Source organism: Nesoenas mayeri (genome assembly GCF_963082525.1).
Source record: "Nesoenas mayeri genome assembly, chromosome: 17".
In the NCBI taxonomy this organism is placed as follows: Eukaryota; Metazoa; Chordata; class Aves; order Columbiformes; family Columbidae; genus Nesoenas; species Nesoenas mayeri.
In genome coordinates this window covers 541,783-826,837 of record NC_137565.1, presented here as the reverse complement: position 1 = coordinate 826,837, position 285,055 = coordinate 541,783, and the positions used below count along the sequence as shown (strand labels likewise).

Sequence of the window (285,055 nt, the reverse complement as noted above, 5' to 3'; positions counted from 1 at the left end):
GAGGACCAGCACATCCAAGAGGTACCAAACTTAGAAACACTCACCCCGCAAGCCCTCCTGTGTGTTTCTTAGCCTATCCCAGGCCATGTGGACTCCGCAGTTAAAGGGTTCAGGGTTTCTGCTGCACAACGCAGACGTGCCCATGCTGCCCTGGCAGGAAACAGCAGCCAGGACTTCTCCACTCCAGTCACAGGAATGCGTTTGTGTTGAGACTGTCTGGATAAACCAGATGCTTCAGCACCCTGAGCTACGCTGCAGGGCTGCAATTCTGTTTCTAAACTGCACTTAGCGGAGTTCTGACTTGCAGGTTTCACTTTTTAATAGTAAACAGATTTCGTAGGTGCCAGAGAGCATTTCAAAGCATTTCAGTGGAGTCCTTTTACCTTCACAGCCTGGAGGCACATACATTGAAACAACAGCTGAAATCCAATTACTGAGGAATATTCTCAAGTGCATTACCATAGGTAATTTGTTAGTCTGTTGGAACATGCAAAGTGATTTTTCTCCACTTCTTGATGCTGTACCTCGGGCTCCTTGGTTGAAGATTTCTTTCCAAATTGCATAGTAACTACTACTGAAAAGGAATCCACATGACTGCCTCCTTCTCCAGGGCAGAAACCTGCCAGCACCTCCCAGGACCCAGCCCTTACCCATGATTTGACAAAACGTCCATCATCCAGCCACGCTGTGATTCCTGCTACCACCCGAGCTTCTTGCTGCCCAAACAGTTTGATGCATAAAGACATAAGAAGCCTAAAACTATTTTTCCTTCAGGATCCTGTTTATTGATTCAGCAAAGTGCTGACACAGATGTACAGTTCTAGAGACAAGCCTTAATGCAATCCCTTCATCTGCTGTCACTCAAAATCACACCAGCCGGCTGCTGCCATAAGGGGAGGAGTGGCCACTCTGCTCATTTAGGGACTGCCAAACAACCCAACCATGAGCTTTTTCCTCATTAAGGAGGGACCCCCAGACTGACAACACACCCACCACGGTACACTCAACCCTGCCAGGAATCCCCCACGCACTGGGTACACGCAGAGCCTGCCGTGACGCCCTGCCCTCCTCTCTGCGGCTGGAGAAGAGGAACTGCAGCATGAACCCACCCAGGTGCCACCAGGGTGATGGCCCCGCTCGGGTTGGCCTCACAGCCCGCTGGCGGGTACCCGGGGTTACCTTCCACCCAACTCAGTAACATGGGGCGCGTCAGAGCACGGGCTGGCCGCTAAGGGACATCAGCCACTCCATCCACAACTCAGAATCATCACCAGTGCTGAGATATCATTGGAAATGGGTCTGTTTTCAGAAAGAGGAGACAAAAATTAAATAGACAAAGTTTGGGTCAGAATGACAAGGAGCATAATCAGAAAAGAGCATAGACAAACTGCCTGTGAGTACCGCAGATAATTCAGGGCAAATTAAAGCATCTGAAATCCTACTGAGAGCCACTGATTTAGAATTATGAAGTTAACTTACAGCAATCATTTTCTATATGAAAGCAATTATGGATGGGTTAAAAGCTTCTGTTGTTATGGATTGTGTATGGCTGCCACAGAAGGTTCAGTCTCCCAGGATGAAATTTTAGCCTTGTGAAAATCTCCTACATCCTGTATGCCAAATCTTGTTCACCCATCAGAAAGTCATTGAACATCATCTATTTTATTAACCAATGCAAATGCAGACAGTCAGGGAGAGGTAGATAGGGAGCATACTGCTCACCAATAAAACACATACACACAAATCACCATGGTTCACTTCCCAAAATAATCACACAGGCTCAAACACACAGCTGTGATGAATGGCAAATTTCCAAGTCTTAATGCATCGGAAAGCAGAACCGTTGTTTGAAGCGGTCATCTCTTGAAGGGAAGGGAAAAGTCAAGGGAAAGCTGTGAGAAACCTGCAAGCGCAGGGCCATCCCGCTGAACAGCCCGCGGTGCCGGCAGGAAGGCACCAGCCCTGGTGACACTGGCCTCTTCCATCTGCTGTCTCAACGCTGCCAGGGCAAAGCCTCACACGCACATCGACAGCGGCTCACAGCGGGGTTGCCTCTGCTAAACAAGGCACCGAGCAACAGCCTGGCTGGTCCCCATGAGCAGGAGGAGCTGTTGGGGTGGTGGCACAGCCCTCCTGGGAGCAGTGCCCCACATCTCCATCACCCCCAGACGAGGAGCCAGCGCAGCCGCCTGCTCTGCCTGCGCCCAGCGCAGCCCGGTCCTGCAGCAGGTCCACACACAAACAGCTTGCAAATGGAGCTGACGAAACCACTTACCAAAACAATTCATTATATTGAGCCTCTTCCTTCTCTTTATTCTTAATTGGGTTTTATTTCTTGTTTGGTGTTTTCTGTGCAGTTAACGAGTTGACAGACCTTTTGTTTCTGGAATGAAAATGAGATTTTGACTGCAACGTGCATGGCAATGAGGGGAGAATGCGAGGGTACCTGATCACACGTCTTTCAGGGATGAGTACCCCAGAGGGGAAAACGGGAACCCTGCCCAAGATTTGGTGGAAACCAAACTTTCACACACGGGTGATCTGTCAGTAGGTGCAATAGTGTGGATATTTGGATTTCTCCTGCTGCAAAGGCTGTGAGAGCAAGAGGGGTGTGAAGTGACAAGCAGTCTGCCCCTGTGCTGGCACCTCAGCAGGCAGGGAGCAGATTTGGGACACCATGAGCACCATTAGGTTCACGGAGCAGGGAGGTACCTGTGAGCCTCCTGACCCCTGCAGAGAAGGGGACTCAGCACAAGGCTCTGATGGCCGGCACGGAACCATAATTGATGTAGCTGTTATAATAAATGAAATTTCATAGCTAAACTCAGAGGGTTACAGTAACAGCACTGAGAAGGCAATGAGAAGGCAAGGCTTGCTGCAAAATGCATGAGGAGGAAACCCACAGTATTGACAGTCAGAGCTAAATGATGTTACAGAATGGTTGAAGACAAAGATCCTCATTGGATTCCAAGCAAGCCAAGTTGTAATGAGAAGACAGAGCAGTTCATTCTCATGGGACCCCAGATCCTGCTCTTCTTGCTCACCCCAAGGGTTAGTGCAGAGATCTTTTGGCAGGAGGGCTGTACAACTGCACACAGGGATCCCTCTAAGGTATTTCCGTGCCCTCCTCCTGGCTTCATTAGTGCAAGAGAATCTCTGAGCACTCGGCTCGCCGCCAGCGGGTCTCCCGGGTAACTGGGGCTGAGGGTCCCCGCGGTGTCCCTGGGCTGTGCAGGACGGCTGTGCAGAGCTCAGCCCCAATAGTGCGGCAGCGTCTCCCACGGCCTGGGACGGCATTGGGTGCTGCAGCCCCGGCTGCGCTCCTTGCTCAGAGGTAAAGGTGGTAAATACGTGAAACGAAGCCTTACATTCCTGGAAGTCCTCTGTTAGAGTGGGTTTGGATTCAGGATCTTTCTGTTCCCAACTCAGAAGCTCCGTTCAAAGAGGTGTCTTTTGGGGGAAAAAATCCCAAAGCTGACCATAAAAAACTGATAAATGATTGCCAGGAAGCAACAGGAGAACGAATTCAATCCTTTCCCTTTCTGCTTATCTTTTCTATGAAAGTTTTCCATGGCATAGTCAACACAAGAAATTGAACCTACTTAGCACTATTGATCCAGCTTACTTCAGTAACAAACCACATTAAGTTAAAATCAATACCAGCCACTCTTAAACTGATTTAGGAGTGTCCACACAAAGGGGCTTGCACCAATTTAGACAGATCTGTTTTGTAACCAATTTAGTTAAAAGATGCGATCTAGGGGCTGAGCTGTGCTCTGAGCGGCTCAGAGGCATTAATTCCAGGGTTCAAAGGCATTAGTTCCTAAGTCTCATCGATGGCTCCCAAGAGACAGGACATGGCAGGTTAAACGTCACTGACCAATGTCCATCTTTCTTGCCAAAACACACGGGTGTTCCTGGCTCCAAAAGCCAAAGAGCTTGGGAGAAACCCAAATGCCTCAGGGTTAATCTATTCCTGCAGCTCAAACTTTACATTAAAAACGAAACAAAACAAAAACAAGCAAACCAACTTCAAAAAAATCCCTGAAGATGCCAGAGACAAACAGATCAGAACACTACGTTTTATTTCTCACTCAGAATATTTACTCCATGAGATACATGCTTTACAAATAGCTTTGCCCACTGTAAATCCACCAGCACTTTGCTTCACAGTTCATTTTGCAGCAACATCCAAGTGATCCAGGTTAGGAAACGTAACCCAAGGAGGAGTTTGTCGCTGTGTATCACAGCGGCTCGGCTGTGTTTTGACACCTGCTGGTTTAATATCCAAGGGACTTCAAGAAACGTTTCATAAAAAATAAGTCCCAATTTTATCCTCTTGCAATGAAGATGAACAAAAGAACTGCCAAAAAAAAATAAAGGCGTGCACAGAACCCAGATATGTTCCCTTCGGGGCTCTTTTATACCTCAGAGAAAAATGCCAAATGGTACAGGGGCAGTACGGTTTGTCTGGTTTAAATCAGACCTTAAGTTGTGTCTGGGCTCATGGTGGTAGCAGAGCCGGGACGGTCTCCGTTGCACCCACACAACACTCCCAGGTAACCCCCAGAGCCGCTCACTCCTAGTCTCTAATCCCCGTTAATTTCTTTCTCCTCCTGCTCCTTCCCTGGAGCCTCAGGCGTCGTTTCCCATTCTTACTCATTACCTTGGGAGATCAGGATCAGCCGACCCACTGAAAACCCTCTGAAGGGCAGGAAATGCCACACTTTGTTGCTGCTCATCCACCTACAAAGTATGCATGTTCAGGCACCTTCTCACCTAAGCTGCTTTTCAACCTGCCATTCAGAAGGGGTTTGGGGTAGACGTTGCAGGCTGTAATTCTGGTTTGTGATGTTCTAAATACCTGGAAAAGGTTTTGAAATAATTTTCCCTGCTGTTACCAGGTAATAATTTCAGAGAAAGATTCAAGAGTTCCACTTATGTTGCTGAATTAAACACTGGAATTTTTTGGAACCAGAACTAAACCTTTTTCCTTCTTAAAAAAAAAATATATATATATATATATATATATTTATTTTACTTTAAAGCCTCAGGCATTTAAATTTAGCTTCTGTTGTTCCTTAAATATACAAGGAATGGGTCTTTTCCCAGAGTAAATAAATAAGGTAAAGAAAACATCCCCTTCCACACTTTGCTGCTGGGTACAGAGCATCCCCAAAGAGGGACGGATCCTGCTGAGACATCCTGCCCAGGGCCCAAGGGCAACCGGCACCGGGGTCCCAGAGCCGTGCAGGTTTGGTACGTGCGTCCCAAGCTCCAGCTCAAAGGATCCCTGGATCCCTGTCCCCACAGCCCCTGCTCCCCATGGTGTCTCACAGGAACCGCTCCAACCACCACAGAGCGATGGAGCCCGCTCCTCGCCCAGGAAGCAAACGCATTTGGGCAGAGCAACCATCGCCTTTCCCCAGCGCCGCACTGAAGCCCTTATTCAGCTGACAAAACGCTCACGATCGCACTCCAGAGAAGAGCTGACATCTGTCATCAGGTTTAATACTCCAGCTGAAAGACTGAGCCAAGACTTTGTGAGCTCTGCATGTGACGACAAATTTCAGATTAAGGACACTGACCACATGGCTGCGATTACCGTCGGGGGTCTATTGGCAGGGAAAGCCAGTATGCAGCTTGCATGGCCATTTAAGGCCTTGTCTGATGCAAATAAGGAAAAAGAATCCCATCTGGTAGGTGCTCTGATGCAGGGAAATACAGATTAAGAGGCTTCCTCTGGTGAGCAACTACTTTCCAAATCACCAAGTGCAAAGAAAAAAACCCCACACCCTCATCAACCCAAATCCCACGTGCGCAGAAGCTTCTGCCACTCTGAAGAGCATCCGCACTGCCAAATGCTAACGCCAACAGCACTGGCGGCGGTGTGAGGGTGACATTCAGTCCGGTCTTCTCCATTTGAGCACAAAAGTACCAGCCAAGCTCACTTTGCAACAGGAAGACTTAAAACCCATTCAAAAAATACGCTGCATGCAGGGCCAGCCAGCCATCCTCAAGACTGAATTGTGTCTTCTCTTTTCCTTACCTTCAAAGCAATAAATGCCAGACAGGATTTATTGTTTTTTAACAAGTGCCACAGAACATCCGTTTCATTAATTTACGTGAAAGAGGGGGGAAGAAGATGCCAGTCACTACCTAATGTAACGCGTGAGGCAAGGCCCCTGCCACCCGCAGCTCCCGCTCGGGGCGCGTCCGGGGAGCCTGGCGCACCCTGCACACGCCTCTGCTGCTTCCCCAGAGCAGCTGGAACGGGAGAAACCTGCAGTGCTGCAGAATGGCCCCGCCAGGCCCCGCGTCGGAACCCCGCCAGCCTTCGTTGTATCTACAGCGAGCCCTTAGTTCAGTCTGATTCTCAGAAAATGTCCATAGCCAAGCTGGTTTTGCATTATGCCAGCAAAATAAACTACAATAAACTATATACAAAAAAAAAAAAAAAAGAGACTGGGGTTTGTGGTTTCAGAAGCAGCACTGAAGTGCCTATTGACCACATCCTTGTGATCCTTTCTGCTCTCTGCTTCTGATAGAAATTAAATACATTTCAACCTTCCTGCAGTGTCCTTACAGCAAAGGCTTTCCCAGGGGCTCAGGCTCGCTCAGGGGCTGCTCTGAAGGTCTAATATCACAAACACTCGCCAAGCATCTCTTACACAGCCTGTGAAACAGCACTTGCCTCTCAGTCAAAGACTGAGAGAAGAGACGCTGTCAGGTTGAGGTGGAAGCAGGGAGGAATACCCAATTTACCCTTTTCTGCTGTGATTTTGCTGTGATTCAGGATGACGGTGCAGAAGAGGCCACAGCAGCAGCAGAGGTGGTGTCTGTGGCCATGAGGCCCTTGCCCACCACCAGCACTCTGCCCCGCGCTCACTCCTCAACCTGCTGGGCATCCTCAAAGCCCATGAATGCTCCATCTGCCTTTAAACTGCTGTCACACGAGGATCCAGCAGCCTGGGTCCCACTGTCCGTGTCTGTTCCGTGCAGCGGAGCCCTCTCGGGCACCGTGCTCTTTGCCAGCCCCGAGCTCCGGTTCCACACCAGCACCACCACAGGCAGCTCGGGCCAGCCCGCCCGCCTCAAGGCTGAATTGTGTCTTCTCTTTTCCTTACCTTCGAAGCAATAAATGCAAGACAGGATTTATTGGTTTTTAACAAGTGCCACAGAACATCCATTTCATTAATTTACATGGAAGAGGGGGGAAGAAGATGCCAGTTCAATAAATCCTCCCAGACTATCGCTTTGAAACAAACAACTCTGTGGATCCGGGCTGTGGATGTCACAGCAGAGGCTTTTATCCAAATGAGCTACACGCTCAACAGAATGACTAAAATGCTTCAAGAAAATAAAGAAGAAAAACATTAAAAAAGGTGGAGACAAACAAGCTGCTCTCTACCAAAGGCAGCGTATCGCTGACACGCTGTCCCAGCTCCCGGTGGTGCACTAAAACATGAAAATAAAACCCCTCTAAACCACAGCTGCATCCTTAGCCTGCGCTGCTGTGTTATTTTAGCTTGGAGGGGAAAATGACATTTGCCAATGCCTTTTTTTTCCTCTCTCCCAGGGAGGAAAGTGTGTGTTTTCCTTCCACCGGTGTTTGCGGTGCGCGTGGTGCCGCGCTGCTCCCGCGGGACCAGGGAGAGCGGGGACGGTGTTTGGAGAGGGGTGGGTCGGGGAGGGGTCCTCCCCATCTGATTTACCGCCGAGGCTGCAGCAAATACAAGGGAGTCTTCCCGCCCCGCGCACAGCAGGGCTGCAGATGTGAACAGCGAGCGCAACATCCCGCCCGAGCCCACAGCATTTCTATGACAATAGAAAGTAAATAGCTCCATATTTGTTTATTTAGTTAACTTCTGAGGGATTCATTTTGTGCTACTGAAGAGGAAATGGAGATGAGATGAGGGTGACTGGGCAGCCCCCAGACACCGATCCGCACCGCAGAGCTCGGCGCTCTCCTGACTGCGTCACCGCACGGAAACCTGCAGGGACGTGGCGCTGGCCCTTCGCAGAGCCGCCGACCCGCTGGGCACCAACGCTCCTGCAAAGCCTCATGAAGCACCTATTGGCATTTTAAACGTATCCCGTCCTCCACCGGCCTCTTGGAAACCAGTTGTGTTTCCTCCGGCCGAATAGACCTCATTTTGCACTATTTCCAGAAAACCCGTTTAGAGCCGTCATGGGGGATTTTGCGCTCCCACCCGCGCCCCTGCCCCGGGCTGCGCAGCCTGCGGGCGCAGGCACTGTCCTCAGACACCTCCGAAGGTAAATACTGAAGGCAGAGCTTGCAAGCGTTTGTTTAAACAGTTGGCAAATACATGACTCTTATCAGAAAGCGTTTGGTTTGATCTGTTTTGCCATCAGATAAGAGAAAAAGCAGAGGTTTTTGCTAAAAAGGGAACTTATTTTTTTTCCACAACAGTTACTTTTTAATTTTCTAGTTATAAAAAGAGAGAGGAATTCTCCTTTTTGTTTTTGAAGATAAATTCTCTGATGGTTTCCAGACTTGTTTAAAACAAAAAACTTCCCACAAATACCAACGTTTCTGCTGCCTCTGATTCCTACCGTGCTCATTGCAGCAGCGTCCAAGAACCTCACAAATCTCAATTAACCTCAGGCATCCTGGGAGGTAAAAGCGTATTAACAATCCTGTCTCAGCTATGGATGGACGGCAGCAGAGAGAGAACGAGCCCGGGAACGGCACCACCACGGTGAAATGGCGCCGGGACCTGGTGGCAAAGCCAGTTCAACTGGAATACAGAGGCTAATCACACCATAGCATCCGCACTAAAACACTTCTGCTCAACAAGAAGCAGCACCTAAACCACCAGATCAGTTTTTCCAGAAGTATTACAAAATCTGAACCCAAAATTGTTTCATTTCAACCCTAACATCAATCTTACTGATTAACCTCCCCCCCAGCTTTTCCTGTGCTCTGATATGGATCCTGTCTCCACTCCCCCATAACTTTGACTGGGTTGATCTCCATGGGACCTGAAGATAACAAACTGCTGTTATTCTAATTTCACAAGCAAGGACTGAAGCACAGACAAATTAACTTGCTTATCTGCCATCAGGCACAGCTCCAGCACAGCAAGGAGAGCGACACCCCAAGTCAGAGGCTCAGCTTAACAACCACTCAGCTGTTCTACAACTCCTCTGGGATATCAGCTGGGATTTGACCTTGTAGCTACTCGAGCAAAGATAGGGAGCTCTAATACAACCTTCAAAGACAGTATTACATAGCTGCTTCCTATATCATGCAAAGATAATAGTAACATGTTTTTAAATTATGCATTATAAAAGAAGGCAATGCAAGATTAAGGCTACTTATATTTTCCCAGCAGCAATTTTCAGCCTTTTTACAGCAGCTTTGTCAGAGAGTTTAAGGCTCACAGAAATACAGTTACTCCGCTTTATTCCCCCTCTGACCCTCTCAAAAGGCAATTTCCCAGGCTGTAAAGCCACCTAAAATGTAGTGCGCGTTACCTTCTCTCTTGCTGGGAGCCCATGAAACACAACTCAGGCGATCTCTGAAGTCTTGTCCACAAGCAGGAGAGCCCATCTGCGCCAGCTTCAGCCAACACCCTCCACTCCTCGGGGACTCACGCCTGGATAAGACATCCCCACATAGCAGCACAGAAAAGCCACCCATTTACAGACCAGGCTGGTGACGACTTCTGCCACCTTAAAGAGGAGATTACCAGCTTCTCTTCCACCTACCACAGCCTCCCATCCTTCTCCTCGTTTGTTACAAATGAGATACAACCCAGCCAATTAGCTAATAATTAAACCTAACATGCAGGGCTCGGAAGCTGTTGGAGCCCCAGGCCCCAGGCTAAGACTGAACCTCCTTGCAGGGCCGCTCATGGGCTCCAGCACAGTTTGTGTCTCCTGGCTCTGCTGCCCGGCCCGGGCGATGCCTGGTGCAGGGGCTGCGATTCCCAGCCCTTGCTGCTCTCCCTTTAATGTCCCTGCTCAACAGATCAACACCAACACAAGGAGCCAGAGCTCTTGGTCCTCTGCCAAAGCCTCTTCCTCTCTGCAAATTGTCCGGAAGGAGGTTTGTGACACCAGACTCTGCGCTGCATGTTTTTGTTGGGTTTTTTGCAGTCCTGCCCTGGCTCCTGGGGTTCTCCTCCCTTCCCCAGCCCAGCCTCTGCAGCTCCGCGATCCGTACTCCATCACATCTGCTGCCTCTCAGGCGCTCCCCTCTCGCAGGGTGTGCGGTTTCCCTCACCTGCTCATTTGACACGCTCTAAACCTTCTGTTTGCTAAGCTTAGAGATTGTTCTGCCAGCCAGGAAACCATGTGAGATTGGTGGCGAGACCCAAGCTGAAAACAAAACTCAAGACAAAAGCATTCAAAGAGACTGCAGAAGTGCTCAGGTTGACAGCAGGCGACAAAGAGGCTTTTACAGGCAGGGCAGGGACACATGCTCTGCCTTCCCTCAGCTGTCACTGCAAAGTAAATTTGCTGATCTCAGGTGCCAATGAGAAAAAGAAAAAGATGTATATGAAAAGTGAGTGATCCAACAAGAAAATCATACCAAAACTGGCCTGGGGTGGGCTGGCAAAGCCAGAGCTGCCCCCCAGCAGCAGCCATGGTGAGAAGCTGAGCCCCTGCTCCTCGTCCTCCCCCTGCCTCAAGGATGCTCGTTTTCATTTGCCCCTCCGGAGCAGCACACGGACCCGCCGTGACTGGGGCTAATGGCCCGTGGAAGAGCACGAGCACTTCCCCGCTCGTCCTCCTCCCGCGCGGGGCGGAACGCGGCGGGGCCGGCGGGCTGGGGAGCTCAGCGCAGCGCACGCTGCTGCGGCAGCGCGGGTGATTCGCCTGGACACCGGTCAGCAAGATGTGACTCGTTCGAGTTACAAGTAGACATGTTTTAATAAGAAATGTGCCTCTGAGTCACGGCGCTCCAGGGACCAGTGATGTGCTGTCTTATCCACCAGCCTTGCTCAGGGACTTTCTTAAGGTCAGGATCTGGGCTTAAAATTGCCCAGCTGTGAACAGAATAAACACTTGGTCATGTTTGCTCGCTCAAGCTAAAGGTGAGTCACTCATAACAACTTTCAGAGGAAAATTACATGAGTAATACTTTGAGAAAAAAGGTATGAAAAACACAGGGAGGGAGATTTGCGATGTATTCAGTAATTACAAGCCCTCACAAAATCATGATGCTCTCAGAGAACTGTTCTGAACCCTCACCATCATCTGATTGCGCTGCTCTGGAGCGTGCTAACCCTAAAATGTTCTGCAAAGACATTTGTGTCACTCAGCACTATCTGTGTTTAGAGAGCATCTTGGAGAACACATTAAACACTTGAGCTGCTGCAGCAAGTGTCAGCGCCGTCCCAAGAGCCTCCCAAGTAAATGATGTCGTTAACCACATCACGGGAATACTCCTATTAATCTCCCTGCTCTGTGAAACCTGCTTTGCTACGCCAGAGCCGCAGGTGTCAGAGTCGGTGTGTTGGCACATTTCGAGCAGCTCCCAGCGGCCGGTTCCAGGACATGCTGCTGGTCCCGTGGAGCTGCGAATGGAGGAGCAGGCGGGGGGTCCTGGCCAGGGCTCCCCCCAACCAGCACCTCCCCAGCCCCACCAGGCCCCTGTGGCCACCGTGTGTCCAGCCCAGCAGAGCAAATCCCATCCAGCACATCAGCCTTGCAAGGAAAAGACCCCCCAAAAGCTGGTTTTCTGCAGAGAAAGCACGAAAGGTGTTGCACAGAGGACCCATGACACCTCCAGGCGGGTGTCTGTGTCTCCAGGGCGAGGTGCGTCTACATGGGAGTGCTCAGGAAAGACGGGGGACCGATGGCACACAGTGACTGATAGCACACGGTGGCCAACGGCACACAGCATTAGCTTGGACGGTGCCCTGGTGAAACACAAATGTCCGCAGCGCCCGCCGAGAGAGTGTCATTATTAATGTATAAAAAATGCATCCTTGTTTCATACGTCAGCCCATGTTTTGTGCCTTTTCTGCACAGCTCTGGAGGGATGTGCTGTAGTTCCAGCTGGCACTCTGGGAACCCTGACAAGGGCAGCAAGCTCTGGGTTTCCCTGGCCGCTGTCCCCAGGTTAACGTGTTTGCAAGACAAACTGTTGTCAGAAACGTTGGGGGCAGTCCCTAGGGACAGCACTTCGAAGTGCAGGCTTTCACTCCTGGGTGGATGAACAGAGAACAGGCTATAGATAGCCGCGGTCTCCTGGCGGCGTGGGACGGTCTGCGCGAGGCACAGCGAGGGGCTCCGCTCCGAGCCAGCAGCTCTTCCTTGCTGCCCTCGTTACTCTGCACCGGGAGTCCTGGGCAGCAGCACTCCTGACACGGCTGTAATGTAATTTTGCATGTGTTAATTTCATTTCTTGGCTTTGCTCAATATCAGTTATTATTCTGCTGAAATCCTAACCAGGAACAGGTGAAGCTGATTCAGAGAAAACAGCCAAGCCCATGCCTTTCATTTCCCTTCTCCTCCCAGCCGCCGTGACCTCTGCCCACTATTAGAACCAAAATTGAAATAAGCCTTTTCTCTCTGTGGCTCTGAAATACTCATCTCTGAGTCAAATTCATGGAACAAGGGAACTGATTCAGACAGCCACAAGCTATTGTTTCAGTTCCACCTTAAACCAGTTCCAGCTCGGTCAGCTCTTTTCTTTCCTCCTTTTAAAGCCCAGCTGGGAGCAGCGCAGTGAGAGCCCGGCTGACACTGGGATGGAGGTTCGGGGCTGCCCCGGCTCCTCCCAAAGCCCCACAGCCCAGAGAGCCCCGTGGCACGTGGCAGCACATGCGTCCCACACCGTCCTACCCGGGCAGGGGCTGCATGTCACACAGAGGACAGATCCTGTCCATCCACCCCTTGCTAGGAAACCAGCACTGTGCTGTGGCAAATCTTGGGTGTGTGGTTCCTGCACCACAAGCTCATCCTTTGGAGCAGCGGGAAATCACCTAACGGCTTTACCAGCTCCCAAAAAAGCCAGCAGCTGGTACTTCATCCCTTGGGGAAGTGAAGAAGTGCCACTCGAGGGACTGCTCCGTACAGTCTCACTCCACGGTAGCGCACCTACTATCAGGCACCACAGCGACAAACTCTGCTGGGACATCGGTGTAACATGTGCAGCTCCAGGACAGAGGCTAATTGCATTGGCGTAAGCTTTTTCCCAATCTCACCGTGTTTCTGTACCACGGGTTTGTAGGTACAGCCACCTTGGTGTAGCTACACCCGTGCTCAGTGCTCAGAGCAGGTGAGCCAAGCCCTTCGGAAAAAGGCTGTTATGGGTTCTCCGAGTCACCACGTGCTTCTCCAGTTGTACTTAAACCTGATATTGATCCACACTCTTTTTGAAAGCAGAAAATAAGCAGATGAAGAAGGAGCTGGGAAGGCAGTTTAAAGACTTTTTCATCAAAGGTGATTTCAAAATATTCTCCATCTCAGCATTCTTTACCGTAAATACACCACCCAGGCTTCCAGGGGCCTTTGGGGTTAGAAGATCAGTGTTGTAAGGAAGCATCTCCTCTGCCAAGGTCTGATATTTGAGGAGCTCCAACTTGCAAAATAACTCAGGCACCTGTTGTTTGTTTTGGCAATTCTGGCATCGCCGTGTTCCCATGGACTCCACACGCAGCGGCTCTGGGAGAGCCCTCGCTCTCAGTACTGAAGAGATAGTGGTGTTTAAATAAAGAAATCCTCAAGGTTTCTGAGTCGTTTAGCAAAGACTGCAGGGAGAAATCACTGTGCAACTGTCAGATAGCTGAGATTCAGGCCCAAAGGCCAAGAAAGTTGTCGGTTCTTGTCTCCCCTGGAAGGAAAGACTCTAGCCCTGATCACAGCAGCTGGGAACAGAAGCACTTCTTGACAAGGAAAGGTGGGATTTGCTTTTGAAGCACCTTTTCTACCAGGTGCCATGGGACCTACCCATCCCACAGGGATTTTTTGGCCATCTGCACACACCACATGATTCATCTCCAGGCCAGAATGAGCTCAAGTCAGAATGTGGGCCAGGTCTGGACACTCGAGGGTGAACTCGTAAGCTGTCCAGCTCTGGTGACGTTGTTGGAGTGCCACCAGGTACAAGGGCTCGGGGACACAGAGCAGCCTGCAAAGCTGAGCTGCAAACCCAGCGCAGACAGAGCTCGGGCTGACTCCGGAGCACAGGTGTAAGATCTCTCCTCTTTGAAGCATCCCCTGCAGGTTACAGTTTGAAGCCAGTAGGAGAACGGTCTGCTGGCAAAACAGACAAAATCCAGACACAAACCAAGCTTAAAACCACTAAGAGCCTGTGCTGATACACACACGGGCAGGCTTGAAGATGTATTGGTGCTGAACCCCAGATTAGGGGTGGGCATGGGGACCCTCAGCACCACACTAGGGAGGATGGGACAATGTCTGCAAAGCGGCTTTTCATCCTCTACCAGAAAAAAAGCAAAGCCACGGATGTTAACTGCAGAGTCGTGTGTGAAACAGCAGCCGGTTACCTTAATACCCGCTCCTTGCCTGAAACACATTTGGTTCGTACAGTGTTTATGCAGAACATTTTTTCAGACACCCAAGACAGTTGTGATTACTCACCTGAATGTTCAGCATTTATCCGTATCTATCTCACAGTAGTTAACATCCGCAAGCCAGCCAGGCTTAGCAAATCTTTGCCCTTTTCTACGTTATTGATCTGACATTTCCTCTGGAGTATTTCAACTGAGAATTAAATTAACGTCGTATCTATGGACATTACCTAGTTAAAACAGAGCAGCTGCATAGGCTGGCACACCCTTTGTTTAGTCAATCACAATCTTCCTTTTATTAATTCATGAAACCTTGCTGTTATTTCTTAAAAGTGGAAGATGCCATTAGTAATGCTAATGAAAACTACCAGACTCATTACGCCCAGTGCTCTCCAGACAACCCTGAAAGAGCGCTCTCCGTCCTACAGAGACCTCCCTCCGCACTTCCCAGGCAATAATAACGTGGCGTTTGCTTTCCGTCAGACATTTTCTGGGAAGAAGGTATGCCCAGCCATTAACTGTGTCGTGCCCAGTCGTGCCAGCCCAGTGCTGAAACTGGGGCGTCTCTGGGGTCCCTGGAACGGCCCCATGTCAGTGCCAGCACCAAGGAGAAGACAGTACGGGCGTGAAAGGCATCGTCTCAGCTCTCTTGCTTGCTTCCCACATTCCCTTTTCAAGCTCAAAATATCCGGTTGTTTCCACAGTTAAATATTCATTTTCCCTTTTGCTTTTATGTCACAGAAACATCATCGAAGGATCAGCAGGAAAAACAAACAACTTGGAAAAGACTGTTTGGCCTGAGGAAGGTGTCCCCAGCATGGGCTCAGCCACCTTCCCGGATTTACAGGGCTTTCGTTGGTATTTAATAAAGATTGCTGTGCTGACAATAAAGAGAAACATCTGCTGCCTTCTGAGTGTCTGGCCTGCTTTAACAGCCTTTCTTTTTCCTTCTGAAGAGAACAGTTTGGATTGATTAAGACTCCAGCAAGTATTTATACTGTGATACATCCCCAGCTTGTTGAAATCTTACCTGAAATCTTCTAAAAAAAAAATAGCAAAACAAAATACTACATTAAATGAAAGTCTGGAGGACACATGAAGGCCCAGAGACTTCAAAGAAGCTCTTTCAAGGCTGAAGACGGGATCTAAAGACCTTTCTGTTGCTCCAGGCACAAAGGCAGCCCTCAGCCGGGCTCTGGGCAATGTGCTCAGGCAGGGGCTCCGCTCGCACAGAGCCGCTGCACCCGGGGACCCCGTTTGTACGCACACGGGCCTCGCCAAGACTGAACCGGGTGAGACATCCAGGCTTTGACCCGGGCTCATCTGCTCAGCCGAAGAGCAAAGCACCCAAGAGATACGCGCTCTGGACGGCTTAGAGATGCCACGGGAGACACTGAGGATGCCCTGATCCTTGAAGAACTGCGTCTTCAGAGTTCAACAAGGTAAGTTTTCAGAGTGATGAATAATAGTAAACATAGAATAAAGAGAACAAATCTAAGCTGATGCTTTTTATCACATATAAACCTCTGAACAGAAATCAGTGCAGACTCTCTGGCTCCGAGCATAAAATACCTGCAGGTAAATAAAAATCCTTATGCCACATGTGTTGCCCTGGGTTATAGCTCCATGGAATACCCAGAAACAGACTTTTGCTTTAAGATTTTACTTCTTTTAACTCTTTTACTTCTCACTTGCAAAACCAACACCTGCAACAGAAGATGGTAAGTGATACTGTTGGTAAATGCGCTCTGCTGGGTAAAGTCATGTAGTATTCAGGCAGATGATGGCTCTACGAGTGTTTCAGTGCTGTGGATGAACCCCAGCAGAGATCAGGCTTGGGGCAGGTTTGATGCTGGTGCACGCTCCAGTTTGCTGCTCTGCACCCCATCAGGATCAGCCCTGAATCGAGGGATCTAGCACACGCAGCGTGCGCAGCCTCCGCGCTGCAGCGAGAGCCAGTGCAGTGCCGAAACACCACCCGGACAGCCCTGCTCAGCGAGAGAGTCTTCTCCATTTCAGAGATAGGGAAATGATGCGCTACACTTCCTCGCACAGCTTAGCTGATGTGGTTTAGGAGTAATCCGCCTTGCTTCTGCTATAAAATAAAAATAAATCTTGCTTCTACTCACCCAAAGCTTCCAGTTGTGTCAAAGCAGGTGGTACATTTCGCAAATACGCACTGGGGATTAGGTTGGGACCACTAAACTGCTTTCGTTTCTAAGATAAGAGGCAGTTAAAGCTCGGCTCTCCAGTGGTACAAGGCAGACACGTCCCCCTGCCCAGCTCCAGCCGTCCCTGCTGTGACACCCCCAGCAGGGCCCCCGCCCGTCACCCGCCACCCGCACCCAAACCTGCGCGCTCTGCTTCCCCGTCACTGCCCCTGGGTGAGCACAGACACGCAATCGACTCCCGTCCTACGGGTTAATTGCTGAAATCATGTTACAGACTGGAGGAGGACACAAAAGGTACAAAGCAAATCCCTGGCAATGTCACACCACCCAACCACAAAACACTTCTTTCTGCAAAGAAGAAATCGCACCAGGTCAGTTTGTTCAGCCAAGAGAGGTGTTGGAGCAAATAATTCAAGAGTAGTATGATAAAACGCCACAATAGCAATAACTGCCTTTACTGAACGAGACGTGCTCAGTGTGCTGCACACGCCCCACTTGCTGTCGTTTCCTTGCTCTGAACAGATTTGCTGAAGATTTGAGCCCTAATCTGTGAACGTAACGTTATCTACAGCGTTTGTACTTGTATGCTGATCTTCTGCGGTCAGACAGAGGCTCTGGCTCCCGGGGGGACTCCCGAGCACCATTCGATTGCGTCTGTTCCAAACAACTGCACGTGAGTTTTTACGTAGAGAAAAGGTTTATGTTTTCTTGGTTTTAAAAATAATAATAAAAAAACTTGACTGATTTTTGGTGCCTGACGCTGACGCTCACCCTGGATTTCAGAACTACGAAGTATCAAAGGCATCCAGAAACTTTGCCAAAGGGCCTTGTCCGGATGCCCAAAACAACGTGCGCAGTCTGACCGTCGGTGCACAAGCTGCTGCGGGGTGTCCACCCGCAGCCCCCCGTGACAGCCGCGCTGCGCGGCCCGCAGCACGCGAGCAGGCTCCGTAACGAGGCCGTAATTAACACACAATTACAGAGATGGTCAAACTACACCAAGCACAGAGCAGATCCCCAGTTGAAGTAAATCAGTGAGTGTCCACAGAGCTCATTCGTACAGCAGCCCAAGATGTCTCTGAGTCACTTTGCACCTAGAATGCAACAAGCCAAGCACAGGCCCTAAACTGTTAGCAATTAATGTTGGGTTTTTTAATATGCTCAAAATGAAACGGTCCGTGCCAGAAGCATTGTCCTGAAAAGGAAGAGCACCTGCCACTCCTATGGCCAGTCTCCCTTTTTCTTTATCTTGGGCTTCTGACTCCTTAATCTGTTGTGGAATGTCATTTAATTAAGCATTTTCAGGGTTCACTCTGGGCCGTGGGATTACGCCGTAAGCAGGCAATGCTGGCCTGAAGTTGCGATAATTAAGGCACAAAGGACAGCTTGGCACATTGTCTAATCAGGGAGCCAACATAAATATGCCAGAGCCGGTACTAAATATTTCCATGGTAGAAGCATTCAGACATACTATCCCTAGATATTACTAGATATTACTAGATGGGGGTTTCCCCATATTATGTAAGGAACAGAGACTTTTTTTAAAAGGAGTGCATTTTTTAGTTAAAATAAATTTTTAAAACAATTTAAAAACACTAGAAGCATTCTTGGCAGTACAGCACCTGCCCAGGTTCACAGCCTTCCCGCACGGGATCAGTGAGCCCCAGGGCTGGCCAGCGCACGGCACCGCTGTCTGCTGTGCCCCCGCTCCAAAGCGGATCCCAACCCCTGGATCCGCGAGCAGCTCTGCCAGCTCCAGCCCTGTCCCGCAGGACTCGGTGCGGCCGCGCCGGCCAGAGGAGCCGCCGGCTCAGCCGTGCCCGCCCGTCCCCACGAGCTTCGCGCCACCTCAGCTGGGCCACGTGGCTGGAGCGGCGCCGGGCACCTGCCCGCCGGCTCCTCAACACAGGCGCTTCTCCCAACACCGGGCAGAGCAGGAACAGGGAGCCGGGTCCTTGTTGAACACGCTGGGCAGCCTGGGGGAAGTAAAAGCAGAAACGGCCTCCCCAGGGTACGTACCACATACACGCTCAAACACAGCAGATGGTACCACCAGCTCAGCTATCTGCTTCAAAGTCTGTACCATCCTTATACTATGAATGCTCACAAAAGTTTATTTGAAAATTAACAAGTGTGACACTGCAGTTTTGGTTTCAAGGGCTTCTATTGTGTTCCCAGTATTGCCAGACATGAAAAGTTCATGCAGTAAAACAACAGAGTTCAGAGTGTTACAAAGGAAAAGGGGGAACGATGCGTTCAATTAAACCAGCGTGAATATGAAAGGAAGACAAAAAGGCTGGTTAAAAAAAAAAAAAAGGAGACAAATAGGAAAGAGCTGTGTATTCTAGGCATAATTGCAGGTAATAGTCTGCCCTGGTTACTAAACCGCAGATTTTAGGGGACAGGAAGACACTCCTGCATCTCCAGCTGTACAGCACCCAGCGCAAACGGGGCTCTGGTCTCTGTGATCAGATGCATCCGCACATCCCACAGCTGCAGCTCAAATGAAGGCTTAGAGGAGCCGGGCCATTCTCCTCCTTTTATGTGCACCTGAGCAAAACGCAAACCAGACTTGAAATAAGCAATATTCTTCCTTTTTGTTTTCTGCCGAGCAGGCCACGGAGCCAACAGCTCCAGGCTGCAAAAGCAGCGTTACTTCCCCCAGCGCCTCCTCATTAGAAACGTCTCCCGAAACACGCTCCGTGTCATATCCATTTAGTGTCAGGTGACAGGCATTTTCTTCTGTAACGTTCTCTTTAACAGTGGTATTATTACTTTTACTTGAGTGCTTTGATTTAAGCCACAGGAGATGTCACAAATTAGTGTTTACAAAACTTAACACGAGGGGGCTGTCAGGACTTGCGAAGACGAGGATTCCAGCGGCGGAGACCCCCGTGCGGAGGGAGCGCAGTGTCGGGGCTCCGGCCCCCAGCGCCCCCGCAGCAGAGCGGACTGGCCGGTGCTGGGCGGGAGCTCGGCGGCCCAGCGCACCGAGCCCTCCCTTTCTTTGGCTTTTGCTGTTGTTTGTTTCTTTGCTGTTTTGTTTGTTTGGGTTGATTGTTTTCCATGCAGTGCAAAAAGGAATTAAAAGAACAGAGTTAAGAGTCCAGCTCAGCTTGGTAACGGCTCCAACAGCAACATGCATCCTGACCCTGCCCATCACATCCACAAACACAAACCGTAAGCATCTCTCAGTGAACCTTACTGATGAAACAGCACTAGAGTGACATGTTGCAAGGGAACAGACTCCAATAGCGCTTGGATAAACAAATCACCTGCTGATTCAAGGAGAAGATACAAATTATCCTGTGATCCGAGGACTCACTGGTATTACCTGTTAGTTGGAGATCATTTTCGAGCAGCTAGCTGTCCAAGTGCAAGAAATCTGTTTTACATTTGGGAAAGGCTGAAAAATATACTTCATTGCTATGTTTGAAACACAGTCAGGAGAAATGCAGATTTCATAGAAGGGCAGCAGAGATGAGTGTGCAGAGGAATGTCGATTGCCCCTTAGAAACACGGTCCCCTAAGAGGCCCTTCAGCACAGCAAGGTACTCCCATGTTCAGCATTAACGAACTAAACCCACACTAGCATTAATTCCCCAGCAATGAGAAGTTCCACACAAGTGCAGAGGTCTTTGTGCAACGAACACGCCAGCCCAGAGCCACCAACGCAGCAGAAGGTCCCATCAGAAACCTCCGCTCCAGCCTTCACGGTGATTCATTGCGCCACTCCGTGCAAATCACAGGCTACCAAATTGCATTATCAGTACAGCTCTTTTTAATCAATCCAAGGTACCAGTGTTTCAATATCTCCTGCACTACAAAGCAAATGCTGTTTAGACCCTTTTTTAAAAAAAAAAAGAAATCATTATAACATTCTCATAATTGCTTGTCTCCCAGAGGAACATAACGTAGACACAGCTGCTGTTTGAAAGGATATTTTGTACATGTAGCTCAGTCACATCTGAAACACAGCAGAGATTCTCTCTAATTCGGGAACCTATTTATCGCTGGCTGCGCTGTGTCACAGCGCCGTGGCCTTAGTTACACTCGCAGCAGAGGTATTTATACACTGATTTGCCTAAGGACGTCTTCCTCTGCTGGGGCCCCGTGCCGCAGAACGCTGTAATAGACGCTCAACATCACGCTCAAGATATTTACTGAGGAGGGCCGAGCATCTCTGTGCTGGCTTCGGGAAGCTGGTTTCCTCTGGATGTTCCTCCCCTCTGTCTCCCGGCCAGTCCCACAGAACACCTCGTACTGCCCCACTGGCCCCACAGAACACCTCGTACTGCCCCACCAGCCCCACAGAACACCTCGTACTGCCCCACCGGCCCCACAGAACACCTCGTACTGCCCCACAGAACACCTCGTACTGCCCCACTGGCCCCACAGAACACCTCGTACTGCCCCACTGGCCCCACAGAACACCTCGTACTGCCCCACTGGCCCCACAGCATCTGCTCTAGCAAGTACATTCAGAGGCTCTGCAAGATTCCAATTCACATTTCACTCAGTGATTAGAGACCCCAGGAGCCAAGACTAACTACCACTTTGCAAGTAATTTGTTGCCCTTAGTCTGATGCGACCTGAGCTACAGATCTCCAGGTCCATAGTACACACTGCTCAAGCTGTGACCAAACTCTTCCACCCTTTCCTGCATTCAGGAGCAGAGCTAAACACAGTGCCCAGGCACCTCATTTGGGAACTCACCACCAAGATCATCCATCTTCCATGTAATACTGGCCATAGGGCTTCCAAAAATTATTGCTGGTGCAAATCCAGAGACAACTCTTAGGAAAATTTACCTCCTGACATTCCTATTGCTAGTACTGGAGAATCCACCAGTGCTTGTGTTGTTCCAACTGTTAATTATCTTGACTTTTAGAAGTGTGCAACCTTTTTTCCCTGACAGAAAGCTCTGCCAACAAATTGGTCAAGCTAATCAGTGCCCTGACTTGCTGTCTAACATCTAAGAACAGGAGAAAGAAGTGAGACAGAATACACAGGTAATACAGGTTCTAGAAAGCTACAGAGAAAAATACCCTGAAAACCAAGTTAAATTACCAGGAAGATAAAGCATATTAGAAAACAGGAGGGTATGAATCAATAATTTACATTTCAGATCAGTTACTCAGACACCTCCAAGAGCTTTCAAAAGCCCACCTCCCTCAGCCCTCTCCAAAGCGAGATGCTGACCATGACCACCAGCAACTGCCTTAGAACCAAAGGGATTCTTAGAAACACTTCAAATTTAGCTCTACAGGAATAGGGCAAGTGAATAGAGAAAGAGAAAACACTGGGGCAGAAGGGGGATCTCATTTGACTACAACTGTTGCCACCAACACAGCACAGACATTTCCCACCACTTGTAATTTAAATAAACTCCTAACACAGTTCTACTGCTAAACATGGTACTTAATAACACAAAGGCTCCCTGATGCCGCTAACACAGCTGGACTGCCAGCGCTGAAATGTCAGCTTTCTTCCCTACTTTGCACAAGCTCTACTGTTAATTTTGACATCTGGTTTTTAGTGAGATGTATTTCTTGCAGAGCAAATGCACACTGACAAATCCGGGGCCCTCTGTGTATTTTGGTAAATTGCAATCCATTATGAATATATATCTTCCTATAATGAAATGTTAGCTTAGCAGTTGTAATGCAAGCTGTCCAAGTATCTGGTGGGAACATTTAATAACAATAATATTTTGCTGAGGATAACACAGCTACCTCATTTAGGTATTCCTAATACACTCTCCTGGATGAGTTTTTTCCCCCCTGATATATTAGCAGTTTAATAGTACACAGGTGAAAGCAAGCAGGCAATACTGAGATTAAAAACTGCGCTGGCAGCTTCGGCCCTTTCTGCAGAGGCAGCAAACAGGGACATGTGGGCAGCGGATCCCACTGGGATCGCACTGACAGCAAACGTCACGGATCAGGACAGGCCCAGGAGCACACAGCTCAATCACTGCACACCGAGCACCTCCGAGCGCGGTTGGGGGGCCCGGCCACGTCTCGCGATGACGGGGGCTGCGATGGGCGCACCCAGCGCGTCCTTCCCACGGGAAGGCAGCGATGCCGGTGGAAAGCATTCCCTGCACCTGCTGCCCAGCTCCGCAAAGAAACCGTCCTTGCTCTTTTAAATTATAAACTGCAGTTTCTTTTTTTCCTCCCTGTTGAGCACAGAATTCTGAGCACAGAATTGTCCGGTCCTGACGCAAAGGATCACAAAGGCTGGCGAGCAGGGCTGGTGTGGGCAGAGCGGGGCTTCCCCGGAGCTGATCTGCAGCAGCCATGCAGTTCTACATGACAGGCTGAATGCACATAAAAATCACAGGTTCTCCTTTCTCCTACACTGCTCACCACATTTTGCTCTAGCACATAGAATTTGGAGTGCTATTTAACACGTATCAAGACTCCAGATATAGAAATCTAGAAGGAATTAGGACCTGGGCTTTTTTACCTCAAATTGGTACCTCATCCAGCTACTGGAACAGTCCTGATTGTAGTTAAAAAGCAGTTTGCACCATAATTACTGTCAAATTTAGTATGATATTATTTGATTGTATTGTATTTTAAAGGGCTGCTTTGTAGGAGAGATGCAAAGCTCACAGAGGAAAGACTTAACTGACATTAGGGATCTAGATCAGGCCCCTAGCAAGTGGAAGAGAATTAATATTAATTCTTAACTTTCCTATCTGAGCACGACGTGCCCCGGGCTGGCGGCTTGTCTCCGCAGCAGCACTGCCTCCTGTTTCGGCATGGCGATATTTGTCAAGTGTAATGCTCATTAGTCTGCTGTGTGGTCAGGCTGGCAGTGTATAAACACTCGGAAAGATCAGGTAGGGACTAAAGGTCTGCTCTTTGTGGTCAATTACAGCCATCAACATTAATGATGCCACCATGGAGAGCTGTGCAGGAAGAGACAAGTGTTTTTCCAAGGTTATTCTCAACAAGGTACGTTGGCTGCGAGGAGCCGGCAATGGCAAGGGCAGCGTGCGCCTGAGCCTGCACCCAGCCCGCGCGGTCCGTCATTTCTGGATAGGCTAGGGGCTTTTTTTAGCACCTGAATAAAGTACAAGCTTTCTAACCTGAAGTGCATTCTCTTGCGTTCTGCAGGACTCACACTGTTGATGATACTTAAACCTGATGTTTAATCAAAGAGCCAAAAACCAGCACAGAGCCTGATCAAAGTTTCCCATTTCTGCCTTCATTTTTGACTCTACATTCCCCCCAAATCCTAGAATTTCCCAAGGCTGAGACTGACTCTATTTGCTTCCAGAGAGTTCTTGCCACAGTTCCTAAATGAACTGGAAAAAAGAACAAGGTTTATTTTCCCCCTTGAAAAATTACATGTCTTTTTTCTCTTTTTAATTATTATTAAAGTGGGGCTGGGGCTGTAGCTTTGCAGATCTCAAAAAGAGAAGGGAAAAAGTTCACTTTGATTCTTACAGAAGTAGAAGGACTTGGCAATATTTAAAAACATTCCCTAAAAGGGAAAAAAAAAAACCACTATCACAAAGCTAATGATAATGATAATGATCCTCAACTGGCAACATCCCATCTACCAGCACAGGAGAAGGACCATTGCAGGGCAGAGCTTCAGCAAGAGCATCATCAATGAAAGCAGAAATAGCAGGAGCTTTTGGAATCCTTATATAGATCCCCGAGCCTGCTGGAGCACTATAAATAAAATGAGCATGAGACAGCAATAGCGTGTCCTGATGCCCAGGTGAAGTTTGGCATGTACATAACTCTATCAATGAAGCCTATCCGTAGAGAACTTGCTAATATTGGGGTCCCAGCCGTGTTTCATTCATTTAGTTACATTTGTCGGCCTAATCAGAGCCCTACCCATAAGGTTATCTGTGCACTCCTCCGCGGAGCAGACTGCACAGCAAACACCAGCACTCAATATTTGATGCATTCTGCGAAAAAGAGAAGCACGTTTCCTGGAGTGAGGTGCAGCTCAGTCAACAACTCAGCCTCTCAGCACCCGTGAAACCCCGCAATCCAGCCAGGCTGCTTTGCAGAACTGATGTTTGCTTCGTGGGCTAAAGCCTTTTCTTCTTCTCTTTTCCTTTCCAGCATGTGCTCCTGTACTTACCGGGGCACTTACAGCATTATTTAGGTTGCTGCCTGCGATATTTCCAAGCTACTAGAAGACAGTTTCTTAGACATTTTCATAATGTTTTGAAATGCTGATGAGGATTTAGCATTAAAATTAATGGCAGCCAGCCGTGGTCTTTCAGATGTGAAAGACTGTGCAGTATTTTCTGGGAAAAAAGGGGGGGCAGGGGGAGAAGAATGGAGATATAAATAGCCAGTCTTGCTTTTCTCCAGGCAGGATCCTTTTAATCATGTAAAATAGATTTTAAAGATTAAAGACTCTGGGCTCTGTTCTGCCTTTACTCATGTCTCGTATCACCAATTTTTTGTATGCAATTTGAATGAAAAAGGACACACATGGTGTTTTCATTTGCATTACCCCAAACTGGAATTTCCCCTTGAAGAACACAGCCCCCACCCCACCTCCTCCTGCGGTGAGGGGAGAGCTACCACACCTGGGCAAAACAACAGGAGCAGGAGAACAAACTGTTCTAAATCATCACTCTGCTGCTTGGACCTGGAACCTTGTTTTTCTGAGACTCAATTTAGAGCTGTGTCTTGTAAGCCGAAAAGGAGACAGAAGAATTACTGGTCCAGCAGCCATATCTGTATATGTATGAGCAGCAGTCCCGGATTTCATCCAGACGTCATCATGCTGCACATGGGAAAACCTGCACTGATTGAAACAGGAGCACTGGCACTGGGAGAACTGGCTGCGCCGGGGGGCGAGGGAGCTCTGTCCTGCTCAGAACACTCAGCAACGCCGGGGGCTCTGCAGGGAGCGCCCAGGGCAGAGGGCGCAGAGGAAAGGCCCAGCTCCACGGGGACAAGATCAATCTGAGCTCTCGTAGAGCATGGGCTGCCAAAGGCCAGGGGAGATGCTGGGAGGACAAAGTAGAGCAAAGAACTGAAAATCCAGGGCAGAATGCACTGCCCAGGCCCATCAACAGTCTGACAGAACTGGAACCAAGAAGCTTCCTCCTTCTGCCGCTTGCACAATAAATCCCGTTTTGCCACATCGCTCCCTCGCACTACGGCACACAACACCACAGGGGTTGCATCTCGGCACAGGTCAGTCTTCATTCTTACATTCACTTTGTTAACGCAAGCTGCAATCAGTTCCTCTTATACATTGACTCAAGTGTCCTTTCCTCCCCCTCACCCTCCTCAGACTCAGCTGCAGTCCAGACTGGGTCCCAGTCGTGAGTCCCACTGGCGCTGGAAGCCCCTCATCTCCTCCGTGACTCCGAGGCCAACAAAAATCAATGCTGGAATGTATTGATTATGTGTACTTAGTTGTACTTCTCAAATGAAGTACAGGACATCTGGATAATTCTCTTTGATTACATTTATAAATACCCAGAGCATCCTAACTTCGTTCCATATGCTAAAACATCGATGGCCTCATCAGCAAAGAGCATGGAGCTTTCCTTAAGGGACCAGCAGAAGTCGTCAGCTGTGAACAAGCATTCCTTCCACTAGACATTCTTCTGTATTCATAAGCCAAAGTATAGAAAGGAAACAAAGGACACTGTTCAGACAAACCAATAAATCTTTCTAATGACATCTAGAATTGACCTTGAAATCCTGGCCAAGCCTGAGACAGTTTCCTGGTGGGCTTCAACTCCATGGGTTTGCAGAGAAGGGTCCTGTATCCCACACAATTACTCTGCCATGCACGTGGCCCATGGAAAGAGAGACGGTTGTGCTGAGATCAGAAGAGCAGCACTTGAATGTAAGAAGCTGCCTCCATTCCAAGCAGTGCCTTCTTGCCGGGATGGTATGGTGAGTGAAAATAAACGCATGCAATTATTACAGGAAAATAAACCACGTCTGTAATCGCAATGAAAGACTTTGTCTTGACAGCCCTGGGAATGCAAGTTCACAAAACACACAGAGTGTGGGAAGTGTCAGCACAAACCTCCCACACGTGCCTCCACCAGTGTAACCGGGGGAGAAGGGCAGCGTGTTCCCAGTCTCCCTGCCTGTTTCTGCCTCCCTGCTGAAAGCGGCCATCAGTGTTTTCAATTAATTCCAGGTGCTTTTGTACCACAGGCACTGATCCACTTGGAGCTGAACCAAAACCGCTCCCCTCGCAGCACAGATAGCGCACATACCCCGCTCACTCCCAGCCCGCAGATCTGTTTCAAGGTCCTGACCCTCTTTTTTAAAGCCCTTAATAGGCGAGGGCCTAATGAACCTTGGAGACTGCTTCTTATTCCACAATCCAAAGTAACAGCTGCAATCGCTCTGGGTAAGCAGGGCTGAGCGAGCTCGGGGTGGAATCCTCCTTGCTTTCTGCGTCCAAGCCTCCTGCCACCAAAAAGTCTCAGCCCTGACTTTTCACAAGAGAAACATCCTCAGGACCCCATCTGCAGTCCTGCTGCAGCCTTCTTCACTATAAACATTAGCACAAGGTAAAGAAAAGCTGCATTTTAGAAAGACACACTTGTTCAGGTCTTTGCAGCAGACAGTGGTTTTGAGACCATGTCCCCAAGAGCAAAGGGAGACAGACGCTTTTCAAGTTACAGAAGAGTGGAGCTGGGAGAGAACTGGAGAGAGCAGGACCTCACCCTGCTGGGTGACAGCAAGGGGAGCGCAGGTACCGGAGCAGGTGCCGTGACGGGACCGTCCCCGCTCGTGTGCGGAGCGGCGCAGCCAGAGCCCTCCCAGCACGGCCCCCGGCCAGCCAGGCCCCGGCAGCAGCGTGTGAGGACAGCTTCGCTTCTTAGGAACAACGCAACACGCAGCTGGAAGAAGAAATTTCCCATTACTGATATGTTAATGCTCCCTGCTCGCTTATCAGCCTCTTCTTGCTCTTCCACATGCAGCCTGTGCTTTTTCTGCTACACAGCTATGAACAGAAATGCAGAATCAGCCTGCATCTCAGCGCTGGTTTGAAAGCTTGTCTGTACCTCCCCATCCTTCTTGCCACATGCTATTTCATACTTTTATATCAACTTTAAAAGAGATTAGAGGCTGATGAGCTGAAACAAATCCAGATCATTGCTACCACAGCACTAGCACTGCTCTCCCCAGAGCCTGCCTTCCTTCTGCATCCATCCCGGCTTCGCCTCTGGCCTCACCACCCGCCCTGTCCCTTCGGCATCAGTGTGAATCCAGCGCGCTGGGCCAGGGATGGGCGCTCTGGGCCGGCAGCTGCACCTTCCCGTAACCCACCCAGCACAGCCCACGTCTTGCCGAGCAACTCATCCCGCTGCTCCCAACCTTCAAACCTCAGCTGGTCACACCAGCTCCTTTTTAGACTGCACGTTCATCTGCTTTCAGATCCTGCTCTGTTTTGTAAGTGCAGGTTCCTTCAAAAGAATAGGCAGTAATTACTGCAGCCACACCTATACTGGAAATGCCTGTGCAATGATCTGTAGTTCATGCTCACAAAGAAAACAAAAGCTATAAAAGAATAAGCATCCATGCGCTTTGAACTTTGGTATCTGGTCCTCTGCTGCAGCAGGGACCTGATTCTTTGAAGCACTGAGCTGCCGGAGCCCCTGAGGGACTTGAGTTTCTTCTCACACATGCAAATATAAATCAGAAGTCGCTCTATTGAAGCCAAGTGAATAGTGCAGGTGTAGCCTCAGTGTGACAGGGAGGGCTCGTGGATGTCAACAGAGACTGCAACAGGTGCCCTTTCATTTTTCACATGGTGATTTTTTCATTTTCAGCCACTTGGTTTTGCACAGCTACAACAGCCCACATACAGCTGCGATGCGACAGGACACGATGGCTGATATTTAGGAGAAATCACACGCTTAGATCAATGCACACTGCAGGTATTCAGCTGGAACCAAATGTGTCGGAAGCAATGTAAACCCCGGGGGGCTTGTTCGCTAATCAATAAACACCAGGAACGCACGCCACTGAGTTATTGCTGCACTGCTAATTGTAACTATACAGGACTTTTTTCTTTTTTGCATTGCTAAGGAAACTGATGTCTTCAAGAACTACGGCTTTCACAAACAGACACATGTGAGAGAGACATTTCTGTTCATTTCTCTGTTTTCGACTTCAGGAAAACACACAGCCTTACTAGAAGCTCTCAGTGCTGACTCATGAAGGAGAAAGGGAAGCTCTGTGGTTCCCTGGTGGACAAGTGACATTTATGCAGTCACCTCGGGAAACTCCCAATGGGAGCACAGACAAGTTCTCCATTTGAGAAAGGTCAGGCCTTCTACTCTTGTTCTGAATAGAGGGTACTGACCTTACAAACCTCCCAGTCTCAGTCCCCTGCCTGGTAAGCAGCTGATGGAGCCGCCAGCAAGGGCAAACCCGTCCAGGAGGAGGTGCAGGGCCCCATCGCTCTGCAGGGTTTGCTTATTCCTTGTTTTTCTCTTGACAAATCACAGACAGATCAGCCCATCCACAAGCGGGTGCTCGGGACCAGCAGCGGGCGGGCACAGCTGCAGTGGGAACAGAGCTGCCTCCCTCCAGCGGGACTGTCTTGAATACGGATGGCAAAGACAATGGCACAGAAGATCCTGGTGAACAGGGCGTTCTGTGTAAGTGTGATGGAAAAGGGGGATTCGTAAAGACTAACTTTAGCCGAGGCAGTTCAGAGCAGGAACTGCCATTTAGCAGCTCTGTTCCAGCCTCTGGAAGAGCCTCTTCGATACAGACACTACAACAACTTGTGTTGTTCAGCCAAAGTGAGCTTTGTGAGACAATCTTGTTCCACTGACTGAAGACCCCTCCTCACTCATCCGTTATGTACGGAAACAGGCAGATGGAGAGACGGAAACTAAACCTCTGGTATGACCTTGAGCACAAGGTCAAGCAAGGATCTCATGGCAGAAGTCAAACCCAGATTCATGAGGTTCTAGCTCAGGACTCTGAGCTCATCCTTCTTCCTGACGTGACCCCTTAGTCTGAACCTGTAAGTGCTCGGTGCTACATACACTAACTCCTCAGCTTCACTGAGGATGCTCACCCTGGCACAGTAAAACTCGCCCCGTGCCAGGTAGCCAGATGTGAATAGGGATCATTCCCCTCGTCAGTACAACCATCAGAGGCTGATCCTCCCCACAGGCTTCAGCAGACTGACTGAATCATCCCGTGGGATTACACAGGACAGCCCACAGCGGCGATCCCAACGCTGCAGCGTGCTTGACAATCACTCCCTAACTGCTGCAGTCACGAAAACACAATAAACATGCCCTGCGATTCCATTTTTAGTCACTTTTCAATGCAGGGCTGCAGTTTGTCAGTCTTTCTTGTCCCAGCTGGAACAGATGAATTGCTGATGCTTTTTAGGACCATTGGCAGATGAGCACAATAGAAACATCACTCAGATATTGATGACTAATGCACACAGAACGTTTCCAAAAACTGTGTTGCCATCGCAGCTAAACAAAGTGTACTAAATTAACATTCACATGGAAAGAGAGGAGCTCATTTCCACGTATTCAGCATTTCAATGAATCTGTGGCACCACTGCAGCACTCGGCTGAAACCAAAAAGTGGCCACGGTTCTCCTGAAAGTTTCATAGACCTCCAAAAGCCAAACTCGGGTTTCAGGCTGGCAAAGCCTGGACTATCTCATGGGTCTGAGATTTCCTCATAGCAATTTCTAGCAGCCACTAGGAGAGCGTCTCTCGGGTCACAGACACACAGGCCTCTAGATACTGCCCTCTCTTTAAATGATTGTTGCCTTGCTGTAAGAGTGACATGTTACTTGTAAGGCAGTCCAGCACACTTCAGAGCTCACAGAAGTCTCTTACTGGTTCAAATGGATTAGATCAGCTTCTTCATGAGAAACCTCTTACATAGTTTTGCCATTAGAACTGGAAGTAATCTTCTTGAGTTTAGCATAAGCCAGGACTAACCTGCAGAGGTAGAAAATCCTTGCAATGGCTGAAAATGCCCCTGCCAAAAGATCTGAAAACACAGAATAACCTAATGTAGACTGAAAAACAAACAAAAAAACCCCACACACCTGTCTCACACTTGATAGATAAATCCCTATCCTCCTTCAAACAGGAAGATCACCTCCACGCTCCTGCTTATCACAGCTGCCGAAATCCAAACAGGGTGGGCGCACCTTAACAACCGGCCTGACGCTGTTGGAAGCTCCCTCCCTCCAGACTGAAATTAGTTGGGGGAGAGAGGAGAACAGGAAACGTTCTTGAAAAGAGGAGAATAATAGAATGTTTTTCTGCATCTCAGGGATTTGTTTCATTAGCTGAGGGAGCAGCGCCTTTAATGTAACCAACATGTAGCAACCACAGGGTAACCACAGTGAGTAAATCCGGCCTGCAGGAGGAAGCTCGAATGCAGCGGGTTTGCTTCAACTGCTGGGAAAGAACCAAAAAACCTTTCTAAGCACTGGGTGCAGCTGGGGTGGAGGGAGGAGAGCTGAGAACACACTAACACCGGCAGCTGAAAACATCTCAGCGTCTGCGGGTGGGGGAATCAAACAGGTCCCAGCATCCCGGTAATGCTTGTGCTCCAGATTTGTCCTTGTTGAAAAGCAGCAAAGCAATAGATCTGATAGTCCTCACTCCTCAGATAAAGGCTCCAGGTGGTCTTAAACAAGATAAAGATCTTTAAGAACAGCAGTTAATCATGAGATGTTCAGAGATGCGCACGTTCGTGTGCAAAACCGCGCAAGCCGGGGGAGCTGCGGGAGCTGCGGGGCTCGCGCCGCCCCTTGGTCGGGAGGTCAGTCTGTGTCCCCGCAGCTCGCGGCTGCGTCCCCAGGCTGCCCGGCGTTGACTCGTGTCCACAGTAAACCGCGATCGCTTGGCAGCTTGGGGAACAGAAGCCAGATGGAAAAATCAGTCTAAATAAAACTACCAAAAAAGTACCAGCACATTATGGGCCATTTCAAAACAAATTAGGGTATCTTTTAAATCTCTACACAACAATTTGTATTTCAAATCAAAAGCCCATATGTCATTGACTTTCCCCTGACTAATCTAAGTGACGGGGCTCTCTGAGGTGCAGTAATAGGATGTAAGTGAAGAAGTGGGTATTATTTTACTCATGCTGTGATAATCTGAATGCACCACTGCCCAGCATCATAAACAGTGAAGCGAGAAGTATGAGCAGCACTCTCAAACCGCCGCGTATTTGGAGACTGCAGGAGGGGGGGACCAGGTCTCCAGTGAGAGGGAATGGAAACACTTAAAACTACAGCAGGAACAACATAATATTGTTTAAAATCCAAAGGAAAACTGTGAAAGCTTGCTTTCCACCTCTCCAGGAAGGAAAAAAAGCAAGCAATGTGAGGAAATAGCATTGCAAATAGAGGGTGCAGCAGTATTTTAAAGATGATCTTGAAGTTTTGCACTGAGACTCTATAATTAAGGAAAGAAATCAAGGCTTACCAGCTACCGCCTGTCTGCAGCTGGGGGGGAGCCGATAACACGGGGTGTCTCCCATGGAAGAGCGCACGCCGCAGAGGGAAAAATTAAACCCGTTACAGACAACAACAGGCACCCGCGGGTCACACACTGCCCTGCTCTTCCCACACTGCAGCGTTTCCTTCTCCTCCTCCCGCAGAGCGAGCCCTGGGCCGGGACGGAGCGCGGCCGCCCCGCCGCTGTCCCACCGCCCTGCACGGGGACCGGGCTCCAACAACACAAACTGTGCCGTAAAGGCCTCAGATTTAAAGCGTATCAGGAGGGGAATCCAAGCCTTTAAACTGCCGCTCACACACAGCCTGGGGTGAACGATGTAACCAGCTGAGAGCAGGATTGTTTGAAAGAAGCCTCAGTTCTGCATTGTGCCTGAACTAACAAGGACAAATACATTATTTTTAAAAGCATGAGGATAGAGAAAGGGATCATTATATGTAATTATTTTAAGGACTGCTTTAAAACCCTTTTCACTATGAATGGTGCAAGTTAATGCCACACAAACTGTGGAACCCACAGAGGTTTCTGTTTCTGGAAAAGGGCTCTGACCCATTTGTTCGCAGGAGATGCGGTACCTGCGCACCCACCGCACCGGTGCGGACGCTGCCCGAACCCGCACGCAGCTCCCGCCACCACCTCCCTGGGTTCGCAAAACATCCTGCGAACCGGCGCACAGACAACGGCACAAAGCGGCAGAGCAGCCACTAACACGCCAGAGGGAAGATCGCTTTTCCTCTGCATCAAATCTGGAAAACAAAAAGGTGGCAACTGATAATCACAGGCAACAGTTTTCCCATTGTGAAGTTACACACCACGACAACTAGAAGCGCTTTCACAAGAACTGCACCAACAGCGTTTGCCCTGTGCAAAACTGCTGCTTGTCTCCAGAACACCCGTTCTCTCCTCTCGCTCCAATTCACAGCACAATGATCCGGTGTCACAGGCTCGCAATTATTTGCAGGTCATTCCCATTTAGCTTCTTTTGTCTGCCATTTTTCTTACACTTTCCACAGAGAAGGCAGATAACACTATACAGAATTTATATGCCAACAGGACCCAAGGAACAGTCAGGTATGGCTTCGGTGGGATTTATACCTGCGTTGAAAAAACAAACCCACACACCAAACAAAACAGAAACCACAAAACTTATAGAATGATCCAGGAGTTGCTCCCAAATTACTAAGGGTGAGTGGATCTGAGAAACATAATAGCTTTGTACATTGAGCCAGTCCTCCTTTGACTCCAGATGCAAAATTACCATTTTTCTGCTGAAAGGGTGATTTCATGCCATAACTTGCATGACTAAGGTTTTCAGAGAAGACTTTTGTTTAGATAAGGACAAGAGATGCCCTGAGGCTTGTATTGTAATGTTATATGGATGTATAGATAAAGAAATTTTTTGTTGAGCGGAGGGAGTGGTGTGATTTTTATCTGCATGATTACTTACTGACAGGCACTGGGAACAGCAACGTTCTTCCTGACCTTTGTTCCACCCCTGCCTGGTTGCAAACTCCCAGCCGGGCTCCGGGCAGCCCCCGGGCACCGCGGGCAGCCCCCGGGCACCGCGCTGTCCTCAAACAGAGCTGTCGGCCATTTGAAATCCAATCCACAGGTCTAGCAAAAACCAAACCAAAACACACAAACCACAAACAAACCAAACTGGGACTGACAACCGTCCCAAAGGAAAATGGTCAACAGAAGATCTTGTTTTGTGGTGGTATTTTAACAGCTCCTGGGATTTGCCCTCCACTTGCATTATGAAATAAGCTTGAGCTTGCATCGCTGTTGATACATGTTCACCCTCCAGCTGGAGGGCTCTGCGTTAGAAAGCAGCGTGCGCAGCTCCGGGTACCAGAGCAGCCGGACGGGCACCAGGAAGCATCCCACATGCTGATGCCCCCCGTTCACCGCTCCTCTGGTGGGTGTAGGCCCTTCATTAACACACAGCAAACAGCGGCTTGAGAGCAAGCAGCGCTGCAGGGACATGATTAACTCTCCCAAGGCACTTCAAGAACATTGCTGAGAACTTCACTGTGCGTCTCATCTGGAGCTATTCACTATTCTTCTTGTCTTCTACTTGGGACAGTAGATAACCTTAGTTCAGATTACTAGATAGCTCTAAAACTCTGCATCTCAGCCTAAAAAATAAATTCTCAGCAATTTCTGAACTCCAGAGCAAGCAGGAGATCGGGCGGTTTTGATTCAGTACTGTCTGAAACAGCTTCACTACAAGGATAGCTGATCACAATAACTGCGCCGCCTTCTCATCCACAGATTCAAAACCAATTCAGAAATGAGAAGTTGTTCCCATTTTACAGACAAGAAAGGACAAATGTTTCCCATCAAGTTCCATTGCTGCCATAATGTAAAGAACCTTCTTGTAGCAAAGGTTCAGTTTGAAGTGTTTCAAAGTGTTTCTTGGGTTTGGTTGTTGTTTTTGTTGTTGTTTTGTTTCCCTCCCCATAATTTTGCTTTTAAACTGTCCTCGATACAGCAGCACAGCGGCACCACGTTAAGGACATCGAACCCTCTGTTACTTCAAGCTTAAAGACACTTCACACTTCCAGCCTTATCCTTATTTAGCTACAGGAAAGGAAATTATCTGTCTCGCATTTTACTGCACGTTCCAAAACACCAGAGCCATCCAAACCAGCGCCGGTTGTGCGCAGCGCAGCCCGCTCCGAGCGGCCCCAGTGGGACGACGGCACCACCAGAGCAAACTCCCGGGTATGGGGTGAGCAAAACAAGTTCTCTCAGTTTTCCAAGTTCTCATCATATAAATATCTTTGCAATTAAACAGGTAAAAGATGAGTTATAACCTTGAGACTAATGCAGTAAATCAGTAAAAAAATTAACTCCTATCCACACAGAAGATGTTTCCTGAGCATATGAAAAGCATATGCAATTTTATCACGTATAGACTTTTAAATAAAATTCCACCTCATTTTGTGGATATGTATACACATAATAGAAGTGTTTAACCCCTATAACCACATCACAGTCACATATGTACACCAACGCGCTGTTCTGTAGCAGAAGAATGCGTTTCCTTTGCACTTGGCTGTATGGGAAATGTCAATCTGTCCTAAGTCTCACTTCAGTAGTGACTCTCACACTTGTGCTTTGGAGGGAGGAGCAAGGCTGAAGCTTCAAAAACTCTGAGAACCAAGTTAAACCTATTAAAGGTTCATTTATCCCCAATACTGCATGGAAAGCTTTGGGCTTTGTTTCTTCAAGGGAAACAAAGACGTCATAGCTATGTATTTATTAACACTGATATTAAAAAAAAATCAATTTTAAATACTCCTGTAACCTTCCTTAAAAGCTTGGAAGACACAACAAACTAATCTGAACCAGATACCACAAAATACATCCTGGGCACACACACTGGAACCAGATCTTCCTAAAGCCACCACCTCTCCCCACAGCTCAGCATCCCGACAAGCCGACAGGACAGCCGCATCCGTCCCTGTCTGCAGATCAACAACGCAACAGGTGAGGAAAACTGTTTGAATTTTTAGCCAAAATGCAAATAAGAAATTCCATATTTTTAGAGGTCTGGTTTTCATTGATTTGGACCTCAGTTGGCTTCCTACCTCTCAAATGTTTGCTTTTCATAATCCCATTGTTCCAATAAAGCTCCTTTAAAGTCCTCTAATCAATGCGTATTTGTAAAGCCATACAGGTCCTTTGTTGAAGCTTCTGTTCTAATCTGGGAACTTTAATTTTCGGAGAAGCCGATTCCTCAGTTGCGTGGAAGCTCCAAGGTGAAGGTTCGGTGAACTCCAGGTCAGCAAGTCACACGTTTATTTGACTGGTGTTTGCTCTTGACAAGTAAAGCGCTCACAAATCCCTTTGGCGAGTTTAAGGCTCTGTGTAGCCTGCAGAGACAAAACTAGAATATAAACTTCTACTCACTACAGAAAACAAGAGAGTTATTGTCACTGTAAAGGAGACATCTAAACCATACCCCCCTGCATTAATTCCATTACTGTGCACAGGCAGGCTGACAGTTATGCCACTAAGTAAACTGCAGTTATCTAGTCAAGTGATCATTTCATGTTCTTTATTTTACTTTTTCTAGAGAAAATGGATTTCTTGCTATTTATGTTTGGGGTATTTCATTGTGCTGTGATTATAAAATAGACCAAACGTATTTCCACTGACTCCCTGCAAAGTGTATTCTACAATCCTTCCTGTTTGTACAATACAAGATGCCTTCTCTAAAAGCCAAGGGCTGGCGATGAAGCAGGATGCACGCTCGCCTGTTTGCTCAGAAGCTCTGAAACAGTGAGGCTGGACTCCAGCCTTTAAACACACCGCTATGAGATATGGAAGGAAATATGCCCAATAATGATGTTTACTGTGTAAACGACTGAACTGCCTGCCGCCCATTGAACTCCATCAAGGCTTTGCAGATATTTGAAGTTTAACTTGTAAGGACAACTCCTACAGCAAGTTCTGGGTCACACCTGCCACGTGTGTCACAGCGGGTGCGTTCCCTGCCCCTCTGTGTGACACAGCACCCGGGGCGCAGAGCAGCCCTGCTGGGGTCGGCCGAGGCTCCACAGCGCAGCACCAGCACCCAGCCCCACACCTCCAGATCCTTTCTGCACACACCCAGCTCCCCAGTTCCTCCGCAACTGCTCTTCCAGTGCACAGAAATGACGGGAGACGACAAGAGAGGGAGAGGAACAGCAGAGGGGTTTGGGTCGATGAAAAAGCAAGACGGGCCCAGCCGCACCGCCCTGTGCGGGTCACGGGCACCCCGGGCACTGCGGCCCCACAGACACGGCACCTGCAGCTCCTGCTCGACAGCCCCAGGAGAAACACCCTTATTGCAGGAGCCAGCACGCAGCTCAGCAGGGACTGGTGGAGGGGTTTGTGCAAATTACTTCATCTTTAAGGAAAAGAAGTGATCCCTTACTTGAGAAAGTGCAAACTCCCCAGCTCCCAAGTACTGCTAATGTGATCAGTTTAACCACCCCCAGGCTGAAAGCCTTTCTAAGGACACACATCCAGGCACAGGGTTTAAAACATCGTCAACTTTCTGTGATTTTTTTCTTCCCTTCCCACATCTCAGTATGTAAAACTCGATTGCTGTGGAAATCAACGTGTGAAAAATCAATCAGGGACCTTTGCAAGCTATTAGAAATGTAACATAGCATTACAGGTTTACCTCCGGCAGCTAAGAAGAGGCTCTCTGTGCAGCTGTGTGGGAAACATTCCACACGACACAAGGATTTTGACAGACAGACAGAGTATTTTGAATCATCTAGCAACTATTTACCTAGAAAACCACAGTCACTTTCACAAATACATAGCTCTATAAATATTATTTTACCACTGATGTTTTGCTATCCTTTCTTGCTGAAACCATGTCATTTGTTTGGAGGGAGGGTTTGGACTTCATTGTAAATATCAATTGTTAAAAGACAAACAAAGGAAAATGTAGGGGGTTTGTTCCCACCCACTCTTAACCGCCTGTTCGCCTTGTCTGTGATACCATGCATTGCTTCTCTGATATGAAGAAATCCCCTTCTCGTGCTGCCTGCTTTCATTCACACGTGCAGTGGGGGGACAGAGGAGCCCTGGGTGCCCAGGGTACAGACAGGACATCCCTGTCCCGCCGCTTTGTCACCCAACACAGCACTGCAAGCTGAGTAGCCCCATTGCACCAGCGGATCAGAACCAGGCAACGTGTTTTCAGTGCAAGTTTGGATTCCTGCTTCCTCCTCCTGCACCTGAACACTCACCCAGCTGTGGTCCCTTGTAGGGCTCGATTCTCTGCTGGTTTAGAGAATTCTAGTGAAAACTTTAGCTAAAGCAAGCATCAGACGTTACAGGAGAACCAGCCTTAGCAAAATCACCAGCACCTTGTCCATCAGCTTCAAAAGACCTAAAGGATGTACCATGCTATCTCATTTAGTGACCATGATAGTGGGACTGTTCCAGGAGAGGTTCAATTGCAAGTGAGAACTATGGGGAGCTGTGAGAACATGATTCTCTCAGGCTCTGGTTTATTTTAAGGAGAAACCCTCCCATTTCTCTCGGCCACAGCTCCGCTCCTTCCAGGTTAGAGAGGAGCTCACATTGCTGATGGCACTGAGCTCACGTGTCAGTTATTTTGGAGTCTCTCCAGAGGGAAATATTTTGACAGTCATATTCTGTTCATTATTCTTCCAGGAGAGGAGATACGCATGTCGTTATCTAGAGGAGCACCGCCAGCCCACCGTGCTCCTCCCTGGCTGGCTGGCTTATCTTGATAAACGCCGGCCAAGATCAGGACTTGGTGCCATTAGATGTGTCTAAAACATGAAGCTGTCATTACTGTGTCAGCACCAAGGATGGTTTCCAACTGTGATAATGGTGGGGCCACACTTTGAACAAAGACAGATTTCAGTCTGAAATGGCCTACCACACCAGCTGGTTCCCATTACAGCACAGAGACCTTTTGCTCATGATTATGAGCTTCACCATTATTTTTTTTTTTTTTAATTGGAAACCAGAAATATCCTCCCCATCTACGACTCGTATCGGACCAGCAAACGGTCACGTCACAGCCGGGGCCGGCAGCGCTGCCGTCCGCAGCCGCTCAGAGACCCATGTGCTGCAGAGGCTGGAGAGCGCCTGGTCAGCACGGAGCTCCAGCGCCAGCCGTGCCGCACGGACCCGCACCCCGCTCCCCAGAACGCCACAGGCACGGGCACCACGTACGTGGCGTTCATGAAACAACACCGACATAAGAACACATCTCCTCCACCGCCTTTTTGACACCGGTCTCCAAAGCACAGGTCAGCTCCACGGCAAGTAACTCACACAGCAAGAGAAGAGCTCGCATTCGCTCTGCCCTGGCTCAGCCCAACATTTAAACAAAATACTTAAGTACTTCCTGTCCAGCAAAGCACTTAAGTATGTGGTTTAATTTAAAAAAGGTAAGCAAGTGTTTATGTGCTTTGGACTGTTGAACTGGCAACTATTATACCAACTGCTATATATGTATATAATTATATATAGACAACTGTTGTTAAAAATAAAGCCATAGCTGGTTTTAATCCCAGGTTTTAAGGATTCTCAGTGAGTTTGTAGAAATTACATAGCCCTGCAAACAAGCATAATTACATACATCATTCACACTGCTTTCCATTTCTCCTTGCAGAGATCTGTCCCTGCGAGGCAGCAGCAACCTGTGCTTTATTCCCCCCAACCAGCACCTGGAGCCGTCGTCTTTCTGCTCCCCTCAGACAGAGCAGAGGATTTCACATGAATATAGATTTATGACTTGCTGCTTGAAAATGTGCAATGTCAAGTGTCCCACTGAGTTTTATTGAGGTAGCTGTGGCAGCATCTACTACCCAGTGCTGCATGATCACTTCAGATGTTAATCCTGACTAATCCTGTTCTACAGGGTTTATTCCCCCCAGTCCTCTTTGTCTGACAATTTTGGCATCTAAACCACACACACTATGTTACTTACATTAAAAAAATCAAGATCAACAGGGCATCTCCTAAAGGCAGGACCTCTGCTGACCACAGGGCTCCTCCAAGACCCAACAGTGCCTCGTATTCTCACCCGAGTTCTGTCCAATCTTGTCCCTTAGATTGGGTTGCACTGAAAGCTCCCCACACTTTGCTCAGTTTACACTTCAGCTGGTGACATCTCTTATTTATGCTACATTGTAATGCAAATTGTTTGCAGCTATTCAGCATAACAATCCAAAGATTTCAGAAAAACCAGAAATCATGTGCTCTTTCATTTGAATTTTTTCCCCTATAGCAAAGCAACAAGAGTTAACTTACCGTCCCCAAAATAAAAAAGTTACAAAAGATAATGTAATTCATTTCCTAGTAAATACACACATCATCAGATTAACTCATTGAATCGTCCCACTGGCTCTACGGGGTTAATATCAGGTGCCTTTTGCTTGAATGGGAGCTGCCAGTGCTGGAGCAGGGAAGCGCTTTCTGGGTGCACAGCCACCACAGGCCACAAGCTCCTTGCAGTTCTCTAATTGCCAAGTTGACCATTTAAGTGTTCTGCTTCCACAAAGAAGGCAATTACACCTGTATTTCTCCTAGAAACGGGGAGAGAGATGAACCCACAACGAGCACAAGAGTTAAAGACAAGACAGTACAACAGTCTCATGAACAATTTCCAGTGGAGACAGCGCATTGCACGCTCCCAATAACCCAGTCCCTAGGAGAACAACAGGGTTCCTGAACACAGTTATGGGCACCACAACGTGATGATGAACCTCAGAGACTGCAAAGGCACCATTTGAAAAGCTGCATGAGGTATCTTAAAGCTGTCTGCAGGGCAAGCATAATTAATCAAACCAAAGAGAAGGACAAATAACCACAAAGAACCAGCTCCTATTTCGGAATACGGCAACTTACGTTCTGAAGTGGACAGCAGTAAGAAAGGAAATGGTCAGTTACTATCCCAACAATGCCCAACAGCCTCTCATTTCAGGTGAACTGTGCAAAGGTATCTTAAGGACCAAGCACATCCTGGGCAGGGGTTGAGAGCAGCTAACGTGCTCAAAAATCATTCCATTCCATGTGCTGTCACTACGCAACAACTCAAAGATATAGATACATCTTTTCATGCCTTGATTTCTCTTCTTTTGACAAAGCACTTTTCCTGAGAATTTTGGAAGGTTGCTACACTACTCGTGCTTTGTTCAAGTGTCCCCTGTGACAACCATATCGTGGAGTGTATTAAAGTTTAGAAATACAGCAGCAAGATAAGCAGCGGCAGGAAGATAGAGGAATTCAGAACTTTGAGACTCCGAAGAAAAGATATTTCTAATCTCTGCTGAAAATAAGACAAAGTGGATAAGGCAGACAGGCACAAGGAGGCTGTTACAAACAGGAACGGGGGCTGGCCAGGGGAAGGGGGGAGCCCTCACACCAGCAGGTGAGCCTGAGAGCGAAATGAGAGGTCACAGCAAGACCAGCACAGCGAGCGGGCAGAGCTCCAGGGACACGTTCTAGAAGACGGGTCAGGGCACGTCCATGTCTATGCCTTTCTTTGTTCTTATTTTTGGCTTTCCACATACCTTCAAAAGGAGAGATTATCAGATAAGAATTGATGGGACACCATTAACACAGAAGGTTTTCCCAGCTCTATTGTGTGCATGACATTCCTTCCCCTCTGGTCTCCAGAGATCTCGTACATCTGGGGATGTAATTTGCAAAGCACGCAGCAGCAGAGCTCCACAGCGACGCTGCCTTTGGTTAGGAACTCAACCAAGGTGCAATTTAAAGTGGGTGTTTAACAGCCTCGTGGTGTTTCTTCACCATGGGATTGTACAGCCCAGCCTGTAACACACACTTCTGTGCCTTCGACAGGTGCTGGGACACATGCCAACAGCCAGCGTGCCTCACCTCACGAAGCCTCCGCCTTTCCCGATGGTGTCTGTGCACTCTGGGGTGCAGGAGCTCTAGACCTTCTCTGTTGTAAGGCAGCAGATTCAGCCACCTCAGCTAAAGAACAATTGGTACCAGATGCTGATTTCCTGAGAGCTAATACTACAAGAAGATAATGCATTGGAAGCAAGCAATGCCCTGGGAATTGAGGAGATATGTAAATGGGAAGGCTGGTTTCCTCTGAGAGAGTCACAAGTGGCGTATCTCTAAAGGTCAGAAGAATCTGAAAAATCAACATGGGGAAAAAAATGTTAGTATGTAACAGTTGGAAAAAAATCAGCAACCATAGAGCTACGTAAGGTGAGAGAGGACCTGACATTGGTACATTGCTGAAGGCATATTATGACACTGGCAGAAGAGATTGGAGCTGAAATAGAAGAGAACTGTTGTTTCAGGATTTCAACTATGCTTTTACAGGGACCTACCAATTTTCCTCATCTCTGTATTTTCTTCCCATTCTTCTTCACACTGAATGATCTCCAATATTTCCATTCCCAGAGCATTTTCCAAGTTGTCCACCATATTCACTAAATCACAGGAGGTGGGAAAAGGCTGCTGAGATCGCTGCAGCAGAGGAACACACCAGAGGCTGGTCACAGCCCCACTGCTCATGCAACAGCTCCTCTCTCATCATTTAACACTCAGTGCTGTTTCGTAGCAGCGGGACACCCCCGGCCCGCGAGCGGCTGTGTGCGGTGCGGCTCCCTGCGGGCTGCCCCCGCTGCTCCGCCTGGCACAGCTCGGACAGACAGCACATCAGAACAGCTCAGCAGCAACCACACTTGGGTAATTCCGCACATATAGAGAAGAGCTTTAAGTACCTAAGGAACCCTCTTGGTGGAGATACTCAGCTGCTTACAGAGGTAGGCAGGAGCAGGAGTAAAAGGATTATCCTTCTGGATTTTGGTGTCTAAATTCCCCCTCAAGTTCCCCCTTAGGCACCTATTTCATTCTGTAAATCCAGCACTCAAAAAAAGCAGCACTGCCCCTTCTTTTCCTTATCCACAGAGCAATGGATGAGACACCTTACTGTCCAAACAAATCCAGACATCCTGAAGGCTCCTTCACTCCTCATAGTCTCACAGCTGACTTCAGCACAGTAGGGCAATGTCTACAGAAGCAAGCAATGGTGCAAGGAGCCAACCGCTACCGCAGAATTCAAAACATATATATATATATGTAAAAACCAAGCACTGATCTATTTCTGTCCCAGTGAATTAAATCCCATCATTGCTTCTGACCCTGGGATTACCTGTGGATTCCCACCAAACTGATCACCAGCACACAATTGAGGTTTAGAGGGCTAATCATCACTTCTCCCTTTTTCCTGTAATTTGTCTCCAAGAATCCCTTACAGGAACCTTTTCTAATATCTTCTCTCCTTAACTAGTTCTAAAGGAGTAGAAATATTAAGATCTCCATGCTAAGAACCTGAGGATTCCTGCAGAGCTTGTTTCAATGTAAATCTCCTTAGTAACAAAGCAAAGGGAGCCAGGGAAGAAGAGCGGAGTGTGCGCAGAATGCGCAGCTTGCCTCGCACAGAGCGCTCGCTGCCACGCGGCTCCAGACAGTCCAGCCCCTCCATCAGCGCCCTCGCTGCTCCCAGCTTCTGGCAACCATCCTCCATCAGGATTTGCCCCCCAAAGTTCTCAATGAGGCATCAGCTGCTCTTTAAAGAGCACATTGACTCCACTGTGCAGCCAGCCCTGAGATGATATAGCTCAGCAAAGGTGGTTTCCAAGGATAAACCATGCCAGGGATGACAACATTGCCTCACCAAAGAGGGGAGAACCTAATCAAAAATAAGGACAGAGGAAAACTGCTCCAGCTCTACAGCTATTATTAGTGTCTCAGAGCATTGTCGTTGCTTTGCCTGTGCTGTCAGATGTCACTTCACATCACCTCTGGGCAGCGCTCAGAAGAAAAAAGGTGGAGCTCATTTAATTCTGCAGCGCATGAGTGGGCTGGGCGGCAGGGCCGCGCGAGGGTGAAGTGACCTCTTAATGCCGGTGGGAGCACTGCTCAACGGGTTCAAGTGGGCTCTCCATGAATTTATGCAAACGCCTTTTTGCATAGACTGGCAATTTATAGTCATTTACACCTTCGCTCCAGCTGCTCTCACAAAGCATAAAACAAGTACTTGCCAACGGGTTCAGCGCTCAGTCCCACTGTCCCCTGCAGCAGCTCCCTACCGAACCAGCAATCCAAACGGGGGAAAAGACAACTGAGGCAAGTAAGTGACACCTAACAGACATTTGCACTTCGGGCACAAGCTGCGCAGCACTTGGAACCCCAGTCTGGGCCCATGAGCATCGCACGTGACACCGCAGCAAACCCAGCCAGCACCACACAGCCGAATCCCTGCACGTACCATCTCCAGCAATGTGCTCCCCGCATCCCTTTGCTTGCTGCAGGATCACCCTTTTCATCAGCACTTCTTCCCCCATTTTTCTTCCAGGGACAGTTTCTTCGAAAGCTGAGCAGCTCTGTCTCAGTGAAGAACCTGGCACCCAGCAGATGCCGACTGTATTTTTTTGTGCTTTGAGGAAGCATTATCAACATCCTTTGCACTCTTCTCACAAGAATCCCGATGGTTACACACTCTTTTTACTGCTCAGGATGACTGCATGGTTAAGTTCGTTTTGCTGACCATGTGGCAGTTCACATTGAACTATATGCATAAGCAAAGATGATCATTGCTGACGGAGCCCCACTCATCCCACTCATTTGCTTTGTCCGCAGATGGAGCCCCACTCGTCCGATAGCACTCTCAGCACACTCACGCACGTCTGCCTCTGCTCTGAGCCGAAAGCCGCATCCACCACCAGCAAAACATTAACTTGTTTTTCTTCTGATCTTAGTTGCCTGTCAACACTTTGTTCGCTGTAGAAGAACACAGTATTGTTTAGCAGGCAGCTAAATGCAAGTTAAAATGGCAGCTTCAGGAAAAAAAAGCAACAAAACCCCCAGGTGTCAGTGATTTATCAAAGTGGACTGAAATCACACCTTCACATCCCAGCTGTAGACAGGCTCTGTATTTTTGAGGTGAGTTTTCAGAAGCCAATTTAACTCCTCCTTTCAAAACACCCATTAGCTATTCAACACACTTGATGTGATGGGAGTAACGCGGTGCTGACAGCTGCAGGATCCCAGCCAGGCTCGCGATCACAGCACCTGTGGATCGCGCTCCCAAGTACCCACGCAGCTCTGAGACTCAAACTGACTGTCTGATACTCTTCTTTCTGTCCTGCTGCATTGGAAAGCCTGGCCTAAGGAAAACCTCCCATTATTTTGACCACAGTGTCCAAATCTCAGAACATAAAGAGGAAATAGGGATTTTTATTTCTTTTTTAAAGAGCCAAACCCAGCCGTGTGTGCACATGCGCTGTGACATGACTTTAGTCTGTCTCTTCCCTAATGGTGTCTTTGTGTACAGACACGCCGGGTTCGCTGGGAGAAGTTCATGTCCTGGCACCAACTCTCCATGGTCCTCCCGGGGAGGCAGCAGCTGTGACAGACCCCACCGCTCCCATTCCACCAAGGGCCCTGTCCTCTCCATCTGCTGGACTCCGCTCCATTGCAAGTTTATTACAGGCCCCATCCTTCTATTTTGAGAGTCAAAAGCTCCACTAAGCACCTTTTTCCTGCTAGAACAAGTCAGGAACAACCCCAGAACTACAGGAGCAGGAAAGAAACAAGTTCTCAGGCACAAGCCTTTGAGCTGGTAAGTACCACTGAGGAGCTCTTGGGTTAGAAAGCACAAACAATTTAGTGATCATCCCAAGCTGCAAGCATTGAAGCACATGAAGCCCAGCATTAAGACTAAATTCTTTGAGAGTCGGGCTCCTGTTTTTCCCAAGGGCTGAACCTGTCCTGCCTTTTTCAGCAGCAATGCTCTCGGTAATGCGTCTCCCCTGCCCCCCAGAAACAGTAGTAATGCCGCCTTTAATTTGTTTTCTCCCAGCTGCTGCCTTTAAGCTTTCCAAAGACACACAGAACTGCAAGCAAAGTCCCACTGACTACGAACCCTCTTCCTTTGGTTTAATCACAGCTAAGGGATCTTGAGCAATAAGCACCCAAAACACACCTCAATCCCAGCTGTGGGAAAGGAAAAAAGAACAAGAGGGTGAGGAAGTACAGGAATGTGCCAGGCAGAGCACACATGGCTAACGTCACAGAGGCAGCTCCCGCTTACAGAATGGCTGCACAGCCCCAGCTATTTCATTAGCATCGCTCTAAAGGGTCCTGGGGACTTTCGTCTTAAGGTGTAGGCAATTCAGAGAGCTGAGAGATCACTGTAATTTGGCCTATGAAAAATGAGTAGGTGTTCACAGTTCATTTCCCAATAGAGACAGTCACGCTCATCACAGAAGCCATGACGGCGCACGGAACCAGAGCCGCCCCGGCAGGCACACCCGTGCGCGTTGGGAAGCCTTGCAGCGCACCGGCTCTGAGCGCCGACTTGGTTCGCAAACCTGTCAGTAAGGCACATTTTTTTCCAGCACTACAATAAGGTGAAATAATATAATGATGTTATAAGCAAGTAAATACAAACCACCAAAACTAGACTCCTGGAACCACAAAAAAACCAAAAACTGTGAAGCGTTCCCAAAGAACCCCCTACTCCCAGATGAACTAGAATGAAAACACAATGGAAACGTCACAAACACAGAGGGAAAAATGCGAGGATACAGGGAGAGGATGCAAGCAGATAACATGTGGACTAAATGGAATAAAACAAGCTACTCCTGATCTGAAGGAGAACATCAGCTGTGATCAAGGGCCAGGGCTGGACAGGACCTGCCGCTCTCCCATTCCGGCTGTAAGCAAAGCTCAGGAACAACTGAGCCCCAGATCCTGGGACTGCAGCAGCCAGTTCGCAGCCTCTGTGGAGGCTCTGCCTTAAAGCCATGCAGAGCCTTGGAGAACCTCAGGGCCCCTCCAGAAGACCATTGAGCAGCTGACTTCTGCTCGGATATTGCCAAAATAAACTGAAGTCAACATAAGATAGGGCTGAGTCCAGTTTCACCATGATGAGTATTTACATAACACACAGGGCAACATGAGAAGAGCACATAAATAATGCACTGTTCGTTGCAGACTCCGAGGAGGAGCGTTCTCGGCGCAGCGCTGACCCCGCACACCAGCTCACCCTGCAGAAAGCCCCGATGGCCCAGAGCCGCGCCGCTCACGCTGCAGACGGAGCCTCCCAAAGCAGCGGGGCCGGCAGCCCCAGAGCCGCGCTCTGGATAGGAGCCGCAGGTGGGAAAGGAAAAACAAATGAAGGGGGGTTTCCAGATCGGGTTGATTTAACAGATACTATCTGTTTCCTTAACTTATTTCTGTCTAGTGGACTTGTCATTTCTAACACTCCTAGGAAACAAACTTGGGAGAAGCCGCTTGTTGGACTTTTCCTCCTGTTACTGAACCACTGCTTACCCATCCAGTCTTAATACAAGTTGTGGGGTTCCAAAACCAAACCATTACCCAGGAATGACTCTGTACTGTCACTTTCTGAGGCTGCGGCACAACAATATTACTCGAGAGCCACAAGGAGTTTGTGCCATCTGTGAGAATGAAATGAGAACGGTTTCTTTTCCTGTTGGAGGAAGGATATAACTTCATGCCCAGCCCATATGGGTAATGATGGAGGGCAACCGCACATCTTTTCTACCTCTTTTGGTGAACATTGTTAGGAAAATAATTCCAAGATTTCCTTTGAAGAGACATTTCTGCTCCTGCTTCACCTACTCTGGCCTTACTGGCCTCTCAAAAGACCCCCCAGCCCCCTACCACAGTGCTCCCCAAAGCACCTCCGTGCAAAGGCCACACGTGAGCCCAGTCTGCCACTTGCCAGGCCCCGGGAGCCACCTGCAGACCCAACGCACCCGATGGACACGGCCGAGGGGCAGAACCGCGTGGTCAGAACCTCCAGCGGAACCTCTGCCCCTTCACGGCCACAAAGCAAAGCAGCTGAGGATATTACAATCAGTAAGAGGCAAATCAGGCTTCAGATCTAAAGCACCCAACACAGCAAATATCCTCTTATCAGAGGCTCATTCTGCGCTAGCAGGAGAGGCGGCTCAGAGACTCCGCATTACTGTTTTCCTGATGCATCCATGTCTCACCAGTTCACAGCAAAGGAATGTCATTCTCAAGCATACTGTTAGGAAAGATTGCTTAAAATTAATTAGCTTAGTAACGATGGCCTGTCATTATGCTACTAAGTCACCAGCGTGAGCACATAAGTTACTGTGACAGCTCAGGGTATAAAATAAGTGCCTTTTATATCGAAATTTGCAAAGTGCCTAGCAGTCAAATGCCAATCTATTCACTCCTGGTAATATTGCATAGTTTCTTCTTAATAGACTGTTCCAAACTCCCACACAAATACATGACTTATTTTACTACAGAGAAGTCTTTCTACTTCATACACTGACCATGGCCAAATTTAGAAAGCTTTTTAAAGTGTATTTATTTATACAGCGTTGATTCATTCAACGTCAAGTTGCATGTGAGATTTAGAACATGACATTAGAAAAAGCTGTAGGTAATGGAAAGAAAAAGGTCTCTCTTGGGTGACCTATCTGGGGATGCACAATAAAACACAGGTAAGGACTGGATCCTGAGAGGTAAGAACATCAGCAGCTCCCACATCCAGCGCTTCACAAGGCTCCCCCAGTAGAGAAGGAAATAGTTATTGCCATAATTATTTCATAGTTCCAGTCAGCTGCATTCAGTTGTACTGTTCTGTTCCAATGGCAGGAAAATGGAATACAGTAAACCATAAATATCTGTCAGAATTCCTTTGAAAGGACAACAGTTAATTGCATAGCTTGATCTCCCGCCGTGCAGAGCTTGCATTTCAGGTTAGAAAGGTACAGATTGTTATTGATTTAATTCTCTTGAAACATGTGTGGTATAAAACTGTTCAAAAGACTTATAGGGGAGAAATATATGCTTCCAAAGGAAGTCCTATAGCACAAGATTGTGGCAGACTACCTTCTTGTAAAATGCTTTCTGCAGTTCAATACACCCCTTCCAAAGGCCCCCTCAGTCCCCTATAAATTGAGGCTCCTTGCTTCCTCCACAGAACTGAAATTAAATCAGTGAACCAGATGAAGAACAACAAAAGATTAGCAGTAGTATGATGTGCATGCAAGAAATAGACCTCCGCGTTAAGAATAATTCAGTCCTTATTACACATACAAACAGCAAGTGACGCATTCCAATCTCTCCTCTTTTCTTCACCTTCCAGCTCTACCTCTTTGCAGAACGATCCCAGGCAGTCAAGCTAATATTTTAACTACTATTTTCTCCTAAGTATCTTTGAGCCCACTTCTGATTCAGCTCTTGCAAAGTTGGTCTGACCACCCAAGGACATCAGGACACACAACTGCGCAGTAGTTTGAGCTTTGTTCATTCTGGGCACAGCAGCGAGGGTGACGCTCTGTTTAACGCTTGTCCAGCTCACCCCCTTTCCACGAAGGGTAACCTGACCCAGTATAAATTATGTATCATTGTGACTTTGCCAGTCTACACCTGTGTTCAGCCTGCGCTGGTACCACACAGCTAAAACCCCAGTGCACAGAAGCCCTTACTGGGAAGGTACAGGGATACCAGTGAACTCCCTGCTCCCAGATACTGTAATTACGATGACACATCTTCCTGACGGCTGCTTAAAGAGACAATATGTTAATGGAGGAAACACTGCAGAAATGCTTCAGCACCTGTTGATCCTAAGTAGCTGACCAGGTGCTAAGTTACATTTGCACATCCTGCCAGCTTTATTAGAAGAGCTCTGGAAGTTGCAGGTTGCCAGATATATATTCTCTGAGTTAGTTTTCACAAGCTTTCCTCCAGTTTCTAGGCTGAGAACAGAAAAACATATTTACAGGCTTAATTTTCACCAGGTTTACCAAGGTGGGTGGATGTTTCTTTAAGAGTTTTTTCCTTTAACCATTAGCTGATTGATGATATATACTAAGACTAAAACTAAATGTATTACTTTAACAAACGTAAGAGTAAAATGAGCACAACTTACAATACTTGAAAACAGAAGCAACTTGTATCCAAGGAAAGCTTCCCGTGGTTGTACCTAATAAGGCTGATTGAGAAGATTTTCCACTTTTATTCATCCGTAAGTACCACGTACCCCATGACACACCAAGCACTGAAGGAGGCGGCTGCCCATTACCAATGTTCTAAACGCAAGTAAATGAATAATCAAATAGATCACTGAGCCCAACAAGATTTAGGCGTACCTACTCAAGCAGAAGTTAATAGTAGCTACTGATCATTGTGCTGCAGGGCCTAAGAACAGACAGGGCAGCTTTCAGACTTCTCAGGGAGGGGGTGAGAGGCAGCACACACCCCACAAGGCTCACAGCCCCCGAAATCCGGCCCTGCACATGCAAACCCCCGGCTGGAGAGCACCGGACCGCACGGGGCCGCGGCGGGAGCCAGAGCCGGCCCACGCAGAACGGGTTCCGCAGCCAGGACCCGAGGGAGAGCAGACAGACAACAACACGGGCAGCGACCGCAGCACAAGGGCGGGGAGACCTCACCGAGATGAGGTAGGCAAGAAAGAATCCCTGGAAGAGAAAGAACCCAGAGATTTAAGATAACAGACAGTAACAGCAGACAGGGTGCAAAGGGGAACTCTTACAACAGATTTCTGCCACACGGGATCTCAGGAAGCATTTGTGCTGCACAGGTGAGGAACGCAGCCTACTGAAGAAGTTATGGCAGAGAAATACTGGGGGTTTGACCCTCTATCTCCACCTCCCCAGTTCAAAATAAGGTAAAGATAATAACATCCCGTCCTGAAACAACCTCAGGAGTTAAATAGAGTGTATACAATCAAGTAAAATTAAGCCATTCTTATTGACTTCGTCTCACCCATGATAGCAGGAAAAAAAAAAGATGGTTTCTCTGAAGAGCACCACAAGAAATAGCACTCACACTGCTATTGCCCCCAAAAACATAACCCACCAGGATTTAGCTGTTACAGATAGACTTAAACTGCTTCTCTTTCTTACTAGAATTCCCTCCCCTTTCCTTCGCCTGCTCAGAACAGAAAGAAGTGACTCCTTTCTTACCCCCGGCTGCACCAGAGCTGAGACTGTGAGCCGAGCCCAGCTAAACCCAGCCTGGGCTGCACTCCCCACAGACCCTTCTCACAGGATGCTCAATGTCCCTGGGCTGGCTCCCCCCTCTCCTTTATGCCTTCTCAGGCCAGAAAATCACCTGGTGTCAGCATGTGGAAGCCGTTAGTAAATGAGGGGAGGTCACATCCAGCCCTCTACCCATTGATTGTGTGTTTTCTCCCAAAGGCAAAAAAAAAGTGTATTTGAACCCTTAAAGCAGATAGGCTGAAGCTGATTTATTGAGGTGATTTAGATCTGTTAAAACAAATTTAATCTTGAATACAATTTTATATCAATTAACAGAGTCTCACTAGTGTAGCCATTAAGGAATCTCTTTCCAAAACCAAAGCCAAATATTCAAGATTTATGAGACTGACTTACCATATTGGAAGTAACTAATTATTCATAATGATTCTTTGTACTCTGACAGTGATTATGTATTTTCGGTGCAAATGGCCATGATGAAGCAAGTGATGAAGGCAGCCCGTGTTTGTGGAAGGGATACCAAGCGGTTAAGGCCTGATCATTTTAGCAGAATATTGGGGCGGCAGGGGGAGAACCAACAGAAGACAGCTAAGCCCAGCAACACAAAAAACCAGATTATTTAACACCTTGAAGTATGTTCTGGTGTGTGTCAGAATGTCAATGAAAGCCTGTGGTCTCTCTTCATTGCCTTAAGCAATTTTGCATTCACTGTATTTATTCCGACCTTTTGGTTGTCCTTCCACCCTGGACACTGCGGTCTTTACCAGAGCAAGGCCCCACGGGCTCAGCTTGCACTGTTTGCAACAGATCGTGGGGTACATTTGGGGTGAGAGGAACAACACAGGTTTGGGGGCCGATTCTCATTTGCACGGAAGGTTCTCCACCTTGCTCTGACAGCACAAGGCAGGGTGAGTGTAATAGCAGCCCTGCTTCCAGCTCCGCAGGATGAAGGAAAGTCTCTTGATTACGTGGCTGTGATTAAAGTCCCTCGGAATACGAAAATGATAGTTAGACAGGGACAGGGTAGATTTTCACGTCGCCTTGGGCTACAGAGAACACAAAGGCACGGCCTTTCTGCTCCTTTCATAGCTTCCAGTGCTGCCCCAGACAGAAGAACAATGAGGAACAAAGTCCGCGCTGCAGCGAGGGGCTGCGGTGCCCGCGAGGCCAGTGAGCGGGCAGGCTGCGGCGAGAGCCGTGCCACCCTCGCTGCCGCGGCTGCCGCGCTGCCGCTGCCCTCGCTCAGGCTACGGACAACGGTCTGGTTCTGATCCTCCAGAAGCAATGGCCTAGCAACTTGGCCATTAAAATCTGCAGCAGCATGCATGTGATTAAAATGTTAACGTCAATATTGTAATCAAGGTCTGACTCACAGGACAGCTGGTAAGTGACTTGATCTGTGTTGCTTAGCCCTGTCACCTGATGCAGACCAGGGCTACAAAAGGTTGTGCCCCAGCACAGGGCAGGGTTGTGCTCTCTGATTCATGTGCCTGGCTGCTGGAAGGGAAAACCAGATCAAACATGGGCGCAATATTGATAACTTCAGCTATATCTGTGCTCCAGCAAGATGAAAGCTTTTCTATAAGTCTCCTTGGTATCATGTAAGCTGTGGCTCTATTGGAAAGGTACACGAGTGTCTCCTGTTCCCCTGCAGTGCTGCTGACTGCGTGTCCTCATCCCTTCTCTCACTGGCCCATCTCTTGCTTCTTTTGCAATTTTTTGGTGCTAGTTTCTGTCTAGCTGAGTTTTATCCATTTAAGCCTGTGGTAAATTTTGCCTGGTGTTGTCAAAGCACCGAAAGAGCTATAGTCTGCAAAGCTTCTTTTCAGTAAATTCAGGATTAATGAAGAAGGCCTCTCTATTGTTGGAATGTCTAATACAATTATGAACTGAATGAGGGGACTAGGCAGCAGTGGAGGGCTCCCGGGTTCGTGGCAGGGAATTGTCTGGTTTAACATCCATCTGTTTTCATTCCCTCTGATCCATTATCATTCACCTGGAGTTATAACATGATGACTATCATTGTGTGGAAAGCCATTTGATGCTGGGGGGGGAAATCACTGTAGGTCTGCCTTCTATTGAAAATGGGAAATTGCCTTGGTGGAAGGAACAGCACGATTGATTGAGAGACACTGTTTCAAAGAGAGGCGTCCTTCCACGTGTGGGCTCTTGGATTTTGTTAATTCCTTCAGATGACCCTTCTGCTGGGTCTTTCAACAAAAATATACATATACCCAAAATTAGGGATAACTACCGGTAACCACGGTGCTGCTGGCTTTGTGGAGTTAATTGGAAAAACAACTGTGTTCACAAATTTCCCCAGAAGGCACCTTCGGTTTACGCTCATGGTGACATTAAACTCCTGTGCATAAACAGGTAAGCGGGATGAGAATCTTGATGACCCTGCTGACAGAAATAAAGAAAGGTACTTTATAGGCAATTTGCACTGTCCTTGTTGGTCAGCAAATTTGGAAGTGAATGAAAAAAAAGAGAACTAGAAATGCATATTAATGATGGAGGACCTAATGCACAATGGGACTGAAATGGGCACTAGAAAGAGAAACTATTATAGATTCCCCAGTTCATCTTTTTCAACTGCTTACCCTTATGATGCACTTGTAAGAAACACAGAAATTACCTGGTAAATTAAAGGACAGGATCGCAAATGTAAAAAGAGCTTATTGAACTCAGTGTAAATGCTCTTCCCTAGAAAGTGATCCTTAAAATATTGGTGAAGCAAATCTAGTTGTTAAGCTCAATCCATTGTTTACCTGGGTGTATCTAAACTCCAGATCTTGCATTAGCAACTATCCCCTGGATCTTGGTTAAAGCTTTAAAGTACCATACATCTAAAAAAATATACCACTGTCCCTTAAAGAAGCAGGACAGAAAATACCCCTTTGGAAATCCACAGTCCAGCAAAACCCATGTCCGAGTCCCCACTAGCCTGTAATTACCCAAGGAAGCAGCCAGACTTCGCTATCTTTCTTGTTTAATTGGCACGCAAAAGATGATAGGATTTTATTAGGACACAAATGACACCGATACAAGTGTGACTGAGGCGTGCAATGCATGGCTGACTATTTGCATTAAGAGGCTTTGTACTACACATGGGATTTTCTACCTTTGGTTTTAAATTGCTTAAATTTAAATGATGTTTCTTGCTACATTTTGAAAGGACGGTGTTTGTTTTAGTTCTTGTTTAAGTAAGGTAGGGCACAGCTATCATCAGACACCAGAAAACCTTCTAAAAGAGCCTGTTGGGGCCAGGGGGACGGAGGCTAATTTTGAACTGCTCTGTTACGACAATTAGATCAGGAACACAAGAAAGCCGAGGAAGGGCCGGCATTGCAGCCTCCCCGTCACAGGCTCCAACAGGGGTGTTGGACACCCCACTACCAGGCTGACGCTGCCGGGGACACCGTCCCGGGGAGGCCACCGGCCCCGGTGGTGGCTGAGCTGGAACACAAGCGGGAGCGGGTGGCAGGAGACTTTTTTGGCGGCCCTTACTCCCAGGGCCCCCGCTAACACTGGATCTCCTTCATGGATTTTTTCCCTGCTTATTTATGAAGCTCAGTGGAGTTTTTTAGGTTTTATTTCACAATATCATTTTAGGTCCTCTCACGCCCAGAAGCGGAGGCTACCCCCCGGGGAAGGCAAAATCAGCTGAAGGTGTAAGGAATGAAGCCAAGTCAGACAAAAGGAGCAAAGCCAGCCATGCACAAGGAAGGGAGCGCGCAGGGGTGATGGGAACATGCAACAATATCTGACTGCATGCAATAAAAGATGATAACAGCAGGATCAGGTCCTGCTACCATTGCGATATGTGGGACAACCGGTGCTCTTTGCGGGGGCCTGGATCCAGGCGCACCCTCGGCGCCGTCCCTGGGGCTGGGCACAGCACAGCTGCTCTGTCGGCCACCGAGCTGGTCCCGTTTCCAGGGAAGTTCCCAGGGACCAAGCCTTGGACGAGTTGATCCTGGAGTGAGGAGAGGGCCCGAATCAGCAGGGAAACAAGGGAAATGCAGCCCCCTCCTGCACTGCAGAGCCCAAGATGGCAAGATGGACGGATGGGGATGACGAGGAACGGGGTAATGAAAGGGAAGGGTCTCCTGCCTCCGCCCCAGGGCCCTGGCGTTGCCCCGCAGCCCCTGCGCGGCCCCGTGTCGCACCCACAGCTCTGGGTGCCCAGCTGCCCTGCCCCTGCGCCCTCACCACCAGCTTGTCCCCGAACTTGTCCCTTGATCCCCGAATTGTGCCCTGGCTCACCCCTCAGCTCCTCCCACGTCCCTCGGGTTGTCCCAGGCCCCCAGCTCACCCCCCGGCCTGTCCCTTGTCTTTCAGCTCATCATTCAGCCCCCAACTCATCCTTCAGCTCGTTCCCCGTCTCCGGCTCATCCCGCGACTCCCACCCCACCGCTGGTCCCTCGGTTCACCATTTAACCTCCGACCCACCCCGCAGCTTGACCTGCGCCTACTGCTCGTCCCCAGGCCGCCCCTTGTCCCCTCCGCTGGTCCCCGGCCCCCGGCCAGCGCCCCTCGCCGCCCCGCGGGTCTGCCGGCGGCGCCCCCTCCGTTTCCCGGGGCTCCACCAGCGCGCGGCGCGGAGCGGGGCAGGGCCGCTGCGGGAGCCGGGCCCGGGGAAACTTTTCCCGGCGGCGGGGCCCAGGCCCCCGCGCCGCTCCCGCTGGGCCGAGCCGGTGGGCGGCGCGCGGCGCGGGGCGGGAAGGAGGAGGAGGAGGAAGGGGGGGCCGGGGGCACGGCCGGGCCTGCGCCGGGGAATGACGCGCAGCTGGCAGCCCTGCTCATGCGCGGCCGGCCGGGCGGTGCTAGCGCCGCGTCCCAGCTCGGGGAGAATGGGGCGGCATCCGGGCAGCGCCGACTGAGCGGCTTCTGGGGGCCGGGGCTGCGCCGCGGGCGGCCGGGCTGGGGCGGGCGGGCGAGCGCCATCCGGCAGCGGGCGGCGGCGGGGGAGCCGCGCCGCGCCGGGGGGGGCTGCGAGCCGCCGGCGGCGCCCGGCGAGGAGGGGTCGGCGGCGGCGGGCGGCGACGGGCGGCGGCGGGGGCTGCCCAGGGATTGTCTCGCTCGCTCCGCGGCAAGAAAGTTGGGCGGCGAGCGCGGCGGCGGCGGCGGCCCCCCCGGCAGGAGCGCGGCGGCCGGAGCGGGGCCCCGGAGCGGCGCTGCCCCCGGGGAGGGGGCGCCGCGCCTGGATTATCCCGAGCTGGGTCGAGTCTCCTGGATCTGCCTCTCTCTTCCGCGCCGAGTGAAGCCGAGGTGTCCTCGTCCTGATCCAGATATATCCCCCCCCCTCTCTTTTTTTTTTCCTCCCCTCCTCTTCCCGTCTCTGCTTTTTTTGGGGGGTGGGGGGGCGGGGGGTGGAAATTTGTCAAGGTCATTCCGTGGATTTAATATTTTTTGTGTGTGTGTGCCGCTCGCCCCACCACCACCGCCACCCAGCCTTGCTCTGTGGATTATCATCGCCCTGGATCCGAGGCTCTGAACAGCAGGATTTTTTGTTGTTGTTGTTGTTGAATTTTTTTTATTATTATTATAATTTTTGAGGGCTCCGGGGTTTGGAGAGGGGAAGTGGTGAGTTGGAGGGGGCGACTTTTCTCTCTCCCCCCCCCCGCGTCCCCCCCGCCCCCACACCCCCCCGCGCCCGGCCTTCTCTTTTTTTTTTTTCTTTTTTTTTTTCCAATTTTTAATTATTTTGATCATTACTGTTTTAAAATATTTTTGATTTGCTGCTTCTTCGGCGATGGATGGGAAAATCCGGCAGAGCCGGAGGTCGAGGTCGCAGCGGGACCGCGTGCGGCGGCGGGAGGCGGCGGCCCGCGACCCGCGGAACCAGAGCCCGTCCTCGGGCTCCGACAAGGAGCCGAGCCCCGGCAAGGAGAACGGCGGCCAGAACTGCACTGCCCCGCGGGGCCCGCCGCCCGCCGCCCGCGCCGCACGGCCCCCGCGCCGCCGCCGCCGCGAGTCCAGCTCCCAGGAGGAGGACCTGATCGATGGCTTCGCCATAGCCAGCTTCAACACCCTGGAAGCGCTGGAGGTAAGAGCGGAGGGGCCGGGGGCTCGTCCCTCCTGCCGAGCGGGGGGTGGGGGAGAGGAAAGAGAAAAAGGAAGCGCGGCGCTTTCAGGCTGCTGAATTTTGCAAATAGCAATTAATGTGCATTAATCCTGGTGTCAGCCCGGAGGGATCTCGGGGCTGCGGTCAGGAGGGTGGCGAGCCAGCCCGGTGCTCGCAGCCCCGCTGGCAACTTGCTGCACACCCCCCGAGCCCCCCCGCTCCCTCCGGCTGGTGTTAACTATCACTTAGGGCAAGTCAAATGTTTGTTTGGGGTTTTAATTGGCTGGCGGAGGGCTGCAGAATATTCCTGGCGTGTTGGGATGGTCCGGGATTGTTGTGAATGGTGGAGTTTCCCCCTCCCGCCCCCACACCCTCTTTCCTCCCCCCTGCTCGGCTCGAGGAGTTTGTGTTTGCATTGCCAAAATGTTACTCTATCTGTCTCCGGAGATTGTTAGCAAATGGCTAGTGTTTGACATTTTGTGGAAAAGAGATGTTTAAATGGATAATAATCCCTTGGTTGTAATTCCCATTTTTGAAGTAATTGAGCAAATTCTTCATCTCTTGTTGACTGTACATATTTTTCTGGTGTTAATAGGCTGGCAAAAAATATTGCTTGTCTAACTTATTACAAACAATATTTGCTGAGCAAATACTGCCTGCCTTGTCTGAGCTAAGTTAAGCAGAGCAGGAAATTTAATATTTTTAGAGGAGCATCGACAAACTAAGACTTTGGCTTTTGATTTTTGTTGTGTTTGTGTGCGAGGGGAGGAAGTGAGTTGTTGAGAGAAAGCCCCTGCCGAGTCACTTGATGGGCATAACAACTTGTATTCCTGGTAAATGTGAGCAATGCTGGTGCCTTTGCCCACTGTCGTTGACACACCGTGGTAAAAACAGGCACAAAGTTTTGGGTGCTCCCCCTACTTCAGATTTCCTGTCACTCGTGTATCTGTTGATCTGCGTTACGGTGATGGAGGGTTCTGTGCAGGCTCATGAGTCATCTCAGGTTTGCCCTGGGATCTCTGACATCTTTGCTCAGGCTTTGAGATCCCATTTGGCCTGTGGGCTCCTCAGCCCGCCCTCCTGCCATGCAGGCCTCGGGTGGCATCGTGGCCATCGGGAGCGCTCTGCTCATGGAACCGGCTTCTCGAGGTCCCAGAGGTGGTCCCTGTGGTCCCTGTGCTCCCGCGGAGGTGTCGGCGGTGGCCTGGGCCGCCTGCGCTGCTGTCAGACGATGGCAGCCGCGCGTGGGAGCCCGGGCCCCTGCTCCAGCCGGACGGGGAGCGCGGCAGCCCCTGGGCAGCAGGTGCGGAGGCGCCGGGCTGGGGAGGTGACCCGTGTTAGCTGGAGATGGCTGTTCTTTGGCCTCTCGCTGTATCATTTGTGGGGTGTTGTCCTGACAGGAAAGCCAGCTACTCTGTCTACGCAGAACCGATAATGAGCGAGCGATCTGCTTTTGTGTGCCTCTCAAACAAGCTGCAGACCTGTATCATCTTGGTTTTTTTCTTGGCCGTGCTCTTAGTCAACTGTGCATCAGCAGATAGGTGCAATTAAACCCCCGAGTCTCTACTGAGCTGTCAGCAAAGAAAGTAAAATTCATCTTCCTGTAGAAATTTTCTACCATGATGAGCACATTATAAGGAAATAGAATTCAAATGATGGTGCAGTCCCTCCAGGGCTGGTGGGGAAAACTCCAGGCTTTTCAAATGGGGTGAGCTTTGTGATCAAATCAACCAAACCGTCACCTTGATAACAGGGTGCGTGAGGACAGAAGGTGACCTTAAACTTCTGCCACCCAAAGTACATTATTCTGTTGAGGCGCTTCTGGTTTTACTTAAAAACAAATAAAAAAAAATGTACAAGTCTTTACCAAACCGTCCCCTTCCGAACTCCTGCAAAACGCTTCAGCACCACCTGAAATTAATTGATTTCCCAGCATGCAGGAGGGCGCGTGCAGCTCAGCTCCGTGCCACCTGGGAATTGAATTCACCTGTTCCTTCAGGTGCTGAACCAGGAGATCTATTGTGCTCGAGGTTCTCAGAGGGCCCTGATAACCACGTGCATTCTGTAAGTCCCAGTGACCTTAAAAAGAAGAAAATAGTCTGCTTGGTGTGGGTTTTTCCATGGAGGTTGCTGTTGGCCATGTGTGGATTTGATGCAGCAGCAGAAGGGAGGACTATTGAGGCAAAACTACTGTAAGTCAACATTTGCCCGTGTGAATGGCTGAAACTGGGAGGTGGTTTTGCGTGGTGTGGAGCTGTGTTCTCTAGTGAAGCGAGTTGCAGCAGGTGGTTTTCTTCTGCTTTGGAGGGTATTTGCCTTTCAGCGTGTGTGTGTTTTCTAAGAGTACTTAAAATCTGCTGTGATGGTGTTTGGAAAATAAATAAGAATTGAAACGTTCCATGTTCATGAGGGAGTAGAAAGAATAAAAGTCAGTATGCAGCGCAGAAACAATACTGAACTAAGAAAGTCTGCTTTATTTAATTCTAATCCTAAAAGGAGCTTTTGTTGCGATGTGGCCGTTGGTTTTGATCCTTTCTTGTGTTCTGGGTTTGTTTGTGACTTGATGTTGCAGAGATCTGTGGTTACATTTAATAGGCTCGCTAAGCCTTGGGCTTCCCCTTGGAAATGAAGTTTCTCAGTGCTTAGGCAGAACTGAATGGCAGGAGCGTTTGGAGAGGTGAGGTGGTTTCTGTTGTTCTTTTAATCTCAAAATATTGTGAATTCCCCTTCCACACTGCAGAAAAATCTCACCACTGGTGTTCCTGTAAATAAGGAGTGCTTTGCAGAATATATCTCTATTTTCCCTTTATGTTGACCTGGGGCTATGAGCAATTTAAGGCTAATACTGAGGGATGGCTTTGTGAATTCCTCTTTAGCTCTTTGGTGTGATTGATTGATTTATTGATTTTTAGCATTCTGGATTTTGACTTTGCTTGTGACAATGTTTCCTTTGGCACTTCTCATCTGAAAATATCATGTCTTGTTTCTGTGATACTTGTGACTTGGCTTACAGGTCCCCTGTCCCACCATCTTTCACCTAAAGACAGAATTGATGATAGCAATTAAGGAAAAAAAAAAAAGCCCACAGACAAAGCATCAGCAACAACCCCTTTCTGTGCATTTGCCGAAACTTCGCCTTTCCCTTCCTTCCCCTGGACCTGCTTCTACAAATCCGGCTCCAACTCAGGTTGCGTGGGCTGGTGCGTGTGCGGCGGTGGTGTGGGTGCGGGGGCTTTTTGTGGTTTCGGTTGTTTGGGTTTGTTAATACCCGTCTCCTGAGCGTGACTGTGGAGTTACCAGCCTGGACACTCGGTTCGCCCCGATGCGGGTGCTGGGGCTGCCCGGGAGATGGTCCTGGGCCAGGGCAGAAAAGCTGTCGGGCTGAGAAACGGGGGATTTCTCGCCGCCTTCCGAAATGAATGGTATGTACGTGAGCATGTGTGTATATTCATTACGTTCAGATGAAGCTGCTAATTATTCTTGAAGGTGATTGGTGAATCAGAGCGAGAGAGTCTAAATGAGCGAGTCGGTGGTTGAGGGCTCTCTCTGATCATAGCTGTTCCTTTCAAGTACGAAAAACAGCGCTAAAAGGGAACTTCATCAGAATGTTAATGAATGCGATCTTTGAGAGCAATTGTTCTCCCAAAGTAGTTGTAAAGACAAGGGGTTGTGTTTTCTTTTTGGCTGTTGTTTATCATTTTTACAGATTCCAGCAAAGCTTTGGAACGCTGTATGGAAATTTTAACTTTCCCAGTGTGTGCGTATGGGTTTTTTAGGGATGTTTAACCTATTTATAGAATCTTGCGGGGAATCCGCTCACAAACACGCGTGATGTCGTGCGGAAGCGGGTCCCTCGGCTGAAGCGTGGCAGACGGGCCCTGGTGCGCGTCGTCGAGGTGGCGCTGCCCTCCCCAGCCAAACCGGGCCCGGCCGCGGCGGCCGCGTCCGGAGCGGGTTGATGCTTTGCCCCTCTGACTTTGGTCCGTGTGCGGGGCGCTGGGTGCTGGGTGACAGTCCCTCCTCCGCCGTTTGCCCCTGGGTGCAGCAGGGCTTGGGAAGCCCGATGGTGACAGCAGACTTCTGGACAGCATCCATAAGTTCCTCAGCTGTTATCTTGATAAGGCTGGTTTCACATGTGCGCTGTACACTGTGCTGTTACTGTTGCTCTGATCTCTCATTGATAAGAAAACCAGTGTATTTAACTGGAGCTTCCTGTTCCAAAGCTTTTGTGCTAGTTCCATTGACCTAGCTATGTAACTTCTCATTTATTTGTCCTATCTCTGTATATATACCTTGCAGCTTAGTTTTTTCCATAGTTAGCCTTGTGTTTTAAAACAAATTTCTCGATTTTGAAGTATTTTCCCCTTCTACCTAATTGACAAGTCATGATGTGTCAACTTAGTGTTTCTGATGGCCAGTTATTCCTTAAAGAAAATGCTTTTAACCTCAGGAAAGCTAATGATTTTCTGGATGGTGCTCTAAATGCCTTTTGGTTTTCCCAAAGGCTTGTTAGTCTCCATTGATTTCTTCTCCTAGCTGTTGATTTTTTTGCATCTAGTCTGAAGTGGGCACTTAAGGTATTTTTGTTGTTGTTAAGGACCAAGAGGTGGTTAATTAGGAGCTAAAACAGGAGTGAGCTCTGGAAAGTCCAGGTATCTGCTCAGCTGGACCAGGGCCCAAGGGGCGCTGGGTTCCCTGCAAACCATGGCCGCGTGCTGGGCAGCGATGAGGAGGGATCCAGCTCTTTGCTTGGAGCCGGAGTTCTTTACCTCATCACAAAAGCATTCTGGGATCAAGGAGTGGATTGTGCACAGGAGAGCGAGCGGGGTGCCCGTGTTGGGGTGATGGTCCCAGCCCGGAGTGCCCGTGTCGGGGTGATGGTCCCAGCCCGGGGTGCCCATGTCGGGGTGATGGTCCCAGCCCGGGGTGCCCGTGTCGGGGTGATGGTCCCAGCCCGGGGTGCCCGTGTCAGGGTGATGCTCATGGCCTGGGCCCCGCTTTGTGCTGAGCTGGCGGGAGAGGGGAAGGACTCCTTACCTGAGACTGCGCTGTGAAACCCCAGCCAGTTTCAGGGATCACTGTACTCCCTACTCGAGGTCCCGTTTTTAGCTCAAGCTGCACGCATCCCTGTCCGTTTGGGTTTTTTGAAAGACCTCTTAATATCTTGCCAGTTTTCAGTATAGTTTCCTGTAGCATAACTGCCCAGCCCTTCTTGAGCAGTCCGAAACCTGGGGTGAAGCATGGGGTGAGTTTGCCGCAGTGCCAAGTGGACCAACTACCACAGAGAAATTCAGAAGATGAATTATAATTAATTAAAATTTTTGAATATGTCATATTTAAGAAATATAAGGTACAATGCATAGATACAATTTGCTGATAAAAGGGATGTAATAAGATTACTGTTCCACTTCTTCCAAATATTAGATGATGTAGGATCCAAATTAATATTTGCTTGCAATAGTGCATTTGACCTGTTGTCTAGAAAGTACTGAAAACTTTGTGGTCCTTCCAGTGTGCTAACAAGATGCACTTGTAATTACTTATCTTGATTATTTCACAGAATGAGCCTGACTATGACAGTGTTACTTTTGGGGAAAATAGCAGTGGACAGGGGAGCCTGGTAGGATGAGACGTGTTTCTGTGTGTGTCTTTGGCAGGTTTCTGCTTGCTCTGCAGGAGGCTGCTGTGTCACACAACTGTGCCTCTTGAAGAGTTCCTGTAGGTACTGACATACTGTGTCTGGGCTGGAGACAGTCACGGTGGTACGAAGGGTTGGGTGGGTGTTTCTGTCCTGCTCTCTTCTTGGTGAGGGCTGTTTTATACTGCAGGCTGCTTCCCTGCCTTCCTTCGCCAGACCTGCCGGGCTTTGCACTCGTAGATCCTGAACCCGTGTGCGCCGTGGCTGGGAGAGCGCTGCCGAAGTGGGGTTGTTGTTCAGCTCTCTGGTGTCTGCGCTGGTGACCCAGGTCCTGGGGAACATCCTGTACCTTGTCTGCAGCGATGCAGCTGGTGCTGGAGCAAACAGTACCAGCAGAACTGAACCGCTGTGTCCTGCTTGTTGTGATATTATTATTATTTTTTTTTTAAATGAAGATTTGAAATACAGCATGGAGGATGTGCATCTTCATATCAGTTGTATGCGAACATCCAGCTGTAAGTGAGAACAATTTCCAATTCCCTGCGCTTTGATGCCTCCAGTTTATCAGGGTAAAGGTGTAAAAGAGTTTTATGTAGGTGAAGTGGCTCTTGCTGTTTAAATGTGTTCTGGCTGTGCTGTGCTCAGCACGTCGGGGCTGTGGCCGCTCCGGCCACGCTCCTTGTGTGGGGAGGAGAGCTGGAGCGCCGCTGCACTGGCCCCGTTCCATCTCCTTGAAAAACAGCCTCTTTTCCAAAGCTGGTGAACGATTTAGAATACTGCTCAGATGCTGAAAGGAGAATTGGTCTTGATGTTTAAAATGGAGGAGAGGGTTAAAGTGCTCCCGAGCCGCCCAGGCAGAGCCTGCATTTAGTTGTCCGTCCAGTTCCTCTGGTGCAAGCGGTTGTGAAAGCGGGGCAGGTAGGAGCCGCGCGGCCGGGCCGCAGATGTGCCCAGCCCTGAGCACGGCTGGGTAGGTGCTCCTCGGGTTCTGCGGCTTAATCACTTCGCACTGAGTGCCTGGGTGAGAGGTGCGGAAGACCCGGTGAGAGGGAGCACGGGCAGCTGTGTGCGCAGCGCTCGCACGAGCCAGGGTGAATGGAGAGTGCTCCCTTTGTAGCTCTGTCTTGCTTCAAGCCAAAAAGCGACTAAACTTGAACAAAAGTTGCATCTGCAAGGTCTGTGGTTGGCATGGATAAGGGGATTGAAGGGATCAAAATGATTTCCCTGTGCTACTGGCTGCAAAACATGGGCTTATGGCACCACTCCTGTCTCTCCCTTTGTGCTCAGAGCAAAGCTTTTTTAATCTCGTACTGGCTATGTATAGTTGTGCCACACAGACATGGCAATTTGGAGTCAAATGTTCTATTTTGGGGACTGCTGGGCACTGTTGGCAGGGCAAGGGCTGTGCGGGCTCCTGTCCTGTCCAAACCCGCCGCCTCTTGTCTGAGCAGGTTGTCATACACAGGCAGTTGGTAAAAAATAATCATAATAATAATAATAATAAAATATATCTATCTATCTATATATCACTTGTGCATGTAGTCTAAATGTGAAGTTTTTAACATCGTGCTGTTGTTATCTTTCTCTCCAACAGATGTTCTTTCTAGCATCACAGAAATGTGACTGTAATTGGTGGGGTGTTTGGTTGTGTGTTTTTGTGTTGTTTTTCCCAATTTTAAATATAGTCTGATTTACTCTGCTGTTGGTGTGTCCCTGATGTGGCCTGTACTTAGTGAGGAGATGCTTAGGTTAGGAGGAGTGCAGCCCAAGTTGGGAAACAAATGGTAATTTAGGGCTTCTGGCTGCTGTGCTGCTGGACTCGGAGGTCACTTTGGAGCCCTCCTGCTGGTTGGCGAGGCTGCAGTTTCTTTTCTGGTAGCTCTTATTTGTACAGGGGAGCTAAAACCCCAAGGAATTCTAGGGAAGGAAATGGCCCAAGCCTTACAATGACATCAAGTGCATCGGCTAATAAATGTATGATTGCTGTGGATTTTTGGTGGCTCATAAATGCCTCTTGCGCTGCTGTCGGAGACGATGTGCAGCTTCTTTATTCCACTTAGCCCGAGCACATACTTGCACTCAGAGGGAGCGAGGCTGCAGATAGCATGCAGCTAAGAGATGTTTATGGAATCAGTCAAACTTGATATAAAATAATTATGGTGTTTTGACAGCTTGTTAATAACTTGCAACCATTGGAAGAAATGGAATTATGGCGTTCTTGGTCCTTGATGGAACCTTGGCATTTCTTCCAGATTGTAAAATTAAAGAAAAAATGTGAAAGCCATTAAAAGAGTCGAACGTGGTGCCTGGGGAAAAATGATGGGCTGCTTAATTGAAAAAATGCTTCGTTCCGGTTGCAGTTGATTGCAGTTCAGTTCTGCCTGCGTCCCTCTGTCTGCGCTGGGGAAGGGACAGGGCGGCAGCCCCAAAATCTGCCCGGGACAGGGCTGGGGTGTCACTTGGCGTTTCATCTGATCCGTGAGTGAAGTGGAAGGAAATCCTGGCGAGCATTAGACATGAGAGAAAAGTCTTGTCACCTGTAATGACTAAAATCCCCTGAAGTGTTGCCAGCGTGTACTTTAGGAATCATATAATTATATGATTATTGAAACAGACATAAAAGACCTCATGGCAAAAACCTTAGAACAGAGGAGGGAGGGAATCTGTATGCAAATGAAGATATACAGAATTTGCTGTCTGTCTGTTTTTTTTCCTAGTTATTTTTCAGTCCAAAGCTCAGTAATTGCTTTTATGGGGATTACTTAATAAAACTGGGGCATGCAAAGGAGGGAGAAACTGTTTATGCCGTGTCACAGGACTGGCTTGTAAACCTGCGGAGTTGGAGTAAAAATGGATCTGCACAAATAAAACTGCCAAATGGGTTTTGTGCTAACAGAAAATAGCTATTTGTTGTTATGTTATCCTACAATAAAAGTGTTTTGTGGTCTGGTGGTTAGCAGAGGGGTCCGGAAGTTGAGATAACGGGGTTTTCTTTCTGATTCCGCCACAAGTTTCCTCTGCGAGCGCCGGGCAGGTCCTTCCGCGGCCATCGCTGGGGTACCCCATGGAGCCCGGCTTCTCCGCCTGGGGAACCTCCTGGGAAACTGGAGGGAACGTCTCTGTCTTTCAGCCCCGGTCTGTTGGAATGAGGGAGGAAATGGGAGAGCCGTGATGAAACAGCTGCTCCCGGAGCCACAGCACCGTTCCTGCTGGGCTGCGTTGTGGGGTGGGAATGGGGACGGTCACCGTTCCTGCTGGGCTGCGTTGTGGGGTGGGAATGGGGACCGTCACCGTTCCTGCTGGGCTGCGTTGTGGGGTGGGAATGGGGACCGTCACCGTTCCTGCTGGGCTGCGTTGTGGGGTGGGAATGGGGACGGTCACCGTTCCTGCTGGGCTGCGTTGTGGGGTGGGAATGGGGACGGTCACCGTTCCTGCTGGGCTGCGTTGTGGGGTGGGAATGGGGACGTTCACCGTTCCTGCTGGGCTGCGTTGTGGGGTGGGAATGGGGACCGTCACCGTTCCTGCTGGGCTGCGTTGTAGGGTGGGAATGGGGACCGTCACCGTTCCTGCTGGGCTGCGTTGTGGGGTGGGAATGGGGACCGTCACCGTTCCTGCTGGGCTGCGTTGTGGGGTGGGAATGGGGACCGTCACCGTTCCTGCTGGGCTGTGTTGTGGGGTGGGCATGGGGACGTTCCTGTCCATGGTGGGGTGCTCCCGGGGTGGGTGTGAGCACAGCGCCCTGCGGAGCTGCTCGTGGCCATGTGCTGGGTGTTACAATGGGGCACAAGCGTGTGTATCGGTGTCTTCTGGCCTTGTTTGTCACTTCAGTGACTTGCGGCCCAAGTAAAAGTGCTGCTGTGTGAAACGTCAGCGAGGTGTTTCTGCCGGGGCTGGCGTGGTGCGGGACGTGCCGAGCAGCGGCTCCCGCGTGTGCTGCGCTCCGGGAGCTCAGCGTCAGCTCTGCCTGAGCTCTAGTCCTGTGTCCCTTACAGTTTGAATACAGGCCTTGGCTGGGGACTCCCTGACTTCTCTTGGGCTTCATCAGTCCCTACCGACGCTCTGGATTTATAATCGTGCTTCTCATAGAAGCGCTTGTTCATGCGTTTACTAAGAAAGTCTCCTGGTGCAGAACAGGCCCATATCTCAAGACAGGTTTTGTTGCAAGATAGGCAAAATCCTTCCTTTTTTCTCAGACTAAAGCACTCGGTGCATTTAAAAAGAAAAAAGAACCTGCCATACTGCTGTTAGTGTTGAGTTACTGGATATTTTGCAAGATCTCTCCAGGAAAAAAGAATACCATTTATTCTGGTATTCTAGTTTGAAGCTAAATAGTATCAAGTTGTGATATGAGTTTGCTAATGTGATTTTTAGCTGAAATTGACAATGGTTTTCCAAACAGATGGATTCTATAACTCGTCTGCTATCAGCTCATCCATCAAACTCCACAGCTGTCTGTACGTTCATTACAATGTGCACATGGTAATGTTGTTGATTTCGGTAACCCCGTTCAGCCCCGCTGAGGCTCTGGGGCAGCCCGCACGGTGTGTTCTGCAGTGGGGGCTGTGGGTGGGGGTTTGTGTTTGCAGCCTGGCCCTGCAGGTACTCGATGGGTGCTCGGGGCCGAGCTGCTTTCTGAGCCCCTTTCTGTTGCTATGGAGATGGGCTGACTTCACTTTTTTAGAGAGACAACTTTGATACAGGCACAGAGGTTTCCGATGCTGTTTGTATGGGGAAGAACAGAAATGAGAGGTCTGGGCTGCACGTGGCCTGTAACTTGATTTCATACAGCTCACAACTTTTCTTTCGCGTCGTTGGGTGACACTGAGTCACAGAGGGTATGTGGCTTAGAAATTAAAGTTTTATCTGCATCTCGGCAAAAGTGCTTGCAGGGCTCGCTCCGAAAAGGTTCCCATGCTTGTTACAAAGCCATTTTACAAGTTTTAGGCTTTTTGCAAGAAAAGATGATCTTTTCAGCAGCTGTTGCATAGCAGGTTGTCTAGAGTCTAGTGTTATCATCAAACCGATTGCCTGAGCTAGAAAACAAGCTTGTGTTTTGGTAGGTGTAGAACATGCCATTTCCAAAACAGAGGCTATGAATGTAAACCAATGTGAACTCCCAGCTGATGGCCTCAGATAAGCAAGTATTTGTAGTTTGCTTTCTTGATGGGTTCCCAAGAATTATTTCTGAAGTTGGTCTTTTTCTTAAGAAACAAACTGCTTACACAAGCTGTTTCCAGACAGAGCATCTTTGGTTTGTTATCTTGAGCCGTGTTGTGGAGTCTGGGCGCGTATCTGCCGCTGTTCCTGCGCTGGGGAGCTCAGGGTGTCACCGCTGGGCTCACGCGGCTCCTGCTCTGCGGGCCCGCGTTGCTCCTGAGCCCCGAGCAGGCTGTGCTGCTGGGTTCCGGGGTGATTTCTGTTGACACCTGTTGTGTTGCTGGGGTGAGGAAGTGTGTGTGGGTGTCCGAGGAGGGGGTCCCAGCCTGCCTGGGGCACAGCAGTGCTGTCTTTGCTGGTTTCCTGGTCAAAATACAGCAGTGGATTTTCTTTTCCGCTGCCAAAACAAACGCTGCAGACAATCCAGGGCCAGGAATGTCATCATCATCGTGTTACTGAGTTTCTGCCTGAAGGTCAGCTAGCTGTGACTGTTACTAAATAGCTCTTTGCTAATATATTTGTGGTCAGCCTCAGCGTGTCTGGTTGCATGTCTCCGGTGGACTGCTTGGCATCGGGATACCCGGCCCAACCAGGACGTGTCCTATGATACTGCTCTGCAGCTTTGTTTGTGAGGTTGGTACAGCCTGTAAGGATATTAAACTGACTTGAAGAAAGGCTGTGAATTGCTGGTGTTTATGTACCTGTTAAGTACGATGTGCTGTGCATCTAAAATCAGATTATCTGGTGTATATAGCGGTTCTGCGGTGGGACGCGCTGCTGCCCTCGGTGTCTTTGCGCAGCCGTGGCGTGGGGGTGCGCTGGGAGGTGCTGACAGAACGCGATTCAGCATCAGGGCGGGTTGGTGGGCAGGTTCTGGCAGCGCGTTTCCTGCAGGTACTCAGAGCCTGCCTTTCTTTGGACTATTTCTTGGTTTGGTTTTTAATGTGATTCTGATTTTCTGCTCGTTATCAGTAGGTGAGTTTTCGCTGTTTGAGTGCTCTTGCCTGGGCAGAGGAGCGGGAATAGATTTTTGTCTTGAGCAATAGATGAATTAGTTTTGTTCTTTTACATCTCTCTCCTTTTGTGCCTATGTGTGTTAAAATTCCCATTCCCTGTTTATAAATGTTTAGTGGATGAAGTCACTGGTGTTTTTCCCAGTATTACCTTTGCGAGGTTCAGAACATAAGCAAAATGTAATTCTTCACTTGGTCTCTGCTGAATACTGTAGGAATAATGAGTCTGTGCCTGAAGCGCAAAGCCGGACTCAGAAAGCATGCCAATAAGAGCTGACCTGGGGGGAAACGCAAAGGGTAGCATATTAAAGCAGTATTACTGGAGCACCCTTGTAGATATGTGGGGTTGTGGAGGAGGTACCGGTGGGGTACTCCAACACTTCCCCTGAGTTACTTGTTGTGGTGTTGTCCTGCGTTCGGTGTGCCCGCAGAGGGAGGGGAAGAACCGTGTTTAATTAGCGCTCAGGTAATAACTTACTGAGCTTTATGGTTTTTGGATAATTTGCACAGGCAAACCCCTGCTGGCTGGGGTGGTATCTGTTTGCTCTGATACAGCATTGTTTGCACCTTCTTGGAATGCAGGAGGAACTGGACGGGAAGCCGATCTGGCACCGTGTAGTGCAGACAGGCCGTGCTCTGGTACCGGGATGCAGGAGGGACTGGACGGGAAGCCGATCTGGCACCGTGTGGCGCAGACAGGCCGTGCTCTGGTACCGGGATGCAGGAGGGACTGGACGGGAAGCCGATCTGGCACCGTGTGGCGCAGACAGGCCGTGCTCTGGTACCGGGATGCAGTAGGGACTGGATGGGAAGCCGATCTGGCACCGTATAGTGCAGACAGGCCGTGCTCTGGTACCGGGATGCGGGAGGGACTGGACGGGAAGCCGATCTGGCGCTGTGTGGCGCAGACAGGCCGTGCTCTGGTACAGGGGTTTATTTCATGCGTGGTGGCCCAGGAACGAAACAAACATGTAGGAAAGGGAATTATGTAAAATTGAAAGTGACAATTATGCAAACATTCCAGTTGAGGAAGAAGTAGATGCTGCTTTTTCCCATGTGCTCGGCTCCAGAGCTGACGAGCAGCCTGTTGGGTTTGCTCTGTGTGTATCTGCCATATCTCTCTCATCTCAGCTGCTTCTTGTTTCATTTTCTTTCTTTTTTTTTTTTTTTCCCCAGTTTGACCTTATTTTCCCTTTTGTTCCATGGAGTCATTCAGTCTTTGTACCGCGCGGTTTGTTTACCTTGCCAGGGAAAACGTGAGCGCCGTTCCACGCAGGACCTGCGCCGCCGTCCCCTCGCAGCGCTGCGCGTCCTCTGCTCTGCACCCGCGGCTGGGGACGCAACTGCTGGGTCCTCGTACCTCCAGTCAAATCTTGTGCTTCTTTTAAATGAGAGGGAGCTGGTGAGAGGAGAAACAAGCAGTGCAAATAGCTCTGTATCTAGACAGACGCCCCTTTGCAAAGCTAAATGACTTGGTCATCTCTCCTGCTTGGTATTTCCCACGCTTGCAGAAGCAGGGAGAGGGAGCTGGGGCTGTGACCACTTTAATCTGACATAAGTATGGTCCTTTCCTACCCTGGCTGCTGGTCCCGATTGCCTCCCTTGTGCCAGCGTTAGCATTTATGCTGCCAGGAAAACGAATTCCCTGGTTCCCTGGTGTGGCTCTGCTGCACGGCTGTGCAATGCCCTTCTGGCACAGGGAAGGGAGGACGCTGAGCAGATGCATTTTGATTAAAGAAACCTTGAAAACACAGCCTCAGCCTTTGTAGCAGGATCATAGCTACGTGTTCTTTCCATATTTTAGGTCATCTTTTAAGTTAGGGGTCCACTGAAATTAATGGTGTACAATGATGGTGGTGCTAGAATGACTCTGGTCTCTGTTAAGCGCATGAGGTTGGGATGATGTGGACAGATATGTGGTGCTGGGGAGTGGCTGAGCATAGAAGGGATTACTTGGAAGGATCAAACCTCGCTTGCAATTTAATTGCTCTGAAAACCCAGTTCCTACCTTGTTTTCACTGATTAGTTTCAACGTGACAGGGAGAAAGAAGAGACAAGCTTTTGTGTGCACTTGGTGGGGGGCTTGGAGTGCAGAGGTATCTAATGCTTTTGATGGCAGAAGGTTAAAAGTAGTTCAGTCTGTAAATGGCCTTTATAGCTCAGTTTACACAAGAATTCTTTCTTTTTGGCCTTCTGTCCTTTTCTTCTCCCGTCTTTCTGAGCTGTTTCTCTACGTGCCCTGTATGGAGGAGAAGCCCGTGTTGGATATTGAATGCAAAGAGAGGGGGAAGAAGCAGCTCTTCTCATCAGTGTCATTTTCCCCACTGTAATCCCACGGAGGGATTGAAGAAAGTGTCAGGAGGATAAGATCAGTGTTTGAGCCCAGCTAAACCCTGACTCTGCTGAAAATGGTTTTAATGGAGGCTGGCTGTGTGGGGAGGGTGAGAAAATTGCACATAAACTGTGCAACTTTCTAAATAAAAAGCATTTAATTGCATTAAAAGAGGGGGAGGGACACTCTTGTGTGCACGTCGGAGACTTCAGCGAGCGTAAGTAACCTCTGTGCCACCGTAGCCGTTGACCTTGTCAAATGGTGCCATTGAAGGTCGTGTGTGGGAAGGGGTTGCCATTAGCACATCTGGGCAGAGGGTTTAGGTCTGAGCGTGCACACCAGATCCCGTCGCCAGCCGTGCACGTGGATCATCGCAACAGGCCCAGAGAGAAGGTGGGAAAGCACTGCCCGAAGTGCATGGGAGGAAACCGCGGGAGCCGGCGCCGTCTGGGACAGCTGGGGCCGCCCTGGGCTCCCGCTCCAAGGACATGGACTCGCAGTTGAACTGAATAAACTCGCAGGCTTTTCAGTAATCTCACAACGAGGCAGTCTCAGATGCAGGGCTGTCTTTTTCCCTTGGTTTCCCCTCTAGTTTCACATGTACAGACTGTTTTACACCCTGCGCGCAGCTGTTGGTTTGGTATGAGCACGTACAGCTTTGTGCGGGTGGGAGGCTGATTTGCTTATGTGCTTTTTTAGGTCAAGCACTTGTATTTTGGGATTAAAGTATGAACAGAGGATGACATTTCATTATAAGTCTCAGAAGAAATTATATTCCAGTGGTACATTGGCTCCTATGTGGGGCTTAACACTTACTGTCTAGATTAATGAAGATATTAGGCCCTTTTCACAGATGGGGATGCCTGAAGCACAGGGAAAGTGAATAATTACTAGCAACTGATCCGTTTGCTCTGTGCCTAGAAAGGAGAATATTCAAGGCTTTAACTTCGCTGCTTTATTGAAGTGTTTATCGAAAGCTCGCTGGTATGGCATCCTTGCGGTCTGAAGGTGTGGGTTTAATACAGACCTGTTCTGCTTTGCCACCTGTGTTCTTCTAAAATTCTGCCTTAGTTGATTTAATAACATATGAAGAAGGCACCAAAAGAAAATTATCAAAACTTCCAGCAGGAAAATGGTTGGTATCTTGGTAGGTAAAAGCTGAAGCTAGCTTGTCTTTGTTGTTGTCAGTAAGGGAATTCATTGTCACTGATTTCCATTGCCTCCCGCACGAGGGGAGAAGTGACTGATGCTTGGCTCCTGCCTTAGGTGTGAGGACCTGGAGTGGAGCCGGTACTAAAAGCCTAAATGACTAAATGGTGATGGGTTTATATACTTGTGCTGAACTTTTTCTAGGCAGGAAAACATTAGAGTTCTGCAAAGCTGTGATTTTCAGAAAGTACTGTTTGGATAACATCAGGAAAATGATGCTGGAAGTCGCTTGTTGGAAGCACGATGTTCGGGGGACCTGTCCTGGGCTCACAGGTGGCGTTGGGGACACGGCCGAGCTGCAGCCAGCCCACGCGGGGCTTTTCAGCGCTGGTGGCTTCTGAGACTTCCGCGGAGGGCGCGCGGTTCCCCGCGGGGGTGTGCGCAGGTTAGGGTGTGTGTGAGACTGCTGGGTGTGCGGTGTGTTTCGTGGTCACCTTTAGGAGCCGTCCGTGGCGGCCAGCTGGGGCTGCAGGGCGCGGGCCATGGGCTGCACTCGTGGTGGAGCCCTGGATGGAGCGTGGGTTCTCCTGCCTCCCGCTTCGTTACGCTAATTACTGTACCGTATTGCATCTGAAATATTAGGTTGGACTTAGAGAATTAAGTGGCGCAATTATGAAGTGGAGGAAAAAAACCACTTATGTGGTGGCTGTGATAGATTAGTCATTTTGTACCTCCAAATAGCCAATTACTCCTCTGACTGGCTTTTATCTGACCGATTTGCATGTGCAGTCATGGTAACTGGTTTGCAGACTAGGCTCAGGATTTCACGTGGATCTGATGTCGTGTTCTGGTCTCGTACGCTTGGTGCTCCCTGCAAGCAAAACGCACAGACAAGAGTTTCTGTGTAACCAATTACCATTAGCCGCTTTGTTTTTTGTGCTCTCAAAGTCTTTTCGCACTCAAAGGGAACAAGATGGCTGACTTCTCTTGTAGGCTTTTTTCCTTTCTCTTTTTTTAGCTATCTGACAGAGCTGTAAAGCGGTCCCGGCTCCCTGGAAGCTGCAGCACAGATTTCAGTTGTACTGGTGTTCTCGGCTGCGTGGTTTGAGAACACGTTGTTGGCGGGCTGGGGGCTCGCTGGAGCTGCGGTGCCTTCGGGAGAGATGTGGAAGCAGCAGCAAAATTAAAACGAGCTGGAGGAAAGAAGGGAAAATAAGTGGGACCCAGCGTGGGGCGGGCGGGCTGGGATCCCACCTGGCCAGAGCGGCATGTGGGGTGAGCGGGCTGGGACCCCGCCTGGCTGGAGACGGCGTCAAAACTCGCGGGCTTGGCTGGTGCCGGGTTTGCAGGTCCGCTCTCTGATTTTGATCTCAGCTCCACTGGTGTGCTGAAAATTAACAAATGGTAATGGTAATAGACTTAATATTGTACACCTAGATAGCTGAGTGGAATCTTAATTTGAAGACTGTTAATTATTCAAGTAGATGAATTTTGGTAGTAGGTTAAACATAAGCTCTGTTTCTGCCGGGGATTTGCGTGATTTAGCATGCTGTGGACTTTGTGCAATCTCTGATATGAAGAGTCTTTGAAGTGGAGCAGCGGTCTAAAATATTTGCCAACAGCCAGTTAGCTTTTTAAAGGCTTTATTTACTTCAAATAAGCAAGTTTTGAAAACCAAACAAACAAAAACCGGTTTGCGTGCAAGAATAACAAGATACTTTTTCAAAAGCCGTTTCTTTGCGTACGAGCTCCAGCAACTCAGCTGTAGTTACCTTGGTCTCCAGTGCTGCTAAAGACAAATTAAGCTAATAAAACAGTATCTTGCAACATCATGGCAAATAAATTAGCTAATCTGTATGCAAGTTTCTTGCTAAGCCAAATTTAAAGTGCTTAAGCATTTCCTTTTTCAATGAGAGGTAGAGGTTTTCTAAACGTGACCTTTGCGAGGGTCTGTGAAATGCCGTGTCAAGCGTTCAGCAGTCTTCTGAATACAAACTGTAGGTTGAGAAGTACTTTAAGGAAATTACATATTTATTTCCATGTAAGTGACAGTGAAACCTTAGACTGATAAGGCTGTAAGTCAGCAGGCGGATCCAGGAGGCGGCTGTATCCACCTGTCTCCGCGGAGCATCACCCACCTTCGCTGGCAGCTGGAGGGGATCCTTGTTTTGCACCAAACGCTAATCGTGTGCCAGCTGTCATCAAGTGCACATGCACGCGTATGCATCAGCATGTGAGTTTTCTCCTTTTCGTGCACTTAAGGTAGTGGGACCCGTCTTAGATTTCTTGGAAACCGCTGTTTGTTCCCTTGCCGGGCTCCGATGGCCCCGTGCGCTGCGTTGAGCAGAGCAGCGCCTGCCACATCTCCTGCTTCTGTGTAATACCTGCTCTTCAAGTAATTACAGGTGTGCAAGCTTCTAGTTTTAAGTTCTCTGAGCTGTTTAAACTTATGAGGCTTTTCGTGTCCTGTGTGTAAGTTTTATTAAATCTGTGTGTGAAATTTAATTTTTGCAGCCATTTCTCTGCAGTAGCTGCTGAAGAGCCCCCTCCAAAGTGGTTACAGCACAGCTTGAAGGGGCTGGAAAATCAGAGTTGAAAACTGTGGCAAGTCACTTTTTTCCCTGTCTAGAGGAGTTATTTAATCTCTGTCCCTCTGTTTCTTCTGTAGAACAGGGATAACTTATCTCGCAGTACTTCTGCTGCTTAGTAGTTGTAAACCCCACATGCAGGATCTTTTGATAGGAAGTACATTAAGATTAAAGTACAGGGTGTTTTGTTCTGAAGAGTTTGAGGATGAAATTTATAGGCAACCGTAAGCTGTGTGTTTGTTTATGATAAAATTGGGAGATGGAGCATAAAGGAACAGACACTGGTACTGGCCATGTAACTTGCAGCTTTACATTACAAACAGGCTCATGGTCATGGTGATAAAGGCAGGAAATCCAGTGCATACTACTAGCTACAAATAACTACATGGGGTAGAGCTTTTCACTATGTAAAAATGAGCTTTTTCTCGTTCTCAAGTCAATCTCTTGGCTGTTTCTGCTAAAAGGGTCTTCTCTCCACTTCTTTAGTGACTGTGAATTTTGTTGCTCTAAGAGCGAAAAGTGTCTTTCGCTGCTGAACATCCTCGGGCTGTCGCTGCTCTCTCCTCCCCCAACTCCTCTCTATTCTCAGGATTTACTTTGTGAAACTCGCCCCCTCCCCCCGATTCTTTGGCCTGATCGGTGGGAAAGCGCAGCCGGCAGAGCCGGGCGAGCAGGGCTGCTCTGCGGCCGCAGTCCCTGCCTGTCCTGCTGGCGCAGGGCGCTCCTGGGTCCGTCCTCGCAGCACGCGGAGCCCGCGGGAGCCCCTGGCAGAGCCGTCCCGGCCGCTGTCTGCAGGAGCTCTGCATGCGCTGCAGACCATGCTCAACACACACACATCTTTTTGTTTTGTTTCTCCACCACCCCTGGCTTTTCTGGATGTTACATAAATATTGGGAGGGATGGAGTTTGTGCAGGTGCTGAAGAATTTTGGAGAGGGAGATCTGCTTGGTGGCCTTGGGGTGTGATTTTATAACCAATAGCTGGAGAGGTGTCTTCACTTCTCTCTAGTGGATCCACTGTCTTAGAACTTGTTGGTGGCAAGATTCAGAATTGATTTCTAATCTTCCATGAGGGGAAAGATGAAAAATTGTCAGTTTCTCCTTCAGGCCGCACTTGGATGTCTCAGGACGTGTCTGTGGGTCGTTCTTCACTCCAGCCCCTTCCGCAGACAGCGCTCATCGTCGTCTTGTGCCGTGGGTCATTCCCTCCTGTTTCTGAAGCAGAAAATATCCAAGGTTTTTCCCACCTGCTTGTGGGACTTGCTGATGATACTGGGCTGCTGGGTGCCGATGTCCTGGATAGCTTTGCAATGGGCCATCAAAATACAAACTAAGCAAATAAAAACGCCAAACCCGCCCAAATTGCATAAGGCAATAAAGGTTGAATAGAGGTTGTGAGCGGTTGGCTTGCCCAGAGTTCAAACTGCTGCACCATTTAACCCCTGATGTGGGTTAAATGTGCGTAAGAGAGATTGTGCTAATACAAGCCTTAGATCTTGGGAAACAACAGCAAATCCTAGTTAGGTAGCTGTGTGAAGGCTACTTGGGAAAGAGCAGAGAGCCATATACTGGGCTTGTAGCTGGAGCAGCCAGGTGAGTGATGCATGGAGGCACTGCTCTGATAACTGCTGCAGGACGGGTCTGAGTCCTTTTAAATTGACTGTATTGAAAAGATAAAAAATTCTACCCATAGCATGGTATTAACATGTTTTATCAAAGCGGCGGGAGCCGGGGCTGCGGCGCCGTCCCCGGGGCCTGGCTGAGCTCTGGGTCGGTGGGAATCCTGCCGGGCTGGAGGAGCAGCAGGGAAAGATGCTTCTTTGGGACTTGGTTCCTGGGATTTCGCCGATACCTTTCCAGTAAATCCCAGCGGGGAGCGGCCGAGTGCAGAGGAGCAGGCAGTGGGGCTGGTGCACAGGGCGGTGTGTGGGATGTATACGTGCTGGGCATTGTTACTGGTCATTTTATTCATCCTCTGCATGTTGTTGAATTCTCCATCTCTCTCTGCTTGCCACGTACATCCCAGATAGGGAGATTGCAGGGAGAGCTGCACAAAGCTGCCTTTCTTGTCATTTCTGCTTAAATCTCACGTGACAGTTGGACAGAAGCTGTTTTCACTGCCTGGAGTGAGGGGGAGGTGAAACGGGTGGCGGATTTTTAAAGAAAACTATATATACTTATTTTTCCGCGTGCAGGTGGCTGATGTTTGTGGTGGTGTGGGCAAGGAAGCACCTCGTTATGCAATCTGTATTGGATCTATAGTGGAGAGAGCTCGATTTCCTCCTGAGTACAGACTTCTCTCTCTTGTCAGACAAGTTTGGATGTGAGTTATAAGGTCCATTGATTCTGCTTTCCTCCCCGGCTGACGGAGGGAGCTGGCCGAGCTGGCCGCAGGGGATGCAGGGGTATTGTGCCCCTTTTTTTAATTCCTCTTTTTCCCTCCATTTAGTGGGGTGTGAGGTGCCGCATGCAGGAGTTTCCAAATCACATTAGTTGCTTGTGACAGTGCTCGGGCTCTCTCCAGAGCTGACCCACGGCCGGTCATGGCCCCTGCGGCACGGCCGGGCCGGGCTGGCGCTGCAGCCTGGGCCGCCCGCTCTCACGGGAACTGCAGAAAGCACGCTGCAGCTGTGGCCCAGCTGTGGCGGGGCTTCCCTGGCCCGGCAGCGCTGTCCCGGGGGTGCAGAGCGACCGAGCCCGGCCGGGTGTGCGGCGCAGATTAGCAAACCGCAGGAACTGGCAGGGCTGTGCTTCCTCCGTCTGCTGCTGCTCCTGTTGCCCTCCTCGCGGCAGGGCACGTGTGGGGCTGCCGGGGGGTCGGTGGCTTTGGGGGTGCGGTGGCTGTGCTGGGGCATGTATGGACCTGCCGTGGCCAAAACTGAAGGGCAGCGAGCTGAATTAAGGTAAATGCTGGAACAATAGAGAACTGGTCGTGCTCTGCCTCCACCTCTCCCCTCCTCACCCTGAGGCTGGTGCAGGAGGGCTGGCTCACGGCTGGTTCCTGTCGGGCATCGCTCCCGCTGTCAGGGAGCGGGAGGGAGGTGAGAGAGCCTGAATAAAACATTTAGGCTCTAGTCTAAAAGCAGAAGAGGCTAAAAGCTGAGATCCCATGTGCTCGAGCTCCGAGGAAGCTCCTGGCCAAACCTCCCCGGCACCCGGAGCATGCGAGGTCCAGCGGGCAAGGAAAGGGCCGGTCACCCCGTGGTCCCGCAGCCGCTGTCCCTTTGGCCAGGCTGTTGATGGCAAGTCTGTCTTCAGTGTGTTGCTTAGTGCTAGGATTAAATTTGCCAGCCCTCTGGTTGTGTCCTGATTTCTCGGTGTTGTGGCCACAAAGAAGATTGAGCAGGCGAGGTCGGGGTGTCTGGGCGCAGAGGGGCGAGCTGCGGACACATGGGCTGTGTGCCCCTCCTGCTGCCGCGGCTGTGAGCGAATTGAACCTCACGTTAGGGCTTGCGTCTGAAAATGGTGCGCTCCTCAGAACAGCAGCTGGGACTGGGATACCGTACTGTATGGGGAAAGAGAGGAGCAGTTGGCACGGGCGTTTCACGCTGGGTTGTCTTCAGTGTGATGGTCATAGAGCTGAATGGTCTCTAACTGTATATAATTAAAAAACCCCACAAACTTCCTTGTTGATTTAATTCTCCACATCCCTGGACTTTGGGCAAGCTCAGATCTAAACGTGAGGTTTTAGTCTGTCTCAATCGTCATTTCTCTTTTGTTCCTGGCATTCCTTGCTTGTTGCCACCCCTGCCCGGGATCCTCCCGCTGCGGAACTCGTTCCTCCGCTCTGCTCCCTGGCAGGCTGTGGAGGTGCTGGGCCGCTCTGCTCCCTGGCAGGCTGTGGAGGTGCTGGGCCGCTCTGCTCCCTGGCAGGCTGTGGAGGTGCTGGGCCGCTCTGCTCCCTGGCAGGCTGTGGAGGTGCTGGGCCGCTCTGCTCCCTGGCAGGCTGTGGAGGTGCTGGGCCGCTCTGCTCCCTGGCAGGCTGTGGAGGTGCTGGGCCGCTCTGCTCCCTGGCAGGCTGTGGAGGTGCTGGGCCGCTCTGCTCCCTGGCAGGCCGTGGAGGTGCTGGGCCGCTCTGCTCCCTGGCAGGATGTGCAGGTGCTAGGCCGGCCTGAGCTCCGTGGCCGGGCCTGGCTGAGCAGTGGGCCCGGCTTTATGCGAAGGCTGCAAGCGGGTGAGGTTACGCCAGGCTGGCACTGGTGTCCGCTGGGTTCCACAGGATGCGCAGTGTGCTGTGGGGTGGGAGAATGCGCGCCATTGTCTGACGGGATAATGTGCGCACAGTGTGCGAGGCAGCGGAGACGGGCACGGCTGGGCCGCGGTGTGCGCGCAGCCTGGGGCAGCCCGGGCTCCTCGTCCTGCCGGTGCGGTCGGACGCTGCAGCGAGTCCAGGTCTGGTCAGTGGAGTCAGCAAGTCCGGCTGTTTCTGCAGGATTTAATGGTATATTTAATGGGAAGGATGGATGATCAGTTTTAGTTTGGTTTAAATTGCTTTCATGCGTGTGTAGAAAAAAGAGCTTTCCGGAGGAGAAAGAACAAAGGTCGTCTTGCACGCACACCAAAAAAACCTTGGCAAAAATGCTTTGAAACTGCACCAGTTTTCTTTACCGCTATGGCTTTATTGGCCTGGAGGGGGAGCGGGAGCCGGAGGGAGGTGTATGGAGAGGTGACCTTGTGCAGTCCAAGGCAAAAATAATCTGTGGAAGAGCTTACAGTTACTTATTAAAAGTTGTCACTTTGTTATCCCTCTCTTCATATCTTTCTCCTCTTGCTTTCTGCATCAATCTTGTAGGTTTTGGTGGCTGGTTGGTTGTTTTTCCTGGCTGCAGGTGCATGGTACTCTCTAGTCTGTTCCCTCTCCGTCCTGTGTTCCCCAGTTGGTTTAAACGCCCTTTGGCAGAAGGAGCATTGGGCATTGGAGACACGGGCACGCGTGAGCGAACAGCAGAGCGGGGTGTGTGCCTCCTTGCCTGTTTTCAAAAGTGATGACCTGTCCCCTGAAGGACTGAGCTCTCAAACCTGAATCCGGCAATCCCCCCAAATTGGATGCGGCTTTCTCTGGGAACTATAAAACCAACAAATTTTCAAAACCTTTTGCTAACGGCTTACTGAGCGAAGATCAATAGAGATGCCGGGAGGAGCCAGGCCTGGAGAAAGAGCATATAATGCAAGCTGCCTGATTAATTTGCTCTAGAGAGTAACAGCCTTCAGAGACGAGAACAGGGTATAAAATCAGCATTTACAGACTTCCTGTTCGCTGAGTAGAAAATGTTAACTTCTTCAGGCTGCTACAGGGTTGCCGGCATTAGTGTTGTAATGGTGTAGTATATTTAGCATAAGAGGGGGCAGTCAGAACACAGGAGAACTAAGGAGTCATGGTTTACTGTCTTCGTTGGGCAACTGCGTCCCGGCTGGGCAGGTGCGGGGGGCGGCTGGTTCGGAGGTGAGGTGAGGTGAGCACAAAGGAGCCGTTGGAAGTGGGCGGATGCTGTTTGGATGCTCCTGGTTCAGAGGACCATGTCCTTCCCAAGCCGCTCTTGTATTCCTGCTGGTACTTTACTGTTGTCGGATTTTCTGTGTGGCTCAGGTTAGAGAGGTCAGTTTTCCAGAAGAGAAGAACTCCATAGAGTGTGTTTCCTTGCATGCTCTTCTCTTGCTCTGATGTCCGTGCTCAGACCATGGCTGGTGAAGAAAGGAAATCAGGAATTTTCCCAAATGGAGTTTGGCCAAGAGGCTGGTGTTCATGTCTGCCCTCCGCAGGACTGTACTTCCACCGGGAAGAAAAGTGTTATCCGAAAAGTCTTGTTTTCATGTTTTTTCTCAAGCTCCTCAACATGCATGGTTTATTTTTGGAGGAAACAATATCAGGCAGATTTGTGCTAATTGTTGGCAGCAGTGTGCTCGCCCCTCGGATGCTGACGGGGAGACAATGTTTGGTGATTGCAGCCGTGCAAAGCTAAAAATGACTTTAATTAAACAATCATGAAGTATACTCTGCAATGTAGGAGTTGAGCAGTGGGGGTTTTGGTTCAGAGTTTTATTTACGTGTTTTTTTCACTCAGCTGATTGCAGGTGTTGTGTGACAAATTGGTTCTTGTTTGTGTTCTGCCTTTAATTATTATTCCTGAATATATGAGAAAATCAAAAACTGTCATCTCTGAATTGACGACAAGTTCCTTTCCTCATTCCTCCTCCCCCTTGCTGGCATTGGAGCTACTCTGTACTTTAATTACATTTATTTGTGGTGTGTGTGTTAATTTGCTGTAGGAGGGGTTTTGGTGGTGTTTCTTTGGTTGCGTTTTGACAGGTTTTTATTCGATGTGCGAAGGCCCCGGCTCAGTTCGTGGTGCTGAGGCCCAGCTGAGTGCCTAACGTGGGTGTTCTTGCTGGGTGTGAGAGCAGAGCGGGTCGGGTGGCAGCTGTACCGCAGCCCAGCCTGTGGGTCCCTCACCTTCGTCACGTGGGTCTGGGGGTCCCAGGTACGTGGGCTCCGGCTGCAGGAGCTTCAGTGAGTCCTGACAATGCACTTCTGGTTTTGATCTTTTGTGGGAAAGAGAAAGCGAAACCCATCACTTGGACTCAGCGCTTCCTCGTGGCAGAAGCTTCAGGGATGAAGATGTGGTCGATGCCTCCTGCATGTCGCAAGCACCCAGCGAGGTGCACGGGGCGCTGCTGAAAGCCATCAGGAGTAGTTTCCTCTACAAAGCCCGGCCTGATGAGAAGCCAACTGCCCAAGATGAAGATGCTCTGTGGTGGAATATGAGGGGGAAACGTGCTGCAAACCAGCAAAGCCATGAGATCAGCCTCTCTCCAGGCTCCGCTTGCAATGGCCTCAGGCTCCAGCTCCTTTCCAGACAAAAATCAGCCTCTTGTAGCTTTTGCTACAAGTGCGGGGATGTCAGTGGTGATGTTAGAGGTGCCAGCCGCGCTGCAAGGAGCAAAGGTTTCTGGCCGCTGCCGGCCTGCCCGCGGCTCTGAGCGCCACCAGCCACTTGCTCTCTTTGTCCAGAACTGAACAGCACAGTGCCTTTCTCGCCCCAAAAGTGTGAACGTGTGTGGGGGGGCAGGCTCGGCAGCTGTGCGAGCGCCAGGTGGTACGTGTGAGACTGCGTTGTGCACAGCGGGAAGGAGAATAGATCTGGTGTGGCTGGAGGCCGAAGTGGAGGGTCATCGTGCTGTTACTGGCCAGCATGTCTGGCTGGTATTGCATCTGTAAATGGGTTATGGGGTCATCCTTTTGAAATCCATTTTTTGTGTATCTGAACTTTTTTCTTCCAACCAGACTGTTTTTGGTGCAGTTTTTTTTTTTGGGGGGGGGGGTTTAACACGTGACCTGATGAGCATCTTCACATTGTTTCCCTGGCTGGTGAGGGCTGTGCTGGCTCCCCATGCGGCAGTGCGGAACCCCCGCGCTCAGCGTCTGTCTTAGATGTTCTGAAGTCCCCAGGGTCTGACTTGGCCTTGGGGACGAGCAGCGTTTGCTCACGAGGACACACAAGCGGTTCCCGCACAGCCGGTGCAATTACCAACTGACTAGTTTCAAAGTGTATTCAGGCACCATGTGGTTTATTGTCAAGTTTCATTATAATTTTGCAGAATCTTAATAAGGAAGTTTGGAAAGGGGAAAAAACGCACACTCAGGAATGATAAATGTGCTCCAAAGCAATGTTATTAAATTTATTTTTAATTTAATTTTTCTTTAAATCTGTATATGCTTGTAGGAGTTGATGCTCCTGACTCCAGGGAGGTCCTCGTTAACAGCCCTGTGGTCCTGTTGATGGCAATTGTAGTAAATGAATTTTAATAAATACGGAATTGTGATTCTGTTGCGCTTCCTCTACCCTGTTGAAATACAACTGTGATTTTACCTGACACACACCTTTTTACTTCTGTTCCATAGAATAATGAGGCTTATGGGGCTGGTTTGTTTTGCTGTTTTCCTTGATAAATCAATTATATATCTTATGTGATGCCAGATTAAATAGTGCATTCCAGAGCAGAGTAAAGAGCACAGCACCTTGATTCTGATTCCAGTGTTGCATCTTGTCTGCCTTAAATTGCTGGCCATTTTAAAACCACTTAGAATGAACTGTCCAGGCTGTAAAGCTCCCCCTGCTCTGGCTGCTGCCTGCAGTACTCAGCCACGGAGAAGAGGACCTGGATATAAATAAATGGCATTGCACTGCATTCTCTGGTTTGAAAACATCCTTCTTCCCTTCATTTATAGCCTTTTAAGTGGAATTGCCTATTGAAATGTGCCGGTTGGTGTTGGATCAAGTGGCCGGGCTCCACCAGGCCTCCGAGCGACAGTGCCCAGGAAATGAGGTGTTTCAGAGGGCTGAACAAATGAGAGGGCAGACAGTGCTTCTTTTGGCATATTAAAATAGCACTGTTTTAAAGGGCCTTTGAACTTATTTTTCGGTGGCTGGGTCAGAAACGTGCTGTTTAGCTTGACAAAGCTACTCTTTCCCTTTCTGTTTGCTTGCATTGCTGGGCTGAGGGGAGGGGAGAAAGGAGATTTCACATAGACACACCTCCTTGGTTGGAGGAAACGTAGCATATCCCCATCGGCCAGCACAGGCAAGAAGGAAAACAGTGAGAGCAAACCCGAGCGAGCAGCCAGGAAAGCCGGCGCTGTTTGTTTTTGGCAGGAGCTGCTGAATGGAAGCTGCTTGTAGTTCATGCTGTCGGTGGCAGGACGCAGCCGGGGTCAGGTTGCAGCTCTGATTCGGAGACCAGTAAATGGTTTTCCTCTTTTTCTCGCCTTATTTGATCTCCTTCTCCTCCTTTTGCGTAGAGGACCTCCCTGTTCGCCCTGCGTGCCCTTGGAGGAACATGCTGGGGTGGTGAAACAATTTCCAGCGAACCTGGCAGCTCAGTATCTATTGCACATTGCAGAGGGGTCCAGGTGTGCCCATGGTGTTGATCCTGACACCGGGAGAGTTGCTGGTATTTCAAAGCATCGCAGCTTTGCAGGGGAGCCAGGCCGGGCCAGCACAGGGAACCGGGCCAGCACAGCTTTGGCAAAGGGGCAGGAGCTGCTGGAACGGCTGCCAGCAGCAGCCTTGTGGTGTTGGATGGCCACCGAGATCCAGAGTCTGGACGCAGATCCAGGCAGGTATGAAATCAGCATGTGTACAGTGTATTAAATAGATCGTGTCTTGTAATGCCAGAGTTTGATCACAGCGTGTGTAGAAATGAAGGCTTTTGATATAAATGAAATACCCTGTTGAAAGATAAATAGAGGAATTCCTTAGAAAACAATTGAGTCGTGTGCTGGAAGATAGAAAATGCATTTGCGTATGGATGGAGAACGAGAATGTTCCTGTCCGCATGCGTGTCCTCCACGGCTGGGGTTTTCATACCTGTGGCAGCTGGGCGGCCGTTGCTTTCCCTGGGGGAAAATTAAGTGGAGAAAGATAGAAGAGCTTTCAATGCAGACAGAGCTGGCGGGAGGGGTCTGGGGGGCTCCGGCTCCCTCCTCCCACCAGGGCTGCAGGGCTGGGGTACCTGTGCTGCACCGCTGTGGCTGTCTCTGCAGCTGGCCTGCATGTCCTGCATTCTGGCTGTGGTATTAAGCTCTTTTCCACCCAGGTTTGTCTGTCCATTTTTAAAGCAGCCAGTGCAGAAGGGGGTACCCCTGCTGCCTGGGGCAGCACAGCACCGGGAGGGCTCTCAGCACCTTTCGCTGTAGTTGTTACAAATCTTGGGCGGCCAGCAGCATGTGCAGGTACAAACCCTAACGTAAGTAGTGAGGCTGTTGCATCTCCTGCCGTGGGAGAACAGCTGTTCCCCAGTGCAGCCATCTGGCTTCATTCTGGGTGGCAAAGTTTCACTTTCCAAGGTGTTGATTTTGGGGTTCCATGTGGGTCCCCTACCCCAGTTTACTGGGGGGTGTGTGCGGTGGGAGCACATGGGGGTCTGTGGGCCCCCGGCAGGGCGAGGACCTGACCCCACAGTGTGTCAGGAGGACTTGACCTCCAGGACCAGGTCTCTCAAATCGCAGCAGGATGCAGCAATTCCAAGTTGCTTTTTGTTTGCTCCTCTCTGGGATCTTAAAAGGAGGTAAAAGTCAAGCTAATAAAAACCAACAGGAATCCAACCAGGCAGCCTCCCAAACCAGGCGGACACAAGAACCTTTCCACCCCAGCCAGCAACAAAAAGCCCAGAACAATTCTGTACCTAGGTTTTGTTCCTGTTTCCCTCTCACTGGTTGCTCTATTGCTCATTTTCTTTCAAGGAGAAAAAAAAAGCTTAATTTGTCTGCATTTGTAAATTACAGGAGACTTGTCTTTGAAACAGAATATGGAGTAGAAATTTAAATATAATTTTGCAAGGTAAATATTCTCCCTTTGTCCTCTGGTGCAACCACTTTAAATACTTGAATTCCCTGTTCCGCAGTTCCTGGATTGGAGCAGCAAAGGAAAATCCCCCCAGCTTCCACTGAAACGTGGGCAGAGCTCCATCATTTAGCCCTCAGTCTGGTGTTTTGTTAATACCTTTTGCTGCAGTGTTACAGTTCATTAACACCAAGTTGGGAAGTTTTAAATCCAGACAACAAATACTTGCTAATTGAGTTAATGGCTAGCTTGGTGCAGCTGTAATCTTCTGTTTTGCTTTAATGGCTTTAAAAAACTCGCACATCTTAAGAAGTTGCTTTTTGTGTGGCAGGACTATTGGAAAATTGGTCATCTCCTGGCAGGGAATGCCTGTGTTATTTTTCCTTCTCCTCCCTACAAATCAATGGTTACAACTGGGTTTTTCTCTATGGTTGCCTTTTTGGGACTGTGCAAGAGTTCAGATGTGAAGTAGAGCATTTACATTTCTGTATGACAGTGCAAATGAGAGGTGCGTTGGCTGCGGTGCCGGAGAGCCCTGCTGCGTTTGTCATGTTCCCATCCAGCAAGGATTAGCTGCAGCTCAGTCAACGTTTCTGGAAGGAACTGGAAATCCATCTAATTGCTAAGCCAAAAACTAATAAAAAGCACATATGTGCAGCTCTCACAAAGGAAAGCAGCAAAAAATTGGAAGGCTATTGTAATCTTATCTCAGTGGGGGAAAAATTAAAGATTTATTTGGCTCAAGTTATTCTCTTTGTCTGCGTCGCCGTGTCTGATGAGAATCCACGAGGAGCGTCCCTCACGCCCCCGCGGGCTGAGCTGCTGCCGCGGGGCGCTCCGGGCCCGCCTTCCCTTGTGCCTGCGGAAAGCTTTACGTTTTCTGTGCAGGGACTGACCTCTCCTAAATGCTGATGTACTGCCTGTTATCCCAGCACTACTGCAAGTCATGTGCGCTTTTCCTGAGATAGGAACACCAGCCTTTTGAGGGATACCCTTGAAACACTGGAGGCTCTTGCATTTTGGGATCAACCCGAATTGAACCAGGGTCACATAGATGTTGATAGTTACACTTGTTTAACACATACATTGCTGACTTTAAGAGCTTTGCTTGTAAACTAAAGGAAGGAGTAAATAAACATATTGGTACATTTCGTTCAGTTGCACATACCTGAGCCGGAGATGAGCTTCAACAGCCGCAGCTCACCGAGTCAGTTCATTCAAAAGCAGCGGCAGTGCCCCTGTGAGTGGCGGACTAACCGCTGTCTGTAAATATTGAAACTGTTGCTCTTTACTACTGGAAAAAACCCTTGAATTATTTCTTTTTCAAAGGAAACATGTCAGAGCTCCGGATGGAAACGGTTGGTGTCCGTTTCTGGAAAAAACAGCGTGCTGCTCAGGACCAGCGTTCGTTCCTTCGGAGGATCGGCCGCAGAGCTGCCCGGGGAGGGCTGTGTCAGACTTGTGCGAGGAAACCGCCGCTCCCCGGCGGGCGCGCGAACGTGCGTGCGCTTCAGAACTGGGTTCAGCCTTGAACAGACAAGCGTAGCTGTTGGGAAGGCAGATGTTCTGCTCTTAGTTGGGTTGTGCAGAGACTTCCCGCATGTTTACAGTGAAGGGAAGGGGAAGTCCCTTGGGAAGCTGGGGAAAGTACTTGGAAGCAGGCTGTGGCTCTCAGCCGGATCAAGGCTAATGCTCTATTCCTTTTTTTTCCTTTCTCCTGCCTCTCCTAATATTTCGTTGGCCAAAACCCCTGAAGACTGTAGGAAAAGTGTACAGCGGTACTTCTGCTTGACTTCTTATTCACAGAGTCCTGTTAATTTTCATTTGCAGCAGTTAAAACAGAGTTTAATCAACTCTTTCTTGGTGGCTTTTTGTTTTTGTGTGGGGTTTTCTTTGGGGGCGGTGCCCTGTGTTCCAGAGAAGCACTAATAACCGGGGACCTTCCCTAGTTTGCTTTCAACCAAGCTGTTTATGAAAGGCGCCGTGCTGCACGTGGATGACAGGGCGCGTTTGGGAAGGCAGCGCTGGCGCGGCTGAGGCAGAGGAGTGCGGCTGCTGCGGGAGCTGCAGGCGCAGGCCTCGTGGCGGTGGCCGCGGCCAGGCCCGGCGGTGCTGGCGCGGCCGGGCAGGCTGTCCCCGCGCAGCCGGTCCGTGTGCCGAGCGACCGCGGCACGGACTCACCGAAGGAGCTTGGCTGCAGCTTGGACTGGCTGTTGTGCTTTCCCTGCCCGCCTGTTCCACAGGGACTTCCCTGCGCAGCTTGAGGCGGCTCAGACTTTGAATTTGTTTTCTACCAGTTGCTTAATTTTTGCAGCAAAATATTTTGGTGGAGGCTTAGTGGGTGAGGATGGACGTGTGTGAGACCACTTCATCCAGGGGAAAGGCGGTGGAATGTGTGGCCAGCAGGATGGTTTCCCTCCCGCCTGCCGTGGAGCAGGTCGGGTTTGGCTGAGGAAACGATGGTCCGGCTTGTCTGGGAGGTCAGTGGGCTCCAAGCGCTTTCTGTTAAATCTCTGTTTCTAATATCTTCTGAAGCTCTTGGATTCAGTCCAACACTCATTTCCTAGTTTGTCAGGAAGTTGTTTTGCTGCTTTATTGAATGAATTGCAAAATAATCCCAAGGAGGGGAAAATGTCTTAAGGAGAATCTCAGCAATGCTTTAGCTGCTGGTGCCTGGTAAAACTGGGTAGATCAAAGGTATCTGTCCAGCTGTTTTTATCCTTATTGCTTTCAGCAATGATATTGAATTGATTCTCAGGCAAGTGGAAAGTGCCAGGTTGAAGTTAATCAATAGGTGCACGGCGGTGTGTCTGTCCGCACCACCGGGCCGGCGGAGGGGCCGCGTCGGGCCCGTCGGGCTCCGACTGCAGCAGGGAGGAACTGCCGTGAGGATTTTGTTCCTCAGAGGTGCGGTGGAAGGTTTGTGAGCTGGGCCGATGATCTTTTCTGAAGCCCGCTGGGCTGTTGGTTTGGTGTTGCGTTGTGGCTGGTTTGGTGTTGCCCTTCTGGGTGTGCTTGCTTCTGGACGCGAGTCTGGCCAAAGAGTGAAAAAGAGCCTATAAGGAATTCCATATTTTACATCAGTGTGGATGACTTTTAATTTACACTGTTATGGAAACAAGATCTCTTAGTGTTCTCCTTTCATGGGTCAGACTTGGTATTTACTTTATTATGTGTTCTCTGATAGCGTCCCACCCACTTGCTGCATAACTTGTTTTCCTGGAGGCTGGACCTGCCCCTCGTTGAGAATATTGCCAAGCAAAAGCTAAATAGCTGGCTCAGATTCACTGCTAGAAAATGTTTCTACTAAATCTGTGTAGGAGGATAGAAAGGGAGAGGCTGCATCCTGGCTGCAGAATAACGCAGAAATCATAAGATAAGTAACTTCTATTAAGCAGTAAACTCTTTCACTAAGTTGATACCAAGAAGTGTGGAAAAGTGACAAAATAATAATGCGCTTTCAGTGCTGACCTCCTGCTCTGCACTGGCCACGCTTCTGCCAGTCCTGCCAAAGCCCAAGCTTCAAATAATAGATGCTTTCTTAAAATAAAACTGTATTGAAAACCAGCAAGAGGCTTTAGTGATACTGAACCCCCACCCAGATATGAAATGCTCAAAGGGGGGTTTATCTGGGGGGGGGGAAGGGGGGGAGGGTTCCATTGTGGTAGAACTGTTAATGTGATTGGGGAAATGAGAGGAGGGATTGGGACTTGATACAACACCCAGGCTTGTGTTGTGCTGCGCAGGTGACAGCGGTGCTGCTGAAGCGCTGCCCGGGGCAGGGTCTGTCTCCTCCTGGGCTGTGTACGTGTCCAGAGCAGCCTGCGAGGCCGGTGCCAGCAGCGTCCCCAGGGAAGCGCTGGCTGAGGACGGCGCGGACGTCCTGCTCCGGGGCCCTTCCAGAGGGCTGAGTAGTCTCCAAAGAAATGTCCTTTGAGATGTCAGGATCTGATCCAAGTCACAAGCAGCTGTGTGAAAAACGGTGCCGTTCACCCAACGCCTGCAGCAGGGAGGCTTTTGTTTTTGATGTGTGAGTGTTGGACGCCTTGGCGACGCGGCAGAGCCGGGCCCTGTCACCCGTGCGTTCCGCAGGGACGTCTGGGAGGAGCAGAGCGTGACAGCCCCGGTTTGTGCGCGTCTGTGGTCATGGGGCGAGGTGGGCCAGCGCGAGCCCTGCCGTGTCTGCCCGGCCGTCCTGCTGGCTCTGACGCGCCTGTTTGTAAACCCGCACAGCAGTCCCGAAGCGTGTGTGATAGTGGTGCCTATTGTGTTCCTCTAGGTAAGAGTTCTCCCTGGGCTTATCTCTATCCCTTCTAAGCCTTAATTCCTTTCGGTCGGTGTCATTGAACCGCAGCATCTCGTTTTATCCCGTTATACAGAGACTTTAGGAAGATCTAGCACCCGAGCGCTGTAGGAGCACGGGGGCTGCACAGATGCTGCTCTGGGGGGATCTGCCTGAGCCTCTGATGCGGATTTCTGGCATTTCTCCGCAGTCAATGGGCTCCTCCTCCATGCGCTCCCGGGCTCTCTGAGCTGAGCCCCGGTGCTCGTACGCTGTGAACAGAGCTGCTATGCTGCCGAGGTGCTCAGCGCGGCGCTGGGAGCTGTCTGCTTTGTCTTCTGCTCTTCAAATAGTTCCTCAAACTTTAAGAAGTCAGAGTGCAGATTTCACAGTGAAGGAACCGTGTATGTCACACAGGGCCCGGGCTGTTTTGCAGGAATAGTTCATGTTTTAGCTTCTGCAAGATGTTGTAAAGCAGAGGAAAGAAGAGGCTTGTGCGTATGTTTATATGTATATTGGTCCGTACAGCTGTGCCTGGTGGGCTGTGGATGCCGCAGGTCTCTCCGCGGGCCCTGAGGATGCTGCTGCGTTCCCACGGCCGGTGCTGGGGAGGCGCAGGAGGGTTTTGTTAAGCTGTGGCCTGAGCTGATGTGCAAAGTGTCTCAGATAGGGGGTCTGTGGGCTGCGAGCAAAACAAACATTTTCTCACCTTTATTTTTTTTGACATTAAAATCAGGTGAGCTGGGCTTCACAGGGAGCTCTGGATTTTGGAGCTGACTTGGACTTTAATTGTACAGAGTTTTGTATTGCTCTTGCTGCAGAAGGAAGGAAACCACCATTAAAAGGGTTAATCATTTGAGAGGGTTAATGGCTCTAACTATCGGCTTGCTTGACCTGCTGGTCTGGGCGGTTGCCAGTCACGGTGCAAATGAACTTCCCACCTGCAAGAGTCATCACATCAATTCTCACAGAAAATAAATGGATCCTGCCTCATTCTGCCCAGAATACGCGCTATTAGCTGATGAGGAAGGAGTTCTGTTGTTTCAACATTGCACGTTTTCATCAGCCCAGATGTCACACGTTTTAATTCGGCCTCCAAGGAATGTTGGAGGAATTTTGAAACCTTTTGTTACTGATACAAAGCCCAGAAGAATGTCAGTGAGCAGCCCCCCCGGGGGTCCCCCCAGCAGGGGGCCGAGCCCCCGGGGGTCCCCCCAGCAGGGGGCCGAGCCCCCGGTGTCCCCCAGCAGGGGGCCGAGCCCCCGGTGTCCCCCAGCAGGGAGCGGTGCCCCCGGTGTCCCCCAGCCGCAGGTTGAACTGGGAGCAGGAGGAGGGAGATGTGGGCAGTGGATTCGAAGTGTGACTTCTGTCTCCTTTTCTATTTGGTGCCTTGGATATCCCGCTCATATGTACTTCATTAAATTAAGTATATTTATTCAGAATAAGTTAATCAGGGTTTTGTTTTGTTTTTTTCCTTGGACTCTGTAGTAGGAAATACGGACACATATCCTACTCTCCTTTTTCTTCTTACTGATGGGGAAAACAGTATGCTAACTAACTAAAGACAAAATACTCTTTTCTCAGACTGAGAAGCTAGATCAGTGCAGATAGAAATAATAATTAAAAACCGCCAAGCACACCGAACCGACCTCTGCCATTGGAATTCCAGCGGAAGAGCTGGCACAGTCCAGATTGCGGGTTGGCAGCAGGAGAGACTGTGAAGACCAGCGCGGTTCCAAGTGGGAGGTTTCCGCGTGCCCTGCGGAGCCGCTTGTACCAGCGCGTTCCTCCCACGCTGTCCCGCGCTGCCAGCGATCCAGCGCTTTGCTCTAGAAACCTTCACAGGAGCGCGGGTACCAGCGCGTTCCTCCCGCACTGCCGGCGATCCAGCACTTTGCTCTAGAAACCTTCACAGGAGCGCGGGTACCAGCGCGTTCCTCCCGCACTGCCGGCGATCCAGCGCTTTGCTCTAGAAACCTTCACAGGAGCGCGGGTACCAGCGCGTTCCTCCCGCACTGCCGGCAATCCAGCGCTTTGCTCTAGAAACCTTCACAGGAGCGCGGGTACCAGCGCGTTCCTCCCGCACTGCCGGCGATCCAGCGCTTTGCTCTAGAAACCTTCACAGGAGCGCGGGTACCAGCGCGTTCCTCCCGCACTGCCGGCGATCCAGCGCTTTGCTCTAGAAACCTTCACAGGAGCACAGGTGTGATGCCGCTGTGCAGCTGGTAGGTGGAGGTTATCACGACTTTCAACTGTTACCAGAACACTGAAAGAGAAAAGAACAACTAGTATGTCTTGAAGCAATGGCTAAAGCCCAAGGGGGTGCGACTAGAGGTGCACACAAATGTCATAGTCAAACACCTAATAGGATTTGGGGGGTGATTATTTTTCTCCAGACTGATTCTCGTGCTGTTTCTGGGTCTCCGTAGGGCTGTGCCTTTCTGCAGTGAAGTTGAAACCAATTAGGACCCAAGTTCTGACTGAGACTTTGAATTTTCAAGTTGAAGCTAAGTTACAGATAGCTTTCAAGGTCAAAATGTGGTTGCATGCTATGAAATGTAATTGATATTTTTCTTCCCTGAAGCATCGACATATTAGCAAACAGCTCAGCACTTGCGTAGAACTCCCCTGGACATCATTAGATTTAACCTGGGATGCTTTATCTCTGAAGGACTCATATTTGAGTTTAAATGCTTTCTTTTTCAAGAACTAAGTGATAAATTCTACTTAATGTTTCCAAAGTAAAGTATGTGCAATGAGAAATAGAGGAGGAAGAGGGATTTGAATGTGGGAGTGCACACGTACTACTGAGCAGAAATGTTTGAGAAGGAAGAAGACTGGGGAGCTGAAATCAAAGCTTTTAAGAGAAAAAGCAGGGAGTTTAAATGCAAAACTATCACCAAGATAGAAGCAATTTCATGTTAAAATATTTTAATGTAAAATAACAATATTGTCATTATTGTGCTTTATAGATGGACAAAATGCTTAGAGATCAGTCCCGAGAGCATTAACAAATATATCAAAACCAAGCACTGTTTGTGCTCGAAAGGGCACTCTTGGAGGGGTCCTTTACTGGTAAAGTGAGATGGAAAAGTGCTCGTCCTCTTCAGCGACTTGGGCTCTTCTCACGTTTTGCACTGAGCAGCTAAGCAAGACATTCCAAATTATTAATCACCTTCTACTTAAGTCCAAGTTTTTCATAGCTAATGAGATTTCTCTAGAGCGGCCAGTACCTGAACGGTGCATTTGAGTACAGCAACATACAATAGCAGAAAAGCGATGTGCAAGCCAAACATTATGTGATTCCTGTGCTGGACTCTGTCCTATTTATTCCTGGCAAGAGATCCCGTGGCATACGGGAGCGGTGATGCTTCCAGAACTGGGCGGCACGTGATGCGTTTTTCTCGCTGGGCACGAGGCGCCGTGCCACGAGCCGTCAGCTCCCCCTCCGTTTCATCAGCGCGTTTGTTTGCTCAAGGGACACGGCAGCGTTTGTAATTAGGCAGGTGAAATTGCTGGGAGGAGCATCCTGTGCCCCTTTCCAAATGCAGGGCAAGGTTTTGTGTGTGTTATCAGATATATAATGTGATTTGTATTTATCCTGTAAGTTAGAGTGAGCAAAACCCTGGCTTGCGAGAAGCCAGAGAGCAGAGGTTTTATTTTCATACATAGTCAAGTGAAAGGAACAATATCTCTTTTATGTTGATAGCCAGGATTAAATTATTCTTGGACTCGTTATTAAGTGAAGCATATGATTAAATATTGAAATGAAGACTATTATTTTTCATATCTGCATTTGAATGAGGAAGAGAAAAAGCCACGCGGATGAGTCAGTTCCTGTACCCGGAGCAGCGGGGGAGAAGGGAGCTGTTTCCATACGGACGCGAGCTCTGGGTTTGGAGCCCGGTGTGGAGATGTTCACACGTGATTCGGAGCACCGCGTGCTGTTACTGCACATCAGGGCTGTGCAGGTGGAACGATGCACGTTTTGTCGGTGTGAGATGAGGACCAGGAGTGCTTGGTGTGACTGGAACTGGCGCTTTTCTCACAGAAAGTGCCGAGAAGAGCCAGTTTCCCATTGCTGGTTTGCGCAGGTGCACACCTGGTACACAGGTGCTGGCTCAGAACACACACACAGGTGGGTAAATGCCGTAATGAGTTGTAGAGATCCCGGTGAGGTTAGTGCTGGGCTAGATCCTATTTAACAGGCTGTGTTTTACTCGGCTGCCCCAAGGGTCTGCAAAGCAAGGGCGATGGAGAAGGAGGAGAGCGGGCTGAGCCCGGGCTGCAGGAGCTGTGCTTCAGGCCCTGGGTTTGCAGGGCCAGTTTCAAAAGCCACGTGAGAGGCTTCCCAGGCCTTTGAGCCCATCCTTGTGTTTGGGGAGAGAATTAAGAATATCATAAGGAACAGAGATTGGGAGGGCAAGTGAAATGGCCAAGTGTGATTCTTGGTCTGTGTAGATTTACTGTTTATGAATCAGTCTGGTGGGGAACTTGGGAACCCGGGCTGACCAAAAAGTGAAGGGGTGTTTTGGCAGTTTCTGTGCTACCAAACCTTTTCAGAAAACGTGCTTGTTTCTGAGGTGGTTGCTGTACAGGAGGATGGAATGCAGCGAGGAGCACTTTGACGGCAGCTGTTCCGTTACCAGCACTTCTCATGGCGGGTCTGTCTCACCTGATGTAGTCTGGTGTCTGCCTTCACTCCTGTGATAAGCTGGTTAAAGCAGAAGGGCCTTTTCTTTTCCTTAGATGAAACTAGAGATTTTTAATTGATTTCCCTGGCATGCCTGTTGTTCTTGAGGAGTTGCCCTTGGGTAATTAGTGGCCTTCTTCACATGATTGAAAAATAAGAATTGGAAATGGCAGAGGGGGTCTGCAGATCAGAAGCTGTCGGGTTTGAGCTCCGCACCGCTAGGGCAGGCGGGACAGCCTGCGCGGGGAGCTGGGCGAGCAGGCAGCCGCGCTGCTGTGCCCCGTTACCAGCGCCGTCTGGGCAGGCTCATCCCTGGCCCAGCAGCTGGGCGTGCGGGGTGTGAGAAACCCGAGCTGGCTTTCAAAGGTCAGCGGAGTCGAGCTCTCTTGACTCCAGCCATAGTGAGGAGCATGGACATTTGCTTCTTATGAATAACATCCTCGCTGTTGCTATTTCTGCCGCTATCAGAGATGTGATTTGGCTGTGCTGCTGCAGCCCCGTGATGGCTCAGAGCTCTTCGTTGCCCATGGCTGTCCGCTCCCTGGCCGAGGTCTGCCCTGGCGTGGGGAGAAGGAGCTTCCCAAATCATCACAAGGATGGTTTCAGTCATGAATGAAGCTGTATTAATTCCAAGAAAAACACTAGAGTTAGTAGCACGGCAACACGTGTGTTTTATAGGGCTTCTTTTTGCAGCTATGGTGTATTGGAGTGTACTGCTGCTCTTCCATGGTTTATTGCTTGTTTGGTAAACTTTCTAGGACAGCTATTAAAAGTATTTAGTTTATTGCTGCATTGATGGTGCTATTAATAGTCTAACTGGGTAGGAACGAGTGGAGGTCGGTGCAGAAGTACAGACAGGCCTTGCCCAGGCTCCATTTTGTTCTTTTTATTGGTGGCAGATGTATTTTGTTGGCACGCCGTCCCACGCAGCTGAACTGCATCAAACTCCTCATGAACTGCATCAAACTCCTCACGCTCTTGGAACTACACTTTTAAACAAAAACTAGAAAGACTGTTCGGACCACAAAGCTGAATTTTACATTGAGTCTACTGGGTTGTTTGTGTAGTTACTTAAAAGTTTATCCCCTGCTTGCTGGGCGGTGTTTATCAAGTCTCAGGGAAGCTTGTAGTGTCAATAAACCTGACGAATGACTCGGTAGTTGGTTTGGAACTGTCAGTGGGCAAAGTACAGGCACAGCCGTTCCTGCGTCGTGTACGTTACCAAAACGTTCTATCAGCTGAGTGTAGAATTGCGGTTTTCTGGGTGTTTTCCTGTGACTGGGATCGCTGAGTGTTTGTAGCCATGCGAGGACCATCCACTGCTGTGTCCATTCACATCTTCAGATAAAGAAGCCCAGCATGGGCTGACGGCGTTGATTCCAAACTGGCGACTAACAGGTTTGTTTCTGCTGCATCTGATGCTCAAATGTCCGTAATGAAGCTACCATCGCCAGTGCTGAACACGCGTGGCCGCAGCCAGGGGCGGGCAGCGTGGTGCTGTTTGTGTCGGAGCTTCCCCTTCGGAGGTTTTCGTGAGTGCGAGTAGCAGCAGAATGTCTTTGCTTGCGTGCTAGCACCGATTCTAGGTGGAAAACTGTGTGAAAAGGAGACCTTTTATCCAACGCTGCAGCGGGGATTTCCTGAGCACGTGTGAGCCTGAGTTAGGAAACCATAAAGGGGAAGGTCTGGAAGATAAGATCCTTTTGTTCCTATTAATGCCTAGAGGAGGCTTCCCAAGATGCTGGCAGCAGAGAGCATCATGGATTTTGCTTTAAAGCTGTGTCACATTTAACTTCATTGCTGAACTGAAAATATCCCAGTGCTAAATCAAACTAAACTCAATTTTTTTTTCCCCTCCTGTTTCTGTATTGCTGGTTTGATCCCTAGATATAGAAGATCAGCAGAAATCCCCCACCATTTAAAAGGATTAGAGCCGACTGGTGAGATTTGGGCTGTAGAATTAACGGTTGGGAGCAGTTTTACAGTAATAATGCACAGGTCAAATGCGTGGATGAGTGGTTCTATATTGAGCAGAAGGCAAGATGCAATAGTCCTGCACGTTTCTGTAGTCTCGCCTGCTCAGATTGAGCTTTTATACTTGTGGGCTTTGCATTTCTGTTTTTGTGGAGCGTTCCTTTTCGTGCGACACCTGTATTTGAGTTAAAGCTGCTGCCTTGGCCCGGCTGGCTCACCTCTCGCCCTGAGCAGTCCCTTTCTTTCCAGGCGTAACTCCCCATCTGCGTTGCTGCTCGTTCCTCTGGTGTGGAACCTGTTCGGCTGGTGCTGTGATTAATGACCGCACCGAGCATGCTTGCCTAAACACCTTTTCTTCTTTTTCTTTTTTCCTGGCCCACATGCGTAACCGGGCAGGCTGAGGCTCTGGCACTTGGCGCTGCCACAGCGCTCATACTCACCAAACCTCCCTGTGCTCCTTGGGGCGGTAACACGGCGCTGGTCCCGGCGCGGACGGGGCTGCAGGAGGCTCGCGGCTGTGTGCTGGCAGCCCGGTGAAGGCTCTGCTCCCGGGGTGCATCCTCCGGCGTGTTCGCAGCACAGACGGCAGCCGTGGCTCGGACGTGGCTCAGGTGCCACGGGGCGACTCCGTCAGGGTGCAACGCGCTGTGCTGAGCGGAACGCGAGGGCCCGGCCGCGGTGCCGGTGCTTGGTCCTGCTGGGTCTCAGACCACCAGGCGACACATACCCTGATTGCGGGAAGCTTGATTTTATTACAGAGTAGTCAGCAGCGGATATGTGAGCATGATTTACTGGGCATCAGAATGTCTCTTTAAACATTGCACTGAATTAAAAAAGAAAAACTGCTATGCATGGTTTTATTGTTTCTTTATGAAATACAGCTGTTGAATTAGTATTTTCCCTTATTATATTCACCGTCCCCCAGCCATTCATCATTGCAGCTCTCTGGAGTCATGATTGCTCCCCAGTCTCCAGTATTAAAAAGCCATCAGAAGAGTCCAGTTGGAATTTGCCAAGCACGCATGGCATCTCGGCACCACAGTTCTCAGTAATTTTTGTGACATTAAGGGTTGGGATCCCACAGGCAGGCTTTTGGAAATGTTTAGTTTCCGTGAAGAAAAAAGCGGTGAGGGAATTTTTGCCTCCAAACAACTCTTTATTTTTCCTCCCTGTTTAAAGTGAGCAGAGCGAGCGCTTGCGCTGCGTGAGCGGCCGGGGCGGCTCCCCCGCAGCGGGCCCAGCGGGTGCTGCGGCCGGGGCCGGAGCTCCACACCGATGCTCGAATTAAAGCAGCATCTCTGCAGGTACATATTTAAAACTAAAATATTACAGCGAGTTAAAACAACTCTGGCAGCATGTGCAAATTACTTGGCAAAAGTGTTAATTTCCTTGTTAAACGTCGGAGCAGAAAGGGCCTTTGATCCCAGCAGCCTGTTGGGAGTCCTTCCTAATTGTTATCAAACTATCCTGTAGCTTTAAACAGATAAGACCTAATTAGCTGAAGTGGTGTTGCGTTTTTTAAAACAGAGAGTGCCCTCTCGGTGTTCGGCACCCGCGGTTCTGCTCCTTGGGCTGCGGGTACGTGTTTGGCGCTGTGCCCGCCGCGGCGGCAGCCGGGGGCCGGTGTCCCGGGGGCCGGTGTCCCGGCAGCGGCCGAGGGGGCTTGTGTGGCCCTTGTGGCCTGAACAAAACGTGCAAATAACCCTGTCAGACAGGAGGCAGAATTGAGACCCTTTTAATTACAGGAACCGGAAGGGCTGATGTAGAAGTCTCTCTCTTCTCTTTGTATCCTTTGCACTTGTGGAAAGGAAGAGGGGAAAATTGCGTTAATGCAGTAAGGTCTGGCTTCCTTGCCTCGATATAAAGAATCTTCTCCACGTCAAAAGATCACTTCAGTGATTAATCTGAAATCTCCTTTACTACTTTTAACCTCAGACTGTTTTTGAGGTGACCACAGAGGGAAAGAAAAGAGAGAGATGTTGGACATGCGCTGTTCTTGTCTCCTTCGCCTGCATGCTTCCAATGGGAAAACTGAAACATTAATTAAGGATTTGGTTCAACACCTGTTGGGTTACTCAAGAAAATACGACGACTTTGTTTAATCAATCAAACTTGTAACAATCAATGCAATTGTCTATACCCTTGGGAAAGAATTGTTCCCGTGAAACACTGTTTAATGCGGTGCAAACTGCAGCGGTTGCCCGTGGCGGTGGCCGAAGGAAGCAGTGGGTTATCTTCCTGCTCATAGTACACAGCTTTGGGAGTTTTCTTGCCCCATGTTTTTAAGCCCCAAACAAAGAAAGAAAATCAGTTTTTAGAATAGGTGGAAATAGGGTTCATAACCACCTGCACAACTGTCAGAGGTCACTTGACGTTTATTTACAATGAGTATCAGGGAAAGTAAAGAACAGGTTTAGTTTTGCAAGGTATTTTGTGAAGGTGGATGTTGATTCCTTGAAGTTCTGAAGCTTAGGTTCCTTATTGATGTTTTTGTATATAAAACAGGTATAAAAATACAAGCTTTGTTTTCACCACAGGCTACCATTGGTGCTTTATCTAGAAAAATACTGTTGCTCTAAATCCAGAGGAGCTCCTCTAGTGATGTGATTTGGATGCAAATAATGACGGTTTTAAGTGGTTTCCTGGGGAAACGCTTTACAGCAGCTCCCATCAACGGGGCTTCTGGTCCAGGCACCGTCAGGGCTGGAGGGCCGCGGGTTTCTCGGGCGCCGGTGCCCGGCCCTCGGGCGGAGGAGGCTGCGAGCGCAGGGTGCGCCGCAGCCACGCAAACCGCAGCGTGCTGGGTAAGCAAATGTCATCAGAGGGAGGGCACAGCTCAGCTCCTGACGCTGTCTCGCAGCAGTTCGCCTTCTGTCGCATCGTAATGATTAATCACAGCCCTGTACCATGTGTTACCAGGCAGCCTGTGTTTGCTTAGCAGTCAGTGACTACTATACATACTCTGCTGGCTTAATCCCTAGTGACTGTTTTCTAATGCTAACAGTGCTGAACAATGGGATATCATGACAGCTTGGGATTGATTCTTATTTTTTTTCCCTCCTTTGCAAAGAATTGGGAATTTCCCTGTTAGCCACCTTTTACTGTCAGTAGTTAAACACTGCGCTGGTTGCTACCAGTATCAAATAACTTTTAACTCCTCTCTAATTCAATATTTGGCCAAGTTGAAAACAGGTATTGTTGTAAGTTCCCTGTGTGCTTGTGAGCCGGTTGTAACTGAGCACTGGGAGCTCAGCCTGCTCGAGTTTGCTCCAGCTCGTCCCTCTGAAGGCACTGGAGAGGGAGCCCGAAGGACCCTCTGTCTTTAAATGTCTCCATTGACATCCTTGGATAACAGCTCTGCCGTCTTTTGTGCATTAAAATGAAGATGGAACTAGTTGTTTTCTGTTTAGGAAACAAAAAAAACCAGCTGTCACAATGAATATATACAGTTTGTTAACGTAGAGTCAGGGTTTGTCTTGGTCTCCACCATGTGAATTGGAAAGCTCTTCTCCATTGCATGTAGGACAAAGTGATTTTAAAAGGCACTGAAGTCCGCTAAAGACAATATTTTTCTTAATTCATACCTCTTTGCTGACATCATGTGAAGCATTACGGAAAAAGCTTGTTTAGGCCTGGATCGGTGTATGCTTTAGGTGTCAAGCTCTTTGGGAACACAGTGCTTATTGTTAAGGGAAACATCTGCTGATCCAGGTCTAAACGTGTTTCTCCTCTATTCCCGACACAGCGTTAATGGAGAGGTCCCGGTGCTGGCTCTGTGCAGGTTGGTGCCGCTGGCTCTGTGCAGGCTGGTGGTGCGGCTGGTGCCGCGGTTGGTGCCGCTGGCTCTGTGCAGGCTGGTGGTGTGGCTGGTGCCGCGGTTGGTGCCGCTGGCTCTGTGCAGGCTGGTGGTGTGGCTGGTGCCGCAGTTGGTGCCGCGGCAGCACAGGGAGCGGTGTCCCGGCTCTCCTGCGGGCATCTGAACACTCGGCCCTTCACCCAAAGGGGACCGGGAGTGCAGAGATGGCTTGGAAGGCTGTCCGGAGGAGCAGAGCGGTGTTCTCGGTGCGGCGCTCCAGTCTGAGCGTTGCAGGTCCGTTTCTTCCCCGTCTTGTGCGCTGGGGCGGCTGGATTTGTGGGAATGAGAGATGCCAGGAGGTGGAAGGAGAAAGGACTCCGTGGCCTCTCCTGTTTCTCCAATCTCATATAATCTCCTTAATTTTCTTTGGATAAACCAATTCTCCTTTCCTGGTGTTTCCCAACACTCTTTTCTCACTGCTGGAGGCTTTATGTCCACTGAATTGCTTTCTGGAATAACAAAATGTTATGTTTTGTGCTATGGGCTAAATTATGCTCCTGTAGAATTTAAACTGCTCTTATTTTCCCTGACTTTCCGGGTGTCTGAAGCAGGCTTTCCTGCTTTAATCCAGATCACTGGGATTTCCTTATATATCGGATGCAAATCTCTTTGCATCCATAATCCTTCTTTATAAACGGTGGTTGACTTTGCTGCTGGATTTTTATTTGACGCCCTGTCTCAATGGGTGCATATGTTCCGAGGCTGGAGTTTTTGCGAAGTGCATCCCAGGTGCACTATGGAGCAGACGGGTGCGCACGGGGGCGGTGCTGCGGGGCCGGGGCGGTGCTGCGGGGCCGGGGCGGTGCTGCGGGGCCGGGGCGGTGCTGCGGGGCCGGGGCGGTGCTGCGGGGCCGGGGCGGTGCTGCGGGGCCGGGGCGGTGCTGCGGGGCCGCGTCTGCCCGGCCTGAGCTCCTGCACTTTCTGAGATACGAGGATGAAAAGCTCGTCACTGCTCTTATTTGTTTGTTTGTTCACCAAACTTTGAGACCTATAAAGTGCTGTGGTCTGAGATCATAACCACTTGCTTCTCCGTTCACATGGAATTCTGTAACTGAATTATTCTGAAGACAGCTGGATTTAGAATAAGTGTATTAAGTAATTCACAAGACAGTGGAAAGCGTTACTTCCATGGTTGAAAGAAGGCAACCAAAGATTAAGATATCTTGGAGTCTGATTAATTTGTGACTGATTCTGTTTCTTGAAGTAGGAATAGCAATATGGACCAGATCTGTCAACAACTGTGCTTAACAGTTGTGGTTTGTGCTTTAATAATAGGAGAAGGAAGAAAAAGAAGTCAACATACTTTTATCTTAGCACCTAATTAAAAACAAGCAAAAAAAGGCATCCAGATTGTTATAGCAAAATGTGCTTTAATCACAGTGTGACCCTTTAATGATGGTTTTCCTGTCATAAGTGTAATTGCTGATGCTTTGATAGTTCACCGGTGTGATTTACAGAAGCTGCGGTATGAATATGGAAAGGATGTGTACCGAGTCGTGCAGTTTAAAAAGCATCAAAGCAAATCCATGACATTGATTTTTATTCTTCTGTTGTTCATCTGCAGATTCTTGCCTCTACAGGGAAGGCAGGTAGTGACTAACAGTTTGTGAATGCTTAGGAGAGTCGTTTGGGGTTAGTACAAGGTGAAAGCACTAAGCAGTCACCCAGGATCTATTAGGTGTTTAAGTGCAGCTCTTTACCTTTTAAGGCGGTTGCTATAATGTTTAAAAGCTGACTTTTGCTGTCACGTTGTTGCAGGACAATTTCCTTGTGTTGTGACAACAGCAGAAACCCTGGCGCTTTGTCAGTGGATTTATATTGCTCGAGTTCCTTAAACAGAGCCCGGGATTCCTGCCCCACTTTCCTCTGACACGTAATTCAGCCTCCTCCTCGCTCGCGGCGGCCCAGCCCTCCTTCCTCTGCAAACGCCTCGCAAGGCACTGCACCCATTGAAGGGGGTTTGGTGGTTATAGGCCTGGCAGGAATTTCCAGCTTTGCCTGGATGGTGGGAATTAATTATAAACGTAATGAAAAGCTGCTCCTTGATGCTGTTGTCCGAAAGCAGCCCCAAACGCGGAGGTTTGTAGCCGAGCAGCGTGCTGGGGCGAGCCGGCAGTTCGCGTCCCGTCCCCTTGCGAGGAGCCGAAGTGAGTGGTTTGTAACACCTTCTCCACAAATGGGACTCGTCCCTGTTCGAGGAGCAGCTCCCGGCGCCGGAGCCGCAGCGAGCGGGCTGTCAGCTCACGAGGCAGACAATCGAATCAAGGCACGAAAACATGCCACTCCAAAGCTGTTTAAATCATCCTAATGTGAATTATGAATTTATTACAGTGCATGTTACCTCAGGGGACAGAGAAGGAGGCGAGATCTGAAGGGGCTGTTTGTAAACACGTAAAACAATAAGTGCTTCCTGCGCTGCCGCCGCGACAGGGAGCTCGCCTGCTGAAATAAAGCCTAAATAGATGTGTGGGCAGGCGGTGGCTCACCTGGGGCCGGGGCTCTTGGTGGGCTCTTGGTGGGCCAGGTAACAAACTGCCTAAAAAAGAAAACCCAAACAAACCACAACCCAAACCACCACCTACAAGAAACAACAATGAAAAATCTGTTGTAGATTTGAAGCTCATTGATTTTTTTTTTATTTGACATCCCACTCCCACTTTGTTGCTCAACACTGGCCGTCTCTCCCTCATCACATGTTCCCTCCCAGCCTTTCCTCTCTTCTGTCCCCTCGGAACAGCCCTAGAGCTGCCCAGCTGCCCCTCTCTGGGTGTTCTGGGTGCCAGGGAGCGTTTGCAGCGGGGTGTTGCTGAGCAGGCGGTGGGACGGTGCCCAGGGAAGGGCTCGGAGGGGTGGCGCTGCCGCTGCGGTGCGCGCTGCGTGCCGGGCAGCGCCTGCTCCCCCAGTGCCCGCAGGCTGAGCGCTGCTGGGTTCTAAGTCCTGGCTCATTTTCTTCCAGCTGCTTGTAGCTGGTCTGAGTTTATGGTGTCGCTGGCAGCCCCGGCACTGCATGTGTGCAGCGGGAGCTGATGCGCGGTGGTTTTGGTGCTGGTTTGGGGAAGGTTTGGAGGCCTTGGCAAGCCGGAGCCCCTCGCTGTGCCATGGGCTGAGCCGCGGGCGTGTGAGGGCGGCTCACGCTGCGGGGCTGCGAGCGTCTGCCTGGCCTGAGCAGAGGGTCCTTCTGCTGTGTTTGGCTCTTCTGCTGAGGGCAGGACGTCATGTAGCCCACGAAGCAGTGGGCATATAAAGTGGTTTGAGCTTTACTAAGAGGTTTCCTGAAGAACAGTGATAGGGCTTTGCTGGCCCAGATCGCTTCCCTGTGAAAGGGGTTTTTGGTGCCAGGAGAGCCAATTATGACCGTGCGCTCTGATGTTCTCCTGCACACAGCTGGTTTAGCCCAAATCCCAGTTCCCTGAGCCCTGGGTGTCCCCGTGCGCTGTGTGTGGAGCAGAAGCGCTGTGCTGGGGGAAGGCAAAACGTCTCCCGTGCTTTGGACGAGCTGCCGCACACACAGGAGGCAGCGGAGGCTGGAAAACCACAAATTCAGCAGCCCTTCTGAAGGGCGAGAAGAGAAGCACACACCGCTCGGGGAGCATCGCAGGAAGTGCGTGGATGCTCCGCGTTTCCCTAAGCAACACTCTTGAGAGTATATAGTCTTGTGGGGTTTTCTCTTTGTATTTCAGCGGCAGTGTTGATCGGTGGCGTCCGACAGCGGCGGCCTCAGCCGTGGCTCCTCCGGTGCTCTGAGGTGAGCAGGTTGGCAGCTGCCCTCCCCGCATTCAGGTCTTCGCTGTCGATGGGCTGCCTGCCCAGCAGAAGAGGGGCACCCCGGTGCTGTGGAGTCCCGCTGGACACCGGCGATGGGACAATGTATTTTAGTCATTACTGATCAGCAGAACATAACAAAGGAAGCAGCATCTTGCAGGCGGGTGGCTCTGCACCCCGTGGCGTGTTTGGAGTGAGCTCTGGGGTGGTGGTTTCCGAGGTGCAGAGCGCGGGCTGCGCCGCCAGCACGCCGCCTGTCCTTAAAGGACTCCTCGGTGTGCTGCAGTGCGAGGCTGCAGCGATTTGGCTGCAAGCTATATTTAGCCTGTTTATTCTTTGTTGGTGTATAATGTGCAGTTCAGTGGAAACTTGGTCTCTCCAGAAAGGAGATTTGAACCGGAGTCAAGGCAGGGAAAACACCATCTGTCTAGAAAACGTTTTTCTTAAGTGATTTGAAGGGGAAGGCTGTATATGTAAGATATTTGTGTGCATTGCTTGGTTTGCTGCTTGTGGTTTTTTGTTTAAAGTGTGTTGTGTTGTTTTTTCCTTTGGTGTCTTCCATCCTTTAGATTAGTTATTAAATTATTTTAAAAATACGGAAAAATGCACTTTGTAATTCAGCTTTTTGGACCAACTCTTTAGTAAAAAAATGTAATTTTTTTTCTTCTTACATGAAACAGCTCCAGTGCTGGGGCAAAACCGTGCTTTTGAGGAGGAGATTGTTTGCGCTGGAAGCACCCTTAAACATTGAACAGGGATTAGCCCTATTGTGTTATGGAACAGAAAAGAGCAAGAAACGCTGTTTTGCGGTGCTTACAGTCTGGTTAAAGGTTTGCAAACCGCGTTGGTGATGGTCCTGGGCTCCGCGGTGGCTCCCATAGCTCGCGCGTGCGAGAAGCGTTGGCTCTGCCTTGCCAGGATGCGTCCATCGCTGCAGCATCGGCTCAGGAATCACCTCCGGCAGTGCCTGTGCGTGTGTTCCCGCAGTCTGGCCGGACTGGTCCCCAGCCCGGGGACCTGCTGTCTGCTTTGTCTGGCTGCCCCCGCGCTGACCTCAGGGCACAATGCGGGGCTTTGTCCTGCAAGGTCTGATCCGGAAAGAGCCAAGTTCATGGATTTTTAGGTGAGAAAAGTTAGGGGGAGGGTTTTTTCTCAGGGCTTTTGGCTGATGAACTGTTGCTATCAATTGGGGAAAATGGGTTGAAAAATTACACTGTGTGAATGAAATAGCGATAGAGAGAAGGTGGTGTCTATTTGTGCAGTAGCTCTAGAAATAAAACCACTGCCATTCAATCTTAAAAGTCAAATTTTAATTATTGTCAGATTCTTGAGCTTCATCTGACTAATTGGGGGGCCCAGTCCAGTGTTAACTGAAGGCGCATGTGGCGCGGGCCCTGCTGAGCGCGTGGGCCGGGCGGTCTCAGGTCCGTCTCCCCCCCCGCTCTGGACTGGCGCAGGCTGGGCGCTGGAGCTGACCGCCCTTCCAGCGGCAACACCGCTGGTGTCTGATGGTGGCTGGTGAGAAGAGGATAAATCCTAGTCTGTTTATTCTGTACTGTATTTTCCAAGCTCATAGCATGTGCCTACGTAATGATACAGGTATCTGACAGTCCTGCTGTGAAATGACTGTACAAATAAATCCTGGGCAGAATTCCACCTGTTCCTTATGAGTTTCAATAGGCAAAGCGTCTATGTGGATAACATTTTCTTAGTTTTAATAATGTTATATATGAGATATTGCTTTTTATGGCTACGCAGTATCTTTTAATTCTGTTTCTGAGGTGTCTGTTCATCTGTCTCTGTAATTATATTTTACTTCCCGGAATGATGCGATCCATCAACGTCGGGAAGGGCAGGGCAGTTAAGGGCTGCTCGGAGACCCATCACACAAATGCCATGCATCTCTGGCAGTTAAACTGTATCCTTATTAAGAGTGAAGGATTTCTTCTCCCTGCCCCTCCCCAACTTACATGATTTTAAAACAACCCCATAAAATGGAAATCTCAATCTCTTATCACGTTTTTATAAATTTAGAACTTAATTTAAACTAGCCCATGGTGAATATCTTCAAATGAATTGTTCTTTGGTTTGATACAGGGTGCAGATATCCATGAGTCTGGCTGTGATGGTGTCTGATGGACATACTTAACAGCTGCAAAAAAGGTTGCGAGTGATGTGGCTCTTCACGCAGCAGCACTTAGCTATTCCGTGCACAGTTTTGAAATGCTTTGAACAGGAGATTAGTATCTTGCTCATTTTGCAGATGAGCAAACAGAAGTACAGAGGGAGATGAATAGGCTCAAGCAGCAGGTCAACAGCAGAGCCAAAAGAATGAATCCCGGCTGTCTAAATCCGATCTGTTGGAGCCGAGGAAATGATGTTTCCCGTAGGATTATTTCATCTGCCAGTGCTGACAGGGCCAACGTTTTCAAGGTTTATTTTTTGCTGGTTTTTGAATTTGTTCTTTCTGTGATGTGTGGGTGTCGGTGAGTGAGATCCTTGGAGACATATGTCCAGCGCTTTCCGGAAAACATCAGACCCTCTGGTTCCGGCGCATGTTACCTTTGCAGTACCTATTGCATTGCTGACAGTGGGAAAGAGTGAAACCAACATTGTTCTTTGCACACTTGTTTGAGGAGAACGAGTTCCCTGAGCTGCCGCTGCAGACCCCCCTCAGCAGCCCGTCCCCGTCCCGTGCCCTCAGTGCCGTTCCGCTGCAGGTCCCCGGCCAAGGGGGCGCTGGGCGCGGAGCTCTGCCGGTCCGTAAGTCACGGCAGCAGCCGCTGTGTGTCCCGTCCCGTCCCGCCGGCTCTTTGCCGAGCGCGGGCAGGCGGTTCGGTTCTGCTGTCCCGCGCTCCTGGGGCTCTGAGGCGGTGTCGCGGTTTGTGGCACTGACTCCCCGTTAATCGTGAACCGACAGCTAATGTGGGGTTTGGTTTGGCTGTGGGAGTTGATCCAGGCTCTGCTTCTCACTCAAAGTTTTGCTGTTCCCCCTGCTATGTTGTTCTTTATCTGGGTTTAAAATACATATTGTTGCTGGCATTCGAATCCATATCTGTTCCCAACATATGCTATTGGCGCAATACCAACAGATGCTGTTAAGCGGTATCGAATCTTAAAGTGCAGCTATATTCCGAAGTGTGACTCTGTGAAAATGGCACCGTAGGGTTCTTCTTCTGTGCCTCGGTGATTTACACGTTAAGCCCTCTCTTAAAAAGTAAAAGATGTTGATTGTTGGTTTGTGAAAGTCATCTCGACAAAGCAAACGTGCGGTTGGGGCTGTTTTGGGGCTCTGTGGGCGCCGGGGGGCTCAGGCCTCTTGCAGCCTGCGAATGTTTCCATTTTGCTGTTTGATAACAAGTTGCTCACACTCCATTGAAACTCTCTTGAAAATCCAAAATCCACGTGGGGGAATAGAAATATCAGAAATGTCAACAAACGATTAGCATTGCCAAGAGTGGGGGGTTTATTTAAAAGAAAATAAAGTGAAAGAAGCTAAGTTAATATTCTTCTTTGCCTCTTTCCATCCTATTCTCCTCTTGTTTGTTTGAGATGAAATGATTGTAAGAAAACTTTCTGCACAAGTGACTCTTTGCTTATTGTTCCTTCTCCTATGGAGTGTGGTGCCATCTGGCACATGGACAAGTGGGGAAGATTGATGGCTAACAAAGAGCACCATTCATTTTCTCCTACCAGATTTGGACAGAAAGCCAAAGTTTTTAATCAAATCTATATGTTTCTAAGGAATATTGGCTCCTGAAAATTTGCCAACAGCTGAATTTCCCCCCTTCCCCACCCTATGAGAATGATATCCTGCCAGGCTGATTCATGGACAGGACAGTATGCATGTGTCGGGGTTTTTTCATGTTATCGAGAGAGCATTGAGGTGAAGGGCTGTTGGTCCTGGGGAGAGAGAAGAGTGGTTACGTGCTGTAGTGCAAATAACCTTAAAATGTAAGAGTATAGTTCCTTTAATGGCCTCACAATGAATCATGCAAGACAACTGTCTGAACAAAACACACAGTTGCTTTCAATGAAGCAACCAAAACTACAGTGGAAAGTTTGCCTGCAGTGGTTTTTCATATTTCAGAGAAATGGAATGATTTATGCGTTCCCTGTACCATCCCCTCTTCTCTCAATAATGATGTGGTCGTGGGATAACAGCGGGATGTCGGGTCTGCGGGTCGGTGGGGATGGGGGCAGCACTGGGGGCGGATGGGGTGCAAACACACGGCCCTGGGGTGGGGGTCAGGGCCTGGGACGGCGTTTGGCTGCGTGGGATCGGGCGATAATCGGCTGCTCGCCTGCAGGAAGGGGCTGGTTGAGGAAGAGATGATGTATGTTTTTAGAATTCAAGGAATATTGTCTGTGATGTGTCAGTATTACCGCAGGTGCCATGCGGATGCTGCCTTGCTTCGCTGCCGCGCCGCGCCGCCCTCCTTCGCGAGGCGCACGGAACGAGAGAGGCGTCTGCTTTATGCTAACATACAAAAAGAAAAAAAAGACTTGGCCATTTGAATATTAAATTCAGATGCCTTTAATAATACCTATAAATTAATAGGATTTCATGCATAGCATTCAAAAGCATTGTAAAGAGGATATGGGATATGTAAAGATAAAATGGATTTTGTAGCACTTTATAGCTGTGGAAAGAAAATTATTTTCGTTTTGATTTTTTTTAATATATTTTTTCCCTTTGAAGTCTAATAATGGAATTAATTAGCTCTCAGCACCTGGATTGGCGGCTTTGAAAGCGATCCTTTCATTGCAGTGGCACTGAATTTCCTGGCACGTTGCAGCCCAGGTCCGCAGCCCCGTCCGGCACACGCGTGTGCACGCGGAGCAGCGGCTGCCGCCCGGACAGCAGGACCCGGGTGCCTCTGATTGGAGTGCTGGGGAGCTCCTGCTGTTATAAACCGCAACGTCTCTGATAAGTGTCTCATATCCCGGTTTCCAGGTTGGGAAGTTGTGGCAGAGCTTTTCTCTGCTAGTTCTCACCTGTGACTTGAGTCAACAGGCGATGATGCTGCGGTGTGGAAATGCCGGTCCTGCCGTGTGGCTGATCAGGCCCTCGGTGCAGCAGGGCCGTGTCCCGGGAGTTTGCCCCGCCGGAGGACGCTGGTGTCACCTCGCTTGGGACTGGGCACGTTTCAGTCAGAGCTCGCTGTGGTTTATGGGGCTGTATTTTGTTGGATGTCAGCCCTCCTGCGCTGCCCGGGCCGAGTGCGGCTGCGGGCGTGTGGCCACAGCGCGCCCAGGGCTGGTCACAGCGCGTCGCAGGTGGCACCGGGACGGCCCGGTCCCTCGGCCGTGCCGTGGGGCTGAGCAGGTCCCCGCAGCGTCCGTGGGGTGAAGGGCCAGCTCTGCACGGCGCTCCCAGAAACAGAACCAGCCCGGACAAGGCAGTGACCATGCTGACGTGCAAACTTTCCAACTGTGACATTTATATAACAGTTCAGAGCTTCAGTTCCTCTTGAGGCAGGCAGATTTATATTCCTTCCAAGCCGTGCTGCATGCAGCTCCCCTCGTCTTTTCTTCCTGCTGCTATAAATCTGGCTGCTTTTGTTGATATAAATATTCTTTTAAAGAATGTTGCTAACTTTGTGGATGCCGAATCAAGTCTCATGGACTTTGCCTTGCTTTGCTTTGTTTTCCTTTATCAGTCTTTCACTTGCTGCCTTTTAAATATTCCCGTTTCATTTTTTACATTATAGGAAAATGTCAAAAGGAGGTTTGTTTACGATACAGGGGCATCTCTCATTTGTATTTGAAAAAGAAAGCTTGCACTTAGCTGCTTTTAGGATGGTCGGTAAAACAAAAGTGGCTCTGAAGAGAGCGGCGTGGCCAGGAAAGGGTTTGGAGTGGAAGTGTGCGTGTTCCCATCCCCCTTGGAGCGTGGTGCGGCCTCTGAGCGGGACACAAGGGACAAGCAGGGACAGAACTTGGAAGGTTTCGTTTTTGCTCTCCTGTGAACCTCACAAAGGCTTTAACAAACAAATCCAGTGATGCTGCTCAATGTCCGCGGTTCCCTCGGGGTCCTCCGAGCCATCGGCCCCCAGGAGGGCGCAGAGTCCCCTCTCCCCTCTGCAGCGTGAGGATTTGTGGTCCTGTTTGCTGGGTTCGTTGTTTTGTGGGTGGCAATCTGAAATACACAGCTGCTTAAAAAAAGCAAAAAAAGACTGTTATATTGCATCTTTACTTATAATAAGGTGAGGAGGACTGAATAGGGATTAAGCTGGTGTCTTTAAACTGGAGGAGTGCAAATCCTCAAGCAACCCAGTGGTCTGATCCTCAGAGAGGTAATTAGTAGGTAGCCCTATTAATTTTAATGGCAGCTCTGAGCTGTTAAAGCCTGGCTATTGCCTCTGTATCTTAAATATTATTAAATGCTACATACCTTAAGTACTTCATTGCTCTCATTTAAGAAAAACAGCTTGTTCACTGGGTGCCTCATTTAAAATTATTTGTAGTGCCCGTTGGAAAACGGGTGCGATCTTGTGGGAGGAAGGTCGCTGTTAGGACAGCGGTGCCCCGCGCTGCTCACGGCTTCAGGGAAACCCCTTCAGTCCGTACCGGGGCAGGGGCGCCCGGCGGCGAAGATGGATGTTGGTAATCCTCGCCTTGGACGTTTCTGCAGAAACCAAGCTGTAGCACAACACAGCGCTTGAGCGATGGGTGCTGGAAGTGCCACGCGGTGCCACGAGAAGTCATTTGACACTGGAGCAAGGCTAAGTGGTCCTGCCAAGTCTTAACAGCCTTTTATTGCCCTGGCTGGTAAGTCCAGCTCTTGGGCGGCAGAGGCTGCTTGGAAAGGATCCCACCGGCATTTCCAAAAGCTCTCACCTGCTTCTGTCTTCTGTCTCTTCTTGCTCTCTTGCTTCTCTCCATCAGGAGCCTTGGACCTAAACTGAGCTTCTGACATGTTTTTCATGTTGTTGTGGTTTAGTTTTTGTTTGGTTTGGTTTTTTTAAACCCCCTGGGAAGTACCGTTGTATTGAAGACCTGGTTCTATGTGGGGTGTGTTCAGCAGCTGAAGAGGTTCGTGTGCGGGGTAGGGATGACCCGGTGCAAGAGGGAGGGAGGGATCTGCACAGCACTGTGAGCTCCCGCTGGGTTTGGGAGCGTTTAACCCTTCCCTGGTAGTCTGTGATGTGCAAGGTGAGGTGAGGCAGAGACCCCAAGTCATTTCAGAGAGCCAAGAGTGAGTGGTGTCCTGTGCAGCTCTGGGTGTCTGTCCCCCTTTGCCTGCCAGCCTTAGGAACCAGGCTCCAGTGCAGTTTGCATGTGTTGTGCCAACTGATTTTGTATTAACATAAAACCGAGGGACGCGTTTGGGCGGCAGCCGATGCGGGACAGCTCCGCGGCTCGCGGGGGTGCCGGGGCTCCCGGAGGCCGCGCTGGGCGTGCGCTGGCTCCGCAGGTGTCTCAGTGAGCAGCTACCTTGCCGTTCGTCAAGCGCGGTGTGGACAGATGTTTGATGAAAGCGCTGAAATACTTACCTAGGATATTTTTCCCCCTGCAGCCAGGATTGCTTGTTGTGCCTATTAATTTTTTACAAGACTCGCACCTGCTCAGAGGGGGGCTGTTTCAGGCTTCTGCTGGACTTTGTGTGCCTGGTTTGAAAGAGCTGTGATGGACTGACGTGTGTGTGTATGCCTGAGCCGAGTGCACGGAGCAGATGAGTTAATCCCTCAGTGGCCGAAAGTCTATAAGGCTAAAATGTAGTTAACCACTTATCCCAAGTCAGCAGCTTTCTTGTTAAGGGAGAATTTATCTTCAGCCAAACTAGGACCTTTCTGTAACGCTTAATTCTTCTGCATAAGCTTCTAAACAGAGCCCCTTGTGTTTTCATTTTCTCTTGTTATAACACTTGCACTGTTCATCGTAGCTGGAGACTGAAATGCTGTAAAATCTTGGATAACATGGCAGACTAAAACAAGCAAAATAAAAATCACATGTATGCAAAACTTCCCCCCCTCCCCAAAGGAGCAGCCTTGTTGGGCGCTATGTTATACAGTGTGTTGCATTTCAGAAAAAAACCTCTGTAATTAATACTTAATAAGGATTAATACTTAGAAAGTAATTAAAAACCTCTCTGAAACACGTGTTTTCCTTTGCCGATGCTGATTTAACGGCCTGTAGTGTTGGGGGGTTGGTTTGGTTGGGTTTTTCCTAGTCTGTTCTGGCCTGTTTTTCTTTGAATGTTGCAGTTCTGAGCTTAAAGTCCTGCATTGTCTGTTAAATATCTGCTGGCTGGAATCCGGATTTTGTTTCCTTTAAAATTAGTTGTCTTATAAATACCCTTTTTCTCTTTACATGTGTGAATTGAAGCGGGACATTGTCACACAGACCCATCCGACTTCCCTTCTCCAGACAGAGGATGAGTTGTTCACTTTGTGTTTTTAGGTGTTTGAAGGTGATTCGGAACGGCCGGAGTTGTACCCACCAGCCTGAGAGCGTTTCGGGGCAATCCCGGGAGGTGATGGGGTGGGATGGCAATGGTGCTTTAGCAGAACGGCCTCCATCAGCGGCTGTACAGGATGCTGTACACCTCTGGGTGCGCTCATTTTGCTGCATCGAGGAAGGGGAAGAGATGGATAAAAAGATCTTGGGGAGCTGAAGTGTGGCCTCAGAGCTCTGTTTACCCAGGGTAGGTCTCCGCGTGCGCTGTGTGTGGCGGTGCCGCGGGACTGGCGGTGCCGCGGGCTCGGGTCGGCGCTCGCAGGACAGGCCCTCCGGCAGCGCGGCTGGGCTGTGATCTCACTCTGCCTTTCCTTTTGGTTACCTTCGTAGGTGATTATGTAGGACATCCAAACTGCCTTTCTAAATACAGCGAGATTTAGTACAGGGAGTGCTAAAGGAGTACAAGGGAATTAAAATGGAAAGCGTAAGCAAGGCAGGCGTTTATAAATGATTGAACTAAGCTGCACTCCCTGCAGGAGCTGCAGCTGTGACAGCTATGTTTCTTTCTCCAGGTAAATAACATTGCCCATCATTATTGGTTGTGCTAAAAGGCCATAATTCCATGTTAACATGCCTTATTGCAGCCTGATAAGTCGTAGCCTAATTGCCATTACCAGGCTGCCCATAAATATCAGTGACCTGCGGGACGGGGATGGTGCGGGGTGAAATGTGGTGCTGCTGCAGCAGTGTTGGTGCTGGCTGCATCATCCGAGATGAAGCGACTCCTGGCATGCGTTTGGTGACTCTTCGTTTTTATTTAATCAAGTATAAAGCTGTATTGTCACAAATTGTTTGTTCCAACAAGCCTTGGTGGCTTTCACGCGTGAGGAAATAGGAGCAGGTGAAGGTTTGAGCGTGCTGTGGTGTCGTACCACAGCTGCGGTTCCGCTGTTGTTTTCACTTCACTAAGTTACTGCTTTTTGTGGACAATAAAACCACAGGCTGTTGAAAGTATATGGTATAATAATGGACTCAAATCCACATGCCCAAGTGATCCCGTGTGCTTCTGACGTTTATTAAATTGATGAGTAGGTAAAAGATTAGATGTTTTTTTTCCCCTTGCGAGAAAGCAGAGAACCCCCAAGCTCTCCAGTTACCTCTTCCTGGAACACAAAATTGCCATTTTTAGAGCTTCGTGCCGAAGCAGCTGGGATGTACAAACTTTTGGAGGGTGCGGAAGTCAATGACGCTGTAGTCCCTTGTCTTAACTTTGAATTCATGGTGAATTTCAACCACTGTTTGTTTATTACAGAAACATTCAGGCTGCAGTTGAAGTCAAGGGATTAGCTTTGTTTTGTGACCCTTTGGGAAACGTCGCATGCCAAATCCGCTGAAACAATTCCCATTGAAAGGCTCAATGTGTTTTTTTCTCCCCATTCTACGTGGCAGAATGTGCAAGAGCAGCATTTTTAATATTTTAAAGTAACAGGAGTGGCAAAGAGAAGTTTGCTGTTGTGTGACCAACCACAGTCTTCCCAACTCTGCTGCCGGTTCCTGCTTTAATGGAAACAATTATGGTACAAAGAGCAGCACATAAATACCTGTTTCAAACAACCTCATCCCTGAGGTGGGCTGGGTAAGGGGCTGCTCTGGGATGGGTCTGAAAGCTGAATAATTTGGGGCTCTAATGGAGGAGAAGCCAACCAATAATTGCAAAAACTCTTTCTGGGAGCAGGGGAAACTTGAGGCCCGGGTGTGCGAGTCAATCAGTGTGGAACAAGCCAGGGCAGGAGCTGCAGCACAGCGGCGCGGGGGTGCGCAGGTGTACGTGCAGGTGTACATGCAGCTGTATGTGCGGGGGTGCGCGGGTGTATGTGCGGGGGTGCGCGGGTGTATGTGCGGGGGTGCGCAGGGAGTGGGGCAGCCCGCGCGTCCCCGCTGCCCAGCTCGGGCACTCTGGCTTTGGGGCTGACGTTTGCAGCAATGCGATAGAGACCTTTGCGGTATCTCCCCTGGGCAGCAGTGTGCACAGCGTCGTGCTTTTGCAACCGTGCTTTTGCAGAGATAAAAGTGAAATTTATTTCCGTTGTTTTGTTGTGTTTTCCTCTGATTCAGGTTCAAATCTTGCTGATTTGTTCATTGTTTTCTGTTGCTGTTCTGTGCTTGCAGAGCCTGCCTCCCCTGCCTCAGAGTTATTGGGGGAGCATGAGGGAAAAATGAAATGAAGCGATAAATTTTGCTTGTTGTCATCTTGTTGTCAGTTGAGTCTTAGTGGTGCCATTAGTCATTTTATGACACGTTACCTTACCTGGGCGCATTTTGCTTCTGTCTCAGTGTGTTTGGCTGAATTTTTAAACATGTTGTTTTGGGTCGCCACACATCCTGAAACTGGAGAGTGTGCTTTTCTAAGTGCAGTCACTTTCTGAGCCTTGGAAGCTTTCCTCTCCTCACCCCTCTCTGTCGGTCCGCGTTTGGGGGGCTCTGGGGGCTGGCAATGAGCTTGGTCTGTGGCACTGTTAGTTCAGCGTGAGCGTCACAGCGACTCTGCGCAGCTCTGGAATGGGATCAGAGCAGCCACAGGTCCCCAGAGAAAACCGGAGCAGTGAAGATGACCAAGGAATCTGTATTTCTGCAGAGCTCTGCACTGTAGGAGTGCATGTGACACTCCCAAAGCTCATTTTACTCGCATGAATGTTCAGAACAGTTGATTTTGTTGCATTTCTCCTGGTAGCATCCAATTCTGTTCCTAACCGAGGTGATCGCTGTCAAAGGTGCTCAGTGACCCCACTGGCCCAGGAGGCTTCACCCCAGCACAGTACGCGGGGTGCTTTCCGCACTCCTTCCTTGCCAGCTCCAAGCACACCGGACATTTTTCATCAACTTTATCTGGCTCCTTAAGAGAAACTGGAGTTTCCTTTCTGCGTGGAAGCTGTGGAGTCCTTCGTGTGTGCATGCAGCTTATGATTCCTACTAATAACAATTGGTTTATAAAATGTGGTTACTGGAATTGCCAAGTGTGTATTGGCAGCAAGGCTACACAATAGTCCAGGAGCTGAATGCACGCAGCGGGCTGTTAATGCACTCCTACAGGATCCTTGTTGGTGCGCTTTAACTGATTATCTTTGGGCTATACTTGCATTAAGTGCCTCTTGGGCTCAACTGCCAGAAGTGTGAAGATCCTGATAGCAAATAACTGGCTGACTTGGTAGCTGTATTGGTTAAACGAAAAGTGTTACAAATATTGGCAGTGAGAAAACTTCTAGCTGAAGACTACAATTAGAGATCACAAACTGGATCTGAAAGCTGACTCATGTTCAGGGAGTGTTAAATGTCTCTAATCATAAGTTTGATTGTAAGCATTTCATGTAGTGATCTTTCACCTGCAGCTGGATGCTGAGAGGGAACCGCGTGAAGCCCCGAGCTGATCCCAGCCGAAGGGCCGGCCGTGCAGAACCCGCGAGCAGGGGGAGCGCGTGGGTCAGACGAACGGCCTTTTGGGCACTTCGCTCTCCAGTGAAGTTCCAGGATGGGTTTTTTGGTGACTCCACATCCACCCCCTCCAGCTTCTCTAGATCCCACCTCTTGAAAGTAAAGCTGAATTAGCTTCGCCAGCTCCCCCGATGTGGATCATAGCGCTGTCTCCCTTGGCACGAACCCACAAACTGTGTCTTGATGAAGTGCAAGATCAGACCAGTCCGGAAACTCGAGCTGTCAGGTTCAATTTAAAGAAAGAGGATTTTTATTTAGTTTGGTTTCTTCTAATGTGAACAGCAGGAAGACAAGCCAATGGCATCTACCACATTATTGCTGTGTTGTGTTTAGGGTTATAAAGCTTACTGTAGTACTAACGCGGACTGGCATCTGTTTTGTTTCAGCTTTAGTGACTGATAATTACCAAAAAGCATCAGACTTTGGAGACCAAGTCGGAGGATGTGGGGGAAGGGTCAGCCGAGCAGCCCACTCGACATGGGACCGTTACCGCTACTGAAATGTCTCTGTGGGTGACTTGGATGTTGGGAACACACTCTGATGTTGGTTTGGAGGAAAATTCTTCTGAATGTAGACAGTAATTTCATAATTAGCCTTTAAAATTACATGGTAGTGAAAACTTCGGAAACATTAAAGATCGCAGACATGAAAGCATCTGGTTTATATTTTAGCTATTTCATCTCGCTGGAGGCAGAGCAGAGCGCGCTTGGAGCGGCGAGGGCTGGCGGAGGGAAGGGCGACGGAGAGCGGGTCCCGGGCTGCAGGAGCACGGGCCACGGGTGCTCTGAGCGGACGGGACCGTTTGTACAGTCAGGAGCGTGTGTGCGGGGAACTGGGAGATTTCATATTCACCGTCCTTAATATTCACCGACATAAAGTTTAGTCCCAGTAACATCATTTTCAAACATCTCTTGGTGGTACAAGTGGTACTTGTATGGAGTGCAGAACTTTCTTAATCTCTTAGCATGAGCATCTTGAGTGGAGGCTCTCAAATAGAACCCAGGGCCACCACGTCCTCGTTCTGGAATACCTAATGGAGGAGGCAGTTTGTGGCACTGAAGAGAAAAATACCAACTAGCACTTTTTCTTGGGTCTGTAATTGCACACATGCGGTGATGATTCACCAGAGAGACAAGTGTTGTAAGTCAGCGCTGTAAGCCGAACCTCTGTGCCGGCGATGGGCAAGTCCTGCGCGCAGCAGCGAAGTTCTCTAGGGTTTGGACGCGTTTTGTTGGCGGCCCCGCTCTGGGCCGCGCGGGCTCCCCGCTCTGGGCCGCGTTCCGCCGCGGGCCGTGTGCGTTCCCTGCCGCTCAAGGTTGTGCCGCTGTGCTGCAGAGCTGGTCAGCGTTGCGCAGGGTGCGCCGAGGTGCTGAGGCTCAATTGTGTTTAACACCTTGTTGAAAAAGCAGCAAGATCTGAAAATTATCCACTTTGTCATCCTGGTACTTTCCTGCCCCTCTTGACACCTTTCTACCCATTCTACTTACAGGAGTATTTTAAAGCTCTGAAATGTGAACACTTATAGTTTAAGTATCTCTTGAAGATGTAACAGCAAAATCACGTGTTTGCGCGTGCCGGCTGAGCAGGGCTGGGCTCGGACACCTCCAGACTGTTGTTGCTCTTGCACGCTCACTGTAAGACTCGATTCAGAGAGCACGTACAACCCGCAGTGCGCCGGGGGCTCGTTTCACTGCACTCCGCATCGCGCTGCCTCCCGAACCTGCTGCCTGCTGAGTTAACCCACTGAATTTATCTCACGTGGGGCATTTTCTGGTTACTGACACTGTTCAAACCTCTCAAATCCACAAACTCATCCAATGCTGCTTTCAGGGCAGAGTGTGTAACAGATGTACCTCATCTTTTGCAGGGTGGTCTAGAGTGTCATGGTGGTTTAGAAATAAAATGTATTAATAATTACTGTTCATAACACCACCGTTGTTATTAGTGTTATTCATTCACAGCTGCTCTGATCCTCCTTTCCTTGGTCTGGGCTGCAGCGCGAGGGGCAGCAGCAGCTCGTGTGGGGCGCTGGCGGGGGAGGTTCTTCCATAGGAGCAGACACAGCACGTGGGGTGATTCCTGCTGGGAAAAGGGCAGGGAAGGGAAATACCATAAAATGTCTCTGGGGCTAAGAGTGCCTCTTTGGTTAAACAAACGTGTAGTTTTTACAGAGAAGAGGGTGGAAGGGAGGGGGTGTGAGGTGAAGGGAGCCGGAGGGTGGCGCGTGAACTGAAGCGCAGCTGCGCTGCCGGGCTGGAATTGCTGCGCGTCCAGCGCGGTGGAGGTGTCAGACCCAACCGGAGCTGCTGAGCCGCTGTGGCAGTAGCTGCCGCGGCCCCGGAGCAGCCCTGGGCTGCGCACAGAGCTGGCCTGGCCAGTGCCGCCTGAGCTCTGGAATGGGCCTGAATAGAGACTGTGTTGGAGTTTCAAAGGGCAGATATGGGGAGAAAGCCTCTGCCTGAACTGCTGCCATGAGAGCGAGCTTCATGCCAGGCAAGCGCTGAAAAACACATAGTTCCAATACATATTCTCAGCATTTATCAGTGAACATGCCCTAAGCCAAGTTATGATGTTTCTCAGGTTTTTGTTCCCTGGGCCAAGGCACCCTCGGTGTTCATTAGCACTTGGCCAGCAGCGCCCCAGCCATCTTGTTAGCATTTGAAGTAATAGTACAGCTTGCATAGATTTCCTGAGCAAGCGCAGTGATTTTGTGTTTGGAGAGTTTGAGCCAACTGATCCTACTTCCAAAAGAAATGCGGTGTGTTCACCCACTTTACCTCTGAAACGAGAGAGAGGAAAGGGGTTCATACGGCTTGTGTTTTGTAGTCTCTCCCGTGGGGCTGCGTAACTGCCCTCCTGAAATTGCTTTTACTATAGAATAGTGGCTTTACCAGTTTGGAAAGACTGAAGGGGAAGAGAAATGTTCTTGAAGCAGCCTCTGGGGGTATCGGTGCATGAACAGCTGGTAAAAATTAAGTGTTACTTAATGCAATAAAAAAGCGAAATGCAAGGTGGCCAATAGCCAGGAGGTGGCTGATGCTGGGGGGACTGCAGACCGCACAGGGGTCTCTTCCGCTGCTCCACCTGGAGCTTTCCAAGCCCGTACACAGCACTGATTGTACCTCTGGCCGTTTCTGGGGCTTCCCCAGCCCCATTTGAACAGCTCTTCGCTGGACCGTCAGGCATCTGCTTCCCGAAGTCCCTACCAGCCTTGTGAAGTGACTTGTGACCATGGCAGATGATTCATAAGCCTGTTTATTTAGGTGGTCAGATCATGATGCCTTTTTGCATGCTGATCTTCATAGGAGGAATTTTCAGAACATTGGGTGCCTGATTGTAGAAAGGGCCAAAGAGGTTTTAAAACTGGGGAAAATAGCCCTCTGGCATTACAACGGCTTTTCTTCCTAAACGCTGCGTCCTCAGCTGTGGGTCCGTTCCGTTTCTGGCTTTCGGTTTCTGTGCATGAGCTTTCTTGGTGCTTTCTTTTGTGTCTTGGCCAAATTTATTTCAAATCATGATGAGTCTATCTCTATTTTACTGCAGTAAAATAAAAATCCTGTTGACAATGCCGGCAAAGTTAATTGTTAGGGAAGCAGAAGGTCTGGGTTTCTAAGGAACTTCAGAGTGTTCTAAAGAGCTTAATAAAATAGATTTGGTAAATTGACAGTATTCTCTATTAAAACAAATGTTACAAATCATGTGTTCGCTGCTGTCAAGCGTCAACAGTGGCTTGATTAATGCAAACTAATGTCTGGCTGATTGTTTGTAGCTGTCCATAAACTCCTGAATTTGAATGTGGGGTTATACATTAATGAGCCAGGGAGCGTTTTTCACTCTTGATGATGGTCCAGCTCCAGAATTTGACTGCTGTGCAGCACTTGGGAAAGTGGAGGCTGGTGGGTTTGATTGGGGTGTGCTGTCTTTGCAAGGCAGAGAACGCTCTGTTCTGCTTTGTCTGGTGTCTTTGGAGACAGCACATCCTGCCGATGCCCCAGCGCGGCCCCACACGCGCCCCGCACCGCTGTCCCCAGCCCACACCAGCACAGGATGCTGGGATCGCGAGAAAGGCTATAAAAATCATACAAACCTCTGTTTCGTGATTATTCTTTCAAAATATAATGGTGCAAACCCACAAAGATGGGGCTTATGGGCATAGTTGAGGCATTTAGCACCCAGTTTTGATGTCTGTTTCATATAGTTTATTGATTAAACTACAGAGTTGTGCTTACTTCTGAGGAGGTGCAGGGTGCTGCAGAACACGAGGAATGTCACCGTTGCGTGTAGTTGTGCAGCTGCATGGCTGCAGGCAGGTTTGCCCATACAGATGTGGTTTGTGTGCTGATGAGAACGACTTTGCTGGAAGCAGTTTCTGCTGGGCGCTGTGATCCTGGGGAGCAGTTTGTGTCACAGGACGGTTCACCCGCAGCACTGGGCGCTGCTGCTCCTGAGCCGGCTCCTGCAGGCCTGCCCGGGCAGTTGTTTGAAACAGCACACAGTGCCTCAGGTGCACGATGTGCTTGCCAAACACAGGAAAAGGTATTTTTCTCTCTTTCAGGTGCACTGTGTGTCAGTCCCTATTTATTTCTAGTCTTTCTCGCTTTCCAGCTGATCTTTGGCCAATTTAAATAAATTGACCTTTGGGATTTTTGAGGTAGAAAGGAATAAAGATGCGACTAAAAATGTCATGAAAACTGCTGGGTTGACTCTGGGGATCTCTGCACCGTGTTATCTTACCTTTTATCTAAAACTCTGTTCTGATGTGCTTTGATCTTCAAGGGTTTTTAAAACATGCTTTTTTTAATGTGCAAATGGCCACGGAGAAGTTTACAGACTCACAGCGTGTGTGCTGCGCACGGCGCTCTCAGCACCGCCTGTGATACGGCACTACAGCCACAGAAACAACGCTTGAGCCCCAAAGCGAGCTTACTCTGTACGATAATACCCAAGTCTTGCGCAGCGTGTTTTGTCCTGAGTATTGAGGCTTTCTAAGGATTTGGTGTAATTTTCCTGATTTTGCAGGTTGGGAGAGGGAATGGGGAGAGAGAGAAAAGGGATGATTGTCGTTTCCAGCGTAGATGGGAATGGAGGCACCAAGAGCAGCCGCCGTGCCCGAACGCCCAGCGCGTCTCGTACTCCATAGGATCGCATGCGGTTTTCCTCCTGGGCACACAGGCCTGCAGCTGATGGGATATATGTTGTCTGGTTTGCATGAACATTTATTTGTATTTTGCAAAGGTTCTTAGTATCTCATGAAGACATGTTTATTGTGCATTAAAATCTCATTTTCTCTTGCATGATTTTCAGCCTCTGGAGGACTTTTAATATCCCCGGCAAAACCAAAGGCTGGTCCTTCCATTTGGCTCTGGCAGACATTACAGAGGCTGAACAAAGGAGAAAATATCTGTGGAGCTTTCGTATTTATTTGCGCTGCAGCCTTGTTTGGGGTCTGGCGCGTCAGGCTCAGTGAATGCAGCGCCGGTGCTGGTGCGGGAGAGGAGGGAGGGAGGGAATTCTCGGTTTCCACATTGAGACTGTGCATCCTGGTAGCGGAACGTTTTCCTGTGCCTAACTGATTTGTTGTAAAACAAGGCTCGCTGACAGCAATGTTCCAAGGAATCCTAACTGGAAATGGTCATGCAAATTACTTGGCACCTTTCAGTGACCAACAAAGCCATTAGTTTCCTTGGAGAATATTGAGAGGAGCGTTAATTGAATCAACAGGAATGGACAGGGGAAGAGAGGCAGATAAGCAGCTGTTCAGAGAGAAGAAAATATTCATCAAGCAGGACACACCATTTGCAAGAAGGAGGCAGATCCTTCAGATACTTTGGTGATGGCATCCAGCGCTGAGACCCCCTCCTCCTGGCCGAGATCGCGGTGCCAAGCGCTGATCTGGTGACCGTTCTCTGCCAGCTCCCGCCAGCTGGCACAGCTCCCCGGGCCAGCGGGCACGTCTCTCCTGCCATCTGCAGCGCATGCGAGGAGGCAAAGGTGCCAAATTTCAGCCGCGATCTGGCCGGAGACCTGTTGTGTTGGGGTGGGAGGCGGAGCAGGAGCGCAGCGCGGTGTGCCGCGGTGCTGCTGCTCCGGAGCGCTCTGCGTGGGGGCGGGTGGCGCGTGCAGCCCAGAGCTGCTGCACCGCGAGCCTGTGGCTCCCCGGGTTAGTTTATGGAGTCTGGCGGAGCAGGGAGCACCAGCAGTGAGGGGGCAGAGAGGAGTCGTGGTACAGTGACGAGAGCTCCAGTCCTGGTATGTTCTTCTGCTCCTCTTCACCTGCTAGCAGCTGGCGCTGGTTGTTCGGATGCACTGCTCAGAGCTGCTATAAACCGCAAGCACACTCGATCTTGCCAAAAGCAAGTTAAAATGTCAGAATGATTCTTAAATCCCTTCTTTTAAAAAAAAAACCCCTGCAAGCTTCTAAGGCACTTTCCCCCCAGTATTTTCTCCTCCTTTCTTCTTTCTTCTGTGATTCATGAAGTGACTTTATGCTCCTGTGCATGAAAAAAATGCGAGCGTTATGTTCACAATGTGTAAGATCACACAGAGCTACTTTTTGCTGGCACATTTGTACAAGCTTCCATTCTGCATATTGGAATATTTTCATGCTGGCTTCCAAAATTCATGAGCAAGGGCAAGCTAGGTTTTTGTGTTGGACAGAAATCAAAGGATCTGGAAGTGTAGCCAGTGACTGTAGAAAAAAGGCAATTATCACATGTAACAGTATGGAAATGTCTTTATTAGGAATGTGTATGTCCCTTGTTAGTGTGTGTCTTGGTGCCACAGTGTCTTTGATTGTGACAATGGTCTTGTGAAAAATAACAGTGCTGTTTTTCCCATTTTGCAAAGCTTCATCCTAAATAACTTCCCCTTCAAATTAATTCTCTTGGCCCCCCTTCAAGCGTTCCATTATTTTCTTTTCTTACCAGCCATGTAGCTCTGTGGTTGACCTTGATTTTCATATCCTGCAGGCCAGATCAACTACTTCCTGAAAAATATTTGAGCAAGGGGAAATGCAAGGCAAGACAGAGGTTTGACAGGGTTGGGCTCCTGCACAGCAGCTGGAGGGCGATGGGCAGGAGGAGCTTTGGGGCACGGCCCCGGGGCAGGAGGAGCTCGGGGCCATCAGGAGGAGCTCGGGGCACGGCCCCGGGGCAGCGGCAGCAGTGGGGGTGGCCAGGGAATTCTCTTTTGGAATCTTTCAGTGCTGTCTCGATGTTTAAAAACAAACACCTCCTGCTCCCCCCAAAAACCAAACAGAAGCAAGGCGGTGTGTATGTATCGTGCAAGCTAAGTTTGCTAAACCTGGGTAGGAAACGACTCCGACAGCTGGTTAAAGACGGAGGGGCAGGGGGGCTCTGTAGGAACATCTTCTGAAGCACCGTGAGAGCTTTTGTTGTCTTTACCTTGAACCACATCTGTGCAGCATCTGTTGTTTAAAAAGCACATACCTGTCATTACATATACATAATTAAACTTAATTTCATCTGAAACTCTGTTTAATTTCTTATAATGACTGCACAGGCTGCTTTTTTCTTCTGTGGGGAAACTTGGCTCAGGAGTACGCTTACAGCAAGCCGCTTTGTCCTCAGATGTGAGAGCAGCAAAGCCTCTGGCCTTGAAAATAGGGTGGTGATTTCTGAAAAAACACCTTCCACTTGATAACGTGTTTGTGCTAAGGAAGATTTCTTTGTGTCACAAAGTTCGTCTGATCCAACCAAACATCCCATTCGTGTAGCAATACTTCCAAGTTAATTAAGTAGAGCACCTGTCTGGCGTGTCTCTGCGGAGCCCGTGCCGCTCAGCCCCGCCGTGTCTGCCTCCTGCGGCCGCTGCGCCATCGCCGCTGAAGTGCAGAACTAGCGCAGCGTCTGCTGAGCTCGTCTCCTTTCCAGCAGGAGGAAGCCGTCCCGAAGGCTGGGGACGGGAGCAGTGAGCGCGAGCCGCGGTGCCTGCGGAGAAAGGGGGCACTAAATAAAAAGTGCAGACTGCAGCTCAGGATATAAAAATCCCTTCCTTCCTGTGACAGCGGCGCAGGGACGGGGGCCGGTGCGGCGACCGGTGTTCACCCACTGGTGCCTTTCCCAGCAGCTGTCATAATGTTATTCTTTTCAGCAGCCTCTTTTGTTTTTGTTAAGGAATTATTTCAAACATTTCAGCCCTGAGCCTGTGAGAAGGAATTAAAAGTTTTGGCAGCTGGGCTTCATCCGCCGCTCCCTTCCCCCAGGAGCGCTCCGGTTACCGTCCGCAGCGTCCCCGGGTGCGGGCAGCGGGCAGCGGCCGTGCCCTGTGGTGAAGCGGCTGTGGCAGACCTTCCCGCTGCCGGGAGGGAGCCCTCACTGAGAACTGAAGACGGGTTCTTGCTGTGGCGTGCTGTTCAAAAGCTGGCACGGCTTGTCGTAGGGTCTCGTGCTGCGGGTGTGCTGGCACCGCGTGTGGGAAGGGGAGCAGGGGTCCCTGGTCCCCAGGCAGCGTGGGCTGGGCCGGGCCCGGTGGGGCTGCTGGGCAGAGAGGAGCTGAGGGCAGCGGCCCCGGGGAGCCCTGTCCCCGTGGGGCCCTGTCCCCGTGGGGCCTGCACAGCTGTGCCGGGGCCCAGGCTGGGCGCAGCCCACGGGCAGCGCGGCCCCGGCCGGCTCGCGGGTGCCCGTCCCGGCCACCGGGGCTGCAGCGGGAGGCTGGGGTGAAATACAAACCCGTGAGGTGAAAACTGTCAGGGCTGTGTTTGAGGATGAAGCTTGGGGTGTGGGTGTGCCTGCAGGAGGGGAGGAGGAGGAGCAGTGCTTGAAAATAAAGGCCTAAAAAAATGGTGGAATTGAGGTGGAAATGGGCAGGTGGAGGCAGGAGCCCTTGAGCCATCCGGGAGCGCAGATATGGCCACAGAGCTGCCAAAGCCACGGAGCCCCACAGCTCCGGTGCCCCTGCAGGAACTGGTGATGTGTCTCGGAGCTGGTGGGTTTGTGGCCCGTGCTGCGCTGTGAAATGGGGATGGTGGCTGCTTGGCGAGCACATCGTCATAGATCATATTTCCAGTAAAAATCATAGTGGGATCATGGCCAAATGAGCTCTCTGGTTGCTCAGTGATTTAAAGGTGGTATCTGCGCATCTTTGGCGAGGTAGCATGAAGGATGGCATCCAGAGCTGCAGCTGATGGGGAGCATATTCTGTAAACTCTGGAGTATCTTTCTGAAGAGAACTGGTGCATTGAAACACGGGGAAAGGACGGCTTGCCTGGAGGACACCCAGGACTCAAGTAGTACCATCAGCTGGTAAGCAAACTGTGAAAAGAATGGTTGTTATTCAAGGTACAGTTATTTTTCTTGATATTATTTTCAAAGTCACTAACTTTAATTTGTCAGGTAGCAAGATCCTAGAGGGTTTTGATCAATCTACTTGTCTTATCTACACAACATCTGGCTGCTGGCAGATGTTTACAGCACCGTCCCACGGTCCCTTTTCAAAAAGCAGTGATCTAGATAAATGGCAGCTCCTGCTGAGAAGCCATTTCACATCACTGGTCAGGGAACCATGTAGTTCTGCTTCTGTAAAACCGCGACTTCTGCTCGTTGCGATGCTAGAGACGTTAAAAATATACGGCTTTGTCCCTTCCCCCCTTTTCCCTTGGCAGCTGCTGTGTGGTGATCCCAGACGTTAACTTATGCTGCCATTATTAATGGGAGCTGGCTGGCTGTGTTTAGCAGCCACCAACACCTCAGACATTTTCCCAACAATTTGGTTTCAGAAGTTATGCAGATAACAAAGTAATAATAAAATACAGAATCAACAAATGCTGCTTGAGATCATGACAGAAAAGCAAAATAATGAAAAGATCAATAAGTGGCATTAAAATATGAAGTCTGATAGCACGTAAAAACAAGCAAGTTTTTGGACAGAAAACACTGAATGTGAGCACACCAGACGTGAGCTGTAAGCACGGCTGCCGGGGCTGTGCAGTTAAACGGGGCATGTCTCAGTGGTGTCTCAGTGGTGTCTCAGTGGTGTCTCGCTGGTGCGCGGTTCTCAGCAGCGCCGGTACGGGCAGCCTCGCGTTTCTCACTCCGCACACGCGATGGGAGGTTTCTGGGGTGAGCTCCTGCAGGCCGGTGCGCGCTGTCCGCTCAGCCTCCCCGTGCCGGCTCAGGGTCCTTGGGTGCCCGTGAGCTGTTGTGCAAAACCTCAGCGTCAGTGGAGCCAGCACAAGATAGTCTCCTCCCATAGACTTTTTTGTAATGTGAAATGAGGGTGTTAATTCCTTCTGCCATTCTCTATTTCCTGGTATGAATGGGTGTTGAAATAGTTGTGCTGCCACAACTTGCAGCAGGGAGCGTGTGGTGGCATGAGGCCGGGCTCGGGGCGGCCAGCAGAGGAGAGGGAGCGCGACAGGAGCCGCGCTGCAGTCTAAGCACAGGGCATGAGCACATCTGAAACTATGGAGTGTCACTGGGCAGCTGATGAGGATTTGACAGTGTGTCTTCACATGTTGTTATGGTCATTGGAGAGCCTTTTAATTGGGGTATAGGGGTGTACATTGTTAGGTAGTGTACAGAAGCTAAGGCAAGCTCTGGAAATGACGCTGAAATGCTGCATCTAAGCCAGCCAAGAAGAAGAGGATAAACCTTGTCAGGTCCATTTTTTGAAGACTCTTAGAGCCCAGGGTTATGTAAGAAGTGATTCGCCAGGTTTCCTACCTTGCTGGCTGCTGCTCTGACCAAACAGGGCTCGCTCTGTGCTGCCCACGTCCAAAGGCTCTCCACGAGCGCCAGATTGCAGAGCAGGTGCTGCGTGATCCCTGCTCCCCTCTCCACTGAGGCCATCGACTGCATTTGCTCGCGTTTTGCAGCATTAGTTCATCTGTGTTGTAATTTTAGTAGGTGGCTTGTTCTCTGAGAAAGGTTAAAAAAAAGAAGGAATCAAGCCCCCCCGTGCCTTTCTGGTGCGATTTCCGCTCCGGTGGAGCAGTTGGCACCACGCTGCGTGGCAGTGGGAAGCCACACGTTGCCAGAAGGCTGCCAGGTATTTTTAGCATAGCCTGTTCGGCAAGGAACAAGTGCTCCTCTTCTCCCCAGAAAGGACAAGGGCTGGATGCTGCTCGGCTGTCACTGCTCTAAGTCTTGTTGGGGTAATCGGTTGCCTTCACCTATTGTTTAAGAAATGTTTAATGCATGGGTGCTCCAGTTGCCACAGCTGTCTTAGCTTTTGCCTTTCCCTGTCTGTCTCTCCTTATTTTTTCCTCTCTTTGTCTCAAATTAGCGCCACAATTAAAGTGTGAAGCCTGCTGGCAGCTAACTAGTAATTACTGTACAATGAAAGAGAGGAACATCTGTCAAAGCTGGGACAAGATAACAGCTGTAATTGATTGCCACATCATGGAGCTTGACCACCAGCAGATGGCTGGGGCCAGTTTTTAATAACCGACCACAGCGGTGGTCCCAGGGATTTGGTGCGACTCTTCCGAGGTGACTGTGACCCACACCTGTTCAGAAGCAGCCATGCAAGGCCCCATCCTTGTGCTTCCTTCATCGGAGGGTGCTTATTTGGTTTTCAACCTGCTCCCCTCTGAACCCGCCGTGCCGGGCAGCTGCTGCCACCCCCGCCGCCGTGCCGGGCCGCCCCCGCCGCTGTGCCGGGCCGCCCCCGCCGCCGTGCCGGGCGGCTGCTGCCGCCCCCGCCGCTGTGCGGAGCAGCCCCTGCCGCCCCCGCCGCTGTGCCGGGCAGCTGCTGCCGCCCCCGCCGCTGTGCGGAGCAGCCCCTGCCGCCCCCGCCGTGCCGGGCCGCCCCCGCCGCTGCTCGCGCGGGCGGGGAGTGGCGGGAAAGCCGCGGGGCCCCGGCGCTGCGGGAGCGGGCGCCCTGGGCGCGGTGCGGGACAGGAGCTGCCTCAGTGACTGGGCTCTTGAGAAGCGCAGGAGCACGTTAAAGTTCATTGCAAGACAGAGGGATCCCTTCAGAGGCAAGTGTTTAAAAAGCAAATGGAGGGGGGAGCCATTTACTGCAGAACGCGGGGCTCCTGCGTCAGAATTAAATTGCTCTGAGTGCCTGCCCTGTGGTTCGGTTTGGTTTTGATTCTTTGTGGTGTCTTTTCCCTCCCCACCAAATCTCCCAGCTCCTGCTCCCAGCTCTTGTTTGTGTCTCGATGGCAGAGTTGACAGGCAGAGGTCTGAGTTTATTACAGTGTCACAATTCATAAAACCCACGGACTAAGGCAGCCCAGGAGCTGTGGTGGTTTCCCCTGCACTGTGGCCCGCTGGGCTGCAATGGTGGAGCGTGTTGGTGGCACGTTCTGCCCCGCTGGGCTGCGTTGGTGGAGCGTGTTGGTGGCACATTCTGCCCCGCTGGGCTGCGTTGGTGGAGCGTGTTGGTGGCACATTCTGCCCCGCTGGGCTGCAATGGTGGAGCGTGTTGGTGGCACATTCTGCCCCGCTGGGCTGCGTTGGTGGAGCGTGTTGGTGGCACGTTCTGCCCCGCTGGGCTGCGTTGGTGGAGCGTGTTGGTGGCACGTTCTGCCCCGCTGGGCTGCGTTGGTGGAGCGTGTTGGTGGCACATTCTGCCCCGCTGGGCTGCGTTGGTGGAGCGTGTTCATGGCACATTCTGCCCCGCTGGGCTGCGTTGGTGGAGCGTGTTGGTGGCACATTCTGCCCCGCTGGGCTGCGTTGGTGGAGCGTGTTGGTGGCACATTCTGCCCCGCTGGGCTGCGTTGGTGGAGCGTGTTGGTGGCACATTCTGCCCCGCTGGGCTGCGTTGGTGGAGCGTGTTGGTGGCACATTCTGCCCCGCTGGGCTGCAATGGTGGAGCGTGTTGGTGGCACATTCTGCCCCGCTGGGCTGCGTTGGTGGAGCGTGTTCATGGCACATTTGCTGCTACACCAGAAATGTTGCTGAAGAGGTGGAGAAGGAATAATTTGGAGAGACAGTTATAACTTTTATTGCATGTAATGGCCCTTGCTTTGTCGTAGCAATGAGATAAGGCCCGAGCAATCAGATCTCTGCTTATTCTGCAGTTTCCTTTTCCAGTCACACCTATATACAGAAGCACATGGGATTTTTCTTTTCCAGGGTCTTCAAACCCGAGGGAGTGATTGTGTGTGGTGGGGGTGCCGGGGGAATCTTTTTTGTTTTCCATAAGAAAGCCGAATGTCTGGGTGTAAATGAATTGCAGAGACTGGATGTGTGTCCCAAACTCTGCAGGGAGCCTGAATAGCTGCTGCTATTCGGCTTTCCTGGTGTTGTCACAGGGTTAATTGTTAAACAATTAGTGCTCCATTGCAAAGGCAATAAGACAAATGAGCTCAGGTATGGTGAGCGGGTTCACCTTGCAGGGAGCCCTCCTCCCAGCCTTGCGGTGACTCACTTGGACACAGCTTCCCGGTTATTGTGTAAAACAGCAGCTTGTTTTAAACAGTGCAATCTGTCATTAATTCAGCTAATAAATCACAGCGAAAGAACAAGAGTCTTGCAAGATTAACATCTACAATCAATTGGGAATTACAACATTGGCTTTCATAGGCAAAGCTGATCGTTAAGTCATGGAAAATTTATTGCCTTACAAATCTGCTTATAAAAAGTGTTGACTTGAAGCCTTTATAGATTGTACTTATTATTATCAGATATTCACAGTTTTTTGATGAAAGGTTAAATAACTACAGTTGTGCTCTGCATTTTCATTGAATTACAAAAAGCTATGGGCAATTTTCTAGGGTTGACTGAAATTTTTGTGGAATGATCCTATTCAAGTATGCAGTCCTGTGAATCACAATCTTCTTAGCATGACAATACCCATGTTAAACGTCAGAGGAGGCCAAAATCATCTTGTTAAGTGTGCAAACAAATCTTCAAACCATTTTTGCTGGTGCAAACTGACGTGAGACTGTGTTATTTTTCCTTGTCTGCAATGAGAGAATTCTGCGGGAGCTGTAACAGCACCATTGTCGAAGGGTTTTGTATCCCGTAATAAGAAAAGAAAGTCTGGAAGTTTCCTGTTAAGAAAAACATTATGTATCTATGCAAAAGAAAACACAGTGCAAAGAACATACAGTACAGCGAGTCCTGGATCTGTTGTGTTGGATTGAAGCTTTCTCAATCCTCAAAATTAGGCACCTGCTTAAGAGAGAACAGGGATTCCACACCTTATCTATCAGTGTAATTTCTGTTCACAGTAACCAGAAAGTAACAGGACAGTGCATACGTGATATTAAATTTTAGTGATGTGGAGAACATGTCTTAAATTGAATTGAAGGTGTTACTGGATGTTCCAGTGGCAGCTCACCCTGGGTGGGACTGAACAGCCGAATCCTGGAGATAACTAACAGGTTCTGTCGTGTGGGGTTGGTTTGTTTGGTTGGTTTGTACTTGCAGCGTTTAAAAACAAACATACTGATGTACAGATGTGATCCTGGCCCTGGTCACTTAGCAGCCGTTCGGGTACGTAGCAGTCCTTCCCTAGCCCGTGGACAGGGCGCTTCTCTGGGCTGCGGTGGCTGTGAAACGCAGAGCAGATCTCTAAAGGATCCCAGCGCAAGTGTTGGTGTTTGTCTCAGCCTGATTTGGGAAGACCCTTTTTCATTTTTGTAATGTTGTCTCTTGCTGAATAACCACCTGATGTTTTAATAACAGAAGAGCTGCAGGCCGGGCTGGAAGCTGGTGCGAAGGCAGCAGCCAGTGCAGTGGCCGCTCGGCGTTCGCGTGCAGGATCCGGAGCCCAGCTCTGCAGAGGCCGGGGCAGCATGTGGGGCGCCTGCCAGCGCAGTGCCATCCTGCTGCACCGCCGTCTCCAGAGAGAGGGCAAGGAAGGGAAGAAATGGAGGGGGGGGCAGAGGATGCGGGGAAAATAGCTTTGAGAAAAGAGAAGAGGAGCGGGCAGATGCAGGAATCAATAAATGAAGAGCCTTTATGTTGTGTGGACAGGGTACAGTGCCAGCTGGAAGCAGCTGAAGCTCTCGTGCAGCGTCAGAATTCAGCTCCCTATCCCCTCACCCCTGCGCCTTGTTGGTGGCACCTCGGGGTTAGTGTCCTTTGCATTTCTATGCATTCCAGCGCCTCGGAGCCGCGCAGCCAGCACACTTGACATGGAGAGCCCCTTTGTGCTCCTGACGCCCCGTGAGCAGCAGGTCAGCCAGTGAGCAGGGCATGAATAAGCAGCCCTTGTGTCTTCATATGTCTCTCTGATCCCTTGAACAAAACCAGCATACGAAAGGCAGGAAGGCAATGTGAAGGCCTCCCAAATGTCACCATAATGTCAGCAGCACTGGGAGCAGAGCAGCCTCCAAAGAGCAGAAAGCTTTGTAATATTTATAGAAACAGAATTTGTTAAAAATACATTTGCCTGTTAGAGTTCAACCTTTTGGAGTCCTCACTCCTTTCATCTCGGGAGCGGGTGGTGAGCGGAGAGGCTGCGTGTTTCAGGCTGTGCTCAGGCTGCTGCAGTCAGGCTGGGGTCCTCGCAACTGCTGGAAACCTGAGAGTTTGGGAATTTTGTAGCCCGGGAACAGTCATGGAAAACAACCAGGAAGCAGAGCGAGAGAATGCTGCGAAACGCCCCTGGACAGACCCGTCTGTTGCCCCGTGCTGCGCAGGACTCGCACAGCAGCGCTGCCTGCTTTCCTCGCTCTTCATTTCTCGCCCTGTTCTGCACCCTCTTTACCGTGGTCAGTCAGCACCACATCCAGGACTGTTAAAAGTCAAATTGCTGCTTAACAAATGCTCTGAATCCTTCTCCTTCCCCCCCCCCCCCCACCCCTTTCCCCGTTCCAGCTCTTAGTTGCTTAAATTTCTGATGCTTCTGGGGAGCAGGAGGCTGGAAGATGCATTGATTTGTGATTTCTGGTTCGGTGCTACAGAAACCTGGGCTTGCTGTTCCCATTTACCTGAGTTTTGTTTCAGTGAGGTGGAAAAAATACCTCCAGTCCTACCAAGCCTATGTTGTTTGGGTTGATCAGGCAGCTGCTGTGTTTTAGACAGCAATATGAGGCCAAGTATGACATATTCCATTTGGGGGAGTAGGAAATAATTCTTTTGTTCAGTGTGTTTGACATTACACAACGTTTCCTGGTACCAGATTCGCCACTGTGCTGTCCGCCTCTCACTGATGTCTTCTTGTGTGTAGCAGCACGCCGGTAGAGCAAAGCACTTACTGCCCCTCCTCGCTCAAACCATATGTTTTGCAAAGGCATTTTCTCCCTCCTTCCCCCCTGCTGTTCTGAGCAGGAAAGGTCCAACGAACACGAAGAGCTCCTGCTCGTTTCCCCTCCCAGCATCTCCCAGCGGGGCTGCAGGCGCAGCCGGGCGGCCTGGCTGTGCTGGCGGCTCGGCACGGCTGCGGAGCGAGCGGTGGAGCGGTGCTGCCTGCTGCATTCATAGTGTTTCGCAGCAGTTAACGGGCGCTTTGATTACAGCACTTTCTTTTATAATGACCGCTTGGCTGCAGGTGGTGACGGATGGCTTTAAAATGTCCTTTTAAAATTACTTTCAGACTCCACAGAGAAATATCAAATTGTACTTTCCCCCTTCCTACAGAACTCTAGCAGTGCTGTGTTACCTGCTTGTGGCATATAGAAATACATACACCTTTTTGATATGTCTCTTCTATTGGCCTCTTCTTGTATGTTTATTCCCTGTGGGCAACTAAATTACTCGGGGGGGTTGGGGAGGAGGAGGAAGATTAGTGAAATGAGTGTTTATCTGTCTTAATTAGTGCTCTGTTGACAGAAATTATTTTGAGTATTTGCTGCACAATAGTTACTGTTCATGTAATTATTTTTTTTCACTTGAATTGACATGTCTATTTCTTGCACTAAGTTATTGGTGCAACTTAGCACAGCCCACTACTGATTCCTGTTCGCAACCGGACCCTTGATGACTGCTTTGGTCCATCGCTTGCGCTCGGTTTGCCTGCAGGTTCCCATGGGCAGGGCCTGTGGTGCAGACGGCGCTTTGGAGCGGGGGAGCTGGGCTCTGGGGAGGGGCTGAGCATGCCTGGTTCTGGATCACCACCGACAGGGGTTCGCAGCCGTGGTGCAGCCCGTGGCTGTACCCAGGGCGGTTACAGGAGGCTTCCAAGAAGGAAGGTGGCAGGACATATCTGCAAAACTGAACATTTTGTGCCAGGGCCTCAACCCTGTACGTCATCGAAGGTAGAAAGGAGACTGGTGGGCAGCAGGGCTCGAGTGCTGAGCAGAGGCACTCCGTGTTTCACTGGGTTTTGTTGGAAGACTGCACTAGTTTGGTTCATTAATCGTCTGATACATGTCAGAAGTTTTGCAGCAAAGCCACAACAACTGTGCAGCTTGGAGAGGAAGTTTTGAAGGGATTTGTGGGTTGTTTTGGATCTTGTACTGTCCAGAAACAATCCAGCTCTTCTAGTCTGTACCCTTCTGGACCAGGTGCTCAGAAATGGCTGTGGAGTTCAGCAGGGGACTAACGATGTGCCTCTCCGAGAGCAGCGTGCCTGAAGGCATGATATGTGTTGATGTCTCATGCTGAGCGTGCTAGTGCTCATAAATATCTCCCTTCTCAAGCTACAGAGAGTGTTCGGTATGAAATTCTCTGCAAAAGTCCTTTTGTAGTATTATGCTGGTGTCCAATTGTGCACCACAGAAAATGGAAAATCATAATACGATGCGATGTTACTGTGTGAAGAGGCAGCTTTCTCCACACACTTTGGAGAAGAGGTTTCCACATAGTGTCATCCTGGGTTTCAGTGGTCCTGGTCAACAGTGGCTGCTTTAATCTCGGGGATTTATTTTTCTGACTCTAAGGTGAAAATAACATGGCCAGGGAGATGGAAGGTTGCCATGGCTGATGCTTGCAGGGTGCCCTGAAACCCTTAAGGGGAGGAGACTTAATAGATGGTCTTTTAGGCTTTGTGGTGTTGCACTAACAACTTCTGAGAGTCCCCGCCTGTCCTGCTCTTTCCTACTCTCCCTACTCTCTGCCTTGGGTTTCTAAAGAAACATGGCAGGACCATTTCAGTTTAGAACAGAAATGTTCAAATCTAGTGTGAGAAGCGAAGCCTGCCTGTGTGGTTGAGAGCCGCCCTGGGCAGTGGCCCTTTAACGCAGCAGCTGCTGCCAAGGTCTGGATGCCGTGGTCACTAAATCATTTAGAGCTGCACTGTAGCTGACGGCTTCCAGCTTCGCCTTTTGTTAGTGTCACACAGTGGGCGCTGGACGGCAGCCAGGGCTGCAGGCGCCCATTGTGCAGGAAAGCCGCACATCTGCAGGGGAAGACGAAAACTGGATGGCAGCTGCCGGAGCAGAACTTCTCAAAGTGCTGTCGGAAGGCCCTGAAAAGGGGGCCGGCAGGTTGTTGTTTTTTTTCCTCCTTGGTGCAGCAGGGCTGTTCTGATGTGTTTGGAATCCTGATCTGTTTCTGTGGGTTTTTTAAGCTCTACCTTTCATTTTGGTGGAGGGGATGGTGGTGGTAAGGGAAGCGTGGCCAGAATCTTTATAACTGTAATAGACTGCAACAAAAGGTCTATTCACTTCTTGATGAAGCAGGGATTTACGTGCATTAGTCCCCACGCTGCACAGAGAGGGAAGGCTGCCTGATGAATGGAGAGAATTCCTCTGTTCTGTGGCCCCCTCGCGTCACCCTGCACCCAGCCCGTCCACGGCGTGCAGTAATTGGGAATCAGCACACTCAGTGCTTGGGCTATGGGGGAACGAAGTGTCTCTGCTCTTGGCTTTCTTGAACATTCACACAGAGCAGCAGGAGCTCTTTTATTTATTTGAGCTTTCTATTAATTTTAATTTTCAGTCCAAATGTGTGCAAACACCAATTAAGTAGGGATGGGTTTACATCACAGCCAAGATACTTGTTAAATGAAACTTGTGTATAATATATATATATATATATAGTACAGGAACAGCATGCTTGTCTCATTAGTGCAGTCAGAAGTAATTGCTCTGAGTCTGAACATTTATTTTGTAGCGATGCCTGCAAGATTTTAAAGAAGGTCCATGGGGCTGGATGCTGCACGAACATGTGCAGCGTGTCTCAAGGATGATCTTTGCAGTGGTAAAACAGAGCGTGGTAACAGGGTGGAGTAAGCAAAAGTGAATGAGTTCAAGAGCTCAATCAAAAGTTCCAAACAGAGCTGGATTTTTTCCCTTGAGCCAAGAGGATAAGTATTTCCTCCCATGTATTTCTCTGCCCGTCTCACCTCCCAGCGTTTCCTCAGAGACACTTTTCCTGCGGGATGCTGAGCTCAGCCGCGCTCCACGGAGTCGCTCTTTGCGCGGTGCGTGGACTGAGCCCCGCTCTGTGTTTCGGGGGCACAGCGGAGCTGGGGCCGTCCCAGGGCAGGCAGGACGGGTCTGGGAGGCCCAGCCGTGTGGCTGCGCACATCGGGGAGCTGCCTGGGGAGCTCTGCGCCTCGAGCTCTCATCAGCATCTGAAATGGCTGAAGCTGCTGATGCAAAACACCTTGTAAACAGTGTGGATGCCAAATTTGCTATGTTGCAGTTTTTCTGAGAGCGTGTGTTGACTGGAGAAGGTTATTCAAAATAGTGATGTATCTGTTGTTACATGTGGTGTAACAGGGAGGAAAACACCAGCTCCGGCGGCATCCAGCCGCTTCCTGTCAACTGGTGCCGAAGGGGCCTGACCCTTGGCGTGCGCTGCACTGCTTTGTGCTTAGAGAACTCTGCTGGGGAGAATAGGAAGGAGAAGTGGGCTTTCCTTTGAAAACAAAGCAGAGGACAGGAAGGAACAGCTAGTCTGTAAGCAGCCTTCCACTGATGGAGATAGATTTTCCATTAAGGCGCAGTTGGAATGGCACTAAGGGGAGAGCCGATGCTGGAGCGTGCATGCTTTGGGGCTGGAAAAGCGTCTTTGTCGTGTTTCCATAGCGCTCTGCTTTGGGAGCGCCTTCATTTGGGCTCCTGCACGCTGCCAAAATGCGAATATATTTCTAGGGACATGGGAAAGACCCAAGATCTTCGTTACTACTAAAAGCAAGTTCTCTGAACCGTCTCCTTGGGCAGGCACAGAAAGAACCACATTTTTGTTGCTGCTTTTGCTGTTGGAGCATGACCCTGCGTTACAGTTCATGAAGTCAAAGCTGCGAATCCGTGCTCCCCTGGGGTTCCGTACTCGCTGTCTTCGTCCCAGAAAACTCCCAGGATTTATGAAACCACAGCCTGACTGGATTATGCTGGCAATATATTTGGAAATGCATTTGGTCTCTTGAAATTAAAAATAACAGTGCGTTGTCTTTCATATGGCTCTCATACTGCTGATACAGCTAATGATTAGAGAAGATTTGGAAAGAGTTATAGCAAATCATAAAAATAGATCTGAACTGAGGTAATAATTCAAGAGGAACCTTTGGGAAGTCTGGGCATGTAATTTTTTCTTGATTAAAGGTCACTCAGCCTTCATACTTTCTCACTATAGTCAGTTAATTCTGTGCAGCCTACATGTTAGTGTCCTATATCCAGTCTAAGCGAGCTGAAGCTTATTTTTGAAGGGATTATGTTTTACAGCACTCTGACGGTGCACTTCTATAGTTACTGGCAGCTGTAGCTGAATTTTGGAAGGCTGATTAGCCGTCTTCCTTCGTTACCCTGGTCTCCACGCAGCCCAGCTGCGGTACGGCTGGGCCCGGCGCGCCGGGCATCGCACCGGCAGTCCCGCGCGGCAGCTGGGCGCCCCGGCTCTCTTTAGGCGGGCGGGAGTTTGGTTGCAGACCTGCTGCCGTGGTGCCTGGAGCACTGGTCAGAGGTCCGGTGTGTGGATGAGGAGATGGGCGCTAACACTGGGGGGTACTATAGTCTACCATGGGGTTTGATTTCTGAAAGAAACAGCCAGGTTTCGATGCGGAGGATCATCCTACTATTAATAGTGCTTAAATTGGTCTTAATAGGCAGGAGTGGCAACAGGACCCCTGTGAATTACTGATGTGTCTGCTGCCCATCGGAGGGGTGCGGGACGTGCGTGCTGGTGGTTAACAGTGCGATGGTCCAGAGCTGAGACCAGCCGCCAGGCTCTTTAGGGTACGCGAATGACCAATGCGGTATTAGTGAGGCACTGCTCGGTTTTTAATGTAGTACATGGAAGCACAGTGATATTACTGCCATTATTTAATTAGAAAGTTGTCTGGGTAACCACTGCAATCCTACGTTGAATTTTTGCATGCTAATAACTCCTCTATCCAAAGTTGGGAGTGCCCGGTTTTAATGCCATCGCGCGTGTAAATACAGTTGTCTTCAGCCTGCTAGGACCTTGCAGCGGTACCGAGGGGAGCGCAGCCAGCTGTGTACAGATGTTCAAACTTCCTCCTGACCTTGTAAATCCTGTTTGCTCCCCAAGTGCAAATCTGGTGCAATGCAAACAGCAGCGCTTCAAAAATAACCCTAATTAGCAATTAGCTGCAACAAATCAAGCTTGGGTGGTGTGCTCAGTGCTGCTGGATTTGATACTATATTGTGGCACAAGTTGTGTAATAGACATTTAACTGTTTTAGCTTGTAGTGCTGCTTTTCTCACATTAAGTAAAATATCTAAATGTCATGCAAGTTTCAGCAGCAGTTTAGTAGATCGTATATACAGTTCTCGTTAGTGGAGCCATGCTTTCCGCAGGAAGGCAGCAATGAGCTCAGCCGTGCTTCAGTACTAATAAATACCAAAATTCAACCATTCCGATTTCCTTCTGAAATGCATCAAGTTTAACTATAACGATTTCTGATACCAACCAGAAAAAGCGAAAGTCATTAGGGGGATCTGGGGGCTAATTGGGCTTATAAAAAGGCAAATGGTATTTTGATGATGTTCTAACAAAATGATGATAAGTGCATTTTTATGGCCCTGGGTACATGAGTTTTCTAAGGTCCTTTAGAAGTAACTGGAAAGCTGTTCAGCGTTTCATAACGTGTCCCATGATGTCTGTAAGTACTGGAGACACGATTCTTTTCTGAAAACAAGAACCTGTGTTTCTGAAGCAAACCTTCCGTGGTGGTGGGTCTGCTGGGGGTCTCAAGTGTGGGAAGATGATGGGGTCACAGCAGCAGCAGCAAATGCCTCCGTGGCACGCGATGGGAAAAACACTTTTTGGTGTAATGTCGTTGTGAGCTGCGTGTAACCCGTGTTATCAGTGGGGGCGTGACGCCCTCAGCGAGCTGGCGGGGGCTGCGGGGAGCCCGCGGTGTCAGCGCGCCCCGCGATCCAGCGGTCCCCGCGCTGCGCTGCTGGTCAGGGTGCAGTCCCCTGCTTGGGGTGTTTTCTTCTGGCCGCTCATTGCACACGTCCGTTCTTATTTACTCGCTTTGAAAACCTCTTTGCAACTTTGTATCGCTGTTGGATCTGTGCTTTCATAATGCAAATTTGAATTTTATGGGAGTTTTGCTGTAGGTTTTGTCGAATTCAAATGTCAGTATAATATCTGAAAAGTAAATACTGATGAATCAATGTCTTTAAAGCAGTGATATTAATAGAACTTTATATTTTACGTACATAGTATTTTACATAATGTTTTTGTTTTGCCCAGTGCTTTTGTCAGCTAAATAAATATTGCTGTTAGTCTGTGTCAGGTGCTGAGACCAGGACCCTTTTCCATCGATTCCCGATCTCACACCTCAATTAAAAAGTTACATCGACTGGATTTATCTCCATTTAAATTTGCCACGATATGAGCAGTGGGGCCTCTGAAATGGCCGTAATTCATCTTGCGACTTGGTCAGACAGCACGCTTTCTTTTGTTAAAAACCTCAATAATACATTACTGCGTGGGAAAATATGGCATTAGTGTCTCTTACACCTCTGTTTCTTTGAAAGAGAATGTAATTATTGGTACTGATTAAGATGGTGAGTCCCTAATTTATCACTCGCTGTGTTCTCATTGTAGTTTACCTCATTCCTTTCTTGATTTTATCCGTGCCTTATGGAATAATAATGCTATTGTTTTAGGTCACTCTCCAGTTTATGGATGGACCAAGTCGTACTGAGGCAAGAATTGTAGTGTTGTGTAGCGAAGGGGCAGAGAAGAGCAGGTGGCCTGAGGTCTGATTGTGTTGGTGACTGTTCTGGTGGGTGAGGAGCAGCATTGTGTGTTGTGTGAGCAAGTAGCAAAGCTGGTGGTTTCTTTTTGAGACTTAGTGAGCTTTGGGGAATAGGAAGAATCAAGGTGCCCTTGCAAGGAAATCCAATAAAAACTCTAATTCCAGATGTACAGGTGGGAAGGCTCTTTCGTGGAGTGAAATCCCCAAACTGGAGAAGCAGAACAATTTACAGGTGATGATTTAATCCATGTGCTAGAGAGAATGTGCATGGCTTTGAATTTGAAGTGCTTCCTCTGGGCCTGTTTGTAAAGATTTTGTTCTTATCATTCCTTCTTGGTTCTGCGGAGCTTTCCTGTGCGTCCCCGCTCCCAGGCCCGTGGTCGCGCTGGGGACAGGCCGCTGCTCCTCGGCTGCTGTACGCTGCAGGGGCGCTGCGGCCGCTCGGCGGGGCCGCCCGTTCGGCGGGGCGCCCGCTGGCTCCCTGTGCGGCCCCGGCTGCCTTGGGCTGCGCCGCGTGGTGTGAGGTGGGTTTGTTTGTCAGACTCGGTTCTCTGCAGTAGCTGGGTATTAGGGTTTACACCAGACAAAGGCGGCCGTTGTCTTTCTCTGCGTGTTTTAGGTGCTCTGGTAGCGTGCTTTGAATTTGTATGCAAAGACCTTCTCAGTCTGTTTTGAAGACAGGTAGTGTCATTTCGAACACTGCTTTAAAGGGTGCTGGCTCTTATTCAAGTAATAAGTGAAATCCCATAACAACTCCAAGCTTAACCTGGAATTCGCGTTGTCTTCTCCATAATCTTACTCCACTCCTAACTCAGTGTGAGTCGTGTAGTAGCAGAGATGCCGATAGCGTTGTCAGCGCCAGCTGTCCCTCTTCGAAGCCGTTTCTTGTACTGAATTATTTACTACTGGGATTTATGCTATGTATATAGTGTAAAAGTTTTATCACAGCAGTTGTGCATGTCAGCTAGTGCTGGCTACAGAGATGGTCTCAAGTGTTACAGGAATGCTAAAGGGAAGGACTTTAATTGGTTTTATCTGTGGCTCCAGATTTATTAATTTTTCTTTTTATCTGTAGTTTAACAAATAATCATTCTCCATAATTTGACACATTATATGGCTGAATAATTATGTTCTAATTATGGAATCCCTTAACTGCAAGGTATGGTTTCACAAAAGACTGGGGTCCTTTATTAACTGTAGGCACACTTCCATAGGATATTTTTCCAAATGAATTTAAGGGTTCCCAGTACTGTAAAACTTCAGATTCATAATGTGTATCTTATTGTTCCTCCATCCCTGTGAAACAGGGATGAGTAATGAAGAATGAAAGGATTGGAAGGCAGCTGTTAGCCACAGATCTTAGGTTGGTGCTGAGAGCGCAGCCAGCGCGGACCACACTGCGTAACCTGGAGCTGAACTGAGGGGGAGGAGGGCGTCTGGCTCAAAATTACTGCACGATATGTTGAAACTGAAGTAGGAGATTAAGTAGTTTAACGTACCTGTGACTAGTGTGGTTTTTTGATGACTCTTCTCTGGATATCTTTAGTTCGAGAAGGGGCTAAAGTACATCCATTAAGTGGCTGTTACAATAGTTTGCTACTTGTCCAAAGTGAAGTCAGCAGATGACAGTTTAAAAATTAAAGAATCCTATTTATTAAGGGCCCAAAATGTGGGAAGCACAACCGTAGCCAGGAGTGTCCCCGAAAGCATTGCCACCATGTCTCTTGGGTGCAGTATCTGAATTGCTTCTGTTAGAGGTTTGAGGGTTAGTTGATGCTTTCCTTGGATTGTCTCACTAACTGTGCTTGATTCCTGCTGCCTCCCTTGTATTTGTAGAGGTGGCTACCAGTGATGATGTGGAGTGTTGACTTAGGTGAGCCGGGTGCCTGGCCAGCCTGCGAGCGCCCGCAGAGCAGCCTGGTGTGCTGCGGGGGCCGGGGGTGCCGGCTCGGTCCTTCTGACGGAGTCTGAACGTAACAGCAAATGCACAAAGCAGTGGCGCCCGTGCTCTGCCAAAGGCAGCACGTGTTGGGTGCCACTGCTCCCTGCTATGTTAGAAAACCCTGCTCCTCTGTACCCCCCCAACGGCTGGTGCAAGGGCCGCTATTACCAAAGATAATATATTGCAGGGCTTACTGTTCTTCTAAAATGTATTTCCTAAAGGTGATGTGCCCTGATTTTATTGTAATGTTCACATCTTGCATCTATTAAGACCTGGACTTGTTATGAGACTCTGAACACACTCCCAGCCCTGTAACTGGATACTGTTTTGTTTGACAAACAAGGGACGTAGCGCGCAGTCGCCAGGGTGTGCGTGGTGAGGGATGAATCCCCGGTGCTCAGCCGGGTTGTTCCCAGTGATCTCCAGGGTCCACGCAGCCGGTGGGGAGAAGCGGAATTTCAGACGTGTTTTGGGGCTATGGGAAATGGCAGATAATGGGTAATAAATACTGTTGTCTGCCAGAGGAGTTCAGAGGGGAAGGGCGCGATGTAATCCAGAGGCGTACTGTCCTTTAGTTACCAAATGGATGCACTGAAGTTGTCCAGCCTGGGGTTGGATAGCAGATACTATTTCTGTTTAAAATGCTGTGAGAGGGTTGTCCTGAGGAAGAGTCTGTTATTGCCTTGCTTGTTAATGGGAATCGTGCTTCGCTACCAATGGGTAGAATTTGGCTCTTTGGAGACACGGTATTAAATGCTTTAGGGAATAGGTCGTACACGATGTGTTCATTTCCTTAGCGTAATTCCCCATCACCAATGTCATTAAATGCACCATTACCAGCCATCTTATGTAAATGATTTTTCCAGTCTTTCCTTTTAGTTCAAAATACGCTTTTGGAGGGCTCTTGATTAGTTGAACTCAATTTGCTCAAAGGTTAGCATGTTAAATTGGTATTTGGTTTTCATTAACCTGTGCAGTAATATCTTGTCATTAGGAAAGGCCTCTTACAGGGTCTCCATCATCATTCATTTCTTGTAGCTGGGTGCTTTGCTTTTCACCTTTTTTTTCAATCTGTTTCATGCTGTCAAGGTTGCTGCCTTAAAACACCTTGTTCTTCATATCGTGTGAGAAAACACCGTGGCAGCGTGGTAACCCACAAGTGCACTGTGCGGTGGTTGAGGTAGCAAGAGCATCTCTTTAATTCTGGATTTTTTAAAATTAGTATTTAATTAGGTTTTGGCGAGGTGTTACCACCATTACAGTTCCGTAAGATGAGAGTATTTGTTGCTTTGCTGACCAAGGCACAGCTGAATGATCAAAAATAACACCACACAGAGAAATCTGGGGAAACTGCTCAGTATACTGCTAAGAAAGGGACATTTTTCTCTCCTGAAATAATGGCAGCTTGTATGTATATCTGCAAGAGGGAGTGTGAAGGTACAGCTCTGAACATGTGGTCGCAGTGCCGCTCGGGGTGGTGCCCGGGCTGGCTGCTCCTCTGCCATCGCTGCCGCGGGACCCGCGTTGTGGGTGCGACCGACCGTCCCGGGTGGCTCCGGCGCCTCCCGTTCTGCCCAGTGCCTCGTTCTCAAGTACAATCGTGTTTCTCCCAGCTTTCTCCCATTTACCAAATTGATAAAAGCAGCATATTTGAACATAAATAAAATTAATGGAGCAATAAAACAAAAGAAATTGTGTTCTACTAAATCCTCTCTGTTTGCTTTGCTTAAAAAAACAATACATTACGCCAGGGATAAAGAAAAGCAGCACAAGACAAGCTTTGAATCAAGTGTTTCCTATGTGCTTTCCATCTCAAAGAGGGAAACACTCATTGAAACGCTTGCTCTAAGACAGCAGAACCAGCAGGTTCAGTTTTGGTGCCCGAGATGGCCGGAGCGTATGCAGTGGGACTTTTTCCACAAGCGGAACAAAAGTCGAACTTGTCGGAGAGGAAAGATGGCAAATTCTTGTCCTCATGGAAGATGTGAACATCGTGATTGTTCCCTTGTAGGCTGGAAATTCAGCCTATTTATTAATTTTATCAAGTCGCCAATTCTGGCGGCAGGACCTGTTGTTTGAGTTTTGCATAACAGAAGTATGTAATATTTGAAGTGTGACTCTTGAAGCCGTTGTGTAAAACGCGGGTGCTGTGCTCAGGCCCTGCGCCCAGGTGTGGGTGCTGTGCTCAGGCCCTGCACTCAGGTGTGGGTGCTGTGCTCGGGCGCTGTGCCAGGTGCGGGTGCTGTGCTCGGGCGCTGTGCCAGGTGCGGGTGCTGTGCTCAGGCTCTGCGCCCAGGTGCAGGTGCTGTGCTCGGGCGCTGTGCCAGTCCTGTCCCGGGGGCGCACAGCCCTGCGCCCGGGTCTCTGTCCCGCTGGGCAGGACTTGCTGTGTGAGTCCTGATGTTCTGAGCCAAGCTTTGCTGTACTAAAAATTACAGAAACAACAGAAATTATAGAAACATAAAATATAGAAATTATAGAAACAATAGAAACTCTGTAAAATCCAAAACTCACCTTACAAAAACAAACCAACCCCACCAACAACAGAAACGACCCAATCTATTATGCTTCATTAAACCAGGATTTAAAAATCCCCCTAATGATTTTTTTTTTCAGTTCATTTACCAAATTTCTGTTTTCTTTTTTCAGGTTAAATTACACAAGTTTGTTATTACACTTGAATAATAGCAAAAGAAATAAAATAGTACCTGATTAAGATGTGAAATTCCTGGGGAATGTCACTTCACCAAAAGGATCAGTTTCTGGGTTCTGGGGTGTCACAGTGTTTCATGCACCTGCTTTAGTGTCGAGGATATAAATGATGAATATTAGAATTTTGTTTATGAAGTTAGAGCGGTTTGAAATTGAGTAAGATGTTGCTGAAACTCGTGACTTCACATGGGTGAAGGTTTAAGACATCTGGTTTTCATTTTGCTCTTTCCAGTCCCGTTTGCAATAGTGTGTTGTGCGTTTGCTCTCGCTCGTGCAGAGGCCTCGCTCGCTCCGTGCGGACAGGGCGCGCCGGCTCAGCCCCGCGTGGCGTGGGGCTCCGCTCAGCGTTTCGGCCGTTCTGCCAGCAGCTTGTTCCCAAAACACCAGCAGAAGCACTGAAGATGATGAGGATGTTCTCCCCTGCCCCCAGAACCATGCACTAACAAAGAACTTGGTACATGGATCTAAACCAGACCCTAGAAATGTGCTGTCTTCAAAGGCCGACAGTTCTCTCTGAACGGGCCCAGGTGAAGCTCTGAGTCTCCTTGGCCTTAGTTTGAAGCAAGATGTCGTACAGTAATCGGGCTCAGCTTGGAAGAGCTGCCTGGGATTGTTATAGGCCAAACTGTCAAGAGCGAAGAGTGGAGCCATAGCTTATTGAATCTAAAACCCGAGCTCACCTTTGATACATCTACATTCCAGTTTAAAGAGCTCTTAAAATAGCTTCATTGCGTGCCTCTCGGCAGCTCTCTGTGCGCGAACGTATTCTTTTAAATAGTTTGCTTAGGGATGTAGATCGGTGCTTTTATGAACCAAGTGTTTTGCTGGGTCCCGTGTGCCGGAGGCCACCGCGTCACCCTGTGTGGCCAAGAGCGCCGCGGGGCCGGGTGCTGGCGTGGGCTCCCGCCTCTGCCGTGCCGCAGCTGCGCGGGAGGGCGGGGAGCTGTCGTCTGCAAAATCATTCGCAGAGCAGATGCTATGCATCAGTTTTTCCTATCGCCACGCTCCAAATTCACTGGGTCTTTGGGTGTGTGTTTTTCTTGTTTCTCCTTTGTAACGTTACCTTTGGAGAACACGAGGCTCTTCTGGCTGAGGACCGACGCTACGTCAACTTAAAAAAAAATCAGTTGCTAAATATTAGGCCAAATTCTATTCTTACGTGGTTCAGATGAACGTGTCTCTCCTGGGCAGCACGCAAGGCATCCCTGGTGAGCCATGGAGACAGGGCTTTGTTAGCGAGCTGCCATCTGCCCACCCAGCGCTCGGTGCTGGAGCCCTTAGGAGCTCTTGGCAATCAGTGCGGACTCTGAACCCGCGGGACATGGGCGGGAGGGGAGTGGGACACGCCGGCGGTGACAGCGAGTGCAGGGCACAGGCTGGGCTTACACTGCACAGGCAAGAGTTGGTGTGATCTGAGCAAATTTAGAGTGGAGATTGTGATGGGGATTGGTTAGGAGAAAGGGTTAGTGCCTTCACTTTACAGCTTCACGTAGAGAACAGTGTATGAGCTCTTGTGTGCTTTTATTGGTTTTATTCACCTTTAAGCCACTTCTGGAAAGGTGGAATCCAAACTTGATTTGAGAGCAACCAGGAAGATGAAGCAGAACAGTTGTAGGCAGCAGCTTTTAGCAGGAACAGTTGCGCAAGGGACGGTTGGCTCGTGTGGTCTTGAACCTGAGGAGAGTTATCCAGAGTCTGTACAAGCTGATTAAAAAAGGCAGGTGTATGTGTGCCGTAGAGCAGTGGAGGTAAACGGGAGTTCTTGAGGTGTCCGCTGGAAAAGTGGGAAGAAGTCACAGTCTGCAAAGACTGTAAATGATCACAGGATTCCTGGACAGGAGGAGGGGAATACAAACCGGGCTGTGTTAGGAGCTAAATCTTCCCCTCTGTGCTGCACTCTGTTATGAATTTAAGCTGAATGCATAATACCATTTGTATTTTATATATGTGTTGGTTTCTTTTATTCTTTTTATGCTGACCAGAAAAGAACCTTTCATGGGAGTTCAGAGAATTTACTTTAAATGATGTATTATTTACACAGCGGTAATGGCCCCTTTGTAAAGATGCCTTTTGAAACTTTTTAGCCTGCATATTGTCATTTAAATTCACACACAGAGACTATTTAAAATGTGTATTACAGTGTACATATGTATTTAGAGGCTTGTGTATATTATTTTATCCTAATGTGTAATCCATCTTTTCAGTGTGTTTAGGGACACTTAAATCCATGGATTATTCAGCAGTTGAGCATGCACGTTAGCTCTGCAAGCTGAAATTGAGAAGAAATGTTGCTGTGTTCAGAAAGAACAACGTACCCAACAAGGAGTACATTGGTTTGCTGGCGCTGGTCTCGGGCAGGTGGGCAGTCCGAAGAGCAGCTCGGTGGATTTGCACCTACAGCTGTTCCCTTCTTGTCAGGAAAAAAACATTAGAGAGGGAGAGAAACCCTGGTGGAGAGTGTCCGTGTAGTGCTCTGGTTCCTCGCTGGGTTTTTGCATTCCCTTCAGGTTCCAGACAAACAGCGAGGAACCAAAACAGTTTTAATTTAAGGAAGAAGGTTTATCCTAATTCTCGGCAGTAGTTCTGCCGCCTGGGAAAGCAGAACAGTGTGTTCTTTGTCCAAGCTGCTGTCATTTGAGAAGCCATGGGAATTGGCAGGTTTGGAAAAATGCTTCTTTATGAGGACTTAATTTTCAGGCTTCAAGCTGGTCACCTTTTGGATGGAGGAATTCCACTGCCAAGCTTAGCTGTGGTCTCATTTTGCACGGGGGTTCTCGCTGAAATCAAGAAGAAACGTGTTAAGGCTTGCTTGCCTTTTTTGTTTTTAAAGCAGTCAGGAAAACAACTGCTGACACTTGTCGGAAAGCTTTGCTGTCTAGAAATGGCACAGGCTTTGCATTGCTCTGTGTTTGCTGATTTACTTCCACGAATGTGAACATGAGCACAGAATCCTTCTCTCTGGAGACTGTGCCTGCTCCTGGGCGGCGTTGGGCCGCAGGTAACGGCCCGTGCCGCGTGTTCTGCGGGGAGCGCGCAGCAGCGGTTTCCAGGTGAGAGCGGTGGGGTATCGAGTTGGTGCTTCCCAGAGCAGCTGTTCCCGGGGGGTGGGTCGGGCTGTGCCGGGAGCACCCACAGCCCCGTCAGCGGCTGCTTGTTCTGGTCTTTCCGTGGGTTCTAAAGGCTGCTCGTCCATCTCAGATGTCGCTGGGTCCAGGGCTGCAGTGGCGGCTGTAATCCACTGATTTTTTTAAAAAGAACTGCGACTATTTGTGCTCTGAAGTCCCTTCAAATATTTGGTGCGTGTGGGAACGTACAAAAGCTGGTGAGCAGCTAAAAGATCTGGAATATAGAAATGATTTCTGTTCAGTCGTGGTAGCAGAACTGAAGTTCATAAGCTGCGTGCGGGTGTGAAGGAGCATCTTTCAAATCCACGGGCAGTGGTCTCTGCATGGCCTGCAATCCTCTGCAAACCAGCTCTTTGATATGCAAAAAGAAAAGGAATTGGATCCAACCATCCGAGACAAGGCAGTTCAAGCAGCGACGGCTGAGGCAGAGAAAGCGAAGCATGTCCTGCAGAATGAGCCGCTTGTACCTACGGAGGTCAGGCCAGCAGATGTCTTTCTGCTCTCTTGTACTCCACAAACAGGGTGTTTGCTGCTGTATAAGCAGCTCTGCAAGCCAGTTTCTAGAGCAGCTTGTCATCAAATGGCACAAACCTGTTAATCAGCACAATCTGGTTCAAGGAGGAGGAGGACACATGCAGCAGAAAGCAAAGCAAAGCAGTGACTCTGCTGAGCGTACAGACCTGGGATGTGGCTCCGCGGAGCTGGCGCTGGCCCTCTGGGGGGGCATTGCGGTTGCTGCTGCCTGAAACATTGGAACTTGCGTCTGTGTCTTTGTTTTTCCGTGTTTGTGGTCGTGTGGGTTTGTTATGTGTGTGTTGGAGGTGGGGTTTTGTTGTTTTGGGGTTGTTTTGTTTTGTTTTGTTTTTCCCCAGGGTATTTTTTAAAATATCTTTCTGATTTGCAGTTTTCTGGTACTCAGGTGCACCCAGAATTTCTGTTGGTGGCAACAGAAGAGCTGAGCTCATAGCGGTATTTTGAGCTCTTGGCTGGTGCTGTTAGTCCCCCGAGCACGGCGGATAGAGCAGAGCAGCCCGGGTCCTGCTGCCGAGCAGAGGCTGTTCCCTGGGGGTCCTCCTTGCTGGAGGGCGCTGAGCTCGGGGAAGGGAACACCCAAACGAAAGTCACTGTTCCGCTCTTGGATTTTTTGACATAAATGCTGTAATTAACTTCTGATCACCATCTATTCTCGTATGCTCAATTCCATGGCACTGTTAATGTAAGATAGCAAAGGCACAGACATTTATTGGCTCTCAAACAAATAATATATGGGTGTATGTCCTGCGAAGTCCTTTAGGTTTTGACACCGCTGTGTTATTTACCGTTTTCCCAAATATCTCACAAAGCGGTGCTGAGTGAAGAGACAATGCTATCAAACCATAAAGCATCAAGCTTTTGACTGCCTTTAATGGGCCATTTTGACAGCTTTCTCCAGAGCCCAGCTGTTCTGAATTAAGTACTGTTAGGTGGATGTTACAGAATTTGCGTTCTGCATGAGCAGAGGGAATTTCTCCACACCCACTTTTCAGCCTGCTATTACCACTACAAGGGGCTTGTCATCCCACACTTCTCAAGGAAGCCAGATTTTTGGCTTGGGTTCAAACATATGTTTCTGTGCTGCTGCCTGTGTGCTCTCTGATCTGCCACTGGGAACCGGTTTCAACTGATTCACCACATTTCCTTCCCCACTCCTGAAATGCTGTTGCAAGCTTGTAGGAAGTGTGACCAGTGCATTGACAAGAAAATTCACATCTCCTCAGACCAGTGGACAGTTCTGTTTGATGGCCACTTGATAGGTTTGTCAATCTGTTAAAAGAAATTAAGAAATCTATAGTAAAGTTATCCTAGGTATCAGAGGCCTGTACTAAAAGGAAAGACACTCTATTTATTAATAGCAGTATTATTATTATTTAACGATTTAATGGAGGAATGATAGACTGTCCATTGGCTGCAGTGCCTGAGTTTCAAGGACCTGAATTCCCATGTTAGCAATTTGTACGGGTTTGTGATGCTTTCTAGTCTATGTGAATGTGACCTGCATCTAAATGAAAGCAGCTGGTGGAGGCAAGAAGTGGAAAGCCTGGTGTTTAAACACACAGAGTGACTGCTCTGCTGGGCGGACGCCGTCCCGCCACCTTGTGTTCTCAGCTTTGGAAGTTTTATTAACCAGTTTGGGCGAGTAGTTAAAGCATCACCTCTGTGCTGCCACCAGCTGTGGGCATCACCTCTGTGCTGCCGCCGGCTGTGGGCATCAGCCATGGGCATCACCTCTGTGCTATCGCCAGCTGTGGGCATCAGCCATGGGCATCACCTCTGTGCTATCGCCAGCTGTGGGCATCAGCCATGGGCATCACCTCTGTGCTGCCGCCGGCTGTGGGCAGGAGGGTCACAGCTCAATCCAGCGATGGCTGGAACAGCCAAAATGAGGCATTTTCAAGTATCTGTTTATTCAGGGCTGAGCTTTCTAAGCCACCATGTAAATACGCAATGGAGGATGTAGGTACATTGTTGGATTTTCCTAAGGCCTTAGAAAGACTTCTGGAAGTAGATATTGGACAACAGTTGTGTGTGTTGTTGAAAGTATTTGAAAAATATTGGAAGAAAATGATTAAATCAGGTTTGGTTTTCTGGGGTTTTGTTTATTTTTTAAGGGATATGCTTTGTGTCAATTAGCAAGATTTGTTCATAAACTGATGCTCTTCCATAGTATTTGAAATTGTTGCAACGGGAAGAGGCTTCGGTTAACTCTTTAGCCTTTCATTCAATTGCACAATAGTGTGCATACTGAAATTTTACTAGCAGGCAAAAGCCAGTTTTTACTGCTGCTGAGACAAACAACGTAATGATATCAGAGAAGAATTGGCAGTGTGTGTCCACTCTGGGTCTGTGTCTGAGAGCTCTCAGGCTGGCTGGGGCGTTGTTGGTGAACATGGCCCTGTTCTCCGGGAGCTCCTGCAGTTTGAGGGGTTTCATTTATTCTCTTTTGATCGTCGCTTTCCCCCCTTGTCTCTTGGGTGTGGTGTGGTTTGGTTTGGTTTGGTTTGCCTTTGTTTGTTTGTTTGGGGGTTTTTGTTTGTTTTTTACTCTTGGTGTTCTCGGTGGCCAAAGGAGGGTGGGGGTGTTGATTCAAGGGAGGATTTTTGAAAGAATAAGGATAAATATTTTCCAGATTATGTGAAAATCTGGTACCTTTTTCGGCAATGTGACATTTTGGGATAGGAGCAGGGTGGAAACATTTTGCTTCAACAGGCTCATCGCAGTGATTTGTGTAATATTATCCTTGCAGTTAAATGCCTGATCTGCCAGGAAAACAGGGCGCCAGGAAACATGGCTCAGGAGCAGAATGGAAAGGACTTGTTCAGGATCCAAAGCTCTTGACTCTGACACACTCTTGTCTTTTTGTTCCACTGACCCTCTCCAAGCCTAAATTCTAATGTTTCTTTTTTCCAAGTCCTCCTCCTGCCTTGACCTTTCTGCCTGTACTGATAAAACACTGTCCAGCTCCTTCTCATCTCTTGATGGCTTCAAGCCTCTCGTTCGTGACCTCTTTGGCATGGATATTATACCTTTCCCTTCTCTGCTCTGCTTGCACGGTTGTTCAAGATGCAATTTAGACGTGATTTCTCTGGCTCATTTCTGGCTGTGCCACCCCTGCAGTTGTGTGTTTGATTAAAAGAGGAAGGGGACCCCCTTCAGAACTGGTGAGGGCGGCAGGCGGGAGCCTCGTCGGGGCAGGTCCCCGTGTTTGCTGAGCGGGGAGATCTCCGCCGAGCTTGTTCGTTCATCCCTCCGTTCCCTGGCCCGCCCTGGCTGCAGGTGTTCTGGTATCAAAGGGGCTGCTTACGCTACTGGTGACAGTACATGTTTGCTTTATCTTTAACCTTATAAGCCATTTGTGCTCCAGGGCATGTGTAAGAAGAATTAAATGCAAACAGTCAGAGTCCTCCGCAGGTTAGAGACAAGAAAGATACTGCAGAGGGATTAAGGATTAAAGGGAGAACAGCCATAAGCGGGATGGAGGGTTCACTTATGCACTTGGCTCCAACTAGATAAATATTTATGTGCAAAGGGAATGGATGGTTGTAAGAGTGTCAGGGGTTTGTAGAAGCAGAGCAAATATAGAATTCTTGGAGATTTTGGCACTATTGACATTCAGAGGATTTTTTTACAGTTTGAAGGAGTTAGGAGCATAGATGCCATTAAAGCCCTCATTAGCCAGATGTTTATGGCCACTCCAATTCTCTTCTCAAGTTTGAAAAGACTATTTCTTGGTTGAGCCAATCTGCTTTTGATATTCTTTTCACTTGCTTCTCTTTAGAGTAAGTTTTCTATTCATGGATTTTCACTATATGTATACGAAGTGCTACCCTCACTGTACAGTATATTTTCAATTCATTGTATAGCTACTAATAGAATTAGTAGTAGAAGGGCTTTTTGACCTGGATGGTTTTTTTAACAACAAAAAAAGCATTGATGGGAGCAGGACATCCGCTGGCAATGGAGGTGAATGGGAGATTCTTTGAAGAAGAGATGGTGACGCTAATTCAAATGGCAGTGACGTTTCAGGGATATACTTGGGTAAAGGCTGCGGGGACATGGGCCATGTTCATCATTTGCTTTGAGGTATGAAGTGAATCTGGGGAGTGTGCCTGCCCTCGCAGCGGTTCGGTGCTTCGGCTTCTTGGCAGCAGCCGTCATTTGTGCACTCTCAAGTGCCGGGGTTGTAGTACAGAGCCCGTTTCATCACTGCACCTCACCATCTCATCTAGATCACCTCCTGCCCTTTCTCCACCAGAACAGCAAACCGTCATTTACAGTGTACAGTTTACTAGGATTGAGAAGAAACTATGGAATGAACTCAGAAAATAACTTGTAATATTACAGATCAGCAAGCATACACTTAAAACACCTTATTTTCTTCAAGTGTGGCTGCAAAGTGTGGCTGTCCTGTGCGGCTGTGGCAGGGCGAAGCCCGTACCGGTGCGGTGGAGCTGGGGCTGCTCGGTGCTGGGTGAGCGACGGGCACGTCTTGCACGGTCTGTAACTGCTCTTGTACTCATCTGGAGCGTGTTGTTCTCATTGCACTTAAATCTCCCTGCATTACAGATAATCTAATTCTATCATGTTAGGATTAGGGGACCCCACTGAGAAGAGTTAAGAGGACCAGCTGCTCTGTGCTTCAAAGGCACAACCCTGGATGGTGTAATCTGGAGGGGCCACCCTACGCAGCCCCGAGGAGCGGCGCCGGAGCAGGAGCTCTGCCATCCGGAGCAGGAGCTGTGCCGGAGCAGGAGCTCTGCCATCGCGGGCCGGCTGTTCCGCGGGGCGCCGCTCCCGCCCACGGGACGGGCTGGTGACACCGGCTCCAGCACCCGCTGCCAGACCTGCAGCTCTAGAGAGATGGTGGTGAAACGCGCAGCTGGATGTGGACCCTTGGACACTTAAAATAAGCTTTAAGCCCTCTGCATGGTGGTTGGTAGCTCTGTTTTTCTCTGAGATCAGTTGCAGTCAGCTGTGAAAGCCCCAGATATTTGATTCAATATATTTTGAAACGGTTTCAGCCCAGCTCTATTATTTTGTTAATGTGGATATTTAACAGAAGGAGCACAAGAACTGGATTCAAAACTGTCTAGCTGGAAGGTTTCAAAATAGGGCAGACAAAGAAGCAGCAGCTTCTAAAAGGTATGTTTGTAGTAGCTCCTTAGCATGGCACTATTTAACTTCTTTTAATCAGTGACCCGGGGGAAGAAAAATAAAGCCATTACTCATGAAGTCCTCAGATAACACGCAGATTAGGTGGAGCGTAAGATAAGGAACAGGACCTGAGTGACTGGGGTTGCTTCATGACCGGTGTGTTCTGATGCAATAAAATGCTGTACTCTGCAGACAATGAGGGCTCTTGCTGCGGTAGCGGGGGCGGCTGTCTCCAGAGCAGGGGCTGTGCTGAAGGAGGCCTGGGTGGCAAGATAACAACCGTCTGAACTCGAGTTCTCACAGCATAGCTATGCCCAAGATTGAGAATGAAATCCTTGAATATACGGACAGGGAAATACTGAGTTTAATAGGTCGAGGTGCTTATACAGCCCTGTATTTGGCATTGGCACAAGTGTGTCCTGAACACTGTATCCCATCCTGGGCCTTGCAGTTCAAGAAGGATGTTTAAAAATGGAAGAGCCTTTGGGAAGGTGTGGTGAGAACTGTTAGAGAATGAGCAGGTCTGTCCGTCGGGAAGGGCTCCGGGAGCCCTGTCCGCTTTGCAGCAGGAGCGCGAGGGGTGACGTGGTCACGGTTTTCCACAGCCTGCGCGGGGAAGAGCAGTTTGCTAATCGAGGGCTGTTCTGCCTGGCGCTCCGAACTGTGACGAGATCCAGGGGCTGGAGGGCTGTCACGTTGGTACATTTAGACCAGAGATAAGCTACAAAATTTTGCCAGGATGAATAATTAACCACTGGAGCAGTTTATCAAGGGTTTTGATGGCTCCTTCATCTCTGGATATCTGTGAACTGAACCTTTTTAAACAAGAGGCTGTGTTTCAATCTGGGGTTAGCTCAGGCAAGTCTGGTGTTGTGCTAGTGTACCAGCAATGAGAGCTCTTGAGGCAGTGGATTTTTCTGTTGAAACAGTCTGGGGATGAATCCTGTCCTCGTTTAGAGCTGGGGGCTCAGTGCCGCTGCGCAGGCGCGTGCCCGCAGGCAGTGCCCCGTGCTCCGTGCCCTGTGCCCCGTGCCCCGTGCCCCGTGCTCCGTGCCCCGTGCTCCGTGCCCCGTGCTCCGTGCCCCGTGCTCCGTGCTCCGTGCCCCGTGCCCTGTGCTCCGTGCCCTGTGCTCCGTGCCCCGTGCTCCGTGCTCCGTGCCCCGTGCTCCGTGCTCCGTGCCCCGCCGTTCTGCGCGGCCCCGTCTGTGCGGTGACAGCCCGTGCTGCTGCAGCTCCCGCTGGGAAAGTGCAGTTTTGTGGTTAGTTTTGCACCAAAGGGAAGTGAGTATCTCTCTCCCTGTCTTGCTGCTACTTTTCAGGATTCAAAACCAATGGGAAGGCAGGGTTTGATATTTTTGCCAGCATGTTGCAGTTACATTTTTAAGTTGATGAATGCTCAGTAGGAGCTTTTGCAATGGGAGAGATGGGGACGCTTCGCACCTTTGATGTATTGGTCCCTCTTGTTTGCAGCCAGGAGCGTTTGTGTTGAACTACACCGATGTGTGTTTGTGCTGAAGAATTATCTGAGCCTTCACTTGCTCCCTGGCTGTAGAGGACCCTGCCTGCATTTCAGGGGAATATATTGGCAACTGACATTACTGTTGTTGAGAAAACATCCTAACGTAGGTGTGTTAAACTTGCTGGGGCTCTAAGCACTCTAATCTCTTCTTTATGAGGTTTGTGCTTGTTTTGCTTATATGTCACCAAGCAGGTCATGACTCAAATTTAGCCTGCGCTGTTATTGATGCTGGAGCAAGTCTTCAGCGGGTTATTTTTAGCAATCAGAGCTGCTGTTGAGAGCGTGCGATCGCTAAAAACGCCTCGGAATGATTTCACAGCGATACTGTCTGTGCTGGAATTTGCGCACCAGCTGTCTGTCTTCAGGCCAGTTGAGTGTGTTGACACGTATTCCCTGTGATTTGTCATCTCTGCCTCCGCGCTGCGATGGCTGTGACAGCCGTGCTGTCGGTGTCTGCGGTGAGCGGGGTGAGCGGCAGCACGGCCTCCCCTGACGGCTTGGGAAGCGCTGAGATCGCACGGGGGCTTTGGCCCGGGCTGCCGCTTGTTGTCTGCCGCGCCCCCGTTCCGCGAGGCGCAGCGCGCTGCCGCTGCCTTCCCGGGCTGCCTGTTCCACATGCTCTCCTGGCTTCAGTGGCTTCCTCCAGGCAGAACTCGTTGCTGACGGTGTCTTCTGTCCTAAGCTGGTGGTTCTCACCTTAGCCAAATTTTTGGCGAGATGATGCCCCAAGGAACAAGGCTGAAAAGTGGGATCGCTGAAAACTGTCGCGCTGGGATTGACTTGGCTGCTCATGTCTTGTGCATCTGAACGTGGTTGGTTCAGTTTGCCCATCAGAAGTGACAGGATAAAGGAAGGGGATGAGGTTTGCACATGAAATGATCACGTTATTAAAATTGATTGCCTGCTGCATATCCCGGGTAGCTTTGAAGCTGCAAAATAAAAAAGGCTTGCTAATAGCGGTAAGCGCTCTCGCTCCCATGAACATAATACATATAGATGTGAAACTATGGCTATTTTCTTAGTGAAATTACTAGTTCAGTTAGTGAAATAAAAGGGTGTTAACACTTCTCCAGGGAGTTTGAGGTGTTTAAGTCCTGGAAATACAGAATTGTAGAATGTGTTTGTGCTTAGTGGCTGAGAGGTGAATCAAGCTGCTGTGATTAAATGACTTTGAACTGATTCCAGTTTTTCTGTTTGTAACAAATCCACTGATGAATGCAAACCGGGCAAGAGTTTCAATTCGCAGGCCTTCAAAGCAACCGTTCGGCATTGTCTCTTGAGTTAGAGTCTGAAATACCCCACCAAATCTTTTAGATGTTACACATACGTGGGTTTCAAATAAGTGTAAAAAGATGCAAGGAAGGCAAACGGGCAGTAATGACTTATAATGCTGTTGTCTTTCTGCCTCCAGAGACCTTGATTCAAATCTTGGCCCAAGCCTGAAGGGAAATGAGTTTGGGGTTTAGACTAATTTAGACGTGTGGCTTATCTGGCGGTCGGAAACCTTCCCAGCATAACAGCTCATTTAGAGAATGTGCTTTAATAGGGCTTAATGGGGAAATGGATCTGTCTGGATGAAGCTTGGACCAGTTTTGCATCACTTGTCTTTATAAGCACCAAGTTCGGCAGAAATTAAAAAACCCAACATTGGAAAGTGAGCGCATCTGTTGCTTCCAGAGCAGCGTGTGCTGCTCAGCTGTCGCTCCGCGTCCCTGAGTCTGTGCTCATTTAGTAGTTCATACATTTAATCTGAGATTCAGACCTGGAGTTTTGTGTATTGTTCTTTTATGCCTCCTTAAAATTAACATCTTTCCATTCACTCGAATTGTAAGTCACTGTTCCACATGCAGAGCATCAGGAATTTTGGGTTCCTTTTGATATAATAACATATTAAAAGGTGCAGTGATTTCAGATTTCTAGCCACTTGGTACAAGCTCTGACTGGTAAGAGTGGCTGGAAATAAGTAAATACATTTTACTGCAGTTTACTTAAATATCCTTAACACTTGAGCAAAGGCCTATGAGCTTATGTAAAGAATGTGAGAGCACTTGGACGTGGTGACCAACTCTGGTGGAGCTTCATCATCTCTTCCGAATAAGATGATTTGACCTTTATTAGGAGTTTCAAACCTCTGGACCCAAATGAAGAATGCAAAAATTCTACTTCTTTCAGAGTAATTAGAAGTATGCAGAGAGATATAGCAGTACCATTTCTTTTTTAATTGGAGTAACTTGCAGATTTTCAGTATTATTAAAGCAGGCTTAAGTGAAAGAAGATTCCTGGGGTGGTTCTAATTGAAAGTAGTTGCAGCAAATGCATTTTTCAAAATGCAGCAGTTCTTTATTTTATTTGCAGTCAGGATGCTCCCCTGCGGAGGCGGCTGGGGGGCGCAGCATGGCCGTTCACACGGACCACAGCCGGCCCGCGTGGCTCCGCAGGCCGAGCTCCGGCTCGTCCCGCGAGGGGCCTGCGCGGCTCTTCACGCGGTGCCGTTCTGTTCCTCGCTGTCTCGCAGACCGAACACGAGCTGGATCAGCTGCTGCTGCAATGGTGTTCTTTGGGGAGAATGGAATCCACACCGCTGAGTGACTTCAGCTGGAGTAGATTATCTCCTCTTATGCTGCACACAAGTACTTTACTTGCTTATTTTAAGTCTACAGCCCTTAATAAACTCCTTAAATTTGGTGTGGTTAGCTTTAATTCACAGTTCTGCTTTTTTATTTCTTTATTTTTAAGAATTTCCTTCATCTCTGTAACCAACAAGCTGCATTAATCCTTTCTGTGTACACAGATCCATAACCTGTTGGTGAAAGTATTGTCCTTCCTCTTAGGGATCAGATGTTAGAAGCGGAGCGCGTGGGACTCTCCCTTGTTCTTCACATTGACGTAGTGCTGGTCGATACTGGGGGTTTCTTCATCGGGTGTCAGACAAATCACTGTTTTCCTCGAGTGCTTGTACAGCCCGGCTGAAAACTCTGTAGCCCCCGTGACTGTAACTTTGTGATGCGGGGTTACTCTTCCCTTCACAGACAGGGAACAGAGAGATGAGGGGTGCAGACTGGTTGTCCCTGTGGGGTTTTGCTGCAGCAGCTGAAGGCGATTACCCGTGCTCACTTTAGTTTGCAGTGACCCATGGGGTTGTGGGGCTGGGCAGCTCTCCCGTGTCGGCACGCCGCGTGGTGCTGGTTCCAGTGGGGGGGTCAGATCACGGCCCTTTCGGCCCCTGTAACCGAATCCGGCAGAGACCCGGACGGGAGCCCTGAGCACACAGGTGTGCATGGCGGGGTGCTGGGGGTGACCAGCTGGCTCGTGGTGCCCGCAGCCTGCAGCTCAGGACACCCGCTTTGCTGCTGGACATCAGGCTGTTGTGCTGTCCTGTGGCTGTGCAGGGGTGACCAGGTTGAACCGAGGCCCTGTGGTCCCAGCCATGGTAACCGAATTGTCCTGCCCATCCCCAGACTCAGTGCCTTCGAATTGCCGGTGCTGCAGGCGCCTGGTACCTGCCTCGCTGTGGGCGCTTGTTCTGCCTGCGGCCTCGGGAGGGGCTTTGATAGCGTTTGCTGACGGTGGTGAAATTGCAGTCTCAATTACTTTCAGCTGTACTTCTCTGAGAGCTGCGCTTCCGCACTGCATGCTAAATTGTTTGGAAGGACTACATATGCCTCGGGATCAAAATGCACCGGGAAACGTCAGCAGCATGTCTAAATAAACGGCTCTGTCTCTCTTACAAGAGTGTTTAGCAGCTCTGTTGGCAGATGTTTCTATAAAATGTTAAATACTGTGCCTTCCAAACCTCCAAAATGTTTGTGATGCAGTAAATAGAAGAGGACAGGAAAGCAGCTGCGGAAGGTGTGTCGAAGGACAGGACAGCCTGGAAGATTTCCTGCTTCTTCAGAAACAAAAAGTTAAATTGGGTCCTGGGATTTATTACTTCATTGATAACGTGGGGATTTAAACATGATTTATTATTGATGTGCACTGGTTTAGCTGTGTAAGAGTGCAGAAGGCAGTGTAGAGGTTGGTTTAGTGCAAGTTAAGGGGCTTTGATAGTTGCGCGAGTTTAATAAATCAAGAGTTCTATGTATGTTTTTGTATCAGTAGCCTGGCATATTTATCTACTATGTTTCAGAAGTGCAAGTCCTGAATAGAAGTTAGTGGCATTTGTCTTTCCTCATGGATCCTTTGCATCCTCTTACAATGCTAATTCATTTTTTCTAATGATTTTTATTTCAGTGTGCTAAGGGAAGAAGGGCTTTCCTCTTTCTTTTACAGTTCCCCTTTGTTTTCTGTCTCACTGGTCAGCAGAGACAATTAGCGCCTGGGTTTTAATCGGCCTGGCTGCTTCCACAGTCTGTTTTATTTTCAAACGCTTTAAGTGCCAGACCCGTGGTGCTGTGAGGTCCCGTTGGACCCGGTGTTAGATCCGGTGTTAGATGCGGTGTGAGCACAGCAGGCCGGCCTGGGCTGAGCCGTGTCTCCTGGGTTTGGGACGCCGTCCTTCAGAAGACAGGGCGGACAGGTGGGGCTGCGCTTTCAAACTGCAGTAACCGTTTTGTGGGATTCCTCAGAGATTCCTGGTTTTTTGAGTTGGCGTAAACTGAGTTAATGATTGTTCTGTCTTCTCCACCACTGTGACTCTCCTTATCTCAGTGGAGATAACAGCTGCTTGAAGCCGTGTGGGTGAATGCAGAACTGAATGTTAGATGTGATGGGAGATATCCCACTTGCTCTCTCAGGCAGATTGCTGTTCCTGCTGCTACCTGGGTATTCTCATTTCCTCACTCCCAAATCCTCAGTGAAGCGCTAGAAGCCGGCTGGAGGAGGCTGTGCGTCCCGCCGGCAGCAGGAGGGAGGACGGGGTGGGCTGTGCCGGGCTGGGAGGCCAAGCTTTGAGAAGTCTAAGCTGTAGAAAAACATGTTGGTTTTGACTGCCGCGCGATGCCAGAGCGAATGTAAAAACAGAGGTGGAAGCACCAGGCTTTTGAGTTTGGGGATTAGCTTTGGGGCAGGGGAGGAAATGTGATACCCTCTGCTTCGGATCTACACCAGGAAAGGCGTTTTGCCTATTTTTGTGCCATTGGCAATGTTTCCCCAAATAAAACAAATGTTTACCTGGATCTCGTCTGCAGAAGAAATTCTCAGCCCTCATATTGCCCTGGAGTCACTTAACTCATATTTCCAGTGTGCTTGGCTGGCTTTGCAGAGATTCGAAGTCCGTGTTGTGCACTGATATGTCATTCTGTCTGTCAGCCAGAAGTCTCCTCTGTCCTCCTTGGGTACATGTGCCCGTGCTGGCCACATGGTGCTGGATTTGGGTGCCATCCAAAGTAGCACATTAGGAAGGCCAGGTTATGTGTCATCTTTCAGAGCCAGGAAGAGCTGCCAGTTCTGCTCTTTTACTAACACACAGCTTGCCTTAATGTATTGATTGTGTTGTCATTGCTATTCTCAGGCTGATTTTATCTAAGACATTCAAAAGAGTAGAAGGCTGAAGCCGTACCAATCTAACCTGTTGCCTTGTCTGCGGCTGATATCTACATATGCATTTATTGTGTGTCCTGGAAAAATCTGTCTGTACCACCAACATGAAATCTTTGCTGGTGTCAGCAGATGTGGGTGTCATGTGGCTGGAGCGCCGTCTGATGTCGGAGCTGGAGATGGGACTGGTGGTTGGATCGGCACAAGTTGCTTTGTGTTTGTTCATTTTGCATTCTGTAAAATAGAGGTGAAAATGCTGAACCCTTTTGTGTTGTGCTTGAAGAATTGCTAATGCAAAAGGTCTAATGAAGCCAAATGGTGATGTTATTTATAAATTATAAAAGAACTTCCCTGCACATTCTTAGCCTGCTTTCTTTCTATTATGTTTTTTTCCTAGAGGAAGGCTTTCTCTAATGGGATTTGGAAGCCACAAACCTCATCTGTATCAGTAAGAGTAATGTCTGGATGGGAAGTGTACTTGTTGTGGAGAGAGAGATGGGGGATGAACCGCCATTAAGTGCATGTTAATTAACATGGCCCTGCAGCCCAGGGCTTCAGGAGAGACGCAGTGGCCTGTTGAGTGCCATGTTTGGGAACAGCCGTGTTCGGGAGCAGGGCCTGGGCAGTTGGGGCAGGCGCTGCTGGTGCGCGCCGTGGCGGTGCCGGTGCACGCTGTGGCGGTGCCGGTGCGCGCCGTGGTGGTGCCGGTGCGCGCCGTGGCTGCCGGTGCTGGTGGATGCTGTCGCGCAGCAGCGGGCTCTGGCTCTGAGGTGGAGGTGGCAGGAGGACACTGCCCTGCAGCCCCACACCTCCCGCGGTGCCGGCCGGGGCTGCACCGGGGGGTCACGCGGGGCGCTGTGACCTGGGAACAGACGGGCATCTCCTGGCTGCCAGCGCTGACAGGGATCAGCGCTTCCGTAACAAACCGTGCTTGAGAAACACTTTTTTAGCTGTTTTTCATCTGGAAAGCCCTTTGTATTGTAACACTATTGAGAGAGATGTGTTACAGCTCTTACTTGACTTTTGAGAGTGCTTTTTAAAACAACTATTAAACTAGGTGTCTGACATAGGGTTGCACTGAGAATTGGTGTTAGAGCCTGGGGGAGGGTTCAGGATGTGCTTGTTCTTCATTGCTAGTGCTGGTGTAGCAGTGAGAGTTGTTGGTAGCGTGTGTGTGTAACAGAATTGCCATGTCAGCTTTTCTGTTTCTGGTTATCTACATAAGGAGGCAGAGAGCTGATGGAGATGTCAGCTCTGATGTGGCTTATTAAGAAGTACAAGACAAAAGTGAACACAAGAAACGCTATTTCCATGCAGGCTGTTCTCCAGAGTCTCTGGGTGCATCTGTTATGTCTTAACCCTTCTCACATGGATGGGATTTTTTGGTTCTTGCCAAAGGGTTGTGCTCATTTGAGCCAATACATACTGTGCCCTGTATCTGTATTGTTCTGAGATGTTTACAAGGTGCTGTGAACAGCGAGAAGCAAAACTAAGCCCTCAGAGATGTGAATCTTGAGATGTACAAGACCTCTTAACTAATTTGAGTGGCTTAGCAGTGATGAAAATTGCTGCTCTGTATCATGTTTAAACTCCTTATTGCATTTCAAATTGAGGGGTAGCAGCAAATGGAAAACTTACATGAACTTACTTCTTCTAGTGTGACTGGTAAAGCCTGGTTCCAGACAGGTTCCTACAGACCAGCCGGCCTTCAGTGCCAGCTCTGTGAAATGCAGGTACAAGTGTCTGGATCTGAAAACAAGGCGTTGGGAGAAACTCGTGGTTCTGCATGGGCTGGGGAGGTGGTTGCAAAGAGGCCCAGCTTAGGCTGCTTGAGTGGGGACACCTGAACCCTCTGAACGTAAGAGAGCGGCAGCGCTGCTGGAAACTTGCACCGCTTGCTGGGCTGCGGTGAGACAGCGAGGAGTGGCAGGCGGCGAGGAGCGAGGAGTGGCAGGCGGCGAGGAGCGAGGAGCGGCCGGCAGCTCCTGCTCCGCGGTGGGTCGGTGTCCCGGCCGCTCTGCCTGCCCGGGCTGCCTCGGACGCGCCTGGATAAGCGGGTCAGACCGTTGTGATTCTGCATGTTCTCCTCTCCAGCTTGCTGGGTTTGTTCGCTCTTGAGCTTGAATTGTCTGCTGGCCTGGTGGAGTGTTCGCTTCGGTGCTTCTTCCTTAGGGGCAAGTGACACTAACCAGACACTCGTTCAGATCCTCCGTTCTCTCAGGAATATTAATGAACATGCTGGCTTATCTGTTCCTCTTGAATCACGTTGTAAACTGATGTACCCCAGAACTGGTGGTGTCGTTTGTCAGTCTCATAGAAGTCTGTCTTCCCATTAGTGCTGCTCCTGCCCTCCATTTCTTGCTTTCAGTTTCATCTCCCAGAGGAAACTAGGATGGAAATGAGAATGAAATATGGGTTTCCTTTTTGAAAAGAAAACACACCAAATCTTAAGGGCTTCCTATTGGTATGCAGTGGGATTGGGCTACTATTTCTTATCCTTTGAAAATCTCAGCTGGAATGATTTAATGTCAAAGCAGGGAATTTCCTAGTGTGAGATTCGTTGCTGGTGAAGGCCACGCTGGGGATCAGAGGCATCGCCGTGCCAGGGAGCGGTGCTGGCACCGCAGGAGGCCTCGCGTGCACAAAGGGACGTTGCTGGTTTGTCCCGCTTCAAAGCTGAGGCTTGGGGATGAGTGTCTTCGGTTCCCATTGAAGTGACGCGCTGTGCGACTGACAGCTGGCCTGGGGCGGGTGAGCCAGCGGGTGGTGCCTGCGCTGCCCAGGAGAGGGGAGAGCAAAACGATTTGCTCCTTTTTCTGATTTGGTAGTGGGGCAGCTTGCTAGTGCACTGCCAGAACTTCCCTTGGACCACTTCGCAGCTGGGTGATTTTGCTCATTTGGATGCATGATAAAAGGGTCAGATCAGATGATCACAGTGATTTCTTCTGGACCAAAATGAAAATGAAATAAAATATCTATGGTATAGAAGCCTGATGTCTTGCAAAGCTTTAGCTTAGATCACAACACCCTCCTTTGGAAAAACCGCTGAGTTTTAGAGGATGTCTTCTCAGTTTCCGTGTAGTTGTGTAAAGAAAAATCCAGGGGCATATTCAGACAGTGCACTGGGTAACCAATAAACACCCTTTTTATTTCCTCCTTTGATCGAATATGGTTATTTTAAGCAGGCATCGATGTCTGTGTCAGGGATCTCTGAAGCACTTTGTGGTGAGCGGGTGCAGCCCTGTCTCCAGACTCGTCCATCCGCAGTGGTTCAGGCGATGGAGAGAGGGGAGCAGCTCTGCCACGTTAGAACAGTAACCTTTCTGGCCTCTCTTTCTAAACTGTTGATCTCTTTATAAAAGAGGATTTGCGCTGCTGTTCTAATAAGAGTTGTAAAATAATATATGTGTAATTAGAATTTAATAATGATTTGTGTGACTGGATCTACAGCATAAGCTGGTTCAAGTGCTTGTGTAACCTTTGCATCGTGTTCATTATCTAATGTTGAAATAACAGCTGGAAGTTGAGAGACTGACATGCAGTTTTAAAATTACAGAGCTTGAAATTGCTGCTGTCTGTAAACATATGAAAATCTATTAATGACCTTTGAGCTCTCTGTAACAGAAAATGTTTTGTAGCATAGAATACATCAAAATTGCCTGCTGCTGTAGTGGATGTTTCGCCTCTCTCAGTGATTGCCTAGGGAATAAATGAAGGTTCCTTTCCTGACACAGATATCAGAATATTTGGAGCTATTCTAGGAAGCCCTGACGATACATGGAAACATTTGGTCGCTTGTCGTTTGTTCTCACACACCAATTGTAGTGAGGAGCGCGTGGTGTGCGCAGCCCTGGCCAGGGGACCACGCTGCGGTGGCGGCAGCCCGAGTCCTGCTCGGACAAGGTGAGCGGGCAGCAGCTCTGCTCCTGCTCGGACAAGGTGAGCGGGCAGCAGCTCTGCTCCTACTCGGACAAGGTGAGCGGGCAGCAGCTCTGCTCCTGCTCGGACAAGGTGAGCGGGCAGCAGCTCTGCTCCTGCTCGGGCAAGGTGAGCGGGCAGCAGCTCTGCTCCTGCTCGGGCAAGGTGAGCGGGCAGCAGCTCTGCTCCTGCTCGGGCAAGGTGAGCGGGCAGCAGCTCTGCTCCTGCTCGGGCAAGGTGAGCGGGCAGCAGCTCTGCTCCTGCTCGGGCAAGGTGAGCGGGCAGCAGCTCTGCTCCTGCTCGGGCAAGGTGAGCGGGCAGCAGCTCTGCTCCTGCTCGGACAAGGTGTTCCCAGCGGTGTGTTTGAGGAGTAGGGGCCGAGGGGGACACCGATGTGCTGGCCTGAGCTTTTCATTGGCGCACGTGACATTGAGATATTTAGAAAATCATTTCTGTCTTGCTAGAAGTCACCTCGCTCAGAGTTTCCCCCCTAGGTTGAAGTAATATCTTATGGGTAGCTGCTCCTCCTCCTTTATGTTATAGGATCTCCACTTGCATTTGCTGCCCGTTCACCATGTTGAATTCGAATCAAGGGTGGAATGGGCTTCGTTTGGCACCACGGCTGCATTTCCACTGCTGCTTGCGGGCTGAGGGCAGCTAGTTTAGTAACTAAAGGTGTGGTTTTTTTGTCCTCTGCACCCTCAGCACGCTCGAGGTTTTTCATATAGCTGTGTGGGGTTTTTGCACTTTTTTCAGGTTCTTTAAGTGCCCCCTCTGTATGAAAGGTGTTTACGGGGCCAGCCTCCCCCTGCGTGCTTGCTGAGATCTCCAGAGGATCGGGGCAGAGCTGGAGCAGGCTGAGCAGACCCGCAGCGGCGGCTCCAGCGCCGGGGGTTGATGTGCGCCCGTGTGGCTCCTCCAGGCCCCGCAGACAGCGAGGAGTCTGCTGTGCACAAGTCTCTTGCGGTGGCGTTTTAGGGGTGAGAGCAGTCTCATCCGAGCCGAGGGCCGTGCACCTGTGTCACCCACCGCTTTATTTATACACCAAGCGGTGTGCATCTTGAGTGTCTCGGGAGATTGCAGCTGTGCCTTGGTGACAGAAGAAAAATGGCTTTTCAGGAAGGAGTGTTCCAAGTGATTAAGGGTGTTGCCACCTCTGCTGCAAGCAGAGATGCAGTTGCACAGCTATCTTGGGCCAAATAGCAATGAAAAAGATTAAAGCTTTTTGTTATGAACTCTCAGAATCTGCTGCAGAGTCTGGGTTGCCCGCTTGGGTTGCCGGCCTGTGCTGAGGTCTTGGCCAGTGCATCCTCACTGCTGCTGGTGTGCGAGACATCTCAGGTAGAGCTGGGAGAGGTGCCACAGTTACATCTTCAACTGAAGTGTTCTTTGATACCTGTACATCCGAATGCACGAATGGAGAGATAGAATCTGTATGTTTTGTGGAGTAACTGCTGGGAAAGAGGCTCTAAAGAAAAGCCTAATTCTTCCTTATCTTGTAACCACGCAGCCAATTAGAACCATCTGCTCTCCGTCTGTGGCGCAGACAGCCGGGGGGCTGCAGATGGAGAGGCTGTAGCCTGCCCTGGAAGGTGTGAGAGACGTTCCGAAGTGAGGACAGGTAGGAGACAACCCTGGAGCACTGAGCAGTAACGAACAAAATAGTTTTGTGTGTTCTGGAACAAGATTTGGCAATCTCCTTCCTGCAGCGCAGAAGAGAGAAAAGCCTTGGATCCACCAGCCTTCCCTGCAGAAGGGACTTGGCGGTGCTGGCCGCGAAGGGGTGGCCGGGTCTGCTGGCTCCTGGCTTGGGCAGAACCCCACGGCTGGATGGATATGAAGACCTTCTGACTCCAGGGCCTGAATGCAGACGCTGACGCTGTGCGCGCCCCTGGGCTTTCCGTGATGTGCAAATAATTGCTGGTCTGGGCTTGTCTGGGGGGAAGGCTCCAGCGGAGCGGTTTGTCAGAGAGCCAGTCTCACCTGCCGGCTGAGATTTCTGGATTGAAGTCAAGGTACATCAATAAACATTGTTCACTGCAGTGATGTACTGTATGTTCTGTATGTGCTTAAATTTTCCAGCAGTTGCCTGTGCATAAGCACAGATGCAGGTCCAAAAATAGCAAGCTCTAGTGCTAAGTGAGGTCCCCAACTCGGAGGTCATAAACTTCAGTAAAAGAGCAATCGCTGGAAGGCTCTTTTAGTAGAGTGAGTAGAAAGGAAACAAAGGAGGCAAGAACAGAAAGCCCATGGTCTCCCTCCTGCCCTGTGCCTGGGGCTGCGGAGAGCTCTGTGCTCAGCACCGCGCAGCCGCTCTGGCCGGTCAGTCGGAGCAGGGGGCTCAGCGTCCCGCCTGCCCGGAACACAAACCCTGGGAGCCGCGTCCTCTGCTGGGGCGGGAGGAGCGGGACTGCGGGACGGGCGTTCTTGTCACGGGGCCGAGAAGCGCGGTGTCTTCCCCATGGCTGCCCCAGGCGTGCTGGGAGCTGGGGACACCTTCGTCCTCCTTCCTCCTCCTTCTTCCTCCTGCTCCTCCTCCCTCCTCCTCCTCGCTGGGGGCAGCGGCCAGCACAGCCTCGGCTCCCAGGCCTTGGGTCTTCATTCACGGCTCTTTGGAAAGTGCTTCAGATTCTTGGACGCGAGTGGCACTCCAAGTGAATGCATTATTTCCTTGGCTTTGATCCAGCTATGACTGTATTCCCTGAATTAATTTTGTAGCAGCTCAGTGGTGAGACAAACCTTAAATCTCCTCACAAAATGGGGATTAAAGCTGAATTTCGAAGTGGGGAACTCTGTCGGATTCAGTAGGGGGGAAACACAGATTTCCAGGCTAGTTGTGTGGGGAAGTGAATCTTCTAAACCGTGCGGTGGATGTGCTGTGGGTGCTGAGGGAGGACTTCCCTGAGGCATTAACAGGGCCCAGTCCCCACGTAAAGCCAGCTGCAATTAAACCCAGCCAGCCATTTGCTGTGTAATGTTAGACACCGAGCCAGGAGTGTTGGTACCCTCGGGTGGCGGCGTTCTCGGCCACAGGCTCCTCTCTCCCTTCTCGGGGCCCGTGTCGTCTCATGCAGCGTCTTCCATGGGGCTCCTGTCACGTTGCGGCTGCATCTGGCGTTGTGAGGTGCACGGTTTTGGTGACTTCTGTTTGTGATGTTTTGCTGAGTATCAGTTAACAGGTGTCACTTCCATTGCTCTGGTTTCTGATTAGTTACTAAAGCTCAACATTTTGATTTCTGCCTCAGCAGCTTCCCAGTGAGTAGGACAGCAGGACCTTCTTTCAGTGGTACCTCGAGCTGCTGCTTTGGGGTGTTATCTTAAAACTAAAAACCAAAGTGAGCAACTAAACATTAAGTTCTGTTCCTCATTTTATCATTTATGGAGAATAATGCCAAAATGATCTTGCTAGCTCTTTCACTTGTTGTGGACTTGGCAAGCTGCACTGTGTTGTGGTGTGTTCTGGGGGCTGTATCTGTGGGGGTTTTGGAACCTGCCGCGCGCCGTGTGTTTGGAGAGGAGGCCGCCAGCACACGGCGCCCGTGCGGGTGTCCGGAGATCGGGGCTGCCCAGCCGTCTCTGAGCCTGCGCTGGAATAGGAAACACTCAATGTGGTTTATCATTCCTAGTCAAATTCCGGTGTCTCTGGGACCGTGACGTGTCATCGGTCATCGTCTGGCTGCACAGGGGACGGTAACTTGAAGCAGCGAGTGATTTGGAGTGGAATCAGCATGTTGCACACTGAGGCAGTCAATCCACTAATTAAACAAGAGGGAGAGGAAGTAACGTAGAGCAATCAGATCACCAGGGCATTTCGTCCTGATCTCTTATTTTCTTTTCTGTTGGGCTTTAGTTCTGGGGAGACCAGAGCGCTACTGATTTCCTGGAGCTCTTTTGCTGGCGGTGAGCGCGCCGGCCAGCGGGCCGTGTGGCCAGCGGGCCGTGTGGCCAGCGGGCCGTGTGGCCAGCGGGCCGTGTGGCCAGCTGTGTCTCAGGGGTGCCAGCACGGCCAGGGCAGCTGCTGAGTCAGCAGCGGAGTGTTAGAGACGGGGGTGAGGCATTCCGGAAGATTTGTGTGGCTGCGGTTGACAAAGTTGGCAGGGTAGGCGGTGCTTTCAAGGTACCTCCTAATCTATTTACCTCACATAAAAAATTGGGATAGAGATTCCACAAAACATTCCAAAAAGACTTTAGCTTTACCCATGACCAGTTAGTAAAAGTCACCAGGGAAAAATTATCTAGCTGTGGTGAACTAATGTCACAGTGATTCGGCATATTATTTCTCCAACTTTTTTCTGCGTGGTGTGTGTACGGGGAAGGGTTGATACCTTGTCACCAAGAGTTCGGTTTTCAGTCCTCAGAGACGCCAGGGCCAGCAGTAGTAACTCGCTCTCTGATCTCTCTTTCTACGTTAACTGTCATGACATGACTGCTTAGATTCTGTGTTATAGTCCTGACTCGGCAGACACTTAACACTTAGTGCTCAGCTCTGTTCGGTGCTTCGATCCCATTGATCTCTGCTTATTGAATGCACGGTGGGCTTTGGAGGCTCCGTTCTCCCTGTGAGTGCTGCTGCGAATCGGACTGTCGGCCCGAGCTGGGGCTGGTATGTTGATTTTTGAGATCAGAAGCAGAAGAAAAGCCACCTCTGCTTCAGTTAGCAGTTAAAGGCTTTCCTTCAGGATGCTGATTTGTTCATGCGCTGTTGACGTATGGTTCCTGAATTAATCCGAAGCAAACTCATTTTCATAACCAGTTTCCAGCATCTCTGAAATTAATCAAACACATAGCCTGCAGAGTATTCATCCTAATCTAATCTAAAATTACTGTTCGCATTGTGCGTGCCTAATTATTCATCTTAAGTCATCTCTGAAAAGAACATGCTGTCCTGTTTGTGTTTGTGTTCAATATTTATACTGCTTTATGCTTAAAAGTAGTCTCAAAGAACTTAAAGAACTTAACGTTTTTCGTTTTTCCTGCGTTACAGAAGGACATGTCACTAAAGCCTCAGGAGCGGAAGGAGAAGTGGGAGAGGCACCCAGGAAAGAAACCTCGAGAGTCCGAGAACTGCGTGTCTGCCGAGCCCGGTGAAAACGGCCACCCCAATGACGCGGGCAGCTCCGAGAGGGAGGCGGAGAGGGGCAAGGAGCGCATGAAGAAGAAGCTCCCCTTGAAGCCATCCAAACAGGTGGGAAATCATTTCTCATCTGAAGCGACGGTATCGTGGCATTTGGCCACCAAAGTGGTGTGCTGCGGGTAGGTTGGGGTTGTTCATGTCACTGGCTTCTCTGGTAACTTGTGCTGGTGAGAAACACCGTCCCTTACGGGCCTTGGGGCCAGGTGCGGCAGTCCGGTGTTGTGGGCAGGTTTCATAAGCTGCAATGGCAGACCGGGTTTGCTGGGCGGTGTAGGCAGGAAGGAGCAGGCCCCCTGCAGCCGCGAGCGCGGCCGTTCACACGCAGGCTCGCGGCCGGCGCGGTCCCGCCGGGCAGCGGGACGGCCCGCGGGTGACCCCGCGCTCGGTCAGCGCTTTCACACATCCACACATCCACAACAAAACTTGCCCAGTTGTCCCTTGTCCATTAAGGTGGTGCCAAATGGCAGCCAGTGGGAAGACCAGCACACTTGACCCTCCAGCGTTTGTTCGTGCTAAGAAATACGCTACAATGGAAAACTATTTCTGTTATTCTTTGTGATGCAGAGAAGAGAGCTGTTTAACCCCAGGACACCTTCTGTTCTGTGAGACCATCTCTGTGTGTGTGCCAGACAACAAGAGGCTGAATTGGCTGGGTATTGGCAGTCTTTTTTCAGACTTCCAATATTTTTAGGATTTGAAAGGATCACCAAGGTTATCTGATGTAACCCCCTGCGTAACTTCTCCACTACATACGATCTTCTGTGATTGTGTTGTAGCGTATTTGTTCAGAAAGGCTCACCGTTTTACACTGGAAATGTTAATGGTCTGCTCAGGGCCCCGCTCTCTGGGGGTTTGTCATTAACAAATGAGCAGACTTCTGTCTTCTTCCTTTTGATTAAAAACATAGTTGGAATAATTCAGTATAAATGAGTTGAGTAAAGATACGAGTACTTTTCTGCTTATAAACGTTTAGGTAGCAAACCCTGTCACCCTGCACTCCTGGCAAAATATTTGCCAGATTTGTTTCTTTTAACTCCCCAAAGTGATACGAATGTTTGTTTTTAGACTCATCATATGTAGTTAAAACGTATCAAGTTTCTTGTTTGTTTTTGCTGGTAGTTGAGTGATAGGGTTTCAGTTCCCCCCTCTGGTCACAGGTGCAATGGATTTGTGTACAAATAATCACTCTCCGATCCAGCAATCCTTGCGAAGCACGCGCTGAGCTGCACAGGGTGGCTGACAGTGACACCGTCAGCGTGACATTTCAAACTGACCATCAAGTAGTTGTGGCTGCTGGGGATTTCATGACACTTCCTTAGGAACTTTGAGGGTAAGAGGTGTTGTTTTGCTGGCCCAGCTGCAGTTTCTGTAATTGTGTGCTGCTGCCTTCGTTTCCCAAGCATTTAGATTACTTGTGTTTCAGCTCTGAGAAAGGAGGGGTGGTTGTGTGTTTCTTCTGGCTAGTGTTTGTCTGCCGTCAGTGCTTAAATAGGGCGTTTGCTGCCACATTCATGAAAACCTCAATTCATCTTTCATTGTCTAACCTTTTTTTTTCCTGTAAGTATAAGTAACAAACTCCGAATCGAGCGAGGCTCATGCACAGAAAGCGTAAAATAGAACCTGCGATGAGTGACTCATTAATAGCCTCTTTAAACCAGTCACAATTAGAATTCATCTTCTACTGAAAGGGGAGTTTTTAAAATACCTTTTATTATCCTAGCTGATACAGTTATGAAAACCAGACAAATTTTCAGGTCCGTAAGGTTGATGAAAGTAGCAGCAAAATCTCAGCTACATAAACTAGGCTATTCTTATTTCAAGCTAATTATGCAAATGATATAGACCAGTTCAATAATTTTTCCTTCTTTTAATAACATGCAACTCACACCAGAATTCTGGCACCTCCCGCCACGCCGTCTAGACAAATTGGCTGCAACGTTAAGTTTCGTGGAATTTGGGGGTGATTTTTGCATCTCAGGGTTATTAAACGCAGGTTTATACCTAATTTGGAAAGCTTACTGTAATTAATGCTAATTATATTGAGATGTTGCTTAGAAATTACTGTTCAATTTGAAGCTTTCCTTATACTCTCATCCCTTCTCTTCACAATGCTACTGAATTGTCATATTTTCTGTGCAGCCTCCTCTAATAAATCAAATTGGGCATTATAATGATGGCATTCTGCTAATCCCTGTAGAGAGGTGCAAAGTGGTAAGCTGATCTGAGTGCCAGGTTGTCTGCTTTGTTTAGAAAATTAGATTAGTACTTCCCTCCTTTTGGCGGAGCATCCAGGTTCCTATTTGGTTCTCGTGCAGTCAGGGTCGGGGGGTTGCAGGACACAGTCCGTCCTTTGCAGCCTATTACTGCAACTGCCTATAAAAATCATTCAGAGACATTTATCTCCTGCTGTAGCCAAGCAGAGGGAACAAAGGGCATTTCAGATAGTCACAGGTGCTTTGGTGTAAGATTTGTCGGGGTTTGGGGCTGTTCTGAGCGCCTGTGCGCAGGGAAAGCTGCTGTGGCGGGAGGCGGCGGAGCCACTCGCAGTCGTCAGGGTGCGTCCAGGGGTGAGAACACGCTTCGGTGCAGCCAGCGTGGCCGTCGGAAAGCTCGCCTCTTTGGAAAGGTGTAGTTGCCTCCAACATGGGAGTGTCTGGGGCGTTTCTCGGGAGCTGTGAGCCTGCCCCAGCGGGCTGTGGGAGCGGGTCCCGCAGCGCCTGCGCACGGGAGCCCAGCGCGTCTCTGAGGGTCCCTCTGTGCTTGGGTGCATCATTTACTTCGATTACAAGGTAGATGCAAGATGAAACCTCTTAGTTCCAGTTACGCTTCCTTGTGTTATCCTAAGTCGTTCTAGTTGTTGGAGGGTCACCCTTTGAATTTTGAGTCTGCCTTTCATTAGCCTTGGCTGAGCTGTTTTGCTCTTTGCTGGTTCATTCTTGGAGCTGCTTATTCCTCTGGATGTGTGAGCAGCCTGGGGCCATCTTGGGTGTAGAACAGTGTTTTTTCTGAGCTTCAGCACCCACTGCTATTTCTGTATGTAGATGGAAAGTGAGCTGACCTCCTTCTGAAGAGAGCTGCTGCTGGTAGGGAAGAGTTGCGGCTATTTCAAGTCAGCTTAACCTCAAGCTCTTTGGTTAGTCAGCTCAGGAGCGTCAGGGTGCAGGGAATGTGTTTAGATGTTAAATGTGCCTGCAATAACACTCTGTTTTGCAAATAGTCATTTGTCATGAAGATGAGTGTCTTACACCTCCTCCTTCCTTTTCTCACCCACCGTTTAAAGCACCCAAGATGAGGAAGAGTCTCAGAGAAGCCGAGGAGAACAGGCTGGCGTAGCACGTATTCAGTGCTCAGAAGCAGCGTGCTGGGAGGAAGGGGCAGGGAAGGCAGTGCTGTCGTGCTGACCGGAGCTGTGGCATCTCTGTGACTGCGCAGAGCTCCCTGGAGGGAGGGAATGCTGAGTTAATCCTGGGGCCTCGCTCGCTCCCAGCCTTTGTCAAACTGCCGGGCACTATTGATGATTAATGTATACTGTTGCTGTGGCTCTTGCTGGACTGGAACTGCTAAATTACATTAACATGTTTGATTACCTATTCGTGCGATTTTTCTGTGATGCTCATCAGCTCGTTACCCAACGTTCGGTGATGAGCGCAGCGCCCTTCCCTGACCCCAGGAGAGCGCTGCTCTGGTGAGTGCTGAGCGGGGCCAAGGGCGATGTGCTGAGGTGTTTTCCAGCCAGGATCGCGTTGTTTCTTCTGATGTCTAGGTGAAAACTGATAGGTTACGTACCCTCAGCCCCATTTTGTGTGGTCTTGGTGGTATCAAAAGGCTATTGGGAGTTTTCCATCTAGAAACTTGTCTGGCTGATGAAATACCGTATGTGGAAGAATTCCTTTGGCATCACGCTGCTCGTGCTGGTGTTGGGCAATACGAGCATGTAGCTGCTTGACTGCTGTTTCTCCGGATAATGATAAATGGCAAATGGAAAACTCGATGTGCTTTCGAAGGCGCTGGAGGCAGCGCGCTGGCCTGGGACGCGGAGCTCGGGGGCTGAAATGCACCTTCCCTAGCTCAGGGTCGGCGGCCCTGGGGGAGAGTGAGTTGAAAATAACCTGGGCAGTCTACGTCTGTAGGCCAGAATACAGATATGGGTGTGCTTGTGTCTTCATAATGGAGCATTTGGGAGCTGAATTGTGTCTAAGAAGGTCTAAATATAATGGTAACTTATTCTATTGCCTTAAGTACCTTAGGCTATTAAAAGCAAATGAATTCTAGGCAGCCAACGTGCCAAAAAATAAACGAAAGGTTGCCTTTAATGTGGGTTTTGGGGATTGGTTCTGTTTGGTGTGTGCTGCTTTGGTGTTTGCGTTTCACTGCTTTTGAACACTGAAATTATACAACCTGTTTCTTTTTGTTTCTAATTGATGTTACCCTTTTTGTTAGCAGATATTGTTATTCAAATGTTCTTTGAAACTAAACAACAAAGCAAAAGGAAAAAAAATGTCCATTTTCTTTTAATCAGGAAGATGTTGCTGCGTGTATTGCTTAAAACCAGAATCCATTTCTACCTTTGTAAATTCTTGTACCTACAATTTGGACATGAAAGCTCTGCGCCAATTAGTTTCAAGTACGCGTTTATGATGGCTGGGAGACTTGTGTGGTTAACCCCGTGGACTCCAGCCGGCTCCCTGCAGCTGGGGAGCGGCCGCACTTGGTGCTTGGTTCCCATTGCTGGAGCCAAGGATGGCGATGGAGACCTTGTATGCCCCGGCGAGGTCTCCAGCCCAGCCTTGCCCAGCCCTGCTCACGTTCGAACGTGGAGCGGCCTCGCTGGCTTCCCGGCCCCAGAAGGTGGCGGTGCCGCGGTGGCCGCGGTTCGGCTGCGCGGGCCGCACAGGCACAGGTGGCCGGGCCGGGCTCGCCGGTGCTGATCTGCAACCGCGGAGACTGCACAGCTGCCCGGGAGAGCCCTGGGGAGCAGCCCTGCAAAGTACCGAAATGGGCAGTACAGCGTTTAGTCATTAGGTTTGCTAATCCGAGGCCTAAAATCAGCCTCATTTCAATCAATAGCAATCTGTTTGCACTGTCAGGAACTAATTTAAAAATCTGCTTTAAGTTCTGGTTAGGCACTTGATATTCTGTTCTCTGCATCAAAGCAGAGGGGAAGCAGTGAGCATAGCACAGCAGCAGCAGGAGGAGGAAAAACCCTTTGTAAATAAATACTGGATGTTTATTTCCCAAATGAAACCCTGCTATTACAAAGCAGCGCTGTTGTTTTTGCTAAATTTATCCAAGAATTTGTTGAGATTCCTGAAGTGGCTGCAGAGCCCACTCTGCAACAGAGGGAGACTCACAGTGTGTTTGGTTTCTGCAGTTTCTTATAAACCGTGCACAATTAAGGTTTGTGTTATAGATGTGGCAGAGGTAACTCCATCCCAGGACTGCAGCCACTGCACAGCTTCCACGGCAGCTCCGTAACCTACTGTGCCTAGGAGTAGTGCAAACAGTGCCGTAAACCCCGGGGAACGGCAGCAGGAGAAGGCCTTTGTTTAAGCTGGAAAAATGTATTTCAAACCTTTCTGCATTTCTGGCAGGGAAACGTAAGTTGAGAAGACCCTGTTTGTTAGAATTGGGGTGGAAATCCAGCTGTTTTTAGACCAACACTGCAGCATGAAGCAGAAGCATGTGTCAGATTTTACTACATTGCAAGTGTTATTTTCTGATGTAAAGTGTGTTTTGGCTGCTGAAAGTGGTGTATGTAGGAGAATGTGGCTTTTCCATGCATGTACTGAAATACTTACTCACTCCTCTGGACCAGCAGGCTGCCCTTTCCCAGGCGACTCTCACTTGCCAGTATTGCTGTTGCGCGCGCCCCCGTCCCTGCTCTTGCTCAGGCATCGGTGGCCGTGGGGATGGGGACGCAGTGTCTTGGCAGGGCAGGCCGCTCCCTGCTTTGTGTATAAGGGTCACAACGCTGCTGTGGTGGTGTCGACCCCGCTCTGTTCAGAGCCGAACCCCAAGGCTTTGCCCGCAGCACTTGCTTCTACTTCCTTTGTCTCTGCTTTTCTGCTTCTCCAGAATTCCCATCTGTCCGCATTCACCTCTCCCACTGCAGAGCACTTGGGCATCAGCAGCGTGTTGAGGCCTCCAGATGGCTGCTGGCATTGCTGACACGCGTTAGAGCGGGTCTAGAGAGCACGGTGATTAAAGCCCTGGATGCTACCGGCGCTTTCTCTGCATTGGGGCTTCCTACACTGCATCTAGCGGAGCTGAACCACAGTGTGTTTGGGGCCTGTGTCTCCGCGGACAAGCCGCGATAGCCGCGGGCCCGCGAGGGGCGGCGCAGCACGGCCGGGAGCTGCAGACCCGCGCGCTGTGTGAGCGAGCGATCCGGGCAGGCGCGCAGAGCAGCTGTCGTCTCACAAACGCATCCCCAGCGAGCGGGGAAGGCTGGGCCTGACACTGCTGCTGTTTTCAAAAGTAGAAAAAGTCGGGAAATTGAAGTGGTAGGAAGAGAGTTGAGTCACCGTGCTGTGGCGTACGGAGTCGGTGGTGCGTGTCTGTGAAGAATCACAGCAGTTTTAAAACTCTTGCAGATCGCCTTTAACTTCTCTGCCTGCAGTTAGATGGCTGATAAGGACCTTAGGTTACATTTGCCTAAATAAAGCCTCAGACGAGCAGGATAGAGAGAAACAAAGCAAGCCTCTCTCTTGCTGGTGTTCTGTAAGTAGCTGTGAATTAATCTCATTACAATGGCTTCTTTTGAAAGGAAGAAATAGAAAGGAGATTTCGTTGCTTACAAGTTATGTGGCATCAGACGCAGAAAAAAAGGTTTTTGGTGGTCATTGGTTACATCCTTATAAAAGAAGAGCTAAATGGACTGTAATTTAGAGAAAGGGATTTAATTACATGAAGTAATTTACAGGAAGCTATAACCACTTGTGTCTTTTTCTCTGTTGAATTTAATTGGTTGACACAATGCACAAAGTCCTCTTTATTTTCCTTCTTCCCCCCTCTCACTTTTTTGTTTATTTGCTTTTGGAAAAGACGAGGCACCATGATGGAGCGCTTCTGTTGTACCTGCGGAGTTCAGCGAATCGAGAGCCCAGCAACACGCGGCTGTTCGCATGGTGCTCCGTGTCCTGCCAGTCCTGGGCTGTTGGAAGAGGTCCAGGGCCTTGGCTGGCGGGTTTTCTTGTGCACCCCTTCCTGACCGTGAGATAGGGTTCAGGTGTCGTCTGCGGCTGTGCGGAGCCCAAGGTTCAGGTGTCGTCTGCGGCTGTGCGGAGCCCAAGGTTCGGGTGTCTGCGGCTGTGCGGAGCCCAAGGTTCGGGTGTCTGCGGCTGTGCGGAGCCTGTGGATGGGGTTCTCCGGGGTGTTGCGCAGGCGCTGCAGGGAGGGCTGGAACCCAGAGAGAGCTGAGAGCAGTAGGGCCTTTCACAGGTTGTGTTTCTGGTTTGCACAAGATGTTAGGTTATTCCAGAGTTATTCCATCTTGTTTTAAGCACTATCTCCCTGATGTTTTAGCTAGCTTTGCACAAGGGTTTGGCATCTGTGAGCTAATTGCAGCCCCCACTCTTGGGCTTGCATAGAAAGTCTGTGGTAAAACGTGAAACCTATGGATGGCAGCAGGTGGAGTTCCTTTTGATCATCCCTGGAATTTTGGGGATGATCACAAGCATTTTTGTATGTGTGAAACAAGCACAGTGGATGCGGATGGATAATATTCTTCCTCTAGTGTGCTTGTCACTATAATAACTAAACCATCTGCCCAGGTCCAGTCTAAAGCTGAGCTGGCCTAAAACAAACAAACAAAAGTCTTTAATGGGATGCTGTTACTGCGACCACGCAGAAGCTGTCCTTGCCTGCTGCTGCTGTACGTGTCGGTGTCTGCGAGAGGCGGCCGGGGCGGCGGTGGGGTCATGGCAGTGGCACGGCAGCGGGGTCGTGGCAGTGGCACGGCAGCGGGGCGGTGGCAGGAGTGGCAGCGGGGTCGTGGCAGTGGGGCGGTGGCGGCAGGGCAGCAGCGGCGGGAGCGGCGGCGGGGTCGCTCCGGCAGTGGCCGGGCTGTGCCCGACGTCGCTGCGTGGCCCCGGTCCGGCTCGCCTGGCTTCCCTCCTGGAAGCGGATCAAAGACGGTGCTGTTTCCACTGCTCAGCCGCTCTGGCCTCACAAACTGCAGCCTCGGGCAGCGTTCTGCACATCGCTCGACCTCTTTTCTGTGTGGATTCTTAAGGGAGCTAATTTTCATACTTGTGCCTGATGGATGCTTTACACAAGCTGTTGAGAATATACACAGCTTGAGTACGTACAGCTTTGGTTTGAAGACATCTCTTAGGTAAAATAAGCACTTGTTTTTTCTCCGCAGTCCTTCAGGCAAGGTTACTAGTAGCTATTCAGGTGAATGCCATTGCGCTATTTATTTGGCAAAGTCGGTTCATGAAACTCATGCTATATCCTCTAATGTTTTGTCTAAAAGAAGCTGAAGAATCAAACGAAGTCAGCGGGAGTTTGTGGTAGATCTACAGCTCTTCCAGGCTTACTGGTTGAGAGAGTCCCAAGGCATAGTTGGGTATACATGCACCTTCTAACTCCAGCTGAAACACGCCCTGTCTGTGTGTAGGTTTTTGCAGCTGTTAGCACTGTAAATTGATCCTGAAATTTTTCTGAAGTTGAGCCTTCAAATTAATTTATTGGGGAAAAAAACCCTAGCAAGGAGGATATTTCCAATGTGAAGTTTAGGAGTTACACCTATGAACTCTTCTCATAGTTACGTACAAAAGTGGGGTGTTTTTGAGTGTGTGAGGCTTTTTTTCATGGCTTCCTCTCAATTTCGTTTCTTTGCAGTTGGAGTTTTTGAGATTAGAAAGCGAAGTATTAATTAGGTAGCTGCTGGGTCTTGAACATTAGGGTCTAAAGTCAGTTATGTAAATATGTGCAGGGTTTTTCATTTAAAATGAAATCATTTCTCTTCACCTTTCCCGCCCACGTACCACTTTCTTCTGGTTAACGGCTTTGATTTCGGCACTGGGGAAAGGAGCACAAGCTCAGTTCTTCGGCTGCAGGTCCAATGCCAGCTAAAGCTGAGACCAGTAACAGGTTTCGTTCTGCACTGTTTCCTCTCACAGCCCTGCTTGACTCGTTGACACTGAACAGTAAGAACAAGGAAAAAGCCTTTTCTGGGGGAAGCCTTGTCCACTGGAATGATATTGCTAAAAGAGTCCAGGCCGAGGTGACGGGCCGCGTGGTGGATGCTGCCCAGGCGGCCAGAACGACAGCGCTGAGGAGCAGTCCTGGTGCTGAGCTTGCCGCCTCCCGCACGGTGGTGCTGGACCTCATGAATTGGCTTACTGATGGTTCTCAAAACTTTTGAGTGGCCGCAGGGCAATATTTTGTAATGTCACATGGCATTTATTTGCTGTAGTGCCGATCCTGGGCATCTTTTCAGAGTTCGGGTCTCAGTCCCGCGAGGCCGAAGCTGGAGGTCGTCTGCTGCGGGTACATCTGCAGCTTCAGCATGAAAAAATGAATGCGCTTTCCTGTTATTTTTCAGCTTGTATGGAGCAATTTCAGTGTATAAAGGTGTAAATGGGGATGACATGAAAGAAGAGTCATATTACAAGTGCTGCCTGAATCGAGGGTTTTTTAACTTACTCCTCATGTGTACATGTGCTCTTTTTCTTCCAGGTGCATACTGCCAAAACCAATAGTCTAAAAATAAAGAAGTTATTCTTTGCTTACCACATAGGAAATAATCTCTACAGCAGAGAACAAAGTCTAGATCCACAAAAGCCGAGCCCCGTTCTGAGAGGCTGGGTTCGGTGTTCTCCCAGCCTGTGTCCGTGCTGTCCTGTAAGAGGGCGGCAGCGCGAACCGGGGCAGCCGGGGACGCGGGGCACATGCCAGCTCTCACTGCTTCCCTGGTTTCATCTCTTGCTTTCCTTGCCACTGGCTCGTTTCGTTCATGAAGCAGCTTGTAATTGAGTGTTTGACAAAGAAGTGTTTACAAGCAGTGTTTCTTGTGCATAACTGCCTAGCTGAGGGGAATAACAATTTGGATCTGAATTTCAGCTCTCCTTTGTCACTGTCGGATCAGCGTCGGTGGCAGCGCTGTCTCTGCTTAAAGAGAAAGATGGGTTAGAGGTGTGCAGGGCGTGGCGCGGGCAGCGCCTGCTCTTTGGAGACGCTGGTGATGGGTCCTGGTGGCCCAGGCTTGGTCTCTGCTCGTGTCTTGGCTTGGAGCACAGCGAGCTGTGTGCTGGTCACCATGTGTGGTGACTTCTGGGTTTCGAGAGGTAGGAACCTGCTAATTTAGGGAGAGTTTTATTCCATGTGAAAGGTAACAGTTGGAGTTTTGCCAGTTTTGAAGCCTTCTCTGGCCAGTGTGTGGGGTGAGATTCGGTAGCCTGTATCTGTCCTGATCGGGAAGTGTGGTCGGAGTTCATTGTCCATGGGTTGAAGCCTACGGTGCGGATGGGACCTGTGTTACCAAAAGAGAGGTGCAGTTCAGCTGCCGCTTGGAAGCAGAGGACTCGAGGATCAGGCTTTTCAGTTCAGGCAGCACGTGGGTGTTTCAGCCGTCCATGCCAAACCCTTCTGCAAATTGTGCCAGCTGGGCAGGGTGTGGAGGGAACAGAAGCAATGAAGTTATGCATGAGTAAGGAACAGCTCAGGCTTTATTTAGACCCATTAGAGGTCATTTGCAAAGGGTACTTTTTTTTTCTTTTTTAGGGGGGGGTGTCTTTCAAAGGGGCTTTTCATCCCATTTGCAGGAATTACCATGTTGAATCATAAGTGATGGGAGCTGGTACGTGGTGAATAAGCAGAATCTTCCTCCGTATCGCGTAAGAGCCGGAGGCGCCCGGAGCTGCGGTCCCGCGGGTGGACGCGGCCGTTCCTGACGTCAGCGCCCGCACGGAGAGGGAAATCAGTCACAGCATACGAAACAAGAGCCATGTAACCGGCACGAGTAGGAGTGGTACTCAGCTGTTTGCCCAATGAGATGAACAATTCCTGCTGCTGGAGCGCAGGCAGAAGTCCCTGGTATCCAGTCTGCTCTTCTGGGGGTAGTTATTGCTCAGCGCTCGATACCGATCTGTTGAGCGAAAATGGATAAACAGTCACAGCTTTACTGAGAAACCAGGAGCAGGTTAACACAACGGCTAAACTGTTGGCAGCATCTCTGAATTAGCGGTACTGCTGTCGGAGTGCTTAGACTGCAGCAATGAATTGTTAAACTCTTGCATAAAGACCATGGTATGCTCACATCCAGAGAGCTTTTTATTTGTCCTCGTGCGAAGCAGCTGTGCAGGTGTTTTGTGAAGACATCTTCCCAGCCGCTTTCCCCTCGTTCTGAGTCATCCCTGTGCATCGAGTAGCTTGGTGAATAAACAGTATGTTTTTCTGTGCCTGTAGGAACGCTGGTCTCTTACAGTCCTTCAGCCAGATATTCCCTCCCCGTTTACCTGACTTGTCGAGAGCAGAAGGAGAAGAAAAATGCCTTCATGACAGCTTGTTTTTTCCTTTCCTTACAGCGAAGCAAAGGAGTCAAGGGATTGTTTTTCCCCAGACTCTGCACAGCAGCACCAGGGGCCTCTAGGAAATTGATCAAGGGACACATTTGACCTTAGGGCTGCTTGTTAGAGAACATTGTTAAAGGCACGTTGGAATAGCAGATGTAATAAACTCTGCATTGTCTCAGAGAAAAAAACCAGTATGTTTTGTGAGGGGTTTTTTGTGTGTGTGCATGTTATTTACTAGGAACTGAATTGTCTGGCAACCTTGGGTCACCTCCAGCGGGCAGAAGCCTGAGGCAAAGCCAAAGGCAGACAAGTTCCAGAGCAGGTTGTATGGGAACTTGACAAATACCTGCTTGTTATTGTTTATTGAAACTGAGAGCACAGGCAAGAGTCGGGTTTATGAAAAGTTATCTCATTGCAAGATGCCAAAGCAGCGTGTGTGGTGCCGGCGGTGCCGGGCGGCGAGTGGCGCTACTGCTGGGCCGGGGCCGGCAGGGCGGCGCTCACCGCTGGGCTGGGGGCGGCAGAGTGGCGCTCACTGCTGGGCTGGGGGCGGCAGAGCGGCGCTCACCGCTGGGCCGAGGGCGGCAGAGTGGCGCTCACCGCTGGGCCGGGGCGGCAGAGCGGCGCTCACCGCTGGGCCGGGGCGGCAGAGCGGCGCTCACCGCTGGGCTGGGGGCGGCAGAGTGGCGCTCACCGCTGGGCCGAGGGCGGCAGAGTGGCGCTCACCGCTGGGCCGGGGCGGCAGAGCGGCGCTCACCGCTGGGCCGGGGCGGCAGAGCGGCGCTCACCGCTGGGCCGGGGACGGCAGAGCGGCGCTCACCGCTGGGCCGGGGACGGCAGAGCGGCGCTCACCGCTGGGCCGGGGCCAGCAGGGCGGCGCTCACCGCTGGGCTGGGGGCGGCGCTGGAGCTGCTCTGGCTACACAAACTGGTGGCTGGGGGGCTTGTTCCAGAGCCGCGTCTGGAAAACAGGGAGCTGGCTGCTGCTCCAGGCTCGTGGACACGGGTGAAAGAGACGCTCTCACGAGAAATGACCGCCACAAGGATTCAGTTAGTTGAGAGCCGAAATCCCGGTGGCTCGGTGATGCCATGTGCTCCGCACTCACTTCAGCTTTCGCATAAATCCCACTTACCAGTTTACTTTTATCTCCATTTTTGAATTCTGATATCTCTTCCTAGAGTAAACACGGTTTTTCTGGTTTGGTAGATACAGGCAAATAGAATGTGCAAGCTGCTACAAGATGTTTGTTGTGTTCCACTAATGGGACTCAAAATAGGATTTCTGATCATTTCAGAGACTTCCTTCTGTGGCATCATGTGCTTATTTTCCTGATGGTTATTATCTATTTATTTTGGCAGACTGTCCTTAACTTACACTGGCAGTGACGGGAATTTGTACCGCTGCAGCCGCGTGCCTTTGCAGATCGCAGAATATTGCGACTTTTTTGCCGTATTCAGCACCGAGTGACTTAAATCGACCAGGTATTTCCTGCCTTCCCGAGACCTGTGGGAGGCGCTGGAACGGCTGAAGGTGTCCCTGCGCACACAGCGGGCTGAAGGGCTTTAGCAAGTCCTTTTATGCAACAAAGGCTGTGAATACAACTATAGAAATGAGAGTTCATTCCTTGTTCAGTATTGACGTACTTGTTGACTTTAAGCTTGTTCTGACAGAACTGGGATTCAGTCAGTAAAACTCTGTCTGTCCTTCCTACCTATCAACGAGCTCTTCCCAGCGCGGAACCGTGTGTGTTACGATGGAGGTCCAAACAAGTGCTGTAGTCTTTTTCACTATCAGGTACTGGCTTTCACCTGGTAGTCACTCTGCAAGGAATTAACTACTAGGTCACGTTTTTATTTCTGATTTGAATAGGAATCTTGATCTGAAGCATATGATGGTAATTAGTATCCATGTTGTTTGGTTTTATTTTGATTGGGTTTTCTTTTCCTGTTTTGAGACGCTGCAGACCCATAATTTTAAAACCATCTTCCTCCTCCTCAGAAAGAACGAACTGGCTCTGGGAGAGGAGAGGCTGCGTCCTTGCCAATAGACATAATTGGTGCAGTTGTTGAGGTTAAAGGATTTATGCTACCGAGTTCTGTCACTGGTAAATCACTTAACCATCTTTGTCTGGTTGCTGATCTGTGACATAGAGATAATAATTCTTACTTCCTTTTAAAAACTCTTGCAATATACAGAGGAAAAGTAGTTGGGGACATGATGACTATTTTGTTACCATAAAGGAGAATACAAAGCTGTTTTTGCAGCCTAAAGAAGGAAGGGAGGAGGCCATTGCTGTAGGAGTCTCAGTCCTGCTAGCAAGGTTGAAGGGATTAGTCCGAAGTCGTGACTTGACCAGATGGGGAAGCAGCACTGCCACGTGAGCTCAGGGCTGCCCCACAGCTGGTCCAGCTGGAGGACGTCGGTGGGGCGGCTCCGTCTAACCCGGTTCCGCACGGGGCCGTGTGCGTGCACCACGTCGGGTACCGGCGGGATCCAAGATCCTGCTGGGAGGCGCTGGGCACAGGTCAGTAACCGAACCCGCCAGGAGCCTTGCGCAAAGCTCCGGCAGCTGCTGAGGATGATCTAATGCTGGTGTTAATCATCGTCTCATGATTGGGAACTAGGTGTGAATGCTGAGGGTGTTTCCACAGTACAAACCCAGGGAAGGATCTTGATAGCAAAGTCGCTGGGCCAGTTTTCCAGCCTAAGCATTTTTCTTAATTATAAACCCTCCAAAGGTCTTCCAGGGTGAAGAGCTGGTTAGAAATACTGAGTGTATGGTTTTGTGGTTTTCTGTCTTTAGTAACTGGCTTCTCAGGAAGCTTTAGGAAGGAATAGATTCTCTTATGTGTGCTTGAGAGAGGGCTCAGGTATCTCTTACTCGGAAATAGCCCACCTGATTATGCAGCTTAGAGTATGAGATGTATGTAAAGCTGATTGTGATGGGCTAAAAAGGGCTGGCAAACCCTGGCTTGCCAAGAAAAACATTCTCTTCAGTTCAGTATGAATTAATCTCTCTTATTCTTCCCAGCAGTGGGATTTGTGTGCATACTGCCCCTAGTTCACAAACCCAGACCCACACCTGCTGTGTTCTCCTGGGAGGCCTGTGCTTTTCGCTGCTGCTCTGGGCTGGAGGGGGCAGGAGGGGTTGTCATGGTGCAGCGGGTGCGAGGATGGCACATCTGTGGCTCGGGGCTCTGCCATCCAAGACTTCCCCTTGCACAGGATGGGAGGGGAGCAGCAGCTGCCAGCGAGTTGTGCTGGCACCTCCAGTGTTGCTGGGTTATGTTCTGTTTTCTGGAACTAAGCGGAGAATGTTCCAAATTCCTGAAATTCTCTGTGCCCAGCAAAATCAGGGGGAGTGTGGCATTAACGGCTCTGTGGATGATTGCTTAATTTAGCAACAACTTATGAATATTCAGTGGCAGAGGCTTCAGCAGAGAGGAGGCACAGGGATGTAACCCGCGGGGACCAGGCTCGTTACCCCGGGCTGCGCTGTGCCCCGTGTGCTGTGCCCCGTGCGCTGTGTGTGCCCCGTGCGCTGTGCGTGCCCCGTGCGCTGTGCGTGCCCCGTGCGCTGTGTGTGCCCCGTGCGCTGTGCCCCGTGCGCTGTGCCCCGTGCGCTGTGTGTGCCCCGTGCGCTGTGTGTGCCCCGTGCGCTGTGTGTGCCCCATGCGCTGTGTGTGCCCCGTGCGCTGTGCGTGCCCCGTGCGCTGTGCCCCGTGCGCTGTGCGTGCCCCGTGCGCTATGTGTGCCCCATGCGCTGTGTGTGCCCCATGCGCTGTGCCCCGTGCGCTGTGTGTGCCCCGTGCACTGCCCGGAGGGGAATTCTCACCGTGTGCTCGTCCCTGCGCCACTGAACTGGCACAGCGCTTCGGAGATGGGCCCTGGGAGCTGCCCATGTGCAAGTGGGACAGTCAGGCTTTGTGCGAATGCATGTGCATGTCTGTCAAGTTTACTCTCGCAGCTCAACTGTAATTCATTACATAAAGCCTGTTTGCCACGCATGACTTTAAATATCCAGAGGCCAGTCCCATGCAATAACTCCAATGTGGAGTTCTAATACAGCGAGGTAGGGGCTGCGGTTTCCTGAAGGTCTGGGCACAGAGGGTGGGTGTGCATCGTGATGGGGATCTCGCTTCTGACCAGTGCTGGAGCTGCCGTGATTGAAGCACCAGGAGTCAAGTGACTTGTCAAAGGTTGCACAGTGAGGGAGCGACTCACTGACATTCGATACCGGGAGCCTTCTGTTTCCCAGTCTGCTGCTGATTTACACTTTCATCCTCCGGTACACGTAACTGCCGCTTGAATTAGCTGTGACACATCTTCACATCAGTGTAAAATTATTTCAGGTTAGACCTTGAGAAGGGAATGTCATTCCTTCCACAAACACTGCGTAGGTTTAGTCCGTTCCCACCTGGTTCGTATGCCAGTTCAGCACTGCTGACTAATAAATTACAATTATTGAGGTATCAATTCATCATGTCTCAGCGATGGTGCTGCCTGTTCCACTGCATTGACCGAAGCCCTTTGCTAGCTGGCTAATGTACTGCAGTTCTACTCTTTCTTGTCCTGTAATGATAGGATCCCTTGTACCAATTTGAATCCTATTAGATTGCAATTAATTTCTCCCTACTCCAAACTGAGGCTGAGTCAAATGCTCTTCAGTGCTGAGCTTACCACACGGATCCATCAGAAGGCTGAAGTGCTAAGAAAGAACCCAGCCTGAGCAATTTTTTGACCTGTGCCTCATGTTTCCCATCTCCCCTGATTGCAGTACTTAGCAAACCAAGTGCATCGCTTCGGGAGCACCAGTGTGAGTGAGTAAGAAGGAGAATATAACCAGGTGCTCTAAGAATGAATATCAGAAAGTGTAACAGCTGCAGAAAGTTGGGCTTGCAAGGGAGAGATACCTGCCGTCCGATCTGAAAGGGGTTCACGTGCGCTGCGCTGGGGTGCTCTGCTCTCAGGCTTGCTGAGCTGGCTGTTCCGCAGCGAGGCATTTAATGCATTTACGTCGTGCTGCAGGGTCCCTGGAGGAGCTTTGCTGGGTGTCGTGGGTGCGGGAGCGAGGTGAGGCCGGGGCTGGGTGCGGGTGGTTCCAGCAGCAGCCGGGGCGCGGGGCTGGTCCGGCGGTGCAGCGGGGGCACTGCAGACTCCTCCTGCGGGGAGGAACGCAGGGCCCTGGAGTCCGTGGGGGTGTGTCAGTGTGCTTCTGAAGCTCTGGCTCCATAAACCTCCCAAGAAAGCCAGAGCACTCTGCAGTCACCCCGAGTGTGGTAAAAAGGCACGTTGCTCCACTGCGGAGAACTGAAAACAACGATTGGGGTAGAGCCCCCGTCGCCCTCCTCGCGTGCCGGCGCGGCTCAAGCTGTGCTTTCACTGCAGAAACGGTGGAATGTCAGCGTGCAGCCAGAAAACAATAGCTTGGTTTATGGCTTGAGCTCAGATTTCAGAGGAGGACTTGACTGCACTGTCACAATGCGGTTTCTACTGGATAAATTGATCCTTGGAGGCAAACTAGATTAATACTAGGAGGAGACAGATTTAGAATTTACCCTTCTCTGTGGTTTCTATAAACTGAGAAATACTTCTGGACTCTTTGTTGCTCTAGCAATTTTCTCTCTGTTGGATGATGACCCTTTCAATAAGTGGTCATCCGCATTGGATTTTTCTGACTCAGAGCTTAAAAAAAGGGGTTTTTTATTGACTATAGAATTCCCATTCTGTAGCTTGACCTCTCTGTCGGCTTTCTTTGGAGACTCTACAGAGATTTCAGCTAATGCCAGAAGAAGCCATTCACCTTTTAAGCTTCCTTTTCCCTGGCTCATAATCTACATCTGAGCGAAATGTAAAGCGTTGTGTATCTGATCTGCGGGGCCGGGTGAGCTCTGGGCCCCGCGTGCCCGGCGGCCCTGACGCTGCTCTGCTGAGCGCACGCCTGTTGCTTTACTTTTTCTTTACTTACTTTATTTTTACTTCTAGGCTGTTATGACCCATCTGTTTCTTGCGGTAGGTGGTAAGAGAGATTTAATCAGATTTGCTGTTGTCATACGTTTGGATACATGTTCACATGTATGATTAAACGAATAATCCGTTCCAGTCTGTGCGCGCACAGACCTGGGAAGCAGCAGCGGCTGTTTCAAGGTGGAGGTGATGCCAGACACATACATTAAGACAGTTTCTACTGAGCTATAATTCCAGTATTTAGTTTGCCAAGCTGAAATGGTTTTATCTCTAACTTTGAGGTGGACTCTATATATACCATGTGCTGATTTTCTCCTTAATCAAAGTAGTTTTGTTCTACTGCGCAGATTTACTGTGTCTTACTACTGTAAGTGGCTAAAAAAATACCCCTAAACGAGTTCTTGAAATGACTAACAGTTGGTCTTTGTGTGTAGTTGTGGTTTTGGGGTCTTTCCCCTGGAAAGAAACATTTCATCTCAAATTTACACTGCCTGAAAATCCCCTTTGTGTTCTAACACAATCATAAAAGGAGAAGGGGCAGTTTCTTGATGACACTACTCGAGTGGGTACAAACAGCCTGGGTCATCTCAAGAGCCACATATGGCCTTCGGCAGGTTATTGAAGGTACTTTGCTCCTTGCTGTTTCATGTCTAAAACCAGGCATAATACCTTCGTATTGCACACAGAAGTTGCGAGTTGACATTTTGTGACCATTATTACTCAATTACTGATGAGAGGTTTGGATAGCACGTAATGGAAACCATTCTGACCTTCCGTGTGCTGGTAGCAGGAATTTGACTTTCAAAGACTCCATCAGAACAGACCTAATATAAAGCTATTAAATCTACATCTCAGATTTAAAGAAGAAAACAAGTGTAAGTGCTCTTAGTTGTGGGTAAAGGGTACAAATGGCAGGATCTGGACCCCATCTAAGTGTTACAAAATCAAGCTTAGGAAACTGAAGGTCTCGGGAGCGCCTCGCTGGGGCTGTTGGTGGGGATGTCGCGCCGGGCTCTGCTGTGAGCTGCGCAGGTGCGCGGGGGGACGCGCCAGCCGTGCGCGGGGGCCGAGGGCAGCCCGCGGGAGCGTGGGCATCGGCGCCCGTCACTGAGAGACAACTCTGGACGCTGGATCCCCTCATTTTCCCTTTAAAAAACTCCAGGAAAATAAGAATGCAGGGATCAGGCCCCAGCTGAACTGGCGCTGAGCTGTGCCGTCTGTGGCGAGCGGTGCCACTTGGGAAGGGAAGCACACGTGCGTGGGCTGAGACAAAGCTCTGGCCAAGTGGCTACAGAATTTACCTTCTGTCATTGATTTCTTAGCCTTCTGCAGAGAAGCTCAGAATTATTACTGCAGTTTGCAGGTGGAAAAGCTGAAGGCAGGCTCGTGGTGAGTGCTGGGTTACTTGTGGGATCCAGCAAGAAACAGAGTCCGGTTCCCCTATGTTCTGGTATTCTGGGCTGTGTTTCCTCGCTGTTACTGAGTCTGTATTACAAGTGGAGATAACTTTCAAGAGGGAAACCACAGCAGAGCAGTCACCCACACAGTGGTGTGTGAGCTTGTTCCTGCACACGGGTGGTAAGTGCTGGGAGTTTGCACCGTAGGAAAACTGCGGGTAAACGCTGATTCACGTTTTTAAGGGTATCCGCTGCGCGAGCGGGGACGTGCTGGAGTTGTCTCTGTGCGTGTCTGCAGGAGGAATATCAGAGATCCAGTTTGTCAGGGTTTAAATTCATGCCAGAACGAAGACAAGAGAACAGCCAAAGTGGAGGCTTGTGCTGTGGCTAAATTCCCGTGGTGCATCGGTGAGAAGGTGAAGAGAATGCAGACCCAGCGCTGAGGCTGCGTGATGCAGAGGAACGGGAAGGGAAGCCGTACGCCCTGCTGGTGGCGCGGATGGGAGCAGCAGCAGTGAGGACTCAGGTCTTTGAGAAAGCTCCGGTCGTAGGCGGTGCCGAGGGAGTCTTGTCTGCACGTCAGGATGCTGGGACCTCAATCTAAAACGCTGCAATGAACTGTCCGAGAAGTTTGCGTGTAGTCTGCTGAACTTTCTTGGAACAGAAGTTGTAGAAAGAAAACGGAACTAGGACAAGAAGCTGGTTAGCAGCTGTCAGCAAACCCTGGCCGAGCGGTGCTCGTGTTTTAGGTGTGTGTTCCGGTGGAGCGCGGGCCCTGCCGTCCCAGCGCCCCTGCGAACCGCCGTGTCCCGGGTGCTCCCGCGTGCGGCGGCTCCGCAGCTTCGGGACTTCGCTAAATAGGTATGACACAAACCACAGGCCATCCGAGCCAGTCAGACCCAGTCTGGAAGAGCTGAAAGTATGACAGCATGAGTAAGTACATTTGAGAGTATCAAAGAGCTATAATAATGTGGATAGCATTACATTAGAAAACCAAGGTGGGAGGATTACATGAAAGCAAAACACACAGACAGGCCCCAAGGGGAGACCATCCACCACAAAGGATAATTTCCTACGGGATTCAGACCCAAGAGCACATTCCTCTGAGGCTACTTTAAAGCATCCAGGCGAGACATCTGAAGAGAGAGAAATTCATAATGCTTTTTTTAAACAGCCGTGTGTAGTTGGAGCAGATGCAGCGGTGCCTGGTCTGCAGCTCTATCCTTTCGTCTGGACTCCTACGTGTTTTCCTCCCTGTGATCTCCTTCTCTTTTCCCCTCCAGGGAGAGGAGAAGGGAAACATCTTTCATCTGTGTTTTGGTTGTGCTTTTGCGATGTGGGCCGCGCTGGAGGGGGCCCAGGGCGCTCGCTGGGACCGAGCGCAGGGCCCGCAGCGCTGCCGCGGAGACGCGTCCATCGCCCAGTGCTGCTGGCAGGCCCAGGTTCAATAACTAGCATTCCGTACTTCCAGCCCCCCGTCAGCTGTCTGGAACAGGCGCTGTTTACAGCCCTTTCCCCCAGACATCCTTTGGAGTTGCTCAATCCCACATGAACTTGTTTATGTGCCTATACATGTAGTGTATGTATACATTAACATGAAGGATAATATACAGCCTTGGGCACAGCAGGTTTAGGCTCTTTGCAAAGCTGTTAGGCCGCTTTGCCCTTTAGGGTTTGTGTGAAGCACCAGGAGGGTGATGCTGGCCGAATTTTCTCGGTTTATGGCCCCAGTCCTGGTGAGGGCAGCGGGGCCGCGCTGCGGCCGGGCACCGTGGCTCTGGAGGGGCGGAGTGTGCGCCGCTTTCACACGCGTCAGCAGCAGACGGGGAGAGCCGCGTGCGTGGGTTTCTGTGCAGAGAAAAGCTCCAGTGCGGTTCGTCATTGCAGCTTCAGCCCTCTGGAAGCACAGAGGCTTTTGTTGTGGGGAATGTGCTGGGGAAGGAGCAAGCCTTTAAAAAAATAAAAAACTCCAGTCCTTCTGTGTGACAGTAAAATATTCAGAGAAATATGTGCTCTTTGTGCAGTAGGCATCCTGAGCAAGGCATTGGCACCTCCGTAATACAGAAACTGAAGCAAGATGTTTGGAAAAGACAGACAGACAGCTGGTTTGTGCCCAGCTCGTGGTTGTACGTAATCCATCACTGCCAGGGCTGGAAACGCGCAGCAGCTCCGAGGCTCTGGCTCCGGGCGCCGCGCTGCTCGGCACAAGCCCCGTGGGGCTCGGGCTCCGCAGGGGCGGCGGTGCGGACAGGCCCCTCGTGCTCCCTGCCCGGGAAGCCGTTCGCTGGCAGGTGGGGGCAGCTGAGGCCCCTGTGCTGCCGCGGCCCTGCCGGAGCGGGGACTCCGGCGCGCTCTCCCGCTGATAAACAGGCACCGATCCGCTGGCTGGTGGGAGCGGCGATGTTTTAGGGGCAAATGAAGCAGGAGGATGGGCTCGAGGCAGGAGGTTCCATTAAAAAGTTGACCCAAAACTTTCACTATTCTTGCACAGAATTTGTTTGCCGACTTTGTTGTTGTTGTTATTATTCCAGGGCCTGTAACGTGATAAAAATTCCTTCTGGCCATAGTGCCAGTATTGACAGGTCCTGCTGTCCCCCTCACTGGTGGTGACAGAACAGTTCATGGGACCTCGCAGCCCGAACTCTGGCTGCACAAAAATACCGGCCGTTTCTGGCCTGGGTCGTGGCACCAGCGTGCGGTGTGTAAACCTCCCTGCCTGAACTACCGAGTTTGGACATGGCCACCAAGCTTTCCCACAGCTGATGTGAAGGCCATAACTTAGGTATTCGTAGCCACGTGTGTGAACTGCAGTTTGTGGCTGTGAGGTTTTTCTGGTGCTTCTGTGTTTCTAAGGACCGTAATACAGCCCCTAGTGCCGTGTGCTCAGAGCAGGCTGAAGCGGGAGAGAGGTGCCTCTGGGCTATGGAGGATTTGGAATCTGGCCAAACGTCATTTTATTGCAGATTTTATGTATTTTTCTTAAAATCACTGCTACTGGATGTATGTTCAGGCCTGCTGGTGATTAACAGCTAACAGGAAAAGATCCCTTTTCCCAGTATTGTTAACGGTTTAGAAGCTGGTGCTGCTGTAGGGAGGGATTTTGGTGCTGGGCTCTACCCCGACGAGGTTGTGGTAACATCTAAAGTGTGATGTTAACTTCAAGTATCTGGTATCAACAGTTACTGCTTTTGTAAAATAATGGCAAAGACATTAGAAAATCATGTAGTTAAATATCCTATTACAAGCCATAAAGGCAAAGTATAGAACTATAGAAGTAGCCTAATTCCACATTTTTTCACTTTTGAGTTCAAACTTGAACTTTGAACAGTGTGCTTGTGCTGCTTCGGGCGGCTCATCTCACTGCCTTGCAGGGGCTGAATAACATGCCCCAGCCCTGCACGAGATAATGAAGTACTTGAGGAATTATTGTGTAAACTGGCGTGTCTCTGTTGACTTCAGTGTAACTGTTGACGCAGCTGGGGTTCGCTCTTTGTTGTTCAAAAGCAGCAGTCTCTGGGATTTGTGATTTGATTTTCCCACAGCCTTCTCCCCAACACACTGTTGCACAAGTGCTGCGCAATCGCGGGGAGCGTCAGGGACTCTCTTGCGTTTCCGTTGAGCGTGTTTATGACAGCTTCTTCTGCTTTGGAGAGATGGTTGATGACAATGGGAATTCCTGTAAAACTTGACACGAACGAACAAGTGATTCTGCAAGAAGTTCTACTCAAAAAAACCAAAAACCAAGCCTGTGATACAGTGTCTTTTCCTTTGGCAGAAATTATTTGGCTCTGGGTATTATCTTACCCAACATGACTGCACCACCCGCTGCTCTGCCTTTGGAAAAAACAGAACTGTTCATCCAGGAGCCAAGAGGAGCCAGTGATTCTAAATTGTACCATTTGTAGAGGAAATGACTTGTTTGGTTGATCTGCTTAACTACCGAATGAGCTTCTCTTCGTCTGCAGCGGGACGCTGGCGACCTCGGCAAGTTCTGTCCCCGCGGGTTCTGAACTCAGGGCTGTTGGTGGAACCCCAGCTGCCGGTGCTGGTGCCGGTGCTGGTGTTCTCCGCTGAGGTGTTGGGCTCCAGGATGGTGCCTGCGGGCACAGGTGTAGGATTTCACAGCGGGAACCCTGGGGACAGGGCCCCTGGCATCTTTGCTGCCCCGAGCCAGGCTGGCTGGCCTTCAGTCAACTGCACGGTGCTGCCAGCCTGACACCCGCAGTCCAGCTGTGTGCAGACGGAGCACAATCTGGCAAAATTGCAGTGCGCGGGCTTCCCAGTGTTTAAACGTAAGACATCCTTTTTTTATTATAGCGTTTTATTTTAGCAGTTCAAAACATCTCAATTCCCAGGGCTCTTGCTGAAAAATTCTCCCACACGCTCTGTCTTATCACAGGTCCTCCCGCGTTCTCACTTTGCATCCGCCGCAAACCGACAGTTTCCCAGAGAGGAACTCACCTCCACGGTTGCTAAGCTGTTTATTTTGCTGGGTCCCTAACACCCACAATTTCCCCCCAGACTGGAGGGTTTAATTAGTGACATGTCCCTGGAGGGCTGTGTCCTGCCTTTGTAGGGGACGGACCGTGTAATCTAATAGGTGATTATTTACTTTCCTCTCAAAGGACTACAGTCATGTTCCTGTTGGAATATGTTTTCTGATTTTGAGGATGATGGATGTTAACAAGTCACTGGAAGTGAAAATAGAAATAGAGAAAGTAGGTGAGATAGCACTGCAAGCTTGGCTTGTGCTTTGTGGATCTTTTTTTAATAGCAAAAAAAAGTGACATCAGCTGTGCTGCAGGCATGAATTAAAGATGAGAACTTAATAAAACTTGTTGGAGGGGAGAGGGAGGAAGGAAAGTGGAGCTAAAGCAGCCATGTCTTTATTTTTAAGCAGACAGCACCACCTCTGCTTCAGCTCTTCGAGGTGGCGATGGGGAACGAGGAGCGGCAGCATCCGAAGGGGTGTGCGGATCGCAGGTGCCCTCTGCTGGGCAGCCCGCACGGAGCAGCGCTCCCCCCGCCGGGGCTGCCGGGGCACCGGGGCGGCCGCGCCCGGTGGGGCCCGCGGGGCCGCCGCTGGGTGTTGGGGCAGCCGGTGGCGCCGCTGGGTGTTGGGGCAGCCGGGGGCTTCGCTGGGGTCGGGCGCATCGTGTGCGTGGCTGCTCGGTCACTGCTCTGCTCGGCAGGACCGCAGAACGGGGATTTGCATTTGCAGTATTGACTCATGAAAGATCAGGATTTGAGTGCGAATACAGACATCATGCTTGGTAATGAAACAAGTGATGGAAAGGGGATGTTGCTGGGAAGGAATGTTCGGTAGCCCTCATTTAACTCTTGTGAACCCTCGCTCGTCCAGCGAGGCCGGGTTCTTCCAGGGCTGCAGCACAGGCACCACCGGAGCCTGAACCCCCAGGTGACTTGGCCGCCACAGCAGGAATGAATATTTGCGTGATCTCTGGTCATTCCAGTGGTTCTTGGTTCTCCATCTCCCCTCGTCTCTCGCCTGGGACGGTACCGGGTGGGCTTTGGGGGCGGATAGCAAGGCTGTGGGGCCTGCGGTGCGGTGGCTGCAGAGCATGGCGAGGGGCGCAGCTGTTCCTGCCGCGGGCCTCGGGGGCTCCTGTGAGTCTCCAGCCCTCTCACCAGCATGGCTCTCACTATTTTAGTCACAATCTGCAACTCCTTTAAATTCAGGAAGGACCCAGGTGCTGTCTGCACACAGCTCCCATGGCACAAACCCATTACTCTGCAAAATGAACTATTTGCATGTAAAAATATGGCTCTCCCCACTTAGATCCTTGCTGTAAGTTGAGCTGCTGACCTTCTCCCCCGGGATGTCGCAGTTCTGATCCCCGGGTCCAGGGCCTCTGAGGGGACAGAGCAGCACAATAAAAACCCAGCTATAAAAACATGGAGTGTGTAAGGCTTCAGCTTTTTGTTTCTCTGTTCTGAGCATCTTTGGCAATTCCAGTGACAAGGGCTGCTTCTTATATAATTAAAATAATTTATCTTTACATCTGAAGCAAAAAGAAATTGGTGTCTCTGGTTATTTGTCATCACAAAAGACTTTTAAAAGATGAATTGGCAGAGATGTAAAAATAGCAGAAATCAGAGTGAATAGATAAATTGAACTTAAAACTACTGTTAGTACAGCGTGCTATTCATGCCCCTCGGGAAGAGGAGCTGCTGTGTGCGCATCGTGTTGATGTTATCTAGCAGCAAGGAGTGATATTGATGAATTCTGAAAGGAGAGCTGGCCAGAAAAGGACGGAGATAATCCTTGTGGCTATGGAACAAGCTCGAAATCCTCAGGGCTTTGTAACGGAAGCTTTTTCCCTCACAGGGGCTGTGGATCTGGTGTCCCAGGTTTCACTGTGCTGGCAGCGGTTGACTTTGGCAGGCAGGAGCTTTTCCTCTAATTGTCCTTGAGAAGCCTTTGGTGGTTCTGCCTGCGCTCGTGGGCGGGAAGGCAGCTTTATTTAAGGAGGAATAAATATTTATTCTCTCGGAGTGCTCGCCACAGCTGCTGCTTTGCAGGAGGATGGTGGTTGCAGAAGTGAGTCATGCAGACTCCGTGCTTTTACGGATTTGCACCTGCTGAGATGTGGTTTGGGTTTGAATGAATCGAAAATCTCAGGGGTAAAGTTCACCAAAAGTTGTAAGTTTTGACTGTCTAAAGCCAGTGAATTATTCATTCCTGTCTCTCAGTACCATGAAATAACCACCCAGAGCTCCTGCCTGCACTCTGAGTGGGTTTCTTAGTAAATCTGGCGGCCGTTTCAGGTGCACAGCAATCACTCGACCTGTTTTCAGACCTGATTTCAGAGGAATCGCAGAGCTGAGTCTCATCAGCCGTAATATCTGTGAATTCAGACACGGGGGCTTTTGGTGCTGAATTCAAATGATGTGTGGAGTTGACAGGGTGACTTCTCTCTGTTTCAGTTTACAGGTAGGAAGGGCAGCTTAGAGCTGCGTGAAAGGTCTCTGTTATCTCTGAAACCTACTGACAAGTGAATGTCACTGACGGTTAGTGTGTGAGGGACTCGAGTCAAATGAGGATTGTGCAGGACGTATTTACATTATACATACGCTCTTAATGGCATTTGGTTTTTTAGTGGATGTTTGCTGGCTGTGATTGCTGTACTTACTACTGTCGATGATTTTTGGATCCAGAAATCCATGAGTGTCCTTTTAGGAGTTGAGAAATGTACTGCAAACAAAACACGAGTCTAAATGCTGTGAATGCAGTATTTCTGTAATTCGTTTCCTTCAGAAGTGGGGAATTTATGTGGCTTTTAATAGTCACCCTTTAACCCACTCCGGTTTCTCCCCGCCTCACCATCCATGCTCCACAGAACATGCTTTTTTAGTTCTATCTTAGAACTTACAGATTCAAGTCACCCTTTTCAGACAGTGAAAATGAATCAGAAAAGTGAGATTAAAAAAAAAATCTTGTGATAATATAATGCTTATTTCTGTGTAGCATTTGGTGTGTTTGGAAGGAGGGTTGGTAACGTTTTGGGGGGGGCTTGGTAAGCTTGTGATGGAGAGGCTGCGGCTGGGCACTGCGCAGAGGCGCCCGCTGCCGAAGGTCCCGGCGGGGGTGTCCTGGGCCGCGTCCTCCTCCCTCCGGCAGCTCTGCCGCTGCTCTGGTGGGTGCAGCGGGAGCCGGTCCCGGCCGCCTGGGGAGGGAGCGCACGGTGGGTGCAGCGGGAGCCGATCCTGGCTGCCTGGGGAGGGAGCGCACGGTGGGTGCAGCGGGAGCCGATCCTGGCTGCCTGGGGAGGGAGCGCACGGTGGGTGCAGCGGGAGCCGGTCCTGGCTGCCTGGGGAGGGAGCGCACGGCGCTGCTGTCGCCGGGCAGGCCCAGCCCCGCCACCCGGCTCTTGTCCCCGCAAGCAGAGCTGCGGCAACTTGTGCCCTCCGCTGGAGGTTAATTGGGTGGGTGGTCTGGCTCGGGAGTCAGCAAAGTGGCCATGGCGGAGGGGAATGGCTTTGTGCAGAGGCTGCTGCTGTGCCCGCACCTTTCCTAACGCACGCCGGAGTTTGCTGGAAAAGGTACAGGGAGCGCTTTCAGTCGCAGCACAAGCATCAAAGTGGAGATCTGCTCCTGGTGATGGGAACACGCACAATTGAAACGTTTTCTTTAAAAAACAGATTTGTTTCCTGCGGTCTTCTCATCTGGAAAAGGAGCACATTGCTTTCTTAACACCTTAGTGAAAGGGGATATGTGTCAAGGGATTGATCCATTCAGAGTACGTGTTTAGTTGACAAATCAAAGGGCGCCCAGCTGGGAGAGCTGCCTTGCGATCTCAGCATGGGGCTGACATGTGAAGTGAGATCCATAAAATGACTCCTCTTGTTAATTTGTCTCATTAGGAAGATGGGGGGCTGTACGTGATGCAGAGTGTTGCCTTTTTGTTGTTCCCCATGTTGGTAACTTCTAAATGTAAGAAGCAAAATACCCTCTGCATAAACAGTCCCCAAGGGCACTTGTTCCACTTGCATTTCTCACCTTCACACCCATCTTGCTCCCGTATTTCTGCATGGAAAAAACAGGTACTTGTCTGTGTAGACAGTAACAGATAACAAAGCAACGCTTTGCTCCTTTGTCAGCGTTTTGTCGTGGGATTCCTCCACAGAGTGAGTGTAATGCTTTCAAAACCCTCCAGGCAGAGGTGGGATGCGCGGCCTGCGCTCCTGCTGCGCTTGGGCTCTTGTCTCTTCCTCCCAACGCTTTCCTTCTTTCCAGTTTCTGATTAAATGAGGCCATCCTGAGACAAAGAAATCCTGTGTACTCTTGGTGTGTCTGGTTTGTTTTTAAGAAACCCTGTTGAACTTTTCTCATATTTCACTAGTAGTTTTAAAAGGAAAAAGAAAATTCAAGCAGGGGTCTTGATTATTTTGATCAGAATTTTTTGAGAGTTTTTTCTAATAAGATGTCATGCTATGTACCTGGAGTTTGATCATGTTTGGTCATTAAAAATAGACTGTAAGAGGAAGTTGAGTTCTAGGAGTTTGGTCCCGTGGGTGCGCTGGCCGCGGAGCTTCGAACAGCGGTGCTTTCCGGCCGCTCCTCCGAGCCGTGTCCCCGGCCGTGCCCGTCGGTGTGCGGCAAAGCCTGTGCTGGGTGCGCAGGGAGGAGGAGGCTGGAATGTTCGGTTGCTGCTTTGGACATGGAGATGGTGAGATAGCATCACAAAGTCTATGACGAAGATCTTTCTGGACATTCAGAAATGAGCAGAACGGGGGTCTTACCACCCCCACCGCAGGTCTCCTGAGCAGCACTTGTGCTTGCGGACACGCTGCTCTGCCTGTCCTCGCCTCCCCTTGCCCAAGCTGTGCATCAGGGCACGAGTGAAACAGGATGCTTAAACCCTTCTACAGCTGCTGCTGATGGAACAGAAACCTCAGCTCAAGAAGCTATTAGTATGCTGAACTAGACTGGTTCGCTCACCTAATTTTAATGCAAATGACTTTATTTCAAATTGATGCCAGTAGGAGCTGGGGAAGCTTTCTGAGGGAGGTTTTTCCTGCTGTTAGAACAGCCTCACTGCGGGCTCTGCCGTGGGAGCTGGTGTGGCAGCTCCTCTGCGTTGGGAGGCTGCCCCAGGTGACTTATGGTGCACGCGCTCTGTCAAGTGCTGTTAATTTGTGAGGTTTCAGTGGCTAAACTGAGCAGCTGAGTGGGCTCTGAGCAAATAATGAGGTCAAGCAGGGAACAGGGTGAAGAGTCCTGCAGATTCTCACTTGGCGTTTGTACCCACGTGTCACATTTTATGGAGATTTTGTCCTAGACGGGAAGTTACTCTGAATTCGTCACTTAGCGCAGGTGATTTGCAATTCTTGTGCAAACCTGAAAACGAAATAGTTGTTGATGCTCAGTGCGGCGCCGCTGTCGAGGTTGCTGCTGTCACGCGGAAATGCAAATGTGCTGCTGTTTGGTTTGGATCATTTTGTGCTGCGTTAGGATGAAGAAACTGCTCAAATGCTGATCCTTCTTCTCTGAGGGGTTTTACAAGGTAAGTTGCACCTTCGTAAGGTGAAATAGCACTGCTTAGAACATTGTATAAAGAGGGTGCAAAGCTCGATGTAGAAGGAACATTATTGTCATGTACTGAGTAGTTGGAAAGCCCCAAAGACAAGAGTTGGAACAGTTTGCAAAGAATTGTCTTCTATATTTTACACTAACCAGCTCCCGGACTTCGATCTTAAAATAATCTTCACATTATAAGTGTATCACAGAGGCCCCCGCGTACAGCAGGACCTGTTTATCATTTCTGGGATCTGGTATATCCGTTATGAAGTTTCAGATAGAGTCCCTCAGCAGATGTAAGGAGGAGGGCAGCGCTCAGTGTCCATGAGGGGCCTCTTTGGGCTGCGGGCGCAGGACTCGCTCCGCAGGGAGCTGCAGCGGGTGCTCGGTCAGACGCAGGGCTGGGGAGGCAGCGCCCCAGCACCGCCTCGGCTGGGCTGCTCATGGGATGCTGGGTCAGCGCACCAGCACCGCCTTGGCTGGGCTGCTCATGGGGTGCTGGGTCACACCAGCACCGCCTCGGCTGGGCTGCTCATGGGGTGCTGGGTCAGGACACCAGCACCGCCTCGGCTGAGCTGCTCACGGGATGCTGGGTCACACCAGCACCGCCTCGGCTGGGCTGCTCATGGGGTGCTGGGTCAGGACACCAGCACCGCCTCGGCTGAGCTGCTCACGGGATGCTGGGTCACACCAGCACCGCCTCGGCTGGGCTGCTCATGGGGTGCTGGGTCACACCAGCACCGCCTCGGCTGAGCTGCTCATGGGGTGCTGGGTCACACCAGCACCGCCTCGGCTGAGCTGCTCATGGGGTGCTGGGTCACACCAGCACCGCCTCGGCTGAGCTGCTCATGGGGTGCTGGGTCACACCAGCACCGCCTCGGCTGAGCTGCTCACAGGATGCTGAGTTCTTGCAGAGGTCCCTGTTTAACTTCCAGGTGGTCGTTTCAGTGGGACTGCTGATAGTGTATAAAGTGCTAGCATAGGATCATGGTAATTTTAAATCTGCTCCCTGCGGGTCCAGATACAAATGGAATATCCTGCAAAAGGGACTGGTGGCCATGGCTCTGGGCTACAGGCAGCTGCTCATTCACAGATGAATCAGAAGTTACTTGAAGAAACCAGGTCTCGAAAGAACCTCTCTTATTTCTAAAAGCATTATACAATTTTAAACAGCTGTCTTATTGACCCAGGTGAATAAAACATGTCTTTTTTTTTAATAGCCGGAAGAGAACATGCCTATTCAGTAGTAGTGCAGATGGCAAATGTTTCTGTGCTATGCAAAGTCTGTTGGGTGAAGGTGACCGTGGTAGTCATAAGGTGTTTTCTGTAATAACATACCATGGTTTCAAAATACACTTTTATGCTCCCTTGATGCATGTTTTTGAGTGCGCAGGGTTTCATTAACGTTGTAGGGATATCTTTGGTTGGATTTAATTTGCATACAGCATGCTTGCTTAAAAAGGGGAAGGTGGCTGAGTCTTCTGTTGCTCTTTGGCTGATGGGTCTCTCCTGAGTCGCACGAAGCACCCACCGCTGCTCCGCTGCAGCTCCCTGCGCCGCAGGGAAACTCGACTTCATGTTGTCTCAGTTTCCATTAACGTCTCTCAGAGGGGGAGATTTCCATTGTGGCGACCTCTGCAAATGCAGATATACGTGTAATAAATGGATCACGTTGTGACTGTGAGTCTTGCCTCGGAAATGTGCTGGATGACGGTGTAGTTGGGTTGTTTGCTGGGGGGCAGGGAGCCCCTGGGCGTCCTGCGCTGTTTGCCGGATGTGCCAGAGCCGGGCCGGAGCTCTGCAGCGCAGAGGAGCTGCTCGCGTTGGGGCGGCTCAGCCGTTGCCAGCTGAACTCATCGTGTTTGCTGATACCAGGGCTTGGATGTTAGAGCATGTGGCACCAGAGCAAAAACGTGGCAGTCTTGGTTTGTTGGCCTTATTTGTTGGCTGTAGCCAAACGTTTGCCACGGGGCACTACAGCAAGAGAGTCAGAAGAGTTCCTTCTTTCTGAAACTACAACCACTTTCTACAGCCTTCGTAAGTTTTAGTTAAAAAGAGCATGTAATTATTTTGGGATTGAATCCAATTTCATATGCTGTTTAAATCGAGAAATAAAATTATTTCCATCAGGCTTTTAGTTCAAGGTTTGTATCTGCTGGATCATTTTCTTTTTCATCGGTTTCTGAGTTTTAAAATGGCTTATGAACTTTGGTGAAGTCATTTAGAAATGGATTTCATGCAGAATAGTTAATAAATGAATGGCACGGCCCTGTAGTGAAATGAGTCTTGTTTGCATCTCAAGCAGCACAAATTTAAATAAAATGCAGGGCTTTGCATAACAGCATTGGTTTTCAATGTCTAGTGGTTTCCAAGCCACCTCCAGCACCTTCATCTTTCCCAGGGCCATCTCTGGCAGCAAGGAGCGTTTCCAGGGGCTGATCTGAGGTACATAATTGGAGCAGTAAGGCTGCACACACACAGTGTCACTTAATGGATGAGGCTCATTTAATTGCAGGCTGCTCAGAAATAACCCAAGAAACACTTCACTGGTAGCTAATGCAAAGGTGTAATTAGACTTCTGCATAAGTGTAATTAGACTGATTGCACAGAAGGAAAGAGAGTTCATAAGGTTTTTTAAATGTGTGCAGAGTCATTTTATCTCAACTGTCTTGTCCCTAAGCTTCTGCCATATTTGTGTTGGACTTAAATACGTAAATTGCTCTTCAGCTTGCAGTTCTGCGTGATCTTCGGCTGGTCTGGTTTGGGGGTTTTGCTTGCTGGGAAGCGAAGCTGCAGCGGCGGTGCCGGGGGCGCCGTGCCCCGCGCTCACTGCTGCCTTCGCAGCAGCCGGGGCCCTGGGGAACGGCAGTGCGGGTGCCTGTGTTCCCGGCAGTGTCCCAGTGGGACAGCGGATTTTGGGGGGCGGATGGCACCCTGGTTATTTATAGCGTGATTTTTTTTCCATGGGAATTTCCCTGGTGCAATGTCTGTGATTTTTTTTTTCTGCTGTCCAGTAACTTTTAAGCTGCCTGAGTTAAACCACGTGGGGAAAGTCCAACAGACCTCTTAACAATGAAATGTAAGTGCCAGAGGGATAGAGTGCCTCCATTTGCTCCCCGTAAGAAACCCTGCAGCAGAGGTTCCGGGGCTCAGGAGATGCCTGAGCTGACGGGAAAGCAGCTCCGGCTGGTGCCACCGGGCAGAGATGAGCCGGGACAAGGCACTGGGGAGCAGGACGCTGCTCCATCTGAAATCAGAATTTACTGGATCTGGGGCTTTGTGTGAGCCCTGGGGAACCGGGGTTTGGGTGAAGGAGTCCGGGAGTTGCTGTCGGATTCTCTTATCCCCACGCATTGCAAATTCCAGCCCAGTTTTCCATGGAGTTATTTCCTCATCTGAAACCGGTCACTGCGGGCACTGAAACTGCAGCCGAGTGCGGTTCAGCTCAGGCCTAAACACAGGCCCGGGGATTGCTTAGGTCAGACTAACAGGGCGTGTGGTGCCCGGAGGGCCCAGACACGGCTGCCTCGCTCAGGACCCTCAATTCCCAGCTTTTCCCCATCCTCTTCCATTTTTGTTTCTCTTCCCCGTTACCATGGGTTGCACCGAGTGATGAGAAGCAGGATATCCCACCTGCTTTGGTACTGGGTGTTATTGGTGCCACGTGGGCTGAAAAGGCTGAGCTGGAGGCTTTACAGGCTTTTGGTAAATACTTCTTTCCTGTCCTGAATGGTCACATTTCTTAAGCAGAAGATTCCTGACAAAATCCTTAACTTTGGTGGTTTTCAGAAGACTTTCGTCTCCCGGTCGTTTCCTTATCAAAGTTAATGGGAAAGAATATAGAAAAGCCCTGTCCTGAGCTGCTCTTACAGACTGATGCTCATAGCTGCTCAGCTGAGGCTCTTGAGCCAAATGTAGCTTGTTCTATAGGTTTCCTAAGTGGAAGCACGCGTTATCTGCTGGGTGCTGGTGAGCAGTGCGATTGCAGCTGCTGGCGCGTCGCTGCCCGCCGGCTCAGCCGGCTCTTCAGGCCCCGCTAGTGCAGGAACACCATCTACCATCTGGCTGCTGCTGCAGGGCGCCGGGAGCCTTCCGCCCTGCGGATCTTCAGAGCTGCAGTCTCTCTTACATTTTCAAAAGCCTGGGGACTCTTCTAGCTCTGTTTTCCCCTTGTTTCTTTCTGAGCTGGAGAATGTCTCTTGCCCTCTTATTTACAGCCGCTTGCTCCGGGCGTGCGTTGTCAGAGAGCGTTAAGTGTTCAGAGCTGACCTGGCTTTTCAGGGTTGCTGCCCGCCCCGTCTCCCAGGAATGCCGAGGAGCTCCTTGAAATGTCTGGCAGAGAATTGCTTTCCTGAAACACGCGGATGTTACAGAGCTGATCAAAGGTGGGCAGGGTCTGCATTGCCCCAACACACAGGGCAGATGGGTCTGTTTTCAAGAGGAAAACCCCCTCTTTGATGAGATGTGTCAAATGGCAAGTTATCTAATAGCAGCTCAGATCTGACCAGGCCTTTGGGTTCAAGTTAATATTTATACCGGGAGAGAGAAACAGCTATCGCTGCTGTGACCGTGCGGAGGTGGCCGTGAGTCAGCCCGGGCCAGCCCAGCTCTGTCTGCGTGCTCTGCAGCTGCATTAGAAATGCTTGGTTAAAATGTCTGTGCTCAGTCCAATGAGGTAATGTATCCATCCCTCCATATATCCATAGCTGCTGTAATAATAGCCACTGTAACTTCACAGAGCAAATGCAATAGGATAAATGGGAAAATTGCTCAGGACACAGCGGTTAAGGGGCAGCTCTGTGGGTGGGAAGTGTTTGTTTTCTTCCCCATGCCTTTGCATGTGTAGTCATGGCTGCAAAATGCCTTCATGGCTTGTTTTTCCCCATCCACCCTCCAGTGGGGAAAACCAGGACATTATTTTCCCTGGAGAAGTCTCAAGGGTTTGAGTTCTCACCCACCTCCTTGTGCGGAGGCTCTGGGTGGCACGGCCTGTGCAGGAACTGCAGGATGAGCTTCCAGGGGCACGCCTGGAACGCAGCTGGGGCAGCGTGAGCAGAAGGGTCCGGCCCTGCTCTCGGTGCTGCGGTGAGAGGGTCAAAACTGGCTCCCCAAGCGCGAGTCTGCTCTGCCGCAGCTGCTGAGATCCCAGAGCTTGTTTGGGTTCAATGTTGCAACAAAAGGAAAAGCTTTTGAATGTTGTTTGCAACACAAGCATGTGTTGAAACGCCTCATTTTGGACAGGGTTAGTGAGGATCAGCCAAGTAGCTATCGGTACCTGAAATGGCTGAAGACAGCTCTGGGTTAGAAGGGAAGAGAATGTGCAAGTGTGGATTGGGTTTTATTTGCCTGGCTTTAACATAGCACTCTTGTCAGCAGAGAAAAGAACATTCTTGCTTTGTTGTCCAAAAATACCCACCAACAGCCACCTCCAGGAGTTTGCTCCTTGATGCGCTGTCGGGTGCATGTATTGCGTGTACTTCGCAGCAGGGTTCTGCATGGGCGGCGTGTGGGCGCTGCCGCAGCGAGCCGCTCGGCCTCCGCGTGGCCGTTGGCGTGTCGGGCAGAGCAGCCGCGTGGGTCACGGGAACTGCATTTGCTGTTTGCTTTGCTTTGGTTTTTTCCTGTTTCCAGCCGCCCGGTTTCGTGCTCTTTGCTGTCACCGTGTGGGGCGCAGGAGCAGCCGTGACCTGGGCAGGAAAGTTCCCACTTCTGGCCACTGTTGGCTTGTGCTGCACTGAAACGTATGTGAAATTATGCCACCAAGGTTGCATCACGCACCAGTATTTTATACTCATTAACCTCTTGAAGTTGAGAGATTATTGATATGAATAATTTTGAGAGGGCAGGGGATTTAGAGGAGAGGGGGATAAATTATATTTAACAAAATAATTTTTTAAAAATAAATAAAATCCAAGCAGCAGGCCCCAGCGCCGCGCACGGGGCCGCCGCATCCCGCGCGGGGCCGCCACATCCCGCACGGGGCTCCCGCATCCCGGGTGGGGCCGCCACATCCCGCGCGGCTGGAACAGCGGCGGTGCGGGCCGCGCTCTGGGACCGCGGGTCAGGGGCTGAGGGTTCAGCTGGGCGATGCTTCAGAGCCACCTGCCACCTCAGCAGCGCTTGGGAGAGCTGAGCGGTCAGGCAGCACAAGCTGTGACAAATCAGGGCTTCTCCAACTCCAATCAATAATGGTGCAAGCTAAATAAGAGGTTTAACAGCGGGCGGGTGGTCTGGCTGGTAGATTGATTTTCTTTGGGTACAGGTGAATGTGCATGACAGTACCTCCGTCATTAAATAGCTTTTGTGATGAGAAGCACAATCAGCTTTATTAATGTGACTGTTCTTGTAGATTTCTAACGTAAATCAGTGCCGGCTGGAAAACATCGCGTAATTGGTTAGAAAGATGTGAAAGCCATATATTAGGAAGTGATTTACTAATCTTTGCCAAGCGGATTGAAATGTGTGTTGGCCGTAGAGGAGCAGCGAGAGTTCAGAGTAAAATCCCAACAAAGTTTAGCCAGGTTTAATACAAACTGCGCAGAATTTGCCTCTTCCTTGTGTTGGTGGTACCATAGCTGGAATGCGTGATCAAAACCAAGTTTGCATTGTTTTAGTGGCACAATGAACAAAGTTCTGGATACTTCACATTTGCTAGTTGTTTTCAACTGTGTAAAGATCACAGTGTCTGGGATATTGTGAATCAAGCTGGTTAATATTACACTACAAGTGATAAGGTGTGAGACTGAAAAGTCCCTGAGTCTTTACCTCCCTTATCTCTTATCACTCTCCTTAATAGTTATAGTTTTAGATGAAGTAACCTCTCATATCGTAAAATAATTTACAGTTTATTGGTGCATGATACAATTTTGCTTCCTATTGTCATTTATTGAGCTTTCAAACATGTCAAAGGTCAGTTGTTTTTTGTCCCTTGTGGCAAATGCCTCTCAGTTCACAACTGAGAATGTTGAGACTTAAGAGACACTGATTTGGGGTTTCCCGATCAAGGTTTATCAGAGAATAAAGCAGAGGAGAGGGCTTTACCGGTGGAACTGGAGCCCGACACGGTACCCAGGTTGCTGGGCCTTTCTCTGTGGCTTGTTCCTCACCTCGGTTTCCTCCTCTGCAAAACGGAGAGAAGATTCAGCTGCGTACTTTCCTTACCGTGGCTCTAACTGCTAGTTAAACATTTTTAAAGATTTAGGGGATGATAAGCCCTCTGTGTTAATAATTAACCTGTCTATAGCTGTCTTGTACTGTAGATTTCACTTTGTCCATTTGTACTTTTTCTTCATTGTTAATCTTTGTGGCTTTGATCCTTTAATGTTCTCGCTGGAGTGAAGGATGGGTGACAACAGCTGGAGGAGTGCGGCTGCGTGGACAGGTTCTGTCCCGCCTGCCCTGTGGTTTCTGTGATGTGCGAGGGCAGCCAGCGCGTCCCGACCGCTTGATTTGGGTTTGGTGGGGCGATGGAAGGTAGAAATACCTTGGGTTTATTTTATTTCTTTCTTATTATTTTCTTTACTTTCCAGCTTGCTTTGTTTTGGTAAGAGTGGTAGTTGTTTGTAACTACTACTTAGTAACGCTGTACTAAGTGGACATGGCAATTCTGTTCTCAGTCTTTCTGTTACTGAGAAACCACTCTCTAGTTATCTTACAGGAAAATGAAAATACACTGCAAACTCTGAATTGCCTGGAGCTCAGCTGTCCCAGCGTACAGCAGATGGTGACCCTGTCTTCTGAATCTTTGTGCAAATGATGTCAGTTCTCTGCACTGCCCGTGATCTTTCAACCCGTTCCCAATATTTTGAGCGAAAGAGCGATTTGCAGGTCGGTTCAGGCTGTGGAAGGGAAGCCTTCTGCTCTAGAGAGCGCGAGGCAGGAGCAGGAGCTGGGCTCTGCCCCGCAGCGTTTGCCCGCTGGTTCGCTGGCGCCGCGAGCGCTGCGCGGGAGCCGTGCGATGCGCCTGCTCCGACAGCCCTGCGTCAGGTGCGGGTAGGTGCGCTTTGTCTCGACATTCTTCAAATTATCCCAGCAACGCGATGAGAAATGGTGTTATCCTAGGCTGTCCTTTCTTGTGGTATCGGCACTAATTCCAGTTTCTCTGAAGTGTTTTCTTCTCTGGTCTCTCACAGAATCTGAGTTTTCCTTCAGCATTTCTCGCGCATTTTCTTTTCTTTTCTTTTGTTTCCTTTGTGAGGAATTCAATTTGCTGCAGTAAAATAATCTCAATACTGAAATAATAGATATATTAAAGTTTGAATTACCTTGGTGGCAATAAAGGACAGGTTTTTATTACTTGCTTATCAGGGAGGGTTTGTGTTTATGGGTTCACTGAGTTGTAAGTGCATTACGTTAGAACTAATTTTAACCTGGCTCGGTAACGACAGCGTGCATGGGCAATCCATGAAGACGGTGCAGATTTATATGGCAGCAATTTAAAGAATAATAACAATAATTTTAAAAAAGGTGGAGCTGCTTTCATGTTTTTTATCGGCAAAGAAGCTGTCAATAGCATTGAAAGAATATATCAGTAGCTATTTTAGAACTTTTTAATGAAAGAAGAGAGCTGAGCGATAGGAAAGTTCTAGACCGAGCCCATTCCCGGTCAGCGGCACAGGCGGTGGGAGCGGGGCCGTGGGGACCCGGCAGCTCCGCAGCGGCCCCAGGGCCCCGGGCACGGGGACGGCGGCCGAGGGCTCGGCACACGCGCTCGATCAGGACGCGTCGGGCAGCACGAGGTGCCGTTCGCTGCGTGTGGCAGCTCAGCGCCCGAAACTCCGCTGGTCCTGTCTAATATAGCAGTTTACTTGTATGAATGTAAATACAAACAGCTGCATTTAAATGAATGGCAATGGTTTCATGAAACGGCGTGGATAAATGCTGAAGAAACCTGCTTCTTGTAACCGTCAGGCTGCCATTTACATCGCTGCTTTGCAGGGCCTTTGCTGTAAGCTTGTGGGTGGAAGGTGATCTAATAATAATATCAGCTGTTAAGCAACAGTTAATTAGATGATTCTTAATTGAGCTAATATAAGTTTCAGGCAGAAAGCTGGATCCAGCCTATTCTGTTAGCGGGGGCTTTTGTGACTGTGCCAGTAAAAGCGCGGGGCTGCGGCGCGTCAGAGCAGCTCGCCCGGTGGGGATCGACGTGCCTCCCGAAGGGAGCTCGAATAACTGTCTTGGTCAAACAGAACTACTTGTTTCTGGGTGCTTCAGAAATGCCCTTCTTCACACAGTGCTTTACACAAGCAGCGTGAGATAATGATAAAAGGAAGAAATAAGGGAATTTGAGGGTTTTTTTCCTGATTTTGTTTGCTTTGGTGGTTTGGTTAACCACCTCGCTGTCTGGCACCAGCAGCAGAAGGTGCTGGCGATGCCTCTCTAGCCGTGCTGCGGCGCTGGGGCGCAGGGACCGCGTTGGAGCAGCTGCCCGGGGCTCCCGCACCCCAAGCGCTGTAATTCCTGCGCGGGGACGCGAGTGGGGCACGCGGTGGCCCAGCCGGGCTCCACGGGCCGCTCGGCAGGCTCAGCAGGGTCTGGCGGGGGGGGTTCCATGGGCCGTGCTCTGGGGGAGGATTTGGTTTCAAGGGCAGACAAGGAGGAAGCAGGTCTGCAAAGTGGAGCAGTGCGCTCTAATTGAAGTCATGCGTCTGGATGGAGCAGAGGTAAAAAGGAGGAGACCGTGTGGTGTAACCTTTATTTTTGTTAGGTTCCCTGATAAGCGCTGATTTGATAAGGAGTGCTACTCCATTGGCTGAGCTCGCAGGGTGCAGCTGTTCTCTGATAAGCGTGTGTTTACTGTCTGCCATAAATGCCTGAAGTGACAGTTTATGGCAGGTCGGATTGGCTGTTTTAAATGCTGGGTGGATGTTCCATACGCGGGCGCTCACAGGCGAGCTCGCTGTGCACAAGGGCCTGAGCTGTAACGTTCCTTTGTTCTCGCAGACCAGTTGGACCCAGGGCAGTGCACAGCCCCTGCAAACACTGTACAATACAGACCCATTGAATCGGATATCCAGCCCAATCACCTCCTGAAAAGCCATGGAGGAGGAACACAAAGGGGATGTGTATTTTGGTACAAACTGGGCATGTTTTTAGAACTAGATGATTGATTTCTTCCTTTGTGTTAGATACCCATGCTATCTGGATCTTGATGTGGCCTTCTTTAGAGCAATATTCAAATGCATTGAGATTTTCAAACCAGTAAATCAAGTTCTGGTGGGTTTCCTGATGCCAGAGCCCCAGTGCTGTGCCGGTCAGAGCCGTTCAGGGATGAAAACACCTTCAATCTTCGCGCTGGTCCAGAAGGGACGTGACTGGCTGCTCCTTGGGCTGGCGACGGGCACCGCGTCACGCTGGCGTGTTCTGTTCCTGCTTGAGCTGGGTCATTTTTTCTGAAACTCAAGATACATTTTTTTCTGATTAAAATCTGAAGACACGCTATTATTTCTATAACCACATTTAAGTCTTGTAATTTAAACAAATTAGTTTGCATTTCATATGTCAGACACAATGATTTATAGAGGAAAATGGGGATTTGCATCTGTTTTGTCTCTTGATTCATTAAGTTTTGGTTGAAGAAAGTTTTTGAAATAGGCTGTAAAGGAATTTTCCATCCTTAGTGAAGGGATTTCTTGGGTTTTGCAGCATCTGGCAGATTTTCCCTCCTCCCTGTGCATATGCCAAGAAACCTTGAATTCCCCTTCCTGATTTTGAAAGCTGAGCCTGAGGGAATTGAGCCGTTTCTCCAGTTCAGAGGTTCGCTTGCCGTTGGTCTGAAGACAGCAGCGCTGGCCAAGCCAGTCGCGGCACCAGCGTGCCTTCACTCCGGGAACTTTCCTCTAGTGACTCGATCGCGCTGGGATGTGCCGTGTGTGATGTTCTCGCAGCCGCCGGCTGTGCGCAGGGCCGTTGCACAGGAGCCGTTCTGCGCCCGGCCCGCGGGAGCCGGGCCAGCGAGGGCAAGCTCGCCCGGTTCGGTTCTGCTCTGCCCCGGCCTGCGTGGATAACGGGATGTGATACAGGCCAGTTGTCGCTTCGCTTGGAGACCTCGTAGTAGCTGAATATCGCTTTTCTGCTCCAGCATAAGGAGAGAAATCATCAGGAATCGTGTCAAGGCAGCGTCCAGAAGAAATTGCATCAGATCATCTGATGCTTCTGTCCAGCTGAGGTAGCTGGTTTTGCTTTGCTTTGGATGTGACCTATCAGATACATTTAGCATGAAGAAGTTTTCAGATGTCACATAAATCAAAGTCTGGCCTGATGTAAAAAGTCTGTTACAAGCAAAAATGAAGAAGAACCCAGATTTTCTGGCTGATGAGTGATTTTGGAAGAGGAGATGCTGAGCTAAAAGGCCTCTGGGCTAATCCTGCCCTATGATACGTGGATGAGATGATCCAGGTGAAAGTCCCGCGAGGCTACGAGTTAACTGTTTGTGTTGTGTTGCACCCAGTTACTGCAGGGCTGAGGCTGGTCGTGCCCCGTGTTTGCTGCCTTTCCTTTCCCTCTCGCACACAGCAGCTTGTGACAGATGGAGCCACCGCGTTCAGCAAGGGACCTTTGTCAAGCCCGGGAAAACGGCCACTTGAATTCAGAGAGAAAATCCTGATGGTTTTGCTGGCGCAGGCGGCGCTGGGCGGGCTGCACAGCCCCGGGGAGGGCTCAAAGGGCACCCCAACGCCAGCGATGGCAGGAAGCGCGCCCGCCTGGGAGGGGGAAGCGCTGGCCCCGTGTTTGGAAAGCACAGAGGAAGAGAGATTAGAGGTTAAACTGGAAAGAGTGTTAAAATATTCTCAGTGTATGATGGCTGTAGCTGTGGGTTTAAATTGCTGAAATTATTATACCTTGTCAGGATGTCTTATCAGCTGCTGTTCTAGTGATTGTTTGGTTTAGATAAGAGCTAGAGTGCGATAAAACCTTGATAACAGTTTAGAGATTACAGCTCTTTTGAAACTGCTGGCACTTGCTAAGGGCTCGCTGAACTGCCGAGAAACTGCACTTGGATTTATTCCACTGCAGGGTTGGTGGGGTTTTTGCCTCGGCCTCCCTTTTCTTTTGTTTCATGTTTTGTTTAAGTGCTTAAGCTTTTGTTTTGGATGGTTGTTACTTTGAGCCCGTTCTGGAAGCGGTGTGTGCGTAGGGGAGCTGACGCGTGTGAGCAGCCAAGGTGGGTGCGAGAGGAAGAGCAAACCAAGGTGCCTGTGCCCGCTGCCATGGCTGCACCGTGGGCACCACGCTGCGCCGGGCTGTGCTGCAGGCACCGGGCTGCACGGAGCTGCACCGGGCTGTGCTGCAGGTACCAGGCTGCATGGAGCTGCGCCGGGCTGTGCTGCAGGCACCGGGCTGCACGGAGCTGCACCGGGCTGTGCTGCAGGTACCAGGCTGCATGGAGCTGCACCGGGCTGTGCTGCAGGCACCGGGCTGTATGGAGCTGCGCCGGGCTGCACTGAGCTCTACCGAGCGCGCTGCTGCTCTGCTGGTACTGCCCAGAGTACACACTTGCTGTAAAAACGATTGGTTTACTACAGTACATTAATGGGGTGCAGAATCCTTGGATGTACCTGATGTTTGTGACTGTGTGTTTGTGTCGCTTACACCAGTTTTGACTGTTAGGCTTTTGATTTTGTGTGTGTTTGGTTGGGGTTTTGTTGGTTTGTTTTTCTTATTTGGGCAGAGGGTAGTAACAGATCTGCAGCTGGATTCACCCCGCACGTGTGGACCCAACGGGACACGAGCAGTCACAGACACCATGTGGTGCTTTTGTCTGATGTGTATTGGAGGTGATTTATGTGGTATGGCAGCATGGCCTTGTTTTGGTTCTGCCTTTCTTCTAATAAATTACACGCTCAGCACCTCTTGCGCACCTGAAAGTGTGTGCTGCTTAGCTTTTCAAAATAATTTAAATCTATTTGTTTTTTGTGTAAATAGAATTTAAAATGGGGCAGCATAAAGGTATGGAACTGAGATGAACAATAGGGCTCTGGTTAGAAAATGGAAATTCAGCATGAATTTCATGGTGAAAACCCTTTTCATTGTGCTTTTGTTTTAGATTTCTGCTCATGCTTGTTAGGTTTGATAGCAGAGCCGTGTATCCAGGCATTCCTTGTCTACAAGTGTTTTTAGCCTGTCCAGCCAAAGGTTAAACTTAAAACACTATGAAATCAGCATTGGGAAGAAGCGTCTGCTGAGATAATTACACATCTGGTGTATTAATTGTATTTACAAAACCCTGAAATAATCTGAGACTGGTCACAGTTAAACGTTTCTTGGCTTGGTAGGCAGCAGAGCTGTTTGCGTTACAGCGCTTGCTTTCTCCTGCAGACAAGTTTTACCTTCTTAAACAACGTACAGGTGACTTCTCGGTATTGCCGGCGCAGCAGGACCGTTGTGCCTCCTGATTCTTGCCATGTAGTGATGTGTGACGCACAGAGCGCGAGGAGCCGTGTCCGTGGGTCAGTCCGCTGCGCTGCCGTCGCCCACGCCGCGGTTTGCGCGGCGGTTCGGAGGCTGCGGCTGTGCGGGCGGTGACCGGCAGGGCTGCGCCGCCCGGCTGCAGCTGCTGAGCACGTACAAGCGGGAGGTTCTCATATCCGCAAGAGTGGAGAAAAGATTATTTGGGACCGCGTGTGAAGAAGCCTTAACTGCAGCTTCCAAGTACGTTTCTTTATGTTCTGGGCTAAAATATGTGGCAATGTGTTAAACGTTGAGGTCCCGTGTTGGAGCTGTTGAGCTGGACGGTGTTGGTTACTCCTGCCATTCAGCTGACCAAAGAGTCTCGATGTCCAGGTCATTGCAACTCGTACCTGCTTCCCGTAGCGTGCTTGGATTTGGTTTTGCATTTTGTTGTGGTTTTTTGACTTTGTGTTTGTGATGAGCTAATTTCATGTAGATTACTGATTTTATATATATGTATTTTTAGTGGCAAGTGTAGTGTATCCTTTGTTCCCCATCAGGCGGAGCGCGCTGAGTGTGCTCCACGTGGCACAGTCACGGTGCGTTCCACAAAGTCCACAACAAAACTTTGGACCATATCGGTTTGACTATCCGGGGATATGTAAATAATTGCAACACAAAGTACCGGGGGAAGCTGTCCTGTGGAATAACCAGACTTCGCTTTGGCGCTGGTTTAGGTTTTGTGGTTTTTTCCTTGTTTTTAACCTGAAATGCTTTGTTTTTTTCTTGTAATATGGGAGGAACCCTTTTGGCAGTTGATTTACTGAATGGATGCCCATGTGTTCTTGCAGCTGCTGAAACCCGTCATCTAAAAGCCCTGGTGAGAGAAATTAGCGGTTCATAGATTAATCATTCTGTATATTGGTTATATCTCAAGACATCAATTTTATGAGATCACTGTGAGCTAAAACTTTCTTTTAAAATATATATATATATGGTTGATAGGTATAAATGGTACATTTTTAATGGGGCAGCATTGTTTTGAGGCTCTGGTTCCTGTCCAAGAACAGATTCATTATCAAAGCTCTGGTGGGGCATTTCAAAGAATTCTTTGCAGAACTCGGAGGTTCCGTTTTTTACCCTGAAGTTTCATTTTGAATCCCAGCTCCATTCCAGGTGGTGCTAAAAGGAATCTTGGCCAGTTCTGGGCCGGAGCGGTTACCAAAGGCAGCTCACGAACCACGCGTGGCCGGCGTGGGGAGCAGGGGGATGGGGAGGCCAGACGGCAGAAGCGCCAGTCAGAGCAGGTGCAGTTCTGCAGCTGCAGGACCCGCTGTCCCTGCTCCGTCCTGCTCTTGCCATCGGTGTTTCAACCCAGGACTCTTACGGAGGAGACAGCAGGTACTGCTCCTTCAGGACATTCGCTTTGGCAGTGAAGAGGTAAACTCTGCATTGTCCCTTGTGATTTGTTGCTAAAAGTGACAGGACAGTCCTGTCCCTTCCTCTGGACTCTAACTGTTATAGCGTCCTTGAAAATATTTACAGCTACACACGCAAATAATTCTGTTACCCTTCTGTACCACCAAAAATGCAGTGACGTGAAGGCCCGGAGGGTGCAAACGGTGAGATGTCAGTGCCCGTCCCAGTTGTTGCAGTGTTCCCTGGGCCGCGTCCGTCCGAAGGAGCGGGGCTGGCAGAACCGCCCCCTCGTGCTGCGCGTCGCCCGTGTGCGTGACAGCGGAGCACAGGCGGTTTTACTGGTGAGACCACGGTGCTGGTCCTGAGTGCATAGACGCTCGGAAGCTATGACTCTAAGGATGTAGTTTGTGACCTGCTGGTCACCTTTCTCATGTCTCTTAAGACAGGAACAGTCTTACAGTAAAAATTGAATGTAATGACCGTTGTCAGAACAGCTTCAAAGTGGCCGAGCTGATTTGGGGTCGAGTTTGACCCCAGAAGCAGTTGAGTGCGTGGAGGTCAGGCCTACGTCTTGAAGATCATGACTAAACCACGCTGATTTATTTAACTACAGTGACGAATTTGAATTATTCTGGGTTGTGGGTTTATTTTTTCCTTAAAACCTCACATGAAAGGCAAAGTTTGAGCTACCACACACAGCTGCTGTTTCTAATAAGACACAAATGTGTTTTGTGAACTCTCCCATCTCCTGCAACATTTAAATGTAGATAAATAGAACTTAATCAGCTATAAATAACTGCGTGTCATGCCTGTGCATCGCTAACCTTCTCTGGGACTCCCACAGGACTCGGGTTAAGCTTAATTACTTCAGTCTACTGCAAACAACAGAATAATTAGCTGTTGGATGTTGCATGGGGGAAGGTGGAGGAGCGTGGAGAATCAAGTCAACATCCATAGCCAGGGACGTGATGCCCACGAGTTCGATGGAGGATGTTTGCCATGTTTTGAGACCAGTGGGTTTCTTTTATTTCCTGTTTTGGATTCAGTGCACTCGAGGTTCAGTGTTACTACTGCGTCTGTAGACTTTGTGATTTGCGTAACCTTTTCCCAGCTGCAGTAGCTTTAAGCTGGAGATTTTTTTTTACGGTAGACCTGATTTACAGCAGTTGTCCTGTTGCACGTCTCCCTGTTCGGAGTGGCAGTGCGGGGCCGGTGAAGCTGGGCGGAGGAGGGCAGCCCCACAGCTCTCCTCAACAGCAAGGGCGGTCTGCAAGAAAAACGTCCGTGCTTTGGCATTCAGGTTTGATTTGTGGTGTAGGTTGCATGCAGCTCAACATCACTGAGTCTGGGTTGGGCTCGGCTCAAGGCTGCGGGGGTTTCTGTGTTTGCCGCTGTCCCTGCACCCCTTTTCTTCCAAAGCGAGAACAGGTATTGGGGTGTACAATTAACACAAGCTTACTGTTTTCTCTTTTCTTGCATCCCTGTAAGCTGCATTCCCTCCATGGCAATGCAATTAAAGGGTTTATGACGGGGATGCACTGTGGCGCAGAGGCTGCTGCCCTAGGAGAGCCGCCCCGCGGCCCCTGCCCGCACGCAGCTGGTCAGCTTGGTGTCCCCGCCGCCTTGTTCTCCCGCCAGTTTGCTTTCCCCGCTGTGGGCCGGGCTCAGGGGGACAGGGCAATATTTATTTATAAGTTGTACAGATGTTTTCATTGTGGTTTGCGGTGCATTGGTGCCACTTAGTGGGGGGAGAATTGAATTGACAGCTTTAACGGTGCAGGGGAAAACAAGGAGAGCCGGGTTTCCTATTGCAGCCCCACCTCCACTCCGCAGCAGCCCTGGTGCAGCTCACAGACACACAGCTGTGGTGCCAGGCGCGGAGCCGCGGGCCCTGGGCGCAGAGCCGCGGGCCCTGGGCTGGCTGGCGGTGCAGAGCCGTGGGCCCTGGGCGCAGAGCCGCGGGCCCTGGGCTGGCTGGCGGTGCAGAGCCGCGGGCCCTGGGCTGGCTGGCGGTGCAGAGCCGCGGGCCCTGGGCGCAGAGCCGTGGGCCCTGGCCTGGCTGGCGGCGCGGAGCCACGGGCTGCAGGGCTGCCCGGAAGGCGCTGCTCCGTGTTAGCTTTGCTCATGGAAGATAAGCCAGCCATACCTTGTGTTGTGCAAGCTTTTGGCAGGCTTAAAAATCATTCTCTGTCTGTGCTACAATTTAAACTATTTTAGGTGTAATGGGAAGGATAATGGAATGGGATGGTCTTAGCTCTGATTCCAGTTTTCGAGTAGCCAGTCTGTACAAAACGTTAACAATGTTTATTCAAAATAATTTAACTGGATTTTCTATTGATTTGCTCCCAGAAAGGCCTGTGGGAAAAAAGACAGTCCTGTGCTTGTGATGTTTGTAAGTGACCCGTTCTGCTCCCCAGGTAGATGCTGATGAGCCGGTGGTGCCACGGAGGCGCGCGGTGCCTGCGGTTTGCAGCTGCAGAATCGTGTCAGCCCCTGAGTGCCCCGCGCCCGGGGCTTGGCCGCGAGGCTGCAGCGGTGCACGGTGCGCTCAGAACGCTCTGCAGCATCCTCTGTGTTGTATGGGGGTGTGCAGTCGTGGAAGAGGTTCTGCCTTGTCACGATGCTTGAGAACATCTTGTGTTTGGTTGATATCTGTGTGTTCTTGTCTCATGTAGGAAAGGACTTTAGGATGGTTGTACCTCGAGTCAAGTTGAATTACTGAATTGCTGCCTTGTTGTTTGGTGCCCATGGGACCCTTACGTTGTTGAGTTGTTTCTCTGTGCTTGTTTGTGGTGTGCAGGGCTCCAGGGAATCTGAGCCTGGGTTTGCAGCTCTTCTGTGTGGGGAACTGCTGCTAATTTTGGTCAAATGTCTGGGCATGGAACAGTTGGACTTTTAGTCCTCAAGAAAACATACCGTGACCTAGGGTTGTGCTTACTGACCTCAGCCATGCCTGCTGCAGCTCTCATCCTGGCTAGTGCACAGCGCTCAGCGGGTCCTGCTGCGGAAACGCTCCTCAGCGCCCTCGGTGCCTCGGTCTGTGACTCGGTCTGTGCGCTGCGGTGCCCTGGCGCCCCAGGAGCGCTGGGAGCCGAGGCTGCGTGTCCTGCGTCACCTCTGCTGCTTTCCAGCGAACGTGCTGCGGGTGCGCGGGGCACCGGCACCTGCGCCTTGGGGAGGTTTGGACCCGTTCGCGTCCCTTGCGCTCTCACCAGAGGGCACTGCACAACGTGTTGCAGCCTAATAAATAACCTCTTAACCTGCTTAGCTGCTTTATGCTCAGTGGTGTGTTTTACAACGTTACCTGGAGTCCTTGAATGCTGGTTCCCATGGCAACCTGGTATAGCATTTTTATTCTTTATTACTATCACTGTTTTATTGCTACCTTGTTCAAATGCGCTGTCATCTTTATTTTGCCTTGGTGTGTGTGTGCGAGCCACAAATCTGTTTCTAAAAATTATATTATTAAACAATTTAGTGAATTTGGAAAAAAAAGTGGTGAGCTGTCACTGTCAATTTAATATTAAATGGAGAAGCAACCATGAGTGGAAACAAACGAGAAAGAAAAAATAAACCAGCAACCCAAATAGTAATACAGTCAACTTAGGATGTTTGGTGGGGGCACAAATAGTTGATAAACGCAAATCAGTGGGAGCAATACTGCTTGTGGGGGGAGCATCGGAGCCTCGGTTCCCATGGGTGGGCGCACTGGCGGTGTGCAGCTGTTCGTGAGGAGCAGGTTTTGACCCAAGACAGTTATGGGATCAAGGACCTAAATTGTTTTAAGGCGCAGCTTGACACATTTGTAGAAGAAGCTGTATGGCCCAATAGAGAACAGCCAGGCTCCCTGGGACACGACCCACGGGTGGCCGTGACCCACGGGTGGCCGTGACCCGCTGCTGCCTGGGCGGCAGGGGCTGTTTGGGCCCCGCTAATCACAGCCGACAGCACGATGGGATTTTTCTGGGGGCACAGACTGCGTTTCTGGGAACGGCACAGCGAGCGGGGTTGAAGGCAGCGTGATCCTGTGTGTGCAGGAGCCAGCTGGCAAAGCCCAGATAACAGCTATCTCCGGGAGCACCTGTTAGGAGCAGTGCTGGTTTCAATGGCTCCCTTGTACATGCTGTCGTCTTCCTTCCCCGCTCTAAGTATTAGGGGGCTGCTATGACATATTTGTTGTTTGTTAGCTCTTCTGTCGAAGCCACTCTTTCCTATCGACTGCCACTGTGCCGCTGAGCACGGCGGCAGGATGTAAGTGTCCCCTGTGCAGAGAGAGGATGTTGAAAGGACTGGGGTCAGGGCTGCCTCCTCGAGGGTGATCTGCTGTATTTATGGAATGGAGAGGCATCATTTGGAAAGGTATAAATTATCTGGGACAGCACATAGAATTTTACAACCTGTACTTAAATCCTTCGTTATATCTTGTGCCAGCAGCAAGGCGGATTCTGCAGCCTTTTCTAAGGACATGAACTTAGAGATTCAGATGCTTTGGAGGATGTGCCTGTCCTTACAGAAAAGCCTGAAATGTGCGCACGTCCCCAGCCCCCTTCATTCTTTGTGAATTCCCCTGGTTTGTGCAGGACAGGTTGGGCTGTGAGACTTTGGGAGGTGAATGTCTTCCCAGTGCTTGAAGTACGCGCTTGCTCCCCTCCAGAGCCCAGCGCAGAACAGATGCAAACCCAGCGGAAACTGGAGTTCAGGCTCACCTGGGAAATTAGGGAGTGGGTCTGCCTGGACAGAATAGCTTCTCTAAAGGAAAAACATTCCTAGTTTGCCAGACTGCTGATTACGAAGAAGAAAAGCAGGGCGAGCAGCGTGGGGAGGATCGCGGGTTCCAGTCAGCTCAGAGCTGCTGGGAGAGAGGGGTTCAGCAGAGCTGGGAGTTTCTTAGAGAAGCAAATGGAACTGCACGAGTATGAGCTCCCTTAATGGAGAGGACAGGTGGGGAACGTAGTAAGAGATTACTGTAGCTCAGTCACAGGCTCTTTAGTGACCTGAAACTCAAAAGCAACATAAAAAAATTGGAGAGTGGGTTGAACCATTGAGAACAATTTTAGCATGAACATGCAAGGAAAAAATGAGCCAACCAAGGTCCAAATGAGCTACAATTGGCAAAAGACACAAAGGGCAGCCAGAGGGGTTTCTGTACATGCGTTTGTAGCGAGAGCTGGGCCGGAGAATGTTAGTCCCCTGCCCAGTGGAAAGGACAAGCTCTCAGAAGATGGGAGTGAGAAAGTGGAGGTGCCGAGGGAGCTTTTCGTGCTCTCTGCTCCCCGAGCGGGCCAGGTGCAGCGCGGCCGCTCGCTGGCGGGACGGGGAGAGTCGCCTCGGATACCTGCGCTAGCGGAGCCGCGAGGGATTCCGCTCCAGCGCTGAGAAAACCGGCTGAAGCGATCTCAGTGCCATTAGTGATAATCTTTGAAAATCTGCAGAGGACAAATGAGGCTTGAGAAAACTGGAGGAGAGAAGACTTAATGAGATATCGTTCAGAAAGGAGAAGCTGTGGGCTGGGAAGCCTGTGATGCCGAGGGGATTTTTTCAGCAGAGTGTGCTGAGGATGCCGAGGCTGTTTCTAGGCTGGCAGAAGGCAGCCGGAGGGCCGCAGGCTGGCGGCTCCCGCAGCCGTCACGGGTTCGTTAGTACCGGGCTGGCTCTGCAGAGCACGGTCATTCACTTTGCAGATCGTGCTAAGGTGAGACGGGCACCAGCACAGCCGAGTTCAACGCTGGGATTCAGAGGGATCTGAAATAACAGAAATGGTCAGACAGAAATAGGGTACAGCCTAGCAGTGCTAAGCAAAGCAGGAATGGACGACTGTAGAAGGCCTGAGCTGGTCAGGTGCCTGTTCTGCCAGAAATTATAAAAGAAAGTGTGCGAGGAGGGTTTTGGGATTACAGCAGATCACTGACTGTCTCTGATCTGCAATGCCATCTTGTGAGAGGGGCAAATATGTGAGGCATTCTGTCCATTTAAGTTGGTTCTGGCGGTGGGTGCAGTACGTTTGGTTCTGAGTGTTGCTGTTCAAGGGGATATTGGCTGTCAGGAGCAATTCACAACCAGAACGCTGGTGACGCGTGAGGACCCGTTTCCCTGGGGAGGACACAGCCGCAGTGAGGCGAGAGTAGCGCCCGCGGTGGCTCGTCAGCACAAGAGAGGATGGCTTGGTTGGGTTGGTTGGTTGGTTGGGTTGGTCGGTTGGGTCGGTTTGTTTGGTTGGGTTTGTTTTTGTTTTTGTTCTTTTACCATCCTTTTACCTTGTGGCAGAGAAGCTGGGACATTGATTCGTGCCCAGGGAGGAGCGGTGAGAGCCAATGAAAATACAGAATTCCAACTTAACGGGAAAAGAAAAGAAGCTTTTTGGGAGCTGTGGGTGACCAGGCGGGACCCCAGCGCCTGGGCATCTAGTGCAGAGACGATGGGAACGCTGCGTGCCTGGGGTGCCACGGCAGAGCCGAGCTGTCAGATATTCCTGTGTGCTTCGTGTACTTGAAAGTTAAGTTCTCTAATTTTATACGGTGGTTTGAAAGCTATTGAGAGAGATCCCTAATTTAAACGCCGCTGTTTTGCATGAAATGCTGAGGTACGGTGCCCGAACGTCCCTTGGTCCGTTGTTGATTTTTCATATCTCCCGTACAGCAATAAGGGTGCCCAAAGACCTATAAAAACATGAAAACCCGAACAGACAGAAATTAATAGCAAGTTCTTCAAAAGGGAAATGGAGAACATAAGTGGTGTCTGGGGTGACATCAACATTTGGATCCCACTCTTTGAGTCTGAAATCAGGCTTAGGAGGGAGATGAAATAGCATCCAAGAGTTTTCATGACAGGAAGAGTCTTCAGACATCAGAAGACTCTTTAATTATGGGCAGAATGATTCATTCAGTGGTCGGCATCTGTATCTCATTAAAATATGAAATCCTTCACTACTTCTCCTTTAAATCTGAAGGTATCCGTGTTTTATCTTCTTTGGCTTAGCAGGGCTGTATTTCATGTCAGATCACTGCAGTGAACCTTTCCAGTGAGCCTGAGTTATGTGCAGATTGTTTAATGCTGAAAATGTTGAGCAAATGTAATTCACCTGTGTTGCTTTCTCCAGAACCTTTTCTCCTTCGGCAGCTTGAAACGCAATTGGAGGATTAATTTCAAATTATTTGTGGAATGGGCATAGCCAATAAAAATAGGTTATTCTCGGTGGTTTTTCCCGCTGAGCTCTAATCGACAAGTGGGGATTTTCCCGAAGCAAACTGTCTAACGGACCCGACCCAGCTCCTGCTGGAAGCGATGGGGAGCCTGCCCTGGACTCCAGCGGGCGCAGCCTGCTCCGAGCTGCCCTTACTGCGCCGGGGAGCGCCGCGCTCTGTCTGCAGGAGGCTCCCGTAGGTACCCGTGCCGCTCGGGACAGCGAACCGCCCGAGAGCCCGGCAAGGCGCTCATCGCCCTTCGGATCAACTGCCAGCTCTAGTTTGGATCAATAAGGAGAATTTTCAGGCTAAAAGGATCATGATAACTCGCCACAATTTCCCCATTTTTTTTCTACCATCTTGCTCTGACTGTTTAGTTTTGGAAAGAAAGCGTGTGCACACACACAGAATTTTACAACACATTAGAGGCAATTAAGTGTTCGCAGTTTTTCACATCGGTTGTGATTAGTGCACGGGCTTTCTGCTCCACTGGCTCTTTCCAAAATGCATTAAGACTGTCAGATGGAAATTGGGGGCATCAAAGCACGTTCTTCACAGGGCTGTAAGCTGGTCTGCACTGCGGATTGCTCTGAATTCTCCCGGTGTGTTCAGTGCCAAGCACAAATTGCGTTTTAAAAGCAATATTTTGTTTGACCAGTTTGTATTGATCTAACTGTGTTCAGCAGCTGTGAGGTTAAATTCTGGTTTCCCAGTTGGCTTTAGGGTTTGAAAGAGAAACAGCAGCAACAGGTTTCTCAGCCTTGCCTGTGACAAAGTGATGCTGGAAAGAGTGGGAGAGGAGAGAGCGTGGAGATGCCTTAATTTCTCAAGGGCAAGCCACGTAGCTGTTTGTCGCTCTTTGATGGTGTTATGATCTGCCCAGAAATACCAAAGAGAGGGAGAACTAGGTGGAAAGTTGGGACAAAAATACATAAGGAGGTGGAAAGCGGGCTGGCTGCCAAGCCTGCGGTGTTGGAGTTGGCCCCCAGCTCTGCTCCGTGCTTGTCTTGGCTCCCTGGTTGCCAGACGAACACGCTGGTGTTGCTCTGGCGAGCGCGGCCGGCGCAGCGAGCGGTGCTGAGCGGGGGCGGCTCGTCTCCCGGGGGAGAGCCGGGTCCGCGGGCTGGGCGGGGGCGCTCGGGGCTCTGCCCTCAGCGCTTCGTCAGCCCGGGGCGGCCACGGAGCGGGCACTGGTGCGGGCTGGGCCAGCAGTACGGCTGGCGTGGGGCTGGCGGGGAAAGCGGAGAATTCGGGATGGACCACGAGTGGTTTCCTGCGGTGCCACGGGGAACCAGGAGGAGCGATCTGGTGGTTACAGATCCCGATTCAGGAGATTAAACCTTCTCGAAGCAGCAAAGAGCTGGTTTCAGTCTCCAAGCCTTGTTCTTCGTCTGTGTAACAGAAATCGCACAAGGCCCAGCTCACTGGAGCACCATGAGGATAAATGCACTGAGGACTCTGAAGTGCCCAGATAAATACCTGCGAGAGCACAGGGAGGCATTTGTGCTTGTATGAGGGATAAGTGCTTTATTAGTAATGACCCGGAAAGGACAGAGCTACTTGCAGGTGTAGTAAGCACAAGCAAATACCTCCTGTGGTTGACAGGCTCTTGGTATAAATCATTTGTGAAATAAATGACACAAGAGAATTCATGCTTCCTGCAGGAGGAGGAAAGAAGTCTCTGCTGAGCTTAATAAAAATGAAAATTTGGTAATAGATAATACGAGTCTAGAGGGGTCACAGTCTGCTTGACAGGAGCTGTAAGGTCACAGATTAAGTAGGTGCCCAAGTCAGTTGCAGCAATAAACAGGAGATTATTGAAGGAAGATGCATCCTGGGAATCTCTCCCACAGAATGCAAGATCTGTGATAGTCGTAACTGTGGTTTCGCACAACAGAATTCAAAGGAAATATTGCAGCAAATAGCTGTGTGTTTGACATCGTGCCTCGCGAACAGCCGGGCCGGGTCCCCCGGGCCTCCTGGAGCCCGTGCAGGTCCCTGTCCGGCAGGGCGGACGGAGCAGCGTGTCCCAGCCCGTGGGCGGCACGGAGGGCCCGCGGCTCCCGCGCCGTCCCCCTGCCGCTCACAGCTGCTGCGGAGACAGCAGCCAGCCGGGAGCCAACGCGGTTTTTTAAAACATTCGCTTATTTTGAGCTAATTTCCTGAATTGTCTCACCACTTAGTCATAAAGGTAATGGTGCAAGAGAGAAGGTGGGAATGTACGGCTGAGGGCAAAGGGAACAGTGGGAATTGGTCAGTTTATAACTTGCATCAGCTAGAGCTGCCATGGGACTGTCACGTCTGGGCTGCTGCGCCTCCGTCTCCTTGAAATGGAAGAAATGCATCAGTCCGGGCTGGGAGCTGGTTCACGCACAGCGGCAGCAGCGGTGCCGCTCTGTCCCCAGCGGCACATTGGCAGTATGGGGGCTGCGGGAACGGAGCGTTGCAGGCACCGCACCATCCTTCCTGTGTGCTTCCAAAAACGGGCTCAGCCGGGGAGCAAAAAGTAACCACTTCTACACTGCAATGGCTGCGACCTAGAAGAGATACAGGAACATACCTGGACACGTTCTGTTTGTGAAAGAGCAGGAGGTTTAGCTTGTTAAACCCCCAGGCTTCCAACCATGCTGAAGTTGGGGTCAGGAATAGCTGTCAATGGAGTGACTGCAAAGGAGCCCCGTTGGCTGCTGGCCGCTTTCCTGGCGCTCCTGCGTGGGGCCGTGCAGGTGTTCGTCGCAGCTGAAGGTCTGCGAGCTGGTGCAGCTCATCTCAGTTGATACAGGCTCTCGCCCTCCCACAGGGGTGTTCCCGGGCACCTGCCTGTAACTGTGGAAAGAAATCAGTTGAGAAAGGCCTCTCTTCTATAAAGCTATTTTTTCCCTTTTAATAGTTGCACCTTTTTCTGCTAGTCTAATTCCTCCTGCTCTCCAGAACTCACATTCTTCAGGCATATGACAATTGCTACCGGTTATTTTCCCCACGGTGATCATTGCAGATCCAAGTTACACGTCTCATGCTTTAGAAATTTTCTTTTAAAAGTACATTACTTCAACTCCAGTAAAAAGTTGTGGGGTTTTTTCTTCAACTTTTTTTTTCAACTTTATTAGCATCTAGAAGACAGGCCAACGTGCAGAATTACGATGCGCTCATACTGGAGAGGCGCTCTTCCCTCCCTTCTTCACACAATGATGCTTTGTGTCGGCGCGCTCGTGCCCTGCCTGGGCTGCCGCTGGGCCTCGCCGCAGAGGACCGCGTGTACGAGACGTTCCTGAGACACGGAGCCACGACCTCTTGCGCTGCTTTGCCGTGTTACTGCGTTGTCAGATGCGTGCTGGCCTGGATCTCCCAGCTAAGCCCAGGGGTTTGCAATTCAAGAAGGAAACTTTCACTATTACCCTGGAAACAGAAGCATAGAAAGAACTAATTTGGAAAGAGCTTCATGTAAAATTTTTATATGCCGTCTTGCTGCCAAGTTGTCTTGCCAATTGGGTGGCAGTAGCACTATTTTTAACTCTCTGTATACAAATAGGATGACTTAACCTCTTCCTCTTTATCCTTGAACAAAAGAAAAGGATGATCATTTGAACAGATGTTCTGCAAATTGGTAGTTGGCTTGCGGTGTAGTAGGGAAGCGGCGTGGTCTTTGAACGTCGCTTTGTGTCATTGCCTTCTCTGCTGCCTTGTCCGTTTGCCAAAGGACAGAGATCACACTGAGACTCAGAAACGAGAGTTCGCAACAGGAAAAGCTGGTAGATTGTGCGTGGTTGTGGACACCCCGCTGGGCTCTCGGGAGGACGCGAGAAGCGGCGTCAAGGGCAAGGGCTCGGGGCCGGCAGTGGCGCTGTGAGCTGGGCACCAGCGGGGCAGGGCGGGGGGAATGCGGGACCTGGCCCGTGGGGCTGCCCGCACAGCTCTTGTGTCTGCGCCGCTGTGTTGGAACTGACTCATTTGAGCGCGTCCCTGTGAGGGGGTTACCCTAGTTGAACATCATCAGTTTAGATGCCAGCAGTTGCGTTAGTGTGGTGGTTGAATGCAAATCCAACTAGGAAACAACTAAGAGGCATTTTTTCACCAAAACAGTGTGTAAAGCTACTAAAATTAATAAAAATGGTGAGTTTTTATTGATAGCAGAAAATTACAGTATCATCTCACATTCTCCTACAGAAAGAAGAAGGGATCTTATTTTTTTATTTTTTTTAGGGAAGAATAGGGGAAGAGCACCATTAAAGTATTTTATGCTTATGTCTCCTAAAATCTTTGAGAAGTGTTCTCTCAAAAACGCAAGTCTGAGACTCCGCGATGGGTTTTGGTCTGGATGGCGGTCAGGTGTCCCGGCACGTGGGGTCATGGTCTGCAATAAAACCTCAGCGTGCTATTTCTGCCCGCGAGCGCTGGGTCGCTGGGCTGCGATCGTACCTCGCTGAGGGGGGTTATGCGATATGTTCTTTTCTTCCTGTACGTAGGTACCTCTTCCCTTCCCCCCTGCTCCGTGGTGCTATTGCGCTTCTCTGACTACAATTAAAATGTTGACACCTGGCTTGGCTCTGCAGATTAGGATTTGATTTTCTGTAATTATATGTTATCGCTCACATTCAGTAGCAATTTTACCTTCTGTACAGTATGATAACACTTATTAATTCAATAAAAGAAATCAATTCACAGGCAATTTCAAAATGTAACACCTTGGTAACTGAGTACTAACCAATCAGACTATGCATCTGACATTGTGCCTTGTCATTTAATCAGTAATGGGTGATTGCAAAAGCAGATATATGTCAGATGTTAATTAAGAATAACACAGTTTGGGACCATAATGTTAGCAGTGCTTGTTTTGTTATGATGCTGTGCCGAATATAGCTAATATTTGACTTGCACTTAAGTATTATTTACAGTAAATGGAACGATAAGGATATTTATTCTGTCTCTGTATTCCGACAGAGGTATTGAATTTGCCTTTTAATCAGTGGCTCACGGTGGGTGTTGATGGACTGCCGTGGAGCGTGTCTGCGTACGTGGGGTGTGGAGGTGGTTCTGTTTGGAGTGAATGCGCTCCATCTTATCTTCCAGCGAGCCACATAGCCTTGCTTTCCCCTGGCGCTTTTTGAGTTCTCCAGGTGTTTTACTTGGCACCTGCCAATCAACTCTTCCCATCAGGATGTCGTTACAGTGGTGAAAAATCCATGTGCAAGCGCCGGGGCCGCTCTGGGTCCGGATCTGCTCCGCCTGGGGAGCGCCGGGGCCACTCTGGGGCTGCTCCACCTGGGAGCGCCGGGGCCGCTCCGGGTCCGGGTCCGCTCCACCTGGGAGCGCCGGGGCCGCTCCGGGTCCGGGTCCGCTCCGCCTGGGAGCGCCGGGGCCACTCTGGGGCCGCTCCGCCTGGGGAGCGTCGGGGCCGCTCCGGGTCCGGATCCGCTCCACCTGGGAGCGCCGGGGCCGCTCCGGGTCCGGATCCGCTCCACCTGGGAGCGCCGGGGCCTCTCCGGGTCCGGGTCCGCTCCACCTGGGAGCGACGGGGCCGCTCCGGGTCCGGGTCCGCTCCACCTGGGAGCGACGGGGCGGCTCCGGGTCCGGGTCCGTTCCGCCTGGGGAGCGCCGGGGCCACTCCGTTCTGCTGCTCGTCCCGTCTGCGCAGGGAAGTCTGACGGGGCTGGGAAAGGTTCCCAAATGTCTTTCTGCAGGAGAGCAATGCTTACCAAATTTCGATGGATCGACACGTTTATCAAAATACCTACAGAATCCACACCCAGAATGGTGAAATGATAATAAATATTGGGTGCTGAGCTAAGAATGTGAAATTATCCCAGTAAATGTTTTTAATAAGTTACTGTCTCTTAAAAGCTTTGGTTCTTCCATGTGATTTTCTTAAGGGAAAGAACCAGATGCCAGTATTGAGTTGGTTGAAGCTGGATTCTTTGACATAGGATCAGATCTTTCTTCCTTCCCTCGTCAGCTTTGTGTTGGCGCGAGGTGGAGCAGAGCGGCGCCGTGTGCTGGCCCATTGCACGCCCGCTCGTGGCGCTGCTGGGTTTGAACAGGACTCGCTACTGGGGACGTGCTTTGTCATCTGCGCCGGCTTCACAGGCAACCGATAAAAAGAAGGAACCTGTTGCGATAGTGGAAAACAAACATGTTCTTAACCTTTTCCTTAGTGTCGAGTTACTGCTTCTGCTGAATAGGAAAATGATCTGTAACTTGAGGGAATCGGGACTGAACACCCAATAAATACGTGTAAAACAGAGCGTCTTACAGATGTGGTGGGCAGGGTAAACGGCTGACCCAGCGCCCGCGCCGGCGGGACGCGGGAGAGCCCAGGGCTGTGCTCCCTCACGAGCCGGTTTTTCTGCAGGAGGTAACCGAGAGGCTGATACGGGAAGGAATAGCAAACTGCTGAAATAGGCCAAGCTGCTGCTTCGCCTGTGGTGCAGAAGAGAAGATTTCTATTTGTCTTTTGAGAAGGGATTGATAACGGGATTCTCTGCATGTCGGTGCCCATGGAAGGAGCAGCAAACCGTGGGCTGCAGGGGTTGATGAGGCTGGGGCGGAACAGTGGCTTTTAAAGGCAGTGCTGGTGGAAGCAGGGAAAATTTAATGAATGCATAAGTAGCCCCATGTCACACAGGGATTATTCCTTTAATGTGTTTATGCCCTTATCGAGGATGGAATGGCTTTGTTGCCTGGCTATATAGCATTAACTTGCTCCTATCTGAGAAATAATACCCATTAGTAAGTTCTGACTTATGTATTTATTTCGCATGTTCCTTATCTGCGTAAGTTGATATAAATCCTTCTCCCCCCAAATGAGAACATGGATGAGTTTCCTCTGGCAGACGCTGATACTGCAGCTCGTCCTTTAGCTCTCAGGCCTCCCGAGTTTAACAGCAGCGGTTGACCCCTTCCCGTTCCAAGGATAACGTGAGCATCGCTGTCTGTGGCGATGCACAGCGACAGGCAATCATACTTGCTACTGAAAATTGCTGTGCTTTCGGTCACAGGTAAATTCACCTTCACAACCTGAGCATAATGACATTATGTAAAACTGGTTTCTATGTAAGAAAACAAAGAGGGGCGGGCAATAGTAGAGATGAGTGTGGAGCTGACTGCGGGTCGAGTCTCTGCCCCCAGAGCTGCCCTGTCTGCTGGACAACCATCTTGTGTTTTGCTGGATAAGCAGATATCCTGGAGAATTAGGGATCGCTGTCACAGGCGCGATGGCAAGAGTCCAATCTGCTCTTTGACACGGAGTCTTTGCCTCTATTTTATCTCCACATGTGCATTTTCCTGCCCAGGATTTCATGGAAATGCCTGCTCGAAGTCGGGACGAGTGACGCTCCTCGAGGTCGGTGGCTGTGTGGGCAGGTGCCGTTACGCTGCCACTCACAGCTGGTCACTAGTCGAGTTTTCATAAAGCTGCATGGTGAGAAACCTGAGGATTACAGAGCCGAGAGCCTTCACACAGCGGGGCTTGTTCGGGCCAGTCAGCGTAAAGACATTTAGAAAACACTTTTTAGTGTATATTTTAATTTCTTTAAGTTTGATTATCACATATCACAAGTTTTATCTCAGTAGTTTTGTGGCCGCTAGGAGGGTTCACTAAGTTTGGGGAGCTATCTGTCCTGTGTCGGCTGTACTGGCTTCAGTAACACACAGCATCAGGTACAAGGCAAGGAAAATTTGACCTGTAGTAAGCTCTGCACTTCAACAAATAACATTTCGAGACTTCAGCATTCTCAGGTAGATTTGGAAGGATACAATATAGATCTTAAAATGCACGGTTGATTTAGTTTAAGCTGTGATATTAGAGATGGATCAAGCCAGAAATAAGCTCTCACTTTCAAGGTCGTTATTTCTCAGTTCTAGGTCATTTGACGTATTTGCCGCGTTCGTAGGCTCTGAGAGCTGAGGAGCTGCTTACCCACGGTGACAGCTTCACCCCGGCCGGTACTGCTGCTGCTCAGCAGAGTAACAACTGGCTTTCAGCCCGGCGAGGGGCACGGGGACACTTAGCGGCAGAACTGAGATCTCTCTGTTAAGCACAAGACTTGTCAAAGAATGCTGGAAATTTTTACCAGAGCTCAAACTGACTGTCACCTGGTGTCTCTGTGGGAAATCAGAAATCCATCGTAGCACCGAAGCGCTGCATTTTAAGGCAGTTTGTGGGTCTCCTGAGCAGATGGGAGAAACTTGGATTGAGTTAAAACCATATTGTGAAAGGTGGCCGTTGTTGTACTCTGTGGGCTTCCTGAATTTACTTAGGAGGACGTTCAAGAGAAGAGGGAAAGACGTGATATTGTGAGTAATCCTGGGAAGGCAGCCGCTGGGGTGCTGCTTTCCTAAAGGGAGCTGTGCTCCAGAGCTCATCACGTAATTAGAGCTAGTCCTCGAAATGCTGCCCACTGCGTGACTGTTTCTGTATGGGCCGCCAAGGGGTCCGTGTCCGTTCTGCCAGCACCCTCTTCCTTCCCCCGCGCTGCCTGTCCGCCGCGCTCTGCCGCGCCGCGTCCTCACCCAGGTGGCTGTACGGTGCTGGGAAGGTAACGGCGTTCTGGAGGACTCGGGGCTGGGACACGGGATGGCACTTGGTAGGTTACAGCAGGAAGGAGATTACGTGGTGGGTCACTTGCTGTGAAGTACCTAATGCGGAATCTGTCCCACACTTAGGTCCCGCTGAAGTCTTTACAAGGAGGCTTTTGGAGGGCTTAGCGTGTAAACCGTGTGCTGGTCCTCTGCATGCAGCTGTAGTTAATGCTGGAAGTGTGTGCCAGGTTGTTCTCTTCCAGTGCGGGGAGAAGGCAGTTCTGCGGGAAGGCCGGGAGGCTCTGCTTGGCCCCCGGGGCGGCATGGGGACGGGGACGGGGACGGGGACGGCTGAGGAGCAGCAGCAAGGTTACATCACTTCGGCTCTGCCCAGGGCTGTAGCTCAGACTTGGGGTTTGAAGTTCATGTGACCAATCTGAGAGACTCTCCTGCTGAATTCCGTGATGCAAACCAGAGCAGATGATGTGAGGCGCTCTTGCAGATGTCCCCGGCACAGCCACCGCCACTCTTGGTTCGATCGCAGGGAATGGAAGGGCCTTCTCCGCGGCTAAGCGGGGGCCGTGGCTCGCTCTTGGTACCACGAGCTGCTTACATGGTTTATGTTTCCATGGTGTGTCAGGAACAAAGAAGCCTGGGTACAAAGCCTGTTTGAAAATTGATCCTCGGTGAAATGGGAATTTACAAATGTGGCGTGTTCTTCCTAAAAATAAAATTGAGCTTTGCCCATATTACTATAAAAGTACAAAGCTTTAATTATGCCCTAAATCCACGCTTTAGCTGGGGGGCTCACATGATTAGCAGCAAGGAAAAAAAAAAGGGCATCTGGAGAGGCTGTGTGGTGCCACGTTTTCCCATATGTGAAATTTTATACTGTACAAATTATTAAACACCAAACCTCCGGAGAAAGATTGTAATGAAAAATTTAGCACTCCCCGTCAGGCTGCAAGTAATTTGCCTTCAGAGTAGATGCAGAAGAGCCAGGGCTGTGCCGGGGCCGCCCGCGCTGGCGGGCTGGCAGCAGGAAACGAGCGGGGTTGTACGGGAGTGCTGCAGGGTGCTGTGGGCTGTGTCACCGAGACACAGCTGAGGGCAACGGAAAGAACAAGTAAATCACCATTTTCAGTCAGGGCCTGTGGGAGCGTATCCCACTCTTTTTATCTTGGAGCACTTCTTTGCCATAACGACGTAGAGCAGAGAGCAGACCCGGCGCGGCGCTGCTGGCTGCTCCGTGCGGCCGCGCGCTCTGGTACACGCGGCACACACACGTCTCTCTCTCACCTGCTCGTGCCCTTCCCCTCCCGTCCCCGCCCCGGGACGCTGCCCCCGCTCAGCCTCCTGCGCCCCGAGCGCGCGGACGCGGGACACGAGCTGGTTTGTGGCACCCGAGAGCTGCGTTTGCAGTCTGTGCACAGCCGGTGCTCTGCTGGACAGCCATCGAGCCGCGGCCGAGGGGCGGGTGGCACCACCGCACTGCCTGTCCCGGTGACAGGTGCCGGGGATGGTTCCCTGGAGGCTGCCGTGGGCTTTACAGGAATTTGCAGCAAATGGTGGAATGGCCCTCTACTTTTTTTTTTCTTTTTCAGTAGAGCATTAATTAGACTTTTCTTTAAAATTGTTTATGAAAAGTTTACCTTCCCTTCCCCCCGTTCTTTTTCTTTAAGTTTGTCCCTGAAGAATCCGTCAGCTTGCTAGGTCAAGCAAAAGGATGATGAAGCTAGCCTGATGTGACCGGAGGCACTGGCTGTGTGATTCTCTGTGATTAACCATTGTTACATTGTGCCGGGTGCTCATTACAATTAAATTCCCCTTGCCGGAGCAGCCTGCGTCACCACGACTGTCACTGCGGGAGAGCTGCTGCTCTTGCGGGAACAGGCTGGATCCTCTGAGCGCACCCGCCTTCTTCTGGCCTCTTTTCTCCATGTTTCTTGCTAGCAAAAGAAGGGCCCCGTGTGACCCTGCGTGCAGTTCATAATGTTTTGGTGTAGCTGGAACATGCTCTCACCAGCAGAGAAGTCACCTTGTCACGTGCATTGTGTCCCCTGGCTCAGAAAGCCCCCGACTCCCCGGTTTCCTGCAGGAAGAATTCCCCCCACCATCTGTAAGTTCTCACTTGCCGCTGAAAGCCAGGGATCAATGTGGCCTCTGCCTCGGAAGGAAAAGGCTGCAGGCACAATCCCGTCTCCCCACTGAGTCAGTCTCACATCCACGTTGTACAGGGTAAGTCCAGGAGAACTCAGCATCGGCAGATTGCTCTTGGCCCCTGCCTGGCAGGGTGTTGATTAATAATTTGAACCTGCAAATCCTCTTTCAACTTCTGTGAAATCTAAATTGTCCATCTGAGGCTTGCTTCTTTCAAAACAATTCGACTGTGATTTTCACTGCTAGCATAATTCCCGGTAAAATAGATAACCCTGTCAGTGGCAAAGCTGTGCGGCGCACCTGGAAGGCAGCGCAGCTGCCGCAGCGCTGGTGTGCACGTGTGAGGAGCAGAATTTAAACTGAGCTCAGTTCGGATGTGTCTGACTGCATGCCGCTCCCTCTTGCTGTACCACATGTACTTGTTCGTTCCAGGATTTATTGATTTTTAAGAAGGCTGAAGGTTGGAAGGTGGAGCATAAGAGACTGGAATCTCAACACTCTTAGGAGTCGGGGTGCCTGAGGCACTTCAGAAAGTCTCAGCTTTAGGACTCACCAGAAGATAATGGTGCAGCCGCTTATTCACCAAAGAGACGCAGGTGACCGTCCGATCCTGCTCCTGCCGCTGTGTTCTCCCTGTGGGCTGCAGGAGCTGATTTTGGGGTTAGAATGGCAGGTTTCTGTGAGCTATGGGGTTTTGCGGCGGTGGGAGCGTGCTGGTCCTGCCGGGTGCTAGGTTTGGGAAGGACGGGCAGGCTGGCCGACGTGCCCCGTTGGTGAGCTCCACCGGGGTGTGAGGTGCTTCCATGTCTAAGCTTAGCTATTCTGTTTCCATTTGGGCTCCTTTTTATGGTTTCAGGGAAAGGATATCACGTTACTCTTGCATCAGTGCAAATCCGTAGTAATTCTCTTAATGAAGAGAAAGAAAAAAACCTGGGTTTAGAAACCGTGAGAAAAAGAATCACCTCTGGTGTCTTTGAAAAAGGACCTTGTTTGCCCAGCAATTCAATATTGCTCCGTCGTCTCAATAATGAGAGCTCAACTGGTAATAGCAGCACATTACAAGAAAGGCTGTGCAATTTAAATGTGTTGTAAATCCAGCTAATAGGTATAAATTGATTTTTAAGGGGAAAAAATGTGCACAAAACTAGTCTTTTGCCATATGTTTCAACTCTACCAGAAATCCTACTTGAACAGTATTTCAATGTGCCTTACCTATTGTGTCACAAACTTTTTCAGACTCTGTCAAGTTGTACTAAAGCTTTTAAAATACAGATGGTGGTGAAATCCCCGTGGAAAACAGGCTTCTATTTCAGACTTCAGTGCTGGCTTTTTCTCTTCTAGTTCATAGCAGATTTTGACAGATCAGAAGAAATATTCACAGCTTGATGCAGCTGGATTCTCCTTTGGCACGAGCAGAAACATCTGGCCCCAAAACAGTGCATTTTACCAAAGGGCCGAAATACATGCACATGCATCTGTTGTGCTAATCTATTTCCCTGTGAACTCAGATGTTAATTGCTTTGTTTTGCCGAGACAAGAGTGTTGGTTAGTGAGTAAGACTGTTTCCTTTAGCGGTAATACTGTTTTAAATAGGAAGGTGTCAGGTACGTTGTGAATAGCAGCGTGTGAAGCGCTTTGGGCAAGGATGTCTGTGGTGTATCTGGACATGTGCTGCTAGGTGGAATGTGCATATCGACTGAGACAACTGTTAGCACAAAAGCTCCATGTGAGACCAGTTTTACATCTCTAAGAGAACGTGTTCAGTTTTTGCATCATGATTTTAGAGGCTTCTGCCAGTCCCACTTGCCACTTCTAGTGTTGTCTCGCTGCTCATCCAGGGGCAGCAGCAAGGGAACGTGAAAGAGCCGAGGAGTGAGTTGGTTATGTAGCTCTACCCGTAGTCCTGCCTCGGTGAACTGTGTTACTTTGGGCTCTGTTCCTTGTCCCGCAGTCGCTCTGACGGAGGAGCGGCGGGTGGAGAGGTCCTTCCGCTGACTTCAGGTCTCTGAATGGACCCTCCGGTTCCACGCGCTGGCCGCAGCGGTGCTGGCCGCAGCGGTGCTGGCCCCTCGCTGTGGTGAAGGTCCCCGGTGTGACAGACCCCGCTCGTTTCCACAGCTGTGACCAAGCTGTTCGTGCCCTCTCCCTCCCGGCACTGCTGTCTGGGGGCTTCGCTTTCTTAGCAAACTCTGCTCTGTTAACGTTGTACTTGACACTTGAGTTGGCTTTTCTGCCATGACAGAAAACACGATATGAAATCCAGATCCTGTGTTTTGCTTGAAGCTGTGGTGTTTCAGCCAGTCTTTTGTGTCTGAGAAATGTTAAAACCTTCGTTTGTAGGGATAATACAGTTAGTGCCAAGGCTCTCTTGTGCTGCGCATCGTGAGGGCACAGTGTGGGCCAAAAAGAAGCATCTTCCTCCACCGTAAGTGGATGCAGCGTGTGTTATGCGGGAAGAAGGTAGGGCAGGCTCCCAGGCCATCTCTGCTGAGCTTGCTGTGCTCTCTTTACTTCTCGCACTTCTGGGTAGCGCCGTGTCCCTCGGTGCAGCCTCTTCCAGCCGTTTCTGGGCCAGGACCCACAGCGCCGCGGCCCGAGAGCCGCTTCCCACTCCTCGGCTGCCATCTCAAAGTTCAGTGATCGTTAGCTGAAGTAATTATCACCCCTTTTTGGTTATTCAGGGCTGAAAATTACCAACGGGCTTCACCTTAGTTGCTTCGGCTGTAATTATTCTTAGATTTTTGTTTTCCTCAGGATGTCAAGCAGCAAACAGGATGTCCCTGGGCATTTAGAGGAAATTGCTTCTTTGTGGAGCCGGCTGTGCTCGCTCTGGTGCATGTAACACCGCTCTCTCAAATCAAAAACCTGCAGTGCTGCTCTAGGATCTCACGCCCTTATTGAAGGTTTCCTTGATAACTGATGTCTCGGCCGATGGGGCGGGTGGTCACGGCCGCAGTGGTGCTTCCCATGGCCGCTGCTCAGGTGCAGGGCCAGGGCTCGCTTACAGCCCTGCAGAGCTGTCGGCTTTGCTCCAGTTCTCGCCAGAGGGGCTCGGTGCATCGGCCGGTGCTGGGAGCCTGGAGAAGATGGCGCCGGTTCTTACAGGACTCACTGCAGCAGTAGTTAGCTTTGCATTGCCTGCGGTGACAAGGGATGGTTGGCTGGGGATGCAGGCCTCTGCCAGGGAAATGACAGGTCCCGGGGGTCTGCACGGGCTGCAAGGAGGGCTTGAGTAAGATGGAATTAGCAACAGAAGTAAATCATAGGTCTGGATAAAGCAAGGTAGAAGCTGGAATAAAAATACGCATGGTGGTGTGCGCGGGGTTGTGTCTGCCCTGCGGAATGCCTCGCGCGGCCCGTGCCCGCCAGTCCCCTCTGCTCCGAAGTGCCGTTCTCCTGCCTTTCGCGGCAGCTTTCCGCAGCTGCTTGCTGCACCGCGGCCCTGCTCCTGGGCTTTGCGCGCCTTCAGAAATTACAGGCGGAGGTAACGAAGCTCCGTTCAGGGACGTGATTGTGGGCTGGTTTGCGGAACAGCTGAAAACACACGATATCAAGCCTGATCCTGCATACGTGAAAGGCCGCCTGCTGGCTCCTGGGATGTGACCTATTCCAGTGTGGCCGAACCTCGCTCGGTGCTGGGCGAGCCCGGTTGTGTCTGCGGTGTCGGCTCCTGCTCCGACGCGCTGCACCGGCGTGCGGGCGGCCCGGGCTGCGGCTGTGCCTCCGGCTGTGCCTCCGGCTGTGCCTCCGGCTGTGCGTCCGCTGTGCCTCCGGCTGCCCCGCACGGGCGTCTGTGAGTGCCCTTTCTGCAAAGGAACCATTCCCAGGGCAGCCTTTGTATTTATTTATTTACTTTGTTTCTTTTATTTTTTTCACTTTATTAATTGCATATGGGGCTTTATCTGGAAAAAATTGCATGCAATTTATGCATGCCTAAAGTAGCATGTGTTTTATATATTGGGTTTTTAGGAATGGTACTGATTCCTGAATTAATTTGAACAGCAAATTGTTGTTGTATCTGCACACAGTATGTATTTTCTTTTTTTAACATGTATTATATGACACACATCTGGTGGTGTTTTAATTGTGTTATTGTGGTGCCTCAGAGTCCTAGTAACGAATGTGAAACCCTACTGTACTAAGCATGTGTTTTTCACAGGGAGCACTTGCAGGGTTTGAGTGATCTGTGCAGTGAGGACGTGGATGCTTTTGTCTGTGCCTTGAACTACGGGCAAGAACCGCCAGGGTCTGCAGGCTGCCCTTTCAGAATCCTCCTTCGCCATCCGTCAGCACCAGGATGGTAACTCCTGTTCTCTGAGGGCCTGCGCTGCACCGCGCCTGGGCAGCCGCTGGCCGCTCTGGCTTTGTCCGGCGGCAGCGCGGTGGATCCGCGCGGCCCGGCACAGCCGAGCGCAGCCGAGCACAGCCGAGCACAGCCGAGCGCAGCCGAGCACAGCCGAGCGCAGCCGTCAGCCTGGCGCTTCAAATGTTCTCTGATACCTTTCTTTAGTTATCAGAAGACTGAGGAATGAGTCTGTTTCCTTCCCAAGGACAAAGCAGAACTACCTTGAATGTGTTGCCTGACATCATTAGTAATGTGTTTACCTTCCTTTTTGGAATCTTCTCTTACTAAAGTCACTTTTGAAGGTTATCATCACCTCTCGTCTTCAATTCAAAACCCTTGCTTTTGATGGGTTATATTACTAGAAGAGAAATACCGTAGTAAACAGATTTTTCTTGCTTGAATTTCCTAATATATTTTGAAACATCTCCTGCAGCTTTGGACAACTGAGTATGTACGTTGAATCCACTTTTGCTTTGAACGTCACAGCTGTTGACATTGGGCTTTAATAGATGGTATGTGGATGCATAGAAGGCAGCAATGCTGAAGCCGCCAGTCCTGGTTGCCTCCCCCGTGGTGTTCAGAAGCCCTGTGTAAGCTCAGCCTGGCGTGGCCCGGCTGGACACAGCTCTGCCCGCCGAGGGGCGCTCGCTCCGTCCCAGCTCCGTGCGCTCGGTGTTCCCTCCTTTCGCTGTGCGCAGCTGCTCGGCCGTCGGTAACACTGGATGCACCTGTTGGGAGAGTCCCGGGCTCATCTTCAGCATATCCGTTTCTTTCCCATCACTAGAAAAAATGTGCAAAATCAGCTTCTCGTATGATGCGTATTGGATGGTATTTTAGAACTGAGAATCACAGGTCTGAATCACCTTGATGTGAAACTTGAAGCTACAAATCTTATTTAGTAACTTGCTGAGAGGCTTTCAGCTCTCTGGTGCAGTATTTATTGGATGCTATTCCTTTAGGCCTGTCGCTAAATTGAAGTGTATCTAGGGCGTCCAATTCCATGGCTGGTGCAGTAATTACTAGGTGCTGCCTTGTCGTTGATGGCGATTATTCCTGTTCCTTGTCCAGCTATGGTTTCCTTATCATCTCCCAGCTTTACAAGCTGCTTCTCTTCAGCCACCAAGCATTGTGTGTCAGTTTCGGTTTTGTGCCTTGAATTGCCTTCATTTATTTATAAACAGAATAAGGTGCCCCAATAAGTTTGATTTCTCATGTTTCTCTTTAGCTGAGGGAGTGTGAGGTGTCCTGACTGTTTGACTCTTGCAATTGCTTATAGTCGCCTTTGGAACAGGACCTGATCAATTGTGGCTGGTGCTGGGAACTGTTTTGTTATGTGTTGTGCTGGTTTAGAGCCGCAGCCCATGAATCCAAATGGCGCGTTACCCCTCCATCGCCTTCCCTGCCTGTCCCAGCAGCCCCGGGGGCCTGGAGGTGCCGTCTGCGTACCTGCTGTGAAAGCACTTCTAGCTGAATTGGTTAGGAGCGCAGTTTACCCTCCGGCAGCCGACGTCTCGCTCCTGCGCACACGCTGGCGCGCGGTGACCCGAGCGGCCTGCGCCGGCACAGTTCATCGCTGGCGGGTGTCAGACCCACATCTCCCCAGCTGTCTGCCGCCATCTGCCAAGCGCGGCTGGGGCACGCGGGGCACGGTTTGCTGCGCAGGCCTGGTGGCAGCTGTAACGTCAAGCAGTTTTGCCTGCTTAAGCACCAGCTCTTTTCCAAAATAGCGCTGGCTGTGGCCTGGCAGTGCGGTGGCCTGGCAGTGCGGTGCTCTGCAGGGCGCTGGTGCCAGGGCCGCCTTGGCGGTCCCGGCTCGGCAGTTCCCGCGCAGCGGTCGCAGCGCAGGCTCGCGCTGCAGAGGCGCCCGCCCTGGTGCTCGCACGGCTCCTCTGCACCGGGCACTGCTGAAGATGCTTCTCCAGTCCCCAAGGGTGCTGGGCTCTTTTGACCACACCTCGCTGAGATCAGACGTGGTTGCTGTCCAGTTTGGTGTGGAGGGGGCCAGCCGAGCCGGCCGGTGCTGGGCACGGTGCGTGGGCTGCAGCTCTGTGCTCCGGGCAGGGGGCTCTGCAGCGCGGGACGCGGCGGGACAGACCTGCAGGGGCAGCTCTCGGGGCGCTAAAGCCGAGCTCACCCCGGTCTGTTGCTCTGGCTGACCAGACCAGCTCTTCAGTGGGCTGTACCAAATGACTCAGTTTTCACTTGTTTCTGAAAAATGGAGGTGACCCTCATGTCTAGTTGCAAGCATTGAGATGCAAATTTGGGTTATTAATGAGCAGTTAACATTGCTCAAATACCGGAGAAACCGTCAATAGATTTTGAGTGTTTTGATTTTTCACTAATAACACTTCTTACCCGGTGGGCTGTTGCGCTTCCCCCCCGGAGCAGCTGACTCTGGCAGCTTCTGAGCACAGAAATCGTTTGCTAATGTTAATTCAGCTTTTCTGCACCCCAGAGAGGCAAAAATTAACCAACGTGCTGCAGACGGCTCAGCTGCAGCTTTTGGGTCATGTATCCAGAGGAAACAGGTAAATCAGGGTTAGAAGCCGAAGTCTGCCTGCCAGTAAACCCTAAGCTTCTAAAATCACACAACTTTGTGAATTAAAGTGTTTTGGATTCTGTTTTCAAAACAGGACTCGTTTCCTTCTGTATCACAACACTGGTGATGTTTTCCTTCTCATCGCAGCAGGTAGAAACGGACACGTCACATTTGAAATGAGTTACAGCCGATCACAACGTCCACAGCAGCACCACCCAATTCGAAAAACCGCTCTAATCGAACCTGGTGCTACTGTCATTCTTTAAAATGAGTCCTACTTCAATCATAAAATCCTTGGACCATAACATTACTTTCTACTCCATATGTCCTTATTTAGAGGAAAAAAAAGTGATTGCACCCTTAATTCAAAGGGAACATTTCCCTCTGAGCCAGAGCTCAATAAAATGTATCAAAAACATTGCGGAAAAGGGCAAGCAAAGAAAATCAAATTGCGGCGTGTGAAACGATTTAGGGAGGGACCTGGGGAATACATAATCTCCAAACTGCCAAGTTAGAGCAAGTATAAAATATACAAACAAGCCTGATATTTTTCCCAGTTGATCTCATTATGAGCTGTGCTTGGGATAGATAAATTTTGTTAGAATGCGTTAAGGCTGGATTTTCAAGGAAACAAGTCAGAAGTAATGTGGTTAGCTGATTCCACCTTGTTTTGATACATGGGTCTTTTCAGGTTTAAAGTAGTACATTTGGAAAGCCAAATGGTTTGTTGTGTTTGAAGCATTAAAACCAAAGGCAACTGGGTGAGTTTTTCCCCCTCCTGGGGTGAAATGTGCTCTTTGCCGTGCTCCTCAGTGTGCTCCTCAGTCACTGCGCTGGGCTCTGTGCAGTTTGTTTCCCTGCCATTTACTGTAGCCTGCTTAAAATACACTGAGCTGGCCTTGAGCGCAGCCCCTTACCAGCCCGTGTCCTCCACAAATGGCACTTTTTCCGAGTCTCCAATATATTTTAATTAAATCGTCCATTTGTATTTATTAAGGCAGTTTGCTGTCTCCTGCTGCAGAAAGCTCGACTGCTGATAGTCCACCAAGAGAACACAAGCTTGTCTGGGCGTTGATAAAAACCACAAGCGCATGGTAGGAAAAAGGCTTCCCAGAATATTATTTAAGCATCATTTTTGTGTTTGTTGGGAAGGCAACAGGCCATACAATTAGTTTTGATAAGTTTTTGGAACAGCTGCTCTTAATGATTCTTGTAGCCATGGAGAACCGTAATCTTTGTTAATATGAAAGTGAGCTGCAGAACCGTTTTCTTCCTTAGACTGACCCTATAGAAACAGCTGCAGAAGGGTCCTCTGGCGGAGCAGATGATGAACTCGTTACACACTGGTGAGCTGTGAAGTCCTGTTCAGCAGCATTAGCTTAGAGGGATGAGCACGATAAGGTGGATTCACCCCTGTCTCTGGTGATCCGAAAGCCTGGGCCTAAGCTCTGGGACTCGGCCCCTCCCAGCTGTGCCCGCCTGTCTGCAGGCAGCTTCTGCCAAAGGAGGTTTGCTAGGGAAGGTCAGCAGAATCCTAAACCTGGAGGCTGTGTTGGGTCTGTCCCTTCTCTCCAGTGCAAGTTCAGGTTGCAGAGCTCTGCAGAAGGCACTGACTGTTTTCCCCAGAAGCAGCCGTGCTCTGGGGGCAGCGCGGCTCTGCCCCGGCGCTCCGGGCTGGAGGGGCCGTTCCTGCTCCCGGTGCAGCTCGGGGTCCGGCGCAGGCGGGAGGAGCGCGGGGCTGAGGGGCGGCTGAGCCTCCGCTGCAGCCGATGGGCGTTTTGGTGATGTCTCCCTGGGGGCGCCGCTTTCTTTGGTCTTTAGGGCAGCGCCGAGGGAGGCTGTTGGGAATTGTTTTTCCCACCGCGTGTGTCTGCAAGACCCGTTTTGTAAGAAGCAGACACAAACCCAGGCAGCAGGGAGAGGTTTAAAATCAGGCTGCTGTGACTTTAAGAGCGAGGAAAAAAAACTGTTAAGGAAGGAAAATAAAAATCCCACAGCCTGTTGTAGCAGCTGTAGCTTCAGATCGTGTGGAAAATGAAGGCAGATGATTCAATTTGGCCTGTGCCCCGAGTACATTTCCAAATGCTTCTGTGTGTGCGCAAGATAATGAACAAATATATTGAGATGGCACAAGATCAGTCCGAGTTTGCCGCTGCACGAGCCGCGCGGCTCCCAGTAGGAGCGCACTAGCGGTGCTGGGTTAATGGGGGTGAGGGTCGGGGAGCCCAGCACCTTTCACAACAACTTAAGAAAAGAATTTGTCTCCTTTTGCCCCGAGCTCCCCGTGGCACTCAAACGGAGCTTGTGATGAATCCAAGTGTATTTATTAATAATGAGCGGGGGCAACGTGCCCGTGATTTGAAAATAGGTGTGCCAACTAAAAATGTGCTTTCCTCTGACATTGGAAAGGCTTAAGTAAATGGAGAGCAGGCTGATCTATTATGATTAAAAAGCGGGGGCTGAGAGCCAGCGTAGTGGTAATGAAAAAGCCCTTTCAGGGAAGCAAGACCCATTCTGCCCATTCATATGTTCCTCCACCCCTACTCCATAGGAAGAAATAGGGAGGGGGAGGCTGGGTGAGAGAGATGAAAAGGCGGCAGCAGTCCAGGGTGGCAGAACTGGAGTTAAATGAGAGCTGGAATTATTACTGGAATGAGTTATGATGTTTAATCATGCTACATGATGTCCGACAGCGCAAGGTTCATAATTCTTGGCTCCAAACAGGGCTCGGGACTGTCGGCGAGCACCTGCAGCACGCGATGGATGCTGCGCAGCTCGCCCGCGGCCCCTCCTGCGAGCCGGCCCGGCTGCCGCGCTGGCTCGCGCCCGGGCCGGCGAACGGCAGCTCGCCCGCGCTCACACGCGTCTGCGGGTCCTGGTGACGCCGGGGCGTAGCTGTTGCGGGTGGCCGGGATCGCCTGCCGCCGGGTGTTCTCTGCAGTGGGTGGTGGAGTCAGGTGTGTTATTTATCTTGCGGGGGGCTGCACTGCTCTGGGTTTTAATCAGTCTTGGGTTTAATTAATGCTTTTTGAGAATTCTGTTAACTTCAGCAGTGAAATAGGCTCTGCTTGAGTAAAGCTTTGGCACCTATTTAATGTTTCAGTGAATACATAGTGACATGAATGTCTTGCTGACATAGGATTTGGTTGAGGACAGGATTTGGCCTTTGGAAGACAGAAGTTACCAAATAACTTCATTTGAGCTCTTGTGCCTTTTTATTTTGTCCCAGCTTAGCTGCCTTGCAGTGCCGGAGGAGTCAGCCGACGTTTAGGAGAAGATTCCCTCCCCTTCCCAGGCCTCGGGAGGCGAGACACCTTCTCAAGGCTCCCTCTGGCTGAGCTTTGTGCACTGCGGTTATTTTGGGACATTTTTGCTTCTCTGCTGGCTCCTAAGATATTTCGGGCAGACCCAAGGCGGTGCACTCACACCCAGATCTGGCCCACAGGTGCTTGTCCCTGCTGTCTCCCAGGCCGGACGGGGCGCTGGGGGGCGGGCGGGACACGGGCGCTGTCCGGGTGGAAAGGCGCCTTCCCTCAGACAGCCCTTCCCTGCCCCGGTACATTTAGACAGGTGTTTGGCTCCTCTCCCTCAGGTGTTTAATAACGGTGGCTGGTGTTGACGGAGTGTCTGTGTAAATCTCTGGCACAACAGCGTCACGTGTCTTGTGTACGAATGTGAGGAGCCCACATCACCTCTGCTCTGCAGAGCCTTTGCAGGCTCGAGCAAAGTCATAACCCTTGAAAGGGAGAGGAATACTCGTTTTTATAGTAAAGCTCAATCAGGGAACATGGCCAGGAGGAATTTCTGCAACTCCAGCGAAAACACCCAGAGAAAATCACTAGAAATCAAGCAGCCAAGCCAGAAGCAACTTTGGGAAGGAAGATTTGGAGCAGTTTGCTAAAACCCAGGTCTGCAGAGAGTGCCCCTGAAACCGATGCATCCATTTAGCAGAACAACTTGTCCTCCTGGTTGGGTCCTGCATGTGGCTCATTAGGGTAATTAGTGGAGGAGGAAGGCAGGCTGGCTGTGCGGGCGCGGGTGTGCGGGCTCCCCTGCTGGCAGGCAGCAGGTGTAAATGAACAAGATCTGTCAGGAAGGCTGATGACCCTCTTAATTCACAGCAGCAAACTGGGGACAGAGGTAGTGCAGCAAGTTTAATAATTGATATTTACTTGGAAAGGTTAATGGCAGCAGTGATGCTTCTAATTTGCTTGCCCGTGCAAGACCTTGTCAGGTCAAATTGTCTCAATTTGTTACTGTGGGTGTAGGTGTAGTTTTCCTTTAATGAAATTTGGAGAAAAGAAACAGGTGGTGTTGGGAGCTGAGTGTAACTCAAGGAAAGCAGCACAAGGCTGGAGTCCGGTAACAGGTTGGGTGAGTCTGTGCTAACTTTAAACAGCTGGCAGTTTAGTCCTTTTGAATTAACTCCGGTGAACATTTGCGCTTGGGAATGCGAAAGGATTTGGAATGGTGTAATTTATTTTTCCTTTAATTTGCAGCTGTCTGAGAGCTGTTTAGGTCAAAAGTGTAATAATTTTGATGGGCTTTGATGTGTTCCTAGGCGGGAGCGGCAGGGTTGTGGATCAGAAAGCCGTTCAGTGAGTATTTCTGGACTGTATTTAGGGCCATTGTAACTCTGTCCTGCACTAGTTAAGTGGTTCGGTTCCAGGGCGAAGCGCAGCGCCTGCTGTGCCTGGCAGCTCTGAGGTCGACAGGCCGGGTGCTGCGCGGCGCAGGTCGCAGGGGCGCTGCTGGGGCCGGCGGAGCTGCGTGTGACGGGGGAAACGGGGTGGGGGTGCCGGTGTTTCAAACAGCTGGCGCTAACGAGGCGTCGCCTTTTGTGCTGTTGGCTTGGCGACAGTCCTAGGTAAGCTAATGGGATAGCTGAAATTATAATTGGTTAATAAAGACCTGAAAAGGAATAAAATAAGTGAATGGCAATCTTTTTATGTATTTAGGAAAAAAAAATCAAATTTTCTTAATTATATCTGGGACTAAAAATTTGATGAAGAATGGCCACAGTACTGATGTAGTACAGCTACATTTCTACGCTTGATGCTGTTGGCCTTTGTATTAAGGAAGCAGACAGTGTGGATTCAGCATGGTGAATTCAAGTGGATTATTTCCTGCCAACTGTTGGCTGGAAATGCTTCCAGCAGGTCCCAGCAGGGATTTCCTCTCATTGCTGCTTTGTCTGAGCATTTTGAGGTCGGAGCAGAGATGAAAAATCGGACTTGATAGAGTTTGCAGGTGGGCAGCCTGTGGGGAAGGTGGTTTACAGTGAGTGAGACAGGACGCCGGTGCTGAGAGCCGTGTTAGTGTGACGGGGTGGCCCTGAGCAAATATGTATTTCTAACACTTTGGTGTTTTTCCTGAGGAAAAACGTATATTGATGAAGTGTAAGGTGGCAGAAAGGCATGCAGAGTAAAACCTTTAACCAGAAATGTACTGCTGCCTTAATATGAGCAGGATATTTCCTCCATGTTCAGATACAAGCCTGTCCAGGGCTGTATGCTGCAGGCTGGCTGAGCGCTGGAGCTTGTTCTGCATACAGCATCTTGAGTATTGTATTCAGCTGTGAGCAGACTGTGGGCACTTACCTGGCAGCTGCGTCAAGCACAGCGGGAGCGCAATGGTCAGCGTGTCCCGGGTTCGGTGCCACGTCCGGCAGTGTCCTGGGGTTCGGTGCCATGTCCAGTAGTTTGTCCCGGGGTTCAGTACCATGTCCGGCAGTGTCCCCAGCAGGCGGCTGGTGCCGCAGCGGGGGCTGTGTGGGGGTGCTGGGGGGTCAGCAGAGCACCAGGAGCAAACTCTGCCAGAGCCTGAGACTGCAGTGAAACAGGACAGAAAGAAACAAGGGGATTTTATTGCCATTAAAAGTACCAATTTGTACAAGCCGACATTTTAAATAGTGTAATTTAAATGGAACCAAACTGATATGAATAGAACCTATTAATAAATTAAACACTTCTTTCCACCCAATATTTCACAAGGGAATTAGCAGAATAATTTGTTAGTAAATGAGCCCAGGAATTAAGCTGTGAATGACATATCTATCCTATCCTTCTCCTCCCCCTGTAACACTCTTTGCAGATGCGAGCGGAAAGTTGCTGTGGTTTGAAACATTCGTGCCTCTCACGTACAAACATGAACACAACTTCAAGTGAAGGAAGAGGGATGGTTTAGTGGTTAGAGAACCAGCCTTGTCTGGAAGAGTTAATCAGGTTCTGCTTCAAATCTGGTGTTATCTCAAGCAGGTTGTTTCAGGCCGGTGTCCCTCACGGTGTTCGGGCACGTGGCCGTGGTGCCGGTACCGGCCTCCTGGTGCAGCTGGTGGGGCCGGACTGGGAACCGGAGCCCCGGGCAGCGCTGCAGCCCCAGCGCCACAGCTGAGGTTCGCTGGCAGCAGAGAGCGAAGGGCATTGGTCTGTCCGCTCCCCTCTGGCGCTGGCCCGGGGCTGTGACCACCGTGCCCGCCGCTCCGCTCCTCCTGGGTTAGCGAGGGGGAGCACGGGTGCTTCAGAGGAGCCCATGCGTTCACGAGCATCCTCTCCAGGGCGCTGTGGGTGGAGGAGCTGAACGTTGACTCAGCCTCTGTCAGCGACCTCGGGATCGGGTGGCAGAGTGGTGCTTGAAAATCTCCTTTCTCCCCCTCCTTCTTCTCCTCTAGATGAAGGTCCCTCCAAGCAGAAGTGGCAGAAATAGCGAGGAAGACAGCATCAGGGAGGCCACAAGCTCTCAGCGGAGCAGCTCGAGGGACCGGCTCAGTGATGTAAGTACCACTGCGAGAAAGCGCCGCTGCGGTGCGGCGGCTGCGCTGCTGACGTGGCTTTTCATAAATCCTGCTGAACAAACGTTGGCATCCAGAGGTCACTGTGTAATAACTTTTTTTTATGTCATGATTGAGTGTTATGGCATAAGTGGTTGAGCTGCCTTGCAAACGCTATAATCATGGTGCAAATAATATGATAAGCGAAAGATCAGAGATGGGAAAACAAAATGGAATTGTTATTCCTTGGGGAAAAACGGCTTGATGTCGTGTTTTGTTTTCTCAAAGAAGTTGTGTTAAAAAGCTTTTTGCAGTATCTTTGGGTTTATCTGCCGCACATAATCGTGTAGTTTGGGTGCAGAGTCGGTTCACCTAATTTTCTGGTTCCTGCCTCCACGCGGGCAGGTTGGGAGGAAAGCTCGGGAATCCGTCGGCAGCTTGAGTGAAATGTTATCCTGAAACAAAAGCAAACGCTGCCTTAGTGTGTAAACACACAAATGGGCTTTTGAGTCACCAAGAAATCAATGGCAGTGCTGGGATAATTTTATATGAAGGCTTTTTGTGTTAGCAATTAGCATTTCGCCTTCATTAAAACATGATTTTTTACTAATTAGGACCTTTCCCGTTAGGAGAGATTTAAATGAAGAACAATAATCAAACGCTGGCACGAGCACGTCTGAAATATTAAATTTGCCATTTCAATGGCAAGCCACAGAAATCCCAGAGCGAGTGGTTTTCATGTTGAGTTCTATTAATGTAAAATATGCTTCATAACTAAAACCTGTCACAGAAAACGGCTCACACCAGCTAAATTCAATTGGACAGTTAATTTAGCTTTAAAATTGAAAACACTACCTCCGCTTCAGGATGCAGGAGGAAGGGGGGGAAAGCCTTTGATAAGTGTAATGTATTTGCTATTAAGGCTTTCAGAGCCCATTCTGCAGGAGGAGAAGGGAGAAAAAGGGGAAAAAATGGCTCCCACAAATGTGTTTAAAAGCTGAAAGTATTTATTAAAAATGTCAGCAGAAAAGTGCTTTTGGCAGATTAAAGCGGGATTCGGCTTGACAGCTCTGACAGGGAAATGTGACGGGGGAAAATTCCCTGTACATGTTTGGAGTGCGAATGGGGCGCGGGGAGGAGACGCCGCGTGTCCTGTGGTCTCGCCGCACCGGGAAGGGCGGCCAGCGGAGCCCCGTCGGACAAACCCTCGCTGCGGGGCGTCTCTGGCTGTTATTAGCCAGTAATGGTCTTAATTGTATAGATATGTGTATATATCTATATACTTGATTTTTCCCTTCCCCGTGGCCCCCCCGGCAGGTGTGTGAGCAGGGCTGCCTGGTGGCATTGCTGTACCGAATCGTGCAGGAGAGAGATAACATGTCCCGACTTAACGGTTAGCTTAGGTCAAGGCGTTAAGTGGGCTTGGAGACTCTTCTTGTTAGGCTGATGCACTTCCAGGTTTTTTCTCCTCCTTTCCCTTTGCCCCAAGTCACCAGCTGAGCCTGCAGGAGCTGAGTCTGAGTGCCTAGTCCCTGCAGCTCTTCAAAGCCAGTTCAGCACCAGTGGCATTCAGTGGGGCGCAGGCGCTGCGGTTTAGTGAGCGGGGACGTGGAGCGGTGCCTGCAGGCTGGGGCACTTCGGGGCTCTGCTCGGGCTGCGCTCGTCACCTGGACACCCCTTGCAAATGAGAATTTTTCAAATTAGTAATTAAACCGTTTGAAAAGTAAGGTTCATGAATCACAGAGTGTTCTTCGTTCATTACTTGACGAGTGCAATTTAGCTTTAATTACGTATAAAGCTTCCTTGCGTACTAGTAAATGTTCTGTAGTCTATTTAGGGACTGTCAGAAAGTCTCAGGGAGTCCCGTGGGTGCAGTCGGATGTTTTTCCCCATTTGCGTGCAAAGGAATAAGGAGGCGGCAGACTTGTTGTAGAGAGGGAGCAGGGAGGGGCGGGAGGACGTGCTGCCCGGTGTGGGTTCCTGCAGGACGGTCTGTTTGAACAGGCGGCGTGCAGCTGCGCGAGGCAGCCCCTTACGTGCGGTGCTGGGGACTGAAGGGCGTACAGGGACGGCAGGGCCGTGTTTTCCCCGCAGTTCGGGTGAAGGCTGCGGCACACAGGGCTGGCCGCGCAGACGATGCTCTGTGGCCAGAGGCACCTGGGCTGTTTCTTGCTCTCCCCCAAGTAGCTCTCCTGTGGTTCCTTGGTGCATTTGCCCTTCAGGACTGTTTTCGTGCTGTCTTTCCCTCCCATCCCTTACCCACGAACTCGAGTGAACAGTGGAGCGAAGCGGGGCGCGGCAAGCGGGGTGAGGAGCGGTGTGCGGGGCGGCATGAGGAGCGGTGTGCGGGATGGAGTGAGGAGCGGCGTGAGGAGCAGCGTGCGGGGCGGCGTGAGGAGCGGTGTGCGGGACGGCGTGAGGAGCGGTGTGCGGGACGGCGTGAGGAGCGGTGTGCGGGACAGAGTGAGGAGCGGTGTGAGGAGCAGTGTGCGGGACAGAGTGAGGAGCGGTGTGAGGAGCGGTGTGCGGGACAGAGTGAGGAGCGATGTGCGGGACAGAGTGAGGAGCGGTGTGCGGGGCAGCATGAGGAGCGGTGTGCGGGGCGGTGTGAGGAGCGGTGTGAGGAGCGGTGTGAGGAGCGGTGTGCGGAGCAGCGTCCTGGCGGCGCCGCCTCGGACGGCTCTGGGCTCTCCTCTCTCCGGCCGCATCGTTGGTCTCTGTTTAGAAGGCGCTATTATGAACAGCTTAGCTGCTCTGTGTGGTTTGTTTCTTGAGGTGACTTGTTCAATGGGATGCCAGCAAGTTGTTCTTTATTTACATTAATGCATGTCATTAGTCTCTAATGGACCATGAAGTCAAGAGGTGGCCTGGTCTGTCGTGAAGTAATTGCACTCTAAAGAAAACTGAAGCAAATGATTGATTACGTCTTGCACACATACACACACACACAGAGCCATCGGTCCGTCCGCAACAAACCCCAGAGCGCTCTGCTGCTGCTTTGCCACGATGCAGCTTCTGTGGGGAGCGAGTGCCACAACTTCATAGCGAGACAGCAGTTGTCTGTCTGTACAGCGCGTCTTTCCAGACATTACACTCACTGCCATTTATTACGGGTCATTGGGGAAAAAAATGCTTGTTGCGATCTGGTGAAATCATCCCCGGCTGCAGAGGTTTGGTTTGCTGGGGCCGGGCTCTTCGCTGGCGTGATGAAAGCCGGGGAAGCTTTAGCCCGGGTTTGGCAGCAGCCGCGGTGGCGTGGGCACAGGGGACGGGAATTCGCAGCTTGTTTATGTTCCCAGTGTTGATGTAAAATTCCCTTAAAATCTACTGCAAAGCTGACATCCCTATTACACATGTGCTCTCGGGTCTTCTACAACCAACACAGAGCCAACAGCCTTTATCCAAAATGGGATTTGCCTCTGCTATCTTTCAGAGTGAGGTAATTGGAAGTTGCCAGGGAATTAAGAGCCAGATAAGCCATATTGCTATTCTGTTGTGTTGACCCAAGTAAAAGTGGAAGGCTTGGGCATTTTGTTTTGGTTTTCCCCATGTTCCATAATTGTCCTAATCTTTTCTGATGTCCTGAACAGTCCAAAAATCCACACAGAGCCTTGTATAATGGCTTTAAAAAAAGGTTTTTATCTTTTTCTTGACCCATCAGCTTAAGAACTGCCTGCTTTTTAATGGATTTTCTCCCTCACTAAATTGAATGGATCGTCCCTCATTATCATTTAAATAGAAGCCTCACTCCCTGTGAACATGGAAAATTTGAATGTGGTAGTAGAGCTGTGATAATTTGCAATATTCGGGAGGTGGGGGCAGGCGGCAGAGTGCAGAACTGCTGAATGTAATTGTCATGGATTCTCAATTTTGTTGCCACAAGATGGGAAAATAGACTAATAATTGTCTTCCAACCCTAGTAGAATAGTTGCCCTAGTTAGCTGAAGCTAACACTCTAATTGTCATGGGGGCACCGAGATGAATGAGGATGTATGCAGGGCACAGCCAGGGCTAAATTGAGTGATATACTAAGGCAAAGAGCAAATTGGCAATTATTGGCCCAGCTGAAAAGGTTGGCAGGTGTGCTGCTTTCTCACGAGCCCTTAGGGGGAAATTGGAAATATAAAATATCGACCATAAATACTCGCTGATTAGGAAATATGTTGCAAGAGGTGCTGGCCACTTAGGAGTCAAAACTCTCCTTTCCGAGGGATCGACTTCACGGCGCATAAAACCAGCAGGAGCTGCTACCGAGTTGTTGAGAGCTTTTCCCCTCGGCCCCCGGGCTGTCTTTGCCAGTTTTCAGTCATCCCATCCTGATGTTTGTTTGTTATTCTTTAAATAGAAAAAATGAAAAACAGTCTTTTAGGAAATGCAGAGATTTTCCTCTCTGTAAATGTTCTTTGATAAGTGTTTAGCATGTTGTATAACTAGATATAAAATTCTCTCTGGCAGATGAGTACAGAATAAGTTCTGTGATTTCTGATTCAAACAGCCCGGTGTGATCTGCCTTTGTTTGTGTGCCATCACAGGCACCATCTGCCCCTTCGCTCCCACTGTCTGTCTCACAGTCCCCGGGGCGGGGGGGATTGAAGCAGCAGCCGCAGGGTGCGGAGCCGCAGGGTGCGGAGCCGCAGGGTGCGGAGCCGCAGGGCCTCGCCTGGGCCTCGGGCTGCAGTCCCTGGCCAGGTCCGCCACCAAGGAGCCTCTGAAGTGACAGCTGGACCACGGCAGCTCCACAGGTCCACACCGATCCACCTCCGGACCTGGGCACACGCGACACCCGGTGCTGGCTCCAGACCTTCACCACGCTCTGTACTTCTATCTTTGTGTTGCTCAAAATACCAAATGCTTGCATGGGAGCTGATGCAGCAGCAATTATGAGCGGAGTTGTAATCACTTGCATGAAGCTTCAGGTGGCAAAGCACAGGTAGGAAGAAGGAAAGTCTGGAGAAGGTGAAGCTGGCCGAGGGGTGATGGTTCGAGGGGCAGCGGCACTCGTGCGTGTTCTGTGTGTTTTGGAGATGTGAGGTCTTTTCACGGTGTTCCTGGCCTGCTGGACACCCGTCGCTCATCCCTGGTCAGCAACCATCTTTCCTTCTGCTGGCTGTGCCCATCAAGCGTAGGAGTTGAAGTGTCTTGGTTCAAAACTGTTCTGCAGCTTATCAAGCTAGTTCCAGATCTTTAGTCCTTGATGTCTTTGTTGTTTGATGTCTTACTGAACTGGTTTTGCAGTATTTCCAAGCATAACCCTCTTTGTTTATCCAACATAATAAAATAGTTGAATTAAAGAAGGAACACATTCAAGTTTTGCATTTCATCCAGGATCATTCATCATGTATTGTGGTTATCTTGTCAGGTCCTCGTTTCTAATCTAAGTGAGCATCAGATGCACTCTGTGACCTTTGCCAGGTCAGCTGAACTCATTGTATGAACAGGCACAAGTGTGACTATGGAAATGAGTTGTGTGAAGAGATTCTGTGTTAAGGTCTGGGATATCTTCTGCCCTTGCCCCTTTTTGCCCCCCTCCCCAGTTACTCCTCTCATTACAAGGCGCTGGAGTTTCGAAGGGGAGCTGCTTGGAAAGGAGTAGCAGATTTCTCCAGTATTCAAAGCTGAACCAGTATTCTGTTGTTGAACATTCTCTCAGTGCCCAGTGAACGTGCGTAGCCCCTCGCGCCTCAGTCCTGCCCGTTGCGCGCTGCGGTCGCCGGGACGCCGTGTGCGACAGGTGCAGCTGGGCGTTCAGCTGAGCCGGTGCTGTAAAACGTAATTAAAAATCAGGCCTCTTCGTATTATTGATTAACTCTGCTGAGTGTTAAACAACCAAATCAGGCTCGTGGCATTTGGGCCTGTGATTCAGCAAGGCCAGATTAGGCACTAAACAGGAGAGAAGTGAATACTAAAAACAAGAGCTAACTTTATGGTTGTGGTGCCATCACCTGCTTGTGTTTAATCCCCCTATAGTTAGTTCGTATATCAGAGATCCAAGTTGAAACCTGCCTGACCCATTGAGAGTGAGGAATTGGCTTGAGGTGCCCTATTACCATGATTATTACTGGATATTAACCTCCTTCCTATTGTCTTTCTAGTTCAGTAAATAATCCAGTGGCTCTAAGGAACTGAGCAGAGGGTGATTGTGTTGGTTTCCTTGCATGGTGAGAACAGTGGAAGGCCATGCGTTCATTTATGCAAGGGAAATAACTTTTCATGTCAGTTTAATAGACGATTTTGGAAAACCCGCTGAAGCTTATTGGTGAGATTTTGTCATGATTTTCTTGTCTAAATTGCAATCACAGTGTTTATCAGGAATAAAGGAAGAAATCTGTGAAATCCAGTGGCAGACTGCAGTGTAACTCAGGCTCTCAAGGACACTGGCGGGGATAGTAGAGTCTTTCAACAGCAAGATTTTGTCTTTGCTGCCAGAAAGGTGTAGCTTTTTTATATCCCCTGTAATTAACACAAGAGCTGTCCCAGGGTGGAAATAATTCACTCTGTGACATAACTGAAATGTCTTGTCTGTGCTGCCTGGTTTTGTTTTTAACCTTGGGCTTAAAAGGAACCAAAAATCTTTAGTTGTAAAAGAGCACATCATCTGCAAAATATTATAAGCCATTTATCTTTATGCACAGATGCCATCTAGCCCTGTAGTTCCACTTATGCGTCATTAAATGCACAGACCACACTCATTTTGCCCCTAACTAGTAACAGTCTCTCTTAGAAAGTCCAGAGCATTCCAGATGGAGCTGGCAGAGGCCCCGGAGGCAGCAGAGCGGGTGCTCAGCCCCTGCCCGCCTGGGATCGCCCCGGAGGGCTCGGCGGCCGCGTGTGCCGGGCCAGCACCGCCGCGTCCTGCGGGCACGGCGCCCTCCCCACCTCCGCTCCTTCTGCAGGGTGGGGTTTGCAGGCGGGAAGGACTTTGGCAAGACGTGCTGTGGCGGCGGCTCCGGTGTCTGCGGAGAGCTGGCCGAGTGGGGCCACCGCCCTCCGAACCGAACGGTGCTGGGCCCCTCTGCCGGCGCCGTTCCCTTGGGGCAGCGGGTGCCGCCGGCGCTTGGGGCCTGGCCCGGGGCAGCGGGGCGCTGGGTTGGGTGTTGGTCTTGAGTGAACCAAAGCGGCCAGGGCGGTGGTGTGCAGCACTAACATGGGTGTGGCTAGCTGGGCACCGCAGTGACCACCGTACCCTGCTGCTTCAGGTGCCTTCAGACGGGAGAAAATTGACCAAAATAGCAATAGACTATTTAGAGAATAAGAATGTTACGAAAGCCCTTCCTGTAAGTGCCCCTGTCCTGCAGGTAGGAGCCTCTCTGAATCTGTCCTGCTGAGGACCTGCCCCAGGAACTGCTCTTGCCAGGCAAGCGCTCATTTATAGCCAGAGGTTTCTTCAGCTTTGGGTAGGTGCCAAGTTGAACTTCCACTAAGATTTCTTATATTTGCAGCCACAATTGATTACTTTTCTCATTATTTGATCTTGATATAGAGACATATGGATTGAGCTACGTTGATATCAACCCTCCAAGATTATTTTCTTTAGGAACATCCATCGCGGTTGCACTCAAACCGCTCTGCTCTGGCACTCGTAGCTGAGTTAGCTGGGGCTGTCGAAGTTCCCACATGCGGCAGTGGGTACGGATCCTCCGAGGAGCCCGCGGTGCTCCCCGCTAACCAAACAGCAAGAGCGGCTCGTTAGATGTGCAGAGAAACGCACGCGAGCAGCCCCGCGGAGGGTGGGACGTGGCTGTGCGTAAAGCTGAGTGCTGGAAAGGGTTTTATGAGTTGGATCCAGAGTGTTCACTAGTTACTAACTTTACACATGCAATAAAAATGCGGGGCCGGAGGACACCGCACACATGAACAATGCTTTTTCCTATGATTTCCAGGAAATGTAATGTTAAAACTTGGAGGAAGAAGTTCTTAGATGCTAGAGCAATTTGCCATTCAGTTTTAATTATTTCTGATGTAACACTTTTATTCAGCAACTGTTTTTATTGTGTTCTACTCAGTGGTTTTAAATCAGCGGTCTGCGGATTCCTGGGGTTCTTGGACAGCTTCAGATGCCTGAAAATTATCTAAGCAAAGCAGGTCTTTTGTAAGCGGGTTTCGGTTCGGTGACCCGGGGTCTGCTCCCTCCCAGGAAGACATTTTGGGTGCGCCCAAGACTCCAAGGGCCGGGTGTAAGGGCCGTGCAGAGCTGGGTGTAAGGGCCGTGCAGGGCTGGGTGTAAGGGAGTGCAGGGCCGGGTGTAAGGGCCGTGCAGGGCCGGGTGTAAGGGCCGTGCAGGGCCGGGTGTAAGGGAGTGCAGGGCCGGGTGTAAGGGCCGTGCAGGGCCGGGTGTAAGGGCCGTGCAGAGCTGGGTGTAAGGGCCGTGCAGGGCCGGGTGTAAGGGAGTGCAGGGCCGGGTGTAAGGGCTGTGCAGGGCCAGGTGTAAGGGCTGTGCAGGGCCGGGTGTAAGGGCTGTGCAGGGCCGGGTGTAAGGGAGTGCAGGGCCGGGTGTAAGGGCTGTGCAGAGTGCCCTTGCTCCAGCAGCACACTCGTGTGACGGTTGGGCACTGCTCTTGTGTCTCCCTCGCTCTGGAAGCTTTCCTGCACAGGACTGGGCTGGCAAATCGCCTCTCTGGTGTCCAGGACGGTCACAAGAGAGCAGGGCAGAGCGGCAAGAGAACCGCGTTGTCCGTCGAGTGCAGGCTTCTGGAAGGGTTTCTGCATGTGTCTGAGGACCTTCTGATCGATAGGTTTGCAAACTGGTAGTACAAAGGAACTGTTATCTTACTGGTGGAAAACTACAAGTATTTGCAGTAGCCTGTGATCATTTTGTACCAATCTCTATGGCATCTTGCTCCTGTGGTGATAAGGTAACACGGTGACGTGTGGCAGGGCAGCGGCCAGGAGCAATCCTCAGCCCGCAGCAGGGCGCGATTTTTGTTCAGGTTTTGGTACCCGCTAGAACATACGTCTTGGAAACGGGACTGCTGAGACTCCCTGAATCTTATTTAATAAAATCACATAGTGAGGGCCTCATGATTATAAATCACACTTGGAAATGGGCCTGCAGTGTGCTTGCTGGGTCGTGCGGTGTCTTGTGCCACCGCTGGCCCCCGTTTCTTTTTAATTTCCGAAGAGAAGGCGTATAGCAGCAGCTGGAGATAGATGTGGAATTCATTTGGCTGTTTGGAGAAAGCTACTGCCAGTGAAAACCAGCAGCTCAGCAGCCTTGGGTTGTAGGGAGGGAAAAGGCATCCAAGTGACTGCAGATAGTGTAATGAAAAGAAAAAGAAGCAAATGACTTGGCAGCGTGTGAAAAGCGGTAAGGATGTGGTAGAGAAAGGAGCAGGAGGAGCTGAAATGGAGAGTAGGAGTAAACAATGTAATTTAACTTACTCAAAAGGGACAGAATGCTTATTAAAGCTCTGAGAGATGATAAATTAGTGCTTTGCTGCTATTGTTGTTTCAGATAGAGTTGTCATTTGTAATACTGCAGCCGTGAGAGCTGGAGGCTTTGGAGGGGAATGGGAAGTGGGATATATGGTTACATGACTGAACGATGGAGTGAACGAGGCAAAACGTGCAGCCGCGATTCAGGAGAGCGTCCTTGCACACGCGTGCTGTTCCGTGGAAGCTGCCGTGGCTTGCTGGTCGGGGACACGCGCTGCTGCTCTGCAGATGTGTGCGCGCCCAGGGCTCTTACGCAGCTGGGGGTGCTGCTGACACCCTGCTCTGCTGGGGAAACCTCGTCTGAAATAGCCCGGAGCGCTCGCCGGGAAGGGCTCTTCGGCTGTTGCTCCTGTGGCGGCAGAATGTCAGGTCGTGGTTCGCAGGATGTCAGATCGTCATTCGAGGCGCTCTGGTTGTGAAGTTTTCCCCTAAGGAATACGGGGCTGGGGGAGGGAATTGCAAAATGATTCTTATCTTACTTTACACAGAATCTCTTGCATTACTTACTGTGGCATATTGTTTCCTCCCACAGAGTTCTGCTCAATCGCTTTCAGGAAGAGGCTACTCCGTAAGTTATTTTACAGCTATTTTTTTCACTTCTGTTGATGTTGATTGCAGAGGTTTACAGCACCTATTGCATATCCACTGACGTGAAAGAAATGCAGAACATACGAGATGAGGTTGGAGTACAGGGCTGTCATGGACCTGGCAGGGGGTGCGCTGACGCATGGGAGCGCACGGAGAGTTTGGGGGCTTCTTCAATTTGATTTTATACTTCTAGGCAGGGGTTTGTTGTTTTATAGTGCATTCCAGCTAGAGAGTTACCTCCTGAGAATTAAAAGACGTAAGTGGGAAGAGTTTTCCACACCGGTGGGAGATGCTTCCCTCCTCCCCTCCCTTCCCCATTTAGTTTTTCATTCGTGAGTTAAATACAATAATCAAAGACAAATGTTACTGCATTTTAAGAACTGGGACCCTCACCAGTGTGAACCAAGAAGGTCAATATTCTCTCATGTACAAGCTCTGAGTTATAAAACATGGCCCTTGTGTTCAAAGGAGGGTGCTGCTGGTCGTTCCTTCACAGGAGTGCCGCGGGCACCCGTGTCCTAGGGCTGCGCGACAGGGCCGGCACGTCTGCAGGTCACAGTGATGTTTGCCTGACCCTTTCTGTTCACATGTTTCTTATTTGTATGTGCAATAATGACATTTCTTCCCATAGAGGTGGAATATTTGTTTCTTTTGGGTGCCTTTGCTCAGCTGTCCCAAAAGACATGCATAGAGATGTTATTGTATATATTAATAAGGAAATAGGAGAGGGTGTGAGCGGCTTAGCAACATCAACGTGAAAATTCCTGGAATCACGTTTTGTCTGACTGTCATAACGAATGTATGGTGTGTAGGTGTGTTATGGCACCCTGGTTGTTCATGGATACCCCCATTGCCAGCGCAAAGGTTGCAGATGAAGGCGTAGGCTGATCTTGTGTGCAAACCTGAACAAGAGTGTCTCGGTCCAGCTGACAGCTCCTGCCTGCACATACTGACCATAATTGCTGTTTTCGTGACCTCTGCCAGGATCAGGTTTTGCCTCCTAGGTAAATGGTCCCAAACTCTGTTTCTGTCCAAGAGCTATAACTGCTCATTTTTCATAAACCAGAACAAGGGTGGATTTTATGTACATCAGGAAGTTGATGTGGAGACCTGGCACATATTTTTGTTTGGTTGGGTTTTGATAATGACATGATTTTCTTTCAATAATTGCTATTGTATGATTAGAGTTGTATGATGGAACCCGTGAGCTCCCACCTGGTGTGTGCACACGGAAAGCATTGCTAGGCCGTGCAGAATTTATGCTCCGATTTCATAGTGACACTGACTCATGCTATCATGCATATCAGGAATTCGTAATACAAGACTAAGTACGATTTAATCATAAAGCTGTTACAAAATAACATATGACTTGAGAAGTCTTATGTCTCCTAAGTCACTTCCTGTCTAAATCTTCTGGCACCCGGGGTGAGTATCGTGACTTCACTGGGTGACGAGGAGCCTGCGGTAGGACCAGCGAGCGCGGCTTCGGCGCGGGCCCCGCTGGGCCGGGCGCTGCGTGTCCCCGCTGTGGGCGCAGTGCCACGCGTGCCCTGGCACCGCGGAATAGTGATGAGGCTTCTTCACAGATTTTATGGCTGAGGGCATGGTTTGAGAATTAAACAATTTCCCCCTGGCTGTAACATAGGTTGTGAAATCTTAATGGAAAAAGGCCAAACAATTCTTTTTAGAGTCTCAAGGCAATAAATCATAGGACTGTTTTCCTCCATTGCTGGCTGTTAAGAAATTTACTTTTGTCTCTCAGATAAATGATTTTCAGAAAATTTCTAGCTCGTTCTCGGTGCGTGTGTGGGGACGAGGTTCTTTCATTTAGCCAACCCATACCTTCTCAAGGGAGGTAAGAGCTTCCTGCGTGCCAAGGCAGGATTTTGAGATCATGAGCAGCATGAGCCGGAGTTGCTTTTCCTTATGGGTTGTCATTTTCCCTATTAAACTGCCTTCTGGCTCGCCACGCACCAGCTGCCGAGGCTGACCGCGTCCCCGCAGCCCCGACGCTGCTCCACACTGAGCGCTGGGCAGGGATGCCCCTTCCAGCACTGCCAGACCCACAGCGGCGCTGGAACCTGATGCTCCCAGGTGGAGCGACGTGTTCAAGACAACAGGACAACAAGGGTTGTCCATACTATCTTGTAACAGTTTTTATTTTCTCGTGAAGCCAGCTGTATATGATGCACTAAGTCAGTGTTTTGGCTGTTTACATCAAATAGGTGGTTTGCCAGACATGGTGAAAGCACAATAGAAGCCCGTGCTGGCAGGAGGCAGGACCGCGATGCCGTTCTGGTGCTGAGTGCTCCTCCTGCTGTCTGCACGGCTTGTGTTGCGCAATCATGATCTATATCATTACTCGGTGAAGTTCTTGTGCTGAGTTTCATAAGCAACTGTTTAAATACCACAAACTATTTTGTGCGTGTTCATTTTTAATTAGCTCTTTTCGAATCTGCATGCTTCACCATTCACTGTGCCCTTGCACAGATGTTGGCTTTGAGAAACATTTGTAGAAAATGTACATTTTTAGGGAAACGGGCATTTGCAGAAAGAGGGCTTAAACCCTGGACTAATGACGCGCGAAGAATCCCGATCTGAGCCCACGCAGAGGCAGGTGAGCAGGGCCGCGGACCCGCGCTGTGCAGACCCATGGACCTGTGCTGTGCAGACCCACGGACCTGTGCTGTGCGGACCCACGGACCCGCTGTGTGCGCTGCACACTGTGCAACTGCGGGGGCAGGAAACTAATGCAAGTGTCCAAACAACTCCTGAGTGTTGGATATTGCAACAGCTTCAGGCTTTCCGTAGAACTTTAAGTGCCTAAATAAGGACTGTACTTGAAATAACTTTGTGGAATTCGGGTCTCGTTGGAATTACCAAATAACCTCTGGTTAACTTCAGTGGCAACTAGGCTTAGTTTCTGCACTTGAGAATTGTAGCCTCAGAAATAGTGTTAACAGTGTCTTGGCACGTAGTTCCACAGTCTCGCTGTAGATATTGCAGACAAAATTTCTGATAAATCTATTTCCCAGCATGGCATTTACTTTTACTTGGATAGCATGAGACATATCTGTGTCTGTACTGTTTCTGCGAGCTCCTTATCTCATCAGTAGCATGTATTTCATATCCTTATCTTACTAAACGTATACTTCCGCCATGCTGAGAAGTAGAATGCTGGTTTGTTTATGGAGGTTACTATCTTATTCCCTTTATGACTTGATCGCTACATATGTGTGATAAACTACTGCAGCCATTTGTCTGACGTCCTGCACACGCGGATGAGATCGGTGATGTTAGACAGGTCCGCCTGTCCTCTGAGCAGGCAAAACAGATTTCGGTAACAGGATGAGAGGCCTGGATACCTGAAAATGCACTGATTTGTTAAAAAGTAGGACTTAACGTGGTTAGAAAGTAGTTACAAATGTAAGATCAGTATATACAGGTTGTTATTAATGGCTAAAAAGTTGCCACTGTTTATAACATTGAGCACATCATGTCGTTGTCCCCAAATCAGGGCTCTTTACAATGTGGATGGACCCAAACTGCAGCTGAACTTGACTGGGTTTTGTAGAGAGCACAGGAAAGGACAGAACTGGAAATATGTGGTAGCTTGAAAAAACAAACAAAAAACTTCCAATAACCGATCTAGTTTATTTATAGAGCATCTGTGCAGCTGTTGCTGGTCTGGAATGGAAGGGGCTAAAATGTGGGAGTGAATAAAGGAATAAACTTGAAAGCATATGGCAAATGGAGAGCCAGCGAACCAACCCGTGTGAGTGCACATCAGAGCAGACGTGCGGGGGTGAGATGGCTTTGTTTGGCTTTATTTGTTCTTGGAGGATTTTATTTTTTAGTAAAAACAGTAACATGCACTTGGCAACAGCAGCAGCTGATTTTTATTGAGCTTCTGTAAAATATCAAAGTCTTGCAGCCCAGTCAGATCCCTGGCAGCTCATCAAATTCTGTTGATTTTACATCTTCCTTGTTGAGCGCCGGAAACCAGCGTCTCCGATAACTCAGACTGCGACCCGGGGATGGAAAGAAACGTGCAAAACACCAGAAGGCTGGAGAGATACGTGGGTCATCCAGAGTCAGCTCAGCGCTGTCTGCAGCCGTCTTTCCCTCTGCTCGGTGACGGAGCCCGAGAACAAGCACCTCGCGGCGCAGGCGCAGCGGGACCCTGCGCTGGTGCGGGAAGCACAGGGCGCTCGAGCTCCCCGGGCCCCGCTGCACCCTCTGCACCCTCTGCCTGCACCCACGTCTGCTCCTGCCCGACTGTTTCTCCCACATTATAGTGCTGATTTTTGGAACTAGCTTTGCGGTTGCTTGTGATGATATTCCCAGCCTTCCAGGGCTCCTGTGCTGTGTGCTTGATGTTGCTGTCCAGGGCTGTTGCCAGCACAGCTGCCCCTCTGGGTGCTGTGAGCTCCCACCCTGCGGGCTCAGCCCGTGTGTTGGCCAGCACAGCGCGCTCGGTGGCAGAGAGGACAGATATGAATGATTGCGCTAGGCAATCATCAGCCTAGGAACCGCGGCTCTGCAGGTTTTTATACCCTCGTATACCCTGTAAAGCTCTTTTCGCGGCCTGTTTCAGCCTGGTGCCAGCTCAGTGCAGTGCTGTGAAACCCCGGAGCAGATGGTCCCCGCTAAGGAGGCTGTTCCCGTGCCAGAAACCCTCGGTGCGTGCACAGGCAGGTTCCCTCTCTTAGTCTAATGGGCACAGAAGCTCGCTGAAGACCATGCCAGCAGCATTCCTGATCCGCTCTGCATTTCAGGGATGTTCTTGTGCTCCTGGGCTGGGGACCAAATTGTCATACTTGGAAAAGCACCTTCAGCAGCGTCTTATCTGTGCAGAGCTTAAGTCAGTACCACTTCCTACAAGGAGCATGGTCCAAACTCCCGGGTGATGAAACCTTGCCGGCTTTGAGGCTGCCATGGGGGATCTGGTGTCCTTAGAAGGATGAATTTCTACATAAAGATCAGCAGGTTATTGCTCCGAAGCGTGTCATACTTCTGGCTGGGAATTCTTGAGTGCACTGGAGCTCGCGGGTGTGCACGCACGCTCGGTGACCAGAGACAAACTTGAATTGTAACTAATGGGGCTTATCCACCTGCTGATCTGTCACACACTGGTGACAAATCTCTCTGTAGACAGGCAACATTTCTTAGCTGGGCTGGCAGATTCATCCTATTTTAGGACCTCTGATAAATTAGCATTTTTCTGTGCCAAAAATCAATTTTGGAAGCAGGGTTCTTGTTATGAATCTAAAACTCCTTGAGCTGGAGCCAAAGTTAAATGATAGAAGTGAATTTAATATGTATTTCCTACATTAGTGTGCCTGTAGGCTGGCAATGTGAGCAGGAGGTTCTGAACTAGATTTATGAACAGGGGAGTAATAATTCCAAAATAAGTATCAATCTCATTTTGCCATGATGCCAAGTGGAAAAGAGGGACTGTAATTGTCTTTTTCTTCTGGACAGGAAAAAAAATGGCAGATAGGTCCCCTTCGAGTGGAGCGATGCTCTGTCTTTGAAGACAGATGCTCAGAAAGAGAAAATAAAAAGGGACTATAATAAAAGTGTTGTGGCCTGTAAGAGCAATGACAGTACAAATGATTTAAAAAATAGAAAAATAATAATAATATATAATAGAAACATAAAGGATGTCGAAAGGAGTTCTCCCTCTAAGCAGGAATTTTAGAGAGCCAGGAATATAATGGTAGGTGTCAATCCCAAGCATTGAACTTCTGCTGGTTTTCTTTTCACATGTTCTTAAATAGCCTCACTTTACCAGAACTGTCACCGTGTTTGAATTCGCCTGCACAGGCTGAGTTGAGTGGCCGAGGAGCTGGGCCGTGTGCGTGCTGGGCGGTGCCGGGCGGTGCCGGGCGGGCGGTGCTGAGCGGGCGGTGCAGGGCAGTGCTGGGCGGGCGGTGCTGAGCGGGCGGTGCAGGGCAGTGCTGGGTGGGTGGTGCAGGGCGGTGCTGAGCGGGTGGTGCCGGGCGGGCGGTGCCAGGAGCCGGCCCTGGGCCCCGCGCACCGTCCGTGACCTGGCAGCTCAGATGCGGTTGGGCGGTTAGTGCATATCTTACCCCAGATGCGTGGGAGCTCTTGAGGGTTTTTGAGCTGTCCCGTGGAAGAGTAAGCAGAAGTACAAACATAAATAAACTACGTACTTCAGCTCTACAAGTACTGAAGTCCCTGAACTTCCTTACAACACATTTTCCTTTAGAAGTTCCCTCTTCTGAAAGTCTGTTTCTTCTTAGATGACCTCTGCTTTTAATTAGGATGAAGAGTCCCGTAAATTTTCGCTCATCTCCACAGCCATAAGCACAAAGGGCTCTCTCTGGCTGCCTGAACCAGGGGCCTTGGCAGAGGCTGCTCCGGCAGCTCCCGGCGCAGCCGTCCAGCTGCGACGTCCCTTTGTCCCCACCGTGTCCCTTTGTCCCCACCGTGTCCCTTTGTCCCCGATGGAGCGGGATGAGATGATGCCGATTTCCATAAAGCCCCCAGCTGACACCAGAAGCCCTTGTGAGCCCCTTGAGGGACGGGCCATACGACTTGTGTGTGATCTTTGCCCGTGTTCTCGGTCTCCGCGGCACTGCGGTCGGCTCAACGCGGTGGGGGAACAGCTCTCTAATCTGACTAGAAAGCTGCTGTTGTTATACAGACACATCCCCTGGAATTCCCAGTGCTCCTTGGCTTTTGGGCTGGGATAACTTCGCTGCCACTGGCCATGCCTGCCAGAATGAAGCGTTGTCCTAAACCCGTCTTGAATTCTCCAGCCTGCAGAGGATTACATCCTGCCGAAGAGGAAAGGCAAAGGATTTTGAGACTATCTGGACCTTTCTGGTTAAGGCTGTCTGAGGCAGTTGTGTCACTTACATGCTGTAGCTTTCTTTTTGTAATAGGGCAAGATATTTGTTTGTCTGTCTCAGGTGTTTTCACGTTGGGACTCTCCTTACAATCCATTGCCGTGTTTGAACTGTCCTTCCTGCCCTTTACCAAAACCAACAAAAAGATGTTTAAAACAGATGGTTGATGAGAATGAGGGCTACTCTGCCTGATGAGCGCGGTGAGCAGAGGTTAAGTGTAGGGCCTCTTGGGGGTTTGCTTTTCTTCAGTTCTCTAGTAGTCTGGTGCGGTGAGAACTGACAGTGCTAGGGGCTCAGAACTAGAGAAGGGGTTAGGATAGGGTGCTGGTGTTCGTCGTGCTGGCGCTGCAGTAGGTTCCTCGGAGGACAGTCACGGGGGAGCAGGGGCTCACGCTCTCTTGCGCAGGGTCACTTTCTCACGCTGCCGTAGTGTTTCAGTGGTCAGCTCCAGCCCCTGTCACCATGACTTGCTGGTGACGTTTCAGAAAGATGTCCTTTCCCCTTCTTGTGGCAAATAAATACATGAAAATGTAAGACTCCTCCTTACCTGATGCACAATGATCAAGTGCCCTTCTGGCAAGCCAGGGAATGCAGAGTGAGGGCAGAAGTGTAGATGTTGTGCAGAACTTGTGTGTGAGATTCGGGGTGGGAGGAAGCTCCCCCACCGTTTGGCAGCTGGTAAGGCCAAGATCCTCTGCTTTTCCTTGGCTCTTGGTTTTAGTAAATTGCTTCAGGCAGGAGTGGTATAACTCTGAAATTCAGGTATTGCCATACCCAAAAGTTGGTCATTGTAAGTCTTGTTTTAAAGCCCATTGATCAACGAGACTGATTTCATGGAGAAATGTTTAACTTCCCGTCCAGAATACCCAGCGTTTCAGCTTTTCAAGTGATTGTAGCCGTTCTCTCACTTTTCAGCTCTTCACAGGTCAGGAACACAAAGGCACTGAGGTTGAGTAAAACATCTGTTCATCTCTCTGAGCTCTGCTTTGTGTTTGTGGGACTTGCCTGTTTCTGCAGCACCTTCAGTTTCTGTACTTTTTTAAAGTTTGGTTTACTAACCTGCTCTTGGAGCAGATAAAAGCGCCAAAGCTCATTTTAATTAGCCCCCCGGTCCATCCGGTGCGTGTGCACTGGCATCTTTGCCGTACAATGTACTTCCAATGAAAGGGATCAGTCTGCCACAGAGTCTTGTAACCTCGGGGTCAGGTTTGAGCTCAGAATTGCTTTTGATTATGTGTCTCAAAAAATAATGAAATAAATCCAGCAAGCACTAGTGGTCCTTACATGATGCTGCTGAGTTAAACACGCGAGTGGTATCACATCTGGTTTTTAATGGAATTAACTGCTTTATTTAGAGATTCTTTTGAGATGCATTACTGTGTTACTGGTTTGAATACTCAGAGTTTGCACCGGGAATGGTGGAAAGCTGGCGTACAGTTACACCATTGTGGACACGTCTGCAGTGGTTTCTGCAGGAGTGTAGCCTGATTCATACCTTTACTGTCTGGATTTCTTCTCTGTGCTATATGATGGATAAGACTTTGTGTGCTCGAACACTTGCGGCCTAGATCCATGGTATCCTAAGGAATTTTCTTGCCTGATTAATTCACCATGTGTTCTCCAGAAAGCCTGGTGACATTGGCAGCCCTTGAGAGTCACGTCAGGACTGTGAGGATGCTGGGTGTTTGCAAACCTCAGTTCAGTTTGTTAGACTGGTACACAAGTAGGTTTTGGGTTTGACTGGGGAGCTGTTATGTGTATTGGTGGGTTTTCTGGAGGCGGTTGTGCTGGATGCTGGATGGCTCATGCTGCCCTTGGAACCTGCTAATCGGAGCAGGATGGTTTTTGACATGTAGCGGTCAGAGCGCTGTAGAGGGGGGACGGTGCAGGCTGCGCCCTGTCTGCCTGGCAGCCCCTCGACATAGTACTCTGACCAGCTGCTAATTGTCAAATAAAACCATTGTTCAATTGAGGCAGGTAAAACATACAGCTGTTTTAGAAGATTGCTGAAACTCTGTGGTCAGCTGCAGTGGTTAACTGCTGTATTTTGTCTTGTATCACATTCACTCTACAAACAGCCAGAGCTGACCGTTGTCTGTGGGGTTCCACACAACCTTCAGTGGCACAATGGGGTTCAGTATTAGTTTTCTTCAAAATTATCCTTGGTGGACTGATTTCCATATATCATCAGGTGATTGTGACCGCTATTGGAATTCTGAAAGTCCAGTCCCATGGAGTGACTGAAGCCGCGTCCCCTTTCTTTCTGCCACCTAGTCAGGGACAGCAAATGGTGTCGGGGGGCAGTGTCTTCCTGACTGCACCAGGCGAAGGACCGGGACCGCAGGCCGTAGGCAGCAGCAGCATGAACAGATGTGAAGTTAAACTTAATGGAATACTTGTAATGAACCAAAGATTCAAAATTTGTTCTCAGAGTCACCCATGAAAAGGCTTTGTAAGCATTTTTTGTAGCAAAATGCAAGCGGGTGTTGACAAAAGCATGATTGTAAGGCCTATGATCCAGGTTAGATCAAACCTCCTCTTCAGGTTCACAGAACACGCTTTCCCCACTCCACTCGTGTCGCTCTCCCAAAGCTGCCGAACAGCGCCCAGGCCGCGCAGGTCACTGCCGAGGAGCAGAGGGCTGCGAGGAGGGGGTGCCCGGCGAGGTGCCCGGGGCCGGCGCGCCGTGCGCAGCGGGCGGAGCGGCGCCGCGGGTCCGCTCTCAGCACCTTCCCCTGAGGACTGTTCTGAAGAGCCCTAATTTGGTTCGTTTCTAAGGAGCCAGGAAGGGGGTGGGAGAGAGTAATAAATGGTCCCTTGAAAACAAGAGTGGGTCATACACGCCACATGACAGCCCAGACACCCGATTTAACTGTGGTTGCCTTCCTGCTGAAGATTCATTTCTAAGAGACTGTGAGAGCGCTCAAACAGGAAACTGCAACTTCACCACACGGTTTCGATATCAGTGTGTTATCTGTGGTCATTCCCTTCTGCAGCTTGTGGCCAGCTTCTGGTTAGCAGAGAAAGACGCTTTGAGCTGAGCTGGCATCGGTTCCCAGCTCCTGAACCCGTCGAGCCGTGAGCCGTGCGGTCAGCTCAGCCCCGGCCGCCCCGCGGGCGGCGGGGACAGGAAGGCGGGGATGCATCGAGTGGTTCAGACAGGAATAGCTTTGGTTATCTGATGGTCACCCCAGAGGCTGATAAAGTTATGTGAGCTCTTTTCTGAGAAGACATCAAAAAAGCAGAAACTGTTGTCTCTAACCACCTGAAGAGTTTGTAACGTCAAGGGAAATTTTGCTTATCTTCAAAGCCTCAGAACTGTTAACCCGCCGCCCCGCTGCAGACCGCAGCGGCGCCTCAGCCTCGGGCGCACAGAACGCAGCTAGCAGACCATCGCGTGCGAAGCTCTGAGGGCTTATTGAGGAAACGGCGGAGCTCAGATCTTCCAAAATTACTTTGCCACTTCAAATTTGGAGGTGAACAGCTTGAAACACATGAGAGGAACCAGTCTCTTCTGAGGGAGCATGCTCCGTGTCTTCAGAAAACCTGGCGCCTTTGAGGCTCTCAAGCTGTGTCAGGAGTTTGGGCTTGCAGAGTGGTGAGTCACTGTGCAAAGCATGGCCTGGTTGATGAGCCCCGACTAATCCAATGCCAAAATGATGGTGGCTGTGATGTGGGCTTGCAAATGTTAAAAAACAGAAGGTGGTCATATCCTTGGGACCACTTAGGGCACTTGTTTTGTTTTTGTCACATATTTGCTGAGCAAACCTCAGGATTAGAATGGACAAGCATCAGAGACAGACCTCGCGCAAGTGAGGTTTCAGATGGATACGTTCGCAGCGGCCTTGGGCCGGCTGCTCCGAGCCTCAGCGCCCGGGTTCCTCCAGCCTGGAAGCGGGGCAGGGGGCTGGGCTCTGCAGCCCCTCCTCGCCGCCGGCCCGTGGACACAGCAAGGGCCCTGGGGGGCTCGCCCGTACCCGCGCGTCGTCAGAGCGTCGCGCTGGATTTGCACAGTCCGATGGTGATTTGGAGCTGCGACGATCACCAAAGGGAAATCCCGCTTGTCCGTTGGGTTTGTTCAGGTTTTGAAATGAAGCCCGTGTGTTTGTGGGCATGTGTCTGCGCAGGAGGCGGTGCGGTGCTCCTGTCTGCTCGCATTGCGTGGCTCAGCCTGTCAGTGACAACCATAACAATCAGTGCCTTTTTGACTCAGAGCTATTTCCTTTCCTGGTGCAGATTATGTCTGGTATGCATAACGTGTTAATTTAACAAAGCAGTGCTTTTGATACAGCTTTAATTTTTTAACAACAGCTCGGAGGCAATGATGTACAGATTATATAGTGTCAGTTTCCCAATTAAAGTTTTACAGGAAAATACTCTGGTTTTGCTGGAAGCCTGTGTTGAATTCTTCCTTCTGGCACTTGTACAAATGGAAACTGTGCTATTGCAAAGCATCCATTTGAAACCTTGAAATATTTATTGAGGCTTCATTGAATACTGAAACAGGAATCTTCCTGTAGGCTTGTTGATGTCTGTCATATGCATATATTTTGTAATTACATGTCTGGAAGCCTGTGTGTGTGTGGTTGTTTTCTTGTGGTTTATTTTTTTTTGCAGGTTTTGTTGTTGTTATGCTGTTTTTCCTGAGAAATGTATTTAACACATCGCTTTTAAGAGTTCCTGTGAAACCTTATCCAAAGCAAGGCCACATCTTTGATGCAAAGCAATGAAGCTCCTGTTAATTTTTGTGTAGAATGTCAGACCAGCGGCATAACGTGCCTGTTCAGAGGGTGAGCATGAAGAGTACCTGAAGGAACCAGAAGAAAACATTTCATTCTTAAAACGCCACCCATAAACTGGAAACCTTTGTATATGGAATTTGTTTTCTTTCCCTCTCTTTCCTCCTCTTCTTCCCAGCCCTTTGTCTTGAACATCACCAGGTCATTGACTTTCGCTGTTGGTGTCGCCTGGACCCCCAGCTCTGGCGCGTCCCAGGCTGTGCTGTGCGGGAAGGCGCGGGAGCCAGCGTGCGCTCCCGGGGACGGGGTCGTGTGGCGCGGGAGCCGGAGCTCAGCGGGCAGAGCCACGTCGCGCTGGCCTTGGACAGGGCCCGGAGTCACCAGCCCCGGTGCCGCAGAAATGCCGCCCTGAAGCTGCACAGCCACGTGCCTGGAGGCGTCTCCCTGGTGCCTGGTGCCGCTCTGGCGGTAGCAGCCGCTGCGCAGTCCCACCAGAGGCACGTCCTGGCTCCAAGAGTCTCACCCGCCTGGCGGTTGCACAATGACTGGAAGAACAGGAGTACCAGAAACCTGATTTGGATTAGCATGCAGCCTGCAGTAGCGTTAGTTACTGCCCGGATTTGCAAAGCAGCACGGCAGAATGAAGATCTCTGCAGTCGCATCTGAATCTCGCCATTAGTGAGGAAAGCGCAGCTGCGTTCGCGGGCGAGCGAGCGCTGTGGGCCTGGCACGGCGCGGCACGGCACGGCAGGCTGCGGCTGGGCCGCCGCTCCTCTGCCTGCGGTGCGCCGGGAGCCTCCAGTGCTCTCTGCTGCCGGGGTGCCGGGCCGCCCGGCGCGCCTCCAACCCGCGTCCTGCAGTCTCGTGTTCATCGCATCCCGTTTGCTTTCTTTTGCCGTTTCTAACCCATCTCTTTGGATTGGTTCTACTGCTAGATAATTATGGCTTTCATATCTACATCTTTTTCTCAAGCTTGGCTGCATTATTTTTGGTCAGCTATTTAAGACTTATTTTTTTTTAAGACATATTGTGTAATATTTGTATATTTACATTTCAGGACAAACAAACAGTGATATTTCTCACAGTACATCATTCTTCAGATATTTTTCTTAACAAGCAGAACTTTCTCAGGTGTACCAGAGTTAGCTTCATTATATGAATCCCATTTATGGATCCTATTTAGATCATTGGAAGAGAGGGGCTTAAAGGGGCTGTTTCCACAAACACTGCATCTGGCGCCATGTGAGAAGGGTGAGAACTGGTTAGTGTTTCAGGGAAATTAGAACAGTTCCCTGGAAGAAAGGCCTTTGTTTCTTCCTTTCTTTCTTCTCAGTGTTTCTTCTTAAATTCTCTGTGTTATTTCCTTCATCAGACACGGGAACAGAGGCCGAGGCGCTGGGCACACGGGCAGGAGGCCTGGGGAGCTGGGACTGCGGGATGTGGGCCACCATATAGAAGTCCGTAGTAGATAAGGAACAAGATGTACGCACAGATGTGTTGCTGCGGTACGATGGGCTCTTGATACATGTATTGAAAACAATAGTCATTTATGTGGGAAATAAAAGCCAAGGCATTCATTAGCGAAACCAGAAGAAATAAAAGCCAAGGCATTCATTACCAAAACCAAAAGAAATGGATTCTGCGGCACTGTTTTACGTCAGTGACTCTACTTGTATAACGGCCAATGATCGATGTACAGTTGATCGTTCTAACCGAAGGATGTTAGCAGGGGCTGCCTGTTGGTCTCTGGATCGCGGATGGGCTCCGCGGTTGGTGCAGAGAGCGCAACAATTGTGGGCCTGTCAGCCCCCCGTGCATCCCGAAGCTCGGGGGCTTTTAGCGCGTCCTGGGCAAAGGGAGAACAAGCAGTGCGGTTGTTTTGGGAAGAGCCTCTGTTGAGTCCCCCCGTTGAGCGATGGCCGCTGAGGCTGGCGGGGCTGATGGGATGGTTGCCTTTCAGAACTGAATGCTCGGCTTCAGATAGTCTTGCAAATGTAAAGGAAAGCAGTTCCTTAAAAGCTTCCAGTACTACTGCAGCGTTGAATAACAGGGGAGGTTGCTTTAGGCAATGTAGTTTAAATGAAGTGTACATGTTCAAACACATAAGGAGCAATACAAATGAACCTTAGATTAATCTGGTGTTTAGGAAGGAGGAGTTTGGCATGGTTTTAGCTACACTGTCTGCACGCTACCCCTCTCCTTGGCCCAAAGTGCCGTGACACGTTGTGCATCAGCGACTCGCACTTCAGTTTCTGTTCAGGCGGCTGGGTCAGCAGTCTAAACAGGCGCACGGGACGATCAAAGGGGAGAGCGGGTTCTCCATAGAGAAAGAAAAATTAGAAGGCCAGTATGCAGTTTCATATAATGGTTCAGTGTCTGAGCAGCACGTTTGGCACCTACTGGTTTCATCTAGCGGTTTTTGGGAGCAAGGAAGGGAGCTTTGGAGTTTTTTGCTTTGTTTTACTTGAGGAATGGAGTGCGAGAGAAAGGTCCTCAACAGGACTGGCTTCTGCCTCACCTCATGGGTGTTTTACACCTAATCAGATCAAAACTTTATCTGGGGTCTGTCTTTGCCTTGGGCAAATATCCTTGTGCCCATTCTGTTCAGGCAGCTCTTTACCTCGCTGGCCCTGGACAATGAGTGTGAGACCAGGAGCATGTCTGTTCATCTCTGTCGGTGTCGGGGCAGGAAGGGCTGCAGGGGGAGCGGGCCGGCGTGCTGCGCGGGATCCCAGCCTGGCTGCCCTGCGGCTCTGCTGAGCAGGGGGGTGTCCACCCACCAGCAGCTTCTCAGGGCGATCGGTTCTTGTCAGAATGTGCTTTAAAAGAAATGAATTGTTATCAGTAGTTGTGAAACCTAAGGCAAACATGTCACTGAAAATAAGCTTACGATGGTTTGATCAAGATCTCATGAATAGCGGTTTTCAGATACTTTGATGTATTCGGTTGCTGTAAAGCTGGAAGCACAGGTAGGAAGGACGCTAATGAAAGTTGCATTGTGAGGAGCCAGACTCAGAACTTCATGGAGCCTGGCTGTTGACATTTTCAGGTTTCAGACTTGTAGTAATGTGCTTTTAATAGTTTGGGGGGTTCAATTTGGTCCAAGTCTGCTGCCCTTTTACCCAAATCTTTGTGATGATAGGCTTCTCTCATACCTCAGAGTCTGGCTGGTGGTTTTCCACCTCTTCCAATTTGCAAGCACCCTAAGAGAAATGCCACTAAAGCTGCAGAGCTCTATATTTTGGATTTAAGGCTGTCCTGACTACAGGCTCACTCTTCTTAGTTCCCTTTGTACACCTCATTTAAGAAGAACTCAGCAAAGCTGGAGGTCTGATGTCCCAGGGCTGAAAACCGGTAGCTTGGTGTGGCAGGGCCCTGTTTGTGGCTGTTGTAGCATGAACCATGTCCTACAGAGATTGTGTTCCATAGAAGTGTGTCTGCAGCATCAGTGCAGACTGTCTGCTGCAGTGGGCTTTCTTCCTTCTGACCGGAGCTGGCGTTGGTTTGTTTGGATGGTGTGGTGGTCTCTGGTGCCTCTTTAATTTTGTTGGAGCGGTATTTTTGTGACACCACGGTGCCGCGAGAGTTGTAAATGATTCCGTTACTCGAGTAGACTTTGTAATTTGGTTGGAAAAATTGCTTTCCAATGAAACTCAGCCTGAAAGTTAACGTGTTCATTAGTCACTGGAGTGGCCTACAGTGGTACAACTTGCGGATTATTTTACAATATGTACTTTTCTGGTTGTTTGCACAAATCTAATACAAAAGTTGCTTTTATATTAATCTTTAAAGTTGCAGCCTTGACTGCTTATGATTTCAGCACCCCGAGTGCTAACCAACAAGGGGAGCGTGGTCCTGTGTCCAGAGCCGGGAGGAGGAGGCAGCCGGTCTGCGCTGCGCTCCCAGCGCTGCGCGGTCTGCGCTCGTGTGCCTGTGCGGGCCCCAGCCCCTCGGGTGTGTTGACGGGCCGGTTGTGCGGAGGCTTTAATGGTCTATGGGATCTGCTGGTGGGAGGATGTACTGTTGTTCTGAGTGCAGGAATCCATGGGTTTAAGAAGTTACCCGACAGTTAAAATGGCATTTCTTCCACTTGTGTCAAGGGTTGGCAGCTGCCGCGAATGTCTTCATCTTCAATGCTGTTTCCCCTGTTATATTTGTGCATTTTGCACACAGGGAATGTCAGGGCGATCCCAAGCACAGCGGTGGTTTGCTCCTCTCGGCTGTCCCGGTGTGCGCGGCTGCCTCTTCCCGGGAAGCTCGGGCAGAAGCCCGGCGCGTTGTCACAGATGGCCCCTTGTTAACTCCGCATTTCTCCAGTCGCTTTGTTTTTCCAGGTTTGAGTTAGACGGCTTGATGTTACTTCAGAGCCATCCTTTTGATGGCTGGAAACGATAATAGCCTGTGTCATCTGCCCTTTAGATGGAAGGGTTATGGCTCGTCCTTTATTCCTCGGCTCTCCCCACAGAACCCGTCCCACAATGCACCCGCGCGCTCGCAGGTGTTCCCGCCGCTCTGCCCTCTCGCATGCACCGCAAATTAGTAACAGAAGCTAATGGCCCAGCATGCGGCCATCAAAGGGCTGACAATTCCAGCCTTTCCAAAGGGCCCTTTATGTCAAAGCCCCCCACGAGACCTGTCGGGCTGAAAAGCCCATTTGTCTGTCCCCGTGTGCGGGCCTGCTCAGCGCCGCGGCCCCACGCTGCGCCCCGGCTGTTGCTGCTGGCAACAGATAAAAATCACTGCTCGCCACAGCGGGGCCCGCGGCACATCAATCATCCGGCCCAGATAAAGGCCTCGGGCCTCGGCCCCATCCCTCGGTTGTTTCTAAATAATTTCCAGTGGCTGAGCATGCTATGGTGTAGGCCGGGTAATTCAGTCCAGAAAACTTCATTTCACTAAAAATGCTTTGATTCTTTTTTTTTTTTAAAGGCTGGTTTTGTTCAAATAGATGTTTGTTTCAAAGGGGGAATTTAGCTGATGAAAGGCATGCCGTGAAAGTTCAGAGCGACAGTAATACATAAAACTGTGGGTAAATGTAAAGTGCGACCAAACGGGCAGCAAGAAGAATCAGCATTTACCAGGAGCAACAAAGCAACGTCGCGCTTTAGCAGCAGCTCTCAGCCTCAGCATCGCTCAGCTTCCTGAATTTGTATGTGTTTAAATAGAGATTAATCTTTATATATGGATAACATCATTTCCACCACACCTTTATTAAAGAGATTTATAGCTGGGTATCAAATTACACTTTTAATACAGCCTAGTTGATTTTTTGGTAGCAGCAAATCATATTTGTAACTCTGAATAACTAAACAAATTTGACAGTAGCAAATTTTCTCCGTGACACGGCTAATTCTTCATCCTGTCTCAATGTTGTGCTGTGAAGCCATAAGAAATTGTGACGCTTAGAGCCTGACAGTCACAGGTTTTGTTCTTGCCACTTTGCAATCCTTCAAAGAGGAAACCGTTGCCATTGGCGTGGAGCGACATCGCAGGCGCAATAGCAGGGATATCTCTGTAGATAAGCCCCGGTTTGCAGCCCTGCTGCCTTGTGCTGTAAGGTAGGGTAGGTAGGGTATAGTGGAGTGGTGAAGGTAAAATCAAGTGTTAGGTCACAAATAAAACCTCTGTGGAAACCCTAGAAAATAAATGTCAGTCAGCCTGCCTTCTGCACAAGCATCTTTGCATACTAATTGCACGGACCTTTGTATTATTGTAGGTACTAATTACTGCCAGTTCTCGGTGAGAACTGGACACCTGATTGCTGCTGCTCCTAGCCCCGTGGCACACGGCCGTGTGTTGCGCGGCACCTGGATCCTGCTGCGATGTCCCGGCTCAGGCGCGACCCGCACACGTGCGCTGCGGCTGCTCAGGGGACGGGTGAAGGATCCTGCGGAATCCTGCAGCGTGGGCAGTGTTTCTTGGGTGGATGTGACCGTGGAGCTCAGCAGCAGCTGGCCAGGCTGGCACAGCAGCGATTGCGCTCCAGGTCTGCTGGAGTCACAACACAGAACCTGGTTTACTTCACCCTCTCGCTGCTCATGGGGCTATGGTTGCACTAAAGGGGACAGTTAAAAAGTCAAATTCTCACCTGGCTGGTATTCTGAAATATGACTTGTTGCCTGTGGAACCTGCTGTGTATTTCATACTTCACTGGATGAGTCTGATAGGAAGAATTTGAGAAGCTTCCCTTAGAAACAGGAGAGACTCGAGCCTGAGAAAATATGCTTGTGCAATATATCCTTCAGTATATTCTCTGAAAACAAAGCAGTTTTTAAGACTGATCCTGATGGATTTTGAAATAGGTAACAGTAGAATATTTTTGATCCAAGAAGGTCACTGTAAATACTGGCATCGGATCTGGATGATGTGCCACTACCCTGCTTCCCCTTCTGCCTTTTTTTGGCTTTTTTGACTCCTGTATATTGGTGCCTAAGACATAGTGCGGGGAATGACAGACAAGGGTGGGCTTGAATAACCCTGAGGGTGCTTATCTTCCTTGGCGTTAACTTCCTGTCCACATTCATTATGTGAATGAGCCAGGGAAACTGTTTCTGTGACAAATCGGAGTGCAGGGTAGGTTCAACAGACTCAGTTCAATTTTAGGTAATGGTATACAATCATCTATATGGTGACGCGCAGTGCATGGTGTAGACCCTCATTTAGAGAAGTTTGAATGCGTAAAGCCGGCACGCGGGAGGGGTTGCTCTTCCGTCACGCTGCCCGCGTGTGTCACACAGCAGTGCCGGTTGGACCGTCACACCGCTGCCCGCGTGTGGCACACAGCAGTGCCGGTTGGACCGTCACACCGCTGCCCGCGTGTGGCACACAGCAGTGCCGGTTGGACCGTCACACCGCTGCCCGCGTGTGGCACACAGCAGTGCCGGTTGGACCGTCACACCGCTGCCCGCGTGTGGCACACAGCAGTGCCGGTTGGACCGTCACACCGCTGCCCGCGTGTGGCACACAGCAGTGCCGGTTGGACCGTCGCACCGCTGCCCGCGTGTGGCACACAGCAGTGCTGGTTGGACCGTCACACCGCTGCCCGCGTGTGGCACACAGCAGTGCCGGTTGGAATGGAAGATGAGTGGAGTTGGTACGTCGCTGTGAGCCGCCCGATACTTGTGCAGAGCGTCCTCCAGAGCCTTAGCTGACAGGCGTGGCCCTCGCTGTGCCCCGGCTGGTGTTTGGCTGAAAGGCTGCTTGTGGAAGATGTAACAGCACGTGTTGATAAACGTTCTTCATGCTAATTGGCCGTTGTGTTTGCAGACAGATGCGCTGACCTAGAGCTTGCCATGTGCTCGTGCAAATTCCTGCGATGGGCTAATTAACTTCTACATATTCATTTCTATGGCAAAACCCGCAAAAGAGAGTTACGCAAAACAAGTGAAAGAAAACACTGAGCTGCAAGGAAGAGAAGACCCGGGTTGCATATGATTTGTGTGTTAAGAAGCAGCCAACACTGGGCGTCTTCTTTCAGTGCGAAGACACAAAATTTCCTCTTCAATGGGTAGATGAGAGTACTATAAGCAGTAAGGAATTATTAGAAAGTCAGGGTGCTGTTTCCCCTACCAAGTTTTAGATTATATAATTTTATGGAATTGAGGATTTCAATTATTCAGTAGTAATGGCATTCTTAAAATGTTACTTGCCCTCAGCAAGCTGGTAGCGGTAGTTTTGACCGAGGCTCAGCACGGGGTCGTGTTTGTTCCAAGTCTAGCAGATGTTAGTCTGGAAGCAGTTGTTCTGAAGCCACCGGGGCGAGCGGCTGCAGGGGTGCACCTGGCTCAGGGGTGCACCTGGCTCAGGGGTGCACCTGGCTCAGGGGTGCACCTGGCTCGGGTCTTACAAGATCTTACAAGATACAGGAGAATTTCTTGGTTTTCTGTGCAAACTAGGCTGTGACTTTTGAAGAGCGTTGTAAGTTGCAAACAGCAGCTCATGTGTGTGACATGGTCTGTTCCTCACAGGCTGTGGGTGTTGCTCAAAGACGTGCTCTGGCGCCCACCCCATATTGCCTCTGTTTATTTCTCATACTGGGGTGCTGTTGAAAGGGAGAGCAGAGCCCGTCCCCCTCGGGGGTCCCTCTGGAAGCCGGTCTGGACATCAGCAAACCCAGGAAGCTTCATCCTGCTTTTTAAGGCCTGTCTGGCAGGTACGCTGTGGGAATAACTTTAATCACAGTGACCGCTGCTCAGCAGGGGGAGGTTCACTGTAATTTTTTTAATTAGATACAGATTTGCTGGCAACATTTTCTTCCATTTGTGTTAGACTGATGCCTGACTTGACCTGAAGAGTTCATGGCTGTCAACTTCCCGGCGTCGCTGCCGTGTGTAGCGGTGCCCGCTGGTGATCGCGGCTGCGCATTGCCCTGTCGATCGCCGTCCTGCTCAGCGCTTCTAATCACACGAGCGGATGAGACGACGTTGTTGTACTTGGCCTCTCTCCAGCATGGCCGTGCTAACGTTGCGGCCTCTCTTGCCATTTCGTTGAACGCGGTGTTGATCCCACCACCTCGTGTGTTTAAATTATTGCTAAATGGCAGTGTTTTGAAGCCGCAGGAGTATTGCGTAAAGAACTCTTCTCATAAAACAGGTCATTAATATGTGTGCTGTTCAGGGTGTGCCAAAAGTTCTGTGTCTGTGTCGCCTCCTCCGCCCCTCGCTCCGCTCCGCCGTCAAAATGTCTGCGGGAAAGTGTGGGCAAAATTGATTCCCCTGCGGCTGTTTCCAGCTACACAGTTCGGGCTCATCCTTTGATCCCTCCTCATGACTTTATTTCATTATCCCTTAAGTATAAGGAGGAAAGTTAATGACATCATAAAAACTAGAACTCTATAAAAGATGTTTCTGCTGATTTACTGCCAATGTACTAGCAGCATGTCATATAACTGCCCATTAAAGATGGTGAGTTGCTCTCCTGCCTGCAGCTTTCCTTATCACCAGCCCTTTTATTTATGGCCAGATTATAGGGATTGGGTGTGCACAGTAAAACATAAAACTTATTTTTATCATGCATATAATTAACCCTTTAATTATGGAATTAAGTTGCATCCATCCTCCTTTTTTATTTAAGAAAGTATTATTAATTATTCCTCTTTGCTTTTGAAGAGCTTAATGTGTTGCTGAGAAAACGCAGTTCACGGTTTCTGGTTGTGCCCTCCCCGTCTTTCCCTTTCCACGCATGACCTGAACAATTCTCATCAGTGAAGAGGCCGAGAGGGACAATAGAAGCTTCCTCATGTAGATAAGCAAAATCCATTTTGTCCTGTTCAAGGCAGTTCAATTTGGCCTGTGGAAACCCCGATCTCCTTGCTCGCCTGCTTCTCAAACTTCCAGCTCTTTGTAGGTCCTTCCTCCAGCCCGTGGAGTGCAGATCAGCTTGGAAAGTGGTGACTGGAGACCACATTTCCCATCGCAGAACCCATCACCGCTCTCCTGTCACGGCTGGTTTGCCTGGTTGTGCAAGTCCGGGCTCCTGCTTTGTGCAGCGTGACGTTTGTCCTGCTGCGGCGCCCTTCCCAACGGCCTCGGCACCCCCGTTTCCAAAGGCTTGTCGTTTGGGGACCAGTCGGTGCTGAATGGCAGACGCCCCCCTCCCACCCGCAGCTCTAGGTACCTCAAGGTCAGTTCCGTGTTCCGAAAGCAAGGCTTCTCTTAGCATCGGGAGCTGCAGACAGGGCGGGGAAGGCTGGGAGTTCCAGGGGGCTCATTGCTGCTGAGAACCGGGGCCGCTGAGGCTGCCTGTGTAAAATCAGCCACGTTCCTTGTGCACCAGGCGTCTCCTGTTGATGCAATCGTAATGGTTTGTTTGCTGGATACTGGCGTTGGATCTCAGTCTTGGGAATGCACTGCAATCAACTTTATACATTATTAAAAGCTGTTTGTCTTTTTGTCTTTTACCCAGTTAGTTGTTCCGATTTCATTTTGCTGATCACGAATTGCTGACAAAGATCAGGCATTCCTCAAGCAAAAGGCAAGAGCAAAGCTTTCCGTTCATACCGTCTCTGTTACCCAGGCTTCGTATTAATACCTACGTAGTTCTTGAGGATGTGTAAGAACAAATGTTCTGTAATAGCTGTTTTCCTGGGGTTTTCCTCGGCTGTCGTGTGGATTTGGGGTTCCGTGTGCAGTGCTGATAGGCTGCCGGAGGGAGATGACGGCGAGGGGCACGCTGTGCCGGCTGCGCCTTTGTCACTTGTCACAGCCGGGAAGATCTCTCTGAAGGTTTCAATTGTTTGGGGCTGATTTCCTCCCCTCCTTCCAGGAAAGGGAGGGAGGTGTGATGTATGATTGCTTGAGCTCGTTTGCACTCGTGTGAGTGATGGGATAGGAGAAGTTCCAAATGAGGAAGTCATAAAGAAAAATAATAAAGGAAGGAAGCGGTGAATTAGAGTGCCAGTGCTTTCTTGTGTGGCTGTGATTTATAAAGAGGTGTTTATTTATTGCTTACAGAAGGAATCCTGTCTCTGCACAGAGTAAGATAAATAATAATGTTTAAAAATAAAGTATTATTGTGTCCATACTGGACCCTGGCTGCCTGTGATCAGCTCACATTCATTTTACTTCGGTTACAGTAGTTATCTCTGAGCTGACAATAACGTGGTGCTGAAGGTCTGGGCAATAGCCAGCGGTTTTATTTTTGGTGTATCCCCATTTTAGGAGAAGTAAAGAACAGCAAGTACTACACTGTTCTCAGGGAAAGGTATTGCGCATGAAATACATTCTTAATTACAAAAGTGTTGCAGTTGATCCGACGGCTGGACGTGCTGCAGCACAGCGCCATTGCCCTCCAGGCAGACCTCGTGCCACTCGGAGCAGGTGCGTGTTCAGACTGCACAGAGACTTCCCGGCCCCTGGGTGCCTGTGCCTGCGGTGCAGAACCCGCGGAGCAGGCGGGGGAGTTCGGTGAGCCCGTCCCCGCAGCCTGGTTTTAAGGGCGTTGGAGTCTCAGTTCAGCGGCTTCATGAGAAAAGCCCTTCTAAACGACAAAGGGTAGATATTCCATGTGTGCGCCGCACCCGGTGTTCCAGGAGCGACCCTCCCCCTTGTCTGAGCTTCCAACGATCTTGTGCTTGTTGAAAGCTTAATTAATTAACGAGTAATCAGTTCTAAGCTTTAGGGTATCAATTTGAAGGAAAAATTGATTTTCAAACCCAAATGTCTTAGACTATTTTTATTCTGAAAGTACCGTGCATGTCATGGTCCTGTTCAGAAACGTGTCCAACGGCACCCGAGGGCGGGCAGCCCGAGGAGGGGATTCGTTCCACCCGCCAGAGGACGAGCGCTGAACATCCGCGTGCTGGCGAGGAGCTTGTGGTTCTCATACCTGAGTGGAAATTGGCCAAGGATTTAAAATGCACATTTCATTGCTGCCAGACATTTGCCTAACATGAGCATTAATAGGATGAGAGGAAAAAATTAAAGGTTCAACAATAATTCAAAGTTCTCTGTTTATAATGTGAGAAATCATCAATTAATTCCATACCTGGAATCAAACATGCCCTAAGGCCCACCATCTGCCCACATTTAAACTTGAAGATAATAGATTTGGAAGAGGAGTTTGTAATTATTTGCTAGGTGGTTCTGATTAATTTACAAGGAAAATTGCTAATACCGGCAGCGTGTTACCTGGGGGCCAAGCGGAAATCACAACATTGCGGAAAGGGATAACGTGTAAATGATGGCTCGCACGTTATCTGTTGGGCTGATTGGACACTGATTGTTTTTCTTAAGCCACTAATGGGTGCATATGAGATTAGTGTGTGCTTTGGACAACATGACTATAATTCTCACCTAACAGGCTGTAGAAAATAGCAAGTAAATATACCCCAGTGGCATTCTTAGAAATGAAAAACGCTAAAGGCGAGATTATGAAATGAGACTAGATTTACAGCAGCATGGCTGAGACCAGAGCCTGGCTGAAAAATGCCCGTCCGGAGCGGTCTGCGCCGGGAGCCTGGGGAAGGGCGGTGCGGGGAGCGCGTGAGCGGGCTGCCGCCGCGCGTGCCCGGAGACGTGCTGGAGGAGCCATCGTGGAGCCTTACACTCAGTTCAAGTCGGAACAGACTTTACTGGGCTGTCGCCCAGTGGGGATGGACGGGGGTCGTTTATCCGGAACTCTAAATATTTCGTTTGGCTGCTGTTGTCTTGCGTTGGAGGGCACTGTGGCCTGTGCACCACGGCAGCTGTGGCTGCACAGCTGCACGACTGCAGGCCGACCTTTAAAGAGGGTGTGAATGTGTGTTGCCGAGGTGGAGCAAAAGGCGTGTGCCGTACACAGCCGTGTGATAACCGCAGAGAACGGCGGCAGGAGGCAGAAAACCCATTTCCACAGCGGCTGGCCAGAGCCTCTGCCATCAGCTTTGCTGCTTCTCCGGTTCTCTTCTGCTCCTGCGTGGTTTGCTCGGTGGTAGCAAAAGCCAAGTGGAGAAGGGTCCCTAAAGCATTATAAGTGGGTCTTTACATTTGGGTACAACTGCCTCACCCGTTTAAAACAGCACCAGCTGCCCAAACAGGATCTTCCCTGCAACAGAGTTCTCTGTCCGCGTGGACTGACCCGGAGCGGGTCTCCCTGCAGCTCCTCGTCCCCTCTTGTCTGTGGTCCCTCTACCACCCCCCAATACAATTTCAGCACAGTTCTCTGTATGAAAAAGATGAAGGGGCTTAACTCGCTCGCAGTAAGGTGTTCTTCGCTCGGAGGCAGGGGCTGTAAGCAGTAGTCTTGCCTTTTCTATGATCTTTGTGCGGGCTCGTACTTAAATGTTGTAGGGATCATTAGCCAAAGATGTTATCAGCTGATGCCTGACAGCTCTGTCTCACATACTGTTTCAGAGGCTGTAAATTTTCACTTAATGGAAAAAAACGTTGGACGTATGTGTAGCAGCAGGTTTGAAGCTTTATGCTGACATCAGGCAAAGAGGTGTGAGGTTCACCTTCATGTGGCAGTTGAACCATTCGCTTTGCAGGCGAAGCAGCGCGGGCAGCCGCAGGGCTCCAGCCCCGCGTCCTCCCCGGGCGGGCAGGGCCCCTCCGGGCCACGGAGCTCCTGTGGAAACCAGCATCCCGTGTAACTGCAGCGCTGTATCGCTACATAATGATCCTGTAGGACAGCTGCATAATCTCACAATTATCTGTTCCAGCTAAGTAGATTAAATGTTGGTTGTTGTTTTCTTTTTTAAAGTGATGGTGGGAGCTTCTGTCTTCCGTATGTGGGGTTTGTCTTTGGAAGGAAAATAAAACCGAGAGCTGCAAATTGCCCATTAGTCATATAACAGGTCTGGTCTGAAGTGCCATTGCGTCCTATGCCCTGAAATCCTTTATCAACCAGGACAAGAAAATTAGCCTTCCAAGCTAATTTGACATTTAAAAATATTTATGAACAGGCAAGTAAGTATGTCCAAATCAATCCTTGAGAAGTGTGTCTTGAGCTGCAGATCATTCCTGTCCCACAGAATGACAGTTAAAACATTGCTGTTAAAGCTGTGAGTGGGAATTTCAGTTGCTTGTCAAAACAAGCAGCACTTTCCTTCCGTGGAGTGTAAGATGCTGAACAATAGGTAGCACCTTTCAAAATGGCACCTTCATTGTACAGTCAGGTTTCTAATGTAATATTTTCATCCACGAATAGTGTATTATTTCTCCATAACACTTTATAGTAAGTGGATATTAAATTAATGCTACATGCCAATGGAATTCCCGTGGAGTTCTGTACTGCCCCGAGACGAGCGCCCAAGGAAGCTGCTGGGATTCAGGGAGGCAGGTGACAGGGAGGAGAGGGGCAGCAGTGGCTTGTTGCAGGTGCCTCAGCTGAGCTGAGGACAACAGGGCTGTTTGAGGGCAAAGAAAACCCACAAGCTCCAACCTGAGCTCAAACCAAGAGGAAAGAGCATTTGCTGTCTTCTTGAACATGATGGAGTCCCTTCGGCTTTATGGCTGGAGGGGACAGGAGGAAAAGCTTGTGTTGAATTGTGAGTGGTGGAGGATCCTGCCTCTGTCCTTCCCCATTGCCCATCCCATTGTGCTGCCTCTGAAAGGACCAATTTTAATCCAAGTGAGGACTCAAGAGCAGCATATTTATGAAAAAAGTAATAGATGTCTTTCTCATGAGTATTATTAACAGCCCGTGGCAGTCAGTAGGTGTTTTTCTTGTGTGCTGCACAGCAGCAGCAGATAGTCAGCAGAGCAAGCATGCTGTATCATCATCCCTGCGGAGAACACGAGTAGCAGACAGTTCCCTTCCTTCATGGCAAGGCACCTGTAAGTGAACCAGAAAGAACAGATTGGTGACCGATGTAGCTGGTAGGTCTCGATGGTCTGTTGGGCCGATCGATACCGTCCTGTGTTACTTTTCTCGAGATCAAACCCAAAGTGCCCTGCGGTTTGGTGGCGGCGGAGCCGGCGTGCGGGCAGGGCCGGGCTCCGACCAGCCTCCCGGGTCCCAGCCAGGTTTGCCCAGCTCCTGCAGCAAAGTGGTGCTGGACAAATGGTGTCAGCAGGAAACATAACAAACATTACTTGAAAGTGTTTGGACCAGCAGGGTTTTTGTTTTTAACCGCGTGGTAGTAAATGTAACATATTGTGAAGGAAAAACTAGCAGTATTTAATACGTACCCCTAGCAGATACTTGCTGTATAATCTCGTAAAAGGACAGTGTGCTTCTGTTTAGCCTTGCAAGAAAAGAAAAGTTCCTTCTTGCCAATGTTTTCCTCAGGAAGCGCCGTCATGCTAACGCACGGTATTTGTGTTCCGTGCTGGACTCCGAGCTGTGTCCGTGGAATTCCCGGGGCATCCCTGGGGCCCGGAGCCCACGCTGGGGCTGCGGGGGCTGCGGGTGCCGCGGAGCCCTGCCGCCCTGCCGCGCCTCCCCGCCCTGCCCGCCGTCCGCAGCGCCGCCCGTGGGACGTGCCGGTGCAGCTTGCCGCGTCTTTTCCATCAAATGCAGATACTTCTCATGCTGGTAGTTGGTTTCTTGCCTTGTGCCCTCTCTCGTTTTCTGACATTCCCATGTCCTGGCTTCCATCTTTCCAAAAAATAGGGTGTGCCTGGGAGTCTGGGGTGTGCTTGGTGTTCCTTGCTCTGCTGCCACTTTGCTAAGATGACTTGTTGATCAGATTTTATAAAACAGAGATTCTGTGCTTTATAAGGTGAGGTCTTTGAATTAGACCGAGTGATGAACTTTACATCAGTTGCCGGTGTCAATAATGCTGAATTGATGAAGGACATGGAACCCGTATAGCTCTTCATTTGTTGCACAGACTGCATTACTACGTAGCAAATCTGATCCTGGTTTGCTCATTTTTCTTCCACCGCTGTTAGGAAATACAGGTTGAGGAAATAGAGCCCAGTTTCTTGTCCATTGCCTTATCCTGGGCTGCGCTCTCTGCTGTGTGACGTGGGAAGTAGAGGTCAGGATGGTTCATTGCCTCTCTCAGTCTTTTTTGCTTGTAAATGTGTGCTGTCTTCCTCTAATTCTGCTTGAATTGCAAAAACCAATGGGCCAGACCTTTAGCTGGAGTAAATTGTCGTAGCTCCATTGATTTCAACTGAGTATGGCAGCTTTCACCAGCGAGAAATCTGTCCTGCAGGCTGCAATGATTAACTTACACAAGCATCTGATTATGACATTTGTAGTTTTCTGTTGTTTCAGTGTGCTGTGACAAAGTCTTTACAAGGAAGATAGCTCATGATTGAATCATTTTTGTTTGTTTTAAGGAGAGAGATCTCTCTGTCTGTGTTCAGGATATTTGTTCCACAGTGATGACACTTGGCAAGTGCTGGTGGAATCCTGGCTCCATGGGAGTCAACCAGGACCTTCTCCTTTAGAGTTATCGCTTTAAACCTCTGCCTGTGAATGTCAGCAGCTGGCATAAACGGGCTACCTGGTCTTATTTCACATCAGTTAAGAATCTGGACCAAACTAGGTAAAAGGCTTGTGGAGGGGTTTGGATTGACACAATCCTGCCTCTGTGGCAGAAGCAGCTGGGCCGATGTGCTGCAGCTCGTGACAACGCGCGGTGGGACGGGGGAGCGCGTGTTGGTGGCTGCGTCCCCGCCGTCGTGCGTCCCCGTTGTGCTGTGCCCCGCCGTCCTGCGTCCCTGTTGTGCCGTATCCCCGCTGTCCTGTGTCCCTGTTGCGCCGTGTCCGTGCCACCCTGCGTCCCCGCTGTCCTGTGGCACGTGCAGGTGCCTCCAGCGCTGAGCTGGAGTCAGGAATGACGCACAGGAATTTGGTAATTCTGTGCTTGGATTTCTCATACACAAAAGGCGGGGGGGAGTTTTACCTGTGCTCAGTACCCAGAGAAAGCAATTATTCTGGGTTTATGCAATACCTTTCCCTGTGCCGAGTGACACGGGGCATTCGTCATTTGCCGTTTGACCTGGTTTTTATAGAACATACTTAAAAGCAGGTTAATTTCATCAAGATTTATTCACAGTAAATTTGCAATTATTACTCATGTCTTAACGGCTTCATCCAGAAAGCTTGAAGCTTTTCCCCAGCATATCATCAGATGTTCTTTAGCACTATAAAATTAGTTAGAAAGTAATTTTCTTAATTTGGTTTCTTGCAACCAAATAAATGAAAATCCATCTCCAGCTGAAGCTGCGGGATTTAGGGTTTTCCTTTATTAAAGAGAAATGATAATCTATAAAGTCGGGATGTGGCTGGGGACGAATATTAACTAGTAAAAGGCTTATCTGCCATAATATCCTGAAGATGCTTCGGCAACCAGCGATTCCCCATTGGCACTTCTTGATGTATTTTGCTTGCAGCAGGAAGTAGGACAGGTCTTATATCCTAAGGAAAAAATGGCAGATTTGGTTAAATACCGTCTCCTGTGCGTGACTCATGACCAGCTGGAGTCAAAACAGCAAGGACCCTGATTTAATGTAAGTTTGACATGAATTCAGGGAAGCATTTAAGCATTTGCTTAAGTACATTATTGTTCAACAAAGCACTTAAAACCTGGTTAGCTCCAGGCACTTTCTTTAAGTCCTGTTAATTTTAATGAAATTTAAGCGTGTGCCTAACTTTAAACAGATGCTTAGCAGCGTGGCTGAGCGGAGTGCCACGTTTTAGATGTGTGACACTAGCGTTCTTTCTCTGGTGAGAAGAGAAACAGTAATTCCCCATGGACACGATTACCGACGGACGCTGAGTCGTGCTGTGACCGACCGCACACAGGGGGAGCGGAACGGCACCCGCACGTGTTGCTCACAAGCTGGACCTTTCGTTCTGCTCACGAAGATCGCTGCCGTTCCCACCCTACGGCAGGCGGAGTTATGACAGGTAGATGTGACACTGAGCAGACACCAAACACCGAGCTGGGCTGGAGGTGTTTTATCTGAGAGTCAGTCAGTGGTCCGTCCTTTGGCTCGTCCAGGCCACCGCCTCCGGGAGCCTCTAGCCAGGGCAGTAAGTGGTCGAAGCTTCTAGACAAGAAACTGGAGAAACCCTGTGGTTCCTCTGCATTCTAGGCATGTGGGTTGTGTGCTGGTCACTTGGATTACAGCAGCAACAAGTGTAGGAACTCACTGAAAACTGACCCTGGATCTGAAATTCCAGGCCTGGCCCGTCCTGGACCCGGTCTGAGCAAGGCTGAGGTTGAACTCTCGGGCTCTGTCCCAGCGTCAGTGTTCACGGTGTGAACTCTGTGCCAGTGACTTTGCAGTGCCATCTGTGTGTCAGGTTTCCACGTTCTGTGCGCTGAGCCCAGGCCGTTTCCGTGGGCACCGCCGCTGAGGGGGCGCCCAGCGATAACCGCGCTGCGCCGCGTCTTCTGCAGAGAAATGCGTACAACGTGATAACGAGCAAATGAAGTGTGAAGGCTTTCCTTCCTCTGATTTATGTGCAGAAGTGTTTCTAATTTTCCTGATGTTATCTCCCTTTACAGGATATAATTACTTGATTTACTTGATTGCCTTCTGGGAATATTTTTTATAAATTGACTTAAAATTGTTTATACTGTTGCAAACTGATAATTTCATAAAGTGCCTGCTAATCTGCTTGAGTTGTTTGTTGTATTTTATTTTGTATTTTTCCTCCTTGCCCTTCATTACTTTCGTTTGTAGTTATTATGGGAAGTTGATACCGTGCTTTTGACTAAGCTGCAAGTAGAATAGCTTGTCAAGACTTCTCGCGTCGTCGTCTCCACGTGTTGCTGAGAATAGACTCCCTCACCTCACTGTGCCAAACAAAACCAGGGCCGCATCTTCTCATATACATGACAGCACCTCGGGAGGTCTTCAGGAAAGGTCTCCGTGTGAAGTGGGTGCAGCAGGTCCCTTGTATCGTTAGTTTAGTTGTATTCAGACAGATGTTGGTGAGAAGTCCTCTGACTTCACCCGTCTTAAATTCCTAAACTCTGAAGGCTGGGCCTGAGCACGAGGACCTGTCCCTGTCCCTGCCCCAGTCCCTGTCCCAGTCCCTGTCCCTGTCTCTGCCCCAGTCCCAGTCCCCGTCCCCGTCCCTGTCCCAGTCCCTGTCCCAGTCCCTGTCTCTGCCCCAGTCCCCGTCCCTGTCCCCATCCCTGTCCCCGTCCCAGTCCCAGTCCCTATCCCTGTCCCCGTCCCAGTCCCCGTCCCTGTCCTCACACACACTGGGGAGGGAAGTTCGAGGAAGGCCCAGAGCTGCTCCTGAAGTTCAGGACTAGGCAATAATCCTGGGCCTTTCTGTCCCAGTCATTACATGGACACAGGGTAGCGGTTTATCCTTTGGAATACGTAAAGCCGTATTTGGGAACAAACTAGCATGTGGAAAAGCATTAAGTATTGGGTTTGTATTTTACATTTCTGAGTGACTTGTAGATGTTATCCCTGTGCATGCCGTAAAGACTTTTGCATTATCAGAGAGGAGAGCGATTTCTGGAGCTTTTCGGTGCACTCTGTTCCACTGCCAAGGCTGCTGGTTTCTCCTGGTCGGCAGTGACGCCTCCCTGGGACTGTGGAAAATGGCTCATTTAGCTCCGTTTCTCATTGCGTCCCGGCTGGCACCTGTTCTGAGCGGCGTCACCTCTCACACTGACTCCCCGGGTCATGCTGTGGTATTTCACCCTGTCCCGGCACCGTGGTCGCTGTCCCGGCACCGTGGTCACTGTCCCGGCACCGTGGTCGCTGTCCCGGCACCATGGCCGCTGTCCCGGCACCGTGGTCGCTGCGCCGAGGAGGTGCTGGGTCGGAGGTGCTCCGGCTGCCGGGCCAGGCTGCTGTGCAGCGACTCCCATGGCGAGCAGCGAGGGGGGCACACGCTGCAAGCCAAACACTGCTGGTTGTGGTGATGTTTCAGAAACTTTTGGTGCTTTTATTTTGGGTTTGCAACTCCAGATGTGTTACAGCGAGGGGGGAGCTGACGGCTGCCTGGTGTTAAAGAGGGGTAGTGATGGTCTTCTTTCCTAGCTCCTCTAATGCTGCTCTGTCCTGTTCCGTAAGCGAAGGGAAGGAGCCTCCTCCTTGCCGCGCTGGCTGTTTGCTGTTCTGCGCAGGGTTTGTTGTTCCCGCTGGGGGTGCCTCGGGGTTGGTAGCCTGCGGTTGTGCAGCGATACTTCACCTCCAGCCCTCCCAAAACGGCATCTGCTGCCCGGGGCCACGTGCTCCTCCCGTACAGGCAATTGTGTGATCTGTAAATAGCTATTAGACTGGCATGGCCTAAATTAACTGCAAATTGACAACTCAATTGTGAAACAAAAAATGACCTAGTAATTAACAGGATATTTCCATAAAGGCATAATTACCATTTAGCAGGGTGCTGTTTGTACTTCCCTTTATTCTAATAAACGCTTACTCCTTTTTTCACTCTTCTGCCACAGAAAATATTATTGTTCCAATCTTTATCAATTTTTCAAGCTGACTTTGGAAAGATAAAGGCGGGTGAGTGAGCAGCGGTGTCCAGAGTCCCCTTCGCTCGGCACGGAACGACCCTTCCCTCGCAGGGCTTCGCTTCCTTTGTTTTCGGTTGGCAATACATCTTGACCCTGCTCCGAAGGGAAGGCCGTCCCCCTTTTGGCACTCAGAATCGAGGGGGTGTTTGGCTTTCCCGGCAGCTCTTCCCCACCCCCTGTCCCTTCTCCTCCTCCAGCCCAGGGACATAATGGCACTGATGAGCTCTTATCTTTTTGTCACACTCCTGCCAGCAGAGGAGACAAATTGATTTATGTATGTGGCATCCTACTCCTGATAGTGCCATAATTTACCACTA

At 50.0% G+C, this 285,055-nt stretch overlaps 1 protein-coding gene across 1 annotated transcript; it reads left to right on the top strand.

The window, feature by feature from the left end:
- Nucleotides 1-56,149: 56,149 nt before the first annotated feature.
- On the top strand, nt 56,150-177,354 carry LOC308047252 (fibrosin-1-like protein; the record flags this gene model as incomplete). The annotated part of the gene is made up of 4 exons (XM_080355614.1): nt 56,150-56,792; nt 167,835-168,103; nt 176,350-176,381; nt 177,110-177,354. The coding sequence occupies exons 1-4, from the start codon at nt 56,499-56,501 to the stop codon at nt 177,352-177,354; spliced, it is 840 nt and encodes a 279-aa protein (XP_080211740.1). The 5' UTR covers nt 56,150-56,498.
- Nucleotides 177,355-285,055: the final 107,701 nt, after the last annotated feature.